At 43.1% G+C, this 236,480-nt stretch overlaps 7 protein-coding genes and 1 pseudogene across 25 annotated transcripts; 5 read left to right on the plus strand and 3 right to left on the minus strand.

Annotated features, from left to right (window-relative positions):
- Positions 1 to 828: 828 nt before the first annotated feature.
- Positions 829 to 4,746, minus strand: BATF3 (basic leucine zipper ATF-like transcription factor 3). The gene is made up of 3 exons (XM_075147045.1): positions 4,486 to 4,746; positions 3,630 to 3,734; positions 829 to 1,139 (listed from the first exon to the last, which is right to left on the minus strand). The coding sequence occupies exons 1-3, from the start codon at positions 4,744 to 4,746 to the stop codon at positions 954 to 956; spliced, it is 552 nt and encodes a 183-aa protein (XP_075003146.1). The 3' UTR covers positions 829 to 953.
- A 4,099-nt stretch (positions 4,747 to 8,845) lies between these two features.
- On the minus strand, positions 8,846 to 21,882 carry NSL1 (NSL1 component of MIS12 kinetochore complex). Its single transcript, XM_075147044.1, has 6 exons — positions 21,580 to 21,882; positions 21,248 to 21,332; positions 17,054 to 17,184; positions 14,452 to 14,506; positions 11,006 to 11,073; positions 8,846 to 10,388 (listed from the first exon to the last, which is right to left on the minus strand). Exons 1-6 carry the CDS (start codon positions 21,880 to 21,882, stop codon positions 10,110 to 10,112), a joined length of 921 nt encoding a protein of 306 aa, XP_075003145.1. The 3' UTR covers positions 8,846 to 10,109.
- Positions 21,840 to 27,095, plus strand: LOC142080877 (deoxyribonuclease TATDN3-like). The gene is made up of 10 exons (XM_075147043.1): positions 21,840 to 21,949; positions 22,026 to 22,058; positions 22,156 to 22,229; positions 22,427 to 22,511; positions 23,159 to 23,221; positions 24,344 to 24,453; positions 24,850 to 24,905; positions 25,109 to 25,221; positions 26,422 to 26,502; positions 26,870 to 27,095. The coding sequence occupies exons 1-10, from the start codon at positions 21,881 to 21,883 to the stop codon at positions 27,011 to 27,013; spliced, it is 828 nt and encodes a 275-aa protein (XP_075003144.1). The 5' UTR covers positions 21,840 to 21,880; the 3' UTR covers positions 27,014 to 27,095.
- A 3,787-nt stretch (positions 27,096 to 30,882) lies between these two features.
- LOC142081239 (putative deoxyribonuclease tatdn3-A) lies at positions 30,883 to 43,081 on the plus strand (annotated as a pseudogene).
- A 4,701-nt stretch (positions 43,082 to 47,782) lies between these two features.
- Positions 47,783 to 62,377, plus strand: FLVCR1 (FLVCR choline and heme transporter 1). Its single transcript, XM_075147046.1, has 10 exons — positions 47,783 to 48,448; positions 51,818 to 51,962; positions 52,500 to 52,640; positions 52,952 to 53,019; positions 53,267 to 53,370; positions 54,550 to 54,660; positions 55,677 to 55,782; positions 56,002 to 56,113; positions 56,795 to 56,862; positions 58,070 to 62,377. Exons 1-10 carry the CDS (start codon positions 47,783 to 47,785, stop codon positions 58,130 to 58,132), a joined length of 1,584 nt encoding a protein of 527 aa, XP_075003147.1. The 3' UTR covers positions 58,133 to 62,377.
- Positions 62,378 to 71,854: 9,477 nt separating this feature from the next.
- Positions 71,855 to 108,561, plus strand: VASH2 (vasohibin 2). The gene is made up of 7 exons (XM_075147053.1): positions 71,855 to 71,952; positions 76,962 to 77,050; positions 79,394 to 79,450; positions 88,815 to 88,889; positions 97,695 to 98,076; positions 99,976 to 100,091; positions 106,852 to 108,561. The coding sequence occupies exons 1-7, from the start codon at positions 71,872 to 71,874 to the stop codon at positions 106,919 to 106,921; spliced, it is 870 nt and encodes a 289-aa protein (XP_075003154.1). The 5' UTR covers positions 71,855 to 71,871; the 3' UTR covers positions 106,922 to 108,561.
- A 2,630-nt stretch (positions 108,562 to 111,191) lies between these two features.
- On the minus strand, positions 111,192 to 127,986 carry ANGEL2 (angel homolog 2). Of its 6 annotated transcripts, none has more exons than XM_075147052.1 (9): positions 127,727 to 127,878; positions 125,817 to 126,250; positions 123,416 to 123,669; positions 120,985 to 121,054; positions 118,822 to 119,243; positions 117,719 to 117,845; positions 116,992 to 117,052; positions 114,884 to 115,047; positions 111,192 to 112,002 (listed from the first exon to the last, which is right to left on the minus strand). In XM_075147052.1, the coding sequence occupies exons 2-9, from the start codon at positions 126,241 to 126,243 to the stop codon at positions 111,848 to 111,850; spliced, it is 1,680 nt and encodes a 559-aa protein (XP_075003153.1). In that variant the 5' UTR covers positions 126,244 to 126,250; positions 127,727 to 127,878; the 3' UTR covers positions 111,192 to 111,847. The 6 variants fall into 6 exon arrangements, with proteins under 6 accessions (XP_075003153.1, XP_075003148.1, XP_075003151.1 ...); XM_075147047.1 differs by having other exon boundaries at positions 111,194 to 112,002; positions 127,868 to 127,981; XM_075147050.1 differs by having other exon boundaries at positions 111,194 to 112,002; positions 125,817 to 127,198; positions 127,727 to 127,861.
- A 4,917-nt stretch (positions 127,987 to 132,903) lies between these two features.
- Positions 132,904 to 223,576, plus strand: RPS6KC1 (ribosomal protein S6 kinase C1). 14 transcript variants are annotated; one of them, XM_075147058.1, is made up of 19 exons: positions 132,937 to 133,082; positions 137,848 to 137,883; positions 138,757 to 138,870; positions 142,273 to 142,393; positions 149,382 to 149,497; positions 151,545 to 151,638; positions 156,027 to 156,086; positions 156,884 to 157,246; positions 172,445 to 172,563; positions 180,359 to 180,451; positions 192,133 to 192,180; positions 193,756 to 193,888; positions 203,418 to 204,995; positions 205,267 to 205,356; positions 212,493 to 212,594; positions 216,923 to 217,005; positions 217,721 to 217,816; positions 220,952 to 221,200; positions 222,405 to 223,576. In XM_075147058.1, the coding sequence occupies exons 3-18, from the start codon at positions 138,811 to 138,813 to the stop codon at positions 221,060 to 221,062; spliced, it is 3,267 nt and encodes a 1,088-aa protein (XP_075003159.1). In that variant the 5' UTR covers positions 132,937 to 133,082; positions 137,848 to 137,883; positions 138,757 to 138,810; the 3' UTR covers positions 221,063 to 221,200; positions 222,405 to 223,576. The 14 variants fall into 14 exon arrangements, with proteins under 14 accessions (XP_075003156.1, XP_075003164.1, XP_075003157.1 ...); XM_075147055.1 differs by lacking the exon at positions 138,757 to 138,870 and having other exon boundaries at positions 132,904 to 133,082; XM_075147063.1 differs by lacking the exons at positions 138,757 to 138,870; positions 212,493 to 212,594 and adding an exon at positions 217,106 to 217,290 and having other exon boundaries at positions 132,904 to 133,082.
- The last annotated feature ends 12,904 nt before the right edge of the window (positions 223,577 to 236,480 follow it).

Genomic DNA, 236,480 nt, shown 5'->3' on the forward strand with positions numbered 1-236,480 from the left:
AAGATAAAGATATTTGTTATCTTCCAGTGGGTGTGTGAAAACAGTAAATTTTAAAATCTTCTTTTGAAACAATGTATAGAACCAGCAAACTCTGTTTTGCTTTTCTTTCATGCAGAGCAGACAATCATAGAATCATAGAATCATACAGGTTGGAAAAGACCTCTAAGATCATCGTGTCCAACCGTCAACCCAACACACCATGTCCACTAAACCATGTCCCTAAACCATGTTCTAATCATCATTAGAAATTGGCCAAGCCATATTTCAGGATATAAAACACTCCAAGAACTAATGTCAGCAGGGCTGATGATTTGGGATATTAAAGAAATAAAGACTGGGAATACTTATTTGTTACACACACTTCAAAAAAGGAACCAATGAAGAGGCGATAAGCAAATAATAAAACAACTGACGGGAAGATTAGCATTAGACTTTGGATCTGATCAGTAAAGAAAAAGTAGAGATGTTATAAAGACATTGATTATTGAAGAAGGTGGAGAACATCATAAAGATGGGACATTGCTTTTATTAACCAAACCTGTTTAGAGAAAAAAAAAAAAAAACAGCAGCCAGAACATGATATACATGGATGACAAGTGACAAAGGGTTACTGGCAGTGGACGTGTGGGAGAAAGGCATCCTAGCCCAAGGTCGGTACTTTTCCCTGTCTACATTCCATCGCGCAATGGTGGGCTGCACCGCACTTTGACATTTCTGAATGCAAAACCGTGGCTCGAAGATTCTACCAAATAAGAAGTCGCAGTTTGAATTGTCTTTTTTTCCATACCGGTGTTTTCCTGAGATTCAGAAGACTGTAACAGTTCAATGTGGAGAAGAGCTGGTCCAGTCCAGCCCTCTTCGATGGAAGACCTGCACCATAAGTAGGCAGTTCTTCAAATCTCCCGTTAATGGCACTTTCACACATCACATTTAAAGGCAATCAAGGAGAGCTCTCATCTTGGCAGGCAGCTGGCGAGTGCATCGGGCCTTGGTACGGTCACAAAGTTCATGGTACAGTGCAATAGTGGACAGATCTTTTCATGATCCTTCAACACTTCACTTAAGTGTTTCATTTCATCTGTTAGCTTTCCGATTTCTCTTTTCAGGGAGGTATTTTCTTGCTCAAGAGACTCATATTCCTGGAAGGAGAAGAAAAAAAAAAAAAGCCTACTCATAGTCAAAACATTCCTTTCAGTGCTTCCACCTTGAGTATGTTCATGTAACTGTAGAAAAACTGCATGGTTTCTTACTACAATGTGCAAAATGCTAGGGAAAGACAGACGCAGCCTGGGAGCTGGAACAGGGCAAGTGCTTTATGACCTGTGCCCTGACCGTGCTGCGATTCCTTTTGTGGCCTTGAAGACCAGGAGGTGCTGCTGGCCCTCGGGGGTCCCCAGCAGCCCAGGGCTGCAGATGTGGGTGGCTGCATCCCCGTGGTGGCCTCTTCCAGCCCTGAACCGCCTCTGCTGGGAAGGGCTGCAGCTCTGCACTGTCAGAGCAGAGAAAATGAAAGCACCGAGTGCAGGTAGGTGCCGGGAAAACCCGGTGCCTGGCATTGCCATTGAGGAAAGGGCAGCCCCTGCCCAGGGCCAGTGCAGGGCAAGGCCATTTACCCAGGTGCTGCCGGAGACGCACACCTAGCACAACGCGCCTGGTGCCAGCCACTCTCCTCCAGCCCAGCTGGGGCTTGTAGCCACCTGCTCAGATGCCCGGGAACTGAAGAACAGGAGGAGGGGAGCGTCATGCCACTTGTTCCCAGCCCCACTTTGTCACCAGAAGGCCTGACCACTGCCTTTGTTATCCCTGACCCAGGCTGCTTTTGAGCCAAGGTTTCTCTGGCAATGAATAAGCTGCTATTAACTGCAGGGGAGTTTTGAGATGCTCTGCAGCATGCATCTGTGACGGATGCGAGACTTGCATGTCACATTTTTTGATAACTGCATGTTTCAAGTGTCCCTGCTGTCAAGACTTCTCATCCCAAAGAGAAGAGAGCTAGAGGTTCAGAGCCAGCCCACAGAAAACCTGCAGGTGTCTGCACCTCGCTGCTGGCCTAGGGCTCAACACTCACCCACTCAATCTCACCTCCCTGGGAAAGCTTCAGAGCAAACTTCAAAGCCCACACATGCCTTAAAAGGCCTGTTTATCAGGCAGCCGGGAGAGCCTCTCATGCAATGCTCTTCTGGGCAGCCTGGCACTGCCTCTGCTGCCCTTTGCTGCCGAAGTTTGGATTCCCGTGCCCTCCCTCACACCCTTCCACCACCCACCACCTCTTACCCACAGAGTAAAACAGGCACGGTCCTTCTAACACATTATTGTAGCCAAATTCCAGCCAAGTTGTCCATCCCTGACTCTGGCTCTGCTCACCTCCTGTTGCCCCAAGCCCCACGGGGTTGGGTTTTGGAGTAAGTGTGAGTAAGTAAGTGAGTAAGCTCTCCCATTGCTCTGTCCCATTTTCAGGGATAAGACTATAAAATTGTTTTTGCTAAAAATTAATGCCTATTCAACCAGATCTGCCTGCATCTGGGAAAACCTGCATGGCCAAGAATGAAGATTCCCAGCACAAGGAAGATCCTCAAGTCCAGGAGGAACATCAGAGAGGCTGCAGGACAGTACAGGGCCCAGAAATGATTCCACAAAAGCCAGGGGTTACCCCTTTCCAGAAGTACCCTGCACCTGGCTTTCTCAGGCACTGACTCAGAGGAGATCTGGGAAAAACCAAACCCAAAACTCCCCACACTGCCTCTCTTGGCCTCTGCTGACTGTTGGCAGATCCTTCCACACTGAGAAAGAGAAGAGCCTGTGCTGAACCTCCAGAGCTGAACAACTGACTCAGCCACAATCGCAGCAGCAGAACTAACACTTACCCCAAGAGCCTTGGCTACAACAAAAGCACTGTTTTGTGAGGTAACATCCAAAACCAGAGAAAGGGGATTCCTGTCCTCCAGCGTTTGCACTGGGGACATGAGAAAACTACACCACATTGCGATATATGAGAACTATTAAGAGTTTCTGGAAGAATCAGTTACTTTCATGGTTTTTTGGAAACACCCACTGTTATTTATCAGAGCATACAAGTATAACAGCTAACTGAACCCAGCTCTCACGCTTGGAGGTTTTGAAGTTCCTAAGAAGCCTTTCAACTGGGTATTTCTGTCTCACACCAATAGTTTTAGAATTGACTTAAGCCAGCACTGCCACTAAGCAGCCACCTCCTCCTCCATCGCCCTCTCCCTCGTAAGGCAGCAAGCATTCATCCACTGCCGTAGTGAATGTGACAAGCTAATCCAGAAGAAAATGGGTTTGTTTTAGCCCAGAGGAGCCCTGTGATCCAGTTCACTGGGTGGTCACGAGAATAGCAAAAGAAGGAGGGTGAGGCAAGGGCAGGACCACGTCTCTCTCTCCCTGGCAGTGGCACTGATGGCAGAGCTGCACCGTCCGATGTGAGCATCAGTGTCCAGGAGTTCCCGACAAGGCACCCCGCAGCACGCCTGTGTCTGCCTCACACCCACAGCTCTCTGAGCTGGATTAGCGTGAAGACAGGCCCACGCCTGCTTAACAAGTCCCGTTTATTGCAAAGTCCCGCGCTTGGTACCCAAGCTGTGCCTGCAAAACATCAAGTACTCATTCACCTCGTGAAGTTTATCTGCTTTCTGAGTTTGTTTCTTCCGGCTCCTCTGGGCAGCAACTCGGTTTTTTTCTCTCCTCCTTACCTTCCTGTCATCTTCTTCATGACTCTGGAAGACATAAGCCAGAAACACCTCGCTGGTTTTTAAGGTGCACACGGAGACTCCCGAAGTCAGGCGTATAAGGGCTGCTAAGCATGAGCACATACTCCCAATTTCACAGCACCTAACCCCGGCCTCCCACAAACCGCACGGTGCCTGCAAAGGGCAGCGTATCCCCCTGCCCCGCTGCACAGTGGGGCCCGAGGCGGAAGGGTGGAAGCCGGCAGAGGTGCCCGGGGGATGCCGCAGAGCCCCGCGGGCACTCGCTATACCGCTGATGGGGGCACTCCCGTCGCCCACGGCGGGGCCCTGCGCTCCCGCTCTGCCCGACGGGCAGCATTTTACACCTGCCTTGCCCCAGCGCGAACGAGGAGACGGAGGTGCGAGCGGCGGGGAAGAACGCCGGGCTCCCGCTGCGCCCGCACCGCTGCCGGCGGAGCAGCCCTGCTGCCTTCCCTGCGGCGGGCCAGCGGCGCTCCCGGCCCGGCGCTTCTCACGGCGCCCTCCCGGCTGCCTGCGGCGGGGGAAAAGCCGCTGACCGCCCCGTGTGCCGGCGGCAGGGAGCTTTCCGCGCACCGCCGGCCGTTCGCCCGCTCTCCTACTTGTAAGCGCCGGCACCCCGGCCGCCTCCCGGGAAGGGAAGGGCCGATGCCCGGGGGGAGCGGGGCACCCCCGACACCGCGCTGCCCGGCGTGATTCAGCCCCATGCGCGCGCCCGCCCGCCCGCCCGCAGCGCCGAGCCCCTCCGCCCTGCCCCTACCTGCTGGTTGCCCTCGGCCGCCGCGCTCCGCGGCAGCGCGCTGCCCCCCGCCGGGACGGCGGATGACATCCCACCGGCTGCGGAGCCGCCCCGGGGCGCCGCGCTCGGCGCCGCTGGGCTCCCCCGGCCCGCGGCGGGTGGGAGGGGAGGGGAGGAGAGGGCGGGGCAGGGGACGCACCCCCCGGCTTGGGGGCGGAGCTGCCGCCCCGCCGCGGGAGCCCCGCTGGGCCGCCCCGCTGCGGGCCGCTCCGCCGCCCGCATGGCTGTCACATGGCGCCCGCCGGCAGCCGCGCCGCGGCCGGAGAACCAGGAGCCCCAGGACCGCCCGGACCCCCCGGCCCGCACTGCTTCCCCACGGGCCGGCCGCCCCGGGTCTGAGCCCCCCGCGCCAGCAAGGGTGCCCGTCCCCCGGGACCGCGAGGTCTGCTCAGCCCCCGGGAGCCGGGGGAAACCCGCACCCCCGGGGCACGGCGCTGCCGGGCAGGAGCTGCCTGAAAATCCCCGGGAGAGCCCCAGCCCCGGGGGCTGGCTGGGGCCGGCGCCCCTCCGGCGGCCCGATCGTGCTTTCGCCTGCAGAAATAACCACTCCGCTGTTTTTCTTCTCCCCAGATTTCCTCCCAGCGGCGGGGCGGGGAGGCCAGGCTGCCCCCGGGAGCCGGCCCAGCCCTCCCGCGGGCCCCCCGCCCAAAGCCCGCCCGGTGCTCGGGGACGGCTCACCCCCGGCCGCTCCTGCCCGCCGCGCTTCTGCGACATCGGCTTTCAAAAGCGGCGTGAGCTCCAGCGGAGCGACAGCCGGCTCAGCCAGGGTTCATGGGCGTGAGGACACGGCATCAGGGCTAGGATAAAGCGATTTTCACTTTCGCTGCTCGCCCTGTTCCTTTAAATAATAAGGAAATGCCCCAGGCTTCTTGTAAAGGCGAGGCCAGACAAGGACTGCTGAGAACACAGTTGCTGCCGACAAAAATGTCTGTTCAATCATTCTGTCGGGAGTATTTTAACATTTAATTTAATTAATGTTTCTTCTACTCCTCCAAACAATTTCCTTACATTTTAATTGAACTGTTACCTTGGCCCTCCGCGCTGAAGGAAGGGAAAGGGTTTGCACCGACAGGTACTTCAACATCATCCTTGCTCTACTGTAGATGCATTTGTATATGGTAACTCACGTGCACTTCTGGCTGTGCTCAACTCACAGGGGCAAACGCATGGCCGTGCGAGGAAGGTTAAGTGCCCCCAAACTGCAGGGCAGTCGGTCATAAAGCCCCAGGTATCTTAATACTTCCCTATTTTTCTGGTTTCCCCAGAAGCTTGAGTCATCCAGCTTAGACGAAGACGAGGTTACAAAGTTTGCAAGCTGAGTAAATACAGACTATCCTTTCAGGAACATCTGGCTAACAGTTCGAGCTGAAGGTGAGAGAACTGCACTGCCCGGGAGTCCAAGAGTCAAACCAAAGTCTGCGCTCTGCCACAGGTTTCCTGGTAGGCTCTGGGACCATCAGCATTACTGAAAAACCTGAGCAGGACTTCCCCAGTGGCAAGCGCTTCTCCCCAGCTGTTCCACCTCAAAGCAGCTTGTGTCTCCATCTTCCAGGCTACTCACACCTTTCCTTTTGCGCTTTCTCAGAGCTCCTCCGACCCCGGAGGACTGAGTACCTGTGAGCCTTCCCCACCCCAACAGCCACGGGGACCCACAACTCGGATGGGCACCCTCGCCAAAGTGCCCTGACCTCACCTGCATCCCCAGACTGTGCTGGGTCCACGAGCATCTTACAGGATGTTTCCGCCCCCTGATTTCTTTAAAAGCAGTCTTGGTTCTCCCTTCCTCCGTCATCCAACTTGCCGACACCAGGATGCTCACCAAGGGGTGCTCACGGAGGCAGCAGAAGGTGAGGGTTCAGTGTTGTTCTCCAGCTGAGGGGATCCAAACCAACACCTCCTGGAAGGCAGCCCTAGTTGCCAGGTGGTGAGCGATTAGAGGGCGAATTGCTCTCAACCGCTCCTTGGAAACAGTCCAACTTGCATTAACTACACATCATGCAGTTAAAGAAAAGGAGTAGAAATACAGGCACGAGCAGAGACTTAGTTGAGACAGTTGCTTAAAAAGAGAGCACTGGGGTCCTTGCTGCCTTTGTAGCTTAAGCACAGCTGAAATAAACAGGAACAGGTATATTCTCTTGCAATAAAATCTATGAACCATGCGGAAAAAATACCTCACAGCCCTTCAGTGTGATCTGTGGAGAACAAAGCCCCCTTCCGCAGAGGGGCTTTGAGCTGACCCCATACGAAGCTCTCGGAGCAATGCTGCCGTTAATGGCAACGGCACAAGCAGGCGATCTAACAGCATCAAATCCTGAGCAGCTTACCAAGAATTTATTAGTACTAAGTATCTACTTCATTGAATAACTCCCGGTAGCTGTAGAGTAAGGTTTCCAGGATCCCAACAAGTATGGGACAAGTCACGGGACAGTCCCCTTGAGCCTGAATACAGTCTGCTCTTGTTCAAAGTGGCAAAGGAAATGAAAAGTCAAAATTTGCTTGTGGGAACAAGTTTCTGCTTGGTATTAAAGCTATCTCTGGTACATCTGTAGAAATGCCTACACAGTAATTCCAGGTAACGCAGCAGTAAAGGCAGAGGGTTTCTATGCAGGAGAGAAAACAAGCCCAGAAAGCAGTCTAGTCAGCCGAGTTTACATTTTATAATAGCAATTTATCAGTGATTTTTTTCTGCGCTGAAGCAGCCTACACGCATGGAGGCTGGAGTCGCTGAACACAGCTTAGCACAGCGCGGCTCTTCTGAAGAACAGTGCGTATCAGAACTGGGTTTCAGAGCACCAGCGCACCCAAGCTTCCAAACAGACGTCAATGTCTATGTGAAGATTTCTGGAAGAGGAGCTTCCCTGCACGCTGTTTGTAATCTCTTTTGTTCAGAAACTATGCACAGCAAAGCGTGCGTGGATACTGCTCCAATTTGCAAGTCTTTCTTGGGTAGGGGTGACCCACTTTCACGAGCAAAAAGCACATCGCTGACAGTACACGCTAACAGCTCACCCCAAAAAGCCAAGAAATTCAAACTTGTTTTGCAAATGTTCCCAAGCATCCATCACCATTGAACTGTCTTACAAAATTCAAAGGCTATATAAAGAAAAACTACCAGACATTTCTTGATGCAATACCAATTCGCCCCAAGTTAAAAATAAGTAGTTTGGATGTTGTGACATTTCAGTAGAAGCCTGATTAGACACTTGTCTTGCACAACACTGCCAATTTCTATGAAAAGTTAACTGAAGGACAAAAGGCTACTGGAATGGGAAAAAATGAAGTATTTTATATATTTCTGCCAGTGGTAGAACAGATCCCAGGCATGGCTAGTTGCAGATATCACTTGCTGTAGCAATTTTTAATAATCATTTGAAAAACAGCTGAACACTCAAGTGTTGAGTTTAGCTTATCACAGAACTTGCACTTAAAGGCAGGTCCTCTGACACCTTCCATTGCTGCTTGGCCGAAAGTTGCCATCAGAGATTTGTAAATTCATAGTTTATATGCTGCACTTGGAATCTTGATTGTTTTCTTTATCCTTCTTTATTTATTTGGCCAGCATTTCCAGATGCATTTGGTTTTTTCCCACCCAGCCACGGTTAAAACAAGGGCCATGGAACAAGGCCTGACTGGCCTAGTTTAGGGCATCCATTCCCACTTCCTTCAAATCCTGTCCAGACCAACTATCCTGCAATCTCTTAACACTAACACGCACTGTAGGGTGAATTAATTTGCTTATTAAGTCTTAATCCACAGTGCTCTCCCTCCTTATTTCTTAAGGCATTTGTCCTACCTTGGCCATTTTTGATGGGACCTCTTCAGAGAGACGTGCCTATTCCTAGCTATTTTCTGTACTTGCCTATCATTGTTTGGAGAGAATAGCAGGGAATCTTCCTATTAACATAGCAAACGTTCAAATACTATAATGGTAGCCATGCAAAACCTTGCAAGGCTCCTCTTAGTCTAGGAACACTCAGATTAAAGAGTATCTGTGGATCTTGGTGAAGAAAGCCATGGTGGGGATTTTCAATGCAGCATGGAGCACGCGTACTCAAAGCAGCCAGAATAGCAAGTCACTGTGTGAAAAACCGTCCCAGCCACACGTTCCACAGCTTCGCAGCTCCAGTCCCTCTCACATCCTGTCCTCTCTTACATTAGACGCTTTGTAGCCCTGAGATTAATAACAGTTGTGAGTTCAAAGGCGGTAAATGGAACGACTTCAGTTACTCGAGCCAAAATTTAACACAGATGTCTTCCGAAGCGCACTCACTGTTCAGTTACCATCTATTCCAGGATTAGAACTGACAACATTATCTGCAACTTTGATCTTCCTTAATTGATTTAATTTACTTTGTATAAAAACACACATTTGTATATACAAGAGCGATGGAAAACAAGTATTTACATATGATTAAATATACAAAGTCTCGATACAGATGCTCACCTTTACAAAATAAATGACGCTAAAATCTGTCACATGTTCTTGAAAATGTTCCGTCTCTTAGACGTTAAGTTGCACCTATCTTCTTAACACAGTACATTTCATTAATAAAGCTTCTAAAAAAACCCTGCCTTTACTGTGTGAGAAATACGTTACATATTAGACATGAGTATTTACTGCAAGCACATGCAACCATAAACCCAAAAAAGTTAAGAATGGTTAAGGCACAATGCTCAATTTAGTACTACTGTGCAATCGCCTAGGTACTAATGCGTAAAGAAGAATAAAAAAGTAAGGTAGCTCAACTTAATACCATTTACTGGTAGCCTATACTGATCTTTAAAGTTTAGTCAAACATCATAAATGCACACATGACCCAAGTCAAGATCCTGTAATGTGTAGAAATACTGTCCCGGAAACCCCCAGACTGCATAATTAGATTACATGAAACGAAATATCAGATGGTAAGATGTGGATGGTCAAATCCTTGTTCAGAAGAGCACACTGCAAGTAAATACATGAAATTACTAAAAATCCAAGTTTAAACAAACATGACTAAAAATAAGCCCAGTTGACCTAAATTCAGGAAAGGTGAACAGCAAGGACCAATGTCACATTTGTGTGTGGATTTTCTAAAAACTGTAACATCGTATCAAATCTGGTGTTTTCAATATGCTCCAGTGTGAATTTCTTTTTAATTTATTTATTAAAAAATAGCCATCCGACTCAGTAAGAAATGAAGGTACATTAGGAGAACTAGACATTCTCCAACTTCTTTAGAGACATGCTTAATATAAATGAGCACTTAGCGGTTTACTAAAAGACGGCCCACATAAAGCATGTGCACAAACTTTGAGAAGCATGAGGACTCACGCTAAATGCTGTAATAAAAGAGCAAAAAATGAGAGTTAATCGGCAAATATACTTGCCGGATATCGGATGCTACTGGTGTGCGTAGGCTTTCATATACCATCAGTGTGACAGTAAAAACAGAAATATTTAAAAGGATCAAAGACTAAATAATTAAGGAAGCTCCCACGTATAGTACTGAATTAGAGGGGAGACAAAGTTTTAAGAGGAAAGACTGAGCACACTGAACAAGAGTATAACTGAGATTCCAATCAGAAAATACCAAATGAGAAATTCATGTGCTGAGAGTAATCCTCCTCCGTCGAAGTGGGTAGCGTCTTCTTTCTGGTGAATCTACAACTTTTTTTCTTTTTAGCAAAACATAAGGATTTTTACTGGTATCAGTGTCTGTTGGTGTGACTTCTCCTGGTGATACGAAATTTTGGACATTATTTTCCTCCTTCGCCTTGCAACCAGCAAAGACTTCTTGCCGCAGCTTGCAGAGTTCCAAGGTTGGTTGCCAAGTTAACGCTTGGGAAAAACCTTCTGCTCTTTCTATTAGCGCTGGGAGAGACTGCAAAAACAAACCCAAGTATCTCAAGTTACATGGGAAAAGTAGTGGTTACAGTGAATGAAATATGTTAATTAGATTCTGACAGGCACAAAAGCTTCAGAGTCTGCAGAGATGATCCTCAGGATGGCAGGTGAAGGTTGGGAACTCAGAGCTACCAGCCTAACAGTGACAAGGGTCTGCACTCAGAAGCCATACAAAGAGTATGCCAAGTTTCAATGTTCCTTCGTTACATCTATAAGCTGGATGAGCATCACAGGAACACCACAGTTCACGTCTAAGCTGCTACTGAAGTAACAAATGTCACGTGCTATATAAAGTTGTACAGGTCTTCAAAAGATGTTTTATTTTTCAGATGCTGCAGGTTCTAAAATCTCTGTAAAAACTTATTTCCTATAGTCACAGGGTAATCTTCCTTACTTCCATGTGAGGGGGAATGCTTTACAGATACAACTTCAGCAGTCCAAACCTAAAGCTGTACCTGCTTCAGAAGTACACATGCAGGCTTTTTTGTTTTTGTTACAAAACTATAACCAAGATGAGTTAGAACTCCTGTTTCATGACATATTATCAGATCAAGAAAATAAAAAATATTCTTTTGGAGCACACAGAGATCTTACCTTCATTGCTCCACTGATCTGTTTGGATGCCATTTCTGCCACCTGCATCAGATCTGCGATGTAAGCATCTACAGAAAAACATAAAGCCCAAATAAACTTCTGAAACGTAACTCTCTCCCCCCAATACTTGCTATTGACTTTTTAGAAATCAGACAGAAAAACAGTAGAGTCCCTGTATAAAACTTAAAATCTACAACACATCCCTTTCATTATAGCATTGAGCACAACAGCTTGTATGTTTTATCTTACTATTGTTACCCTTTATCACTGAAAATATAGTAATGTCTAGCAGTCTCAACTATAGCAAGCCACAAAGTTCTTCACTAGAAAACCTACAGCTTATACAAAACATGAGACACAAAGACAGTATTTGACATGAAGGAAGAGAATAGTTATAAAGAAAAAAAGAAAAAAGATCTGTTTTCAAACCTTTCAAGTTCATATTACATTTGACAAAAATGCACGAAAGAAGGAGAATAAACACAACTGTGGAGAAAATGAGATTAAGGAAACCCATTTTAAGGAGGGGTAAACAATAACCTTACAGCTCCAACAAGTCAGGTTTTACAATAAAGGCTACATTTTTCTCCTGGCTTAACTTACTAAGCATTAGCACCAAGAATAAAAGAGAACCAAGCGCAAACAACAAGAACTGCATTAATTCTGCTGGGTTAATAAAAAAAGAAAACTGAAGCAGGCAGCAGGTGCAGAATAATGGGGGAAAATGGCATATATTTGATTGCAGTAGCAGTATGATAAGATCATCAACACAATATATGTTTCTGACAATTGATTTACAAGCAATAGTAATTCTTCACTCAAGAGTTAAACTCTAAGTTATTATAAAACTGTTTTGCATGTTCTCCACCATTATTCTGTCTGCGATGCTACGCCATCAACAAAAACTTAAAATCAGCAGATAAGCAAGCGTGCTCTTGGGAACTAAGCAGCCTCACCTCCACTACTCTTATTTTTCTGTAGAGTTTCACCAGTGCCTGCAGTAGGATACAATGCTAGATGGTGCACACACCTCTAAACCCTTTCAGGGTTAACCACAGCATTCTGCTTTGAAGTCAATCTCACTAGTGCTACTGAAGATAATTTAGGTCCATCACTGTATTCTAGTGCAGAGTGACAGTGATCCTCTGCTGAAACGTAGTAAGCAGCATTTGTTAAATTGTCTGTCTGCATGCCCAATGCGCTGATCAGACGTGGTTTAGGAACGCATAATCCATGTATGAACATGGATGCTAAAATGCACATCATTCAGAGTCTGGAAGGAAAAACAGTCCAACAGCAGCCTCTTTAAACACACCACAGAGGCCTATGAATGGACATTCTCTAAAAGAAGGGTATGTCCATAATGAAGCATTCTTACAATAGAGTATTGGGATTAGAAGACTGGTGACCCTATGGAATGGCAAGGAAGGAGTTAAGTAAAAGTAAAAATAGTTGCTTGGATTGCTCCAGTTATACAGAAAGACTGACATACAGTTAAATGAAATTTGCCTACAGGAGTTCAGCTTGACATGGACAGCATTACATTCCTCAGTGTTCAAGGCTTTCCAAAACATAGGGAAATGAAAAAAGGAAACGAAAAGTATTGAGTAATCTAAACATTTTTGGTTTCTGGCCACTGTACTTGCTAAACTGGGATACATAAACTTCCCAAAGACTACATAATACTAAAATTCAGCACAAACTCTATGCTATCTTGGCTAGGACTTTGCTGTTACCAAACCTAAAAAGGCAATACCATAGTGCAAGCTGTTACTAACTTACAAGTAGTAGATAATTCACATCAGAAAAGCATAGATCTGGACACTAGAAACCAAAAGAAACCCAGATATGAAGTGATGCTCTTTACTGCTCCTGTTAGCTGCTTTGCTGCACAGGCTGGCATTTCTGGAAGCAATGTCTCCTGTTTACAAAGAGGAAATGATGCCTAGAGTGAAGTCAGATCAGTAGGGCGAGAACTGGAAGATTAAGCTCAGCTTCTCAAACTTTAACACCACAGCTTGTTACACCAGCTTTATATCATAATCCATAGTGAGGGTTCTGTAACCACGCTTTTCAACTTAGAACAGCATTGGTAAATTCTGTCATCGTTCAATACTTAAGAACAGGCAAGACAAAACTTTCAATTTCTTCAGGCCAGCCTCTGTCCTGGTTCTGGCTGCGACAGAGTTAACTTTCTTCCCAGTAGCTTTGGGGGTGTGCTGTGTTTTGGGTTTGGTATGAAAGGTGCGTTGATGGCCCATTGATGCTTTGGCTCTTGCTGGGTGGTGCTTGCACGGGGGCGGGGGTGGGTGGGGGGGGTGGAAGGGACACAGCCGGGGTGGTGGACCCAGCTGGCCAATGGGATGTTCTATACCATGTGACATCATGCTCAGTATAAAAACCAGGTTTCGTGACATGTGGTCAGCATTCGGTGAGCAGTTGCATTGTGCATCACCTGCTTTGTATATTGTTATTGTTGTTGTTCTCATTGTTATTATTACCGTTCTACTTTGTTTTATTTCAATTATTAAACTGTTTTTATCTCAACCTGGGAGCTTTCCTGCTTGTGCCCTCCCGATTCTCTCCCCCATCCCACCGGGGGTGGGGGGGGGGGGGTGTGGGGGGTGGGTGGGTGTGTGTGTGGGTGTGTGTGTGTGTGTGTCTGTGTCTGTGTCTGTGTCTGTGTGTCTGTGTGTCTGTGTGTGTGTCTGTGTGTGTGTGTGTCTGTGTGCGAGCGGCTGTGTGGGGTTTATTTGCTGGCTGGGGTTAAACCACGACACCTCAGAAAGGCACATCCCAATCACCAATTGCAAAATATACAACCTTGTTCCAAGGAGTTTGTATAAGGAATCTTTCAAAAGCATGTAGCAAACTTATGACATTGTTTGCGGTTTTGTTTCTTCATCAACCCTTACAAACGACACAGGCAGGATAAAATTTGATGCCTACTTTGCAAGTTAGGAGAGTCAACACTGCCATCACTGAGTACTACACAACTGCTTTCAATTCCCTGAAGAAACTGACTGATTAGGAAGAGAGACTGAAGCATTTCTAGTATTCATGTAAAAGGAACACAAGAACGGTCAAAGTATAATGTCAGCAATACATCTAGTTCCCCATCTGGCCTCTATCAGTGGTGAAGGAAAGAAGTAAGCAAACCTACTGAGGGTAGCTCTGTGACAATTTCTACCCAATACCCACACAGCGGCCAGCTTTTGCCTTTAAGTACAGTGCCTAACAGCAGACAGCACTTAGAAGAAGAGAAATGGGTACAACAAACTGATGCAGCAATACATGCAGTTATGACAAACTTCTAGCTATTTTAGTCAATTATTTAAACAGTCAATAATTTTAAACAAGTTTAAAGAAAGCTTCTTAAACATTTACAGCTAGCCCGTAAGGTAGGCAGTGTTTCCTCACAGTTGCCCTCCCCGCGAAATCTTTACCTTGAGAAGGCTGGGATCTTATCTCTTCTGGTGTTACAAAAGGCTGGTAGAGCTTCTGCATATTCAAAAAAAGAAAAATTCTGAAATACCCTCTTGGTTTAATAGCTATCTAATGTACACATAGCAGTCGGAACAACGGAGAAAGGCTAATACAAGGAGATGCTGGTGGAATTACTTACAGAATGTATTAGAGGTACAGTTTATAGATACTCAGTCACTAGAAACAGTGTTCTGGTTAACGCAGTTAAGTTCACTGCAAATACGTCTCCAAAATCTGCTTTAGTTTGCAGAATTGTAATTATTAAAGCATGAGAACTAAACTGAAATCCAGGCATTTTGGAAGAAGCATTGCCACCTGCTGCACAACTGAGGAAAAAGAGCTGCTCTGGCTTCTAAGGAGCCATTCACAAAAACAGTACGCTTTCACAGAGGAGCAAACTCGAACAAGGGGTACATTAAGACAAAAAGCTAAGAAAAAGAAAACTAAATGACTACATTCTAGCCCTGCAATTACTTATGCACGAGTAAGAACACTCTCCTTCACAGACCAGGCTCTCTGGCTCTTTGGTCCTACTGTGAGTCTTGTGACTTGACATCAGTTAATTGTGGCATGAAGTTAACTAATAACAAATAATGAATACAACTAATATTTAGTTATATTAAAGGTGGAATTAGAAGCAACTACCGGGGAAGAAGGAAACAAAGCAAAGACACAGGAACGTAAGTTATATCATCTGCAAGTTAGTATTTTTCTCCACTTCAGGAGCTGTCCCGCAGCCTTCTTCAACCAAAAGCACGTAGGAGGAAAGTTAATTATTCCTCCTCGCAGTTTTACCAGAGCAATTTTTTCACAGTTCACATATCTTCTTAGCACGTTTACAGTAACAGCTCCAAGCAGAAGAACAAACATTGCTTGCATTATCCTCAAACATAAACATATTGACTGAAAACCTACAGAATGATCTCTTGCTTTGGCAATTATAGGGAGATCACCACACTAAATGAGTGATTCTCTCCAGATAAACTGCAGTTAATTACCGCATCTTCATAGCTTCTTTTTATGCCTCAGAAAACATGCATCATAGGAGTAGCTAGGGTCAAAAAAGAACATAAAAGCAACCAAAAGCAGAGAAACCACTAGTACCTTCGCAGAAGTAGCTGAGGGAAAAAAAAAGCCACTTCATTTACAGAGATAAATTAAAAACTTCCTATATTTTGCAGACACTTTTAATTAAAATAATCATCTAGTTGTGGTGGTGTAAAATTTGAAGTGGTCAGCAACAGAAAAAAGGTAGCGTGAGAGGCGTTCTAAATAACTAATCCATTTTGGAACTCAGGTAGAACATAGTCTTCCTTTTGCAGAAAGATTAAAAGGTCTTGTTAAATCTTGGTGTTACGCAATAGCATTTTATTTTAGTTGGGTTTTTTTGTTTGTTTTACATACTTGATATATTGACAAAACACAGAGATCACAAAAGGCAATATATGTTAGAAAAGACCTCAGATTTAAGATACACCTATGCGCTTTTACTTACTGTAAATCATGTATGCCCGGCTAACCTAGGGAGTCACTTACTTTTGTCAATTTTAATCCTCAGAAGTGCAATGCAGGCTCTTAAACAACTTTCTAAAAAAAACCCCTGTCTTCTTTGGTATAGAATCATAGAATAGCTGAGGTTGGAAAGCGCCTCTAAGGATGATCTAGTCCAACCCCCTACTGAAAGCAGGGCCAACTAGAGCAGGTTGCTCCGGGCCTCACCCAGTCAGGTTTTGAATATCTCCAAGGATGGAGACTCCACAGACTCGCTGGGCAGCCTGTGCTAGTGTTTGACTACCCTCACAGTCCTTTTTTATTTTTATTTTTAAATGATTAAATGGAATTTCCTGCATTTCCATTTGTGCCCATTACCTCGTCCTTTTTTTTTTTGCCACAGAAAATTGACTCCTAATTAATCAGCAGGTAAGCAAAAAGCAGGCCTAACGTAACTGCAGGAAAGAAATTTAGCAACCACAGACATGACTGGGTTGTTTAATGCCAGTAATTATTTTACACTCAGTGTCAAAAAAACCAGAGAAATTACTGCACCTATTCATTAATCCACATTACCTTTTCTTTTCTTTTTTTTTCTTTCTTTACTGAAAGTACTTACTCAATGTAGTCATTAGCTCAAAAAAAGTGCTTATGAAAACACAAACATATTTTTAAAAGTCATATACTGCACACGATAGTATCTGTATGTATCATAACATTTAGTACTTCAACCAGCCTTCAGCCAAGGATTTCAGAATCCCGGATTTGACAAGATAAATAGGTGTATACTGGCTTGTAAATCATGAGTCATCAAGTTGAAGCAACCTGCTTAAGTAACTTACTGAACTGTGCTACAGGCCCAATTCATTCACAGTCATACCACTTTGTAGTAACCCTCATTTTACCGAAGAACAAATTAATACAAAGAAACAATTTCGTAATATGACAAAGAATCAAAAGCAACTATGGGAAAGAGCTTAAAGGTCAACATCTGATGATTTATTTCTTCAAGTTACATGTGGTCAGCAGCTACTATATGCAAAGGTTTTCTGAAAATCTTAGGTTACTCACCAACATCTCTTGCTCTGCCTTCATGGTTTGGATCGCATGCATCAGTATCTTTTTAGGCCACTGCTTACGCTTTGTTGTTGTCTCTACTATTAGTTCATCAAATTGATCTTCAAGAACTCTGATGTTGGAACCTAAAAATTACAAACACACAAAGTTATTGTAGGAATCCTCCTACAATTTTTTTTTTTAATTTGAGACAAAGTTATAAGGAAAAAGACAGCTTTAGATCTGAAATAAGAAATCATGCATGATTATCAATGAAGAGAAAGATATCTGTCTTGGATCTCCTTGTAAGGTGATACAGAAATTGGAGCTTGATGTTGACCAGTTACTTTTGAAGTAAGGAAGCCGGTGAGAACAGGGGAGGCAGAGAACGATCTGGGGAAAAACCAAAAATGTATTTTTCTCTATGCACTCTGAATCTATAAAGAAAATTTCACAAACAAATGGTTATCTTTTGAGATAATTTGTTTTTCAACTGAAGAAAAGCAATGCAAGATGCAGCAAGAAAAATGTTTTATCTGTGTAACTTTCAAGCATTAAACAAACACCAACTGTCCAAACAGTAATTTGAAGCCTAACAGATTTTATGTCATATAGAGCACAGATATGCACTTTAATTTTAAAATCCATCTACGAATTTTTGACAATATACATTCCACCTTAATGAAACACGGTTCCCAGAAATACTCTGCACCCTGAGGACATCTGTAATTACTAGTCATATGGAATTTGCAAAGAAACCAAAACATGTCTGCTTTCAACATCTGAGGCCCAAAAGACTGTATTTGGTAGGAGCTAACTTTCATAGCTTGCTTTTCCAATCGTAAGATTACATTAAATACCTAGAATGTATTTTCAGCTCTTGACTGAAGTGGTTTGACTACTGCCACCCTACTGCAGGTACTCAGCTTCTTCAAGATTGCAATTACAATTAACAATTTTAAAAGCTTAAGATAGTATTTTAAAACTGGTTTCAAAATTTAGTAAATGCCTGCACTGTCCTGCCATCACACGCCATCATTACAAACTATAAAAATTAAGAGTTATAGAAGAAAACAGAATTAACCACTCAATCTTATATCCTAACTGTGTGTAACTGAAAGGTAGTGCATATTTCTGTATTCTTCCATCTGCACATTCCTATAATTTTTCTCCCCGGCAGAGATTTGAAACGTTGACAACACTCTCACTTTTTTATTTTTTTTTTAATTTAATTTTGCAAACTCCTTAGCATTTAAATTCCCTATCCCCACTAACATCTGGAGCACAACTTGCAAGCCATGCAATGTTTTCAATCTAGTGGTAAAGAATGGATTTTGAGCACCCTCTCTTGGTCAATCCGTGCAGAATCAGGAGATTGTAAACCTCAGAAAGGCAAAATCAAGGTTTTAAGAGTTTGTGGGTTTGTTTTGTTTGTTTATTTTAGGATTACCATGAAATCATTTAAGTATAGAAAGGAAAGACTTGAGCCACTGGTCAATGTAAACACCGAAGGCACAAAACGCCAGATTACTTGGTGATTCAAACTGGACCAGAGATAGGCAAATGAGTAAATTTACGTCCAATTAAAAAGCACAATAAAGTCCTTACACCTGCTTTAAGCCAGCTGTAGGAAGATGACATCTCAGCTGGCATAAAGTTAGACTTGTACAGACAAAGGCTAACTTACTGAAAATAACATCCAACTGGACAAAGTTTTCCCACTAAGAAAATCCTCTTACGAATTTTTGAACAAACTGGAATTAGTTAAGTGAATCAGTTCAGCATTTTGCATCATGAGACCAGTGCATTTTTGACTTTGTAGTCAAAGGAGTTGGAGTTTTATCATTCTAGAACTACAACTGCAGAAGCTTCCTGACCAAAAAACAGTTCAAGGAGCTCTTTCTTCATAGCCAGTTCAATATATCTGTATTTTTGACTTCGTGCAACTGTAAAAAGCATCAAGTTACAGGCAAAGAACATCTAACGCTAACACAGGCGAGCAAATGAATCGCACTGAAATTTTCTTTGGACACCAGACTACCAAGGATCTCCACTACTATTATTTGGAAGATAATAATTACAAAAATATAAAGAATATATTACATATAAATATATGACTATATAGCAATAATTATAAACATTTCCTTAATTTGTATATTAAATATTAGCAACAGACATACTACTAGGGCTTCTTGATAGGAAGAGATCTTGGCCAATGTCCTTAGCACAAAATCACTCAGGCTGGAAGGGCCCTCAGGAGGTCTCTCCTAACTCAAGCCTCCTGCTCACAGCAGGTTCAACACCCAGTTCAAACCAGGCTGCTCGGGACTTGCATCCAGTTGGTTCTTGGAAGCCTCCAGTGTTGGAGACTACACAAGCTCTCTGGGCAACCTTTTTCAGTGTTCAGTTATCCTAATAGTGAATTATTACTTCCTCACATGAAGTCAGAACCTCCCCTTTTAATTTATGACCCTCTCCTCTGTGCACCTCAATAAATACTCTGGCTCCACATTCTCAGTAACCTCCTCGTTGGTACTGGAAGGCTGGCTTGTCTTCTCTGGGCTAAACAGGCCCAGTCATAGGGCAAGTGCTCCAGTCCCCTGGCCGTCTTGGCAGCCTCTGATGAACTCACTCCAGTTTATCAACAATTTCCCTATACTGGGGAGTCTAAAAATGAGTGCACTACTCCAGATGTGCTCTAGTAAGTGCAGACTAAAGGCAAATAATCACTTCCAAAATCTACTGACTACACTCCTGTTAACACAGTATACTAGGCTGTCTCAGGGTTAGCCCACCAGGACCCCCAGGTCCTTTTCATCCTGTATCCCTGCAGGGGGCTACCCCTTCCCAGATTTAGGGCTTTGCTTTTTGTCCTTGTTGAATTTAATGAGATTCCATAGATGCATTTCTCCAGCCTGTTTACGGTCCCCTGAATGGACCTGCCCTTGAGCATATTCACTCCGTGCCTGGTTGATGTCAGCTGCAAATTGGGTGAAGGCACCTTCCATCTCCTCCTCCAGGTCATGGATAAAGACATTAAACAGAATGGGTTCCAGAATAGACATCTGAGGAACTCCGCTTGTAATCAGCCCCGAGCTAAAAGCATGAACCACTAAACACTACCCTCTGAGCTCAATGATCCAGCCAGGATTCTCACCTCCCTAGACCATAACATGCTAGCTTGGATGCTCTGGGAGACTGTGTCATTGAGTACTGGAGCAATTCCAACGGAAGAACACCAAGAGAGTTGGCATGCGGCGTACGTGATGTATGAGAAGCAGCTGAGGGAGCTGGGGTGGTTCAGCCTGGAGAAGAGAAGGCTATGGGGGTAATTTAACTGCTACCCTCAGCTACCTAAAGGGCGGTTCTAGAAAGGACAGAGGCAGGCTCTTCTCAGAGGCGTGCAGGAAAAGGATGAGAGGCAACAGATACGTTACAGTAAAGGAAATTCCAATAGGCCACAGGAAAGAAAATTTTCACCATCAGGGCAGTCAAACACAGAAACTGAATGCCCAGAGAGCCCCAGAGAGGGAGGGTTCTGGACTTGGATCCTGTTGCTGTGTTCTAGCTTCAAAAACAGATCACGTTACCCTATTCCGTTAAATGTTGTATACTCCCTTTATTCTGATAAGAGAAGTTGCTGAAATAGAACATGCTCTTTCCTAACCTCCCGAATGAAAAACCTTGCTTTGAAATACCGACTTCCTAAAAGCTAGACTTTCTAGCAAGACAGCTGCCATTAAACTTAGTTAAACCTTTATTTTTCCCATGTTAATACTGGATACTTTGGGAATCTCTAAGCTACTTTTCTCTAGTAGTCAAGAGCAGTTCCTTTAAGTTAGGTTGGCACCACACTAGTGCTAGCTGGAACTTGTGCCTCAAGATCTATAAGGATCTTGACAGAAGTGTCAAACAAGCAATGGTGCTTCAGATAAAGCACTTTCCCCTTCCCTTTTCTCTTGGATATGGGTCCCTACATGTCTTGGTTACTCTTCGTTTATGAACACTGCTCTGTGAGAACTGTGCTCCCACAGTGCAGCACTTCAGATCTTTACACGGGTATATCTGAGCTGGAGTTCGACCTTACCGGCTCCGTGAGCATCCTTTCTGCCACAGATAGCTGGGGGGAAAACTGCCCAATTAAAAATACCACATGCAAAAACCAAAACAAAACGACCCAGCAAGAAATTAATGGAAACCAACGCATACCACTCTGCAGCTCGGAGTCATCCGAAGTCTCCTCCCAGGGCTGCCCATTAATGGTAACGTTCTCCCGCACCGCTGTTTCGAAGTTCTGCAAAACACGGGAGAGCTTGAGAAGCCATCCTTCAGGCACAGGTACGCGACATCTGCAGCTGGAAAGGCCCCTCCTGCCTCACCGCCCTGCCCGGGTTGGCCACCTCGGGGGAAAGAGCTACGTAAACCCGCTAACACCATGGGGCGCCTCAGCTTGTGCCGGGCCCCTGGCGGGAGCGGGCACAAGCCCTCAGAGACGAGACCCAGTGGCGCCGGGTCTCGCTCCGCTCCCCCCTCAGCCTCACCCAGAGCGCGTCTCCCGCGGCGGCGGGTCCGCCCGGCTGCCCCTGGGTCAGGGCCCGCACGAAGGGCGCGCAGAGCGCCATCACCTCGCCCAGGCCGCGCCGCGAGCAGCACCGCACCCGCGGGTCCCGCTGGGCGGCAGCGGCCGGGCTGAGCGGCGACCCCGCGCCCGCCTCCTCCGGCGGCGGCAACAACGGCGGCGCCGGGCCGGCCGCCATTTCCCGCCTGGGACGCAGGGAAAATGCCGGCCCGGAAGCGGAACCCGCGGCCTCCTCGCCCCTTCTCCTCAGCCCCGGGCGCGGCATGGCGGCGGCGGCGGCGGCGGGGTCGGTGGATTGCCACTGCCACCTCGCCGCGCCCTGCTTCCAGACGGTGAGGCGCAGAGGGGCGGGCGGGAGCGGCGGCGGCGGCGGGGCCCCGGCGTTAAGGCGGTGTGTGTCTCTTGCAGGACGTGGCGGCCGTGGTGCGGGCGGCGAAGCAGGTGAGACGGCTGGCAGCGGCCCTCTCCCCACTCCTCCCCGGCCCCACCGCCCGGCCCGGCCTGGCCTCAGCGGGGCGGGGGCTTCTGTCTGCCGCAGGAGGCGGTGTTGGCGCTGGTGGTGGTGTCGGAGCAGGCGGGGGAGTTCCGGAGCGTCGTGGCGCTGTCGGAGAGGTGCGAGGCTGGCGGGGGGGCCCGGCGCCCACCCGTGTCCCGGCCGCGGGGTCCGCGCCCTGGCAGGAGCGACTGGCGGCGTGGGAGCTGACGGGGGACGAGCTGCCCTCTTCCTTGGTCAGGCCGGCCATTCTTTTTGACTTTAAACTTGCTTTCTCTGTGTTCTCTCACACTACTGATATCTGTTCCGTGTCTAGATTCCCAGGGTTTGTTTTGCCGTGCCTGGGAGTCCACCCGGTTCAAGAGGTTTCACCAGAGGAGCAGCGCAGTGTTACTTTGAAGGTAAAACGCAGGCAAATTAGATTAGTGCAGCTATAAAATACCGCTGGGACTGCTCAGGGCAGACGACGGGATGCTCTGGTCTGCCTGATTTAACTTCAGATCTGCCCAGTGATTTTTCTGCGCTTCTGTGATACAGAAGACCCAGCGGACCAAATCCCAGAGTCTCTTAGCACATCCATTTGTCCGTGTTAGTCCTAAAGCAGAATTGTTCACTGGAGTCATCTGGCCATATTACTGCAGTGAAACAGTTTTAAAAATCCCAAGTGAGCGCTTTGCTTACAGCAAACTGCACGCGTGTGTGTTTGCAGATGTCCCTTTGTTAGCACGGGGAGTGGGAAGTGACTGTGCCCTTAGCCTGAAAAACTGGGAAAGCTGTCTGCAGCCATTTAATGCTACCAGGCTTTTTATGGACCTTGCTTTAATTCCCTCTTCTGCTCCTGTGGAAAGATAACTTGAAATGAAGGGTCATTAAGTAAAGAAGGGAAATCCTGTGGGTTTCTAAAATCTGTCTGACCGTACAACTCACACTAATAGCAAGTTTTGAGGTACAGAATTTAAGAACAATGAGGGAAACTCCAATTTAATCATAATGCTGAGTTCGTACTTGTAAGGGCAGTAAGGGTTGCATCTTTAATTTGTTCTTGCAGGATCTCGATGCTGCATTGCCGCTTATAGAACTCTACAAAGATAAATTGGTAGGGATCGGAGAAGTAAGTAGAATTCCGTAACTTGTTTAAATGTCTATGGCTTTGGCAGCATCTGTCACCAGAATTACAAAAACTTAGTGAATACTTGGTTTTGTTTATGCAATAAGTATTGCTATCAGTCTGAACAAGCGCCAAGTCTTATTTGTAATTCTCTTAATGTGCTTTCCTTCATAGATTTGCCTGATTCCCCCTTTTTCTTCATTATCATTATTAGGAAATAGATGGTATTTATACTGGTGGATTTAGTAGGAAGAATTGCATAATTATGCTATATCGTCTTATACCCGAATAGGTCCTTTGACCTATTCTCTGGCACAGTGAAGTGTCGAGTCACATTGTTATCCTCATTCAGATCTTTCCTGCCTTCTTCCCGGACAAAGTTAGGCTAAGCTATGATTTCAGTACACCTCACTGACTTGTACATACAGTCCTTTTTTCTTGTGATCCCTCATCTGTCTGTATCCATGTGTTGTCTCCTGTCTTACATTTGTTTAGAAACTAATTGAGGCTTGAAAGCTTTAGGGTAGAGTCTGCCTCTTTTGTGTGTTGGAGGGACTTACGGCTGGTTCTGCACTGGCTGCAGAAAAAGCAGTTATTGGCACAGCTTTGTAGCTAAACTTGCCATGTTGTACTCGTACTGTATGTCAAGGACTTTGGTTGGTGTAACTGTAAATGGGGCTGCTTTGACAAACTTTAAATTTTGCCTGAACATATTTAAATTAAAAAAGTATAGAATTAGTGGATAATTTTGGCTAGAAATAGGACTAAAGCTACAGGTTCAGGTCAGAAATTTTACTTGTATTGGAGATCCAGATTTGAGATTTAATCTGAAATAATATTCAATAGAATATAAAACCCCAGAAAACCAGTTACAGATTAAAATGTTAAATACACTTGTTAGTAACTGTCTGCCCACAAATGCTTTCATAGTTGAAAAGCTTATGGTTGAGGATGGATTCCTTTCTGAGTTAAGCTACAGTTGCGCTCATTTTAATTGCAGTCTCTAGTATATATATTTTGAAATGCCTTGCAGTTTTGAAGCATTTTTTGCCTTTATATATGGTATTGTGGTTTAGTCAAGCATTACGTCTGTAAAATTTTTTCCCTTCTCTTCTTGTGCTTTAGGTTGGACTAGATTTCACTCCCAGATTTGCCAGCACGGATGAACAGAAGGAAGGACAAAGACAGGTTTTGATCAAGCAGATCGAGTTAGCAAGAAGACTGGATTTGCCTTTGTAGGTTTTGTTCATACTAGTAGGAGAATTTGCCAGATCTCAGTAACGTGGAAATATTTCCCAGGATTTATAGTTACTGAGAGCCCACAGAACTTTTCTTACATGGATTAAACTGGCATTAGTGTCCTGTCAGTCTCCAGTTTGAGATTTAATTATAGAATTTTCCCTGTGTTTGCACTTAATACAGTGGTCTTGTGTCCTGTCTTTGCTATGTTGTTGCTATATCTTCACTGTAGCTAAAGTGATTCATATATATGTCTCTAGATTTTTTTTTCTCAATAAAAGGTGTAATACAGATTAATTGTTCTCTTCCCAAGCTGCTGTTAGTTCGTTTGTGTTTACAAAAAAAAGTATTTTTCTGAATTTCCTAATGCTGGGCCTCTCCTTGCTGTGCAGAAGTGTTCATTCCCGCTCAGCTGGAAGACCAACCATTAATCTCTTAAAGGAACAAGGTATGTTTTTAATGCATTTTCTCCATCATGGCTTTTGTCAACAGAATTTCTTCAGTTGTGCCATGTCCTCACATCAGTTTCTGTACAGGAAACTTGCAGAGATTCTGTATTCATTCTTTATGGGACCGAGGTCCCATTGGAAGCTGACATCGCAGACCTACTGTAAACACTGCTAATGATTTGGTTTGCTTCTTTTCTCTGAGGTGCTACAAAGGTGTTGCTCCATGCATTTGATGGGAAGCCATCTGTAGCGATGGAAGGGGTGAAAGCTGGATACTTCTTCTCCATTCCTCCTTCCATTATAAGGAGTGAACAGGTAACATTTAAAGGGGTTTGCTCCTTCTTGGTGCTTGGGTATTGCAGGTAATAGCTTATCATGGTGGCAAACATGACTGTTTTCACTGTGCAGCTCAAGAATATGCTTGTTTTTTGAGTCTGTACAGTTTGAGGTGGGACTAGAGATACTCACATATGGTTGCTGTCACCTGACGCTTCTCAATAGAAGTTTCAGTTGCTTATAGCATTGCACATCTTTACTTTGGCTAAATTTCTACTTGGGGGCTTTTGTCTTAGCTAGACTTTTTGGGGGAAATTTTGGCTAAAACAGTTCAGCTATTTCTGAGAAGGGTTAAGAAAATAGGCATTTTCTTGTCATTCTAATGTGGTTTCTGGTGAACTCTTCTTTGGAAGCTTCTGTCACTGTACTGTTTAGAGTAGGGACGTGACATGTGGAAAAGGACTAGTTTCTATCTCAGTGCTATGGCACTTTCTGTTCAAAAGGAAACTGTTCACAATTGGCTAAGTTACAGACCTTTGAAAAATTGTGATTATCACAAGGTGTGACCAGCAAAGAAGCAGCTAAATTGCTTAAAGATGGCATTGGTCAGGTTCAGCCCTTGATTTGGTGAGACTGCTCTTTTAATTTCTACTCTGGGCTGCCGCATGCTATGCTAACTTCTTATTTTGGGGTAGCAGTTTGTTTCCATCCTGCACCATCATCACCTTCTGTGATAAGCTCAGGAAATGTAAGAAAGGAAAAGGCATGATTCAAGTGGAGAGGGTGTGAGGGATAGATATAGATGAGGGTGAGGTTAGGAACTTGGAGAAAGGAAAGCAAACTGGGGTTGAGGGGTAAAAGCAGAGATGGGAAAATACTATATATACACAAATATTATATATACAGAAAAATAGCGAATTAAAATTCCATTGACAACTCTAAATATAGGGTATTTTGTGCAATGTAACCACATGATTTAATAAATAACAATGGATTCAGTGTTTAGGTAATAGTACTTCAGATCTTTAGAAAACAGGATAATCCTAATTTTTGAAGGGGCTTCTTGAGCAGCTCCTGGTATTTTTGCTTCCATTCTGAAAGTGTTGATAAAATGTAGACAGTGGCACCAAAGTCTTATGACGCTGCTTTTAAATACAGAGGATATCCTCCCTTCATACATTTTTTTCCCACAGGTCTAAGTGCATAAAGCATTTAATAGCTGTCTTATTTTTCTTCAAGAAGCAGAAGCTTGTGAAACTGTTACCTCTGGAAAGTATGTGCTTGGAAACTGACTCGCCTGCTCTGGGGCCTGAAAAACAGGTAAATGCTGAGGGGGAGGGACTTCTACATGTGTATATCCAAACCCACACCTTATGGAGGTCAGTTACTGGCACGGGAGAGTGAAGTAGTGTAAGCATGGGTACAAGTGACAAAAGAGGTTGCCAAGTGAAAATTTTGAGATGAACAAGTCAGTGTTCCTGAGGCTGGGAAAGGAGAAGAAATTCCAGGAATGGGCAAAGGAGAAAATAATGCAAGAAGAATAGATACATGTAATTTCTCTGGAACACATGCCACAATGTGACTGAAATTGTGTCAGGAGGTACTGAAGCTGAAACACCTGTGATGCGTAGGGGTCTGTAATTTTGTCTGGGTTTGGTTTTGTTTGTTTGTTTCTTTGTTTTTTCAGGTGAGAAATGAACCAAAAAATATTCACATTGCTGCAGAATATATTGCCAAAATTAAAGGAATTCCAGTTGAAGAAGTTATAGAAGTGACTACACAGAATGCACTGAAAGTATTCCCCAAACTTCGGAACTTTCTTCGGATATAGATTCAGAAACTGAAATATATGATATTGCAGAAACTGTTATTTACGGTGTAATTAATAAAACCAACATGCATCTTGTCTTGAAGTGGAGTTTTGCTGTTGGAAAGTTCAAGAAGTGAGCAGAGTGTTACATAGATGCATAGGATGAATATAGGGAATTTCTCGAAGACCTTTGGTATGCGCCATTGTCATCTCTTGGATGTGATAAAGACAGGTTGTTCATTTGCGTCTCATGTCTCTGAACAAATACTTGTGAAGAAGAGCGCTATAAAATTGTGAGTTTAGTTTCTCAGACTCCTTGCTCAGCTGCTTCTAGTCTGGGAGATGGCTAATGTGCGGTGCTTAATATCCCTCTCATTCCTTAATTTCTGGTGACTGAAAGTCACATGGTTGTGGGCCCACTCGTAATACAAAAGCTCCTGTGAAGGCTTGCAGACTGCACAGCCCTTTCTGAGCCATTAAAAAAACCCAGCTGGATGGACATTCTCTGTATGTCATGTTGACTGGGCTCTGAGAGTGGTGCAGAAGCAACACTGATTTCCTTCAAAATACAGTTGGAAGCAAAGAATTATAGGCCGCCTCTCATTTTCCCCTTGTATACAGTAACTTAACAGTTGCTCAGATCTTGGCTATTTTGAGAAGAATTTACTTTGATCTTTTAATATTTTATTTTATTTTTTGAATCCTATTCAAAGGAAAAAGCCTGGATTTTTCCCAGCCTTATTCAAGGATTTACTCTTTTGACTGCTCAGTATCAGGAGATACAGAATGTGAAAGGGAGACAAGCCCAATTTTGTGAGATCTTGGAGGTACCCATCTGCTGTGGATTCTACTATGTTGGCCAGTGTCGTAAAAACTGAATCTTGTGCTCCCTCACAGCACCTGTGTGGATGTGGGCCTGTTCAAATACTGATCACAATTTTGGTGACTATAAATCAGCAATGAACGAGGTGACTTATATATGACACTCGATTGTTCTGAAGGCCACTGGGGAAGCGGAGGCTTTGTCTCCCTAAGGGGACTTTTACTAGCTCGGTGAAGAAAATAAACAAGCGTTAACTTAGTCCATGACCACCTCACGTACAAAATCATGCATCATACCAGCCGAGAGCATTTGGCTTTAAGATTTGGGGACGTCTTCTGTGTCTCTGGTGCCTATGTGATTTTTCAGATTAGACTCCTTCCTGTCTTTCTGGTTAGAGCATCTTACCAGTTGTCCCTTTGCAAAATGGTTTGTAATGCCCTGTTCTGAAATCATCTGATGTCTGCCTTCTGGGGTGTAGGACTGCAAGGCAAGGGTTTGGGGTTTTTTCCTGTTTTGAGGAGGATGCAGGTGGAGAAGGTATCAGCTCCCGGATGGGGGGGCGGGAGGAGCGGGAAGAGAGCAAAAGCTTGTAATGTAAGCGATACCCTTCTTAAACTTCTGGTTTCCTCTACATTTTCTTTCTCTATTTCTTAAAACCATGTTGTCAGGAGGTTTTTTTGCTGTCTTTAGCAGAAGCTGTGGTGGTCTGCTTTTTTCCTGGAGTTAGCTTATAAAGTTTAAACATATGTTCCTAAACAGTTTTCAGCCTGCAGCAAACTTGAATAATTTGTCTCTATTACAACGTGCTGAATTTTTGCTGAATATTTGACCCAGAGTAGTTAGAGCCATTTGTTATACTGGATCTGCAGGCACCATTTCCACTAAATTGGGTAAAGGACAGAGTTTGCCTCCAGATGGTGCTAGGGAACAGGTGTGCAATAGTCTTAAGAATATTAATGTGATTGACATTAATGATTAATAATCACGTTGTCATCAGAGATGCTAAATAGGTGATAGCAGGCAGCCTTACACATGCTTCCTGCTCCTGTGTGACAGGAAGGCTCCCAATATTGCATGGGAATGCAATTATGCATGGAGATGCTCCGGGTAAAAAGTCAGGCAGTGTCCAAATGTTTGCAGAGTTTTGGCCTTATTTTTAGTCTCTATGAAATTCTTAGCCTTGGATGAAAACACTGGTTTTGCAAAAAGGGGAATATCAAATACTTAGTCTACCCAAAATCCCTCTCTCTGCAAGGGGGTAACATCCTGTGGTTCAGGCTTAGCCTCACAGTTGATGATACCTGGCCTGAGTTCTTGAACACCTTTTGCTCCTGCAGTGCTGCAAAAACCTGTAGACACGCTGATGTCCTGCAGCTGCCAGCTGGGCAGGGCACTGCCGAGGGCAGCCAGCCCCGTGTGGGCCATGGGGGGCTCTGTGCCCCCTGTCCCTGCAGCAGCAGGGCCCAGAGGTGCTTGTGGTGGCGCGGGAGCGTGGTTGGGGCTGGGGAAGGAGGCACAGGGTTGCTTCCCCTCGGGTGAGAGAAACCTGGCATTGCAGCAGCTGTGGGTAGGGCGAGCCTGGCAGGATGCCCGCAGCAAAACAGACTGACTTTGTCCTCTCCTTAGACCTGCGGCGCCTGAGCTAAGTCATGGTGTAGGTGGCCTGGTGCTCCAGAAAAGGAAAATTCAGTGTCATTCCCACCATGTCTTGGCATCCCTAACACCAAAAAAAGGTCAGAAGTAGCACCCTTTCCCCGGTGCCGTTGGTGTTGCTGTGCCCCAGCCCCCTGCAGTCAGTGCCGGGGGGGCGGCAGGCGCTGGAAATAAAGTTGTTGATTTGCGCAGGAAACCCAACTTTTTAAGGCGCTCACTCGGGACTGGTGGTAGCTAACGAGCTACGGGGGAGGAAGTGTGGTTTCCAAGCTGGAAAACATCGTTGATCCCTCAGCAGTCATCCTGTGTCTTTACCTTGAAAGGGGAATTTAACAGAGAGCTTGCATTTCTGCCTGCAGTCCCGGGCTAACGCCTGGTCCGGAGGGGCTCAGGAAGGCAGGACGGCTCATGGGGGAGCTGTGTGGCTGCACACCATGAAACCCTCCATCCCCCCAAAGGCTGGCCTTAGCAATACCAGTGTGTGTGCCGAAGCCTGTTGCAGCCTCTCAGGTTGTCTGGAAAACACATGTCCGCTCCTACATAGCGTAGGACGTACTGGGGGAAGGACCCAGTGCAAATTTAGCTGGATGCCGTGTTTAGCTTTCGGGAAACCTGAGGGGAAATGAGAGAGAAAGCACAGAGTTAGTGGAGACCCAAGTATTCTTTTCAGTCATGCCACAGGGGACACTAACAGCCCTAGTGACCTCTGTCTCACAGAGGTGGAATGGCACAGATGGTCTGCAGCAGTATGGAAAGTGGTAGGACCCAAGCTCCACCCAGTACCTTTAGCCATCACCTTTCCCTGGAATGCTACAAACAGCAGATCTGATTGCACTTCGTATGACTCCTCATGTCTCTTTATCTTGCAGGATGTACATGATGTGATAGAAAAATCAAGAAAGGTTTGTGGTTTCTTTGGCATAATTAGTGCCTTCAGAGTGCCTCGCTTGTTAGTCAGTACTCTGTTATTGATGCTGCTCTGGCTGGTACAGCTTCTGCCAGGAAAAAAAAAGCCCCACGTCGCTTGGTTCTTTCCAGGCCTAAAATAACGCATGCAGATGCACTGTGTGCACTAGCGACTCCCACACGTGCAAGGGCTTACCGTGAGTGTGTAGCTTAACACCAGGCATAAATAATGAGGGGGATGCAGGGTGACGGTAATAATGTGAAGGTACTTTCCATAGGCTGAGATGCAGAGCTTGTAATCTAGAGAGCTTCTAAAGTGGATTTGTCTGTTGATAGAGACAAAATATGGACCAGTGTATGCTGTCAATGGCTACCAAATCACACAGAGGTACATTGCACCGTCCTTGTTCAAGGGGCACCTTGAATCAGTAGGAGGGGCTGGAAGGACACTGAAACTGCAATTCCTTGTCACCCTTTCGCCACCCATGCCAAGCTGTTTGCAGGACTCATGTGGAACAAGACTGAAGTGATTTTGCCTGAAGACCAAGTGACTCGCAAGAGTGGAGTGGGTATAGTAGAACTAAAAGGTTCAGTGTAAGTCACTTGAACACCTCAGATCCTGGAAATCCCCTCTGAGTTCAGGACCGACAGCTAAGAGCCTGTCTAAGGGCTCTATCTGTGCTCACTCAAATAGTCTTTGGAGGGCTGCCTCCCAAGGCCTTTCTTCTGAAAGTTGTTTTTAGTCATGGACTAAGAAGGCCTGAATCTGCTGAACTCTGGGACAAACTGCAAGGGTGATGAGTTTTTCCAGATTTCGACATGGGAACAAACGAAGAGATGGTGATGAGGCCAAGTGGATGATATGCTGTTTAGTCCTGCTGTTTATTGTGATAAGAGTTTAAACAAGTTGACCAAAGACTTTTACTGGAGGGGCTTCCAACAGGCTCCTATGCAATGCATAGATAGGCTCTTTAGAGGCAAAAGCAAATAAATAATTGGCTGGAAATGCCACTTTCATCACTAATGAACTTCTGCTTTTGTTTGTTTTTTCATTAATGCAGGCTGGGGTTCAATCCTCTGTTCCCGTAACAGAGCAGGAAAATGAATTTGAGAGAGTCACTGGCTTCTCAGAAAGGTTTGTTGTTCTTCCCTTTGCTTTCTATATGCAGTACAAAGATACAGCCGAGATCAAAGAAAGGATACGAATTGCCATAGCACCTAGTTGTCTCAGCATTTTCCTCTTCAGCAGGTGGTTATCCATCCGTTCATTTCCCCTGCTGGGGTTGGCTTTTCTATCGGTGTGAATCAGTTGGGGCATGGGCATGATAACCCTCACTGCACTGCGTGGTGGCCCCACCATGCAGTGAGTGCAAAGTACCCCCTCCAGGGCCTGGCAAGTTTTTATGCCCCTCTTTGAGCCGCTGTGAATGACAAAACAGTGAGAAAACATAGTGAGGATCTCCGCCCTGATGAATCCGTGCCTGGGGCAGGAACTGATACGCATCTCCCCGAATGCTCCCTGCTGCGCACAGAGAGATGCTGTGAACAGGGTGCTTAATGCAAACACAAGAGATCGGTGCCCCTACTGTGCCCAGGTCTGTGGATGAAAATGGTGGTGTCGTTCACCTGAAAAAGCAGAAACAATGAGGCACTGGGACAAGGAGTCTGTAGGAATAAGGTGTAGCCCCCCTCTGCCCTGGAAAACAGCTTAACGCGCAGTGCCGGCATTGGGTTTGGCTGCCGCAGAGGGCTTTGGGACACAGAGCCGCTGGCGCGTGGAGCACTTGTCATGTAGTGAGTGCGCAGGTGGCATCAAGGAACTTAAGGCAAAGCTGAAAAAAAGTGTAGAGAAGTGGCACATGCACAGAACAGGAAGATCTGGCCTGTTTTCAAAGGGCTGTGGTCTGAAGAGCAAGCTACTTCTGCAACGGCGCTTGGGGACATATCTGATGTCCTACCAAACCGACAGTCAACATCAAAATAAATGGATTTTGTCTGCAATGCCTGGGCGAGGTAATGTGCTCTTCAAAGGCAGGCGAGGCGGCTGCGTGGTGTCCATGGTCAGTGGCTGCATACAGATGAGCCTGGCCTGCCACTGCAAAGCACCAGTGCTGCAGCATGGCTGAGCAAACCTTCAGCTTCGCGGCACAGGAGTGAGCGCAGCCACCTGGAAGATGATGAAGCAGTACCGACATGGAGGGAAGCAGGGCCACATCCCCCTGTTTTGGAAGTACATGGGGTGAGACATGGAAAAGTCACAACATTGGCAATGTGATCGAACCCATGATGCCCCAGAGGTATCACCTGGCAGGCAGTCTGGGTCAGCGGATGGACTGTGTCTGGGGCTGGCCTTCAAAACCTGCCCGCAGCGGTGGGAGAGCTATTTGTGCTCCCCGCCCTGCTTAGTCCCCATCGACAAAGGCCGTAGTGCTAAACAGCAGCAGAGCTCTGCCCCATGGCACTGTGACGGGTGTCTTCTCCATCTGCTGCAAGGTGCCCGCAGCTGCTGGCACTTACTGCACCCGGGCCACGCTTGCTGCTGGGGAACAACAGCTGATGTGCTCCTGCCTCCTCCTGCCCCCCAAAGGCATCCTGACTCTGTCACGGCGTGGTTTGGGGTTCATCCAATTTGGAGCGGAGCACACGGGCAGTGCAGCACCACGGTCCAGGTGAGGTGCCTGGCTCCTTCCCATGCGTGTTTTCTATTTCTGTGACAGGGAGTGGACACTGGGTTTAACTACTTTAATATGCACGCTTAGATTTTGTCTCTGCTATTTTGGCTGTGCCAGGGCTGTATGCTCTGTCACCAAGGACTGAAAACAGGCACTTGACTCCTTGTCAGTGCCAGCTGCGGTTTAGATAAAGTACATGTGTCCCCCGTTGATAGAAGACAAGTTATCTCGCAAGCAGCATAACCAATAAAGCTTTTTTCCCCCAGGGGCTTATGACCTCCTCACCGTGGCAATCCCAGTTTCCTACCTGTGTCCTGTGATGCTCCCATTATGGCCCAGCACTCCCGGTGCCGTATTTCCAGTTCCCTGTACGTCTCCCTGATCCCTGCTGTGGTACCACCAGCTCCTCCACGTACCCTCTGGGCCGCATGACCACGTTAACTGATTTCCATGGGAATGTGTGTATGTCGGATGCTGCATCTCCTGGGTGGAATTGGACCTGCTGCTTGGGACCTCCTAGGTCTGCTCAGCACATAACCACTGGTGAACCTGTGAAATGGAAAGGACCTGGGATTATCTAGGAGGCAAGTCTGTCTTTGTGAAGTGCACTGCCTGGAGAGGGCAGCTTTGAAGCCCTGATTGGCACCGGCTTATTGCTATAAATACATATAGAGAGCATTTTTGTGCTCAGAACACTTGTGGACACACAACAAAGGGGGAGGAAGCGAACAAATGGAGCGCTGTGGGAAGAAGTTAAATGGAGCACTATGTGGGGAGCTCCAATCAAAGCATTGCTAGATAACTTCCCTTCTCTTTAGGGGTCATTATTCCTGCCTGGGAAAGTCAGGGTGGAAGCTCAGCTCTGTGCTACACAGGACCTCTGTGCTCAGTTGAGGCAATGACAGGTACGTGTGCAGCAGGCTAACGTGGTATGTGGTGAGCGACCCACCTGGGGTACTGCATCCAGCTCTGGGGTCCTCAGTTCAGGAAAGACATGGACCTGTTGGAGCAGGTCCAGCGGAGGGCCACAGAAATGATCGGAGGGATGGAGCACCTCTTCTATGAAGAAAGACTGAGAGAGTTGGGGTTATTCAGCCTGGAGAAGAGAAGGCTCTGGGGAGACCTTATTGCAGCGTTTCAGTACTTAAAGGGGACTTATAAGAACGATGGGGACAAACTTTTTAGCAGGGCCTGTTGCGACAGGACAAGGGGGAATGGTTTTAAACTAAAGGAGGGTAGATTTAGACTAGATATAAGGAAGAAATTTTTTACAATGAGGGTGGTGAAACACTGGAACAGGTTGCCCAGAGAGGTGGTAGATGCCCCATCCCTGGAAACATTCGAGGACAGGTTGGACGGGGCCCTGAGCAACCTGATCTAGTTGAAGATGTCTCTGCTCATTGCAGGGGGGTTGGACTAGATGACCTTTAAAGGTCCCTTCCGATGCAAACTATTCTATGATTCTATGTTACATATATGTGCAGGTCACGGTGTCCTCTGAAATTATCCCCTCTGCACTTCCAGCAAGTGCAGCACATCCGTTGACAATGTCTGTGTGTACGTGGGACCATTTAGTCAAAGAGATTGTTTTTTGACCAGCACCTGGAGGCTGCTGTGGTATCAGGATGCTCAGAGCTTCCTCTCGGAGTCCTTTTGGAGGGATGCAGCTACATGCCGTGGTCTTGCTTCACCCCTGCTGTCTTAGTGGATGCAGATTGTGGCAGGGGAGGGTGAATGCTGGGGTATCACTCTGAGAAGAGTTAGTGCTGGCCCTGTTGCCACCAGTGGCAGATAGAGTTGAGGTTCAGTGTGAACCCTGCTGGTAGAGGCTGTCTTATTCCCATCTCCCAGGGCTGGGGAGAAGTCTCCTTCCCTCCTAGCTTCCATCCCACACGGCACTGGATGGGCGTCTCATTGCTGGAAGCCCACAGTGAAGTTTTACGAAAGCTGAGGACAGGGTGCATGGGAAATTGTTGTGTCTGTGTGCTGTTTGCCGGTGCAGCTCCTGAACGTGATACTGTGCTCTTGAATAGCCCGGAGTGATGAAGGGCTCAGCTGAAAAGGCAGTGATTTGTGGGACTGGTCTGGGAGGTTGGTTCAACGAGACCCATTCCCTGGCACTGACAACTGCCATTCCTCTGGGAAGGACACCACCCAGGACCAGGCTGCCAGGGACCTATTAAGTTGCCAAGCTGCCTTTCTCAGAGGTTTTCCAGCTCTTAGAAGATGAGGCTCAGTTCAGCCAAATTAGGAAGAAGGGGGACTTTCTTCCTCTGCTCACTAGCAGAGTTACCTGGACTAGCATCCCTCCAACCCTCTTTGAATCTATCTTTTCATTTTTTTCTTAAAGGGCTGAGTAATTAGGTTATTCAGAAGCTGTTAGTAACATAGTAGACTGATCACCTCTGTCTGGGACTGTCGTTTTCATGATTTGCATTTCAAGATGCACAATAATACAGTTTGTGTCGTTTTGTTTGCCGTGGCTCAGCTTAGTACCCAGCAGTCTTCAAAAAGCATGTGAGCTAGTTTATTACAGGACATGGAACCTGTCCTCCAGCTTTTCGAGAAACACAAAGATAAGCTGTTGGCCATTGGCGAGGTAATCTGCTCCGATTTCTGCATAACCAGAGTTTGTTTGAGTTGACTATATGCAAACTGTCTTAAGGTGTGTGTAACTCATTGTAATCTCTGGCTGCTTACATTCCTCTGCATGGATAGATATGAAATGAGTTGGGATTAAAACCAAAAACTTTATTTCAATGGCTAAACATCTGTGCAGGAGTAAAATGAAAATTGCAAAATGCCACAAGGGGGATATTGATAGGAGATGTCTGAAACGCTGGCTTCCTATAACAAAGACATTGTAGGGAAGCTACTTTAGATCATTACCAGGAGTATTTTCATAGCTGATGTCACATTTTCTTGATTTTTATTCTTCATATGTTACTGTATTTCCAGGCACGTTGCCTTTCAGAGGGTGCTGTTTTCTGCTCTGTTTCTTCATTGCTAAGAGCTTCTGCCACTCTCCTGAGAAAATTAAGCTAGCAAAGGCATTAGATCCCCCCAGTCTGAAGTTCACCGTGTTTTGTGAAGTCTTAACTGGCTCTTTGTGCGGGTTAGGCTGGACTTCACTCCATGGCTCGTGTCCACGCCTCAGCAACGCCAGGAGCAGCAGAGAGTCCTTGCATTGCAGCTGGCCACAGCAAAACAACTGGACTTGCTGGTGTGACCCAGAAACCTTTCACACAGTGTCTCCTTCATACATTGGACTTTAACTAGGCTCAACACCTGTTTCCTGCATCACAGCTCCACAGGCATCCTCTAAAGAACACTAGGGGTTGTTTTGAAGTTTGAGTTTATCCAAGTGTTCAATGGCTCGAGATGAAAAAATAACAATACTTGCGAGCACTTACATCTAGGAGAGTGGCAGCGTTGCCAGACGTGAACTCGAAAAATGTTCCTTTCCAGCTGTGCTTCTGCTAAGGATGTGGGAGACTTCCCTGCCTTTCTCCCAAAGGAGACTTCATTTTATGGTTCTTCACTTTTTTTTCTGTTAGTATCTACACCATCCTTTCAGTGATAACTGGGTTATGCTCCCCTAAAATGACCACTCAGGATTTAGACTTGTGATGATTACTCTCAAGGCTTCATTTTCTCTCCCATGCTACATGACGTAGCAGAGGAAAGGTTCCCATTGAAGCAAGGGAAGAAAAATGAAAGAGGGCCTGCTTTCACCTTCATGGAATTTTGCTAGTGATTTGCCTGTGCAAGGCTGCACCACATGGATGTGCCTCCTGTCCAGTTATTCTTAAAAATCTCCTTCTTGACTCAAGTTCAGGTTTCAGCCCTTGATATATGTAACTCGCAATGGAGAAGGGAGGATGGGACAAAGAAGCTTATCTTCTTCTTATGCAGACCTCTTAGTGCATTAACATCCATAGCTCAGCTATTTTTGTGTAAACCTGAGAATCACTGGGGTTAGACTGCTGTAAGATCTGGGTCTGTTTTAAAGCCTTTGTTCTGTTGTAGATATGATTTTCTTCTGTACCCAATGTATCGGTATTTAGGGAAAACATTGCTACAAAGAAATTAATTTTAGTTTCATGATATAAATATTAACCTCAGGAGTACCAAGATCTTTGTTTTCTTTGGTTTTATGCACACACTGTATTATTATAAGTAAGCATGCTGCATGCAGTCTATCCACATGGGGAAGGGTCATAGCTGTATTCGCATAGGTGTCCGGGGCACTGACAGAATAAAAACAACTTAAATCTAATCCAACACTTGCAAAAGACTCTCTTAAACTTCGTATAGATGCAAATAGCAACAAAAATGAAATAACATGTGGCCAGCAGTGATCGCTGGAAAACAAGCATTCGGAGGAAACCAAACTGCTTTGCGGTGCACCGTCCGTGTAATCAGGCCACAAGCCAGTTTGAGTGGTCAGGAGAGGGTATTTTGGGTATAGTCCACTGCCAGCTCTTCCGCTTACACCCTTTGGACCCGGCATAGCAGATACAAAGGTGGCGCTGGAAAAAACGGCTGAGTGTTTATCCCAGCCTGCTGCTTTTGGTTTCTGTCTAGTTCAAGGTGCGTCAGAGCAGCCCCTGCTCACTCCGTGCCCTCCGGCTCTAAGGGCCTGCTCAAAACAGCAACGGGAGTGAGTCAGTGTAAAGGGGGACTTGAAACTGCCTTTGCATGTGACTTTGACATGTCTTATGCTGGTAAATCCACAAAAAATAGGATCCCCCCAAAGGGAGATCTGTCTATGTTTGGTTTGGGAAATCATTGTAGGGTAGTATCCTTCCCCCAGGCTGCCTGCCTGCCCTCTAGTCAATCTGTGATTGCAAACCGGGTGAGGTCCTTTCCCTCGCACTTCCAACAGCAAAAGGATGCAGATCAAGCAGAGTCCTCCATGGTAACTGTTCAGTGCCATCATCTTAGTATGTGTTTGGTGGATGTGCAGCACCACCCAAACTGATGGAAGTAGAAGGAAAACTAGAAGGAAAAAGAACAGGTCTGCCTTGCTTTTCCATAGCTATCACGGCTGCACGCAGCGAGTGGGTGCAAAGCCTTCCTCTGGACCACACGTGGCTGTCTTCCCGAGTGACCCGTGCTCCTCTCTCTCCTATCACTGTGCTCCGAGTGCCAAGTCTAACTCTGCTCACCTCCACAGCTGCTCTTTATTGCTAATGGAAGGCTATTGCTTTCTAAAAGTAAACAAACTAGTATTTAAGATAAAAGTGATGAACTCGCTCAGCGTCACTCTGCTTTTTGAAGGCGTGTGTTTGCATTGAGCAGAAACGTGCATCCTTGCTCAGCTGGCAGACAAGCGATTGCTTTCCTGAAGGAGGAAGGTAGGCATTGCTCCTGGTTTTTTTAACAGTGGGTACGGGACCCGGGCTTAGAAATAATTTCTTTTTTGGAAGTGATCTGTGAGATGACTCTGCTCACATACAAGAACTGCACCCATTGCCTCTGCTAATGCACCTCTGCCTTGAATGTACGTCTCAAGACTCAGTAATGTCAAGAGAGCTGGGTGGAAAGCACAGGAGTGCTACTTAGTACTGACCTAGTAACATAAGTTATCACAAAGTACACCTGAACAAGTATGTCAGATGGAAAATCAGTGAAACAGAGACCAAGGAAAGTACTGTAACTTTGGGGAATGGTGAAGGTAGTGGAGCAAAACAGCTACTGCTTCAGCATTACCCAGTACGGTGGGGTTTTTGTTGAATTAGGGTAAGAAAGTATGATCTCATGATGTTTTTTTCTCCATGTGGACTATTTTAAGCAGATGTCTATATTCCAAATTTTACTTACCTAATGGGGAAAAAATGTATATCCTTTCTGCTCATTTAAAAACAGTTAGCTTTATGCATACGTTAAAATATAAGCATGGCAGAAGACAACAGGAGAGAAAAAAGGGGCTATGGACCTGGAAGAGAGGTAGCTGAGCAATTACAGGAAAGATTTTTCCTGTATTTGCAAGTCCCAATACGGATCAGGCAGGTGCTAATAAAAAAATGTGCCCATTACCAGTTCTCTGGTGACTGATAAGAAGTTAATTTGGTGGTACTTGCCTACCTATCAGTGGGCTGAGGGAATCTCAGCAGGCATGGCACCATATGGAGGGCAGGGTTAACAAATCCAAGCTTTGCATTTTTCAGTGACTGTAGTACTGACTGTAATCTTGGAGTCCTCTTGTGCTGCTATGAGAAAACCTGATACACAGTGTTTGGGTTGCTCAACTCTGCAGCCTGATCCCAGCTCCCTGGGTTGCTTACGTACATTGTAGGTGTTCAGGACGTACTGCTCCATAACTTTGCTGGGAGACAGTCTGTCGCTCTGGAAGGGGTACAAGCTGGCTATTATTTTTCTTTTTCTCCAGCTGTTAGAAGGCATGATCGGGTTAGTCCTTGCAGAGTTCCTGGAAGCCATTTCAGCAGGGTTATAATTGGATTGCATGAGCCTTGGCCTTTTGCCTTCTCTTCCAACTATCACTTCCCAGTACCTGAATCAATGCAGAAGGAAAAGTGATACTAGCAGGGATGGGGGGGTTGGCTGTGGCTGGCTCGGGCATGACTTCCACACCATGAAAAATGTCAATGTTCCCGTAAACTTGTTTTCCTTTGGAGTGAAAATGAGACACTGGGATTTTTTGGATTTTGGAAAAAAACATGAGAAAGAGACCTCATGCAGCAGCTTGAAGCTGAGCCACCCACAGGCTGTTGTTTTCAAACAAAACTGCCCATTTTGAAATGAGAGGCTGATTTTTTTTTTAGTATTTCCTAGGTAAAACCAAACATTTCAACACTTCTTAACTGAAAGCTCAATATGAAATTCACAGTGAAATGGCTTGGTGTCTATAAATGAAAAAGTTTCCCAAAGATGTAAGTAACTTTGGTCCCTCAAAAATGCAGCCTCTCCCAAGCACATCCCTTGTCAGGGAGCGGTGGGAGCTTCACCTTCACCACCATCCATGCAAATGTTGCCCAGCTCTGCTCTTGCCCCAAGCTCTGGCTGCTCCATCACCTCCCTCTGGCCTGATGGAGGCACAAAGGCTTTTGCTTCCAGCGCTCAGACGTTTACCCTGGGAAGAGCTGAGCTGACAGGAGAGTCACCCAGAGCGCTAACTCTGCCTAGGTAAAAGGAGGCAATAATGAGCTCTCCCTATCCGTTCGCTTAGGCTGGGAGGAGGGAGGTGGGGATGTTTCCGAGCACGGTGCTCCCGAGCTGCCAGCCGGGTCGCGGCTGTGCTGTTCTTTCACCAGTGTGTTAAACAGACCCGTGTCTTTTTAGCAGCTTTGTGAGTCTGCTTTCTGGCATCCAACATCGCTTTTGTCCTGTGTGTAGCTCCTAGGAGCTCAAGGTTGTTGTAGAGCCAGCGGAGAGAAGTAAGCACCCAAAGCAGAGTTATTCTCGGACGCAAGTTATTTCCTCTTCATTCCCATCCTAAGGTTTTTAAAAGCTATAAGCTGTTGGTACTGTCCGAGGTCTTAAGGGACATAAATACTCTGTTCAGCCTGTGTTTGCAGTTCATTGGAAATATAGGATTATCTCCAAAGGCTTAAACAGTCTGAATGCCAATCCGGCAGAGCTGGTACTGATTTTGCGTGTTGCTATATTGATTGCTGTAGTGAGACTGACTTTCTCATGGGCTATTCTGTCTTGTTTATTTTTCTGGCTGCACCAGTGACAGAAGTTAATTAAACAGATTCCACTGGAGAACATTTACTTGGAGACCGACTCCCCTTCCCTTGCTCCAAACAAAGAAGTAGAGTCAAAAACATGTAGATTAGTCCCTACATTTATGCTCCTTTAAAATCCTTTTCCTATATTCTCTCTAAAGTTCATGCACTTTAAGAGCCTTAGTGCTATGTAACATTTACATATGTTCTTTTTTTACTGGCCTGGTGTTATTATTTTTAAAAAACCTAATATACATACATACATACATACATATATATATATATATGTATGGGTGGGTGTTGGTCTCTTTTCCTAAGTAACAAGTGACAAGACGAGTAAACGGCCTCAAATTGCGCCAGGGGAGGTTTAGATTGGATATTAGGAACAATTCCTTCACCGAAAGGGTTGTCAAGCCTTGGAACAGGCTGCCCAGGGAAGTGGTTGAGTCACCATCCCCGGAGGTATTTAAAAGACGTGTAGATGTGGTGCTTAGGGACATGGTTTAGTGGTGGACTTGTTAGTGTTAGGTTAGATTCGATGATCTTAAAGGTCTTTTCCAACTTAAATAATTGTATGATTCTATATATACGTAAGACCCACAGGGATCTCACTAGATAGAGAAAAAAATTGTAAGTCAGTCAACACTTCAGCTGTTGAGCTGACATTATATGACCGCCGCTCCAGTGAAACACACTGATGAATGTATTCGTGGATACCTCAGGGATGTCAGGTGCTGGGTGAATGCCAGAGGTGCCGAGTGCCCTCCGTTCCCAGCGGAGCCGTCAGGATCTGGGTGTGGCGTTGAGTGGGTCAGTGTGCAGGCAGGAGGTGGAAGCAGAAGGCCAGGCTCTCCCCTGCTCTCTAAATACCTGGATGAAGTAGATGTTGTCACTCACATGCGAAAAGCTCTAGATGCTGTGAGGTTGTCCTAGCAGAGGAGCTGCCCGCTGGCCAGCGGCTGTGGCCGTAACAGTATGGCTGATAGGGGCACTAGGCTTGTCTCTCCTGATTATAAAAGGGAGGGAATTTTCTGTGAGAGATTCTGGGTTTGCAGCTAATTTGAAATAGTTTATATCTTGCTAGGTGTGCTGCAAAAGACTGTTCGAAAGGGGCTTTGGAGAACGTTTGGAGTGCTTTCCCAACACAGGAGCTCCAACAAGGAGAGTCCCTCTTGGCGTCTGTCTGTCTGACTTCCTGTTAAAATGATTAATGCTGCTGGAATGTTAATGCATTTTCCATAATGTACTGTCGCAGCCAGGGTCTTGGGCAGGCATCTTTTATTGTTATTCAGTCTAAACAAAAAAATTCCTGCTGATTTTTAGTTACGCTGAGGTCAGCCAGCATCTTCCCCATCGAATGGATGTAGACCTTTAAAGAACATGGCTCTCTTCCTGCTGATAACCTCTTCAGAGAGAAATTGGGAACTTCAAGCTGTTACTAAATATTTGGTTTTCCTCAGTAGTAAAAGTAGCAACATTTCTCAAGCTTGGGTGAGCAATCTCTCTCTAAAATACAAGCGCATTTCTGTACTAGGCTCTTAACGGCTCCAAATTCACACGTCCTTTCCATTTAATTTTCAAAGGATGTGTGTGCATGGACCAGGCAGGTAAGTTGCAATGAATCAGGTAGTGAAAGAGAGTTGGAAAATTTAAGTTACGTTATGGTGTTTTTTCATGAGTATAGTGCTTTAAATTGTTGTAACTCTTAAGTTATCTGAGACCTCCTAGAAGTGGAGAGGACATTTTATCCTTGTTGCTCTGAATGGTGGTTTCACCAGCTAATTGCTTCAACATTGCTATATATTCCTACGTAGATGGGGCAGGGAGCGGGAGCTCTCAGAGGACATTCTGCATCCACAGAAGGCTACATCTGAGTTAGTCACTTGGGATCCCGCTATAGCCAGTAGAGAAAACTCTTAGGGAGCAATTCCTCTCACGTTACTGAATTCTTGTACGCTGAGTTAATAAATGGGTTGTGTTAGTGGAAACCCGCAATATCTCCCCTGTGTACTATTTAGGATGGGATGAACTGCAGCCTAGCAGTTCCTCGGGCTATAGTTGAACTGAGCCAACCCGCCCAGATGCAGCTGGCTGCATCTGCATGGCTTCTCTAATCACTTCTGTCCCATGGTCCTTTGATGTGTCAGGTTGATGTCACTTCATTTCTCTCACAAAAGAGCTTTGTCGATTATCTTTTAGGAAAGAAATGAACCGAGAAGATCAGGATTGTCTGCCACCACATTGCTGCGATGAAAGGCATATCAGTGGAAGGAGTTTGTGAAGTAACAACAAAAATGCCTCAAAGCTCTTTCCCAAAGTTAACCAACCTTTGAGTGAATGAGTGCTTGTCAAAAATGAGAATTCATCCACGACAAGCTTCTGCAGATCATGCTTTTTATTAATTTTTGTGGGCATATACACTTTTCTTACTTTGTAGAAAGGATTCAGATGGAAGTTACGTTTTTTGTAAATATATGAAGAGCCTGTTAATCTTGGCGAATAAGAACCCAATAAATTTTACCTACTGTATTTGTTCACACGATTAGTTTTTTGTACACAAAATTTATTTTGTGTACGTAATTTATTTCCCCTGCTTGCTTCGGTAACAAACTCAGGGGTGAAATTCCATTACGTATGTGAAATTGATAGCTCACTACAAAAGGAAAACCAGATGGCAGCCCGACAGAAGTACCAGGTGTACATTTCTGCATCTTTTATATGGATTGAGACACCCAGAAACACAAATTTCTATTGTTTACAGTAGAGGAGTTCATTACCCATATTTTAAAATTCAGAACTTTTCTCTGATACTGAAGAGTATACTTCTATATTCCTGTCAGTACATCAACAACTGAATCCAGGTCATTGGCAAACATGGCTACTGTGGGCAGTCATATTCCAAAATGGAGGTGGCCAGACAAACACCTGGAGCTACAGACAAATTTCTGTTAAGTGCCTTGTGTTGCAAGCGCTCATTCTCCCGGTGGGATAATGGCTTTATCTTGTTGGGAGAGTGGGCAAATGTTGCTGGAACAAGGACTGCATAGGAGGAAGAGGATGTTTACGTTTTCCCCTGTATTCTCTAATAGCTTTCAATCGCAAAATTTAAACATGTGACTCTCCGACTACTTTCTTCCAAGTCCAGCTTATTGAGGTTTGTTTAATATCCTGCTAAAATAGTTCATTTCTAGCTCGGTTGGAACTTCACATCTTTTGTTCTGAAATCCCTTTCTTAAACTGCTGTAGTTTTCTTGTTTAAACAACTTGTCTGGAAGGCAAGTACCTGGTGCACTCCTGCCATGTAAGTTTTCTCTGCATCGAGAGATCAACTTTTGCATTGAAAATCATAACCAAGGGTTAAATGCATTATAAAATAATGTGGGTTTTTTTTTTTTCCTTTAGAGACTGAAATTCATGGTTTGAAAGATTAAAAAAGAAAATCTGGAAGTCTTAACTGTGTGCCTGCTGTACATAGAAATTCTAGTTTTATTTTAGAAGTGTTGATATTTTGGCAACATTCTACATTGTTCCTTTCAGACTCCTGACCTTGGGCTCAAGTTTTACAAAGATGCATTGACTTGTGGGTTTTTTGGGGGAGTGGCTTAGATACCATTTTGAGGTTTGGAAGAAGGACATAAGTAGGAATTGGTATCACTGAAATAATCCAGCTGGGAGTGTCGGAAAGCTAATTACACCCTGAAAGCAGCACTCTATAGCTGCGTTTCCTTTATTTTGTGAAATGCCCTGGACTGAAACAAAAAGGCACCTTCTGAGCCATTTTTTGTACAAAGATGGCATTATCTGCAAGATATAATTAAAGTTTGGAAATACTTATGACAATACATTGTTCTTTCAATGGAACATATGCTACAGGAGGAACAGTAACACCGCTACAAATAAGGATACTGCATTTCTAATTGCTTTTTAACTTTCTCCAGCCTGAAAATTTGAGTGCTTGGCCTCTGCCTGACTTCTGGAATTTGGGCACCAGAAAATAATTTCTGTGGAGTAAATTAGTATCAGCTACTTCTCAGTGACTGGCTGATACATAGACATATTTTAGCCTTTTCACAGCATTCAGGAAAACAACTTTGTTAACATTTGGGTATACATGAGCAATTTCTGGCTCTATCACTAATAGGGATATTCAGGAGACCCTAAATTTTGTTAAAGGGTAGATTGGAAAAGGATAGCAGCAGTTTTAAGCTAAACTTGTGCTGTAAACCTTGACATCAGTGTTCTGTTTTTAGCTTAATAAATTGTCCATGAAATGTAGAAATCCAAGGACGCGCATTTTAAGTGAACTCCTGCATTGGATGTTTCTCATGGGATAGCTTTCTCTTGCTGGGCAACTATGTCCTTGGCCCTGCTTCTTATACAAATGGGTGTAAATCAGAAGTAATGGTTGTGAAGCCTATGAAATACAGCAGTGTAAAAAGTCAGCGGATAAGTATCAAAGCTTTGCCTTGATGCTGTCAATTTGATTTGCCTTTTCCTTTCTTGTTTAGGGAGGTACTTCTGGAGATAAACGTCCCCTAAGATGGAATTGTATTGACCGTACCTCATCAAAATCAACCTGGTTTTATTTCACCAAGATCAGTGCAGCTGTAGCAATAAATAAACTTACTTCTTTCTGGAAAAAGTCTCCTTATGGGAGGTAACTTTCATCCAGGTGCTCCTCCCGCTGCCAGGCTTAGCCTCTTTTTCTCTACAGTTTCCTGATGTCTAGTTATTTCTTCCGTGCAGGATCCCTGTGCAGGAAGCAGATGACGCTCTGTGTGCTGAACCGTCAGGCGGATAGAGGAGACGATGCTCTGCGGGCGCTGTGGCAGTGAAACCCAAGGTGTGCCAGCCATTCTAGAACAGGCTGAATTCGAGCCTTTCGCTGAGGGTATTAACTGGCAGCAGCTCTGCCTGCTGTACGGAGCCAAAGGTGTAACAGTAGGAAAAGGAAGAATGAGAGAAGAACAAAGCCTATTTTCCTCTGTCTTTAAGGAGTAAATGTTATCTTTGGATGGACTTTGAGGTCATCCAAAATTCAACAGGAAAAAATATTAAATTAAATCAGCTGTAGATCAACGTTTACACCTTCTTCCAAAAGAACAAGAGTTGTTTAGGACGCTAACGCTACATCTATATCGACCCAACCAAAGTGTCACGGTCCTTTCCCTGGTCCCAAGGCCAACCCACAGCCTGTGCCAGGGATTGCTGTAGTAATTCAGCAGTGTGGATGACGGGGTCCCAGCGACCATGAACGGGCACTGCTGGAAGTACTAGCGTAGACATAGTCTCACGTGCGTTTTCAGCATCCTTCTACCAATGCCTAACACGGACATACATTCCTAAAGTGAAAGCCAGCTATTCTGTTGCTTTGATAATGTTTGTTTCACTTCCCACTACACTTCTTCCTCTTGAAGTCCCGTTTTAAAAAAGGCTTCGTTGCTACAGCACGTAACACTTGAACTGTGAAGTCAGGCAGAGGAATTCAGGAGAATTTACCCAGCATCTGATCTTACACAGGAAAAGTAAAAATAAATCAGGCTTTTTCTTGGTATAAATGAAAGAGGCAAGATGGGCCTGAATCTGACATAGGTAACTTTATTTTTAAAAAGCAGGTTTCTAACACACACCTGTGATCTCCAAATTCAGGATTCACTTCCAGTAGTCTCTAAAAATCCATGGTGCCTCCAATCATCACTACCATTGCTCAGCTAAGTGCTCAGGGAAAGCAAACATAGCCAAATAAATATTTTGAAGCATGTGTTCATATTATTATTCATGTTGTAATTAAGATCAGGAACTGTGGCTTACGCAGATCACCTGATCTTGAGTAAAATACCAACTCGTAATTAGTAAGGGAACTTAAGATTGGTGGCTAAGCGCATCTACCACACAGACACGGATCTGCTTAGGCTCTGACATATCCATGAACAATGTGCAGTATGTTATTTGCTGAACACAGGCCAAATGATTTCCCACCAAAGCCGGTAAAATACTTCTAACATCGTTAACAAACTTAAATATTTCTGTATTTTCCTAATGCTCTTTGGAGAACAATTTGTCTTTTTATTAGGGTACGGCGTCTGCAGCAGCAGAATTACAAACCATGAGAGGGGCCGCCAGACACGGCTCCCGCACGGACGCGTACCGAGCAGGCTTTGAGGGAAGGTTGCTTACTAAAGCGGTATCTGACCACCTCCGCACGTGAGCCAGATGGCCAGCTTTCTGGGGTATGTATCAAATCAAATTTCAGAGGTTGAGTGGAAACAAGGAACGTTTCGCCTGCGGCTCTGGAGGCAATGAAGGGCTGGGGTGGAGGCACAAGCCCTCGCGATTCACCCGTCCCGGCCGCCCTCCGCCACAATTCGGGCCTCCATCTCCGCCCATCCGTCTCTTACCAGTTCATTACATTTCTCTGCACCGCCACTGGAAGAGACAAATCTTATTACCGCAGGGGAAGGCCAGAGATGTTCCCTGAAGGTGCGGCCGGTGCGGGCTGTGCGCCCCGGGCGCAGCAGCCGGGAGGGAGGCGCGGGAGGAGCTGCCCCGCGCGGGTCTGTCACCGCTCAGCCGCGCCCGCGCCGGTCTGTCACCGCTCAGCCGCGCCCGCGCCGGACACACCGGCCAAGAAAGGGATTACGGGAATGAGATTATGCTGCTCCTTCCTCAGGGATGTCGTGCGGATTATCTACATCATTCCCGGCTCCGTATGGTTCTGTCACCCGCACGGACAACCTTTGTAAACTCAGTTTAAAAGACTGTAAGAAGCGTGTGTGTACACCCCCAACCAGGGCTGCAGCAACAGCTTTTTAAAACCACCATGTCACTGCCGCCCCGCCCGGCGAGACCCACTCCCCGGGGCCGCCTCCAGCTCCGCCCCGCCGGGCCCGGCGCGGGGGTGGGCGGCCGGGGCGGGGCGGTGGCGGCGTGGTCTCGGCGGCGGAGCCAGAGCTGGATCCGAGTGACCTTGGCAGGCAGAGCCGGGCTGCGCCCGCCGCCGCCGCCGCCACCACCGGGGAAGCTGGGTGGGGAGACGGCTGAGATGGTGGAGGACGGTGGCGAGGAGGAGGCGGAGGGGGAGAACGGGGAGATGCCGGCGGCCGCCGCCGTGCCCCCCCTGCAGCGCTGCAACGGCTTCCTCCCCGGCAAGGAAGCGGAGGACGGCGGGCGGGCGGCCCCGGCGGGCGGCGGGGAGCGGGCGGCGGCGGCGGCGGTGGCGGAGGAGGAGGCCGAGGCCATGCTGGCGGCGGCGGGCGGCGGCCGGGTGGAGACGCGCCTGTCGCGGCGGCGGCTGGCGGTGCTGGCCGTCTTCAGCTGCTACTCGCTGGTGAACGCTTTCCAGTGGATCCAGTACAGCATCCTCAGCAACGTCTTCGCCGGCTTCTACGGCGTCTCCTTCACTCAGATAGACTGGCTCTCCATGGTCTACATGGTGGCCTACGTGCCGCTGATCCTGCCCGCCACCTGGCTGCTGGACGCCCGTGGCCTGCGCCTCACCGCCCTCCTGGGCGCCGGCCTCAACGGCCTGGGCGCCTGGCTCAAGTGTGCCAGCCTGGCCCCCGACCGGTACCCCCTCACCTTGGCGGCCCAGGCCGTCTGCGCCGTCGCCCAGGTCTTCATCCTGGGGCTGCCCTCGCGCATCGCCTCCGTCTGGTTCGGCCCCACCGAGGTCTCCACCGCCTGCGCCGTGGCCGTGCTGGGCAACCAGGTAGGGGCGGCGGGGGGCAAGGGAGGCTTTGGAGAAGTGAGCTTCCTTAGAGTTTGGCATGGCATTGATTTAAAAATAAGTTCTTTAAGTGGGAAAAACCATTCTCTGAGAAATGGTTACGGGGCAGCATTGGAGAGAGGAAAAGTGACAGAGCGGGGGCAAGCGCAGAGGTGATGTTATGTCCCACCCTCCCTGGCCAGCCTTGCTTTGCAGGCCCTGGCTGTGTGGCATGTGTAGCAGCCTGCACGCTTCTGTCAGCTGCCTGGAGAACATCAGCCGAGACCCTTTAAAGAAGCTGCCCTGCTCCGCTTTCTCTTCCTCTTGCGTTTGGCATCTTGTCTCTTGCATTTGGCATCCTTCATCTGACTGAATCCAGCCCCAGCTGGGGGCAGGTGAAGTACCTGAACTTTCATGGAGAGCCCCAGTGCCAACATATATTAGTTCCTGCTTTCTAAAATATGGCCTCGAATCACTAAGTGCCAGTAGTCAATGCCCTGGTGACTCATGAAGTTTTCTGTAATGCTGTGATAGTTCACGTTGGTGTGGGGAGCTTATAACTGAGTCACAGATTTCCTTGAGCTCCCTGGTCCTGGCCGGTTTCATAGAGCTGGAACAGGCATACCGGAAAGCACAGGTGAAAATACGATGCTGATGGTTTTTTTTTTTTCCCTCCCATAGCCTTGTTCTCGCCCCTTGCCACTGTCCATGCTTTTCTGTGGCAACAAAATGTTAAGATTCCCATCAACATCACTGGTGCAGGCTGAGGTCATAGGTACAGTTTAATTAAGGTAACGGGAGATTTGTTTTTCCTCATGTGAGTCTAATGATTTTATGTTTGTGCACTTTGGATTATTACAGCAGTAATATTAGTGTTACATATTTACAGTTGGGGCTGCTCATTAGCTCATAGCTGTCTGTTTACAGTTTTCCCAGTGGTTTTCCAAACCAGTTTTTTTTGCCTTGAAGTCTTCCAGTGGACAAGTCAACTGTCCCTTTTGGACTGAAGACTTTGGGTGTTGTTGGTTGGTTTTTTTAGCAGTTGAGCAAAAATTTTGCATCTGCGTCCTGGAATCAGGTTAAAGGTTTCTTTGGCAGCTAAATTTCCACTCTTCCTGACCTGCACCAGTCCTCCCAGTAGCAAGGAGTTACTGGGGTTTCAGTTCTGCAGTAGAGTGCCAAGGATCCACCTGGGAGTCTGAAACTGATGCTTCGCTTGGATGCTGAGATGTGGGGGTTGAAGCGGTGCAGGACAGGAGCAGGAGTGCAGGGATTGTGCGGATAGGAACCACGAGAAAGATGGACAAGGAAAATGAGAGCAGAGGTGTGAACAAAATAAACCTTAGTTATTTCTGGAGCGTATTCCCCTCCGGAAGCTAGAACTGATCTTAGTGTGCCGACGTGCTTGATGGCCCTCTGCCAGGGAGACACCTGTGAAACGCACTGACAAAGTGTGTTTCATCTCCCTCTGGCAGTCCTGCGCAAAGGATAATGGCTTATTCTGCAGCTATGCTGCACCCTGCTAGCTCAGAGCTGTGCGCTACCTCGGTCTTAAGATCCCAGTTCTGCTTGTGACCCATGAAGACTGATATGGTGTCAAATAATAGAATTTCTCTGTTGTCAGTTTTTGCTTTCTTAAAAAAAAACTGTCAAAAGCTAGATTGAAAGAGTAGATTGAAATAACAAATTAGGCACTTGGAAGTTAGAAGTAATGTTGTCTGTATCTCCCAATGCAGTTCACTTCTGCATACACATTACGATACAGTCTCACTGTACTTGTTTAGTTGCACAAGGTGAACTATGTAACAGCATCGGGTTGCTGTAACCAACTGGGCTGTTGGTCATCTTATTTCTTATCAGCTAAGTTTGCATAACTTTAGAGCTACAGCAAACAGGGCTGGGACCACAGGCAGGGGAGGGACAGAGTAGTTATCAAAAATCACATCGCACCCGTTATCTCTTGAGATGCTCATCATTTGCAGTTGCAACACAAGTCTCTGGGAATGCAGCGATGTACCTGTCAAGGGTAGTTAGGAGTGCCAGATCTGCATAAGTATTTAGCATCTTAAACTGGGCACGCCAGACTCATTGGAACTCTCGAGCCTTCTGGGTTTAACCTCTCTAGATGTAGAAGGTGAAAAATGGTATCACTTGACTTTCTTGGAATTTTGTGGGTACTGTATTGGCTCACATTGGGGGGAGGAAAAAACATACCTTAAGAAAAAGAGTAATTGTGTACTCAGTTCATGTTTGTAGGGTTACTGAAGGGTAATGTTTGTACAAGTATACATGCGTGTATGCTGAAAGGTGAGGATAAAGAGAGAGAAATTCTTCAGGTGAGCAGTGGAAACTGTGTAAATCTAATGGTCTGTGGGGAAAAAAAAGGCAGCAAAACCCTCATCGGGCATATGCACAAAGGGCGCTTTGTAGGCACATTGGCACACCTTTAATTTGAGTACTTTCTGAGTGTTGGACTTGCTACTCTAACAGTCTTTGGTGCTCTTTTTTTTTTTTTTTTTAACCTGAAATAGATCCAGGGTTTTTTTTAGTTTAAAAAAAAAATCCTTGTTCTAACACTTTAAAATGCAGTTTAGTTTTGGAAGAACGGCAGAGATAAATTGGAGAGTAGGCCAAGCCTGTCGTTCCTTCATGTTTTAAAATGCTTTATATATATACCCAAAATTTCAGCCCGTGTTTTTTGTCTCTTTTTAATACAAAATCAGTTGCTATGTTGGAATTGACTCCAGATGCAACCCCAGTACTACTTTATTTAGTGATTTTTCTTTATTTCCTTAGCAATAATTGCACATGTAGGTTTTGGTTTTGTGTTTCTTAATAAGGATGCTCCTTTTATTTTGCTCTTCTCTGCTCTATCAGTTCTTCAATAAACCTTGTATGACAGTCTTTATTACTGTAGTGGCAGGATCGTGACATCAAGTGGAGCGTTTTGATCGAGAAAGAGAAGAGCGTTTCTACAAGAGTGGCTGGAGTCTTCTGTCATCTCTAAGCCTTCAGTTGCAGGATGACCGAAACAAATTTATGTGTATGCATAGTGTTTTCCTGTGAAAGATTCTTCTGCAAAAAAAACTTCCTTAATGCTTAGTTGTTAAATGTGCTATATACTAGGTGTAGTATTGTAGTTTCATTTAGAAATGAAAAGGTTAAAACCTGAGTTATGGAAGACCCAATTGTGAAATGTCATTGAGAGCAAATGGCTCAGAAGTATGATACTAAAGGCACACTTTTCCTTCGTAGTTTTGTTAATACTTATTATGATATAAATTCTGAATTCTACCTGGTAAGGCTTTTCACTTCTCTTAATTTTTATGTTCACAGGGCAATTATTTTTTGTTTTCTTTTCTTGCTTTACAGCTTGGCACTGCAATTGGCTTTTTGTTGCCACCTGTTTTGGTTCCAAATACACCTAACGATATCGATCTAATGGCACATAACATCAGCATCATGTTCTATGGAACAGCGATAGTGTCCACACTTTTGTTCTTCTTAACAGGAGTCGGTAAGTGTTCTGTTCTTGTAATTTAAATGGTGACCATAGGGAGAGTTTACAACATTTCACTTAAAGCATCTGACTTTGCTCAAAGTAGTTGAGGTTACATTTTCTCCAGTTTGCTTGTGCTCACTTACCTGTTGCACCAGGGTTAAGCAACAACCAGTTTACTGTATGTTCTGCTTCACATGGGGTGACCTCTCTTGGAATATTTAGTTCACGTAGGCTTTTTGCTGCAAGGACATTATGATATAATGTGAATTTTCTCTGTTAATCTTGAAATTCAGATAGAAAGGTCTAGGCACATTGCAGACGAAGTCTGTCTGACCATATGTTGGTAGCAATCAGATGTGAGCAAATAATTAGCACATCCTTTGCAGCTGTGACTTGATTCTTCCATGAGAAAATCTAGACTATTTTTTTTTCATGGAAGTGTTAAAAACCGTAAGTTAATCTTCTGAAATTCATCAAACTGAAGCACTTCAAAAAGAAAAAGCATTAGTCTGGTAAAGACAAATCGAAACTGTTCCTTCTTCTTTTCCCCAGTGTTTGAAGAAAAGCCCAAATACCCTCCTAGTCACTCTCAAGCAGTCCTGCAAACTATGCCTCCCGAGGATTACTCCTACAAGCAGTCGATTATTAACTTGTTCAAAAATACTCCATTTGTACTTTTGCTGATCAGTTACGGTAAGTGGTGCTGCCTGGCTGTAGTCTGGCAGAACAGTTCAAATGTATGCCGAAAGCACATGGAGTTTTAGTTGTGGTGGTGGTTTTTTATGGCAGAGGGAGCGTCAAACTTTTACTTGCTCAGCAGCCAGTGCTGGAAAATCTGGCAGGATTCAAAATACCATTTGTAGGTCTGGTGAAGAGATTTTACGTGGCAGATAAAAGGTTTTGCCTCTGATGTGAGTCTTAAATATCAGAAGATTAACTCTTCAGGGTAGCAGATCTGCGTGGCTACACCTGGAATGACTGAAGCTTTTCTTTTGGTACTGCAGGTATTATGACTGGGGCATTTTATTCTGTCTCCACGTTATTAAACCAGATGATAGTAACTCATTATGAGGTAAGTTTCTTGGATCTTCTTTGTATTTTTTTTTTCTGTACATTTGCAGAGGTGATGTTTATTATTATGTAGGTGCTATGTGTGCTCAGGCGTTTGGTTTCCTTTATACTCCCCTACATTTTCTTGCACCATACAGCTATGGGAGTCATAGGAATGTTTCTTTGCGCTTATGACTGCCAAGAGGTCTGAACTTGACTCTGAGTGGAAGCAAGTTATTAATGAGCACCATATAAATATTTGTTGAAAGGGAGAAGAAGTGAACGCTGGGAGAATTGGCTTGACACTGGTGGTGGCAGGAATGGTGGGTTCGATTATTTGTGGTTTGTGGCTGGATTACACTAAAACATACAAGTAAGTGTGGGTAGGCATGTATGGGGTTAGGGGTAGGAGAACGGTGCAATTGCATTAGAAAAATACTGCAACGCAAGGGCTGAAGTGAACGGATGATAAAACGCAGTTCATCTATGATCTTTTAACGGCACTGATGGAGACTAGTTTCTGAGGCTACAGAAAAGCTTGAGACTCGTATTGGTTCTTGGCCAAAAGAAATGAGAGAGGAGAACGCAGAGATGTGAAGGGGTTTTCCATCTACTCCTGTCTCTTCAGGAGTGTAAGGCTAACAAGGAAAGCACTGTATGTCCTACATACAGTGGCCAGGTGGCCCAGTGGACTCCTCCTCCTAGGAAAGCATAAAGGCTCAAAACCTACTCTGCATTCTTCTGTAAAATGGACAGTTGATGGATTCTTCTTTTTTTTTTTTTTTTATACTACTCCTGGTCCTATTAGTAAGCATAACATTTGCTTTAATTCGGGGGATGACCATGGAGCAGAACTCCGTTCTGGGGTAGGAGCTCCCGGGTCCATCACCCGTGGTGTGGTGCCCCCCAGGAGTGAGCAGTGCCCCGGAGCGCTGCTTGCGGTGGAGTAGTTCTCCCCTGTGACTCTTAGTACATTACATGCAAGAGCTCTAGAAACCTAATGGATGTTAATGCTGTAGATTGGCTTTGTTTCTGCCTGTGTTTTGGCTTATAAATGAGTGATATGTGCTTTAATATTTTGGATGACATCCCTTATTTCAGATTTAAAATAAATAGAACATTGTAATGAGATTTGTTTGACTTTTCTCTTAGGCTGACTTTTATTGCTAATAGTGTTCGATTTGGCTGCTCGCATATTGATGTATTGTATAATGGGCTGCGCTGCAGAATGGCCGAGAGGTTCAACATAGCGGAGAACTAAAATAGTCTTAAGGTAATAGTATCTGCTGTGATTGTCCATTCTTTGAGAGTCTATGTAAGTCTCTAGCCTTGAGTGAAGCAGCCATATAACAAAGGCAATGAAGAGTTCAGGAAGGGATACATTCTCATTGCATGATATGTTTGAGTCAGAATTACATGAAGCAAATTTTATAGCTGTAGAATGTCAGTTGTTAGAGAGTAAGTAATGTTTATGTTACTCTTCCATGCTCCAGCAATGTGCTATGACCTTATGTTAACGATGTTAATTCTTCTTTTTTCGGTTGGGTTGCAGGCAAACTACTTTGATTGTTTACATCCTCTCTTTCATTGGGTTGCTGGTATTTACTTTCACACTGGACCTCGGCTACCTTATAGTAGTGTTCGTGACTGGAGGAGTACTTGGGTGAGCAATTAAGGAGGACTAGAAGACTTACTGCAGTTCTGTTCAGAAACAATATTTAACTGTTTTAACTAAATGATTCTACTGTATATTCTGTCGCCATGCTCTCAACCTATGCCTATAGCTCACAGTATAGATAGGGTTTACTAGGGTTTCACCTTCTGTTACATCAGAATAAGTCTAAAGTAACTCACTTTTCAGTGAATTTCATTTAACATTTTTATGGACCTTACAGAAGTCTGTATGTGGTCAATTTATTTGGTTCCAGTTCAAAAAGCTGTCTGCAGTAAAGTCAGTAAATTTGAATCTTTCTGTTGACCAGTGGATAAGTGATTAGAATTTAATTGAGAAAATCTAGGAAGACTGGCTTCTGTGCATTTTGATTAATCTATATTTTATAGCCTAAGCAATGTGCTGCATACTTTGTTCGCTCAGAAGAGCGTGAGCACTTCTCACAGATACATGATCTAAAAGCCCCAAAAGGTGCTGAGGGAATAGTGCTGTATCCAGATATAGCAGTCCAGGTAGAGCCAGAAATGTCTTGCAAGTTTCAATTTAAAAACCAATCAACCAACCACAACCGCATTAAGCCCCTGCTCTTCCTTTCACCTGTCGGTCCCCTCAGTTTCTTCCACAGCAGCTTCTAGCAGACATTCCAGTGTCCAGCCTCACTCCCTACTGATGGTCTCTTTTTGTCCTCCAGCATGGATGTTTGGGCTGAACAAATGATGATGTTCGTTCAAATTTTGAAAATACTTTTCCTTTGAAAGTAATTGGCTTCAATTATGGAGTGGCTTGTGGACCAGTCAGAGAAGGTTGTTTCATATGTATGGAGTGCAGGTGGTTATGGGAAACAGGACAAATACATTAAAACGTCTTTGTCCTAAAAAGAGAGATGTATGGCTAAAATTGTTGGATGAGGTCAGGGGAATGAAGCAGGCAAAGCAAGTATTGGATCATGTTTCTTAGCTGTAGTAACAGATGAAGGCCACACCTGTCATTCTCTTACTCTCCAACAGATTCTTCATGACTGGCTATCTCCCACTTGGGTTTGAATTTGCTGTGGAAATTACATACCCAGAGTCTGAAGGCACTTCCTCAGGTCTCCTTAATGCATCAGCACAGGTTATATCATTTTATTTCTTCAAGTGAAGTAATGTTCAGGAAGGCCACTCTGCTTGAATCTAAGAAGGCTTTCTTAGACTTGGCTGCTAAGTCTCTGCTGTGTTGCTGTAGTCTTAATTTTTTGGATTTGGTTTCTATAAGATGTGACCTGAAACTTTGCAAGGTAAAGTGATGACTCTTCTCTATGTGATCCTGATGAAGTGACTTGTTTGTTTACAGATATTTGGAATTGTATTTACACTTGTTCAAGGAAAACTCACAACAGACTACAATCCTTGTGCAGGAAACCTCTTTCTTTGTGCTTGGATTTTTGTGGGCATTATCTTAACAGGTAATTAATCAGAAATGTAATGATTTCTCTTTAATGTAAAAATGTGGAGGTTTTTTTGAGGTAGTGAATTTCTGGGTAGTTTTTAGATGTCTCAGACATCTAGGATTTAAATATGTGGCTTCCTGTCTGGATTGACAGAAGTTACAAGTGCAAGGTTTGTTGTTTTTTTTTTTTTTGCTTTGTTTTTCACTTTCAATACTTGCTGTGTGCACACCCTTTGTTTTAAGGATGATGTTGCTAATATATGGACAGCCATCTTCACCCATTTCTTGAGTCACGTCTTGAATTTGAGGCAGATGTCTATCTCCAGAGTAGGAGATAGTAAATATAAACAAATACATAAATGGAGACAGTTTGCAGTTTTCCAAATGCAAGAAACTGCTTACGTATTCCTGAACTGTACCACATGCTGGTACTTACAAATGTGCTGAAACTGCTAAAACCATCAAGCTTTGCTTTAAGTACTCCTGGTTTAAAAGCTTTTATTGTCATTTTCTGCGTGTGCTTTGTGAGGAGCAAGTTCAAATTGTCAGTAAATTCAAATCGCAAAAGAGTGAATACAGGTATTTTGAATATGTGCTGAAAGCAGCTTCCATGTGCTTGCACTGTACAAACATTTCCCTTGAAATGCATGTCATTGCAAAGTTGTGAACCAGCTTTCTCTTTATTTTTTTGTTTCAGCCTTAATAAAATCAGATTTGCGAAGACATAACGTGAATTCAGGGATTATGAATTTGGATGTTAAAGCTGTAAGTGATGACTCTTTTACCATAATTGTATTACTGTACTTGAATGCTTGGCTTCCATTGGCATAATAATATTAACAGGAAAAGAGTAATTGACAAAAACTTATGACTGTTTCCATGCTGCTTTGGAACAACAGAGCTACATGGGATGCTGCCCTCAGATACCTGTTTCTCCCCTTAGCTCCCATGAAGAAAACTAAAGACCTTCTGCTCTCAGATTTTCCTGAATTTTAAGTGGCTAATATTAATCTCTGATTTTATTGCTTGAATCTTGCTTTTTCATGTTTGCAGGTAGCATTGTAAATTTTGAAGCCTTTTCATTTGTTGGGTTAGGAGGCTGTACTATAGACTACATATGTTATTTAAAATACCTCCAGTTCCTTTAAGTGAAGTCAGTGTCTGATGAACAGAAGTCATGCTGCAGTTTCTGTACTGCATTTGATCATTTGGATCAAAATAATGAAACAGCTTTTTGGAGTCAGATATTGCAAGTGTCTCTGTCACGCTTCTTTTTATGTGTACGTGTCTTGCATATGCAGCAGCTTTTGATCATCTGCGATCAGGCGCACACTGTTAGTGTCTGCATAAGGTTCAGAAATTTCCAAGCGGGTGCTATATGAGCTAACTTGAACCTGAAACCTGCGCAGCTGTGTGTGCACAGTATGGCATCCTCTGGGTTTACCAGCCTGGTTCAGGGCTATCTCGCGGGTATACGTGCGGGCTATAGGCAGTGGTCCATAACTTGTCTGTTTTCTGTTATCGCCTTGTTAATTAGCCTAGATTGTCACACAATTTCATTTATATTAGCCAGGATATAACAAAAGCCTAGAGTCCTCGCCCTGATATTACCATAAATAATTGAGAGCTGCCTGTGTTAATAAGGTACAATAGCACTCTGATTCCAAACATTGATCATCAAAATTCTACTGTATTTAAACGTGATGGAGAAAAAAACCCAAGAGTTAATCTCCATGTGATAAATATCTATATGCAGTAAATATATACTTTAAAACTCAATTCTCTGTTTTTTGTTGTTTTTTTTTTAATTTCAGAGAGAAAGGAAAGTAGGGCTTTTTAAAAAGTTCTAATTTGGCTAATCAACTACATATACTATTGGAGTCTAACCTAATAATTACCCAAGAATACTGAGGTTAGGAATAGTTCCTGCTGTGTAGCAGCTTAATTTCTGCTTTTTTTTCCCCCTCTCCAGGTACCAGTTGACAGTCCTGTAGAACCTGAAAGTACTACATTAAAAATTCAGTCGGCTTTATAAAACTGAAAGAAGGTGACCTAGAAACGCACAAGTTTGGTTGGATACTGAACAATATTAATTAGTGTAATCACTGGGTTTGTGTATATGAGTAGTAAAATGTGTTTGGTGATATTGGTGACAATTGTGTGGTGGAAACTATGAAGATGCTCAGTTCATTTTGCCCAAGATGCAAACAATTCAACTTTATATGGAACATTTATTTTAACAGTTTTCAAGTTTTGCAGTTTCATTAGTAAGAAGTGTGTGAATACTCTCCACACTAGGGAGACATGTACATTCAGGATGCATACTTGAAAAAATCTGGAATCCTGAAGTACAGTCCTCGTGATCAGAAGTATCTGATCTTCTTTTCCCCAAAGAATTGAGAGGTAGTTAATTTCTTGTTCGGTCTTTGCTAGTGCATTTGAAAAGTCAGAGAGTAAGTAGCTGAACAGCTGGAGGATGTTCACAAGTTCCTTTTTTTTAAATGTATCCATATTTTTAATATAAGCCAACGGTTCGTTCTGGGTAGTAGCACAATACTGAAAACAAGAGATGACTGCAAACGTGTGTGTTTCATACTGGCATCTGACATTTCTTCTGCCTTGAAACTTCTTGATAGATATCAGAAGGCAGATAAAAGAAAACACTGTCTTATAGATTCATTGTAACATTTCCAGGGAGATTTAAAGAGTTTCCCACTAGATAAATTGAAGAAAAAACATTTCTTATTAAATACAGTGAAAAGGAGGAGAAAGGCCTTTGATATCTCTACTGTGAAGTATTTATAGGCAATGGAACGCTACCACACAGGTTGCCTCCACGGAATATTTTGAGTGCTTTCTCAGTTAAAGTGAGAGGAGTATGTGTTTACAAAGAGCTGGTGCCTTTACTTTGTAAAGAAGATCCTTGCCTCATCTTGAGTTTAATCAGTGCTGCTGAAGAAATTCCATTTTTTTTGTTAAACCTCCTCTGAATATTTGTGGAGTATCAGAAAATGTGTTCTACCTTTTTTTGCATTTATTTCTCTGCGTTATGAATTGTATAATTTGTCTCGTGAAATTTTTGTGCTCGTAGACTTAAATCGTGTCTTTCGCAGCTTGTTAAAAGCTGACTGAAAGGAAAATAGTGATGTTTCACTTTGATGAAATATTTGCTGTTTATATCATGCTTCTTAGCTACAAAACGAGTGGACTTCTTTAACATTCACCTTGTGTTATTACATTTATCTGAATTTGGGATGTGGATTTCTCACTGCAGTGCTTCTGAAAATATTCTCCTTTACCTTTGTGCTCTATCTACACACCTACAGAATTGATAGCACTACAATAATACTGAGGCCCTACTATTACGGAAAAAGTCAGGCCTGAGTTAACAGACGTTTTGCAAACATTTAAGCTTTAGCAGCCTTTAAGCTGAGCCTGCAGGTTCAGTACCGTCAATGACGCTGTCTCTTTGAGTTCCCACAGATGTAGTGCCATCCAGAAGGTGGAATCCTACTCAAAGTTTTCCACAGATTGTTACAGTTGGATATGGGAAACTTTTTAAGTCCAAGAAGTATATTACTATGACAAGTATCGTTAAATGCTTTTCTTTTTCTTGTTTCACTGTAGATTTAGAGAATCCTTTTATATAAAAAGGACCCTGTAAACTTAGCTTTCTAAACTTAGCCCTAAACTTGATGATCTTGATTTAACATTTTGTATGATAAATGCTTCAGACATGGGAAGACTGAACGGCAATATACATACCAGAATAAGCTATGCTTGCTTGGAACACTCGCCTTTCAAAAAGGGCCCGTGTCTCTTTGCCGAGTCCAGTGCTAGAGAGAAAATGGGCACACCTTGCTGCTCCTGGAGAGGCAAGCTCTACGAGAAGAGTCCTCTGGCGAGGTAGCTGAGTATAGGAAAAGTAACTCATAGATATTCAAATGGCAGGTAAGAGTATAGGAGTGGAAGTAGAGATGCTTTCATTATGTCAGTTCTTTACATTTATATGACTTGCTGTGATATAAGCTGCCCCAGCAAGGGATGTACATGTTTTCAGCCCAAATGATCCAAGTAAAAGTTCCTGCCTTTTGGTATCTGTGGGTGGCTTTTCCCTTTGGAAAAATGATAATAATGTGTGCCAAAATATATACGTTCTTCTGCAAGGTACAGATTCAGTAAATATTTGTGTTTGTGGCCCATGGTTGCTTTGTACTTCTACTGTTGCAAAATCTTAACAAAATAATATTTTTGCAGTTTTGGGGAAATGTTTTCAAATGTCCAACAGAAAGTCTTTGGCAGTATCTGGAATGCTTTCTGAAATGTCCAGTACACACTGTTCAAATTCAAAGATTGAGCTTTTTTCTTCCTTTTTAAAAGGTATTTTTTAATTCCTTTCCTCACTACTAGGTTCCAGTTTCTTTAGTTATGTTCAGCTGATTATTGAAAAAATATTCTAGCCCTTCTGGCTCCTTGTGTTTTTTATCTTGGCTATGCTCTGAAAAGATCCAAACAAGATTTTGGCATGCTGGAAACCCTGCTGGGTCCCTGAAAAGGAAATATTCCTAATAATGAAGGCTTAATTACATCCTGGATTTAATAGTCCCCCTCTAAAAGGAGCTTGAAAGTTGGAAACCTGTGAGCTATTTCCAGGCAATGATAAAGTATTTAAGTAAAAGGCTCAGCAGCAAAATAAAGAGCAAATAAAGAACAAACCAGTATTTTATGCAATAGTCTTATCATCTGTCTGTCAAGAAACTGAGGTTCTAGCTCATGGCAGAAATAAGTTTGGGGTAGTTGGGGCTTTGCTCTTTTTGCTTTTAATATTTGTTTTTAAACAAACACCATCCACCCAATCAAACATCCGTCTGGAATTGGAAATAGGGTTTCTGACTGTCTTAGCCTTGAGATTCTGGCTCAGCCCTCCACTAAGAGTAGAGGTGGGGGCTAAAAATTGTAACTGCTTAAAGAGGTAATCGTTTAATGAATGGAATTACATGTCGACTATAGGAGGATGGAGTGGGAAACCAAGTGAAGGGAGGCATCCCATTCCCATGCATCAGCTTTTGCTTTTCAATATGCTTTTCTTTTAAGTGCTTCAAGAGAATCTAGAGGATGCAGGAGAACTCATGTAACAGTGAGCGTAAGCAAGGGGGCTGCCCCTGAGTTCCCAGGGGCCCACCAGGGTGTGTAATTGCTAACTTTCAGCTACAAGACTCAGAGAATAGCCTTTAAAAAAATCTCAATTTTTCTTTGTTTCTTCCAGACCATGTTAAACTTTTGCTAACTTCAGTGGGAGAGACCCAGAGACCACTGACCCATTTTTATTTAGGATTCCTAACATGGCCTGAATACCCTTGTTTCTGTTGGCTGGGTGTGAAAATACCAGACCTGTAAGGCATACCCTGGAATTGCTGCAGTCGGGAGCTTTCTTCTTCAGCCTGGTAGATAAGTCCTTCAGAGCATTTATTTTGTAGATGGGTGCTTGTCTTTAATAGCATCTCTTTCTGTTGCTGAATGCTCATGTTTTTGAGGAATAAAGAAGAAGGGAAGAAGTGGGAAGAATACATACGAATCGTTTCAGGTTAATAGGTTAATAACTTCATCCTCTTGGTCATCTCTTTTGTTCAAGACAGTCTGTTGTTTCAGAGACAATCACTGGAGTGTGTAATTAGAGCTGCCAGCCCATGTTGCCTGATGAAAAAATGCTTTTTGAGAAATCTTTGGACTACCTTGTGCATCTACGACCAAGTGAAATTGGGTTAAGCTATAAGCATTCATTGCTTTCATTTTCCATTCTGTGAACTCATGAGTTTTCCTGCGTGAATGGGAACATGTGACCTTTTCAGTTGCTGCCTTTCAATACGTGTATGTATCACCTTCTTAAGTGTTATAGGCTATTAATGATTCATAGACTACAAGCTAAGTTATTGTATCCCATGTGATTTCCCCACCACCACCATTCGTTCTGAAGTCTGTGAAGAGGGAGAAGTGATGTTAATGCATGAACTAGAATGAATTAAGCAAAAAATATTCCTAAGAGAAATGTATTTCCATGTAAGACCCATGTTATTTACTGCTCATGTCTTTGTTCTTCTCATGAAGACTGCAAAGGTTTTGCTGTAATATTTTGTTTTTGTTAGTGTCCCATGCTTTGTTTCAAGAGAAAATTAAAAATTCCTTATGAATATTCTCTGATTGCAATATTGTATGTATGTGTATATGTGGGTGGCATCATTCCTTACCATTATATGTTACTAATAAAGAGTATAACATGTAACTTGGTTGGAGCCAAGATTACCATTTTTGACAGCTGCTGATACAGCTGACGGGCTAAAAATGATTCTTTTTTTTCCTTAAAAGCTGCCATTTAATGTAGGAAAATTTTATAAGTGATTGATATTCTGTGTCATTGATAAACATGCATGCACACATATGTAGAGTGCATGTATGCAGGGTATATAAATGTATTATACACAAGAGTATTGCCTTACAGAGAAATTTTCTCAGGGCATGGAATTAAAGTATTAGCATCAGTAGTTGAGTTGCACTGCTCTAGCACAGTGATTTCTCCTCCTTTGCTTTGGGAAAGGTCTGTGAAGAAAAGAAAGTGCAGTTAACACCTGAAGCAGAGCAATTCAGAGTCATCTCCTTAAGTGAAGTGCAAATATTATTTTAATAAAGCACCCAGCTTTAGAGAGATTATCTGGGGAGAGAGGGTAGAATAACTTCTTAGAGAGGGTCGAGTGAGACATTACATTCAGTTATGGCCCACCTTTTGTTTCTAAAACCAGAGTTGTCACAGTGGGACCCTTGTGAATGCTCTGCAAGGGCTCTGTCACTTATGCTCAGGCGTTTAGTGTTGATCCCCAGCACATCAGCTGTGAGCCAGGTAAGTTTGAGGAACCTGCTGCAAAGAAAGTAGAGTTACTGTAAGAAAAAGTTTTGGGTTTTTTTTATCTCCCTTTTCCACAGAACTGGAATTACCGCAGCTATTTCTATGTAAGAGATTCTTCACAGGAAGAGGCTGCAGGTGCTGCAGAGCACAGGAAACACAAGCCTTTTGACGTAAAGCAATGCTAGCATCCAGTTCAACAGTGGGATGATCTTTCAGATGGGCTCTTCATTTTACAACCAGGACTATAGGGTTGTATTCCTCTTATAGTATCTCTACGAAAACTGCGGGCTATATCCCCATTTAGCATTGCAATTTAAACATTCCCACAGCTGGGAAGAAACAATCACAGCAAATTATTATTGCCTTAAAGTTCATTCTTTGGCAGAAGCTTGGTCTTTCTTGAAAGAAAACACCAGAAACCTCATCAGGAAAAAGGGAGATGTGAGGCTATCATGGCTATGATTAGTCAAAGCTATTCTTGAAAGGAAAATACTTTTTTGTTGTTGTTGTTGTTTCTATAGCTGGGAGGAGGCACTATGTATCCAAAACTAACAGGTATTGCCCCTTCCAGAAAGTGATGCAGTTTGTGCATGGATAAAACGTATGTGCCTAACAGTGCAGCTGCTTCTTAGACTGGAAAGGTTTCTTAGAAGCCTGCTGGATTTCTTCCCAGCTCTACTTCACAATGAGCTAACCTTATCTGACCATGTTCTAAATCAATATTTATATCTTCAATTAAACAACATCTTTCTGAAGACAAAACAATAATATCCTGAAAGTTGTAGAAAGGACTCCAGCAGGTATGTTGCAGTTTAAAAACAAACAAAAAAAAGGGCTAAGTACTGGCAGTGGTTAGGCGTAGCTACTGATTTGTGAAGCTGGGTAATACCTGCTTAATGTCAGGTGTGGTCAAAATTCAGCCTCTAGGATTTCCAGTGTTTTCTCAACAAACTGCTGCTGCCTGTAACAATGCTTACGCCATTAAAAAAGTTTGTAAGTAGTATCTAAGGGGCATTGTCAGAATTGTAGCCTTGCATTACAAGCTCTAGAAACAGAGGCAAGACCCTACAAAAGCTATAAACTCCATGCAGATAGACAACTCTCATGAAAGCAATTTAAAAAATCTGGTTAAGGTGCTTCATGTGAGCCCAGAAGTGCTGCCACTGTGGCTGCAGCTCTGCAGGTCGGAGTTCATCAGCTTTGTAGATGAGGCAGTGAACATGCATCCTAGTGAGCCGATTTTGGAAAACGGGAAGGTATAATTAAAAGCCGCCTTTTTCCAAGCCTAGGTGACTTTGGTTTATGATGTCTTTTTTATCCCTGTAATAGCAATTTCTTACTGGTTTAACTCTCTTTATGTTCTACCTAAACCTGTGTGTGTTTCAAAAATTATGTAGCATGTACTAAACCCAGCTTCTTGGTGAGCAGCATGACTTAGGGATGTCAGGGATTAACCCTCATTCTTAGAGCACAGAGTTGCTTTGCTGGAAAAATCCCAGGGAAGTATTCAAGGCTTCAGAATTTTTCCCAGCCTGTCCTGGACTGAACCAGAAACTTCCCAATTTTTTCAAAATGGGGCATCCTAGTGTTGATCGCTAGTTTGGATAAGGTAGAAGAGGGACTGCAGATGACTGTAAAGTTACTTAGTCTTTTAGAAATTAAATTGTTCAGCTGCTGCCAAGGGAAAAAGAAATTAAAATATAACAGTGCAATTTCTAAGCCTGTACATACTGTTTTCTCCATTAATTCCTGGAAGGTAACTTGATTTCTTCAGAATAATTCATCAGCTAATTCTGAACAACCCTACAGGCGTTAGACAAAACCTACATCCTGTGCTGAATCCTTGGATGATTAACTGGCTCCACGGGACTTGAATTTGTGTATCTTCTGCTCCCAGAGAACAACTGAAATTCACTTAAAGGCTAATGCCTAAAACCTAGAAATCCCGTGATTTCTCATCTTGTCACTGCTCAACCAAAGCTTCAAAAGGGCAAAGGAGCCCTCGGGGGCTCAGAAGCTTGACAAAGTTACCCAAACCAGCCAGTGGAGATATGGAGGTCCATTGGCTTTGAGGGAGCAAAGGCTCCCATGCTCGGTGTGATTTTTCCTCTGATCTACTCCATCTGCTTAGGCTTGAGCTGTGAGAATCTCACGAGGGTTGAAATGTCCACATGCATGAAGAGGACATAAAGCATTATGGAGCCTCCTTGAAGTCTGCAGCTTGTGTCATCGCACTTACGATGTTCCTGGTTTTGATTCCAAAGTCAGAAAATGCTCTGTAGGCTTCTTGAGTTTGCTAGTTACCTCTGAAAAAGAATATCATTCACGTGATTGCAAACAATGAAGGTGACTGAAAAAAATAATTTTGTTCCAGATGACTGTAATTCCTTTAAGAGCTTTAAGTTTTTTAATTGACCACAATATTTGAACTTTACTCTCACCTTCAGGGACTCCTGCGGTGTTTTGACTACTGTTCAGTCATTCTCTAGAGAGAGGGTATCTTAATCTGCAGAGCGCTGCCTTCCAGGGATGCTCGAAGTGATGCTTCAGATCAAAAACTGTTTGATGAAATCATCAGTGTCGTGATGATATCTTGTACCATGACATTGAGAACAATGTATCATGCATTTCTCTCTTTGCAGGTTTCACACAGCACTAAATTCAAGGGCTTGTGGTTTCTGGGCTTGTGACATATTCTATTGCTAAACTTAATTACTTTTTCAGTCCATTTTCAAGTACTGCCTGGAAAGACAATGCATTTGAGGAACTTCAATACATAAGGACGACGTTTGTTCAGAGTGTTTCCAAACCATACTATTCCTAGAGGCCACAGGGTATCCCACAACAGAACTCCATTGCTTAATCAATTTCTAAACAGCAGCAACAATTGTCATTCTGACCTTAAGCAGGCAGGGGTTTTATTGGAGTACACTCCTCTTTCTGTGCAGGCGGGGGTGACTCAGGTGCTCACTTGGCAGTGGAGGTTAAGTCCGGCCTCTCACCTTTTGTGCCATTGCCAGCAGCTCCCCTGTGACAAGGGCTGCAGGTGCTGACGATTGCTGAAAAGGGATCTCGTTTCTGAGTAGCAGATTTTTTTTAGCCACTGCCTTTCTTTACTACCTGTACTTTTATTATGCAGTTCCCGTGAAGAGAAGTGATTGTGCTGGGTACCCTCTGACTAAAGGTTAAAGAAGTAGTAATTAGTCCAAAAAAGATAGATTGCTGAGATTTATGGAAGGTTACATTAGTGTTTCCTTGTTTTTATAAGCTGCGGAGACCAAATCATGTGATATGCTGGCAAGTAAGACCTTCACAGCAAACTGTATTGACGTAAATCTTTTCCCAATCTACAGCAATATTTGGGACTAAAACCTTGGAGCAAGACAGAAGGAGTAAGGCAAGCTAATAGGGATGCTGACACTATACCAGTGAGAAACAACAATTTCATCTGTACCTGATGCTATCAGTTGTAGATCAGAGTGAGATGACTATAAGAAGTACAGAAGAGGAAAGGCTATTTCTGTCAGCAAAGGCTCAGGCCAAGTAGGACATAAAATCATAGAATAGAACCATAGAATAGTTTGGATTGGAAGGGACCTTTAAAGGTCATCTAGTCCAACCCCTCTGCCGTGTGTGGGCCCTGCCATGCTGACCTGCAACGAGGGGTGGAAAGAGAAAACTTGCAAAACAGTTTTGGGAAGGCCTGATTTATAGGCTTTTCCTGCCATTTCGATTTTTTTTTTATGCTGGAAATCTTGCCTATTGGATTAGCCTGAGATCAACTGGACCCCAGTTAAACAAAACCATCTAAAATAAACACTGTAATGATTTGCTGCAGTAGAATTACTGCAGGAGGTCCTCCTCCTTGCTCAGACAGAAATCAAAAGATATTGCTGATGTTTGTCATTGCTAAAGCCAGAGCAGCTAATGGCTGTTTTTTCTGCTAGACCACTGCAAAATAAATAGTGTGTTGAGTTTCCAGAAAGGGCTACCTTGGAGAAAGCTCCAAAGAAGCACACCCTCAAGCATTCCTTTTGTAGCTTTCTTTTTTTTTTGTCTACTTTACATGTTTATTTTCCCAATGATCACATTGATTAATACATAAAGTTATCATTTTTAGTAGTTACGCAAATCACTCCTGCAAACTTGCATCAACAGCCATTCCCATATTACCATGGTTACATCCTTATCACAGCTTAACCTTGCATTTCATTACTAACCCAATCCAATTCCAGCGTAACTTCCAGTTTGAGAAAAAGCCCCAAACAAATAAGTTTTATTTTCGTTTTCAAGGATCAAACGGGGTCACTGTGGTCTTTTCAGGAAATGGGCTAATGTTTGCATAGCAATAATGCAATTCACTTACGGCAGGCAGACTTTTTCGACCTGTGTTTTCCTCCTTCCCTTCTGCAAAGCTGAAGCACCTTTGTAGGATTGACCCGTTTGGACTGCTGCTGCCTTTCTGAACATACAGTGGTTCCTAAATTCAGAAAAGGCCATGAAGATCATTTGGCCTGGCTTTAGCAGAAGAGTGCACCCAAGCTGGGGATACTTGTAAGGTACCCAGGCTGCAGGCTTTTGCACTGACTGCTGCCAGCCGGAGGTATGGGCGTATTTCCTGCTCCACCAGTAACCGACCTGCCTCTATACGCTCAGTGCTGGTACAGGAACTTTCACTGAGTGCGGAGCACTTAGCATCCACTTTTGCCGACCTGGATAAGAGCACAGGTCCAGATCTATCGTGCTGCCACCAATTTGCACCTATCTGATGGAAGGAAAGAGTGCATGAGACCTCACAGGCACTCATCACACCAGTGGTCCATTCACCAGCAAAGCCAGCAGGTCCCTGCCCTGAGCCTGGTTTGGGCTGGAGCTGCGGGCCAGGGAAGCCTTCTCCTGCTCACTCCTAGTGCCTGCACCGAGCCAGCAAGAAATGGGAAACAATGGGTAATAGAGGAAGTATTTTCCCAAATAAACTCAAATAAATAAACCGCCTCTGTGCATATAGAATATCACATGGCAGTGAGGGTTTGCTACACGGCAGGGCTGAATTTGTCGCTCTGTGCAAGAAGATGCTTGCTGGGGAAGGGGCTAGTGGGACTCCTTGGGGGGGTGCGGAGGTGACACTTCTGGAGAAGAAATCTTCTTGGAAAAAAGTGCCGATGCTGTATCACCTTGCTGCCATAGTACAATTAAAAGCCATTAATTTTCCCGCAGTTGGTTGTGTAATTGCACTGCAGGGCCTTTTGAATACTCCATTTAAATTAGTCTGCAATTGAAAATAATGAAGGTTAAAAACCTCTTACATGATTTTATGATCAAATTAGTTCCTTTGACCCAGAAAGCAGCTGTGATAGCAACAAGCTCTGCATCAGGAACAAGACCTTAGGTTCGAGGTGTTATTCAGAGCTAGCTTTAGAAAGGTACCTCCATGCAAAGTGACTGGATTTCAAAATCAAAAGGCTCTGGCACTCGGGAGAGGGGCCAGGCAGCAGCCTGGGGGCAAGGGGAAGGGCAGCACCGGCAGGGCTGAGGAAGAGCTGCGAACAGAACAGGGAACAAGGCAGCTCTGCTAAGAGTTACGATATCAAAATTACGTGGTCCCATGAGGTGAAAGCCATCGGATGCTGAGGGGGGATGCAGGGGGACACGCTGTATATCCCGCCCTGCTCTTACTCGTCTTGAATGTCTGTTCAAGACTAATACCGGGGAGGGCTTGGGCTAAGCCAAGGCAGCATTCTTCTATTTTCACTCTAATTTGTAGCTAGGAAGAGTGTAATTAAGGCTTTCCCTTATCTGTAGGGCCTCGGGGACTCTGCTTTTATCCCCTTAGGCTGTTGTTTTGAAGTTGCCGTTAGCTTCAGGACTTCAGCTAACTTCTGCCCTGCCTGTCCAGCCCACAGCTGGCTTTGGACTGGCTGGCCTCTGGGAGTTCAACTTGTCCCTCTTCAGCCTGAGCATCGAGGAGGAGCTGGTAAGATTTTTTTTCTTTTGGTCCTGATTGGAAGGGGTCTGGGTGCTGCAAAGGGCTGCTACAGACAGGGCTGTGTGTCCCAGCCTTGCTGTGCCCCTTACCTGCCTGGCCGGGGAGAGTCCTTCCCTCTGGCACAGAGCATGCCCCCCTCTGGCACAGTGGATGCAGAAGGCTTTGAACTGCAAAGCACGTAGCATCACTCTGGTCTTCACGCTTTCAGGGTGGCTAAGAAGTTGGTGGGTGTAGGAAAGCGTGATCTGAGGGTTCCTGGCTGCTCTGGGCAGTGGAGCAGCACTGGGCGAGGCTGAGGCAGCCTCACCACGATTGCCTGTTCCAACAGTGAACAAGGCTCTGGGACTTACGTGACTGCCAGTTTGTGTATCAGCATCCTTGATGATGACTTTCTGCTGTGCAGTCCCAATGCTCCCAAGGCTCTGTCACACGCAGCGTGCCCCTGGGCTGCTCACTCATGGCTGCCACCAGCTGCGCAGTCCCATTAGTCCTAAGATGCAGGCCTGAATGATTTTCAAGCTTTCCCCTGGCTCTGCTCCAGCAAACTTGCAGACTTTCTCAGACTCCCTTTCCTCGTTCTGCCTTGCCTGAGCCTCCCTCTGCTCCTCGAGAGCCCTCTGCTCCATGGCTGCAGCCATCTGCAGCCTCTCCGGGTCTCTGTGCTTCATCAGCTCCCATCTGGAGCTCATCTTGGTGCTCTCGCATCTCGCTGATGTGCAGCCTCGTCTGCGCTCCAGAAGGAGAGAGGGACTGCACTTCCCCTGGAATCCTGCTCCAAAACCCCCCCGGGTGACCGTGAAGACTTCACAGCAGCTCTAAATCCACTCTGACCTTTCCTCCTCTCCCCCAAATTGTGTCACCATTTTCACACTGAGCCCCCACGTTCAGCTTGGGGGGGCTCCCTAGAGCAAAGTCTCCTGGGCTGAAACCTAACACCAGGCAAGCTGCGTAAGCTGAAACCCTTGGTTTGCTTTAGCTGATGGAACAGCCTTTCTTCGATCTCCCTTATGTTCAAACTCCGGATGAGAATCAGGCATGCCGTGAGGCCAGGATGCGGCAGGGAAGATTACTAGTAGGACTCACAGAGACATCAACTCCCGCAGAGAGCGATTAGCAACTCAACATATACCCGTGGCTCCCGAGAGCCTTCAGGAAGCTGATTAGGGCACTGGAGACATTTATTTATGGTAAGAGACGAAAATCTGTAGTTGCAGCTGATGAGGAGATGCACAGCTACCTGCCCAGCCTGGCTGGGAGCAGGGGAGATCAGAGCAGCGGCAGTATCTGAGTGCATGGACAGGGGATGGGAACAACATTTTTCAGACTACTATTTATTTCTGATGGGGAGTCACCTCTAGCTCTAGGAGTTGTATTAGGGTGACACCGTTGTGCTTGATATAAAGAGCTAAAAGAACCCCCTCTGAGCATGGAAATAAGCATGAGGGAACTAAGCAGAGTGGTGGAGGTGGCAGCAGCAGCCACGGAATCGTCTGCCCGAGAGGTGCTGCAAAGCCACCGACATGGCTGGGCAAAGCCCTGGGGGAAAAGACAGGTTCACCATTGCTCTCGGATGCAGCTCCATCACACCGGGCACTGTGGTGTTAGCAGTGTGTGCAGATGTGTGAGGCAGGTACCTCTGATTGCTGCAGGGGATCAAGGCAAGACATTGCCGCTGTGCGTAGCACAGTGTGAGACAGCCTGAATAATGGGCTGTGCTCCGAATCATGGACCACTCACCCTGTCCTCTGGCAGTCTGCGTGGCAGCAAAACACTTAGAGAAAGGCCACACTCTGGCTACCCTCCCTTCTACTCAGGGATTGCGCACCCAGTGCTCTTACCACTAGAGCAGGAAATATTCCCCTGGGGGACAAGCACCACCCCGTGAGCCGTCCGTGGCAGAGAGGCTGCGGGCCGCAATGAGACCACAGCCGCTCATCCCTGCCGTCACTGTTAATACTCGGTGGTTAACAATGAATTTTCCAGCTCCATTAGGAATAACGGAGCAGCCCAACTCTCTTCAATGAAGAGTTTGATTTTCAAGGGCCCCTCACGCAGCGGCACGCGGCGCGGCGCGGCACGGCGCGGCGCGGCACGGCGCGGCACGGCGCGGCGCGGCACGGCGCGGCGCGGCACGGCACGGCACGGCACGGCACGGCGGGCCGGGAGCCGCAGCCCCACGCCGGCCAGTTGCGGGAGAAGGGGCTCAGACGGCGCCGCCTGGCTCCGGTGACCCGGGCCGCCCGGCAGGGGGCGCCTCTAGCCAGCGCCTCAGCCAGTCATGGCTCGTCCCGCCTTCCGCGCCCCGCCCCTCTTTGTTGCGGCCGCCAATAGGAGCGCGCTGAGGGCGGGCGGGCGGCCGGTAGCGTGGTAACGCGGCGGCATGGAGCGCGGCGCGGGGCGCGCCCCCAGCGCGGCTGGGGCCGGGGCGAGCGGGGCCGGGCCGGGGCGCCCGGGACGAGCGAGCTGCCGTGCTGCGGGGCGGGCGGGTGCCCGCCGCTAGGGAGGGGGCCGTCCCCGCGCTCAGCCTTCTCTTCCGCACGCACGTAATAGACACACACACATTTTTTTTTTAATATATATACACATACATACAGGGCCCGGGCGGCGGCGAGGCCGCGGGGCACCTCCCGGCAGCGGTCCCCGCGGCGCGCCCGGGCTCGGGCATGGCCGCGGGGCCATGACGGGCGCGGCGGCGGGCAGCGGCGGCCCCGGGAGCGCCCGCCGTGCGGCGGTCGGCAAGGCGGGGGGCCGGTCGCGGAGCGCCCAGCCGCGGGCGGCGGGCGGCGGCGGGAGCGGCGGCGGCTCGGAGGAGGAGGAGCAGCGGGACGGCGGGTCCCTCTTCCTGGTGAACAAGAGCGGCTTCCCCATGGACGGGCAGACCTGGGAGCGGATGTGGGGGCACGTGGAGCGGGTGCACCCCGACGGCGGCGCCGTGGCGGCGGCCATCCGGAGCGCCGCCCGCCTGGCTCGGGTAAGGCGAAGCCCCCGTCCGCCCCTTAAAAAAAGAGATGGTGCCGCAAAGCCCAAAGCCAGGCATCCCGCGGCTGCCGAGTTCTGTGGGCGCCGAGGGGATGGGGGGACACTGGGAGAGCTGGGCAGGAGGGCGTCACGCCTGAGCCCTGAGGATGCTCCCGGCCCCTGCGAGGGGCAGCAGTGGGAAAGCTGGAGCGTCTGCTGTTTGAAAATACACAGAGCGGGTATGGGGCGTGTGCCGCGGGATGCTTAGGAGCTGGAGTTGGTGTCTTGGGAAACAAGTAGAAAGAAAATTGTTGTTTTATCTTGGGGAGGAAAAAGCGGAAAACAAGAATTAAAAGAAGTCTTCAGGGACTGAATGAAGAGCTTTGTGCAATGTAAAGCACATTGTGCTCAGCTCTTTGGAACACAGGCATTTCCTAAAACTCAGCCTTGCTCCTGAAATGTAATAAGGGATTAAAAACTCAGACATTTCATTTCCAGTACATGAAAAAATTCCAAACGCTTTTGTCTTGTACGTTCCTCGGTACCAGCGCTTAACAGCTCTGCCTGACCCAGGTCTTTTCCCTCCAGCCAGGAAATAAAAGGTTGTTGTCTGCTGACGTTCCAAGGCTGCTCGCCACCGCGCTGCATTACTGATCACAATGTCTTTAACGCTGTCGGCTTTTAACGCTGTCGGCTTTGGCCGGCTTTGAGCTTGATTTGCTCCTCCCACCAAGCAGCATTTATGTGAGCTGACCGCTGAAGTCGGCTTTGATTCGTACCCCTCACCCCAGAGTGAGACGGTTGGGCTGGCGTTGTCACAGTCCTGGTTGTCAGCAATATGTATACTTGTTCTTTATGTGGGGTAGAGAGGAAAAATTCTGTGCACGGAGAAGTTGGAAGGCTGTCTTGCGAAGACACTTCTCAAATAAGATGCAGGCTGAAAAGGCCTTTCATCTCCTGCAATGTTTAATTCAGCATAAGTGCAAAAGGGGCAATCTCTTTCTCTCCATTCCCCTGCTTCCCTCATGCTGGCACCAGCCTTTGTGTGGATGGGGGAGCAGATCCAGCCAAAGAATAATCTGGTTATGCTGGGTTTGTTTGCAGTTCCTTGGTATGGTTCATCTCATACTTGCACAAGCGCTAGAGGTGGAAATGAAGGGGCAGGGACAGGGAGAGGGCAGAACTTCTCATTTCAGCAGCATGACCAGCTTACACTAGTCTTAATGGCCTGCAGGTCTGTTTGGTGTTAAGAGATGGCAAAGCACGTCTTGGACTTGATTTCCTTCTCTTACTTCCCAGCTCCAAAGCACGTAACTTTTACTGGTGATACCCATACTGACTGACAAAGCATCTGGTGAGAGACATGCCAGTGGCTCTGATGTGCCGGAGCACCCCGGAGAGCATCACCCATGGCTTCTTCCTCAGTGCCGAAGCACGAGGCTGACTTGGTGTGGTATGTGCTGAAGCTGAGTAGGAGGAAAAAATGTTTTGAAATCTGCTTGGCTGAATAATTTGATGTTAGTTACTAGTTGCTTATCAGTGGAAGGTGCTGTAAGAGTTGTACTGCGTTCCTCCAGCACTGTCCGGCAGCAAACTCCCTGTTGCAGTGATTAACTTCTTCAAGGGCAGCAGGGCCTAGTGTCCCCTGTGACTAACTAGCTCTTGCTGGCTAAGCCTGGGACCTCTGGGCTCAGAGGGTAGTTTGAGGACCACCTGGTCCTTATTAAGGCCAACACAGCTCAGGTGAGCAACTGAAGGTTAGGAGCAGGTTTGTTTGCTACAAAGTGGTAGTGGGTTGCTAAAATTGTGATGGTAATTTCTGGGTCAGAGTAGGAATGTGAGGGGAGAGTTGTTCCTTAAATGATGGTACAGCTTTTTTAATTGACTTGTGCTGCTGGGTATATGGCACCCTGCAAAAGACCAGGTAGTGCTGATCGGGGGTGACGAGAGAAACTTGTGCCTGTGAGGAGATGGTTTGTAATCTGCTTGCATTGGTGGTTGGTGGAGGCTGAGCAAGTGGTGTGTGCAACTGCTCCATTTTTGCATTTGATCTGTTCTTAATCCCTAGTGATGGGAGGGAGTTTTCATCCCCTCCCCAAGAAGCTCCACTTGATTGCTCTAATCATCTTGGTATTAGTCTCAGCGATCATATACGCAGGGCAGTAAGTAGCTTCTTACTGTATTGGCGAGGTTGTCCTTACTGGAAGAAATGCAAACTGCAGGGGTGCAGAGCTGCATCTCTCCTGGGAGGAAGAGTACTCACAAAAAGCCAACTTGTCTGCAATGGGGGGCAATTTCGGAACCTGAGGGGTCCCTTGGTTGCACCCCCCACCTCTGACTTTTGGCTTGAGCTCTGGGAAGGGTGCGGGCTCCCAGTTTGGAAGGGCTGTGCAACCCTTTACGTGGCCTGTAGTCTTGGAGATACTTGTAGATCTTAATGAATTAAACCTCTCACCAGCTTTGAGGGCTCTAGCCTGCCAGCTTCATCTGTGCTAGGTAACAGCATACTTGCAGGACGAGCTAGCAGAAAATTACTTTCTGGTCATTAAATGAGACACAGTGGAGTCAGGCAAGATGAGTTTCACACAGGATGTCTGCAGTGAACTGAGACTACAGTGTTTCCAGCCACAGCTCTGCCACAAGGTCTCACACTGCAGCGGCTCTGCTGTCTCTGGAGCTGCCGCTGCTTGGAAATACTGACAGTGGGTCAAGGCCCGTTCATCTGCCTGGTCTCTGAATTTCACTCACTTTATAAATTCATGGTCTGTAGTGCTGTGTCTGTGTTACCTCTCGGTGTCTCTGGCCTCCTGCTACAAACCCTCGCAGGCTCCTGGCTGCTGCGCTGGGACGTGCACTGGTAGCTGGAGGGCTGCAGCCTCAGCCGCAGCAATGTCGCGCTTTCCTTCGCTTGTGGTATCCTGCAGCCCTGGCTTCTGCTCTGTGCTGGCTGGGTGCCTGGGGTCGGTGCTTCTGCAGCTGGGGCAGGAATTTGGGGGGAAAAAATGGGTTTTGTTTGGAGGGAGTGGGAGCGGCGGGTGGCTCTCCGCCGCCTGGTCTGGCTGGCGGCATGGTGCTGTGTACTGCCCACCCGGCACTGGAAGGAGGAGAGCAGTGCGCTGTCCTGTGCGGGGGAAGACCGATGGCCGCTTCTCCCTCACTGCCTGAGATCTGGAGGGACTTGTGCCTCCTGGCTCGGCAGGCCTGCCGAGGTAACTTTAACAGGCAGGTGATGGGATATGTGTCAGCCGTTGGGAAAACCCTGGTTCTCTTTACCTGAGCGTGCCCTGGTGACTGACACGATTGTCTTCCGCCTTGGAGACGGGGAAGCACCTTGCCTGGAGGTCTAAACCTGACCCCCGTGGCGAGGGTGGCCGCTGTGGGTTACAGCAAGGGCTGTAACCTCCACACTGGTGTGGCCCCTATGGGATGCTGTCCTGTCCCACGGCTGGGCGAGGCCAGGGGCCTCCATTTTATGGAGGGCTGGGAAAGGGGTGCTATGCCCCTGGCAGCTCTGCAGCAGCCAGGCCTCTTGCTGGCCGGGACTCCCATTGCCTTGGCATGTTGTGTCGTGTATGCGCAACGCATGCACCTAGAGCTTTTTATCTTTGAAGACAAGGAGTGTTTATATCGGAGCAGGAATGACTACCCCTGGAAGGATTTGACAGGCCTGCCTTAATTCCCTCTTTCAGCCGCTAGCCGCTCCTGAAACTTGAGCCCTGTCTGGTGCCTTGTGTCCAGGCCTGCCTTAGTGCCGAGGGGGACAGGTGAATAATTCATCCAGACCAAAGGGTCCGGGGGCGGAAGGAACTTGTGAAACTGAAAAATTGCCTCTAATGAAGAGGTTAGGTGTGGAAATTGTGATTAAGAAGTGTTAATGAACCTCGCTTATAAGTCCCACTTGTTTGGAGAGAAAACCCGTGTGTGTGCGGTTGTCTCCCGTGTGGCGCTGGGGATGGTGGCAGCGTGCTGGAGGCCTGGCCGTCTGTCTCCTTGCCACTTAAAATACGTTTCTGTGTGCCAGTAATGTAGGAGTCTCTATTTTGAGTTTTTTCCCTTCTCCAAAGTGTATTTACTATTTGACTGTAGGAACTAGCTACACGTAGTAAATGTTGGGTTTTGGTTGTCTTGGGATTATCGGTGCTTGCTCTCTGAAAGCAAACACACAATCCTCCACTACGTTTGTGAGAATTGTACTAACTTCTTTTAGCCGCTCTGCCCATTTTAACATTTGCTGACCCTGTATTTTGCAGTCTCACCCCTAAAATAAGGGGACTTGGGACAAGGCCCTGCTCCTTTCCTGCATGGTTACAGGCTCAGGACCCATGTAGCTGTGGGGATTAAATATGGATTGAGGGCCCAGCTTCTTAAAGTGCTTAGGCACAAGCAGATGTCTTATGGGATTTTGGAAAATCCCATTATGGTGCCAGTCTATATCTTTAAGTGTCTTAATATCATTAAATATCTGGGTCCCAGGTGGTCTTCTAGGTACCATGCACTCCCTGCCCAGCAAGTGTGCCGCTGACACGCGGCAGGTGGGAAATTATGCAGCCTGAGATCCTTGTCTCCTTTTATCTTTCTCTCATGGTAGAGGAAACCAAAAATTAGACTTGAAATGGCTTCTCGTGGGAAGGAGGACTGCAGAGCCAGCGCTGGGACTCTGCTCATCCAAACTTCCTTGTGCTAGAAGGGAAAAATGGGAAGCATTTGCCTTCTCTGCTGGACTGCCTGCCCACATAGGGCGGTGTTTCAGGGATGTTGGTGGCCGGGAGATGAGCAGCCTGCCATGGCGGGGGCCTGCCCTGGCCTCTCTACTCTGGCAGGGATGGGGCCAGCTGCGGTGCACGGGCAGCCCCTGTTGTCAGCAGAATGACTTTGCCCGATGCTTGAGTTCATGTGGGGTTTGAGCCATCTGTGCTGCCGCGTTGCGTTGCACTAAGCGCATGCCGCTGCCCAACTAAATCACTTATCCGCTCTGCAGGGAGCGGTAACTGTCTAACCTCTTTATCTTTTTTTTGTGTCCAGCCCTCAGTGCCGCCGGTGCCAAACTACAAGCTCTCCATGTCAATCCCAGAATGGCTCCAGGCAATACAGACCTACATGAAGATGCTGCAGTATCCTTCTCCAGCGCGCGCGGTCTCCAGAGAGAAGGCTGGCTTGTTCCTGGCATGAATTAACAGGGCTTTACCGAAGCACTAGCTGGTTGTGAGGGCTTGGGATCATTCGGGGGTGAAAGGACGCCTCTAAGGATTTGTGATAGCACCTGCAGCACTGAGCTTGTCACAGCAATCCTCTGGGAGATGTAATTAACTTTAAATGATCCTGAAGAATTTAAAATTTAACTGAAGTGACGTTGGTGGGAGTGGAAATGCTTATTTTGAAGTTGGTTTATGAGGATATTATGATCAGATCGTGATGCCTGGAGAAATAATATGGCATCTCGTCGTAAAGCGACTAAGGGAGAGCCGGTGTTGTGGCAAACCCTTTCTCCCTCTGCCCTGGCAGCCCTTGTGGGCTCCCTGAGGACTGCCTATGTGCTTAGCTTGTACGGGGTGCTTGTCATTGGGGTGGTGGGCACAAGCAGCTGTCCTGACTCCGAGGTGGGCAAGCTTGCCCGTGGCACAGGAACTGATTCCTTTGTCCCACCTTGCTTGGGGGGCTCATCAGAGATGTACGCATCTATCCAGCCTCCATATTGCTGCCCCATGCCTAATACTTGACCGTTTCCATTGCTGACAGATAATGTTGGAGGAGTCGGTTGCTGGCCCAGATACTGCTTCTCTGTTTTCCTTTTTTCTAAACTCTCCCTTTTTGTGTGTGTACGTGTGTGTGTGGGGGGAAGCAGTGGGGATGAGGAATGAATGTAAAGTCCTGATAAGGATTAAGAAAGGATATGGGTGGCAGCTGGAAGAGCATCCAAAAATAGCAGGCACAGTTAGCCTGCTGGGATCAAGGCAGCAGCAGGGGTTGGAGCTGCAGCAGCTGCTGTGGGGAGGGAGGCTGGGGCCAGCCTGCTCTGTGGAGGGGTGGCACATTTCTCTTCTGCATGTTGGCCACTTCAGCAGGACGAGAGGCTTGCTGCTGAGTGGGGTTGTGCTGGAGAGGAAACCATGTCATACAGAGCTCCAAAAATTGTTCCCCCCCCCCCTCCCCCTCCCCCCAGTGGTCTTGAAATCCTGTGCTCTGCTACATAGCAGGAGCAGGCCTTAGGGGTTTGGATCTGTGTTCAGAAAAGCTTCAATGCGGGCTGGGGAAGAGGATCTGGGCTGCTTTTGTGGCTGAAAGAAGCTGTATGCTTTATTCAGAGCACTCTGAAAGGGCCTCATGAATTGCATTTTGAAGGCAGGAGGGAAGCAAAGCCTCATTTCTGGAGAACTCTGAACTCTAATTGAAGTCAGTTCAGAGCATCCTGGTGCAAGCTGGAGTTTTTATTTAGACCACGGTTATACAGCCAGCAGCTGTGCTATTTATGCCTCCCAAGGTACTCCTTGCCTCTATGGGGTCACCTGTTTCTGCCCTGGTATCACCACCACAATTTTGCTGGCATGAATGTCATGTTGGGAACTAGGCTGGGGAACAGATTCAATTGGAAAAATAACCTAGCAAAAGTAAGTGGATGGTGTGATTTTTAAAAATTTTTTGTTGTTGCATTTTTGTGGGTTTTTTTTTTTGTTTTTACTGGACAGATCGGTTTCCCGATCTGATTTTCTGCATTACTGTTTGGACAGCTATGCTCAAGGAGCAGGGAGGAGGCTGCTTTTGGTGATGCTGCTGCTGCACGGTAGCTTGCATGCCTGGGCAAGGGGTGCTGAGGTTTGGTTGATGAGTGAACGTCTGCTGGCAGCCTTTGTGATGAACTTCTCTCCTATGCTCATAGTGTTAACTAACGTTCTTGAGTTGCACTTAGCTGGTTAATTCCATTTCAAGTGTACTGTAATTTTTAGAGAATGATTTATATTTCCTAGATGTAAATGGATGCACCTGCCGTGCTTTTGGTTTATAGGTCATATGTGAGCTATGTGGCTGACTGAGTTAAAAACTTACAAAGGAAATAAGTTCTTTCAAACCATGAATTATGTTGATTGGTTTGGCTAGACTATAAAAGCTTTCTTTTGTCCAAATGGGAGACTTTTTTTTCAAACTTGTAACCTAATAGTGAGCGGGACCTGTAGGAAAAGTGAATTCATAACCCTCAAATGCCAAATTTAAGTGTCGTTTTAGACAAACAATCTTTTACTTGACTCTTCACCTAATGCCGATTAATTTGTCATATAAAAAGACAAGTGAAAAAAATTGCTTTATTTCACATGCCAGGGTTTCATCTCTGTTGAGACTCAATGGCTTTTATTGCTTGTTTTATGTTGCAACGGGAAATCAGAACTGAAATTCACCTTTTGAGCATTGTTATTTTATTGTTTGACTGTTCATGTTACTTTCCTTTAACAGACAAAATTCAGATACAATCACACGGGAACACAGTTCTTCGAGATTAGAAAAACCAGACCTCTAAGTGGGTAAGTGTCTCTGGAAGTGATCTTGTGCTCTTGTCCCACATTGTGCCAGCTGATCACCTTGGCATTTAAGCACTGTAGCACCATGGCATGGGAGGGCTGTCTCCTCCGTGCCATGGCTTTTCTGGCAGGCAGAGCTGTGTATGTTGCTGCCTTTGCAAGGGGCCTTTGCAATGGGTCCCAGCTTGCTGCCAGGTGGCAAATGGACCTGTCGAGAGCCAACGAGTGGAAGGGCTGGTCTTGCTCAGCAGCTGTGTGGGAGCTGCATAGCTGCAGGCCAAAGCTGAATGCACAGGGCTGGGAAGACTCAGTTCTCACTTGTTGGTGTTGGGTTGGGAGGGATGGGCTGCTTTTATGAAAACTATGTAGATCCTGATACTCTGGTTGCTCTGTAATGCCCTTTGCTGATGGTAGGAAGAGATCAGCTGCGCAAAACGCTGCAGGAATTTTGACGTTGTCACACGTGCAGTCCTTTCCCCTGGAGGATCACAACGGACCATTTAAATCATGGCCTTGCTTCTCCCATTGCCGGTCATCTTGCTGTTCCTTCCACGTGGTGGACTCAGGCGCTGATTGGCGATGAGTTGTGCAATACAAGTATGAACATGTGCACAGGGAGCCTGGCAACAAAGAGCTGGGATCCCTTGTATGTAAGAACTGCATCATACTTAGGACAGCTCTTTAATAGGACCCAGTAAATTAGCAGGTTAGGCTGGGAAGCGATGTTGACAACATTATGCTTTTATTTTAGGGTGAAATTTAGATAAGCAGAATATAATTACTCCTGTAGACTGGCCGGTCTCTAGTTCTTCCCAGCTGTCTGTCATTAATCTAATGGTCCATCACTGTAAATTCCAGTTCCCATCCCATCTCTGCGCTTCAGGTTTTCATCTTGCTGACAGCAATCTTTCCCACCTCCTTTCTCTATGTAATGTTCACTGCACCAGTTGAACTAGTTTAGAAGAAATCTTATGCCTTCAATGATAGATGGGTTTACAGAAGCCTAAACCAATTTTCAGGCTGGTCACTCATTTTTAAATTTGTCCCATTAGTTTTTTCCAAGGAAGTGGAGGATGAAAATGAATTGTGCTCAGCACTCACCACTTGAAAGGTCGGCGTCCTCCTGGGCTGGATGAAAGCCTGGCTTACGAGCCTAGTACTCTTTGCTGGAATGGGAACCAATACAGTGCTCACAGCTGGAGATGCACTCATGGCTTTGGATCCTCTCCTAAGTGGTGCCATTTTCTCTATTTACCTGCCTTGGTGTTTGCTTGAGGACTCGTGTCTGACTTCTCTCCTTGTCCTGTTGCTGTTAGGACTTCTGTGAGTGACTTGGTATGTGTCATGGTTTAACCCCAGCCAGCTACTAAGCACCACACAGCTGCTCGCACACTCCTCCCCCCCCCGCCCAGTGGTATGGGGGAGAGAATCAGAAGGGTAAAAGTGAGAAAACTCGTGGGATGAGATACAGACAGTTTAATAGGGAAAGCAAAAGCCGTGCACACAAGCAAAGCAAAACAAAGAATTCATTCGCTACTTCCCATTGGCCGGCAGGTGTTCAGCCATCTCCGGGAAAGCAGGGCTCTATCACGCCTAACGGTTACTTGGGAAGACAAACGCCGTCACTCCAAACATCCCCCCCCCTTTTTCCTTCTTCCCCCAGCTTTATATGCTGAGCATGATGTCATATGGTATGGAATATCCCTTTGGTCAGTTGGGGTCAGCTGTCCCAGCTGTGTCCCCTCCCAACTTCTTGTGCACCCCCAGCCTGCTCCCTGGTGAGGTGGGGTGAGAGACAGAAAAGGCCTTGACCCTGTGCAAGCACTGCTCAGCAGTAACTAAAACATCCCTGTGTTATCAACACTGTTTCCAGCATAAATCCAAAACATAGCCCCATACTAGCTACTGTGAAGAAAATTAACTCTATCCCAGCCAAAACCAGCACAGCATGTGGTGGCAGGGCTTCTGCACAGGTAAGGAGAGTGCCCCTGGAAATGGTCCAACCCCTTGGGGCAGCTGTTGCCAGCTTGCCAGGCACAGTTGCCTGCACCTGGTGTACGCTGGACTTGCACAGTGTTAAGTCCTAAGACCTCTGCTACTTTACTCCTTGACCTGATGGACGGGAGTGCTAGGAGTAGTGGAGCTGTTAGGAGCACACTTAGCTGCCCAGATCCTGTTGTACTGCAGCGGGGCTTGAGCGCTTGCCCTGTGTTGGTTTCTCCAACTTTAAGAAGGTGAATAACGTATTGATCGCCCTATAATGTTGAGGTGTCCCTAAAGGCTTTCCTTTCCTTCATTTGTAGCATGTGGCTGTTCATACCAGCTGCGGATATCTTCTCTTGCAGTTGTCCTTGGCAATTTGTTCTCCTGCTGCCAGGCCAGTTTTCATCAGAGCTGAAAAATTGCCCACACCTGCAAGTTTTTTCCTGGGAGGTGTGTTCCACTTTGGAAGCGTTCTGCTTCCAGCATGGCAACAACAGCCATCTTGTGCTGAGGTGACAAGTGCTGCTCTGAGCAAGTTTCTGTGGCGTAAAAGGCCTCGCTTGCTGCAGGACAAAGTTTGTATTTGCAAGTTGATCGGGCAAGATGCTGAGCACCTCCAGTTGCCACCGGCTCTTGGAAGTTGAGGCTGTTCCCAGAGCTGTGGTTTATTGATATTAAACATATTGCTTATTTCATAATATGAGGGCTCAAAGCTAATGAAACTATTATGAGATCTTTGGCAGCCTCTCTTCAAGAGAGCAGTGGCTGGACACAAAGAAGCTAAGCACTAGATGGAAATTGAATATTCATAAATTCATGTGAAAGTGTCTTAAAGCAGCTGGGGCATATTAATGAGTTTTTCTATTATGGAGGGAGGACTAGATATTATAGAGATTTACTGTCAGCCTCTGTGTGATGCATGAGAAAATAAAAATGCCTGGCTGTGCTTAGGAAGAAGAGCATAAATTATCTATAGGAACTCAAAACATTAAAGGACACAGGCTTGCTATAATTCAGTATTTACAATCTCTCTTAAGAAAAAGTCACTGTTAGCTATGAACTTGTTTCTAGACTGCCAGACACCCTGTGGATTTGTCTAGACTACAGATAGCACTTTTGAAAATGTTCGATTTCTGTTGGCATTGCTGTGTGTGTTGGGGTGGTAGAGATGTGATCCTGCAAACTGTGTGTGGTGTTCATGTTGTAGTGGCAAACTGAAAATGCATCTTACCTGGCCTGAGTTTGCTGTATTTACGCAAAATCCAGACTTACAGGTGTAGCTACATCCACCATAGGAGTGCTTTGCTAATAGAGTATACAAGGCATCCTGACCTGGGATGGTGTCCTTTACATAGGCTTTGTGATGTACCCTTTCAAACTAGGTAGGTAAAGGGCAACCCATGGAGTTCAGCTCTACTGATCCACGGTATATATGTGATGTGTGCGATACAAGTGTTTCAGACATCGATTGAGCTGGTTTTCCTTTTCCCATACAGGATTATGCTGGCAAAACCTACATTACAGCTTTTGTTGGTACAACCATTCTGACAAAAAATGGCACTGTTAATTGGAATAGTCATTCTTTAAAATTCCCAAGCCTAGATCATGTAAGAGCTTTAGAAAAAAAAAATATTTCTGGATATCTAGTAATATCTGTAACTGTGCATTCAATGCCAACAAAGTTTTATTACTGGCTTCACAAGGAGCAATAAGCCCTCTGCAAGCTTCTGTTCTAGGATGCAGGCATGAGCCACAATGAGGAACAAATATCTTTGTCCTCTACAGGGTATCTGAGGAGGTTGTAGATATGTGCAGTATTGTGCCATTCCTTCCAATTAAGTGCCAGCTGATCAGTGGGACCTATGACTGAAGCAAAAAGTGATGTTTGGGTAGGTTCTGGGGACTTTGAGAAATTATAGCTCAGAAGCTGCTCTGTGAAGATGGAGAGACATTCAGTGACTGCAGATATAATGGGTAATCAATTGCAATAAAAGAGCATGATAGAAGTGGTCACGTGGGAACGATGCAACCAAATAACAGTGGGGGGGGGGAGCGGAAAATAATACTGTTTCAACACACCATGTTATTAAGGAACCCTGATGGGGCTGTAAAGAAAAATGGGCTCATACCATTTCCAGACAATAGACTGCAGAAGGCATTTGAACATCTGCTTCTCTCTCGCACAAAGAGAGAATGTTACAGATATGGGGCTATGTTCAGCATGTGGTAGAAGTGCTTTTGCCATTGAGACAAACTGGTTTTGGGAAGATTCATGAGAGCAGTAGCTGCTCCACTGTTTTATCTCCTTTTACTCCTGTTGGTGCCTTTCACTTCTCTCTTTGCTTCATTGGGAAAAATAAAACTGTCAGGAGCCTTAGAAAAACTTGGGAGAGGGAGATTTTATGGGCCTTATGCAAGTACCGAGGCCTTAGGGAAGGAGAATTTAGTGGAAATGTGCTGGAGGATCTCACTAATTCAAAGTTTATTGAAGTCTCTAGGAGTCTTTCTAGGTAAAGGTAATGGGTAACCTCTCCTCCTAAGCATGGTCATCTCTGAAGTGACTTTAGCGTGATGAGTGCCAGCTGGTGAGATCCTCCAGTTTTGGGCACGCTAAAAGGTTTGAAGCTTTTTCTAACCTGTATATGAGATTGGACGCCCTAGTGAAAAATCTGGGAGCAAAAGCAATTCATGGTTCCCCTGAGATGACTGCAGTCACTGCCATTTTAAACAGAAAGCATCCAAAAGGTGCAAAACCATCTCCTCTGTAGGGCTTCTCTTAGTGCAGAAAGCAAGGGAGATAATCTAGGTGAGCTTCTGAAAACATTGAAAGAAATTTGAGTCAATTTACAAGGAAATATCACCATCTGACAAGGACTAGATCTCAAGGGAGGAGCGTGCAGCCTGTTTGTTAGAGGCAGAAATGTTCACTGTGGTCTGGAATAGAGATCTGCCTGGCAGACTTTAGACAGTGGTGTAAATGCCATGAAGAGGGAAGCTTATGATGCTTATTTTTGACTGTAGCAGTCTCTCCCAAGTTACTGGAAGAGATGGGCTGCCCCGTGCGCACTGGGGTCTGCGGAGAGGGTGGCTTTGGACTAGTTCCCAGCTAACCATGATATGAGATGGAAAAGTACTGCATTAGAGTATCGTGTATGTGGAGGCTGTTCAGATAACTGGAAAGATATAAAGAAAATCCTGCAAACAAACCCTACTCAAGCAGGGAATTGAAATGCTTGATGCTGTTTTTTAATTCTTTCCCCTCTTCCTTAAATACTCATTCATAAGTTTAATGGTGCAGCCTTTCTGGTCATGATTAACATCTGAGGCAGCGTGGTAAGAATTCAGGAGTAAAAGAAAATAGGCAAAGGACAAGTCAATTAGTTGTTTTCAAATGAGCTGGATGCTCTTTTAGAGAACTGGCAAACAACCTCCAAACCATTAATACTTCTGTTAGAGGGTGTGGGGAGGGTGGGTGCTCTTGTTGGAAACTGGGGAAGGCAAAGATACCTTTAAAAAAAAATGAGTGAAAAGATAAGTCTAGGAACTATTCGAATTTATCTGCAGTTTCAGGAAAAATGCTAGGGCACATAATCAAGTGTCTGGAGCATAACAAAGTGGTAAGTGATAGGCATGGTTTGGTTCTGATAATTTCCATCCATGAGAGTGTAAGAGCTTTTGTCAGTCAGGGAGAAGGTTGTGGTTGTGATAATTCTTTGCTTTAGTATGGCTTTTGGCAGCCTCCAGGTAAGGCAGGGACCTTGAGTCTAAGTGAAACTATTTTGACATAAGGACCCAACCTGGTGAAAAGCAGCACTTAGAAAGTGGTACTTAACCAATAGCTTGCTCTTGCCTATCAGAGTTTGTCAGCTGAGGTGTGCGATCTCTGTCCCGGGTCAATGTTTTTTCATTACTGGTATGGATAAGACTAATTGTTTACTAATAGATGTGCTTTGTGGTCCAGGCTGGACAAGGTGACAAGGCTTTGCAAAGTGGAATTGGGATTCAGAGTGATCTTGAAGGATAAGAGAGAACTGGGTTGGAACAAACAGGAGGTATATGAGTAAGGGCAAATACAGAGAAGGGATTTGGGAATAGCCAGCTGTGGGAGTACACAATGGAGAACAAAAGGCTAGTTTTGCACAGATGGAGCTGATCTTAAAAAAAAAAATACTGGGTTGGTAGCAAAAATATACTGAAAGTTGCTTTCAGAAGGAAATTGGTCTGTTTGTATTGGTGTGGTGGGCTCAACTAAAGGACCATGAGTCAGTTGAAGAGAATCCAAAAGGAAAGCAATAAACATTGCCCAAGGTCTAGAAAACATGACCTAAGGGAAAATTTGGGGTGAGAGAAAGGGGGAGATTAAAAAGAAAAGGAAAAAAAAATCTGTGTCTGCTTTCTCATGTTTACAGAGGAGAAGGTAGATTACAGCCTGTCATGTATACAAATGTCAGTTGCAAGAGGAGAGATAATAAATGGTCTCCATGCCCACTGTGGATAGCAGAAATAGCTTCTAATTTAAATTGCAAAAAAAGAAGGATTTAGTTTAAGAAGGTCCCTTAATGTTTAGAAGCAAGGTTAAGTATAGGATAGATTAACTGTTGGGTTCCCGAGCCTTTGAGAACCCTGTTAAAAGTAGGTTGGAAAATTATCTGAGAGGAGTGATTTAGATTTGGCTTATGCTACCTTGGGCAGAGCAGTGGCCTGGGGATTCTCCAAAGGCTTTGCTTCCAATGCAAACACGGGGTTTAAGGCCATGCTTCATCTCAAGCTTGTTAAAAGTGGAAGAAAGACTCTCTCAGTGGTTATTGGACTGGGTCATCCACATAAACCCTGTGGTCTGTGTTGCAAACACAGAGGAAAAAGCAAACTGTTTGCAGAGTATTCTCCAGGACTCTGGGATGGGTATGCACGAGGGCACGACCTGCCCTGTGGTGAAGGTGGACGCCTGTTCGCTGATCACTGGTGATGCTTCTTGACCGATGCTACCCTTGCACAGATCCTCATCACTGTCACAGTCCAGAGGCCATGGCCATCTCTGAGTTGCCAGGTCCCAGGTGGCCACTGAGCACCTGCTGCAGCTCCTGGACCTGGGTGCTTTGAGCAGGAGGTGGGACAGGAGGGCTTCCAAGGGTCCCTTCTGAGCCCAGCTATCTGATGATGCTATGTAAAGGGAAGGGAGGGCTGCCGCTAGCCTCAATGGGGACAGCCAAGGTACCTGTGCACTAGCAGGCAGCGTGTTTTTAAGCAAGCAAAATGCTTCTCCTGTTTGATTTAAATCTGTCTTAATAACCACATAGCATCCTGGAGAGCTGTGCTTCAGAACCAGCACATATGTGGCTTGCAAACAGAGTGCATGTTAAATACAACTTAGTATTTAAATAGTGTGAGTGTTGCTGCGACAGGTGAGTCAGTAGTAATTTGACTGCTCATTTAGGCCAATTATTTTGAAGACTCCCTCCCTGGCTGTGGAGTCGTTAATGTTATCTCCATGCTGACAACACCTTGAAATCATGACAACATGAGTTTATAAAAGCAGGTGTTAGGAGACCTGATGCTGCCTGTGGTGATGAGGTAGCTCCAGTGCGGTTACTGTGTTTGCCTGCCCTCAGCGGGGTCAGTGTAGGTGTGGACCCGAGGAGGAGATGCTGGCCCTGTTCCTCGGACCATGTTAACCAGGCATACACAGCACTAAATGGCTTGAAGCTAAATACCTTTACAACTTGAGCTTTTTCTTGCCTCTGATACACATTCGTAATCAGCTGTGACCTTTTTTTTTTTTTCTTTCCCTTCCCGTGGAGTTAGAAGATAGGAAATTCAGTGGATTGTCTTCTTCGCGGGTACCTCCCGTGCATCATTGGCATGTAACACTTCTCTGGATGGAGATGGGGCTTTGCAGCGGCTACTGCTGCAATCAGCACTGAGGAGCCACTGTGGGGGATGAAGGGGCCCCATTGTGTGCCCTCGCCCTGCTTTCAGCAGTGGGGTTTCTGTGGCCGATTGTGAGCATGTGGGAGGCAGGCTAACTCTAATTTGTCTTCTGTACTGCAGGCAGAGTGTAAAGGGCAGTTGTTTACAAATGAAAAGATAATTTCTAACTTGGATAAATGGGACACGGAATGGCTGTGACAGGCTGTAATAGCAGTGGAAGCTGTATTGCCATTTGCAGTCAATACAAGGTTTAAAATGCATGAGGTGGGTGAATTAGAAAGCGGGAAAAAGAAACTCTAATGGTTTCAGATGCATATTTTCATCATCTTCTCCAATACAAATATTTTTATAATTTAATGTCGTGTTTCCTTAAAGTAGGGATCTGTTTACAAAGCTCTTCTCAGGGAAAGATATGGATAGAGAAGACTTCAAAATAGAAGTCATGCTTTGGTTTGGTTTTTAGCTTCTTTCTTTCTTTTTTTTTTTTTTTTTTTGTGGTGTGTCATTGAATATGACTCTTCTGGCCTTTTTTATCTCCTTCCAGTATTTTTCTTTTTTTAACTCTCCAGGATTTCAGGATCTGTTTGTGGAAGGGGGTAGGATACCCAGCTGGTTGATGGTGTGGTGTCAGTCTGGCATGACAGCATTCTCAGCTGAGCTGAGATTAGGTTGCTTGTTTCTTATCACAGCGTTGTCCCCATCAGATAACTCTACTCCGAAGGTAAGAGTCCAGATTGTAACTAAACTTTGTGAACTTGCAAGATCCTGGGCCTGCAGAGTTTCCTGCACTCCTGCAGGAAATCCTATGGTTTTTACCACTTTCCCAGTCCACCCAGGAGGTAGGGAGCAGCAGCAAGATGGTATCTCAGCTTGCAGTGGTGTGAAGTGTCTGCATTGGTAGAGCTTTCTGCAGAGCAGACTTTCGTAAAAAGGCATTAAATTCTTGTCTGCACCTATAGCTATAGGCTCACGGGGGCATTTATAGCTTTCGGGGGGCCATCATGTAACCATCTTCTCTCCCCTGTTTTTTCCAGAGGAGAGCCAGGGTTACGTTGAAAACAAGCTAAACTTGGTTTTGCTGTGGGAGCTTGCATGATTGCCAGCTTTTGCAGCTCAGCAGGGCTTTGTGTTACAGTCTGAAGTGATGCTCATGGAGTTGCTGGAGAGGCAGACAGGACTGCATTCCTCCAACCCATCCTCAGAGGCTGGAAGGCACTGGGATGCCAAACACCCTTCCCTCCCCTCTCTCTTCCCTCCCCCCCCCCCCCCCCCCCCCCCCGTCATTCCCCAGAAGTCAACAGGGCTCTGGCAAGTCGCTGAAGAGGAGAATCAAGTTCACCAGCGCTTGCTGAGATAAGAACCAGAGGCGCCTGGCTCTTGGTGTATGAGAGGACCCTTTGATTCCTGTCAACTGCTCCAACTGAAAGGACTGAAAACCTTTTTGTTTCTGTCCTAGGTTAATGGAGACAGCAAAAGAAATGACCAGGGAGTCCTTACCTATCAAATGCCTTGAAGCAGTTATCCTGGGGATGTATCCTTTCACATGCCTGTGGCTTTTTCCACTGCAGTGCCATTGAATATATTGCCCTTCCCGGATGGTGTTTGAGATGGTCACAGCCAAAGGTGAGTGCCAGCAGCTCAGAGAACTGCCATGGTATTGATCAAAAAGTTGCCAAATTGCCTAGGCTTGTCGGTACAAGCTTGGATGCTGTGTGCCCAGTTCACAAGTGTCATGCTCTGGCCGTGCCGACCTTGCCTTCTGCCCTGGTAATCTGCATAATGTCAGGATCCGACCCAAAGTGCCCAGATAGGGATTGTGTAGACAGATACTTGTTTTCTTCGTTAGTATTTCTCTGCCAGTTATTGTCGGAGCTTGGTAACACTTGAGGAATGCAGGTTCTGTCCTATGTTTGTCTAATGTTTACACGGCAAAGTCATATTAGTTTTTGTCTCTCAGCCCAGCTGTGCTTTGTGCAGAAACATATGTGTATTATAGTTAAACATTTATGCTTTACCTTAACATAATGCTTGCTTCCTATTCAGTCTCAGAAAAAAACACCAAGAATATTTTCATTTAGAGACTGACTTGTTACTTGATGCTTTTGTGCTGTCACTGATAAATCAACCTGCATCATCCTAAAACACTAGAGGAGGGCAAGGCAGGGTTACAGGAATAATTGTATGCTGGATATGCCAAAACCAGGACAGGTGGTAAGACTGGTAAACTGGTCAAGTTTGATTTAAACCAAAACAAAAACCCAACCCAAAATAAACCCCGAAGCAAACCAGCTTCTGGCATGTCTCTGTGGCGTTTTGCTTGCTGCTGCTGCCCCCTCTCGTGGGAGAAGCATCTGGCAGAGCCCAGCAGGTAGTGCCCCGTGTTGACTCATGAGAAGGGGTGGCTGCTGTGAGGTGGGAAGGGGACGTGGGCTGAGGGAGCGTCCTCTGTGGTGTGTGAGACTCGATGCCGGCTGCGGTCCCTGCTGCGCTAGGAGGTCTGTGGTGTGGCAGCGGGTGCTGCTTGTGGCTGCGCTTGGCTCCCCGTGCGCCAGGGGTAGGCTTCAGTCTGAGTCTGAAAGGTGGCTCTGGCTGACAGGGCTTCCCCTGCAAATGCTGTCAGGGTCTGCATGCAGCTAGAGTGATGGGGGTCCTGGGGGCTTGATGTCAGCAAGAGACTCACACCGATGCCCTCCCAGAAACAGAAATTATGTCAGTGGATCTGTTCTGCTTGCCCTTGTGTCAGGGTTGTCTCCCAAACTATTTGGGGACCAAAGGGATGGGGGAAATAATCCCCAGGTGGAGTTGATGCGGCTCTGAAGTACTGATAAGTGTCAGCGTGGCTTCTAGTGCTGTGTTTCTAGCACTGAACCGATTATTCCACATACCACATGAGCAGAGGGCAATTAGTGGCGTACAGATGACCATGACAGCCTAAAAGTATTCTTGCTGATCTAAAAGTTTTGACTGTTTTATTTTCATTTGGAAAGAGGGTTTTTTCTGCTTGCCTCAAACCTGACTTTTGTTCAATTTCTTTTTTTTTCTTTTTGAGCGGTGGGGAAAGCAAAATAGTTGAAAGCTATGTTTGTACTATTTGGTGTCATCTGAAGTTTCTTTGGACTTTTAAGGTTTGGATGAATCTTTCTGCCTCTAGATGCTCCTTTAAAAAAAAAAGTCTATGGAAAACTTTTTTTTTTAATTGAGATTTCCTTGTGAGAAGGCTTAGGCAGGGGAGGGTATGAGACAGTCCTGTCTTCCCATGACTTTATTTGCTGTCTTGGAGAGACAGCACAGCCCCTGTGTGAGAACAGGGACTATTTGCTGGGGTGGTGGTCCAGTAACAGATATGTTAAAGTTTAAAAGATCCATGCAATATAAAACCTCAGTATTTTGCTTGAGGTGTGGGTACACAAAGAGTGTAGCAGTGGTGGGTGGATGGGCTGTTTGAATATGTGTGCTTTGAAAGTGGCAGGTACAAAGCCTGTGCCCTTGCAGAACCTCATGCTGCCATGCTGCATGTGCACCGTGTGGGTTTTTAGGAGGCATCTTTGTAACAGCACGTGGGGAAGTTTGCTGATTTTTCTCAGCTGTGAGATTTTGATCTTCAGCATTGCCCTCTGGATGCGGACATGGTGAGGCCAGCAGCTGCGACTTGCTTTCCAAGGTCAGGCGGTTACCAGACAAGAGATGCGCTTACCCACTCCTGAGTGTCAAACCAATGTCTTCACATATGCCTGAGCTGAGCATCCCTGAGTGTGTGTGTTAACCTCTGGTTCTCTTCTCTGTCTCTGGAAATAAGGTACTGCTTGTAATTTGTGTGCTGGCAGGCTTTGCCGTGTTGCTTGGATACCGAAAAGAGCACAGCCCACTACAGCGGACCCTTGGCATGAGCCTTCATTCAAAGGCTGACTCGCACAGAGCAGCTTAGCAAGATGTCATTTTAATTGAGCTGCTTGCTGGCTCGTGCAATTGCCTTTTACTATGCGACTTCTTATAAAATGTTTCTGTAATCCCTCTTGGTGCAGAATTACGTTTTGCATAATTGCCCTCACACTAGATCTTGAAGCGGTTTTATAGGGCAATGAGTTAAAATCCTGAGCTACCCTGTCTGCACGCACCAAGGGAGCAGCTTCTGTGAGACGACCGAAAGCTCATACAGATCTTACAATGTTATTTTGCAGCAATCTGCACAGCTCTTCTTCTCTGCGTAGCTGTCTGAACTGGCTTCGTATCTCTCTGTTTACATGGTCTGCTCGTCAGTGCCTAAAGAGAGGCATTCTTTGTGCTGTCTTCCCCAGAGCATTTCTCAGTTCAGTTGTAAATCAGCTGAGTAATGATGCGTTCAGACCATTCCTTCTGAGCAAGCATCGAAATCACTTGTGCTCAAGAAAGGGAATAATAAACCAAAAAGTGCCAAGGGAATTTTATCTGTGCTGTATTCACTTTATTAAAATGGGGAGAGCAAAATATCAGAGAGAGGGGGAAGCGGCGTGGTGCATCCATCCTCAGGGAGTCTCACAGAGCATGTCTGTGTCGGGTGAACATAACTCACTCCCGTTGCCTTCAGTGTGCCTCTCCTAGTTCATGCGAGGTAACGGTCAGACCCATGCAGTGTATTAGACCTCCCCCCATCCAATAATATCATTAAACGAGGAAGAGGAGAACCGAAGTGCCTCAGGAGGGAGAAGTGATTTAATAGCTTCTGCACTATGCCTTCTGTGCATTTAATCAATGGATGATGTTTATCACTGCTGGTGATCTGGGGCCATCCTGCTCCTCCTGCCTAGCAGGTACATCCCTGGGCTTGGGAGTGAGTGTTTTCAGTAGGGGGGAGAGTTTTTTGCCACGGGATATTGATGTCCCCCAGTGCCCCTCTTTGCCTCCTGCATGGTTGTCCACAGCTCGACCCACTCACTAACTGAAATACGGGCGAGGAGGGTCCAACTGAATATCTACAGCCCCTCTGGTAGCTGGAAAGAGCTGGGAGAGAGCTTTTAATTGCTTCCATTTCTCAGAAAAATAGCTCTTTTGTTTTTACTGAAGCCGTATCTGACGGTTTTGAAGCATGAGGTTTATTTTCCTCCTGCTCCACCTCCTCACTCTGAGCTAGTGGCTTCAGCACTGCTAGCATAAATAAAGCTGCCTTTTCGCTCCTCTCAGCCTGCTCTCATCCCCTCCAGCTTGCTTGTGCCCTGTGGCACAGCCTCCACGATGGCTCAGGGCGCCTGCTCACGCTTCCCCAGCCCTTGCGAGCAGCAGGAGAGGAGGGGACCAGACACCCTGTGGCTTTCTGTGCTCATCTTGACCAGACTTCAGCAAAAAACACCCTTGCATTGCAATGTCATCTTGTCTGAGTTAAATAAGGGAGAATTTCAAACTAATAAATAATAAATTGATCAGCACAAGTGGTGTAATGGGCGCTCATTTGCTCAATATCACGTTCATCTGGCTTTCCCTTTTTTTGTTCTTTGGTTTGCAAGGCAGAGTGGAACTTGTAGCAGAGACACCAGAAGGTGTCAGGCGTGATGCTGGGTCGTCCTGCAGCTGGAGGAGAAGCACTTGCTAGTCTGGGCACTGGGACAGCTGGGTGCTTAGACCGGCTCAGGCATCAGCGTTGGCCGGCTGGTCTGGTCAAACAATTGATGCTGGCACTTATCTCTGAAACCTGAGAATGTGTTGGTTTGTTCAAGCTGCTGTGGGCTCTGCAGGGCCTTGCTGCACGGACTCGTTTGGGCTTTTTTCCTTCGGGGCTATGAGGAGGAGGGTCTCCCCATGTCCCCTGCCCCTGGGGGTCTCTGTGGGTCTGGGTCCCTGTTGGTGCTGCAGGGATGGGGCTCGGTGCAGGGATGGCACGCGTCTCCTCACTTGCCACTAGCACACCCCATGCATAGTTGCTGCCTGTCAGCTTGGCAAAGGCATGAGTTTTTTTTTCTTCCAGCTAAACTCCTGTTGAAGCTGATTTAGGTGCAGGTGGGCTGAGGTTGTGATTCCTAGCGGTGGTGTGAACGATTACTTCCTAGGTGGCGGCAGGTAACCTGAGCTCACCTAGCCATGGGGAGCCAGATGCTGTCCGGCGGGTGCTATCAGCTGCTAAGACCTATTTACTGAAATATTTGAAGGCTGGAACCACAATGCTGGCACATGAAAAGATCCTGCTCCGATTATTTATTAATAATATATAAAAAAAAAAAAAGCAAGACATTTTTTCTAAAAGTTGCTGCTGGCAAATAAATAAGGTGATGGGCTTCAGGTCTCTCTTCTGGCTGGGAACTGCTCTGTGCTCTGCAGTGGGGGCACCTGTGTAGGGAAGGGTCTGTACAGGCGGGGAAGATGCTGGGACTTCTTTGTGGGACTTTTTTGATATTAGAGTTCACCAGGAGGTGGGGGAAAAAAACCCCAAACAAACCACAGAAGGGCATTGGTTGAGTCATTGTGTGAGTGTGCAGATTTAAAGAAAACTCATCCAGATGCTTTCTGCTTCAGAGTTTTAAAACTAAGGGGTTGACTGAGCTAACACCTTAACTAATTCTCCCCTTTTCTTTTGAACTGACTAAGGATGCTACTCCTTGTTTGCCCCACTGCCTAGGAAGGTCCAGGTGGTGGCCAGAGTGCAGGTTTTATGTCCCAAGTCTTGCTTGTATTTGAGCCTGGGATCTGAATGTCTCCCAAGTAACCAGGCTAGGTTGTGCGTGAGCCTGGGTGGTGAAGGCGATGGGACTTAGGGAAGCACAACAACCTGTGGCTCAGAGGATGGTGTGCTTGTGTTGACTTGCAGATCCGTAGTAGCTGCATGCTGGCATGGGAAATCTGGCCCTTTCTGAGGGTTCTCGCAGTATTGGTGTGCTCAAGGAAGCCTACTTGTTAATAGAGCCATACTGGTTTATCCCAATGGCCTGTCACCCCCAAAGCATGTTGTATGATTCAGGCCCAATTCTTCTCTCACAACTTTGACCCAAACCAGGTCTGAGGGAGACATGCTGTACCAACCTATTCCCATGAGACCCTGGTGGAGCTCCAGGTATTGTCCTTGTGCATTTCCTGGGAGAGGGGGAAGAGGAGGGATATTGGGGCAAGAGGTGGCCAGCCAGAAGATTAGTTTCCCTCTTGTGTGATTTCCAAGCAGTTCTGCATCCCTCAGTGGTGTTTTTCTGCTGCTTTGATTTACGTGAAGATCTGGGATCGGGAGGCCACCGAGCTTTCGTTACAGCTGCTTTTGCCCTCTCCTTCTTTGTGCTGCTCTGTATTGTGGCACATAATTTACTCCCTGACTCTCCATCCTGCAGTTACAGTCCCAGCTCAAAAGTGTGATTACAGCTGCGGCATTGCTGTGTCATTGCCTTTTGTTTGCCACAATACAGCTCTCCTTGGGCAGAGCAAAAAGGAAAAGAAATAATAAGGATGCATGGATGGAGGGGAAGATCTGACGTGCGTTTCCAGCCCGTTTGCCGTGTATTTCATCTCGGGTGGGGACTCTCATTAACTAGTCACTCAGCAGAAGCAACATGTGCCTAAAGGTTAATTTCCCCAGCGGTTGTTGCTGGGTTATTTGATGGTGGGTAATTTCCGTCCTCAAAAGATTCTTTTACTCCTACCTAGTATTTAATGAGATTAAATTGCAACTTCTCCGAGACCTCGTGGCAGAAGTGTGTATGTGTGGCAGGTGGCCACCAAAGCTTTGTGTGGACTTAATAGAAAGGCACTCGGGGAGCAGAGAGAAAACCCTTTCATAATGAGTGGGAAAAATAGCGGTGATGTTTGAAAGCTTCATAGGTGTTAATAAAAGATACTGCTTTTTCAGTTACACAGAATGGTAAATACAATGGACTTCTGCAAGAATCTGTCTGTAGGACACAAATTATTGTAACATGACTTTGATGTACACAGGATGCTCCTTTTAAGACCTGGAGCAAGGTGACCTTTTAAATGAGGTGACTGTGGGCTGAGTTTTCCAGTTGATATAACGGTGCTAGGCCCCAGCCCCATTCTGACCTTGCAGTGTATTTATAATCTTTAATTCTACCGATGGTGTGGCGTTTTTCTTGCAGAAGCTAGTCCTAATGCAACAGCGATCCAGCAAGATCACTGAAGGCCATAGAGCTATTTCTGTTCTGTGTTGGTGTAGTTGGTATCGGGGTGAGCTTTGACAATTGCTGCAGGGTGCTCATGTTTGATGTAGGTGGGGCAGCAGATGGGCAGAGGTGGGCGCACATAGCCATGGCTGGGCGAGGGGTTGTGTGCGTGGTAGGGCGATCTGTGCTCTGCTTTGCATGCTTGTCCAGACTTACTGTTGTGCAGATACTGAAGTGCACCTGGAGCTGGGCCCATAGTGTTGTCTGTTCCTATACCCTCTAATACATTTTCTCCAGACTGCTAAAGCTGATGACATCTAGCACTGAATGCAATTAAATATGTTTGACATTGAACCGAAAAGCTTCCCTGTGGCTCTTCTGAAAGATTTTTGCCAACATGTTTTTCATGCATTTTTTTTGTACAGAGGCTTAACTCCTTGCTCTTGACCTCAGATTCTGGGCAGTTCACAAATCTCTTACTAGTGGGTTCCTGTATTCACCTGGAGGGCAAAAGTTTGAATATGTGAAACTCAACAAGCGCCAGATAGATGAAGTATCCCCGTGAGAAAGTGCTTTAGAGACAGATGAGAGCTCCCGGATGCTTGTCCTGCATCTCTGTAGGCAGAAGAGGTGAAATGCGGGGTGCGGGTCAGGAGGGTCAGCATTCCGGGGAGTTGCACTGGTGGTGAGGTGGGGTGTCAGGCTGGGCAGAACCAGAACTGAGCCTGAATTGTGTTTTACAGTATTGCTACAAAGGCTCTTTGTGTTCTCAGTTTCCCAGCAGCTGTCGGGCAGCCGTGCTATGCAGACAGGGGAGGAAGACCGGCTGCAGTAACATCCCAGGGCATCTCAGCTGTGCAGAGGCTCTTGTTTCACTGCTGTTAAAGACCTCCTTCTTGGGCATGGGGTGGCAGGAGGAGGGGATGCTGGAGATCCCCAGAGCAGGATCCTGGTCTGAGCCAGTCCCTGTGGTTCCAGTGGGGACCGACCCCACTCCTCCGTTCTTCAGGCTGCCCTGACGCTATCCTGGCAGCGCTGCCCCTCGGGCCGGTGTATTTCATAGTGGCACTGCCCTGGCCGACCGCCTTGACCGTGTCTGCCTCCAGGGATGGCTCCGGGGTTACAGCAGGTGCCTCTGGCTGGCGTAACCCCAGGCTGGAGCGTCTTGCTGCAGCCTTTTCTGGTCATCCCTCCTCCATTCCCCAGGCATGGGTGGGGGCCTCAGCGGCAGAGGGGAAGGACGCCTGCTGTCCCAGGGGCCGGGTATCAGCATGTGGAGCCAGGGTGCGTTTCAGCTGTCCGGGGATTAGCAGCAGGGAGTCGCGTGCAACGTAGGCGCTGACGCAAACTCACTTTGCGTGAGGGAATCTCAGTCTCTCCTCCCCCTGGCACAGGTCAGCAGCCTCCCGAGGACATGACCCGGGACCCGCGTGTAGTTATCCTCTGAGATCACCTACTACGCTGTTACAGAGTTTGGCCCTGGCCTCTGCACGTGGTGCATTTGAAATGGCCAGCCAGTGATTCAGGGGACACGTTTTGCTTTTTAAAAGCGTTTGTTCCTGACCTTGTGTGGACCAGTGGTGGACTTGGCAGTGCTAGGTTAACCGTTGTACTTGATGATCTTAAAGGGCTTTTCCTATCTAAATGATTCTATGATTCTATGTCTCTGTGCTTATCAAATTAATTATCCACCTGGGAGCTTTACTTTGTTTGTCTCAGCAATGTGTTACAAGGGTAACATGCAAAAACATTCTTGTATGAGGAGTGGCCGTGCCGAGGGCCAGTTTACGGATGGAAAGGCAGACTGTCGCTCTGGAGAGCAATAAATTCAGATTTTTTGTGCTGTTTGAAGATGTGGGAAAATGAGGATCTGAGTCGTACCAAGCTCCAGCATGAAATGGAGGGAAACTTGTTCCCTATTAAGAGCATGGGAGTTTGATGTTGGTGTCAAATGGGGGAGTTCCCACTGGGGAGAGTGGTCTCTCATCTGGCGTGCTGATACAACCAAATACTGTTGTGGTTTTTTCCTTCGCCCCAAGCGTGGTTAAAAGTCAGGCCCTTCCCTGCCTGAACCATTGCATCTTATTCTCCAAGCAGTGAAATGGGCTTTGGCAGCATTGGCTGTTTCTGGGGCACAGTGAGAATAAATTTGTGTTTGCAAGAAAGCACTTGTCCTGGCAGTTAAAAAAAACTGCTTAAGATGTCTTAGAGGTGTAATTGTGCGTGCTCCCTTCCCAGCGCCATTGTTGCCTTGACACAGTGCACACCAGATACTTAACCAATGGGCAGCCCTCCGTGGAACGATTCCCCATCAGCTTTAAAACCCACTTCTCAGGGAACTACTTTCATCATGTGGTGCTCGGGATTTACTGCAACGGCCGGTACGGCTCGCTGGGCATGAGCAGACGATCAGATCTGATGGACAAACCTCTAACTTACCGAACTCTGAGCGACCTCATCTTTGAATTTGAAGACTCCTATAAAAAGTACTTGCATTCAGTCAAAAAAGTAAAAATTGGATTGTATGTCCCACACGAGCCGCACAGCTTTCAGCCCATCGAGTGGAAACAGCTAGTCCTCAATGTATCCAAAATGATGCGCACAGAAGTCAGGAAGGAGCTGGAGAAGTTTGCCAGGGATATGAGGATGAAGGTAGGTCCACGTGCCTGGGTGGTGGCTATGCCTAGTCCCATCCTGCAGAGGTCTTGCTCCATGTCAGCAGACTGACTCTGGCCTGAGATTAAGGTAGTATCAGGTGGGCTGGGGGTATGCTTACATCTATCTTGGTGGTTCTCCCACAGGGTTTGGTGTGTTTTCAAGCCCTTAGAGCTGTTTTTTAGTTCAAAGATCTCCCCTTCAGCCTGGGAAACACTTGAGCCCATACTCATCCCTGGCCATCAAGGAGCTACTGCCCAGTTTGCTCTTCTCACTGATCGCAGAAGAAGGTGGCTGGGAAGAGCCAGTGTGCCTGGAGCTGGTGGGGTGGGTGGCCTGATCGCAGGTAGTGATCTCTGCTCTTTGCACCTGAGCTGCCAGGGGTACCATGGGACAGACGTGTCAGTGGTTGCTTCTACTTGCAGGGCATGCCGGTGGGCTTCCCCTGCGCCCCCTGATGCCCACCACCCTCAGCTAAATCACAAAGCAGGTTATATGGGAAGGGTGAGGAAAGCGAGTCTGTGACAGGCTGGTGCTTCCCCGCTGGCTGGTTGGACTGAAGAGCCTGGAGGGAAACGACGGGGAGACAGGGCAGGCTGCCAGGGGGCTGGAGGGTTTGGCTGCCCTTAGGGATGAGGGGTGTCCCTGACCGTGCCTCCAGCGCCGATGTAGGCGAGGAGCTGGTTGTGGTCATGGTGGAAGGGGATTTGGTGCCTTTCCAGCCTGCTGCTGGCAGCGGGAGCAGAGCAGGTGTGTTGCTAAGTATGGGGCTGGCTCTTATGGAAAGGCATGCGGCATCGCGTCCAAGTTATTCTGGATTCCCGTCCCCTGCCCTGCTGAAGAATGGCTCCTACGTAGCAGCCATGTGCCTTTTTGGCTGAGGCACCTGCCCACTCACCCTGACCTCGAGGTGAGTGTCGCCAGTAGCATTGTAGCCCCTACGTCCTGCTGCCACCTCTCCTGCCCTGCCAAGGAGTTTTGAGGGCCAACTGGTACCATACTGTCACCTTAAGCATATGTGCTTGATTATAGATGTAGTGAAGCTTTTTGTCCCCTTCTGCTCTATTCATGCACTTTTAATACGATCTAGAGAACAAACAGCTAAATCAGGCTCTAGTTGAAGACATCCATATGGGTGAATGATTTACTGAACTTACTACTTGCTTTTGATAGAGGGGACCAGCTCTGTGTGTGTGCTGAGCTGTGACATTGGGTCCAGTCCTTGTAAGTATCTCAAGGCCAGGACCACAGCCCTGAACCCTTGAAGGCTGAAAGCCCTGCATCTGACTCTTCCCTTGAGTTAATTCAGAATTTGACCCACTTGATTCAGAGGGCTCCTGTTGTGAGGGGGCTGACATTGGAGGATCAGGTCTTAAAAATAGCCTGGAGTGTGAGTGTCATGCTGATGGACTAAGGTTGGAGAGCCTGGGGGATGCGGGCAAGTGTGCAAACGGACAGGAGAGCTACTGACAAGTTCCACTGTCGCACAGAGTTCAACTGCCAGCGGGGGAGACGATCACCTCTGTTTGCAGAGAGGAAAGCTGGAGAGGACGATTTGGCTGCATGAGTTTCCTTCAGCTGATGCTCAAAGCCATTTTTCTTATCCCTTGGTGTTGCCAACTCTGAAGAAAGCTGTGGATGAGACCTTTTTTTTCAGTATTTAGCTGGGAATTGAATTGGTGACACCAACTAATTTTTGCAGAGAACCCCTGAACAGCTATCACATGATAACAGCTTTGGATTCCTCTTAACCTGGGCAGGGTTTGAATAAGCCCCAAGGGACTGAAGACTCTTTGTGTGCTGTCCCCGCTACTGTGTGAGGCCCTTTATTTTTTATTTTCAGTGAATCATTGCCTTTATTGAATGCCTTTTCCTTCCCTCCTCCATCTCTCGCAGATTCTGAAACCCTCAAGTGCCCATTCTCCAATGAAAGAGAGATCACGGGGTAAGTCGTTGTCCCCGCGCCGAAGGCAAGCCAGCCCTCAGAGACGGGCATGCAGAAGAGACAAATCGTGAGTATTCCTGCTGCCGTCACTGGTGGGTCAGAAGCTGAGGGTGATGACATATTATTTTGCTGTACAAAACTTATATGCTCACTGGCATATATAGGAAAACTGCACCAGGTATCTTGCTTGCCTGAGAGGCTCCAGAAGCTGCTGGTACTGCTGATGTCCAGGCATTGCTGTGCTTACTGCTGCCTGATGGCCCCTCTGTGTGGTGTCCTTGGAGGCCCCAATGGCCTTTGCTTGGTTCAGCCTGGTGTTGGATGACTGTGGAAGTGTGGGTTTCCCCTTTTATTTTTTCAGTCTTTATGCAGTCCACTTTCTGGAGAAACAAAGAACCTAGCTTGGGGTGCAGGGGACCTGTACAGGAGGGAAAGTAGTTTGATCACATTTAAGAGTGTTCAGACATAGGTATTAAAACCAGGAGGGTGTATCTGCTAGCGGTGGTGGGGTACCCTGCTGTCATGGTCACTCAGACAGAAATTGGATTCTCTGTGATGAGCCTTTGTATGGAGCTGTTCTGATGGAGTGGTTTTCGCTGAGGGCTGTCTGACTTGCAGGAATGGTGAAAAAGTAAACCTTTTCTCTTTTTGCCAAAGTGGAAACATCACTTGCATTGTATTCTTTGATTTTAATCGGCTTAAAGAAACCCAGACCACCTTTCTCATGCATCATAGCTAATAGTTTTTCTTAAACTGTGCGGGGAAGGATGGACTAACTGCATGCGATACCTCTAAATGGATAAAACTGATCATCCAGATCACAGGCCTTTTACAGCCACTGGCAATTCAGACTCCCATACCTTAGATGTGGAAGAGCTGAGTTTTAGCTGCTTCATGCCAGGAAGCTGACAACTGTGAAAGCCTATACGTAACCCAGATTAGTCACATATTTATGATCATCACTTTTTAAATAGGCTCCCAGACTTCTGTCTCAGCACTTATTTATTTATTTTAAAGCAGCTAACAAAGACATTAGACTAACCTTCTAAAGATAACATCAAGATACTTTAGCAGAAGGTGATTTCACAGCAGGCTTTTATTTTTACATGTGAATTCACACTCAGTCCATGATGCTGTACTTTGGGCTTCATCACCGGGAGCTCCTTGTTTAGTGCATGGATAATTATAGTTGTAATGGGCTCGGCTACTCCAGGCTTATTCACCTCTTAGATTTGCTTTGAGGGATGGTTTCATCTTTGGGTTTCTGATAGTGCTTCTGCAGTTGCTGGAGTGGATCACGTACGTCTGGAGAGAAGAGTGAGTCTCGCTGGGCTTGGAGACTTGCCAGTTGGGTTGGTTTCCTGAGAGGGCTGCTGGGCACGTGGTTGTTCTGCAGTGGCTGGTTCCTCCTTGGCAGCTTTGCTTTTCCAGGACAGGAAGACAAGGGAAGTACTGGTGGCCTTGCAGTGGCTTCAGCACCTGTTACCTGCTTGGTGGTTCTGCTGTGTTGCTTGGTATCTAAAGTGAATTATATGTTATTCTAAAGTAAACCCCGGGTCACTATGATACAAGTTCCAGGACCCAGCTATATAGCATGATGCGGGGAACAGGAGATCGAGAGCAGACTCCACACAAGACCTTCATCTCTGCTCTGGCAGAAGGCGTTGAAGCGTCTCGGAGCAGGTGGGAGCTCTTGCAGCACGTGCTTTGTAGCTGCGTGACAGCCCTGTGGGTCCTCCACAGCCCCCTCGCAAGCCTGGCCAGTATGCTTGGAAGGAAAAGGGGAGTTAAGGAACTTTTGGCAGGTCCAGGGCCTTTGAGCAGACCCAAGAGGCTGCTTTCTGTTAGAAAAGTCATGCCAGGGAGAACAACTGGGTTCTTGATGTTAAAATGATGCTTCTGTGCAGTGATGCTGGTGGCTTGAAGGCTGACTATGCCTTTTGCCCCAGTGGGAGTGATAGAATCATAGAATCATAGAATCATACAGGTTGGAAAAGACCTCTAAGATCATCGTGTCCAACCGTCAACCCAGCACCACCATGCCCACTACACCATGTCCCTAAGGGCCTCATCTACACGTCTTTTAAATACCTCCAGGGATGGTGACTCCACCACTTCCCTGGGCAGCCTGTTCCAAGGCCTGACCACTCTTTCAGTAAAGAAATTTTTCCTAATGTTCAATCTAAACCTCCCTTGGCACAACTTGAGGCCATTTCCTCTTGTCCTATCGCTAGTTACTTGGGAGAAGAGACCAACACCCACCTCGCTACACCCTCCTTTCAGGTAGTTGTAGAGTGCGATGAGGTCTCCCCTCAGCCTCCTCTTCTCCAGGCTAAACAACCCCAGTTCCCTCAGCCGCTCCTCATAAGACTTGTGCTCCAGGCCCTTCACCAGCTTCGTTGCCCTCCTCTGGACGCGCTCCAGCACCTCCATGTCCTTCTTGTAGTGAGGGGCCCAAAACTGAACACAGTATTCGAGGTGCGGCCTCACCAGTGCCGAGTACAGGGGCACGATCACCTCCCTATTCCTGCTGGCCACACTATTTCTGATACAGGCCAGGATGCCGTTGGCCTTCTTGGCCACCTGAGCACACTGCCGGCTCATGTTCAGCCGGCTGTCAACCAGTACCCCCAGGTCCTTTTCCTCTGGGCAGCTTTCCAGCCACTCTTCCCCAAGCCTGTAGCGTTGCCTGGGGTTGTTGTGGCCGAAGTGCAGGACCCGGCACTTGGCTTTGTTGAACCTCATACAGTTGGCCTCGGCCCATCGATCCAGCCTGTCCAGGTCCCTCTGCAGAGCCTTCCTACCCTCCAGCAGATCAACACTCCCGCCCAACTTGGTGTCGTCTGCAAACTTACTGAGGGAGCACTCGATCCCCTCGTCCAGATCATTGATGAAGATATTGAACAGGACCGGCCCCAAAACTGAGCCCTGGGGAACACCGCTCGTGACCGGCCGCCAACTGGATTTAACTCCGTTCACCACAACTCTCTGGGCTCGGCCGTCCAGCCAGTTTTTTACCCAGCGAAGAGTGCACCTGTCTAGGCCGTGAGCCGCCAGCTTCTCTAGGAGAATGCTGTGGGAGACAGTGTCAAAGGCCTTACTGAAGTCCAAGTAGACCACATCCACTGCCTTTCCCTCATCCACTAGGCGGGTCACCTGGTCATAGAAGGAGATCAGGTTGGTCAAGCAGGACCTGCCTTCCATGAACCCGTGCTGGTGCCGCAGAGGAGTACGCTGCTGTAGGGAGTTCTCTGCTGGTGATAAAACCCTTTCATTTCCAAAATCGAGATCTGCTGCTTTCTGCAACAGGAGGTCTCTGAGATCTGAAGCTGGGTGAATGCCATCCCCTCATCAGGAATGAGCTGAGTGACACATACATGAATGACACATACACGGGGCGAGAAATATGAGAGGGGAAATTGGGTATTTTCTTATGCGTGTTGATGATTCTTTGAGAACCTAGTTGTGGTGAGAGGCCTTTGTGTTACGCACAGAAGAAGAAAGACTTTCAGGCTTGCTAGGCTTTAGGCTGAAATCCTAGCTAAAGAATGGCCGTGCTTATCAACACTGTGTTTTGTTTCTTTGTGGACCTCTCACATGCTGTAATTACAGCTTTTTAGAGCTTGCAGGGGAGGGGGAGAGAAGTGTTTGCTCTAGTGTGAGCTGGCAGGAGCTGAATAACACATGCGTTTGAGAGGCTTCACCTGCTGATGACAAGCTGTTATTACAGCCTGGGTTTTGTCAACAATAAAATTATACGGGCCGGCTGGGAGAAATCTCCCAGTGAAAAATATGTGAACTGGAATGTCTTTGGATTGTTTCTGAAAGACAAAGGCTGAAGCAGTACTTAAGGACAGCAGTGGATTTTACAGCCTCAACCCTTTAACTTCTCATCCTGGTTCCTTTCTAGTTTGTTAGGTAAATGCCGGTGGTAACCACTAGCGAGTCCATGATTTTAGCCTGGAAATACAGCTGGAAGGCAGATAGGGTACATTGCAGGACACGGGTGGCAATGCGAGAAGCATTATGTGCCTGTCTAGGAGACTGGTGTGTAGTCAAATTGCAGCTCATTAACTGAGCTATGGTAGCAGTCCGTGTGCTCTTAGCCCACAGCTGATGTGATCCTGCTAAGGGTGGCCAACAGACAGGGTGAATGAAGAGGATATAGGGTGGTGTGAATCTGTCTGGTAAGTCTGAAGCTTTACTGTGTCCACTTGTCCATCCTCTGAAGTCCCAAAGCAGGAGGGTGCAGTAAACTGCAAGCCACTGTGCTGGAACAAGCAGCGCATGCTTCATCCTCAATAGAAGCGCTTGGAGCTGGAGGGGTGTGGGAGAGTTTGGAAGGCAGTGTCACGCGGCAGCCTGAAGCAATCTCTGCTCCTAAATGTCAGTTCACCAGACCTACTTCTTCTTAATTTCATACTGAGGCTTAACACATGCATGCTCTGTGAGTGTCATAGCAACACTGGCCTTGTGTGCTTCTGGCCTAATTTAGCTGTTGAAAGGAAAATTCTGTTAGTCCGTTATGTTAGGATGTGCAAGGGGGCAGGATTATATTAGGATTATGTTATATTAGGATGTGCAAAATCAGGCAGATCCAATGCAGACAACTCATGAATACTGTGTACCCAGCAGCTATGCATAGCTTATTCACGTGCTTATCGTCATGGCACTTTGGAGGTGCGATCTGATGGGCCAGTACAGCAGAGGTCCCTTGCTTCAGAGGGGACGTTCAACGTCAGGTCATTTGCCAGCCAAGGTGAATAGGGGCTGCGGTGCCTCTGCTCCAACAAATCCTTGCCTTTTCCTAAAACCCCGAAAAGAAACCTTATGGAGGACAGTCTGTTTGTAGCTACAAGCTAGAGAATTGTCCTGGAGTCGAAATGGGCATTTCATCATGGGTGTGCAGTGACTCCCCATCTCTTTGGATAATCAGAGAAGGTAGAACCATCCAGGCATGCTTTAATTAAAACCGTATTCTGGCTGTAATTAAAAGGAGGGAGAGAGGGAGAAAAGGGTGGGGTGGGAAGAGGATCCCTAAATTTGAGGGAGGGAGGGAGGGAGGGAGGAAGGAAGGAAGGACACTCTGGAATTTTCATACAGTGCATCTCTTGCTGATCTCCGACTCCTATGCAAGCTCCGAGGGATGCAGCTTATAACTTGTTTTCTCGCTAGTCAAATCCCACCTGCTCTGAGGAATAAAGTGGAAAAATCCTATCTATCTTACAATGACTTCTGCAGGTGCAATCTCTTCCTGCAAGTGACAGAGACCAGTGAAGACTCCTTCACTTCTGTGAAGTACTTACAAACTGAGACAAACACGAGGCAGGGTGCAGGGCAGTACGGCAGAGAGAATGATGGGGTTATTAATAGAGGTGCTTGGGTAAGTGGCAAAAAACCAGGTTGCATTCCATGTGTGACTAGGCAGAAGAGCATTAGTTGTCCATAGCAATGTCCCCAGCTCTCAAATGCTGTGCAAATGCTCAGCAGACATCTGGTGTTGGCAGCTCTGCTCTTAAAAAAAAAAAAAAAAAAATTAAAAAATTGAATTAAAAAATTGAATCAAAGAATTCAAAAATATTTCACATGTGTATGTGTGTATATACGTAAGCTATATGTCCCCACCTCTTAGGGCTGCAACGGTACAGCTTTTAGATTGGTGCGTGCACCCAGCAGTGTGCCACAGGCAGGGCAAGGGTTCCCCAGCCTGCCTGCTGCACGCTGCCTTTGCTGTAGCCGTGCTGGCTGCCCAGAGCAGCTTCGGCAGAAACAGGCAGGCGGCGTGCAACGAGGAGAAAAGTGTCAGCCTTGCGTGTGCAAACTCACGGGTCACATCTGCTGCCCAGTGAGCAAAGAGTAAGCGCCAGAGCTGGAAAGCAGGTCTGAGGAGCTGTAGGAAAGCACTGGAGCCATCACCAGCTTCACATTGTACTACTTGGGCTTTAGCTGAGTTTTTGCAGTGAAGCGGACATGCTGCAGAGTCTACTAGGAGAAACATGTATTTTAGACAATGTTTTTCTTTAGAAAAGCAAACATATGGCTTAATGTGGAAATAGCTAAGAGCCTGGAATAAGCTCTCAGATTAGACACTGCTATAGACTACAAATCACTAGGATTGTTTTGGTCTGACAACTTTGTTACAGGAGCTTTTCCATTGCTTGCTAAATAGGGAGAGACTGATTCAAGGTTCCTTGGCTCAATCTCAATCTCATTCGGTTCAGGTTGTTGATATACTTAAATGACCTAACAGCATACGTGTGTGTGTGTGACTACTCAAGTGAATGGCTGGACTATATCAGAATGTAAGATGCCTGGAGACTGAAGAGAGTTCATTTTGTTTTCTATTTGGTGGGCTCTAGCCCTTCACACAAACCTAGCCAAGAGGAAAGGGCAGGTTCAGAGAGACAACACGCTGTGGCCGTGTGAGAGGCCTTGCCTGTTTGCTCTCAGCAGTTTCCACTTTATTCTAAAAGCCAGAGTCTTGCTCTGGGGTAGATCATGGGCGGGATGTGTCTAGTCTTAGCTACTCATTTAGGCCCTCTCTCAAGTGAAAGGGAGAGGGGCGCTCCCAGGCTCAGATCGCGGACCCCAGAATAGGACGACTTGTTCTTTGCTGGCGCTTGGCTTCAGAGGCAACCCACACAAGTAGCTCGATCGCACTAGTTCATGCGACAAATTCAGCGGGATCGTGCTTATGATGTGAAAATTAGATCTAGTCAGTCCTATTTTGAAGTAACCATTCCTGATTTGACAACTGCTCCCTCCACTCCGGCATGGCAGTGTGGGATTGCTGGTGAGCAGCGCCCTCTTCCCTCCTTTGCTCGCAGGCCTGCAGTGGTGGACAAGAAAGGAGACCTGGCTACGCTCAACGAGGTAGGCTACCAGCTCCGCATCTAACAAAGCCATACGCCGGACAGAGGGCTTCCCTGGTGCTTCCCGCTGCACTTTACCTGCACTCCATTGGAAGGAAAAAGGAATGCGGCTATTTATTAACTTGTGGACTCTTATAATAAAATTTTACCTAGAAAATAGAAGGAGCGATTTTTTTTTCTTGGTGGCGGTATTTATTTTCTCTCAAGTCATAGAAAAGGCATCAGTGAAGAGAACCTAAAATTATGTTTATCAGGATGATTTTTCCCTCCATCATGTAGCAGGTGACTCCAGTGGTGTGAGAGTTTCTTCAAATATAATTTCCCTGTACAAGTATTAATTGAATTTGGGCATTGTGCTGGGTAGTAGCATTGGGGTAACTAGGAAATCATATTCTTAGTGTTAAGATGTGCTGGGGTGCAGTGCAGTTTAAAAAAATCATATCAGTATTAATATTTAATTCAGCAATAAAAACAAGCAGTGCAGAAGTGGCGTGAGTTTTTAAAGTATCAACATTACCTCACTAAACTTAACAGATATGCAAAACTGTCAGTATTACTGTTTTGTAACTAATTTGTACTGTTTCCCAGCATTTCTGGTAGTATTAAAACAGCTCTGGATGTTTTACTGCCACCTGTGTTATTATTTTGTGCATGTTGCTGAAAGATGTTAATTAATAGTAATATGCAAGTGTATTCTTAAACACTGACATCTTATTAGGCAAAATATGAGGTTTTGGTTTTTTAAATGATGATAATTGATGAATAATGAATTTTTAAACTTTCAGAATTTTTTTATACTTTGTCACAAGCTTTTAGTCTTTCTGGACTACACTGCTGAAGCACAAAATGTAGAGACTGCTGTTTTGTAGAGACAAGTGTTCACCTGCTAGTCAGTTTTGTTTCTTGTACGTGTTCCTAGAATAATGGAAAGAACGTCAGAGTTACTAACCTGAGTCTATATGCTTTTCTTTCAACATTTGTGTGTAACTTTGAACCTTGTCTTTGAAAGGCTGTGCAGTCTCAGATGGTGATGCCTTGACATCTTATATTAAGATCCGACATCGCAGGCTGAAGTTAACCTTCCGCCATGCTGCTGTAGGGAGTTTTTCCTATGTGTTGTAGTAACAACGGCTTAGTCAGACCTGAATAAGGAAACTTGTATTGGAACAACTTCAGCAATAAATTAAATTGTATGTCTGAAATAGCTGAAAATCAAGCTTGTCTGTTTCCTCCCTACTCAGTCCTTTTGTTCTAAGACTTAGCTAAGGACCTGTGATGGACAGCAGCGTTTTCAAGTGACGGGGTAAGACTTTCATTGGGGTCTGCCATTCGCATTAGGGAAGTTCTCTGGAAGCATTCAAGTGCTGCATTCCTGAAAATATTTCATTAGGTGCCTAAATAGAAACTGGATTATTGTACAAGTCCAGCCTCTACCCTTTGTGCTGTGCTTATAGATGATACTGCCATGGGCCTTGTGTCCCTCTCCTCCTGGGCACTTACTTTTTTGGGATCTCCATGAAGACAGGACATTGTAACACAGTGACAATAATGTTTACTCAAATTGAATGATTTAAGCTCCTAGAACACTTATATTGGCCAGCAATTGAATGGATACAGAGGAGACGATTGCTTGTACACAGACCTCATTGCTCAAAAAAACCAATGAATCTCACCTACCTGGACAGGAAGACAACACCGAGACCCAGCAACCTTCTACAAACAGTAAAAGGCTTTCTACTAATTAGACTTCAGAAGGTCTAGAAAAATGACTTTTTAAATGTATTATTACACTTCTTTATAGAGGATTACCGTATCAATTACAGGGAGGCCTTTCCTATCCCTCTTTCTGCAAACTTTTCCACTCCTGTGTTCACAATAGGAATTTTTTTGGTTCAGGAGTGAAATTGAATTTTCACTTTTGGTAGAAATTCTTGAGTAATTTGACATCAGCTGCAGAGTTTCAGTTTTTTAAACTTTGTGCTGCTCAGTGTCTTGTGACCTAAACAATTTTTTTTTTATGTATGCCTTAGATTTCTCATGGGTAAAATGATGTGAAAAACTTTGATCAGCTGTATCCTATAGCACAAGATTATTGGATATGTTGCAAGTGTGTGTTTTTTTTCTATGAAACCATGCTTTGCTTCAGCTCAAGTAATGGTGGTTGGTTATATAGTTTTTACCATTGTCCAGCACAATTTCAGTTATTTTCTCTTAACCCCTAACTTATACTGAAACTTTTTAATGCTGTAGAGGTGTGTGACAAACTGCTTTTGGTTATTGTTTTGAAGTTCAGTTGAAATATTCTCTCAAAACTTGCTTATGATGGCATTTGTCTTGTGTGGTTCTAGTGACTGTTCTTCTAACTTACTGCAAAGCAGTCAAATAGTGTAGAAACCATGCATGACTTTTTTGTTTTTTTTTAATCACTTGTATGTTATGCACAGCATGAAAGTTCAATAAAATATCACAGTAGTTTTTTTGTTAATGACTTAGGGTTATCTTTTTGTCCTGTCCAGGTTTCTATTCCAGTCATTTCTAAAATCAAGACAGGACAAATGGGAATGAACCTAAAGCAGATTTTTTTTAAGATTGTTAAATACCTACCTGATTTATTATTCTGCAAAGAAATCACTGAACATAAAGCCCTTAAACCCACCCGGAAGCTAACCTCTAATGGGTTATACAAAGAAAGACTGAAACAAGTCTCTAAACCCTGAAAATACATTGTTATGGAACAATAAACACCCCTGAACTAGCAGCACTGATGACTGCATCGTGTCAAGCAGCTTCTGCTTTTTTCTTTCAGTAGTGCCTTGGCCCTTTCCCCATGTTATCATCATCAAAATGGGGGAAAACACTTGAGGTGACAGTTTCCCCTTTTGTAAAGGAAAGCAAATTATTATAGTCCTTTAATAATAACATACACTAATGAAGTAGAACGAATATATCTTAATGGCTTCATGTGGTTACCAGAGAAGTGGGGTATGTTTTTCAGAAGGCCATCTTTACTGCCTTGAGGAATTTGGCCATTTTAAAATGTTACAGCAACACACAATATCTGAATACAAGCCAAATATGGAAACCATTGATCAGCAGTTCCAAAGCATTTCCTTTTAAATTAGCATAAAAACAGCATTGTAAATAACTAGGTGTTTGGCCTGGCCTAAATAAGTGCTGCTCTGTGTGGAAGAGAATGGAGCTGATGTGAGGAGATGAGGGTTTAGACAAGCCTGAAAAAGTGATGCTCAATTTAAGGCTTATTCTAAATAGCAGAACGTCTGTTAGCCACCTCCCCCTGTTCAGCAGCCTGTCAGCAGTGCTCTAGAGCAGCACTGTTAGGATCTCACAGTTCTCTGCAATGGAGACAACATGCAGGCCTCCAGGCTAGCAAACCTCCTGGCTCTTAACACAGGCTACACAGGTCACTACACTGAACAATGCTTTTAGCTGTAACTGGTATCTACCAGAAATTTGTTGCAGCTGGTTTAGGTGTTTGCATCTATCAATCAGCTCCAGCTTTGAGAATGTCTGATTTTAAGTATCTGAATAGAGTCCAGTATGGAATAGGTAGTCATCTACAGCATTAATAACAAGTAAGGAAAGCTCCTCAGTCACAATTACTTAGGAGAAAAATAGCCCCCTTCCAAATTCCAAGCAATTTAAGCTGCATGTTTTGGTAGGCAGTCATATTTTTCAATGTAACACTGAAGTACTTTTCCAATTCAACTGGTTTTGTGATTATTGCTACTGCACTTCCTGCATTATTCTCAAAGCACAAAGTAATCGCAGTTGTAATTCTGCAATCAGGAAAAGGAAACCCAAATGAAAATTCCAAAAATTAGGCCAGAGAAGAACAAACAAATGTTTCTGGGAGACAAATGCATCTGAATGTGATTTCAGGAACATGGGTGCAGGTTTTCCAGCATTACACTGAAAGACAATTCTCTGTTACTTTTAAGTCAGTTTTACATACATATCCATATGTAGCTCGACCAAGTTACAAGACCTGTTTCCAGCCTCCCTGTCTCCCTGCAAGTTTCCTATTCGGGCAGTCTTTGGTTTTTTGTTTTGTAAATCATATTTTCCACAGAATGTTTATCAGTGCATATGAGAGTAAATATAAAGTCTTGCTCATTTAATACCTCAGGATCTGTAATTTCAATATACAACTTGACATTTTTAATAACTAAATGGAAGAAAAAACCTTCCTCCAGTTGTTCAATATATATGAAGCCTCAAGATGTCAAGGACTGATTCCCCCCCCCCCCAGTAGATCAATCCCATAAGTTTTCATGTTCATTAAACTTGGTTTTATTTCAGATATTTTATGCTACCTATATTTAAGCTTTTAGAAGTTAAAGTAGTAACTTTTTAGAACATAAATATTTGCCTTACTACAAAGCTATCTTCTTCCTTTGGAAGTCCAATCTTGCAGCCTCCGCACTGAGTACACTCTAGGTAACTGAGGAAATTCCTTTGCAGAAGTATTTAAATAAAAGTGTCTACAGAGCAACTTTGTAGTAAAACATTACTTTCAGCTCATTGTGAAGTGTGGCATGCACACAAACTCACTCCTCTTTACTCAAAGAAGCACACAGTTCTCAGAGAATAATCAGTTTTACTATGATTTACAATAAAAACCATTTACAGCATCTCCGTGAAAAATAATGCCATTTTGAGACTGGCACAGATGTTTTCCATTATCAAAGAGGAAGCTAATGTAAAATCTTTTCTTTTTTCCTTAAAGACTTCATAAAGTAATTTAAACGTTTTTTTAAAAAAAAAAGTATCTTTAAAAAGTCTACTTTACACAACACTAACAAATCAGCATGCATGCAAGCTTATTTAAACCGGACCAGCAGTGCTTGAATTAACCTTTAAAAAAATAATAATAATCACATGAAGAGAGAAGGTGAAGGTAACTTTACCTACACAAAAAGTCCTTTGGATATTACCGTTCAATAAGCCTGAACTCTGCTAGCAATGGCAGGTGGTCAGAAGAGTTATTTTCATTGGGAAGACCGTTAACAGTCCAAAGATCTTTCTCTGTTAGAAGTGCCAGCCTGCCAAGAAGTTTCAGACCTCCATGAAAAGAATCCTCTGCTCCTGGTTTAAAAAAAAAAAAAAAAAAAAAGGTGGAAATGTTCATCCGTGTGGGCTAGAAGTCACACATTCATACGTATGCAGAAGGAGGAAAACAGTATGGCAGAAATATTCTGAAGTCATTATTGTTCCATTCAAAATCACCAATAAGGTAGTTCAGAAATTCTTCTTGTTTACTATTACTCTCACAGTAGAACTTATAATCAGTAGAGCTCAAAGTACTCAGAAAGACACTACCCCTCCATTTTGCAGAGAGATAAACTGAGGTAGAAAGGGAAAGGGATTTATTTGTTCATTGTAACTCCCCTGAAAAAGCCTCACACAGTCCAATCCCATACTCTACCACAAGAGCATTGCTAAACAGAGCTGACACTTGCAAAGTTAAGCATCTTTTGAGAGTTACTGGTTCACATAACATTTTATTTCTGTATCCTCAAGCACACAGTTCTCCAGCAGGGAAGTCATCCAGGAACTCTTGCTCATAAGGATGAAAGCCTTCTAGCATTTCCCTTCCTAACTGTTCCTCGTAAGAAAGGCATCTTCCTCCATTACTTCCTGCTACCTATTCCTATAATCACCTAAAAACAAACAAAACAAAACTAAAAACCAACCAACGAAAAAAATCCCACCCCACCCCCCAAAACACCACATTGCTCACGGAAGAGGGGAAGATGACTCACAGCCTTGCTATTATTACACTTTATTATTACACTATACTTAAAATATTTGTGTCCTCATTAAAAAAACAACCAAACAAAACAGAAAACCATCATCAGCAAAGAGTAACAAGCAAAGAAATTCAATTGAGAATTCAATTGAGATCCTTCCATGATGATGTCAAAAACTTTTAGACTTCTTGAGCTATCTACTTGAGTGAGACAACTATTTAGCAACCCTAGCTACTGCTTTCAGAGCACAGATGATTCGGAGCAGGTTGAGTGCTTTCAGCACAAACGGCAGCTGTTAACTTTGACAAAAATATTTTCTGTATGAAAGTGATCAGCAACTTCAGAACTTCCTGGCTGAACCTGGTACTGGCTTACCAGCAGGTGTATTTTAAAGGATTATCCAGCAACTGTTAAACTCCTCGGATAGTTCAACAGCTTCACTCCTTTGCCATCTGCCAGCTTCCCAGTTCCCTAACAACCCAGCAGCTGCTTACTGCTGCTCTGAAGAAAAGCTTTTTTTTACTGCAAAGATGTCTCGGTAGCTCTAGAGCACACGTCTGCCCAGCTCTTGAGCCAAATTTATCATTTGGCACAGCACCTGCATGTCTACAAAGGAGCAGTTTGTTGCTACAGAGAGCTTGGTCTGCATGCAGTGATTCATGTCAGCTCAGAGCACTCTGGAACCAGCAAAATTGAGTCCTGCAGGACTCAGGCAGATACTTAACCCTGCTTTCACAGCAAATCCTGAATACTGAACCAAATACTTGGCTAAGCATCACACAGACTAAAGCACAAAAACTTAAAAAAAAAAAACACCAACAAACCAACCCTTTAAATGGAAAAAAAAGTGATCAGTCAGCCTAGATCACATTTAATACTTACTTCTTCAGACTGACAACTTTTAACACAGAGACCCAGGTCATCAGAAAACTGAAAATCCAGACTATTACTTAGTTTCTAAGAACTAATGAATAAAAACTACACCAGTTTATACTACTTGGAGAATTCAAGTTTGGTCCTATTCTGTACTCTGATGTGGGGTGAAGAATCTATTTGAAAAACACATGCAGAAAGAAAAAAGTGCTATAGCTCTGCTGGGGCAATGATGGTGCAACAAAATATGTAAGTAGGTGAATTAAGATTAAATTTTGCACAGGGGTGCACTCTGAAATCACACAGCACTCCGTTAAATCACACAGCATTCAGAAGTCATTTAGATACTTCTCATATCCTAGTTTTTCAGTCAAAGCTTTTATTTCTGTATTGTGAAGCTTTTGTATTTGATATTTTACACAAAGATAGCATTTACTGTGCATGTTATGACAAATGAGCCTTTTGGCATTGACTCAATGAATTTGAACAATCTGTCAATCAAGGTATGAGAGATGAAGGTGGTATTTTCATTTCACATACTGAAAACAATGTTAATTTGTAAAAATCAGTTGCAATCTACAGTGGGAGCAGGAGTGGAATCCAGGTTTCTTTGTTCCAAGTTCTGCAGAGTCATTTATCTGATAGCACTGCACAATGACCTTTGACGATGGCATAAAACACAGAACTAATGATGACACGGAAAGCGCACTGCTCAGAAGTCTGCACGGTAAGAGCACAAATGCAGTAAAGGATAGCACTGGGTTACCCATCAAGAAATACACCCGCAGAGGTACCGTGTCTTTCTTGCACCATCTGGTGAGTTTTAGCTGCAACTGCAATCAAGAGAGTGACAACTGGGCACTGGCTGCAGAGGTCATTTACTTGACAGACATTACATCAAGACTATCTGAAAAGGAACTTCGTAAGAAACAGTTCATTTATCAGTTTTAATGCACATCATAAATTGCCATTCATCATTTTGTTGATTAGATGATTGGAAATACTGCTTTGTTGTAGGTCCGGCCGCTAAGGTCCTGCGCGTGAGTTACTGACAGCAGCATTTCTCAAGTGCTACTCACATTGCTGCTTTTCTGTAGCCTCAGCTCTTGTCTCCCTGTGAGATGGCAACTACAGGAACGTTCAGTGAGGTGACAAAGTGTGCCCTGTGTGGCACTACAAGTCCAAGTGAGGTGAGTCGACAAGGCCAGCCATGTGACATTCAAAGCACCACCACAAACCTCTGAGGTACTTCATATGGATTAAATTATCACTACATTTCCCGTAGAACAGCATCCAAATGTTCCCATTTAGCATTTGTGAAAAATAATTAAAAGTTTCTTTACCTGGCTGGGCAGCAGTATCATCGTTTGCGGCAGAATAGAAAATATAATCCACAGTGACAGCACTTCGGGAGTGACAAGTCGTTACTTCTGGTATCCCAGTTTCAGGAAAGTAATGAGAATAGACTGAAGACAATTTAAAATGGTGCTGCAATTTTGAAGACAACCTAAACAGGAATCAAAGAAAAGAATTTTATTATCTTGTCTTTCCTAGAAAGAATAAGCAATGAAGAAATACCAAATAGTTCCTGGTTACAAACAAAATGAATTATCTAGATATGCAAACTAGCATTTCTCTCATGCAATCAATCCCATAGCCTTTTGTGTTAGTGGCCTAAACCTCTGAAGGCAAAATGCAGGCAACTTTTTCAAGTAAAAGGCAGATACTTAAGAGCCTATCAAAACTGGCTTAACTGACACTTTAAATATACGTGGAGCTTTCACCTCCATCTACACTTCGTAAGATTTCACGTGTCCTCATTCAGCACTCTCTCCCTGAGACATGGGTAGAAGTGTCCATGAGAGCAGCTTATATGAAAGCAACAAACTATGACCTCATCTAACTAGGCCCTTCAGCATGTAGAGAAATTAAGATTTTTCGTTTTATTTTTTTTTCCTCACCTAAACTGAAGCTATCAAGTATTTTCAAGTTAGGCTACACCTAATCTTCTTTCCTCCACTCAGGCTCCCGTTTTGTCTCTCCGCATCATCTGTCAGCCTACTCCTCTTCAGTTCAGCCCATCTTGTCTCACCTGTTTTTTCAATCTTGAAAGCAAACTGCAGAACTGCACCTTTCAGCAAAAGAACTCCTCTCTCCCTCCCAGACATTTGCTCCCATCAGCTCTGCAAATCATCCATCCCTCAGGTGCACCTGCCTCGCCTTGCACGGCTGCACATTAAACCTGAGCTGCAATGTGTTCTGGTTAAAAACCAAGCAATTAAAAAAAAAAAATCAGCATGTCACCTGCGTGATTTAGAGAAGACTGACAAACATGCCAGCTGGTACAACACAGAAGGGTAGTAATTTCTGCTCTTGTTACATGACATCCTTTTAGAAGATGAGGCAAAAAGCCCTGCAAGCAGTGTTCAACACGTGGCACGCTATGGATTTCCACAGTAGAATAGGGCTTCCTGTCTTGTTATCTACTTCTCTCAGAAATGCCATTACTTAGCTTTTTGATCACCAAGAATCACCAAGTGTTTTAATATAACTATCTGCAGTGGTACCAAGATCTCATTCCTGATAAGAAATGGCTGACCTGGAACGTGACATCACACATACACAGTTAGGGCAATTTCCTTCTTCTATGCCTTACTTTATATGCCTTTACCAGTTTGGTAAATGCAAATACAATCTTCCTTTCAAAAAGCAGTTACATTTTCCTTCTCAGCTGTCTAGTGGTGGCTTCCTCCTTCAGTTTAACAAGCATATGTTTTGATCTGAGTAAGAGTTGTAGTACCAAATCTGTAATACTCCCAGTTTCTGGGACTCAAAAGAACTTAAATTCTCCCACAGAACTCTTGACAAGGAAGATTTTGTGATCTTTCCGGTTCCTTTCCCTCCTTTATCCCAATTTCACATTGTATTATAGGATTTTATTAGCATCCATAAACCAGTATCTCAAAAACAGTGAAAAGAGAGAGAAGTGCCAACACTTAAGCAGCTAGACAACACTGGGTTTTTTTCCTCTCTGAAAAACATGGTTTCTGCAACTGGACTGAAGTTCATAGCTTTCCTACGATGTCATTACACAGCAAAATGTCCTGTTTATGTCAAGAAGTGGCAAAAAAATGTCAAAAGCATTCTTTTAATAAGCTGACAGAAAGTCCCCTCTAAACAGCACTGATACCTCGCCTCTGCATTCTGAGAAATAATATCTGCAAGTTCCTGCAAGAACACACACTCCATTATTTCCAGTTCTAGTCTTCTGCTGTCTGATCAGCCTTTTCAAGTTTAAATGGAAGATGACTTTTTGCCAGATGGACAGACTGGATTGGGTAAGCATCTTGTATCCACGTCTGGAATCAGATACAAATTTGGTCTACAAACAAAACAAACCCCCAAAACTAGGAACCAGTCAAGAGCTTCCATTTCCCCCCCCAACACATACTTTTCAGATCCTATTACAATCTCCTGAGTGTTGTCCAGTTTTGCTGCTTCCAAGTTTTCTCCTGCAAAATAAAAATACATTCAATTTACATTTAAAAATAGGATGTAGGCAAGACCAGTATTGAAGAGCTAGAGAAAAGAAAAGCTACAGAAAAAAATATCTTTAAGTACACTTATTTTTTGCAGCAGGCAAGATACAATCCACAAAGCCGGATTAAATTCTTCTGTTCCATTAGTAAGATCCCCTCCAAAGACTCTTTCAAATTATGTCCCATTCATTTAAAATTGTTTTTTCTGTCAAAGAAAAAATGGTGGACGAAAGATGTAATAATACTCAGTGAGGAATCACTTGCTTTTCCCACTTATTCCATAAAGTGCTTGCACTATAATGCATAAACACTAAAGCAGAATGTAGGTTCATGCTACATACATATGCTGCATTCCTCCATCTCTCTTTTCCCAGTCACAGCACAACTGGCTTTCATAATGCAAACACAATAGTTTAAATTTTAGACACAGCTCCTGAGTGGCAATTTCTAACTATTCTAACGATTCAAATTTGCAAGTGCTTATGTAAACAAATAACTTTACACTCTAATGAGCCCAACAAGGAATTTTTGCAAGCTCAGGACTCCCTGTTTTTCCCCTACCAGAACAGATCATGTTTTTCAGTGCTACCTTAATGATATTTTCAAAGGACCACAAAATTCATCAACCTAGAAACTGACCTGCGTTTTCTTCTTTTTGTTGCTGTTTTATTTCATATACACAGTTTTGCGAAATACCTAATTTTTTTGGCCAAATTGGAATAGATAAGATTCTTTGTCCCCTTGGAAACTGTTCTTGTCCAGAAACCTAAGAAAGACAACATGAGCTTTTTTCAGAGAGAAATCTGATTAAAAAAAAAAAAATTGAAATGAGCAGATATTTTTTGTAAAGTTTAAAGATAAAAAAAAAACCCCAGCCCCCTAGAATAAATCTTTTCTAATGGCTTGTCAAATCTCTTTAAAAATAGTAACACCCCTTATGTACACCCCCTCTGTTTAGTCTTACCAAGTTTTTTGCAGCTACCCAAATTTTCAAGATAAAGCTGAGAGGCTACCAAGAACACTTTTAGCAACATAACAGGACTGAGTATACACAGCTCCCTAGCAGACACTTACTTTATCTTCATGATGCTTATTCTTCTGGGAGCAAGACAAGTCAAAGCAGGGCTTGAAACAGTTACCCACTAGCAACAAACACCAGTGGGGCTATTTTTTCATGTTTTCTCATTGTATGTACTCCAGTTACTTTCTATTAAATAGCATTTGACACATCCAACAGCTACATACAAGAGCTTACAACAAAAACCATCTGACCTCAAACAGTTTAGGTTCGGCATCTAATTGCATTTTTGCTTTTACAATTAAGCTAGCCACTGTAATTCAAAGTTTATCTAAAATAAGGGTCATCTTTCCATAGAATACACAGTAGGCATTTGATTACATATTTTATCCTAGTTAGAGACTGGGACACTTAACACAGTGATACAAACATCCTGTGAATAACTACCTTTCAAGAAAAATTTTTTGGCAAGTGTTTGCTTTCAGAATGCTAGAAGCAGATACAATATTCTGTAAGGCACAGCTAATATACCCAAGTTTATTTTAGTAACTCCACATAACTTTCACTTTGCAGACTGTGTAAAGGGCACTAAGGTTGGTACTGCAATGGAAATAATCACAAGCCCAGCTATGGCATGCTAGCACCACTCGATTAAATATTTCTCTTTAATCAGCATTAACGGTTTTTTTGGTTTTTTTTGTGAGAAGCAAAAAGCATAGCCTACCTTCCCTATAGCAAGTCCTTCATAATTTAACTTTCCTTCCTTTATAAATCTGTACAATGGAGAACCAGGAACAGAATTGAAGTCACCACAGATGATAATTGGACAGAAGGTACCATCCTTCTGAGGGGCAACACTAGCAATCTCTGCCAGAAGCATCGCAAGTTGGGTCAGTTTGATGTCCCCTCGCCTTGGGTTATACAGCAGATGTGTATTGGCTATGCAGATCGCAGCATTAGTTTTAGAGTGAAATCTAGGCTGCAAAAGCAACACCAGTCCAACGTTGTCCCTGTCCAAGAGTGGAATATCATGGCGAAAAAACTCCACGGGGTTTGATGAGATCAGGCTAAATTTGGAAGTTTTGAAGCAAATAGCACAGCCATCAGGTTTTCTCCCTGTCCTCATTTTATACTCACAGTGATACCCTGCAAGAAAGGCAATTAAAAACATAAAATACCATTGTATAAATAGAGATTTTTTTTTTTTTAAATTAGAAAAGCCTCATGCTACTTTTCTCACACGGCAGTCCACACCCAGTCTGAAGTACCAAAGACTATGTAAAGTTCACATAGAAAAGTGAACACAAGAGACACTCTGTCCTGTCTACCTTCAGTTTAGATACTACAGGAAACCTGGTCTAGTACCTTTTGTGATGTGTAAGCATCTACGTAGTTTAAGATACCAGGCATGTTCTTCTCTCCGCATGTGGAAGAAAACCCAAACCGAACCCACAAAAAACCCCCACAAGTCACATAAAAGTGGACTTGGGTACTGATGTTTTTTTCTGGATGTTACCACAACGGTTTATGAATAATACCAGTGAAGCATTCCAATCACAAGCAATAATCACTGTAAGTCATAAATCAATGTCTAAAATGATTCATAGAACAAAGGTCTCAAACATATTTACACAATTATGTAATTATCCAGTTAGCAGCAAGAGGCAAGGTTTCAACGGGGAAACTGAGACACTTATCAAATGACAGTATCGGAGTTCAAACAAGTCCACCTGAAAATAGTAATTTGCCAAGTTCTTTATTTTATGTAGAGGTGAAAGGCAGAATTTAATGACTCCTCACCTATGCAAGAAAAAACTAATGATCTTGAAACAGTATCTAGTTTTTGCCATTTTAAAATGCTTCTCTGCTCAGCCTATGCCATATGAATTCAAGAAGTACAGCCCCATGAAGTGGAGTGAGCCAACCTCCGAGCTCACACCAGCGCTGGAACAGGGGATTCCCACTCCTCTCCCCCAGCTCCAGGCCACGTGCTCCTGCCACTTGTTGTGGCACTTACTGTTAACTCAGTAAGCCAACAGAAAACTAATCCAGGAAAATAAAATTAGTCCGGATAGCATTCTGCTGGACTGGTGGATTTCACCAGGGTAGAGGTCTAGTGAGCACCAGAACTAGCCCAGGAGAAGGGGCAGGACATGCATCTGGGAGTAGGGAGGGGAACAGGAAGAGCTACAGCGAGCTCCAGATCCTCACGTATAGCAGCAGGAAGCCCAGTTGCCCCCACGAGCCTGGCCTTACAGTGTTGTTTGACATTTCAAGTGGATTTAAATCAGTACTGCCGTTACTCTACTTTCTTTACAAACACTCAATTCTGGGAGCTAGACTATCACCAACTAACCAAGAAAGAAAAGAGTATCAGTCCAGTGCTGCTCCTTGAATTGGCTCCTCCTGGCATCAGACAAGTACCAGTGCCAGGAAGACAGTGGGGCCCTGGGACTAGAAGCAGGTGTACGGCACAAAAGATTTAGATCAGTTTAAACCACCATGGAATCACACCCCTAACAGCATGCTCCTTACCATGAATTCACATGGGAGAGCAGTAAGACAGTGCTATTTAGGCTGACTGACAGTACTAGTATAAAAACTAATGAATACAAACTGACCACGGATAAAAATTTAGTGCTGATAATTTGGAAGGTTTCAAGCCAGAAAAAACATACCCTAGAAAAGCTATCCAACAGGAATACCAGTAGAAAACACTAATGTAGTTTCAAGAGAGTACTTGATGAATTTATAAAAGGGGGTACACAACATTGTTGCATGGGATGGCAGGAGACTTGATTCTATAATCTAAAAGAGTTTTTTTTGAGGAAAATAGTACTGGGGCAGGGGAAAAGACAATGTATTGGTCATAAGAGTTTCATCATACCCAGGGATTCCAAACTTGACTTGATCTCTGTTCGATAGTGGTCTTCTTGGACTTCTTGTAAACAAAGTACCTAACGCAAAAGTTTATAATTAAAAGATATTAGTAAGTACATCAAAATATTACCATATCATATCTCTGTTGGCCAGTCTATATAGGTATAAAAACAAACAAACAAAAATATTCAGACTTTTTGCTTCCATAATCCCACAAAAGGATTCACTCTCCTGTAGAAAATCCTCCTTAAGATTGTGAAGAGGGCCCCAATTCCTCCCACCCTTTCTTAGGCAGACATACATTTTCAGATGTGAAATTAAATTTAATCAAAATAGTGACCTGCTAATACATTCTCAGCAGTTTAGAGGAGGGCTAAATGCCAGAGCAGTGGGATGAAGAGGCCAAGGGCACACTTTTCATTAATGACAACGTGGACGACAAGTTTCTGTATTACGACAACCTGAAACAAAGATCAACCTCAAAATACTCCATTAAGAGAGTTCTGGGTATCTTGGAGCCTTCTCCCCGCACACTGCAGTAACACACAAATTTACAAACAGCCTGGGACTCTGACAAAGGACCGAGTTCCTGAAGGGTAATGAGTTAACGCTGCCTGCTGAATGCAGCAACAGACTTCACTTACCCAGCTGACACTAGCTCATTCAAGGTCTCAAAGGAGAACCAAATCTCAAGCAATATTCTGAAGTCTCTGCTTCACTTTAAGGTTCCAGTTCAAAACAATGAATCAGTTAAAAGTCTATGTCCTTTAGCAAGAACTTCCTCTGCACAAAGGGCACCTGCATCTACTAGGGTCTGTGAGCAGCTGCTCGTCATGACTCAATGCAGACCTCAGCAGGTACCCTGAACTGAACCGCTCTCTGCCAGGGGGCTGGCTTTGGCTCCAGGCCTGCCATGCTGGAGAACTGTCTGTTAGCACTAACAGCGCCAGGAAGATCCTCAACAGAGTGTCCCTCTGCCCAGTGCTCCTCCCAGAAAGCCCACTAATGGATCTCACTGTAAAGATACATACACAGTATGTATAAATTTATGAGGAAGAAAGGAAGAGCTTGAAGGAGACTTCAATCTCCAGCTTCCTGGCTACGTACTAACATAACTGCATTTTTCAAATGGTACAATGCAGTTTTTCTGTGGCTTCCCTAATGCAACTACTTTGATTTTTTCAATAATGTTTTCTGACACAAAGAGGTTGGAGTCTGTCACCAAACTTTTATTGGCCTGAACAATGACTGAAGCAAAAAGTTTACTGACTTGACTTCCTGATTAAGATTAACAATAAGTGATAAGTGCCTCACAAACAAACAAAAAACCCCGCAACCAACTAGGAACATGGTAAGGTATTTTTTCAGACCTCAATATAAACAGAAGTTCACTGTTATGGCTCAGTAAAGAACAACAAGCTTGTGAACAAGTCAAATAGTGCAGACCAGATGAAGAGAGAAATGAACATCTGAGAGGAATACTTTTGGATCAATCTCTTACATGAATGCTACTAACACCTGCATCTTTCTCTCAACCTTGAACCTTTATCTCAAGAAAATGGAGATCCACATAGCAAGTCTCATCACTCCAGTCCTCATACAATCAAAAAAGTAAAACATTTGAATCTGCCTTCCAAATAAAGGATTCAGACACAATTACAAGTTCTCCTGGTCTAACAAACGGCTCTGAAGGATTAGCAGCCCGATTTTACAAAGGGACTTTTGATTCACTGAGTATACAGACAGTTGGTGTAACTATTACCTAAACAAATATGAAGTCAAAGTCACACATCTGGAAGTTAGAAAACGCCAGTCCCAGAGGTTGCCTTAATTTGACCCTCCTGTGTGCATGCATACTATTTTTCCTCCACAAAAGCCTGGCGTGCAAGATTAAGTGTTTGCGAATAATGACCAACTATTCAATCTTGCATATCCTTTGCACTAAATAACTTATGGCACAACTAAAGAGAGAGTCTCCAGCTCTGGAGCTTCCTAAACTGTACAGTCCCAGAAGCTAAGACTATCCTGGAGGAAGGTGCCCTGTTCTCCTACTCTAAGCATCTATCATTAGCTACTGTTACAAACATGACACTAGACTAGGTGGACCTTTGGCCTATGTAAGTATAGCTGTCTTATGTTCAGTGCGTGTATCAGCAGAACATCAAAATCATGTCAAAAAGACCACTCCAGGAAGTTATGGACAAAAAAAGGCAACTATGAGTGATATGTACTGTACAGTTTGCCTTTGCTGTAAGTTCAGATCACACAGAATACACTAATTGCATAAGCATAAATCAAAACTACTGTTAAGCATGACATAACTAAAAGCTCAGTTGGATTCACTAGACAGCCCACCTATCAAAATAAAGAACAGCAAGAATTTGCTATTCCAGTTTATCAGTTCTTAAGAAATATCCATATGCTCATTTTCTACTCACATCTGCATCCAGCTGTTTGATTTCTTGTAGAATGTTGGGAAATCTGTATGTCCAGATTAACAATCGTTGCCTGCAGTGTTTGTACAGGTGGGAGTTACCTTCTAACAAATTCTGTGAGAGGATATTGTAGGACATGATTGTAAAATCAAATTTTGCCTCACTTTCTATATTGCTTTGTTCAGTTTCTTTATTTTCAAAGATTTTCATTGTTCTACTGTGCTGACAGAAATATTCCCAGTGTCTTTTGACGGTTCCTGTTAAAAGCACATGAAGCAGAAAAAGTTATGTAATACACCATATGACTTCTTACTTACTGCTCTTAGAAATCATTCTACTGACAACTAGTTGTCTTTCAAATTGCTTAAGCAATTCTAAAAGCTCATTTGATTAGCAGTGATTTAGACCCTGTGTTTAAGATGAACTTTATATAAGCATTAGTAAAAACCAAAACAAACCCCAAAACACAGCATAAAACCATTATATGCCCTGGATTTCAAACTGCTTTGAAATGATGAAACTGGCATGTTCTAAGGAGATCGTTGCAGTCAGACTACACCACCCTGCTCCCTGTAGAAAGGTTGTCAAACTGGTAAGCCAAATCCAGTCTGTTGACATAGTCTTACGCTACCTTCTGCCACTACCTCCTCAGTGGAGGTGGGGTATATCTGGATACATGCTTTAGAGCAGCATATGGGCATCTCGCTGATCCCTCTATCCATGACTAACAAATGGTTAGGAATCAAACAAAGGGTTCACCTCTAGCCTGTGTACAGTCTGACAAACTCAGCCACAAGCTGCAACAGGGTCCATTACAGGGATCCCAAAACAGATAATGAACCTGATTTCGCCTCAGTGAGGTTGAGAAATTAAAAAATTAATAAGTCTCAGAATTACCAAGAACTTCTGAAAAGGCTTACTGTGCCTTTCTGCCATTCCTAGTTTCATACTTATTATTAGTATCATTATATGAAAGTTTATAAGAATATATCTGCCCATCATTAAGCGTCTAATTATTTTTCAGATATGTATTTCTCCACTTACAAAACCCATGAAAAAAGATGCCTTTCTGCTATGTTCCAACTCACCTGAGAGCATGCCGAGGTCCAGCTATCTGTGCTATCAACTAGTGGCAGCCTGCAGCTATAACTGCTAGTATCTGCCCTATTTGGGTAGTAAATTTCATCACTGTGCTTACATTATTCAGGGCTTTATCTAGTATTTGCAAGGAATACAGCAAGACTTTAAGTACTGTTTCTATAGTGGGAGAGAGGCCACATTGCTCCTCAGCAGGTATCTTTAATTACTGTCACCTTAAAATATGCGCACAAAAGATAACTAGGAAGGACCACAATGCTAACTAGTCTCCAAGATAAAGTTATGTCAAAATGTACTTTCTGAGGGGGTTGAGAGTGGACTCAACAATAAAGGCACAAAGCAAACTCCCTCCCTTCAGCTCCTAAAGATGGAGATGATGTTTCTAAGCCTTGTGGATATTTGTGTCCAAAAATCCCTTTGGGGTGCTGATGGCATCTGTCGCTCTTCCAGTTTGTTTTGTTAGGGAATTGATTTATGCAAGAGGGGGCCAATTTTGACTGTGCCCCTCTATCTGTTTCACAGAAGACAAAACTGTAAATATCCACAATATTCAGTAAAACATTTGGATACTATGTAGAAGATTATATCTGTAATAAGCTGAAGCAGACACTTCCAAGTTTCATGAAAGTCTGTTACCGAGTTGGGTAGACATCTTTGCACTTCTTATTGCATTTATCTGAATAAGCACATTGCTGTTTGCTCTGCCAGTCATGGTCTAACACAAAAATTGCTAACATGCCAGTGACAGAATACAGTTGTAAAAACAAAACCACACCATCACACTGGAAGCAAACACCATTAAATCTTAGTCCATTAATTCTCAGTTATCTAGGTCACAGTTAACTCAACTGGCTCGGAAAGAAGCCAATTCAGGTCCAGCAGGGCTTATGAGCTCAGGTGCAATACAAGGAATGAAGCTACGCAACTGCCAGCCCAGCTCAGCCCTTCAGCAAGTTAGCTAAATCTTCTTGCTTTAAAAGAGTTCCTAAGTTAACAGATCTGATCTGGCAACAGATACCTGAGAGAGAGTTGTCTGAGCCAAGCTCAGGACTCCCCAGCTGGGCAATCCCTCGCATAATTGACTGTGTTCTACCACCAAGTTCTGGCAGACTGTTTGACAGCACAAAATACAAGTTTACAGACTAAACAGTATTACAAAACTGTAACATTTTTAAGACACATGTTTTCTTGAAAGAGGTGCCAAGAAAAACAGTAACTCAAAAGGTGCAGGCAATATTGCTTGTAACTTGTTGATGTATTTAGCGTTACAAATAAACAAGGAAGATGAGCAAAGAGCATCTTTTACCTTTCTTGCTGCTGTGTTTTTCTTCATTCTGTCCTACAGAAAGACACAATGCTTCCTTCTGACTAGTCAAGTTTGTTTCTTCTTCAGGAGTTGAAGTATCATGCTGGCCACTGAGTCTTCTCTTCTTTATCAATGGTTCTTCTCCCTCAGATTTCATACTGGGGTTAGGTAGGTGAAAGCAAGAACTTTGCGTGAAGTTATCAAACTGCCAATTAGAGTTCTGAAATTGTCTCCAAGGTCCGAAAAATGGAGGGAGTCTCCAGTTGGCTGAGAAATCAGATGGAACGGGAAGTGGAAACGAGGCCCAGGGGTACTGTCCGGCCCATCTCATACAGCTGTAAACTGGGCTGTTCAAGGCAAGTATCTGAGAACCATTCCAATGGGCAATCCAGTCTCTGCCCAGCCTCTGCATGTGACGGGGCAGCATGGAGTGTCTACCAAAGAAAGCACAGGTTTCATTATTTACACACGCCTACATCCGCCTGTGGAAGACTGTAGATGTAAGTCATCCTGGTCATGAGTTATACAAGATATTCTTTCTCTACAAGTTAACACATACAAGATATTCAAACCTTTTTAGATACATACAAGATATTTAAACCTTTATCTAAATGATATGCAAAGTTGAACTTTACAAAGCGATCTTGTATCTTTTTTTTTCCCCTCAGATTTACAAATGCCATTTAATTTCCAAATTCTATCCATCTGAATAACTATTTACAATTTATTTTCTGCCTTGTTGAATTCAACGATCAGATCTTTCAAGTGCTCCGTGGAATGACAAAAGGTCATTTTTGCGTGCTGTGTTAACTTTTAAGGCTATTTGAAAGGAATCAGAAAACCACTTTCCTCAAGCAGTCAGAAATTTGTTTAAAAAGCCATTGACCTGGCTCAAAACATAATGCCAACAAGACAGGGAAACAGAAGTACTAACTCTCACGCCATCTCTGGCACCAGTTTATATAGTAAATTTGTATTCTTATTTGTTTTCCAGCTGCGAAAACTGCACCTTAGTGATTAAAGTCATGAAAATAAGCTGTTTTTTTCCTTTTTCCAGAAAAAAAAAATTACCTGAGTCTCAACAAAAATGCAGGAAGGCAGGCTGAGTGACATCAATCTGTCTCAGCTTCCTCATTGTTTAAGTAAGAAGGCACATTTTGAGCTTACAAGCAAAAGACATCAATGCTTGGTATGCCTGAAGTTGAACTAGAGTGAGAACCTCCTAGCTGCCATTGAGCCTAGCGAATAAACACAACTTTCAGCAAAACCAGCTTGTCCTGAAGCAGCGGTTCCCACCACGACGACGCATCAGAAGTAGCTCGACAGACACATCTGCAGCCCAGAGGAAGAGGCGCCTCTCCTTTGCAAAGCCCCCGAAACACCTGTTTTACGAAAAAGCGCCGAGAAAGGCTCCCTTCCTAAAAGCCCAGCCCCAGGCGAGTACCTCCCCACAACCACCTACACCCGGCGAAGGAAAACTCCAAGACCGCACTGTGTTTTGTTTACCGCGGCCCTGCTCTGGCTCATGGCGGGTATTTAAAACAAGTGACTGTCCATCACCCACCCCCCGTCCGGGCTGGGGGTGTCTGCTCCCGCGGCAGCGGCCACGCCGCTTCCCAGCCCCCCCCTCCCGCCCCCGGCTGGGATGCGGGGCTGTCCATTAGCGGGCAGTTCCAACGCCGCCGGGGCCACGCCAGCCGCGGGGAGCTCCGCACAGGCCGCCTCGGCCGCTGCTGGCCTCCGCTGCCGGGACGCGGGGGGAGAAGAGAGCCGGCTGCCGCCGGCGGCACAGGCCCTTCGCGGCTGCCCCGCGGTTCCGCGCACGACGGCGCCCAGGCGGCTGCCGGGCCGGGCCAGGCCCGGCCCGGCCGAGGCCCAGCGCCCCCCCCGACCCCCGCGCGGCTTTTTACCTCCCGGCGGGCCCGGGTGCGGGCCCGGCCCAGGGGGACCCCGCTATCGGCTCCGCGCAGCCCCGGCACCCCCAGAGGGGGTCATCCCAGGGCAGCGCCAGCTCCGCCCGCCGCCGCGCTGCCGGCCGGCCCGCCGCTTACCCGGCAGGGGCAGCGGCCGCGCCCCGCGCCCGCTCGCTCCTGGGACTTGTAGTCCAAGGGCCGGCGCCGCGCCCCGGAACCATATTTGATCCGGGAGGCCGGCGCCGAAGCCAGGCCGCCATCTTGTGCCAGGGCGGGGTGACAACCCTCTGGGCTGCAGGCGGCCTGGCGGGGTGCCTCGGCCCCGGGAGGGGGCCACGCCAGTTCCAGAGCAGCAAAAGCGGGTTGTAGGCTGCTTAATTTCAGATTTTTGATTCTTTTAAATGGATGTAACACCGTGCTAATGCAGTAGTTTCCATACGTGGTCTTCTCCCTGGGATTACCACGTGTCCCTGTAGGGTCAGAGGGTCTCAAGGAAGACCTGCCGTGTGTTTCAAGGTGCCATTGCAGGGCAGAAGCACCATGTTTACTGTTAGCAGAAAACCAAAACCCACTCACCTGAGACAGTATTTTAACATTCTCAGGTTAAAATGCACCTGAAGACGCTCTGCAAAGCCACTATGGTCCCTATGCCGGCTGAGGAGACCTGGCCTCAGATGGGTGCGAGACGTGCATCCCTGCGGATGGACCCACTGCTACTTACCAGCTGCATAAACAATCCTCTCTCTCTGTCCATGTTGCTTGAATAAGCAGTTAAAATGCTTTCTTGAGGTCTTCTGAGGACAGAGTAAATGCTGGCTCTGTTTACTGTAAGGAAACGTAGTACAAAGCATATGAAATACAATAGTGCTGAATAGTGCAGATGCTGTGCAGGAACTGTAATCAAGTAAAATACTGTTTCTCTGCACTCCTTTTACTTGTGTCATAAAAGTGACTTTAAATAACAATAATTTTAAAGTTTTCCCAGGCTTGGTAGGGAAGACTTGAACTGGAATAATGTAGTTATGTTAAGAGTGTGCTAGTTAGGCAATGTGTCAAATCCACTTTGGGTTTTCCACTTCTTGGACACAAGTTACTTACTGGCAAAAGGTAAAAATACCCATCCATTTTCTATTAGTTTCTTCACAATGTAATGAGAGCAAAGCTACGACCTCGATAATACGTGGGTAGTAAAAGATCTCCCAACTACATTTTCCAGACTTATGTTATTTTTGTGATTTGTTCTTTTCTGTGTGTTTGAAGTATTCTTATGTATTAGATATATTTCTAAGATAGAAGAGAGTAATCCATAGCTATAGCAACAACAGCAACTGCTCTTATTTTTAGGAGCAGAGGGAATCTTCTCACGGAATGCAGTCATTTTCTGTATTTTGACCTGCATAAGACAGCCAAGTTACTCTGTCACTTCAAAGGTTTTTACATAATAGTAATCTCAGTAGTGATGCTGGAAAAAGGGAAGGGGGGAAGCTTTGGGGTTTTTTAAGATAAGCCTTAATGAAAAGGAAGATATGCTGATAAGCATAAAAATTAATTGTGTAACAGACAAAAGAGAAGATAAGGAAAAGATTAACCTATTAATATGATGCAAATTGTTTCTCATCTTAATGTTGCTATTATTTCTTGCCTTGACCTAGGAAAGTCTTAATAAGCCAGTAACACTTAATTGCAGATTGTTTACTCTCCTCTAATTATTATTTTGTGTATCTAGTTTGGCTATACCATGTTAAGAGATATTCTTCAAAATAGGTATCTCCAAATTCTGATTTGTAACTAGAAGCCAAATTATTTTATGAGTCATTTAAGCTTTCGAAACTCCCTAGTGAATGGAGGCTACTGACTCACTGGGGGATGTTTTGATTGATTATACTACACATAAGAACAGCCACGGTGGTTCAGATCAATGGTCCACTGAGCTCAATTTCCTGCTTTCTAAACACGGTTAGCAGCAGATGCCTAGAGATGTGCAGGGGCTGGGCAAACTTCAAATGAACACTCTCCCTGCTTCTAGCTGTTTTCAGCTCAGTAGATTTCCTAAGCCTGATGTGTTTGTCTCTTTAGTTACTCTCAGTGGTTCTCTCCCTCAAGTACTTGGATTTGCGAACTTTCTGTATCAGCAACATCCTTTGACAAGAGTCCTGCAGGTCTAGCACTCATTATGTGAAGAACTATTTTATTATTATTAATTTTATGACCTCATTCATACCAGCTTCACTGGCCTCTGATTCTTGTGTTAAGAGAGATTCCCATCCATCTTCTCCATGCCACTCATGATTTCATGGACCACTATCATGTCCCCTCACGTTGTTCCTTCTTCCATGCTGAAAAATCTTAGACTACTCCATTGTTCCACATGAAGAAGCTATTCCATATATCTGATAATTTTTATTGTCCTTCTTGGTTCAGCCATGGAGTTATACAGTTGCAATATACTCTTCTCTGTCTTGTTCTCTACTCCTACTGCTTCTTTTCCCTTCCTCCTCTCACCAAATTGCTAACTTTTGAGTTAGACGGCATTTCAAGATGGTATTTTTTTCTCAGAAGATGCATCAGTTGGCTATTGAAATTTAAATGAGATCTATTATATAATTCGTCAGGGATTAGTCAATGATGGCTTCAGTCCCATTGGTTTCTGTTTATACCATTAAAACCTCAAAACTGCCACATCTTATGAGATGTTACAAGCAAGGGCTGCTTCATAAGCAAATTTATACCAGAACTGGTTGTCTAATCATGTTATTACACTAGAGGGTTATATGAGCTGCATGATGTATCAAATAATTAGTATACCATGCTATAAAATGTTCCTTGTTTACTTGAGCAAGTGTATTTTCAACCAGCTGTTTGTTTTTTGAGCAGCTGCAAGCTTCCTAAAGCTAAAATTAGAGAAGATGAGAATAAAAAAGTATCCTTGAGATCATTCTGTCCAACCCCTTCATTTCAGATCTAAGCAAACCTCAGATTAGGTTCCTCATTTGTACATTAAAATTACTCCAAACAGAAGATCTCTTCTTGGAAAGTCTCTTTCAATGAAACTTCAACTGCATCATCATTGGTATAAGAAAACAGTCACTATCTAATGGAGTTTGATGCATATCTTTTAGCTTTGGGACTTAGAAACTTGCTTTGGAAGAATGATGATCAAGACCAAATTATCTCTGAGGTGCTCCTTTTGATAGTTACTTCCATGAAGTTAGATGTACCAACACCTTGTCAAAAGATGTAAAAGACACACCCTTCCTCTCTCAGAAGGTGAGAGTGGCAAGTGAGCTTCTAACAATCAACGTCCTCTTTCTTCCCCATTCTTTAAGAAAATGTACCCCATGCAAAATAGACTACACCTATCGAGCAATTCTTAGAGATAAAAAGGATAAAGACTCTTTCTAGTAACTTGATAGCTGGGAATGTCAAAGGAATTAAAAAAATGAGAGGCAGGATGCTATAAAACTCACATTTGGACTCTTTCTGTCCTATGACATGTTAGGAAGAGTCGTCGTGTTCTCCCACAGAAAATGACCTTTCTCTGGGATAGCACTATTCAAAGCAGCAGCTCTGTCTGGCTGCTAGAACACTTCTATGTGGAGCTCCTCTGACCTGACTTTGCTAGGCTCTCCAGGATTGTCAAATCAACTGCTTTCTGTCAGACTAGCCCTGGGAGGGGAACAGCTGGTCCACTCATGCCTGTTTCCCTGACTCTGCATGTTTGCAGGACCTGCTTGCCTCTGGTATGCAGGTTGGAATTCCCATTATAATGAGATAAGAATTGAATGAGGGCAGTGTGGAAATTAAAAGTAACAGTAATCCTGTAATCACTAGGAATAAGGACAAGGTGAAACTGTGGCAGTACTTCCAAACAGCGTCGCGCTGAAACTGCTTAGAAAGACTCAATGGTGAGCTTGTGCTTCCAGATCTGTAGAAGTGAATCTGATCTGGAACTCAGAAAAAGAATGTGATTACAGAAGACGACCTTTCATTTACATAGCAATAATTGGGAATGTTGTAAAGATTCACAGTGCAGTTCAGTCATCCTCAAAGGAGAGACGCTTGCTTACTATGAGCTTCAGTACAAGAGTCTCTCATCTTTTACAAAGAAATGCAATCAAGTATTTTTCTTTATGTCAAAGACTTGCATGAGATCAGAGATATTAATAACCTGGTAATGAAAAGCTGATTTTTTAGCATCTGCTATTAAATGAATGAAAATACAGTGATAAAAAAAGAAAATCATCTTAACAGTTTATATAATCCGGAGTGTGATCTCTATTTGTACAGATCTATGTTGGTAGAGATCCCACTACAGCCAAGTAATTGAAGGTACCTGTAATCTTACGAAAGGAGAACGTCTTGCAACGCAAATTTGCGCTCCTTTGAAGTGAAGCAATGCACCTCAAACCCTGGAGAGTTTCCTCACAGCACAGTGTTTCGCAGACCTGTGCGCACACGAGAACCCATCTGCAGGGAGAAGTCCAGGTACAGCTTAAAGAATCTGGAGAAGACATGAAACACAAAGCATGGCAATTCAGTAACCATCAAACTTGCCTTTTTGTTAACATTCCTCTTAAAAATCCATGAGTCATTTCTGCGTTACAGGCCTTAAGATTTAGGGCAGCATATCTTAAAATAGCCCACGGCGAACGCTGGAAGCGGCATACCAGCTCGGTCAGTGGAAGGTCTTACTGCAGATTTGTAGATGCCATGGGGCACCTGTATTTGAAGGGGGCTCAGTGGTCACTGCTGAGCGTAAACCCGCCACAGCCGTGCCCTAGCAGAATACATTGAACAGGACCGGACTGCCGCAGGGCTGGATGATTTGACCATGACACCTTGGCCTCATCCACGCCATCAAGACTTTCAGGCTCTGGCAAAAGCGGCCACATCCAAGTCGCCTGTTAGGAACCGGGGCTACTCAAAACCGGCAGCTGGAGGCGGTGTGGGAGGCAGAGAGCCCGGCCAGGCCGCGACCCGGCCAGCACCCTGGCGGCTGCAGCGCCCGGGCACCGCTCGGCCCAGCGGCCGAACACCCACGGAAACACCCGGGCAGCCCCGTCACGGCCGCCGCCCTCCCTGGTGGGCGGCGGGGCGGAGGCCGCGGCCGGGCGGGGCTCCCCGCGGCGGGGCGGGCCCGGCCAGGCCCCCGGCACCGCCCGGGCGGGGCGGGGCCTTCCTGGGCGCCGCTTCCGCCTCGGTCGGGGCCCGGCGCAGCGGTGGAGGCGGTGTTGCGGCGGGGGGCAGCATGCTGAGTCCGCGGGAGCGCGGCGGGGACCTGGCCCGCTTCTACACGGTGACGGAGCCGCGGCGGCACCCCCGCGGGCACACCGTCTACAAGGTCACGGCGCGGGTGAGTCAGCGCCCGGCCGGGCCGCGGCCCTGGCCTTCTCTGTGCCGGCTGCCCGGGGCGCCGCGGGCCGCCGCCCTGCCCCTCGCCTCCTCAGGTCCCCGCGGCCGGCTTGCCTGTTACTTGGTGTTTAAAGCCGCCGCTGTGTGCGGAATAGAGCCTCTGGCTGGGCCGCCGGTGGGGATCCTGGCTGCCCTGCGCGGATCAGGCCGGTCGCGACGTGGAAACCCCCCTCAGGGACACGGGTGGGAGGGAGGGAAGTCTCGGACACGGCGGCCTTTCCTGAGCTGAGCCTCGGTCCCCTCCTGCAAACCTGTAGCGTCACATAACGCTGTAATTGCCTCAAATGCGCTTTGCAATTAACTGTCAATTTCTTGCCCGTTTGTTGCAGGGTGTACGAGAATAGCTTAAACCCAAACAACTCTGTCTTTTTTTTGTCTTCTTCTTTCCCCCCTTCTCCCTAGAAGCTCTTTGGATAGGGTACAGCGGAATTGCTCTGTCTTTCCACCTGCCCCACAATGCAGTCAGCTCCGGAAAAAAAATGAGGGAGCAGAGTACGTAGGTACCGCACGCCTACGCTGGAAGCACAGAGCTGTTTGAACTGAATATTTAGACAGCCCCTTTCTTAAGGGCTGCGTGTGCCTGGTGTTCAACCCCATTTGGGCAAAAGAGGGTCTGGGTGAATAAGAGAGGCCTAGTAGGAGAAGAAAGAAAGCTGAAGCAGATAACTGGGTATTGGGGGAGCTGGCTTGGTGCTAGTTTTGCTGAAAGCCCCTTCTATTCCCCTAAGGAAATTTCTTGCTTTCTTTTCTCCTCTACTTTCCTGTGTAAGCGAAAGAGGGAGGGGTAGTAAGTAAATACGTGGGGATAGGTGCAAGAGGAGTGGGAGTTTAGGTCACAGGTATGTGGGGATATATTGAGAGCACCAGAAAGTGTCACAGAGGGACAGAGTTTATTTAAATGACCTGTGATCTTATTACTGCCTCTGTAGACATTCTGCTGTGAGAGCAATGTACATTTACATGCACCCTTCCCTTAATTCAAAGAATACACCGTTCTGTATGTGTGTGTATATATATATTATAGCTCTCAGGTTGTTTGAGTATGATCACTTTGCATGGCTTATGAAATTAAAATCTTTTTTTTTATTCTTTTTTGTCAAATATATGTATACAAGTCCACCAAACACAAATGTGGGACATGTTTAAGACATTCTTTTTAGTCCAATAAAATGTAGTATTTTTTAAGAGAAAAAAAAAACAGTTGTTTTTCCCTATGAGGTTTTAATCTAAAAAACCTTTCCTGAGATAGATGATGGATGCAAGGAAAGCAGTGCCTTCAGATCTTTCTGCAGTAGCTTATGATGGACTAAGTGTGTGTGTATGTTAAAAAGTTGTGTCAGAGCGATGGGGAGTAATAGGAATGAGCCAAGACTTCAGCTTATTTTATTCTGGTGACTTTGTTCTTACTGGCTGAAGCGAGTTAAAATGCTTTGTGATTATTTTGGTTTATGCGGAATTGTTCAAGAGCAAGTTGTGGCTAACTAGTGAGGAATGTCACTCTTTCTCCATGTCTCAGAAGTTGTAGATGCTCTGGTGCTTTTCCAAGCAAGGCAGTGCAGAATCAGGTGGTGTGCTGACTGCATGTGATTTAGTACAGAGCAAGGAGCTGATCAGTCTGTGAGCTGTCCAAATTAAAGTGAGCTAGCCAGAGATCATTAGTTCTTCAGTGTGTTTTGATATCTAAAATCGTCAAAGTGAAAAAATATTTCTCTTCTATGCAGCAAAGGATGCTTTGGATTCATCAATTTAGAAGTATAAATAACTTTTGTTTCGGTAGGGCTCTATCTGGTAATCTGTTACGTAGTACTTGAAGTGAGGATTTGGGGAGTTAGATGCTGAACAAAATGATTTAAAAATAATTCAATGTCCATATCTGTTACCTTCCCTTTTTCTCTCCTCCTGTTCCTCCCTCCTGTTCCTGCAGTGATCTGGCTCCACGGTTGATATCACAGCACTACAGCTGTATTTGCTGATCTGATGCTCAGCAACTTTGGGGGCCCGCCAGGAAAAAACGTGAGGTGGATCTTCCCGTTGTATTGAATATCCTTCTGGCTGAGATCTAGGGTACTCAGTATGTGCTAGCAGAGATTTCTGGTTCCTTTCGGTGGTGTATGAGTGAATACTTTGTGAAACCAAGTTAAAGGAACTTTCTGTTCCAATATAATGATAGATTAATAATCATGGATGAGAAAGCTCTTGTTTAGTGTGTCCTAAACATCTGATCCAAAGGCACAACTACCCATGCAGTCTCTTCTGAGCACTAAGGTGGTCTAGCCTTATTGCGGACTTTTCTTAAAGATTTTGTTTGTATAGCAGAGAATATATATTTTATTTACTTGTAAATTGTGAAATAATTTCAGTGCAGGCAAGATTAAATGGATATTGGCCTTTTTTATATTCATTTCCAAAGGCTAAAGAACAGAAAGAGATATCAGCATGTTGCAATACTAGGAGTGTTCTTTAATGATGTCTGAAAATATAGGCCGCTAATAAAAGGTCAGATAATTTAGAAGATTACAATTATTAATTATAATTAAAATTCTAATGAGTTTTGTTGGATATCTGCAGGTCAGACAAGGAACAGGACAATCTGAAATACTTTGATGGTGAGGATCCTTGTAGGATCTCTGTTTTCAGAGCCTAACGCAGTAATTATGCATTGCTTAGCTCGTTGGTGGGTATCCTAATGATATTTTTAAAAATAGATTAAAGTTGCTTGCATTACAGATTTGCAGAAGAAGCTGACTGCATTGATCCTTGTGGGAGGATTTAAAAAGTGCATTGAAAATTTGGGGGATTGGATCATCTTTGCCAAGTCTCTAAGTTGATTATAGGTTGGATTGAAGGGGCAGACCTCTTCTGAGGTTGACCTTCAGAAAAGGATGTGAAGAACAAAGTAGGACAACACATAAATTATTGTGTATTGACTTAAAGTTGGCATGGCTGGTAGATATAGAAGGCGATGTAACATTAGAACAAGTGTGAAACAGGGTCTCTGGGTTTTATTCCAGATTCTTACTAACTGGCTGGGTAATTACTCATCTCTCTGGGTCTCCTTCTGCCCATCTGGTAACTTACCTAGCTGCCAAAACTGTTGCAAGGCTTTAACTAAAGGTGAACTGCAAAGCAAAATAGTTGGTGTGTGCCCTTTGGTGTTCTTCTGTGATGTGCAGCCATGTCTATGATATCTTCTTCCCCCAGCTCTACAGGCTCTTTACATCAAGTACGCCAGCTATTAGAAAAGAAGGTTAGAAATATTTCACAAATTGTACATGTGAACTGTCTGGTAGTGAATGAAGGAGCAACAGCCATCAAGGTTAAAATATGGTAAAGTTGCCAAACGTTAGATTACTCAAGAGTGAGGAAAAGTTGAGGAAGGTTTTATCAATGTAGACTACACTGGAAGAAGAGGACTTTGATGTGTAAGGTGAGAGAAAGAACTTAGACTTGTGAAGGAAGATGTTTTAGGTCTTTTGGGAGATTGCTAGAGAAGATAACACTTCTCTTTTCTGTCTTGTCTCCTCCAAAATGTGTGAAAGATTACAGTGGCTGGTCTGTGTAGTAAACTGATGTTATGAAATCTGGGAGGCTTTGGCAAGGAGTCTTGAAAAATGAAAGGGAGGAAGTCAGCTAGTTTGTGGGGAGTATGAGTGGTATGTTACTGTCACTTAGCAAGAGGAAAGTGTAGATTCAGTGACGTCCATCTTAAAGCAACAGCTGCGTGGCGCTTGCAGTACAGCGGGATGGCGTGTTAGTCTCTGGGATGGAAGTAGCGTGGACTCCTTGCGCTTGCCTATATGCACCACCTGTTCACAGCATTAATTATTCTGGGGTGTGTCAGTGCGTGGATAGTCTTAGTTTGGATTGAGAATGCCCTATTTTGCTTTAGCTAACAATAGGCTAATTATTTTGTTAAACAGCTTTGGCTGAGTTATAATGAAGGATATACTGACTTGGACAAGATAATTGCAGTTATGAATTAAAGATGTCTTTATTTGATTTGTTTGTTTGTGTGGATATGCTCTTACTGCTGTTTGTAAGCCCAATACAGAACTTGGATTACAAAGGCTTTTGCGATCAATATTTATTTAAAGAAAAAAATCCTGACAAAATACAGGCTTCTTTATGATGTGTAGCCAAGCCTCGTTTTCACTGCAATTTTCCTCTGGACAAAGTAATTTATAATTAATTAGGCAAAGAGTATTTAAGGAGAAACAAATACACAAGGATAGAGTCAGATGTGTGTGTGCATTGATGGCTATGAGTAAAGTGGAAATACTGTCTTAGTAAATGCAAAGCTTCACATTCACAGTGAGGTTGTGTGCAGCTTATGTTAAGCCAAGTAGCCTTAATTAGCTCCGCTTATTGGGAGTAATATGAATTAATAGGAAGAGACTGGAAAGATGATGGGGGATGTGCTCTACGTAGCTTTGTTTTGTGAGATGCCTTCTGTGCCATTTTGCCTAGACTGTATGTCTTTATTTCTAATCACAGCGACTGACTTTGCTGCTAAAGTACCTCACCGTATTGTATTTGGATATTAGACTTCTCTAAAACTAAATGAAAATGTTTCTGAGCGCAGAGGAACATGCAACCGTTTGCCTTTTTCCAGATTTTTCTCTTCAGCAACAAATCATTGTATATTACTCTTTAACTTCCAAACTGAAAATCCAAGCGCTTATATGGTTTTTTGTTTTGCTTTTCAGATTGTTTCAAGAAAAAATCCAGAGGATGTCCAGGAGGTAACAGTTTAAACTTGTGCAAATGTCTTTGTGTATGACACTATGCCTTTTGAAACATTTTTGATGTAATTTAGCAATTTCTGTGTGTTTTGTCATTGTAATTGAGCAAACAGTTCTTTGTATGTTACCATTTGTCTTTGACTTTCATAGTTGAAAACAGTAGTTAATGTAACATGTTGCAATTCATCTCTCAGTGATGAATCGTGACTTGAAACAAAGTCTTAGGGAGTAAAGTGTCTTTTGATGACAAAACTGCTTTGATAACTTTGCAAGCTCTTTTCTCAGGGCTGGAATTGGCAAATTGGTGGTTACTTAACTCCTACTGGTAAAATTAGAGATCAGTCCACAATCCAAGTCTTAGGTCTCAGCTGTAGGTACTCTTTTCCTCTTTAACCAATACTTCACTGAAAAGCCTACATCATTATTGTCTATTAGTGAAAAGGGAAAATGGAGGAATATGGGAGTAGTTGAGAGAGATTAGACTGCAAGTCATATATTATGCCTATCTCTCTGAGGCTCCTTAAGTATTTTCCAGTGATATACTTTGATAAAACTTTAAAATTGCTTACTGTCTGCCTCTTCTGAAAAGGCTCTGAATAAGAGTCTGCTGTATTCTTGTGCCTCTTAAATACCTCAAAAGATTGTCAGGAACCATGTTATTGAGAGAAAAAAATACTCGTGTGTGTGTGGGTTTTGGGTTTGGTGGTTTTTTTTTTAGATTAAAAAACTTTTTTCCCCTCTAGATTTCTTTTGGACTAATGACTTGACATTGATGGTATTATACTATGCACATGCAAAATCTTCCTTCAAAAGCACAACCTTTGGCTTTTCAGACATTATGTAACATATGCATATGTTCAATTTCTGGTGCAGTCTCTTACTACAGTTGAGGAGAACCTGGATAGTTGATGAAAGAAGAGCCCATAAATGAATTCATTGCATCTCTGTGTGGTCAAACATGAGTTACTGATTAGTGGCTTGGCAGAGGTGAGAATTGGCTAATACACCTAATACCCCTTTGTTGCATCCCTCTTTGAAATCTTGAGAATCAGACAAACATAAGCATTCATGCTTTTTGCATTTTTTTAATCTCTAGAAGATTAAAATAGCCTATCAGAATCAGAGATGATCACGGATTTAGTTTTAGAACTGCATTACTGTAGTTTGTAGCTTGATGTTCACCTTTTCCAGGGAGACTCCTGAATTGAACCTATCCATGAGCACATTCTGCCATTACCTTAATCTTCATTTGTGGGAAAAACACTTTATAGCAGCTGTTGATGAGCCATTCATCAGAAAAATGTATTGTAAGTGTCTTTCAGTTAGAATACTGCATGAATATATGTTAAGTAGTTTTGAAACAATAGCAAACCCATATCTTTTAGTCACTGCTTTGGTCGTTGCTTTGATTTTTGGCTGTAGGTTAGCCATGCAGAGCTCCGCATACTCTAGACAAGAAGACGACATAAATGTGCTATGAATTTGATGATTGCCCTTTTCCACCCTTCATTGTACCAAATTAATTATTTTGCATGTGATAGCATGTTAGGTGTGGTGTGATTCTGTTCAAGCAAGCATCTGAAAGTACTTAGTTATTAAAAGGAATATCCTAGATGGTAGTTGCCATAAGGGTGAATTGTAGTCAGAAAACCACATATGTTGGGAGCTTTTCTGTTATACTGGCTTCCTATGATAAAAAAAGAATTATGAGCAGCCTTTGAAAGAAAAAGAATATGCTCCTAACCTGTTCCCACTAAAATAAATTTACCTCAGTTTTCCAGAATGTTAAATTAGAAATTCAATAGACAAAATTTTGTGCACACAACCACCCTGTTGCTTTATGATCTGTTTCGTGCAGCCCCCTTCCCGCACCCATATAGGACCCCTTAGCTGTTCCTGCCTGCTCAGTCAGGAATCTCTTCTAATGTCACTGCTGTGATGTTAATACATACATTACATGTGTACAACTGTACATAAGGCTGTGTGCTGTGACCTCAACTCTGCTTGCCAGTTTTCTGTCACCGCTTTTAACTGCCCTTTGGGGTACAAGCCTTTAGTACAGCATCTCTCCCACTGCAACCAATTAAAATTCAAGATAACCCCAGCTGTTGTTGCTGGGACAGGAAGGAAGATAACCTTGTAAGGGCTTTCTTTTCAAAAGGATGAAAGAAGTTAACATGAAGTTGTGTGTGGAGGAGTTAATAGATACAGAAAGGCTAGCGGACTTAACTTTAATTTCCTTGCTTCTGGGGATTGATGGTGGCAGCATGGTGTGTGAGGCAATTGTAGCTAGGGTAGTCTTGTGGGTTTTATTCTCTTACTTATTCACGGAGGAGAAGGGGTTGTTCGTTGTGGAACAGATGAGTTAATAGAGATCTACTGGCTCTAGCCATGACAAGCACCTTATTGCATTACAAGTCTAACATATGTTTTATGATATACTTGCTGTGCTTCATTGGGCCTCAAAGAACAATGTGTCCTTCGTCCAAATCTGATTTCTAATGAGTATGTTAGAGTGGGAACTTTGCTAACTTTGCTGAGCCGCATGCGTGCAAAGGCATGATTTCCATGAGCTTGTGAAAGGTTTTAGGATGACCTTGAATGCTTTTGCTTTGCAAGCTACTTATGGATATTTATTTTTTTCCTCTTGGCTATTGGGAGATCACTTGCAGCAGTAGAAAATGATACTTTTTTAGTAGAACAGAATCTCATGCTCTTATTTTCTGGCAGCTTTTCACATTGTCTCCAAGTACTGACAATACAGTAACTTGATGTTTCAAGACTTCACCATCTTAAGCAATTTTATGTTCTATATGCTGCTCAAGAAGTGCGAATCATCCACTTTTTGGATATTGGATCAAGTACATCATTGAAAAATTATTGTTTCTTATAGCAAAATCACTAGTTGGCCGCCTTGAGAGATTCTGATTTTTCATTTCTTGTCTGTTGAACTCCACCAAGTACTAGTTGTAATTGAGTCCTGGAAATGTGTGCACAGTAGGTGGGGCTGAATCAGAGCTGCTAGTTTCAGTATAGCTAAGTTTATAAGATGGATAAAGTGTTGCCATATTAAGCTTTGCATATCCACGGTTAACGGTCCTGTTGCCTTATATCTGCATTGTTCTGTAGGTAGAACTTGCATCTGCTGAAACTTAGAAGGCCTCTGACCTTAGTGTTTAAAAAAACAAACAAAAAACCCCTCTAAAATTAAACCTTTTACTTAGGTCTAAATCTGGTTTGCATGAAAAAAGTAGTTTTTCAATTATGGTCGCTCATATGGTTGAGAAGGCAACCTGTTAAAACAGTCAGAAATATTTGGAATCTTTTAAATTGTGGTTAGTTGTATTAAGCTAATTGAGACATTTGACTGATGGAACACTGGAATCAACTGCTGAATGTGTTGCAGTCTCCTCTTTTTTTTTTCCTGTTCTAGTTTAATCACTTTACATTAGCGTTGAGGTTTATTATATGGCTTAGTGAGTCTGACCAAAAACGAGGCTAAGATATAAAATATCTTTGTTCTTTTTTTTCATCCTGGTAGCAAACCTGTTACCAGTCAAGTGTAATTTCATTGCTCAGTTCTTTCCCTGGCCTGATTTTCCTATTGGGTTCCCCTCCTTCCTTGAATGGAAAGAATACAAAGAATGGGATGGAAGAAGGGTGAGGTAGATTCCTGGCGGGGAAATGACTACTTCTTTCTGGAAAGGGTGGATCAGGAAAGGCTGGTGTAATGAACCAATGCTCTCTTTGCATTCTTGAAGTTGGAGATTTTGCCTAGATTACAAAAGGAACATATGCAATTTTTAATCCGGGTTATTAGTAATAAACCATTTAACATGTGAGCTTGCATTTACACCTGATCAGCATTTTACATAAACAAATTATGAGCTGGCTTGTAGTCCTGGGTGCTTAATGTGCGGTCCTTAAGAATCCCACTTGTATTGATTTCTCTTCCCTCATTTTCTCTTTCGCTGTTGTGTCTCTTCCCCATAACTGCAGCTGCGCCAAGCACAGCTTGCTATTGAGTGTTGGATAGTGCAACACTACTATTCGGCATTTTTTCCTCTCTCACTGGTTCCCTGTGTAGCTCTGGATCGCAGTGTGACTGAAAAACAGTGCTGCCTTTGCCCTTTCTGTTTCCTTCTTTCAGCTTTTACTTAATATTTTTTTCTATGCGCTGTAGTCTTGTTAGTCAAAAGGGGGATTGAGGACATATAACGAACATTTTTTTTTAATGGTTATTATAGTTGGAAGTTCAGATTGTATATTTTTGTTAAACATATTTGCTGAAGGTAGTGGTCTGATTTGCTTGAAAAAAATGTATTTGTGGTGTGATGCAATGCGAACAATGAACCCCACTAATACTTCTCTTCCCTTTCTCTGCTTCAGATAGTCGTTTGGAAGAGATACAGTGACTTTAAGAAACTGCACAAAGATCTCTGGCAAATTCATAAAAACCTATGCAGACATACAGAACTCTTTCCACCTTTTGCCAAAGCAATAGTATTTGGTAAGCATAATTTCTTCCTGACTTGCTGAAATTCTTTGATAACTCAACATCTATAAATACATCTTGTTTTGCAGCTGCATGGAACTCTCTTCAATTTGCTTTTACTGCTCAACTTTTTGGTTTGTTGTATCTTACTTGTAGGTGTGCTGGTATCATAGCTTGATACTTTTATTTATTTTTTTAACAGGGGTAGTTATGTTCTTGCTTCTGTGTTAGAGATCTTATCTCAAATATTTATTGATGTATATGTTCTGTATCTTTACAACGTACTTTCCCCGTTTTCAGGAGCATAAAGTCTATATCAGCTTTGTGAACAGCACTTGAACAATGAACAAAGATCTTCATATATGAGCTGTCTGTGATTTTTAGTGATGAGTTATAGTAAAGTATCAGCGGTTGTTGCAGAAAAGAATTTTGTATTTTAGGAATTTGATTGTAGTTACCAACTTTATCTAGCTAGGCTTTTGAGATCAGTTTTACATATAGCAGTTAACTATTTCACCAAAACACCAATCTGTAAGAGGATTGTGACTCTACATGAGAAATACATGGCAAAAAGTATTTAGCTCTTAAAGGCCAAAGGTCTTAACTTAATCCTGATGTATATGTCATCATGAATGAGCTATAGGCAGACTTTCAGTGAAGTTGTATGACTCCATATAGAACTCCTACCACCTTTTTTTTTAGCAGTGTGTTGTGTTTATTTTAACCATGTGGTGGTTTTTTTTTAGTGTGTGTTCTCTGTGTTCAGCACTCAGTGTTGTTGTTTTTTGGCATGCATATACCACACAATATCTAGTTGGTTTTTAAGCATTTTTCAGCATTTTTTAACGTGTCCAGTGTGTTTGGCGTCTTTTCTGCATGTATCTACCATGTGCTTTGTGAGTGTTTTTAAGACGTTTCTAGGGTGTTGCTAACTATCTGGAAGGGTTTCATGCTTTTTGGTGTGCATCTACCACATGCTTTCGAGCCCTTTTTCTGAGCATTTTAATATTTGTCCAACAAGTATTTGACATTTCTTTGCATACATCTACCATGTGCTCTTTTTTTGGTTTGGTTTTGCATGGGCTTCTTTGTTTCTAAAGTGCTTATGCCTTTTGTCCATATTTCTTGCTGAACACTAAAAATGCTAAAAACATGTTTGGCGTTTTTGGCATGCATGTAGTGCATGCTTTTGTGTGTATTTGCACTTTTTCCATGTGTTGTGCCTGTTTTCCATGTTTATTATCATGCATATTTTTGCATGTTTTTTCCATGTGTTGTGCACATTTAGCATCCAGCCAGTGTTTGGTGTGTTTTGGCATGCATCTAGTGCCTGTTTTTGCAGGTATTTTTGTGTGTAGCATTTTTAGCTGTTCAGCGGCGTTGGGCATGCTTCTAGTGCATATTTTTCCACGTTTTTCCTGTGTCACACATTAGCACATTTTAGCATCCAGCATGTTTCGCATTTTTTGGCATGCATCTATTGCATGTTTTTGCGCGTTTTTTCCCTGTGTCACGATTTTAATGTGTTTGAGCATCCAGTATGCTTTTGGTGATTTTTGGCATGCATCTACCACATGCTTCACTTGGAAAAATGTGCAAAAACATTTTTAGCATTTTTGCATGCTTTTAGCATAAACTTTTGTGCACTTTTGTGTGGTTTTTCTGCATTTTTAGTTTTTTAGTTGTGTGGTGATGGTTTTTTTGTTATGTTTGGGGTGTGTTTTGTGTGAGGTTTTTTTTCTATCTATATTCTACTTTTTTTCGGTGTATTATGCTTTTTGGTGTGGTTTTTTTGGTGTTTACTATTACTTTGGGATAGTCAATCCTGTCAGTTTGGAAAGTGCCAAAACTGAGGTTGTTTAGTCAGCCTTTTTTCCACCACTTTATGTGACAGCACTATAATACTGCCCAGGGTTATGGTTCTGTAGCGGTATTTGCTGGCCCTTCTTTGCCTTGAGTGCCACAGAAACTGTATGGAACTCCCCTGGAGGCAAAACCCCCGCCTGGAAAGCACCAATTTTCCTTTTAATATTTCAGGACCAAATACTGCCACAGACTTGTAATTTTTGCTACTTGGTGTTCATTTTTGATGACTGCTGCATGTAGGCATGGCACTGAGATGCTTTAACATAACAACTTTGAACAAGTTGAAGTTAGCTTATAACCCAAGATCCAATCTGACCCTGCAGCTTTGGGATAGCCTCTGACTTAACCCCTTGTTGTGTGGACCAGTTAAGTGTAACGCAAGTAAGTTGAACTCTGATGCAAATTTCATGGTTCTCTTCGCAGAGCTGGGTAAAATTCCTAGTTTAAATTGTCTTTCACATCAGCTAAATTGTATCCAACTTTTAAGTAATTTTATTTTTGCTTATTTATGAAGTTGGAAGTGGGGTAAGTTTTGGTGCTATGTCAGAACTTGTGCATAATGGTTAAATAGAGAATGTAGTACTAGTTTCATCCTGAGATGATTTTACATCTGCTTTACAGAGTAGAGTGCTCACTGGACAAGTTATTTACAAAGCTAATATTTGCAAAACATAATTTAATTTCAGGTAGAAGATACGGTAGCTATTCATAGGGGAAGAAAAAGAGGGATAAAAAGAAAGGAAAATCAGAGTGGAAGAGAGTACGGGCTTCTAATATCTTAAATAATTTTAAATTGCCAGAAATGCAAATTAGCTGTTTTTACACTAGTTTTGTAAGCAAGGGCAGAATTGAGTGAAATCCCTTCTGAAAGACATCCTCCTTCTATTGTATTTGATGAACAAAAGTGACTGCAATGTACATTGTAAGAGAAGGAAATCTACAGAAATATTCAATGTAGTTATTTACAAAAAGCTTTTTTAAATTAAAACTAAACCAAAACAAAACCCACTACATTTGAATGAAGCTGAGCCACAGAAGAATACAGGAAAGAGGAGGTAATGTAAAAACAAATTTTAAAAGATTGGTACATAGCTGAAAGGAACAGAAATGTCTGACTCTTCTCGTCAATTTAAGAATTATTTTTCTATTTAAAGCACAACATTTTACTGTGTATCCTTCCATCTCGCTTCTATACGTAATAGCTGCTGTGTGTTTTATTTTAATTTAAAGCATTTATCTTCAGATCGGTCGTAGTATTTTTTGTAGTAAAGGAAAAATGTAATCTTAGTAGATTTTGAGTTTTTCACAAACTTGTTTTCAGTCTCGTTCAGTTAATGGTGAGCTGCAAGGTCCATCCCTGTTAAGATCTTTTTTTTTCAAGCTGCTTTAATGGCGCACTTCTGCAGTGTTTCTTGCCTGTGGTGATGCTCCACTTGTTGCAGCTTTTAAACTAGTTACTAATTAGCATTGCCAGTAGTTGCTAGCAACTTGTTGTGGGTTGTTTTTTTTTTTTTGGACATGTGTGCTTTAAATAATGTATACATATTGTTTTTTGGAGAGTATGCTTTACAAAATGAGGACTGGTAGTTCTGATAGTCGAACTTACTTGCAGTAGAAGAATTAAACCTGAGCAGAATGTCAAATTCAGCATTCAGAGTTCCAGGAGATGGTGTGGAGAACTGAGATGTATTTAAAAACAAATGGGTCATGCTGTGCTTCCATATTTCATGCAACCAAAGACTTGCCACATCTGCAGAACTGAACTGCATTGCACGTTTTACACCACAGCTTTTGATAATTATAATGTGCAAATGCATGTATTTTTATCTGTTAAATAGAGCTGCTCACATAAAAGCATGAAACTTGTTATGAGTGGGAAAAAGAAATCATTTCACTCTTTCTGCACTTCACTTGAACCTTTTCCATCCATCTTACGGAGAAAACATAATGACCTCAAGCATGGGAATCTAAAATGTCCTAACAGCTCCAGCTGTTAAAGCTTCTCTGAATTGTTATGCAGCAATTATGATTTCTGGGAAGTGATTACTCTCCTTCCCTAATATTCATAAACATAATTTCTTCAGTATTTTCAAACTACTTTTTTTGTTGGACGCTTTAAGTATTCCCATATGTTGGCTATACATGGCATTTTACCAAAATAGTAGTAAATCTGTACTCAGCATTTCTTGTATCTAACAACTGCAGAAATGTACTTTAGTGTAAAAAATACTCTCCCTCTTGACAAAAATAAACCAAAAAACCCCAGATATTGATAACTTGCTAGCAGTGAGTCAGAAAGATGATTCACATTACAAACCCCAGATAAGGATACTTTTTGGATTTGAAAATACCAAATGAAGTAGCATATTTAAGAATTAGGTGTCATGTACAGTTGGAAGTCTTGTGAGAAACTAACTGAAACATGAACACAAACCTTGCTAGGTGTTTTGTTGTTCAGATCTGCTGGAGAAGATGAACTGTGGGTTCTCTCTACAGGAATTTACATTTGGTTTCCGGGTATATAAGAAATTTTGAATGGATCATTGCTGGAGGAATAGCAGAACTGTGATAATGCATTTGTTATATGCTAAGATTGTAGTTGACACTTCCTACAATCCTGTAAAGACATGATACCTATAATGAAATTTCCACGTGTCTGACAGATGTAAAGAATAGTAGAAATAACATTGATTTAGATGCAGGAAGACTTTCTGATAGAAATGTTTGAAGAGTCAGCTGGGTATCTAAGCACCTTTGAACATCTGATGAGAAGGGTGATAATGAAAGTGTTGAGCAATACAAGATTGCTTTAAAATATGAAAAAAGGGAGAGGGGGAAGGAGTTAGGCAGGGTTGGCTGGGAATGATGCCAGCAAGATGCCAGATAGTTTGTGAACAAACCAGTACTGAATTTTGTTCTTCCTTCCCCCAAAGGTCTCTAGTTCTGTAAGTGGTTGACCTGATAGTGTATCATGATGCTGATGAGCTGGAAAATGTGACAGTGACAAATGTTTCAATGGCTCTGTTCAAATATGTTGTGTTTTTTTTTTTTAAGCTCAACTTCCTAAGAAAATAAGGCTTATGTAATTGTGCTGTTAGAAAGTCAAACCTCTTACTCATGTGGCTAATATCAGCTAAATTTGAGAGGGAAGGCGGTTGCAAATGTAATTATATTTCTGCAAAGTCTGTGAAACGGCAGCTGAGTAAGAATAGCGTGCGTGCTGTGGTGCTGCTAAGGGCCAGGCAGGCTCAATTCATACCCGTGAGTTTGCAGGATGATTGGTGAACGTGCACTGGTCAGCCTGGCAGTGCTGGTCCTGACACGTCCTCTCTGGCGCCCAGTGGAAGTATTGAGAAGATGTAGATAAGGAAAATTAGTTTTTGTTTGGTTTGATGACAGAGTAGATTGGGGAGAGAAAGATCCCTGGGAATCTTATAGAATTACTTGCTTGCAAAGTTACCTGTTTCTGGCCTTGTTCGGTGTTTATTTCTTTGCAATTGATTTTCTGTTTCATTATAACAGTTTTCATATTATTTTGTAGATTCATTTAACTCGCCCATGCTGCTGCGCTTTGCTGAGGGAAGTTGTTTTTTCATGATGTCCTATTTTGTGTGGAATGAAGCAAAAGCCCTAATGCACCCCCAGTGCTGCTCTGAAGACATAGGAAGTTTGAGCAGTTTAATAGAGCCTGATTTCAGTGTTGCCACTCAACGTGGTAGCATTGCCTTTGCCTTCTTTCTGCTTGCTTGTTGCTCGCTCTTTTGTGTGGCTGCTAATGTTTGTACAGCTGAAAGGGTAGGGTGAACAAGTCACGGAACCGATCCAGCTGAAAATTAGCCCAACGATGTCTTTCCTTTCCTTTCATGGAAAAATAACCCCCAAAAGCTTTGTTTGTGATCTTGTGAGTATGTGTGTGTCTTTCTAGTTTTATTTTCTTTTTTCTGGTACCACACAGGCAGGAGCTATTTACTTGAAGAATTTCTGGAAAGAATTCTGCTTTGATACTTTCTTCTGGGATTATTTTACTGCTTGCTCTGAGTATAAATGAATTTTGCTTCTGTATTCAATGTTTCTTTTGTCCTCTTCAAAGGTTAATGCCACAGAGCTGTCACAGGTGGTTCTTATTTTTCTGGTCATGCTGTTACAGCAATACTGTTTCTTGAACTTGTCTTCCCAGTCCTTTTTTCCCCTCTGTATAGCTGTTCCAATATCTGTTCTATTCTCCTCCAATTATTACTGTTAACCTCTGCCCTTTTCCTTTTGTAAACTTGTAACTATCTCAACAACAAAGTGATGTTGATATGAAAAGCTAAAATAAGTTGTCTGCAATTGTAAAGAATGTGAATTTAAGGTAGCAATCCAAGGGTTCTTTCTCCTGAGAAGCAAATCTCTCAGGTGAACTGTGGGATTGTTTTTTAAATATGTTTTTTCTAATTGGAATGTCTTGGGTGCTGGGTAGGGAAAAGGGAAGGATCGTATGTTTTGGTAAATGAGCTGCTTCCCAGCTCTGCTTACCTCTTGAATCCAGGAGGAGATGAGACCCTGTCCTCATGAAGCTACTTCAGAGGAAAGCTTCAGTGCCTGGTAGCGGGACTTCACCATCTCCCCTACACTCTGTCTCCTCCATAAATGGCACCTTGGAATTGATGATCTGTTTGGAGGCTTTTAGCAATACTTCGTTTACCATCTGCTCATATTGTGCGTTGTTCTTGAGAATATGTGAAGAACGCTCAGCTCCTTACAGGATTTGGGCCATAATCAAGGCTGACACTGACTGGCATATTGTCAAATTGTGCATGTATCATTTATTGTTAGATAACACTGGACATCCATTAGTGTCTCTTGACTAATCAAGAATGTTGCCTCACATATTCTTACGAGGAGAAGGTGAAGGATTCTTGTCGTAGCTGCCAGCTTTCATCATCCGAGTGGATTGCAGAAGACGGGACTCTAGGGACAATTGAGAATAGGAAGCTTGAAGATTTGCTATGTTCTCCTGAAGCATTGGAATGACTTTCATAGACTCAGGGCATAGTCTCCAGAAGGTTGCTTTTGTCTTGTTTTTTTTTCTTGGTGGTTATTATTGCAGAATAAATGTGTAGTTATTTCTGAAACTGTCAATCTGTGTGTGTTCCAGGGCGATTTGATGAAACTGTGATTGAAGAAAGAAGGCAATGTGCTGAAGATCTGTTGCAGTTTTCTGCTAATATCCCTGCTCTCTATAACAGCAAACAGCTTGAAGAGTTTTTTAAGGTTTGTTAGTATTTGCAGAAGTGTTTGCTTCTTACTGATATGAATAAAATATAGTGCTGATTCTGTTTTACTTTATAAACCATGGAGTGACAGTGAGCTGATCTGGCATGCTTTGTGAAGTGACTGGGAGTTTTCCATTCACTCCAGAAATGTGGCTTTAAAAAAAACCCCAATGCCACACCTCTACAAGGTGGAAAGTTTTACAGGAACTTCAGGTGAAGGGATTTGGAATTTTTGTTTATTGAATGATGAAGAAAACCAGTGATGTTAAATGCAGGTTTTCAGTGGGGAAGTAATAAAAATATTGTCATTGTTTCTATATTTTATGTAGGTGTTTATAGTTTCAAACCAAAGGAGGAAGACTGTCTAGGCTATTTTCTTATGGCCTGTTATGGATTCAGGTCCGTGACAACAAATTTGGCATATAACTAGTCAGATGGGCTGCTTGTACAGTGTTGTGTGAACCACTCTCCAAAATACAGTTTAGGACAATACATTGATCCGGACTTCCTCTTTATTACAACTGGAGCAGTTTGTTTTCAATAGTTCCATCAAGCCTCTTTATTTTCAGTAGCTTAGTCCAACATTCTGCAAACACATAAGCATAAATTTACATGTAAACATGATAGTAACTCCTTGGAATTAAGGAAATGCTCATCTGGCTGAGATGGGCCGTAAGTGTATTGACATGTTAAGTATATTTAAATGTTACGTATGGAAAAGCAAAATTACAGCGAAACTTAAAAGTCTTCACTTGTTTTCATGATGCGGTTATTGCAGAGCCCTTTAAAATACTTGAAATAATTTTCTTTAAGCTTTGGTGGCAACAGTGAGTGGGAGACTGAGTTAAAATATTTTACTTTTCAGTTTATTTGCATTTGCATTTTTTTAGTTCTTTGGAAATACTTCTATGTTTTGGGGTATTTGTTCAGAGCTCTTTTCCCCTCCTTTGCTTAACAAAAGTATTAGTTTTAGGCTTCCAATGGATCTTTTCTGGCTTTGTAAAGCAATGAATAGAACTAGAAAGGTATTAATTTTTATAGGAGCAAGTATGTCTACAAGGGAGGTTATGCAAGTGTAGTAATTTAGGCTTGTTTGTTAGTTGATGTTGTGTCATGTTTTCCTGTAAGAAAGCCTTAGGTTTTTGTCAGTTACCAGCTCAGCCAGCATCCTTTAGTTCTGCTCAGGGGTGGTTATGTTCTTTTTCAGATATTTGTGCAAATAGCCATGGAGAGATAGACTTGGACAATGAAATCTTAGAAACAACCGAAGGGAGTGCAGTGTGTATCTAGGTACTATAGACTCCAGAAAAATGGGCTGGCTAGTGTGAAAATGCTCTGGGCTAGTTCAAGACAGATTAGCAATGCTCGTTTGTAACACTGCCTTGGAAATGGTGCAGTTTCTATTAAAGTTGCATGGAAAGTGTGCACCTAAAATGCGAAGCAGAAACTTGAAAAAAAACATTTAGCTGCTTTCTAGTGCAATTAATTGTTCCTGTTGTTACTTCATTTACCTTTGATTCCTTCCTGGCTTGGGAGGGAATAATGTCCTCCTTATATGCTGGGATGGCCTTATTTTCCCTGTTTGTCCAGTCTCGACTACAGCTGAGCTCCAGATAGTGCGTCATGGGTTGGACATTAGTCTGATGGACAAACGCTCCTGCACGAGGGACCTGCTGAGCTTCGGAACACCATTGAAGGGCACAGGCTGTCTGTATCACAAGAGAGCATGAGCAGCACTGTTCTCTCCCTGTTAAACTCTGGGGTTTGCAGGCAGACCAGCTGCAGCCTGTATGGTTCAGGACTCACCACAGAAGCTGCAGTAGGCTAACTGTTTAGATATCTAGACAGTCTGTGGCAACCAAACATGGCCTAACCAAAAGCCCTTGTTTAATTTTGCAGGCTTATATAGTTTAATTAAATGCATTAACTATAAAGTAAAGGAGCATTCACTGGTTAGGAAATTTAATTTTTACTATCACTGCTACATAATGAGACTTTCCATAGAGCACAGTAGCTAACTAATTCCTTTCCCTCTTTCTTTTCAGGGTGGAGAAGTACATGATGGGTCTGAACTGATTGGTCCTGTTGAGCCTCTGTCCGACTCTCTGACTGACAACCTGTCTGACTGCAGCTCTGAAGGTTTGCTTTTTCTCATGTAACCTTATAACCTATATATCTGTTTTAAAGCAGCACATAAGTGACAAGTGCCGTATTTGTAGCAGCATTGGCATCTAGTTTCTGTTTGCTTGGCGTAACAGAAACGCCAGAATTGGGATTAACAAAAGAGAAGTTAGGCTCAGCAGAGCTCTGTCTGCACTGCTGGAAGTTTGCTTCTAACAGGAAGTTTTCTGGGAGTTTGTCTAGTCCATTCTAGAAGTCCTACTGCTTTATTGCTCAAAAAGAACTGCTTTTGGTGCTAACTGAACAGAACCCTCTGGTTTAAATGTACATAATCCTGCCTGCTTCCAAAAGGTTAGGCAAACAGTGTGGTAGTGTTCACTACTAATCATGACCCAAGTCCCAAGCTCTAAAAATTTGCAGAGAACTTCAAAATCATTTTGAGGTTGATCAATAAGTACAAAGACGACTGTCTGAATTTGCCTGAAAGCATGAAAAATAGGTCTAAGATTTTTCAGAGGGTTCTCATTCAGCTGTTCATGCTTTGGGTGTCACCATGCTTGCAGTGCTTAGTAAAATCCAGAAGAGAGTTGGTATCGTGTTTTAGAAGTTTAACTATGTCTTCTGGATTGAGCATATGGGAGCGGTGAATATTAAAGCCTACTGCAGGGCTCTGGGAGCAAGTTGTTTAAGTCTCTTAAGAAAAAATGCTGGCAGTTTTTGTTTCCTGAAAAGAACTCCCTATTCTTGAAAGTCTGAGAGGTCGTGTGTTAGAGCCAGTGTGGACTATGTTTAATTGAAAACTGGAAATCCCTTCCTTAACTTGCTAATGTTTTCTGGTTGTGCTATGCCAATGGAGAGTGTGTCCCTTTTCCTATGATTACACTGTGCTAAGGAAATGCAAAGATGTACATGTTGGCTTGGATACCATGTGTAGAGTAATTTTAGTGGCACTTCACTTGCAATAAATAATAGTATAGCTATAAGGTAGGGTCAGTCAGCCCAAATAAATACTGTGCTAGGGCTTCTTGCTTGCCTCTGGAGGCTGAGCTAGCTTAAGCATCTCTGTGTCTAATCATCTGCCAAGTACCATGCAATCTTTTAGATATTTATGTATTTCTGAGTTATGCTTGGATCCTTGTGACTTTTAAGAAATTCTTTTCCAACCCTTCACATTTTCCTTTGGAACTGTTTTACACGCATGTATAAATACACATTATTATACAAACACTTATTAAGCTTATTTGGGAGGGTTTTTTTTCTTAACCACTTAATTCCCTCTGGTCTTTCTGGCGTAGAACTTGCTTTGAACTCTGCTTGAATAACAAGAACTGCTTGTGTTTTCTAATAGTGGTTGGTTTGTTTATTTATCTATTTTTTGCTTGAGGTTGTATGACTTGCCACTGGGATCTCTCTCTGTCAATAACTTTGTGCTTAGTTATATAATACATTCTACACGGGCAGTGAATTTTGCATTTTATTTTGTAGTATCTTCTATGATGTTAATGAACTAATGCCCCCACAATATTTCGTTCTGTGAAGGGAAAGGTATAGAGCTGTTTATCATAACTACCCTCTGTAATTAAATACCGGTAACTAATTTTAAAGGGGCACTATTTCTGTGAAATTTAACATTCCAGTTTCTGACAATGCACTCACTTTACACTGGGCCTTATAAAAGAAAAAATGCTTCTAAAAATGCTTAATGTGAATGTTTCTATTCTTTATTCACAAGGGCCTCATCTTTAGAAGAAGAAAAACACTTCTTTTATGTGAGATAAAATATTGAAAAGAAAAAAATGCTGTAAAGTAGAAAAATTCTTTGATACTCTTCTTCTGAATTGGCTGGAGTGCTTTTAGAGGATACTTGCAACAACTAAGAGCGCAGGATTTCCAGATGCCGAATGTGACTTTTGTGGAGTTATCTTTTCTAAAAACCTATGTGTCTTCCAGCTCTTATTTTCTTATGTTTGAAACCAAATTTTGCACGGGGAGGAGACTAGGGAGAGAAGGAAACATCTGTCTTTAAGGCCTGTAGATGGCAGTGGCAATACTCAGCTCTGAGTCCTCTCCCTGCCTCTCCTCAGGGCATCCTGCCTGCATCTAATTTTTCCCAGTCTGATTATCGTAGTTAACTGTGACTAGTTCACTGTGTTAGTTTTTGTGAACATTCAAGGGCCTCCACGTGGGCACTGCTCCTTCAAGCTGTTGTACTGAGCAGTATCAAACCCGTTCCTTAACAGGTGCTGGTGTTTGCTTATAAGGGTGGGTTGTGTTTTCTCACTTTTAACTGTTCTTTTCAGACAAAGTTCACTCTGCAGAAGGCGTGCACATTAATGGTAGAAGATGCAAATTGATGGTAGTAGAAATGTTTTTGTACCAAAATAAGCGATAAGTATCTTGCTTGTAAAAGCAGTTTGGCAGTTTATGCTTTCACAGAAACCTGCTTTTCAAGAGGCCAGGTTACCCAGGCTTTCCACCAATTTTTGGAAAATGCGTTTACTCCTCATATACCTGGTGAAGTTGCACAAAGCAGAGAGAAGTACAGGAATTTATGTTCAATTTCAGCATTGTTATACTCATGTAATACTCCTGACAAACAGTCACTCTGTTTTCCTCTCTGGGTACATGGGGTAATGTTCATATGCCCAACTTCCTCTCCAAAAGTCTTTCTATAACAATCACCAAATTCTTTAGAGAAATTCACCGGGAAGCTCTTTTTTTTTTTTTTTTCATTCTCCCCCCCCCCCCCATTTTACCATGTTCACATTATCTTCCCAGAAATAAGCATATGCAGTTCAGACTCTTCCTACCCCTACGGCTGGAAGCCCCATGACTGTGGTTGTGTGGTGCCAGACCTGGGCTCTAAACCTGCCCTTAAGCAAAGTTTATTAGCTCAGGCTCTGTGCCATGCTAGCTGTGTTCATACAGCTTCTGGTCAAGTTGGCTGCAAGAGGAGAGCAAACATGGTTTTGTTTGGACTGTAGGAACTTGGGTCTGTCTGAAATCTGCTGTGTGGATGGGCTCTAATTCATCTAGTGTGGGTGGCCAGCGCACCCTTCCCACAAGCCCCCAACTTTTCCGTTCATTATATGCAGCCTTTGTCCGTCAGTCAGCTCTGCTTCCAGCTATCCATTCCCTAGCTAGGAATTTCTCTTCACTGAACAAAGTAACTTGACTCCTCTAAATGTTGTTTCATAAATTCTCAGTCCTCTGCACCCAAATTTGACATTGCTGTCCCTAGATTGGGCAGGTTAGGGGCCCATACACTAATTAGTGCATTTTCTGTCTTCCTCCAACTGTTCTGTTGTGAAGTTGCCTTCTTTCTTGCAGGACTTGGGGCTACACAGGCAGTTTTCTTCTCTGCGTGGACACTTTGCTTTATGTCCCTCCCCTGAAAAGATCAGGAGCATTGTCTTCTGTGCACCCTGTCCCCTTCTCTCAAGTAGCCCTGTGTCACTAAATATCACTGTTCCTTGCTTTTCAGACAAAGAGTGGCTGGTAATCTGTTCTCCCTCCTGTCTTTTTCCCCTAACTCACATTAAAGGAACTGCTAGCTTTTAGAAAAGCAGTAGTTCTACAGTGCATTCTTACTCCTCTTTGATAAATTGTAAACTTCCTCTAACTCTAGAGTTGCAAAATCGAAAAGAAAGTTTGAGTTAGTTGCCTTTGAGTCAGCTCCTTGCTACTGCCACATACTTTTTGCAGGTAAGTCGAACCACTTTACCTGATAATGTGGATAAACTCTTGACTCTGTTGATAATACAAAAGAAAACAGACACCAGGTTTTAGCTCAGAATTTACTTTCTCTGTGTGTTCAAACAGCTAAATGTCTTGACCTTGTTGCCTGTTTTATTGCCTCAGTGGGTACATGTGCCAAGGTGATAAAACAAACTGCTACTCGATATCCAGGTGACACTGCCAAATTTGTGGCTTGCTCCATATGTCTCATGCAGGTTACTATTCTGGAATGACATTTTTGAGACTGAAAGCTGGCTTTTTTTTTTCTTCTTGGTGTGTAGGTCCCAGCTTTGAAGGCTCTCCTGTTTTAAGTCTCCTTAGCTGTAAATCATCAGAGCAGTGAGAGATAGGGGTTAAAGTGCTGCTGCTATTGAAATTAGGTGAGTTGGAGTGCTGAGGTTTGAATTAGGCCCTCCTAAGCAAGCACCCGTGTTTTGTTTTTTAACTTCAGAGGCAATGAGAAATGGCAAATCTAATACCACTGTCACAATTTTAGTGGTGTATTACCAATTGGATATCTCTATTGGATAGCTGGTCAAAGAGCAGTTTCATATTATGTACTTTTACCTGTAGTAGGGTCATGCCCTTTCATTTTGATGGCAAGTGAACGTCTAATATGTTGTACAAAAGGATGTCAGAAACATTTTTGTCATTCTTGTCCTTTTCAGTTCGAAAGGATTTAAGTGGGCTTGATGATGTGACACTTACGAGCCAATCAGAATGCGGAGGTGAGATCTAGAAGTTGTTTCCATTACGTTTGTGGAATTTAAATTATTAGAAAGTCGTAATTATGAGTGAACATTTTTGTGGATGATAATCCTTACACAATGAAATGGTGTACGTGTGAAATATCTTTGTTGCCATTTATTTCCAGATAACACTGCTAAGTTGCTGTGGTTTAGTTATTGAAGGTCAGCTTGTAGTAAGCTGTATGCTTTTAGCTTATCGGAAATGCAAAATAAAATGTGTTAGCTCAAATTTCAGTGAAAGAGTTGTAAGCTACTTCATTTTACCGTGTGTTAGCAATGAAAGAAGAGTATGCATGGTGGATGTGAGTTAGAGTGCTGCATGATGCATAAGCTGACAGTAACTGTTAATTCAAACTCCTAACTTACTGTTTTTGGGATACTTCATCTTACTGATTTAAAACAGCATGTTGGTATTTCTTGCAGCAGTAATCTGACTCCTGCTGATTGACTTTTCTAATAGCATTCACACAGAGTAATCTTCCTGGAGTCCAATGGTGTGCAGGCTTTGAAAGTTTAAGTTGGCGTTAGATATTGGTCTCTTCATTCCCAGTATTAAAATGAAGACCACTTGCTCTGCAGAGTTTATAGCTAACTTTAAAAAACATGTTTCTATAAATAATAAGCTTTACCTGCAGGGAATTTCTGTGCAAAAAGTCTCAGGAAGCTGCATAAGCGAGAAGAAAGCTAAAATCCTTGGATAAGAGAAAGAATTTTGGAGGTTCCGAAGGTATGTGAGAAATCTAGAGTAATGGATGTCTTTCTGACTGTGCTTTCAGGCTTCTCTAGTGACAGCGACCTGATCTCTCTGACAGTCGATGTAGACTCTCTTGCTGAGTTAGATGATGGAATGGCATCCAACCAAAGTTCTCCCAGTAGAGCTGTTGGCCTTTGCGTTACGTCTGAACCCCCAGTACAAAGCACACTGGCACCTGAGCAGGAGTGGAGCAAACCCGAAGGAGAGAGGGAAAGCCATGGTCTCTTTACTGGAAGCTTAAAACCCAAGCCTGGCAAACAAGATTACTTGGAGAAAGCAGGCGAGTTGATAAAACTGGCCTTGAAGAAGGAGGAGGAAGAAGATTATGAAACTGCCTTCAGCTTTTATAGAAAGGGGGTTGATCTGCTTCTGGAAGGTGTTCAAGGTATGGATCTTCCCACTGTTTGCCTTACCTTTGGTTATGGGTATTTGTTTATGGCGTTTCCTTAGTTAACATCAGCTTACTGTGTTGCAAAGAGGTGATACGAAATGCAGAATGACTTGTGCCTGGCTTTCATGTGCTTGAAGCTGCTATGCATATGAGAGAGAGAGAAATCTTTCTCTCTAAGACTGAATGATAGTTTAGGGTCTCATCTTCCAAGTGCCAAATATCTCCTCTTAAAATTGCGGCACAACCTCTGACTTGCAGGTAAGTAGCGAAGTGCTCCACTTTTGCCTCTCTCCTTTTTATTACCTAGGCATTAATTAATATGTGGCACTTGCAGCACTGTTGAAACATTATTTAATTTACATGGTTAAGTGAGGATTAATTATCCCTATTTTACGCATGGGGAGAGGCAGACTCAGGTTAACTTCCCAGTCACAACAGGATTAGAACTATTCTTGGCTCACAGCCTCTTGCTTCTTCCACTAAACTGTTCTCCTTTTCTAGCTAAAGGATGCATACAAACTTACATGCCTGCACTGCTGGAGGAGAACAGTGGTTTTTTTGTTTTTTTTTTTTTTTCCAAAAAACTTTGGTGTGTCAATATACGTCTGCAAAAGCTGTTGTTAACTGACCAGATGCAACTACGTGCGAATTTCTGTGGAGTCTCCTTGCACCTTGTCAGTCAGGGAACAATTTTTTCCCCTTCCATCTCTAGTTCTTGAGAATCTAGAGTGATAACCTCATGTATTTGCATTTTGTCCAATAACAGCTTAAAACTGTAAAGCACAGGAAGAGATTTGTTCTTTCCTGGAGTGAATTCGGGGTCTTGTGTTTCTGTCCCACACAGGTCAAATGAGTAAGATTAGAATTGTGGCTTTGTTTGACAGTATACAGCACAGATGCATTATGCTGCTCCAGAGCTGAACTTAAATGCTAATGTACCAGAGCACATACAAACAGAAGCCTTTGCTGCATCTCAGTAGGATGCACAGAAGTGGTCCAGACCCTCTGAACAGTTCTAGGAATGAAAGTTACCTGCTGAGCTGCTTTACTGGGGCCTGGCAAAAAATAATGGATAGGTTACTGATGAAAACCGGAAGTGTGGGCCAAGATGTGTGCGTAGCCTTTGCTTAAAGTCTCTTTTTGCTTTTTGGCAAAAGTAAATCTACCCCTTTCTTTTCAAGTTCCAGTGATGTCAGTAGGGTTACTGCTTTGCTGCTTGTTGTGGCTTTTCAATAGCATCCTATCTTTCCTTGCCCATGTTACCAAAATGCTTTTCATGCTTGATATTGAATGTGCTGACAATCCTGTTGGAGAGCCCAGCTATTCTTTCTTTACCAATACACTTCCTTATAGATCTGTGTGCCATTCAGTTATGGTCTTCTGAAGAATATCCTGTTTTGTCATAACCACTTCTGTCTTCTCGCCGTGATGCAAGGCTGCCATGATGATGTTTCAAACTGACAGTTTGCGTTTCAGCTTCAAAAAGCTTTCTTTATTAAACAGTTGCAACAGTGGCAATGCAGTTCGGGCATAACACAAGTCAGGCTATCGCACAGCAGTTGAGCTTTGGTAACTGTGCATGTGTACTTGACTTGTGGCAGTGATTAAACATGTTGGCTTTGAATCCATGGTAATCCTTATGGTAATATGTTTACCTTTAAGTTGTGAAAGGACATTCTTGCATGTGTTGTAGGTGACTTGCTCAACTGATGTGTAATAACGCGTTAAATTAGAGTGGGTTGAGCTTTTTACTTACATTTGCTAACATTTCCTCTAAGGTCTTTTGCTTCTTTGCTGTTGACTAGCTACTCATCCAGCTACCTCAGACAACTGCTAATCCTTTTCTCTCGCCCACTGGTATCCATGCTTTTCAGGCTAGGAAAAAATTCAGGGAATCTTAGAAAATGTGATATTCTGCCCTGTTTTCCTGATGCCACTCAGATAGTACAGTGGGAGTTATTAATACATTTATAGTGGTGGTACCTCTGTGTGTGTGTGGGGTAGAGGTGTTCTTGATGGATGAAGAGATGTGTAGCCAGCCGCTGCAACTTTTTTTGTGCAGTCCCTGACATTGCATCTGTACAGCACAGGGAAGGGAATAACAGGAGTGAGTTGCCTTTTAACTGGCATCTTATCCCTTGGGAACATAAATGTACACAGGCTCGTTCTTAGCAGTCAGCTGCTCTTTCTTCTTTCTCTGTGTTACCCTGCATGGCTGTGGAGGTGGAAAGGAAATGAATGTTCATCCTCTGCTGGGCACTTACACTAGATTTGGCTAGATCCAGCTCATCTTGTGTCCTTTCACTTTGGAGCCTCTGCAAGCTGGCAAGGAGACACTGATGTTCTTCTCTATAATGATAGGCCCGATTCAAACGCCTTCCTAAAAATATATGCCTTCTCAGGATCTATGAGGACAGTAAAAAAAACCCCCCAAAACCAAACCCAGCAAAAAACCACAAATAACTATCTGTATCATGCTTTTTAATCTAGCTACGTTGAGGTGATATGTTTAGTGTTGATACGTGAATATTCACTGTATGTTGCATAAAAAAAACCAACCTTAACTTAATCACTTCAGCTATTTAAACACCCCTGGTTATGTATTTCACATGGATACATGCTCCTTTCAAAGATAAGGATGGTGCCATTGCTACAAAATGCCTATGATCATCTGCCATTGATTATTTTTAGACTATTTTGTGTAGATTACGCTTTGTAATATCTGAAAGTGAAACACAGCATTCATATATGCTTACACACACATTAAAGTGACATTGCCTTCCAGTGTACAGCCATTACAGAATGTGTGGCCTCTCTTTAGAATGGACTGGAAGTGGCTTTTGCATGTTAAATGGTAATACATATTTTTGCCACGTGGTGGCACCAAGGAAATAGAAATTGACCCCTAAGAATTGCAATCAGGAAATGTAACTAGCGTACCAGGGAGAAAAAAGACACATCATCCACCCTCTGTGTTGGAAACTTCTCTCAGAATTACCTCGGAAATTTAGTGCCTCTATAAGTTGGTTAGATGTAGCTGAAAAATAAGGGTGTTTCTGTTGCCAGATGCTCCTTTAGACTCGGTACAAGAAGATCTACTTACTTCTTAAGGCTGCCCCATCAAAATCGTGTACGAGTAAATTTATTACTGCAAGTTTATAGACTTGTGTTGTTTAATTTGAAGTAGCTGGCTTCCATAAAGGCAGTGGGAGCACACTTGAGTCTGTTACTTTCCTGACAACCTTCCAGCTCTCTGAGCTGATGGCATTAATGCTAGGTGAGGCAGGTGTTGTATATGCTTACACGAAAGAAATGTACATCTTGACTTCATTTTCAGCTGTGTGTGCATGCTCTCACAAGTATAGTGGTGTTAATTACACTGTGCAAGGTGCATATGTATTTTCCTCTGCTAGTCTCTTGCAGAGTTTTAGTACTAACTCTTTTAATGTCCTATTCACAGTCCTGCCAAAAGGCCTGATCTGCATGTCACTTGGGGAATGAACGCTGTCTGTGCTCCGAGAGGCTGGTGTATACCTTGGAGTCTGGGCATCTGCTCTTTATACATCTTGGGCCTCGTTCTGCTCCGTACATGCATTTAATATTAAACACGTTTGTCAGTGGGAAGGAGGAGAATGCATTGGCCTGGCCTCAGAGCCCTTGGACTACCCATTGAGCTACCTGTACCTCTTGTACCTTCCCACTTCATTTATACCAGAGCTCCCTCGCGTGTGGTGAGAGGGAATGGCTGCCATCATTTCCTTTTTCCTCTGAAAACGTATTGATTCTGCTGCCCCTCATGCGTTTTCTGAGTATTGTTGTGTACAGTATTTTGGAGCTTTTGGAAAGCAGATCTGTAAGGGTTGTATAGGATGGTTAAACAATTCTCCAGAAGCTGAAACCTTCTGGAATTCAAATCTTCTGCCTTTTTAAGCATACTAGAGGACAAGTATATTAATTGATAGAAACTTTGGCTCACAAGTATAGCTGTTCCTTTGTTTTGTTAGCATGTCAGAGCACTTTGAGGTCAATGCATCACTTCAGGCCCAGTGGTGGAAAAAATGCACTAATCGATAGCAAGCCACCAACCTTTAGGCTGGAAGTTAACTGTGTTTTATCCGAAGTAGTGCTTTCCCTGACTTTGGTGTAGGATGTAGTTTATGTTAGGAAAAAATAGATCAGGAGGCTAACATTATGGAAAGAGTTTTTTGTAATAAAGGAGGGAGTCCTATCTGTATAAACTGCTCCCCTTTTTCCAACTCCAACTGTTCTCATGTTATATCCAGTATGGATCTGGGCAGTCTGAGCTGTGTGATAAACACAGAGTTAACACTTGCTTATTGCTGGGTTTCAGTAACTTCAGGCACATGGTGAAGCAAGAACATTTCACAATATGGTCAGTCTAATTCATGTAGAAAAGTACAGGATCTGTTCCATGTGGTTTAGAAAGCAAATGTGTTCCTTGCTGGTCTGTTACATACAAGGCTCCATGTTACACATTAGCATCTGAAGGGAGATGATCCATTTACTCTGTCAGAGATTTGGGGTGTTTGTTTTCACATGTGTAGCAGCTGTGGCTGGGCATAATGAATATTTATTTGTTTTAGGGGGCTGGTTCAGCTAGGCAGCATGGACCTTGTTGCATGAAGTATGTGGTGCCTCTTAAGCCAGCTTAGCAGCCGCAAGCTGTTTTCTAGGTATCTGTATTTTGCATTAGGTATCTACAACTTCTAGATAAGCTGCTGGTGTCTTTGAAAGCAGGCTGTGAATGTCAGTTTTGCACTGCTCTGTGCTATTTTAATGTTTATCCAGTAAACAGAGCTGGAACAAAAATTACACAAATTACTGGAACCTTGCTAAAACGACTTTGACTTTTAACCCAGAAATGCATATACAATGAAATGCTGGGAATACTTTGGACAACTAGATGGTATTTTTTGATAAACTGAAAACAAACCAACTTGTGTCTAATTACTGGGATTATGATGGGCTATGATTTGAACTTGTGATGGAGCCAGGGATGCAAACAGGAGCATGCTTGACAGAATGCCAAGAAGACACTGCTTTATGAAAAGGGGAAGAGGAGCCATGGCTGTTCCACGAGTGCGCTTCTGGCTTCCAGAGTGAAAAGCACCTTTGCTTGTTTGTTGAATGGCACTTATGAAGACAACTTCTGTTACAAAACAGCAGCTATTTTAAATTCCTTTCACTTGTTAAGTCCTCTGAGTAGTGTTTCTCATTGAGAGTAACAATCTCTTAGGCGGTTTCTGAGCTACCCAGCAGCTGTGCCTGACTGGAGCAACATCTTTGAGGAAACAACAGACCTGTTTTCTGAGAAGATGCATTGGGGTGTGAGCTGATGTCTGCAGGGAAACCTTAGAGTTGTGCTGGGCCCCACAGGAGAAGGTTAATGACAGGGTGACTGACGGAACTGTAATTCTCCCCTACCTGATCTCAGATCTCTGTGTTCCTATGGTGTATCATCACTCACCTTATTCTCTGTTGTAGCTTTATGCTTCCACTGAGGCTGGAGCCAGTCAAGACAAAAACTTTCCTGCCCCGGTTCCTTCCAAAGGAGCTGAAACCCGTCTGTTTCCCGCTATTGGACTGTAAGGATACTGTAGGACCATTTGGGTTGAACTTTCTAAGCAACTATACAAAGTGCTCCCTCTCTCCTAATGCTTCATTCAACCTTGGAATCACAGCTGCTGTTTCAGGAGGTTAGATGTTTTTGAGAGGACTTGTCTATTGACAAGCAGTTAGATTAAGAAGGGATGTTGGAAATACCATGGTTTGCTTAAAAAAAAGTCATCTAATCCTGCTGTGCTGCCAGTGATGCTGAAACCCATGCTAATATGGGCTACGAGCTGTTCATAACAGAAATGTGTCAGCTTCAAACCCTTTGCAGACCATACAGAGCTTCAGAGCAGATTAGTGCTATAGCTATATCCATCCATGAGTGCTATATCCATCACTGTGCAGTAGATGCTGGATGGATCACCCTGGGTGATATCCTTCCATATGCAAAAGTACTGGGTTTAGACACTTCATTGTGGCAAAGCGGTAAAATACAGTATCTGCCAGTAAAGTATGGTGAAATTGGTTAATGTATAAATACGGCCAGATTCAGCTATGTAAAGGAATACATAGGCAAAGTTCCACTTAAACTGCAAGACTTCTTTGCACCAAGAGGCTGATAAAGGTCTGGGGTTTAGCACCTGCTGCACAGCTTAGAGACTTACAATACATGTAAAGGTGAATTGTAGCAATACCTGTAAGCCAACATGTAAGGCATGATGCAGAGATGACTCTGGATGTGGTTGCTTAGCATGTGGCTTTTAAAAAATCATAAATATGTGATGAGGTGGGCCTTAAAAATCTGTTCTTTCTTCCCTCTTCTGGGGGGCACAGCTAGCTGCATTGGCTTGGTGTTGGTCTGACCTTTCCAAGATTTCTAAGTCTGTCCTTATAGCAGCTCCTTGCCAGGTTGCTGCTCATGCCCAGCCTCTTTGACAGGCATCTCTTCCTGCCTGCACAGCCTTTTATCTCAGCTGTTGTTAGCCAGCACTTAGCTGCAGCTAAGTGCATTAATCTTCTTTTGACTGTTGCTGCGTGGGGTTTCTACCTCCCATCAGAAGACCTAGTAGGGTTGCCACGCTTCTTCCAGCATACAGTGCAGACAGAACAGACTGATCTAGGTTACAGTGCTGCTTCTGTCCTTAGGTGAGAAAACTGAAGTCTCTGGCTGCAGAATTAAATGCCTTGGGCAGTGTGGGTGAATTGAGGCAAACTACTAGCTGGAATAGAAAAAATTGCGTAGATATGTTTAAGGGCATGGTGCTGCATGATAGTCAGTGCTCCAAACAGTTCTTGCATATACACCTTCTCTCTTTTCACATGCTCCTTTTCTCTTTTCCTGTCCTCTTTCCCTCTTTTCCCTTCCAGTATCTTAAAATAGCCTCTCTAGCTTCAGAGCTGCGTAGAAGGACTAGTATAGGTTTGATCTCTACAGGGCCTGCCGCTGACTCTTCTGTTTTAGAAATTTTAGTGATTGCTTATGGAATGATACCATTTCCCACAGTACTATATAAAAGTACGTAGGAATTATATTTAATACATAGAATGAGTACTATTAGACCATTGGGATTGATGAATCTCATAATTGTTTTTTCATTTGTCTTTTTTCTTTCTGCAATACTTTATCCTTCAAACTGCAGTAACTTGTTCTTGCTTGATGGGGTAGGTGTCTGTGTGCCTGGGTTCCCTCTGCTCTGAAGCAAGGAATGTTTGTGGTTGCTAATTCTAATTTGGACTTGTCCTTTTAGTTAAGAAGAAAGAGTGCAGAGAACTTGGAAAGTCTTTTCCTCTCTTCTGTGGTGGTGGCCTGTGTAACTTCTTTCCTTGCTCTGACTGTCAGTGCTCTCCTCATGTTCCTGTGCTGCTTGTGTTGGAGGACCTGCTGCTGCTGTCACCATTTTGTTTCCTCATCTGTGCTAGGATGCCACTGCTTGTCCTTCTGTCTTGCAACACTCACAGGGTTGTTTCTTTTTTTCCTTTATTCTTATGTAGTTTTACAGGAAAGAGTTCAAGAGTGTTTCTCACATTGAGAAGTCTTACTTTGGTGAAATACCTCGCAGTTGAAGACTACAAGTTTTAGCAGATGGAAGTTAAGCTTTTCCTCCCTGAAATGGCGTGTGCTGTGTGACCATTGATTTTAGTTTTTTCCAGATAGTCACACATGCACATGAAAAGCTACCACCACCTTGTGGATTTAACATGAGAGTTTCTCTATAAACAGAATCGATTAGTGTTTCTGGAAAGTTACGTTTCTTTTTATCTTGAGTGTTACTGACTCCTACTTTACTGGTCACTCAAACACATTTCACCCACACCATTCTTCTATGTGATCTTAACTTTGGCACATATGCCAACATTTTTTCTCCAGAGAGGTGTTTACCTAGACATTTACCACTGGTGTGTAACCTTAGGTTTTCTTCAGGATGCAGAATTGGTAACTTCACAGGAAGTGTAGATCTGTAAGTGTCTCGAGCAACCTGCAATGAAGATGATGTATAAAATACAGACATAATAGTTACGAGAACACGGAAAGTTGGAAGAATTCCTAGGTGTTCACTCACTGTCACGCATTTGTGCTTCAGCATGAGAGGTTTAACTTTTAAGTGGCTTTTCTTCTTGGTTGCTAGAGTACAGTACTGTCCTGAATCTTCAAAAAGCAAGAAAGAATAATGATAAATGTAGTGCATCTTAATAAATTTTGACTCTCTCAAAATGTTAAAAAAAAAAAAAAGTAGAAAAGATTACTTCAAACTGTTTTACCGTAATGGGCTTAACCTTGGTCTTATTTTTTAATATTTACAGTTTTTTTTTTCAGCTGCAGAATTTGGCCACCACCTCAGAGGAACTCATCATTAATGTAATATATAGCGTACTAGAGACGATGAGCTAACGGGCTTATTTCACAGTTCCAAACTGCCACCTGCTGCTAAAATCTATAGTATCCTTCCTTGATGCTGAAGTGTCCATCTAGCCCAGCACCTGCCACATTTCACTTAAGTAATTGTTTGAAAATTAAAGGTTACCCACTCTCCTGTGAAAGTTGGAGGAGACTTGTTCGAAAATCAGCAGCTTTTCCCCTTCCTGAAATAAATTTTGGGGTTATAAAACTGTGTCCAAAGTGGTCACAAACCTGTGCTGGATTATGAGTCGCATTGTCACTTATGGTGTGCCTGAGCTTTTGTTTGGCTAATATGGACAAAGGAGTCTGCTTCACATGATGTAAGAAGTGTTTGCCCTAAGAAGAACAGAGGTCCTCTTGAACCAATTAGGCAAAAATAACAGCTGGGCTACCCACTAATAAGGAAGGTGCTGCTAAACCTCTTTTCATTGTGAGAAGAAATAAATCTTTTAAGGCTTACTCCCTTGCATTTTTATAGAGAGCAATTCTTTGAAAAATTCAGCAATCCAGCTGGGTGATATGTGCAGGAAGACTGTGAAGAAGATAAAGAAACTTTTAAAAATAAAAAATGGTATTATAGCTGTTAGATTTGGCAATTATAAATGTTTCATTGAAGATTTCAGTATTTAGAGAAAGTTTTACTGTTTAAATTGTTAAGAACATGGAGTTTGGGGTTAGCACAACAGGCAGTCTCCCACAAGTTCCTTGTAGCCTGTGCTGCAAGAGGACGTTCCTTCCTGGAGCAAATCTCCTCTGATATCTTCTTAAATAAAGGCAGCCCACATATATTTTTAGTAAATCTGAGAGAAAAGCAGGAAGATTTGGAATATGGAGGTTACAGAGATTGGGACAGGTAGTGCTAACTTTTTAGCCTTACCTTTTCTGTGGAAATGTCCACATCCTGGTCAAGCAGCTGGTTAGTTAGGGAGTGCACTGATGTTGTCCTGACAGATTGGCTCTTCCTGAGGAAAATCTGTAATGCCCAGTAGGGGATGATTTGGAGGTGGTCAGACACAAAGGAAGGAAGGAGTATCTAGAATTCCTGGGTGCGTGCTATATATTGTGATTTACTGAATGTGGGATATTGTCTATGTTAGTGGCAAATGGTGACTAGAGCTATCTTTGTTTGTTACCATCCAGTAAGACACATCTTCCATGTGACTTCATCCTAGATCTGTGGAGGAGAATAGTTAAGGACCAGAGCAAGTTTGAGAGCACTTCTGTGCATCTGAGACATGTTCTGTTTAGTACCCCACATTATTTTGCAGAAAAGGACAGATTTTTTTCATGGTCCTTACGACCCAGTTTTTTTTTTTTTGTTTGAGTTTATTGGGTATGACCCCCTTTCAATAGCTTTTTGCTATTAATACCTGAACATAAGTCATTTTCTTATACAATAGAACTACAGAAGATCTGATGCCTGAATAAACAGTTAACTGAGCTGAACACTCAACGCTTCAACATTGAGTTAGCTAATCTTTCAAAGGTATGTACTCTTCTGAGGCGCTATGAGGTGTGAGTAGAAGGCTTGTTTGAGTAGAAGACAAGCAAAAATATTGCTATTTTCCCAGATGCTACTACTATGTATTCTGTGCAAATGCTGCTTCTCTGTATTCTTCATTCAAATCCGTGGACTATGGGAAAACAAGCACGCAAGTCACAGATGAACTCAATGGCACAATTGTTCTGATTATTTGTGGTTTTCCTCTATCAAACCTTCAAGATCATTTGAATGTTGTTAGGAACGTCTGTTTTTGTAAATACATTGTAGCTGAGCCGTCCTTAGAAATAAAAATTAAAGAACAAATTTTAAATCATTGGCTGCTGTCCTAATGTCCTGGCTACTGTTACTTTGGTCAGCGGGAGGCCTGGTCAGCCTTTCCAAAGCCAATTTTTGTTTTAAGATATTTTTATTTCTTTGAAATAGGCAAAGCCTTTGGAAAATGAGGGAGTAGCCTGGTTGTGCTTGTGTAGATGAAGGCTTATATGTGCAACAAAGTAGCTGTAGAGTTTTTATATTCTGTTTGCAGTAATAGTAAACAGAGCATCTAAAATAACCACTTGCACATTGCAACAAACACATCATCATTTGCTTAAAAAGAGTTATAATTACAGTTGACGAAGCATGGACACCATAAAAAATGCATTAGTTTGGCTTGACACATTAATTACCTGTTTTTGCAGATGTTTTTATATATTGTTGTGTGAACAGTTTACAAAATAATTACAGGAAAGTCATATGGAAAATAAACTAAGTGGGTGGTTTCTCGCCTTAATATTTTCATTCATGTGAATCTGTGTGAGGCACAGCTGCTCCGTAGCAAATGCAGAGGGAGAGAGAGGGAGAAAGATGGGGAATCTTGAGGGGTTTTTATTCTAAGGTCTCTATGATCAGCCTTGCTACACTTTTATATCTACACCGCTTTAGTGGTGTAGTTTTTAAACATGTAAAATGACATTGCTTATTTAATCCCAGTGATCAGGAGGGGGGAGAAGCTTTGATCCTGATCAGATGAAACATAAATCTTCTAGTATCTAGGAAAATAAATGAAAAATCAATATTATTTTAAGCAGGATGATCTTTTATGAGCAGTTGTAAAGATTCATCAAAGGCTTTGACACAGTTTAAACATTTCCTGTTTGCTGCCATTTAAAGAAAAATGCCTTTCAAGTTATAAATTGTAATTAAAGAGAGATACCTATTTAGATTATTGTGGGCTAACCACAGAATGGAAATAGGAGCTCAGTATGTTCACACAGTGTTTAAATCAAAAGGTCTTAACTAGGAATAAATTAGCGGATTCTTTTAAGAGTACACATTTTCTATAACTAAAAACACTATCCCATAACAAAATGCAATATTGCCTTTAAAAAAAAAACCATGAAGTCTGCATTACAGCTTTAACATCTGTCAAATATAAGGATTTGTTCTAGTACTGTGTTTTACTGATTTATTAGGTTTTAAGTGAAAAGTTCTATGACCTGAAATTTGGCATAAATGCTAAAGATTATTTTTAGTTTATGGGGTCTTTAATATTACTCGTCACCCTGTGTTTAAGGCTTTTTAAGTAACATTTTCTTTTTTCTTTTTTTTTTTTCTTCATATCCTGTGTTTCTTTACAGATTTTTGTGAGATATTGGCTGTTTAAATGGGAATTTGTATTGGAATGTAGCTTTTTACATTTTTCTTGGTCAAACTAATTTAAAGAATAAAAAGCCAAAATCCTACTTCCATAAATCCAATTCTGAAACATCCACCTGTTACAGTATTCAGAGACTGAACTATTAATGATCTTATTCACAAATAAGATGCAAGAACTTGTTGAGTAAATGTTACTTTGTGAATCCACACCCTTTTTTATGGTTGAAGATTTTAATGAGTGAACAGTTTGCAAATGTTATTTAACAAATTACTCAGGAAGGAAAAGTAGAAGGAAAACTGAAATTAATGTCTTGTGAAAGTAGGGAGAACAAAGACAGCTCTAAGGGGACATCCTAGCTTGTTTGCGTTAATTACTGTAAAATTACTGAAGCTTTGAAAAAAGGCAATAAACATCCCAACTAAATACACATCGCTAACAACTAAGCAGTAAGCTTGACTTTTATGATAGCCTTAGATACTAACCTAGCAGTTTTCTACCAGTCTGCTTGAAGAAAACGCTGGCTGAAGAGTTTATTGTTGCTGTGCAGATGACTTGTTTTCCCTGAGCGACTACCACTTCGTGTGTCGAAGAGAATGTGGGTGATCACCAGTGGATCGGCACAAGAAAGTTTTATGGTGCCATAAGATTAAATGTAGAGATGAAAGCAAGAGCGTTAGGTTGTATTGTAAGAAATTGCAACACACATTTATAAAATACTGTGTATCTATTATCTTCTGATAAAGCCAAATCCAAGTGCAAACAATTGAATGTTGTTTTTTTTTTTTTCATCCTAGATGGGAGTAAGACTGGCAGTCTCATCTAGGGGAATTTCCCCAGATGAGTCTTACCAAGTGGAGGCTGATATTAGAGGTGCTGGACCTGGTACAAAGTCCCCTCTGTCTTTGGAATGAGAGAAATTACTGAGAAATTGTTACATATCCATAATATTGTATGCTGAAAGCGCACTGAATTTCTGACTGTCCAGCTTCTTCCCAAACCAAGTGTAATCCAAGGTGTTTGCAGAGCAGGGCTGTGTGTCTCCGTCCAAGGAGGTGACAATCACTTTTCCCTCCTGCTGTGAGGTGAATAATAAGATTTACAATAGATCACTTACAGCAGAGCTTGGAGTAGATCATAAGTCTCTTCTACTTATTCTTGATGAAGTCTGTGTGATGGTTCTGTGTGAGTCTCTTCTATTTATTCTTGATGGAGTCTGTGTGACGGTTCTGTGTGTTTAGGTGGTTTGTAGTCATGATACGAAAGGGAGGGGGAATCTTTATTTTAACAGGGTCAAAATGACTAGTAGTAGATCATGGTAACATAAAGTGGAAAAGAGCCTCTGCCTTCTTCACTCTCTGAGTTTAAGGATTGTTAAAAGCAAGAGCAATGATTCATTCCCTCTTGCATGGGGCAGGGGGAAAACAGCAGGTCTGAGAGCCTACAGCAGAGGAACTCTCCACGAACTTTCTGAAGAGACCTTGTACTTAGGTTTTCATTACTATCTGCCATCTTGAAAGTGTTTTGGGAAAATTAAGCAGTCAGACAGCCTGTTCCTTGTCCTTTATGAAGGAGTCTGTTAAAGCTAGCCAGATCGGCTGACTGAAGGATCAGTGCGATTCCTCCTGCCCTCAGCTGCTGGAGAGACGTGGCTGCAGCTTGCCCCTTCTTCGGGTCCTGCCAGTAGTGAAGCTGAGTGCAAATTTCTGAGAGGGGCTTCCATGTGCACGCACGTACTCTGTATGGACATGGTTGACCACACGCAGATTGACACAGGCAGAAGGATACTGCCCTTAGAGACACCTAGATAACCACAGACAGCGTGAACAGACCAACCTCTTTTGAACTATCGCTGGTCAGGGAAAGACCTGCTGTTCAGGTCTCTCTGGTAGCTGTCTCCCAGCTCCATGATCCAGCTCTCAGACATTTTGTCTGACTTGTCTGCTTATCTGGCTTGAAGATCGTTGGCGTATCTTATGCACAGAGAATAATGAGCACACTAATGCAGAAAGCAGTGAGGGGTAGTGTTTAATGAGAAGGTAAGACAGACGGTGGTGGTCAGGTACAGGGCTCAGTCAGACAGGTGTATTGACCAGCGGCCTGTTACGCACCATCAGCCCATGTAATTCCCACCTCTGTTTTCTCATGCTTGTGACTCCCCTCCACCTTGACCTCTCCCTTTCCTCACCTTTAATCCTGCCCCTAAACATCTCACAATGTCTTACATATTGTCACAATCCCCCCTGAAAACCTGCCACAGTATGTTTTGCATGCAAGCGTTTACAGAGTAAGTTCTCCCTTAGGCATCCCATAATAAGTTTTCTCTTTTTTATGAGACTCATTCTTAATAACCCACAATAATCCTCTTTTTTTTTCTTATCGGTTACCAAGTTGCTGGTTGAACTTCTTGAAGGTCACACTCAGAGGTTCCTTTCATGGCCCATTGATCAGTGTCTTATGAGTTCTAGTCTTTGTTATTGTCTCTGTTATCTGCTCTTTGTTAGGGTTTGTGTATTTGCGTGTTTAATTTATTACCTCTCCTGTTCCTTGCCTTGTCTTTCATGTTGAGTAGCAAGATATCCTTGCAGTTCCTTGCCCTGTTTGAGCATCGGTTTGCAAGAGGTGCTGCCTGCACCTGTTGGTGCAGAAGCCTGTCACAGCCAAGGCTGTGTTTCTGCAAGTCTTGGGTGGCCTCATTTATGGCTGGAAGAGACTGTCAGGGCCATGTGAAGTCTCTGCTATTGCTCTGGCTTCTTCTGGGACAGTTGTCTGTAACTATTTTTCAGCATAGTAATCTCAATTCTCTGTTATAACAATTGTGGCTCACAATCTTTTTATCTTTGCTTGGTGGTTGAATGGTTGGGTGTTGTCATCACAAATTGAATTTATTATAACAATATACTGGTCATGATATAAACATGAAAACTTACATAAACTGTAAGTTTTAGAGTGAATACAGAATTTGTGTGGTATTACAGTATTCTCACCTCTTCCAAGTGCTTGGATAGATTAGATGTAGCACAAAGTGAAGTAGTTGGTGCAAGTGCTTCTTCATTTCTTCCTGTGTCACCCCAAGCCAGCAGGCAAGGAGCAGGTAGCATTGGAAAGCTGTGAGCAAGAGTTCTTGGTGTCTCTCATGGTGCCTTCTGGCTATTGATAGCATTTCTGACTTTCTTTTATCCTTAGGAAAGCCCATATTAGAAACATGAGGAAAAAACAAGTTTATTGTTTTGTTGTAAATGTCTTATCATGTCTTCCCTAACTGAGTTTTTTTTGGGGTACAACGTTCAGATCAGTTGTTTGTTTCAGTTCTCACTTATGTTACCATAGGGACGTATACCAGATCACAGAAAAATGAGGTAAGACTTTTTATTTACCTTAGTCTATAGCAAGGCTTAAATTGTTATTTTTGTAGAACTCTGATATCATAGTACTTGCTTTTTATAAGATACATATCTGTAGGTTCGATTATGAATAACCCAAAGGAAATAAAAAAGGTAGAATCAAAGGAGTCATGTGCTTTGATTACTTAGTACCTCTCTCTCTATAGAAAAAATAACTTCCTTTTTCTCCATTGAGGTGAATCAAGTCCAACTCGTCGAGAAGCAGTGAAAAGGAAGACTGCAGAATACCTTATGCGTGCAGAAAAAATTTCCAGTCTCTACCACAAGTCCTCTGAAGATGCATCTGTTTCTATGGTAAGCTTTAATTTCTTTTTTCTGAGCCAGAATTTGGTATAATTGAATTGTCCTGTCTTTTAGCAAAACATATTCGAGCTGAGGTTCAAAAACTGTCTAGAATTTCTCTCTTTCAGGAGGCCTGAGGAGTATTTTGATGTTACGTTTCTGTTAAGTTGCTGTTCTTTTCTGATTCTTGTTGGTTGCATTTCATAGCCTTACAAGGAGTGCTTGATTTAATCCAGGCCTGTTCGTTTGCATGCTTTCCTTCTACTTGGCAGTTAATGATGTAAATATTTTTAATCATGCTAAAGAATTTAAAGGTAAAGCAAAAAAACCCACCGGAATGTAATATTTCTTTTGACTTTCCCATGAGAATGTTGCTTGGTCCTGTAGGGAGCAGAAAGGCTGTTGGTTTCTTTAGCCTAGCATATAATGGTGTATCAGAAGTGAGTCAAGCACATGGCGGGAGGATGAGAGATGAATTTCCCACAAAGTACGTACTTAATTGAGCAAAGGTTCTTCCTGGTCCCTTCAGATGTCTCTCTTGGATGAGCTTGAGTGATCAGCTGCTTCTTGATTTTTAAGGAGCTTCTGTAGTAATTCCCGCCTTCTTAAGCAGAAACACCCTTACCTGTACTTGTACAAAAGAGAAACAAAGCTTATTCCAAGGCACCATCAATAAATTTCTACTTTGCCCTTCCCCAACCAATTCCTTTGGGACTTTCTGTTCTTACTTTAGACTTTTATTGCAGTCATGCTAAACTGTGTGTGATTGTCAAGGACCGCCCTATTGTAGAATACAAAAGTTATCAACTTCCTATCTCTCTACATTTGTATCAAGTGAGGACAAAAGGGGCAGAAGATTATTGCTGCTTATTTTGCACAGATCTAAAAACGCTTTAAGGAGACCACTGCTGCAAAAATAGGAAGCCTTATAAAATCTGACTGCCCAATAAGTAAATTAAAAAAGCAAAACCACTGATTTTGAAGGGTAGCTTTTTTTTATGTTGAGAGCCCACAAGTAACAATTTCGAGGATGTTCCAAATGGGATATATTTTGTGAGATTTGGAGTCTTGCTGCTGCTATGAATTGTACTTTGAACAATTTAGTATTTTGGACTGATATGAACTCCTACTAGGTAGTCTTTCTTTGGGTCAAACACCCCTGAAAATGGGGAAGAATTTATGTTGAATGAAAACCTCAGTGTGTTTGGAAACTGCAGAACAAGAAAAAAAACATTAACAACCTATTTTTGCCTTTTTGTAAGTTTAAAAACTAATTGTGGTTGGGAAGGAGGGAGAAATAGGTTGCATTTTTGTATGTGAACTTGAGAGGTAAAGTATTTCCTCTTTTATGCTGTACTGAATAAGTCACATGCCTCCTTTGCAGATCCAAAGGAAAGCAGGATTAATTGGGATAAGACAAGGAAAAAAAAAGTAGTGAGAATAGAATACCATTCTCCTTCTGTGTTGAAACTCAAAATTGACAAGTTAGGGCAAATATGACTTTGCACAAGCAAAATGTTACACCTGGCTTATTCTCCTTTTTACAAAAAAAGCCATGTTTCCACGATTTGCTTCGTTTTACCTAAGTCTGTATGTGTATTTTGATATGTTTTATTTGCTTTTCATAATGCATAAACTTGACTTTTATCTTAGAGCTTTGGAATTTGCTGGCATTAAGGGCAGATGGTGCTGATGGGTCATGATGGTTGTGATGAGGAACAGCTTGTCTCCAGGTTGATAGCTGAAAGTTAATCGGGAGAAGGACTTATCTCCCAAAGTTATTGTAAGGGTAGTGGTAGGATTCCGCTAAGAATTTGCATGCTCTGTGCTTTGGCTTAGTGTCTTAAGGAAAGTGAGGAATGTGATTCTTCTTGCACGTTGGTTGCTGAGCAAACCTGAATTCTTGCACCTTAGTTACTGCTTATCCTTTTTACTGCCCAAGATAGTTTATATTGGAATTTGCGTGAATTATTCCACCCCATGCAGACAGTGATAAGTGTACTGAAATGACCTGCATCTGTATACAGTGTGATTCTTGGGAGATACTAGTGGAAACATGCAGATATTTTGCGTCCTTCTCCTAAAGAAATTAAGTCTATAATGTACAAGGTTAATGTGTATGCCCCCTTGCACCATCACTTCACACCAGTTTGATGTTTCTCTAACTGCTATTTACGTGCCTTTGGTCATGCTGGGGCAAGGCTGGTCTGTTACCGCTAGCACCTCCCACTACTGCTGTAGGTCATGCTGACTGATACCATCCCTTGTTCAAATGCTGGTGCTTGGACAGGATATAAAAGCAGATGTTTAAATAACACTGTACAGTGCCTTCTTTGCTCACATGAATCTGTAAAGAGGTCTCTCATGACTTCTGTGCTGGAGGGACACTGAAGTCTTTGGGAAGAATCACTGCGTTAGTACGCTTAGGAAGCCTTTCCGAGAAGTATGGCCAAGTGCTGTTACACCTGTTAGCCCTGCACAGTCTGAACCATTTAACTGAAATTGGTTTGCAAGAAAATGGTGGACAAATACTACCCTAGCAGTACCTGTGCCTCTACACCTGGGCAGAGTCCATTTTGGTTATGGGAAGCATGGTTCAGTGCAGGGAACTTATTGGGCAGCGGGGGCGTTGAGACTGTTTGCACTTTGGAGGAAGAGGTCTGACTCGTGAGCAAGCATCGGCATTTAAGGCAAAGTGTTCTTGTTCATGACCTGATGTTACAAGGCAGAACTGCTTTGTCACCCATGTCTGGTGTAGATAGCTTTGTGTTTCCTATTGTGCCCTTACAAGGAACAACCACAGTGATAAGCATCAAAACTAGGCTCACCTAGCCTTCTTCGACATTACATTTTTCTACTTTCTTATCCACCTGGCCAGAGAAATGTCCAGTAAGGGAAGACGTAAGCTCAGAAGTGCAGGTTCAATTATTGTCCTGCACTCCTCAGCCTCTCGTATCTCCCAAAAGCTCGGGCTGCCAACTGCGTGCTGAACCCTGTGCAGCAGTCTAAAAAGACTATGCCTGCTGAACGCACCCCAAGCCACCCATTTGCCATCTGAACACCACGTGATGGTAAAGCATGGCAGCTTTTCTCTGGGGACCTGGGGCAGAGGGAAGTGAGCTATTCTTCTGCGGCCCAGAATGCCAGGCCCTTGTCTCTTCGAAGACCAGATTTCCCTAGAGGCGAAGGCCTGGCATTTCAGAGCTGAGAAGCAAAAATTATCTTTGATGCCATGGAAACCAAACAAAGAACAATAGTAGTTTGTTTCTTTTCTTGCTCTCAACAAAAAAAGCCAACAGTGTAGCCCTCAAGGATAGCATCCTTAGCAACCACCCTGCTGGCAAGTCTGAGTGATGAAGAGAGGAGCACAAGAGGAAGTGTTTGGAGAACCCTTGGCACTGTTAAAAAAAGGTTACGGGCTTAAGGATGGATAGAAGATTTCTTAAGGCTGAAAAGAAGCACAAGGAACTGACACAACTGTGACGGACCATGAACCGGGAACTCACTTGACAGGGTCTTGTAAACATTGAGAAAAGCCTTGCTGTGACCTGTAGGAGTGGGAGATGTGGAGACAGCTTCTGGAGGTTGTAAACAGGCATGCAGACCTTCTGGAAAAACAAGGTGCAGCAAACGCTGTCATTCTCTTCCTCTTCTGGCACAGCACGGCAGCCTGAAGGGTCTTCTTGACAACAAATGCTCAAGAATGCTGTGTGACGGCAGCAGCAGGCCACTTTGCAGATTCTCAAGCTGTTTTTTCTCCTCTGCCCCTTTATAAGTAGCAGCTCTGGGGAGCCACCTCCAAGCCTGAGTGGGAGCTGCAGCAACAGCCTTGAATCACACTGGATTGACCGTCAGAAAGCTGCAGTCTTACATAGCTGTCAGATGTGAGGCCCAGCAGAGCTACACGTGCAGGCTGTGGGTCCGTTTTAACTATGTTGATGTTTTTATAATGCATCTTTTTTTCACTCTTTGAAATTATTTCTGGTTCTACTTATGCCCAAATTTTTATATTCAGAATTGTGTCTCTTTGCACTGTTATAAAAGCTGTTGTCTTTTAAAATGTCAATTATTTTTGATTTTCAAAGCAATATAGTAACAAGAGTTACATGCAAGCCTGATGCCCAAACAGGAAAAGCAGTCTTCTTCAGTCTTTGCAGTTTTCATAGGATATCTTACTCCCTAAAATTCTTGTTAAATGTGCATGAAAATTACATGAAGTGTAAAGAAAATACACTGCTGTAGTTCTGTGAGATGTAAATTTAACATAAAATAAGAAATTGGGTCTCAAGGCTTCTAAGATCACATTCTGCATTCCTGTCTGCTGCTGATTCCAGATGTGCATGACCCCAGATGTGTCCCAGCTTCAGGGAACATGCAGTCCCAAATTGGTGATCACTGAGGACCTTCTGAAGCACACCATAGCTCTGTCTGCGTTCAGATGCGTGCAGAGATGCAACCTTGTTTTCCCGTGGTGCCGAGTGAGGAAGAGGCCAGGGTGTTCTGCCAGGCCAGGAGAGCTGGAAGCTCTTTCACACCTGTGGTGTGGAGCCTTGCACCTCAGGCCAGCAGTATCTGCTTCAAAACAAGGCATCTCCTTGTTGCAGTTGAGGGTCTGGCCATGCTACAGGGGGATGGTTACTGAAGTCATCAGACACAGACCTCTGAATGGTGAGGGGAGATCGCATTTTGATGTGCAGCTCTGCACTGGTGTTCGGGAAAGTGCTCTTTTTTTATCCTGAGGTTCTGTGGTGACTGCTGTCAAAGGTGGCAGCATCAGCAGTAGAATCATTTCCCATCAAATGGTGTTTGTGTTACTGGGATAGTGCTGTTGCCTTAAATGAGGCTAACACGAGAGGCTCTTCCTCTGCTTGGCTGGCGGTGGACTTCTCTTTCTCCCCCTGCTCTTATAACTGCTGGCAGTGATGCCAAAGCTGAGGCAAGACATATTTCATTGTGTAGCTTGCAAAGCTAGAGCCTTCTGAAGGCAAGTGGTGGCCACAAGCTGCTGGGTCTTTGCAGAGGCCAGCATCACAATCAATGTCATCCTTTTCCACTTGAAATTAGCATATGCCAGCCAAAAGGTGATGGTGGGAAAGGAACTGGTGACACCGATCCCAACTCGCTTAACTCCAGCTGTGCAGCTCAGTGTAGTCTGGAAATAGTTTCAAAACATATAGGGCCTAGCCACAGGAGAGAAGGTCCTGGGATACCTGAGCAGCATGCTGAGCATTTGGACAGGCTGCTGAAGGCCTTCTGCAGGCAGAGGTAGCCTGCCACTTTCTTTAGAATATAAATGCCTTATTTCTCAAGGCAAATGAAGCCTTTGAGTTTTTGTTATTCTCCTTCCTGTATTTTTTTTTCTTCCTCTATTTTTGATGAGAGCACTGTTTTTTAGTTATTTTTCTTATCGCTGGCTAGATGTGAGCTTGCATTTTCACTCTATTCAGAGGAGCAGGCAGCTTCATAGAGTGCTTAATTGCTGTAGTTCTGGGAATTGGGTATTTAGAGTTTGCTTCCGGCTTGCTTCACAACAGAATGTCATGCCTCCTCATCACTGGGCTCCACTATTAGACTTTGCAACAGTGAAACCAAAGTACTGTAAAGAGCAAAAAATAACCTGAAACTGGTAAAAATGGAGAAGCTGGTGGGAGCTGTGGAGATGTGGATGTGATTGTTAATCATTTTAAGGTAAGAAGTGATTGTAGAATGTGTATATGGAAAACAGTGTGTGTACACAGTATTACTGACTGTGCCACCATTGGTGATATTTTAGAGAAGGATCCAAAAATATGTCCTGTTTTTTTTGGGCTCTTCAGACATGATGGGTGCAGAAGTCTGATACTATAGCATTATTAGACAACTATTAACTTCTGCAGAGATGTATGAACTTAATACATGGTTGAAATGTTATGCATAAGAGAAAATTTTAAAAGCTTGATTATGGAGGAATGGTTATAAAATGTAATAGCATGCAGATAGAAGTGGAAATCTTTTATAGTAGTCTAGAGGATTTGAAAATATTCTCTTTCATTAAATGTATTCCTTAGAATGCTTTTGAAATCTTGTCATGAATAAACTCTGTGTTAGCACAACTCTTTGTTTCAAAGCAAATATTTCATTATTGCAGAAAAATTGCACGCTCCTAAAATACAACCCAACAAAAGAACTCCCTCAACCTTCCAACAGCTCACTGTAATGTGGAACCTAAATTAGATTTGGAGAAAAGCTTCGTGTAGAGTTTTCTTTCTTCTTTATACTAAAACCTTTAGTGATTTGTAAAATCTGGGCTGTTTTCTCTTAACTGCTGTTGGCACTCTTGCTCAGCAGTGCTTACATGACAAAATAATTATAAGACCCAGATAGATAAATGAAGATAAATAATAAATTCTTTTTAACGTAGAGCCCAGTAGGTGAACACAAAAGAAAAGCACACTTTTCTCCATGCTTTTTGAACATGTGTTTTTGAACCTTTCTACTTAATTTTGCAGGCAATGCTAAAACAAGAGTTGATTTTTGGGAAAGAATTTGGAAGGAGAGAAGGTGGTTGACTGACAACATGAAGGGGAGCCAGTTTTGGGGAGGGCTTTGGGGAGGTGCCCTGGTCTTTGAGGATAGCACAGTGAAGATGGTGGAGGGGAAACACAGGGAGGAAGTTCAGGATCTTCAGTTTTTCTGGGAGTTTCTGATCATAAGGGAAAATTTTGTGATTTTTCCTGATACTTAAACATTTCATCAGCATAATTGCTTACCAGCAGTTTTCCTTTGTGACATATTTATTAAATATTGCCTCAGGATGCTGACAAATTAGATAAACGGCTGTTGCCTCTTAGAAGCCTAAAAATCAGGGAGTTTCACCTTCCTCTTCCTTTACCTTTGTGCAATGGAAGCGTACTTGGGGAGGCCAGGTTATGCTTAAAAAGAGTTTGGCATTCAACAACTCTACAAATGAAGTTACCTTATTTGTGAGGAAGAGATCCAGGTCTGTGGTTCTACTAGAAGCTGCATGTTGAATTTTTGGAGGAGGATCTAATGAATTATCTCAGTTGGCAACTAGAAACTTCTGAAAATGTTTGTTAATGTGCCAGAGGTGTATGTGATGCTTAAGAGGTTGATCTTTGTCCCAGAAGACTTCCAGTTGAAACGTTGTTCCCTCCTTTGACGTGCAAGCTTTGAGTTTGCCCTGAGAAACTACAAAACACAGCACGGACAAAAATCCATGCGTATTAACTACTTGAATAGTTAGCACCTGCCAATTCTCTTGCTATAGTGTTAATTTCTAGATTGATGATACGTGGCTAGCTACCTTTTTCTGAGGCAGTTTTAGGAATCGTTTCTATTGTGCACCTTGTTATTAAAAGGATTTCATAAAGCTCACCGGAGAACCCTGTTTATAATTCTGTATTTTATGTTCTTCAGACTTAAAAAGCCTCTAATTTGCTTTCTCCTCCTCAGTGATCTCTGAATTATTTTGTATCCAGAATACCTGTAAGGCTTTGATTGATTATTGTGAAGGGGTAAGAATTGAGTAATCGATTGCCAGGTTCCATTAAACACAGAAAGTATAAAAATTAAGTATTTTTTCTTTTAAAATTTTTGTTCTCAATGTTATCTCGATTTTTATTTACTTGCAAGTTCCCTCCCCCCTTCCCCCCCCCGACTAAGGACAAACAGAAAACTTCTCCTTTCATCTTCACTCTCTCTGATTTATGATAAATTTAGTTTCCTTCGGCCTGGCATTTGCTTCAGCAGGCAGTCTTCCTTCAAGTACCACCCTGATTGATGTATAATCTTTGATATCTTCCATTAGCCTCCAGGATCACTAAGTTCAAGGCCCTCTTGGAACCTAAGGAGCCCTGCCGAGGAACTGAAGGCCTTCAGAGTCCTTGGGGTGATTGACAAGGTAATTCTTCAGTGTCTCTTCAAGAGTTCAGTCATAAATCGACTGCATGCTGACATTTTGTCTTTGAAGCTGTGGATCTTAAGGATATGAAACAAAAGGGGAAAATGACTCAAATGCATCTGCACTTTAAAATAACAAAAGTAGAAGAAAAAAGGCTTTTATCTAAGCAATTCATGTAAGGTCATGCAAAATATATTTGAGCTAAAGGATAAGGTACATGTTTGGTGGCATTCAATAGGATGAGGCCTGTTTTTCAAAAATAAAGTCATGGTTACAATATTGGGGTAAGGACGAGTTGATGTGTTTTCAGTTGAATAATCTGGTGGATATTTGAAATATAGAAAGGTAGAAATTCCTGCTTTTGAACTGTCACTTGAAATGGGGGCAGGACACACATGACTGTTCTCCTTCCCTGAGAATTTGGAATTGAAATTCCCCGCCAAGACAGAGATTCAGCAATGAAGCCAAGCTTATTTTTGCCTCATGCAAATAATATCTTCCAAAATCCCAGGGTAATACCCCTCTGTAAACAGTAAAGGACCATATGGATTTTTTGCAAGCCTAATTAAGAGACCAGAAGAATTGCTGCATTGTTTTGATAATGCTGATTAGTTATCATCTTACCAAATACTTTTAAGATGATGTATTATTCAGCAATGTGACAGTGGCTAATGCAGACTGTAAAGGCTCATTTCCTTTTTGCTGTGCCAATTCCCTTGTGCCTTTTGATAGTTCCTTATGTAGTCCCTGGTTTATGCATGATGTACTGATGCATGGTCAATTTATGCATTTGTAATGTGCATCAGAAAACCTGTAGCTGGTCTCTTAAGGGCTGTATTTCTCGGTTTCTTTTTCTTGTTGGACTGATTTTTGGTTTTCTTTGCCTTTTTTGTTGTAATTATGTGCATAAGTTGCTAACTTCTCCTCAGACGGCTATATGTATTGGGTATTATGGTTTTTTTTATAGCACACAAGGTTTTCTCAGCTCTGACTTCATATTCATTGTATCTTCTTTCCTCAGCTGTAAGTACAGAATTTAGCCTGTGTTCCACTCTGTATACGTATCAGAGAGACAGGTTGGAAAGAGCACCTATCTGTTGGATTAGTAGGCACTTAACTAAATTAGTAGCCACTAAATGGATGCAGTAGTCATGGACTTTGTGAATTAGTCTGACAATGTGAGGCTGCAGAAGTGTTGGAAATGAACCAAGAAAGACCTTTTCAGTATCTTCGTTCTTGTATAAGAATAATGAACAGTGACTGGAGAAGACGCTTGATCAGAATGAAGCTTTTGGAGTCCTTGGTGTTATCAGATCTCCTAGATCTCCCTGAGCACAGCTCTAGTAAGCGTCCCAGGTGTGAGCTGAAGGTGTCCAGATCTTTGAGGCAGAGTTGGGAAGAATCAGGGTTCTGGTGATGACAAAAATACAAGATCCTAGTGTTGGAGATGTGCGCGAGGAGTAACAGGCCCATGTATACAGCTGGTATGCTCACGTGTAAACAATATCATAGGGGTCAGAGTTAATGTTTAATTATCGTATGAAAAAGGGAGCAGTATTCTTTCAGGTGTCTTTGTACTCTGCGTACCTGCTTCCAGATTCTCCTTATTACGAACTTAATCGTATTCTGAGTATGCTGTCTTTTTTCATATATTTTTAAGTGTTCATAAAAATTGTGAACTTAGCTACTCTAAGCCCAAATGTTCAGAGCATGTTTTATTTGATTTTATAATGCATACACAAAATGCATGTGAATATGAAGCAAAAGTGTGCACATGTATCTGTGTGCTGGAGGTGATGCCCCTGCCTTTGGTTTAAAGCACCATCTCACTTCCTTCCTCACCATCACTGTTCTTTGCCTCCTTCTCTGCTCGCATATCCCCTAAAGCTCACATCATGGAGAAATCCAAATAGATGTGTAAGTATCCTCGCTGGAGCCAAGCAGATGACCTCGTGAAAATTTTTGAAAATCGATTCTGATTTTTCAGGGCCAGCGTTGAAGATGCCATGCTTTTGGGCACAAGTCTGTAACTGATTGAGCATCACGCAGAGTTTTGCCTGAAAATACTCTCTTTCTATTCTAACCCTGAGGTAGCTGCTTTGGTTTCAGGAGAAAATGGGTGTGTGGATAGTAATGAGCCACTGGCATTTTTACTGTTGTCTTGCCTATTCCTGTGCAAGACTGGCTTAAACACACTGACTTAAAAATGGTGGTGGTTGGTTTGCAGACTTTTTCTCCCACTGCTGCTTGAAGCCCAGAGTGGTGTCTGCCTGCTACAGTGCTGCCTCGAGAAAACCAGCTGTTAACCTGCACTCCATGAAATGCTGAAAGGTTCAGTGCCTTTCCTTAGAGTAATGTCAGTCTTTGTTCTTCTTTTGAAGCCTCTTGAAGTGTTTTGAATTGGCTTCATTTTCACAGACAGAATGCTTGTTGCTACCTGAAACTCTGAGTTTTTCGAACTATTTTAGGCTAGGCAGAATGATTAGACATTTAATTTTAGCCTAGTTTATTCCCAGTGTGCCATCTTTCCCTCTCTGCTTGCCTTTCCACCTTCCTTGTCACCTGAATAATTTTTGGTGTGTTGACCCTTATCTGCTGAATCTGAGAGAGTTAGAGATCTTAGCATTATGAAATTCCTTAAAATACTGTGAAAATTCACAGAAGAATGACCTGTGCCTCGCCTCCCATCCTTCTGCTTCTGCTCTCATGCAAAGGCTGTGGTATAAATCTGACTATTTTAATAGACACAAGAAGACCTACATTTTGCTTGAGGAAGCGAGGTTTCTTGAATTCTGCTGCTGCTGTGTTTGCATACTTCGTGGTGTCAAAGGTTAACTATTTGCAGGTATTTTATGTGTTTATATGGGAAGAGTCTACCTGTGAGTAGGTTTCTGAAAATAGAGGTTTAATCTAATTATAAAGGTGACTTTTGTCCTGCAAATGTTGTGGACTCTGAGGTGCTGCTAATTGGGCAGCAAAGCTCTTGTTAGCGTTACCAGAGGTACCACATTGAAAACAGGCTAATATCTAAATATTTTAGCTACTGTTATCACCAACCAAGAATGATCAATTATTTTATCAGTTCATGTACCTTAAAGCAGAAAACTTATTTTTGGAATAGCAAAGATTTTTGCTTTCAAAATTTACCTAATTAAAAGTCAAGGTTGCAGATTCTGTGCTGAGCTTCTGCCCTAGGCAAATCTTTCCTTTGAAGCTACAACTGTCCCCTAAAGAAACGACTTTGTTATGGTGCTGCTGGATACCTTCACAATGCTGTTTCAAACCCAATTTCTTATTCTTTAGAACCCTCTGTTATTTAGATTCATTCAATTTAAAGATTTGTCTTGAAAGCAGAGTGCATTAAGTAATAACTATGCCTCTATAACCAATGACTGTCTTTTATGTCTTTTCTTTCCCCTCCCCTGGTCCCCCATCAAGCCACATTGTCTGTATTGGCACTGGTGTGACTGTGATCAGTTCTTCCGCAGATGTCTGTACATCTGAGCTTGTTGTTCAATACACTGTTTGTTACGCTTTATACAATCGGAAACCTTATAAAATAAAATACTGTCATCAGGGCCTTGCTAAAATTATTTTAGGAGTTTCTGAAGAGGATTCTAAAAGTAGATAACTTCGTTTCTGAAGAACTGGAAGCAATTCTGTTAATCTTGAGTATAAGTTATTTTTTGTGGCTGTCGTGCTATCATGAGAAGTGATAACTCTGATGGTAGTACATTTTGATGAATTGACCTTAGAAATATGCAGAAGAACCAAATCAATATTACTAATTATTTAGAAAGTGTGATTACTACTTGTCTACTTGATGAGTGAAAGTGCCAAAAAGCAGAAGTATATAGAATATATGTAGAGTTTGCATGCATAATCTGCAGACCCATAGTTGAATTCAAACAGGTTATGGTTAGTTTTAATGGAATTTATTCAGAGAATAGGAGAAATGGGCCCTTCTTATGGCAGTGTGTGTGCTGTGCATGTTAGCGTTTGTTAGAAACTTAAATATTCGGCATTTTATTTTTAGGTGACGTTAAAGACTGTTGCAGTTGAGAAATTGAGTTGACCGTAGCAGGTGTTTTGTCTCACCTGTCTCTCAGGTGCACATTGCCAAGCGTCTCTAGATCATTTTACGGATTTGAATGAGGGGCTGTGTGTACGTAAGAGATGTGGGGAAAAGGGAGCTGTAATAAACAGCACAATCAAGTAAAGACATTCATTCTTGTTCCATTACAATGCTTAGAAAAAGAAACTGGCTGAAAACATGTTTATAATGAATTTAACCAACTAGCAAGTTTTCCTCATCCAAACACGGCATAATGGAAAATAGCAGTGGCAAAAATGGTTAAAAATCTGAAACTGAGTAATAATAGTAACTATTAATACAAATAAAGAAACTTTTAAGAGCTTGTTTTATGTTTTGATAACTCTTTAGTTTCTTAAGTGACTTGCCAAGTCCTACAAAATTAAATCAACTACAGAATCGTCGTCAAAACTGATTTCTTGGCTCACTACCTTCCCTTCCTTATTGCTGCAGGATTATTTGTAAGCTACTGTCAGGTTAAAAGCCCCAAGTAAGAAAGCTTGCTCAACTTTAAAACGCGATCTCTCTCCCAGCTAGAAAGAGTCCTGTCCCTTCTTCCCTGCCCTCAAACACCTGCCACTTCTTTTCCTGAAGTCTTTCCATTTATACCACTGAACATTTCTGAGTGTTTTGTTGTTATAACTGATAGTCTCTCTCTAGCTTCTTTCTTGTTTGTCTCACTAAAATTTCTTTTAACTTCAGTGAATGTTTTGTTTCATCTGACGTAAAACAGTCCTAAGATTGGGTAAAGTAACGCAGATTTTGCCCTTCCCTTTATAAAATAGAAATTAAATTATTGAATATTCCAGTGCAGGCTGAACTATATGTATCTTCTGGCCTCCAGAAAGAAATAATTTATAGAGATATTTTCTTTTAAACCAAAATTAGTTGAGTTTGTCTTCCTAACTATTACTAAGTTGCTTAGTACATAATTGGTGCCTGGCAATTTCTCTGTGATGCTGAGGGGCATTTCATATTGTAAACTGTGTTCTCTAGTAAAACCTGCCAGATATATTTTCTAGGTTAATATTTCACCATTTGTCATTTATTGGCCAGTATTTAGTTTGCTCTAAGAAAGTGGACTTTCCTCTCTGTTACCAACCAACTAAAAGTATTGAAAAATTTGAGTTTGAAATATGCTGCTTTCTAAGCATTTGCATTATTTAAAGCTGCACCGTTTGTCTTTTAAGTACACTATTATTGCAAGTCATAGAATATACGAGCTGTAAGTTCCTTAGAATAATGGTTTGAAAGGAGGAATAATTGCAAACTGAAGATAATTCATATTGCACAGGTACAAGGATAAGCAATAATCGCATTTTTCATACATATTAGCCAAATGTAATCTCTTTTTGTAACGACAGAGGGAGACGAGCGAGAGTCTGGGTGGTGTAATCTGAAAAGTGACAAGAATAAACCTGTGTTAAGTAGATCTTTTAATCCTGGTAGCCTTGACAGCCGGCACAGCTGAGGAGGGCAGGGGGAGTTGCATGCCTACTTCTGCCTCATCACTGCAATTGTGCCCTGAGTGCGGCACCCAGCCATGTGCCAGCCCCTGCTAAGGTTTTCTTGCAGTCCCAAGTACTCATGCTAGGATCAGGTGACCAACTTGTCTCGTTCCTGGTTGTCTGTCACTACCTGTAACAGGATTTTCCAACTGGTGAGGTAAATGCAAGGAGAAAAATCCTAGGTGATCATCTGATACATCTTCGAGTTTGTAGGACTTTTGCTAGAGAATCTATCCTATGATAAGAGCGTGTTTGTTTAAGAGATAAGGACCACAATTAATAGATGGCCCACTGGTGACGTTATTACATTATGTGTTTTCAGTATAGAACGGTAATTTAATAACAAAATGGAGCTGCTTTTAAAATAATCCCTTAGCTCTGGTTTGTCTTTAAAATCTTTCTGGTATCTGGTACTGCAGTGAGAGATCCTATTCCATTTTCTTTGATCAGGCACGAGCTATTTTTCAACCCATGTTAGTGAATTTAAAGCCACATTTTTGTAAACAAATGCATTTTGAGGTGTTTATTTTGATCAGTGTTTAAACCTGCTCAAGTAAATAAAAAGCACAGGTATGTTCTGTGCCACGTGCTGGAAGTGTGGAGCCTGGAAAAAAATCGGTAGTAGATGCTGGGCGGGGGGAAAGGGAGGGGAAAAAAACCCAGAAAAGAAAGGGGGACTGGGGGAGCAGTGTGATAGAGGACTGCATTTATATTAAAGCCACCCGCAGGAGACCAGTGCATTTAGAGCAGTCCTTAGGTCTTCCAGTGTTGTCCCCCGTGACCTTGGTTCAGTGCTTGGTAGGGTGACTAATGGTTCACCATGTTCTTTTTTCCTGGTGACATGCCTGTTGCCTGCCTCTGGGTTTGTGATTCCCCTTATGCTGACTTCTGCAGTATTCCTTCAGTCTCTTATCTCAGGGCTTTGATGCATATGTTCTGAAGGTGGCCACCATGACTTTGGGTGGCAGCAGATGGTAAACCTTCAGGCTGCCACCGGCTATACTGGTGTTAAGTTGGAAACTTAACGTTTGATGAAGAATCAGCAGTGCATATGAAAGAGCTTTTACTGCAGAAATATCTTTTAATTAAAAAAAAAATTAGCATACTGAAACATTTGCTAATTTCTGTGCATTTAGAGGATCCTAAAATTACTGTTTTCTTAAAGCTAGACTATGGTTATTTACCAGGCAGGTTTTATTTTATTTTTCTCCAATTAATTGTACTTACTATACTGAATTGAATTGAATTTATTTTCCACTAAGCTGTTGGATACACTGTAAATCAAATCTAAGACGCTAATTTTTTTAAGTAGCTGCTGTCAGCATCAGAATTAACCCTTGACTTAGGAAAAAAAAAAATCACATGTAGAAAATCCTGTTTAGCATCATGAAGGGGTACTGCTATCTGCCACTTTACTGAGATGCTGCCACGCAGCACTCCTGTGTTCACTTGTTTTTTGGGATGTGCCTGAGAGCTCAAGTGCTTGTACAAAATAGGGATGTCTGTGCTGCTGAAGACACTTATTTACATTATATATTTATCTGTGGCAATTACTATTTGCCTGTCAGTGTTTTTGGCCACATTGAGGTTGTCATCAATGCAGAAAAATAGGGAAAGAACGAGTAAGCAACAGTGCCGTAAAAGCCAGCGTGATGTGTAGACCTTGACTCTGTTCATACATTAGTATTACAAATAGGATTTTGCCTTGTCTCCTTCTGTGTCACAGCCTAGTTGCTCAGTGCCCAGGATTGCCCTGCTGTGCATTCTTCTCCCTCCCCTCTGAGATAGGATGGTGAATGTTACAGCCGACAGCTCATTGTTAGGAGGTATTAAATATTACAAGTTACACAATAGTCATCATCAGTGAAACAGGTTCCATCAGCTTATGCGAGCTAGGAGCAGCCTAGTCTAATGTGAGCATCTCTGTGTGATCTGCTCTGGAGAAGAACAGAGTTATGCCATAGGGAATGCTATGTGGAATCCTGTTTTGTCCCATCGTGCCATTAGAGTGGAAACTTGTCACTTTGCATTTTAAAAAGAAATCTTAGAAAAAGAATTACTGAAGCACTCCCTTTTGCAATGGGAGAGAAGTGTGAAGGAATGCAAACAGGAAAGGCTTGTTGGGATAGCACTGCTATCTAGAAATTGGCTGTAAAGCATGAGGTGAGGAGAATAAGTTGGCATTTGGGTCAATGGCAAGCTTACTGTTAGCGCTTCTGCAGCAGCCTGGTAATGCATCTAAGAGCTGCTCACCTTTCTCTGCTCTGGATGTGTGATAAAAAGTCAAGCAAATATACTTGACACTGTCTCTTTCCTGGTCTTATTCCTTCCTGAAATGACAGTTTTCTGATAGTGATTTATTCATTCATGTAGTCCTTTAATTATTTGTGTGAATCTGGTTAAACCACCTTTTTGTAGTTTGCATGCAGCCTGCCTCCCCTTGAAGCAGGTTTTTGGTTTGGTAGGCCCATGTAAAGTCCACAGTCTGCCAGGGCCAAATGGAGCATCCCTAGGTGAATTTCTAAAGTTACTTCAATGGCTCTTCCTGGGCTTCTTGGAGTCCCTTTTGAGGTAAACAGTCTTGCAGAAAGGTCGGTATTGAATCAGCAAAGAAATAATTTTCCAAGAAATGAAGTGGAGCTGTAGATGATCATCACTGGGGGAAGGTATGATGGTTGATGGGAAGGAAGAAGCAGCAAGCTGGTTAGTAAGACTGGTTAGTCCATCTAGGTAGTTAACCTCAAAAGCACACAAATATTATTTGTTGTTATTAGTTATAAAACTGTAGCTGCTACTTTCATTGTGATGTTATAATATAACAGATGAAGCTAGCCCTAAAGGGACCCGTTGTCTGCTTTATTCACGTTAATGGTAGTCATTCTATATGTCGTCTTATAGGGCGAGGGCTCAGTAATCTGTTCTGTTACACCATATGCTAATACAGTGCTGATAAGCAAGTGTGAAAAATGAAAGGGAGGAATACATTAATTGTATTTGTGCAATAAGGTATGCTATCAAAGGTAATTATTTCATGACAGTTTTAGTTATAGCAGTTGTTTTATCATGGAATAAAAGATGGCTTTAGGAGCCTTTTATTGGAAAGACAATTGTATCAAATTAGTACCAAATTAGATTTTTGTCTTTATAAAGGTGAGCAAACCCATGAGCAGTTTTTAAATTGGTGTCTTCTACTCTACAAATGAACAAATCCTGTTTGAGGGTTAAAGAAGCTATTATTCTGTCCTTTATGCTGACAGCTTCATTACTGATTGGCCTACTGTTGGTATTAAAAAAATGTTTGGCTCCTTATGATCTTTGTGCACGCAACTATAATATTAATACAGACCACGGAACTGTTCATTAAGAAATGACTTTAAATGAGGTTGATGCTTGTAAATCTGGAGAGATACAGATGTTAAATGCTGCCATTCCTTTTCATATACAGCTGTATGGCTAATAATTTCCAAGTGGCTAAAGCTCTTGTTAGCAAGAGTGCTGGTGTGTTAAGAATGGCCCTATAAATAACTTTAAGAACTGAAGTTGAAGGTGCTTCTTTTAAAGACTATTGTTAACTAAACATTATTGCCAAACAGATGGAAAGCATTCACTAGCCTGATGTTTTTAGGTCTAATTATATTATCGCCAGTCCTGTACGGCTCAGTTGAAGAGGTGTATCCAGAGGCCAATTTATAATCATTTAGCCAACACCTGTTTGGGAGATATTGACAGTCAAAGGGCACATTTAAAAAAAAATCACATATGTTCTCATATTTATTGCCTCAATGTGAACAGTGTCTAGTTACAAACAAACTTGGGAGAGGAAGAAGGAAAGTGACTGTAAACACATAGTTGTTTCTGAACCATTTTTGTCTTCTTTTGGCACCTCTTGTAAAGTGGCTTTTATTTTTCTCTTGTTCTTTTGATTTTCTTTATTGTTTGTTTGTTTGGGTGTTTTTTTAAATTTAATTTTACACCTTTTGGTTAAGCAAGGATAACAAAACCAGTTTTACAGTTGTTATTTATTCAGTTGATTTCCACTGTTTCTGGAAGCCCCAGGTGAGAGGCCTGAAAAGTTGTTCGGCAAACTCAGTGGCCTGGGGACATTTGCCTTTCCTTACCATGCCCTTGACATGGAAACTGTGTGTCATTCCTTTGTCAAAAAATCTCAGTAACTTCTGTTGATGTTTTTTTTGCCAGAAGATACAGAAATTGGGTGCAACCCTAGTAAAAGAGGGGGTTTTTGAGAAGGAGAGGTGTCTGTCACTTTATTTCTTTTAGTGAAATTTGGTGAGAGAGAAGTGATTAGAAAAGACTCCAGTTCTCCTCCTCTTGCTTGAGACACTCAGGGGTGCGATGGGAAGAGTCGGAAGGCAGTTTTTTGAATGCGGCCATCCCAAAGAGCAAAGGTTGCTTTGCTGCAGCCGCTGCTTGGGGGAAGCCAGCACAACCCTGCCCTGAGACCTCCCCTCCTGGCCCAGCCGACTGGGCCTTTTGCACGTCTCCACCTCACCTCGCTGTGGGCACTGCATGGGACGGCTGTTTCTGCAGTTCCCTTGGCGTGGTGGGAGTCAGCATGTCAACCTGCTAGACTTCACCCTTTCAGACATAGCAGGACATGACTGCGTCGCTGCCCCACACAGCAGGAGGATAAGGGAAACTGTGTGCTGTGTTGTCCTTCTCCTGCCACCTGATGAATCCAACACCATGTTCCTCCTCACATGTCATTCCTCTGCAAGAAGTCTTTTTTAATGTGAGCTGAATTGGTCTTCACTGCGTCTTTTCTGTTGGCTTGGAGTTGCTGCATCTTGTCTATTGAACTCAAAGTTTGGTAACACCAGTGCTGGCATTTGCAGCCCTTTGGGTGTTTGATTTTGCAGCCTAAATATTTTGGTATAACTGTATGTGAATATTTGTACTGGAAGTTTGCAATGTCTATTGTAAATAAACAGTGAGTGCACCCTCTTGTTCTTGTTCCTAGAGGAGGGTTGGGCTTGTGCTGCTTGTGTGGCTGTCTTGCAGCTGGTGCTTTTCAAGTACATCTGTGTTCTTGGAGTTTGAAAACGATTCATTCCTCAGCAGGGTGGTTTGGAGACAGAGATGCGGAGGGTTCCAGCTCCCTAAAGATACAGTTTCCCAAATATATGCACACATATATATTTTTCTTTGTTTTGTTTTCAACACATAAATAACTGGACCTTGCTAAGAGGTAGTTGTTATTTAGTACTTCTCTCATTGCTATGCTGTGTTTAAAGTGCTTTCAGAGAGGTGATGCACTCCTAACAGAGGTGCTCTCTGCAGCTGTAGGTGTTCTCCCCTCTGCGGAGAACCCATCCACTCTTTTCTCCCTAAATAAATCCTCTTGGTTTTGTTGTTACCTTAATACTAGTTTACAGTAGCACAAAGGGACTTCCTTGCAGCCATTTCTGTTGTGACTTATGAGTGCTGCAAAACAAAAATGGCAGTGGAGGAATGAGGCAGCAGTGACTATACAGTTGATAAAACATCTATTTTTGTGGCCTGGGCATGTGTGTGGCCAGCTTTTATTTTAGCTTCCTGGAAAGCAGGTATGTAGCCACCCTGCAAAAAACCTCTCTGGTAACCCACTGGTAGGCAACACATTTGATGTATAGGAAGCCTGATGGGGAAAGGCGTTGCACTAGGAAGATAGGTACAGTGAGGATTAAGTGAAGTGACGTAGGAAGGTAATGCTATATAAAGGTTACTTTTTGGGCTTCATTGTGTTGCTACCATTGCATTTCTATAAATTGGGTTCTGCTAGATTATTGCTGTAATTGTAAAGTACTAGTTTTTTCTGTTACCAAGTTAGGATTCATCCTTTAAGTTAGCTGATTGGGAATCAGGTGACATTCTGGTAGTTCTCTAGAGATCTATATCCTCAATCACATTTCTTTCCTAAAAAAAGACTGGTTATCAAGTGCATGCTGCAGGGCTTTAATTTTTTTTTAATCATTACTTATATCACTTCCATTGTAACAATATTCAACATTAGATTTAAGAACTGTGTGTTGTTAACTTACTCATGTGAATCTTAAATATTTATCTGAATATTTTTTGCTTAGGTTTTGCTTGTAATGGACACTAGAACACAGCAGACTTTTATACTGAAGGTGAGTAAAGTCTTTTATTACTCCTCTAAACAGTTTGGCTTCCTAAATTACACCACCACACAAAGATCAATTTGCATCTAATGTATAGAGTTATCTCTGCAATATATTGTTATGTTGATACATATATACCTACTAAGCGCACTGGAATTCTTTTTGTTGGTATTCAGTTGCTGTCCCTTCTTTTCTCTGTAACGGCTCTAGTTTACTCACTTGAGTTGCCACCGGTTATTGAGGCCAACACCTTAGCAGGTTTTGCTAAAGAATCACAGTTGCAATGTGCTGCTTAAAACATCTGTAAAGCCCTAGTGACTCGGGACATGCACAGGCTGCCGATGAAGGTGAAAATTCTCCTTAGCCCAAGTACATCCGCAACACTTTGTGTTTGGTCTTCCCTTACAGAAGAATATGATGTTGGCCAAAGTGGATTCTGGATGAAATGGACGACTGGTCTTATTCAAAATTGCTTTCCTATGTTTTACATCAATAGGCTGTGAAAACTCAATTTAATGTTACTAAACGTTTGAATTAACGAATAGTTAATTGGTCAGAATAAAATTTTTCACGTTACTCTCTTGTGTTTCAGAATGCTCAGATCAAGATCCTAATACGCTTGGAGCATCTGTGATGCTAAGAATTAGTTTAGTATGAGTATTGCTATTGTGGCCGTTATTTCAGGCTCCCCTTGACATGAATTCCACTGCTGATGGGAGGAAGGGCTGAAAAACCGTGTCCCAAACGTGGAGCTCTAATTAGTTGTTAACATTTTGTAACTTCGCTTCAGGTCTGGCTTACAACCCTGCCTTAACTTTGTGCGTCTCGCCTTTGAAATTGTTTGTCTTAAGTATATGCAGGGTACAGAAAACCTGTTTGTTCCTCAGAAAGTATTATTTGTGAATATAGTATATTAGAACCTCACCCTATCTACTGGCTAACATTGAATTTCCCATTTAACTGCTTATGTTTATCAATATTGTAATAGGTCACGCTATTGACATAATTTTTTTTCCTCTTTCTCTCTCCCCTCCCTTTTTCCCTCCCACATCAATTTTTTCACTTCTGGCAACTTCATCTCTGTGCTACCTCCCCAGAAATCATTACCTCTCAAGGAGACTAATCCTTTCCTTTCCTTTTTGTTGTGGTGGTTGTTGTCTTTAGTAAAGTACAATGGAAATGTGAGGATTACCTGTAAGGCTAAGGCATTCTTTTGTCTTTAGAACTTGAATTGAATTTTTCTTTAATAGTGTCTTTTGGTCACACACAAAAATAAAATTTTAAAAAAAGGTCACAGGGAAATAACTGAGTGTCATCCTGATGACTTAGTTTGAGAGAGATTCTAATAAAAACATTGACCCATGTAATTGATTTTAATGGCAGCTTTGTGCCATCTTCTGTTCTCTGGAAATGCGCCAGATGCCATCAGCACAGCCTCGGGGGACCGAGGGGCATAGAGCAGCAGATGAGTGGTTTCTCTGAAGCCCAGAGTAACTCGGATAGATTAGTTTGGTTGATAAACACAGAGCACAGCAGGCTCCAAAGGCAACTGAGGGTACAACTGACCTTTTTGTTCTCTGTCAGGGTCTAAGGAAAAGTAGTGAGTACAGCAGGAGCAGAACGACCATCATCCCCCGCTGTGTGCCCAACATGGTGTGTCTGCACAAGTACATCATCTCTGAGGAGTCTGTCTTTCTCGTGTTACAGCATGCAGAAGGTTTGTCTCTCATTTAAGTATATTGCTGAAAAGAGTCAAAGGTTTAAGTTTTAATCAATGGTACATTTCATTGTCAAATTAATCTCTTATACATCTAATTAAAATATTTTTAGTGTGCCTAAGAGGTGTCTTGTAAGACACCCCACTCCCATCCTCCGTCTCTCTCCCTTTTTCCCCCTCATCCTGCGGTGGATCTGATTCCTCTTTCAAATGGCCTCAAATCCTGATGGGTTACTTGAATTGTAGCAATATTGAAAGCTTCCAACTGTTTATTTTCTACAGGAGAGTGAGTGCTTTGACTGCAACAACTATCTGCAGTTTTTACAGTCATCTCTTGGAGATAAAGGCTTTGGCTACTTTTGTAAACTTTGGCAAGTAAATCTTTAGCATCTTGCAGTTAAAATGACAACTATTCACACAAGAATTTAGTAACTTTCTGATAAAAAACATGAACATTTGCCTGTTGATTAATATTGCACAGTTATTCTGATCTGGATTTTTAAGAAAATAGCTAGTGGCATCACACAGGAGTTCAAAGCAGAACCACAGAGTTGTGCCTTCAAACTATTTATAAAATTCCTGTTAAATGTACAGGGAACAGGTGGCACAAAATAATTACATTTTGATTTTTTTGGTCTAACACCTGGATTTAAATATTCCCTAAATGTAATTACCCATATTTGTTTAGAATGAGTGCAGAATATAAATGTTGGGATTACTAATAGTTCTCTTTTTAGGAAGTGTTAATAATTCAGTCAGAATGGATGATGTGAAGGAACTAAGCTAACTGCTAGAGAAGATAATTTTATTATATTGAATATTATTTCTTTTTTTCTAATAACTTAGATTTTGGCTTTTTCATGAACAATATGTCGCATAAGGCCAGTTAAAGTTAACTTTGCAACATGAATGACTGTTTCTGCTATGTGTGACTTACTCTTGTCGTGAGCAGTGATGCACGAAGAAAGGCCTCACATTACAGTATATTGCCTGATGGTGATCTCGAGGGTTTACAGACCTCTGCTCTGTACAATGCTACTTTCCTTGAGGTGTGTGTAATTCAGCTGAATGGAGACTCTCACCTGAACTGTAATCTCCACATAAGCTAGTGCATTTTGTTTGGAGAAATACTATTTAAAAAAAAACCCAAAACAAAAAAAACCCACAACCCAACCTTGTCAGATACCAGCTGTCCTTAAGGCTATGATAATCAAAGGATTAGAGATAGGATAAAATAATAATTTAAAAAACCTGTTCCTAATATTTCTTAATTTCTGAAGACCTACAGTTTTGCTCTTCTCCTCAGGAAGAACGTTCCTTCTCAAGACAGGTGGAAAACTGGGTGAAGTAGTAGTGGAGTTTGGGGGGAGTAGTGGTCAGATGGAGAGAACAAAAATTTTAAGGAAGGCTTAACGTGACCAGCTGACAAAGATATCTCCTGGAAGAGATAATTTTATTGTGACAACAGTCAGAAAAATGGAGACGTTGTGTGATCAGAGCTCTTTCATTTAAGAACAGAAACCGCAGCTTAACATTTGGGATGGATGGTGTGTTGTCCTGAAAAGGAATGACTCTCTCCTGGTCATCTTTGACGTAGTCACAAATCCAGTGAAATGTGCTTGGCCTGAATGTCTTGCTCTTACCAACATTGGCTGTAACATGTTTTGAGTTCTATGGGGGAAGGATTTTTAATTTACTAAGTGCCTTCTAAATCAGGTTTGTGAAACACACAGCCCTGTGCAGCACCCCACACCATTTGTTTGATCTGCCAACAGTGGAGGTGGTGTCTGTCAAGCATCCTCATTTTGGCTGGCCAGGCAGCGAATGCATACTCGGAGGCGGTGTCGTGGTTTAACCCAAGCTGGCAACTAAGCACCACACAGCCGCTCACTCACTCCCCCCCGATGGGGTAGGGGAGAGAATCGGAAGGGTAAAAGTGAGAAAACTAGTGGGTTGAGGTAACGATAGTTTAATAGGTAAAGCAAAACCCGTGCATGCAAGCAAAGCAAACCAAGGAATTCATTCACTGCTTCCCATCGGCAGGCAGGCGTTCAGCCATCTCCAGGAAAGCAGGGCTCCATCACGTGTAGTGGTTACTTGGGAAGACAAACACCACCACTCTGAACGTCCCCCCCTTCCTCCTTCTTCCCCCAGCTGTATATGCTGAGCATGACGTCATATGGTATGGAATATCCCTTTGGTCAGTTGGGGTCAGCTGTCCCAGCTGTGTCCCCTCCCAGCTTCTTGTGCACCCCCAGCCCGCTTGCTGGTGGGGGGGGGGGGTGAGAGACAGAAAAGGCCTTGACTCTGTGCAAGCACTGCTTAGCAGTAACGAAAACGTCCCTGTGTTATCAACACTGTTTCCAGCACAAATCCAAAACACAGCCCCATACTAGCTACTGTGAAGAAAATCAACTCTATGCCAGCCAAAACCAGCACAGGCAGCCACATGTTGTCTTTCTCCCAGCTGTGGGTTTAACACATGCAAGTAGGAGACATGGGAGGGAGATGGGTCATTTTGAGGTGGAGTTGGGAGAGGGGGTGCAGACGAGATGAGTGCTTTCTACAAGGAGAGCTCTGAAGAGGAACAGGGGGTAGGGAGCGTGGGAAGAACTGGGGAGCATTGCAGAGAGGATGGAGGACTGGCAAGCTGTGCTGGGGAGGAAGGGGAGAGCTGCAGGGCCCAGGAGGGGTTTCGACGTGGGAGAGGGCTGTTGTTGGTAATACACAATACATGGATTCACTTGACTTGGACACTTGTGGGTGTAAGTTACAAACTGCATAGGGTTTTCCCTCATTTTCTGATAAAGCAGCAAGTAGTTTGGAAATGGATTCACCTCTCTTTGTTCGCAAACCATTCAAAAATTATGATGAGCTATAAGGACTTTTCCCTGATTTTCAGAGAATTAACAAGATTAATTTCTTTAAGGATAGTCGTCTGCTTTCATGAACTTATTGACAGGGCTCAGAACAGGCAAAGGAAGAGGAAAAGGAATGATATATTCTGTTCTAAAGAGGGATAGCTGGGGTACAAAGTCATGAGTAAATTGCCTGAGAACGCATACAAAAGGTGTAGGGCCTGATCCCAAAAACCTAATTGGGGTGATAATTTTTTGTTGCCTCTAGAACTCCATGGCCTCTGCACGTCACCCTGTCCCAGGAGACTGATGCTGGAAAGTGATTCAGGAGAAAGGCTTCATTTTCAAGCTTTGGAATCCCTATAGATAGAGCTGTCTTAAAATTTCATCCATCTCAGACCAAATATAAATAGAGAAGGTACTTGTAGTTTATTTTGGGAAAGGATAGAAATTTCTAGGATAATGCTTTTTAAGTGATAGTCTCTGAAATTTTATTTCATAACTTCATGAATGCTCTTAACGTTCATACTCCCATGTAGTTCTGTTCCAATAGGAAAGAAGATAGTGCCAGTCAAATTTAGAGTTATATTACTTTGTGATGATTTATTATGTTAGGTATGTTAGCTGCACCATTGGAAAGTTCAAGAGTAAAATATTAATTTAAGTGGGCAATGGCTTGAATTATAGCAAATTCAGAGGAGGTTTTAATGCACAGACATTATGTATTTGCTAAGCAGCTTGCTATTTGCTGTTCGTAGTAAATTTTAGCTGTATTATTATGTGCAGCACTATTGGGTTTTGTATGGAATTCTGAAAGCTTGATCCCAGACTCTTGCTCAAGATGAAGAATTTTTCTTTTTTTTTTTTTTTTTTTTTTAAAATCATGATGCCATTGCATGCTCAGAATTGGTGAGTGAGGTCTTGGGTTCTCTTACAGGCTTTTCTCTTGGCCACATTTGGAGGCTTCAAGGGTGTCTCAGAAGCACGAAAGTCCATAAAGTTATCTTGTAGCTTTGTTGGAAAGCACTTGGCAAATTCTAGTGTGGTAGAGAGCCAATCTGATGTTAATAAGGCCTCGCTTCTTCTTGGCAGTACTAACTCCAGAAATTTTAGAAACAGATGCTTCAAAAATAGGCTGGGGGGCTTCCATGGGACATCAAAGTTTAAGTGGCTGTTAGAAGCTGTCAAATCTCTTTAAGCATAAACAAGCTGGAGTTCCTCTCAATCTGGAGAGCACTCAAGAAACTTCATGCTGAAGAGGCTTGCTGCACGCAGGAATTGATAGACAGCAAGGTGGTAGCATTCTGGCTTGCAAAGCTGAGGATTTGTCATTAGGAAAGGAGATAGTGCTGGCTGTAAAGATTTGACAGCGATCGGAAAATGCAGGAAAGGTGATATGGTCCTTGGCAAGTGACTTTTTCAGGAGGCTGCTTTGAAGTAATACCTTTTGCTCAAAGTGCACTGGGAAGTGGGAGCTTTGCCTAAACTAGCAAACTTTGTAGCAGAGATTCACCAGCAGCAGTGGAAGCAGCTGTGTATATAAGGCTCTGGTGTTTGTAACTACTGTCATGTTAGAGATTAGGTTGGAGATTAGCTTCCAATTCATGTGTACGCTGCAAGCCCACTGTGGCTGCCATTGGGATGCTGTGAAGCATTATTGTTGTATCATGGTAGTGCCTACATGTCTGGTTCCCTTTTGGCCTAGGAACTGTACAAGCATAGTTTTACGTAGTCATTGTATATTAACTTGATGACGTTTACCAGTAGACATGTCTTTATTGAAAAGGAGGACAATGATTCTAAGAAAACCATAAGGTTGTTCTTTTTCCAGCAAGGAAGAATATTAATTTGCATGAGGTGCATGACTTATGATTGGTACTCCTGGCCATAAACAAATTCTTATGCAGTCATGTACAGAGTTAGGCCCGGTTTTGGAGAATAATTCAAACAGATGTCTTTCAGTACCCTTTTTCTCAGTTTTTCTTCCCTATCCGATCACAATTATTTGGAAGCCTGGATTATTCGCTTTGACTTTGTTTGGGATTTCCTAAATACAATGATTACTGCATTCTTAGCTGTATTCCAGTTCTGCAGGAATTGGAGTATATCATCCTTCAGAGTAAACTCATGGGCCAAGCTACCAAAAGCCATTGATTTATTTTGGAATATGTCTCCTTAGTCAGCCAGTCTTTCAGGATGTGAAGCTGAAATGTTAAGTGTCTGAGCACTGGGTGAGGAAAAATCCAACAGATCATAAATTTTTCTTGTCAGCTAGAACAAAAACATGTTTAGGAGACTAAATTTGCTGATCTGTTAGGTTTCATTTTATCCTATGATATGTACTGTATAGTCTCTGTAATCTTCTTCTCTTTGATCTTCCTGCGTCAAGTGCTATTAATAACAAAAAACTGCAGAAATGTTTGAAAGAATATAAAAATATTATGGAACTAACAAGATTCCTAGCCAGCTTCATCGCTTGGTCACTTTATGCTGAAATTTCCTGTTGATTATTTTGGACACTAACTTTTTAGATTCTGCCTCTCAAAGCAGAGATATAACCTCCAGAGTGCTGGAAATGTGGTTAAGTAAGGCAATTGTAATAAGTAATTTTACATTGAATAACTGCAGAAGAATGTAGAGCATGGTGATTTTAGTGTGCTAATAAAACCAGAAAGAGTGAACTAGACTGGTTGTAGAGTCAGTTCATGGTAGAAGAAAATAATCTTAATTAGTTATGTTAATACTGTACTTCTGAAACACTAATAAACTTTAGCTTAAAACGGTAGCTTTTATAATTATTTAGTATGTTAGACTATTTGACAATGACTGAAGCTTACTTGTTTGGATTGATTTCTGTAATTTTAGTTTTTATAGATTCCTGATACTATATTAGCATGGCTTGCTAATGGGTTTTCTTGATCTTACACAACACATGGGGAGAGGGGGAAAGATTATTAGTATGTCATTCATAAAGGCATAATTATATACCCAGATACAAATATCACTCTTGTTTGACCCTGAATTGGACATTTTCAGAAAGGAATAAAATTGTTGTTTTTCACTATAGAACACAATTATTGAATAAGCATTTATTTACGTATTTCCACTTGACCAGGAGGCCAGTCTTGAAATATTTGTATGTAAACATATTTGGACATAATAATTTTTTTTTTTGTATTTACTTGCCTTTAACTCTAAATTGGAGTTGCAGTAAGTAGTCATTTCCACTGTGATTTCTAAGTCCAAGTGATTATTAATGAGCAGCTTCTTTTTTAAAAAGGTAAGATAATATATTTATAAATAGAGAATGAGTAATTGTTGCAGTTCTGTCAGTTTTCACAGGTGGACAGTGGTGAACTCCTGAATACTGTAAGGGTAAAGAGATTTTTTTGTCTTTTGCAAATTTTAGGTTTGCTGAAAGCATTTGAAATTGAACATTTTTAAAAACATAGTCCGAACCTCTTGACTCTTCCAGTGATTTTCCTGTGGGGTTTTGGAGGGTTGATCTCAACACATCTATTTTCCTTCCTTAATCCTTCTTGGGTCGTCTTCTTTCTTAAGCTACGCTAAGACTTTGAGTAGAGGCCAAAATCTAGTGGAGGCTGCATGAAATCTTGCATGAAATCTTGCATGAAGTGAGGTGGAGGGAGCCGAAGACAGGAGTTGTCCTGAAAGCAGCTTGACCTGTCTGTAGGTGAAAATCTAAGTTGTGTAAGGATAATTCTTGCACTTTTCATACTGCCAGGCAGCCCAGCCCTTTCCTACCCTAATATAGGGGTACGAAACATTTATGTCAGTGAGAGCTATTCAGGTGTCACACGTAAAAGCACACCTGGTGTCCAATAATGACACAGGAGAAAAACGTGACAATAGATCAATAAGGTTTTGAGCTTTCAGCATCCCTGGGTCAAAGCTCGACCCAGGCCTCCATTAGAAAGACCTTTTCTTGCTACTTGCATCTGAGGAAAGACTGATGGTGCTAAAATTTGCATTAAAGCCGTGCCTGGAGGCTGAGGTGCTGTTGTGCCAGGCACTGTCCAAAATGTAAAGTGGGTCTTCGTAGGTTGTGTTCTGTGAATACCCTTTGAAACCTGAGATTTGTGTTTTCATAAGAAATTTGTGAAGCACAAATAATAAACACTAGTAATGTGCAGACGGAAAAATTTAGCATTTGCTTGTACTAATTAGTATAATGCAGGTGGGATGGGCAGACATTGTATTTTATTAAATGCTACAGAGGCGTGGTTGTCAAATGAGATTTTATTGTTTGGTATGAAACGACCCTGGATAATTCCATGCCTCGTTAATAAACTGGGCAAAGTTGTTTTGCAAGCACTGTTTACTTAAAGTAATTTAATTGAAATTTTTAAGAAAACCGATTGTTATAAAAATACTGTTCCATCAGAACCTTGGGGTAAAATTAAACTTTTGTGTTGCTTCTTTTGTCATGGATGAAAGTGTGAAAAAGAGGAGAAAGTCTTTCACACATATATAAAAATATATATGCTCTTGCTCTCTTTCTCATTCTCTTTTCTGTTTTCTCTCCTTGCCATTCCATAGCAAAAGCATGAATAAATGTAAAAATGTAATATTAGAAAAAGAATTATTGGTGATTATGGGATGATCAACTTTTATTTTTACCAAATCAGTTTAAAACCAGTAACTCTGAAGTCCTATGCAAGCTGCAGGGCTCAGAAGGCATGGCAGTGCCCCGGCTCTGCCTTTGCCCTGCTGGACAGCTGTGTAACATGTCGTATTTAAGGCAAGAGGCTTCATCTTAAGAGTCTGCCCGGACTCACTGCTTCTCACGGAGGCACGGTCCTGCTTGTCAGGCACTTCTGGCAGGACCAGGGCCCTCGGTCTCACCGACGCGGGGCGGCAGGTCGCTTGTGTCCAGGCAAGCTCAGGGTCGGTCGCTGCCCCGGGAGGTAGCCTGCTCCGCTGCGCTGAGGGCAGCTGCTCTGCTGGGAGGGACTGATGAGCCATGTCTTGCTACTCTGGCATGGCACGCCTGTAGGTTTTTTGAATGCATCTTTGGGTAAGTATTTAAAGTGCTTATGCAATACAGTGGTCAGTATAGCAGTTCTTGTTCCCTTTTCCATGAGCATTGCTTCTGTTTGCTCCTGTTCCTTTACCTGGCATCCTTTCTCATCATCTTCTAGAAGGTGGCAAGGGTCATTTTGACCTACTAAGTCCATTTGTAGCTTATGGCAGAAACCATGTGGATTAATAGATCTAAATTGTCATTTTTACCATTGGACTCAAGCTGTTAGAATTTCCTCTTAATATTTTTAATATACTTAGTTTCACCACAACCAGTGAGGTGTTTTTTTTTTTTTCTCCCCCCCTTCAAGTCTTGTCTTAACCAGGGGGATGGAGGGCAAGAAAACTCCACATTCTATTATTCAAATTCATTTTTAAAGTATCAAGGTGTTTCTGCCTTTGATAAGTTATTTTTGAAATACCTGGGCATATAGAAAACCTGCTCCTAGGCAATGAAAAATACTTCCTTCTTTTATTGTACTTTTTAAAGGAATTTTGCCTGATATGGAGAGTGTTTAAAAATAACTATTAAAGACTGTATTTTGGAAAAATAGAAAACTCTTTTACCCAAGGAAGTAAAAAAAAAAAAAAAAAAAAGGGGGAAAAAAAAAAAAGAGAACCAAAAAAAACAGTCAAAACTTTGCAGATGCCCAGTGGACTGGATACTTATTTTTTTCTTCTACAAAGATTTTGTTAGAACCCCTGCATTTTCCAGAATTTCTGTACAATCTTTTAAATTGAAATGTTTTGACTTTGCATTTTTCCATAAGTTATCAAAGGTGGCTTTCTAGCTTTAAGCCAAATTCTTTGGCTCGTGCAAGAATGCAGTAACTTCTTGATTTGTTTTGTGTAAATTCTGTTTTGTAATCTGTAAGCTTTTTTTGTATGTACAATATAGAGAGTCCTATTTTGTATTTTTTTAAATGTAAGTATTGCTTTTGGAGCTGTAACTGTCTTAGAGTCTTTGATGTGAAGGAACTGGTTTGCCAATGTGACTTAGAATATTGATAAATCCTTGTTGCAGCAAGGCGTAAAAAAACGGAGTTCTGAAGTTAAAGGGAGAAATACATCCATATTTAACTAACAAAAACCACTGCTTCAAAGAGAGAAACAGATCCTTAAACTATTCTGCTAATATGAGGTAATTCCCTTCCCCTTACCCAACATGCTAATTAGTTTTTAGTCCATCTCCCCTAACATTGCTCATGAGCTTGGAGCTGTGATACAGAAGTATTCAGTACAGGCAGAACTGGTGATGGGCGCTAAATCATTTGATGTTCCCTAGTTTTTACTTTCTTTTGAGACAGCAGATGGAGAGTAGTCGCCGCTATGCAACTTGAGACAGACTCCGAAATGAGACTTGACTGAAGTTTTTTTTTTTTAAAAAAAAAAAAAAAGCTTAATCTCAGATGCGGCTCTTTAAATATTTATGTATTAATACAAATCTGCTTGAAAAGCAAGTTGTGGTCCCTGTAATTATTTCCTCCTGAGGTAGGAGATCCAACTTGCTCTGTGGGCATAAGGATATAGTGTATTGTGACAATGAGGGTATTTTGCTGTTTCATAATGAAACCGATTCTGTCTTGAGTGAAATTAAGACATTTCCCCCCTGCCCTCTTTTCTTGCAGGAGGAAAACTGTGGTCTTATGTCAGTAAGTTCTTAAACAGAAGTCCTGAAGAGAGCTTTGAAATTCCTGAACCCAGAACATCCAGTTCAACTAAAATTTACCTGGAGCAGCCAACACCTAGTCCTAAAGAAATCGGTAGCAGCACTGATTCCAGAGAAAGCTATGGGGAGAGCATGCTGAAGGTGGTCCCACTGAAGAGCAGCCTAACGCCGAGCTCTCAGGATGACAGCAGCAACCAGGAAGATGGCCAAGAGAGTTCCAAGTGGATGGACTCAGGATCCAGCTCAGAAGAAGAGTGCACTACTAGTTATTTAACATTATGCAATGAATATGGGCAAGAAAAAATTGATTCTGGCTCTCTAAATGAGGAACCGGTGGTTAAACTGGAGAGCGAAGGTCTAAATACCAAAGAGAGAAGCTGCTTACAGAAGTGCAGTGTCGTTGGCAGTGATAGCTTCACCTCTCAGATTGCATCTCAGGAACGAAAGCTTTTCATTGACAATGCTGAGTCGGAAATAGCTAGCCCTACTAGGATATTGGACTCATTAACTAAATCAAAGAACAGCCCCATGGAACTCTTCAGGATAGATAGCAAAGATAGCACTAGTGAGCTCCTGGGGCTTGATTTTGGAGAAAAATTATATAACCTGAAATCGGAGCCTTTGAAGCCATTGCTTTCTGTCCCAGATCATGACAGAAGCATGGATGCCCTAGAGAGCAAAATGGGTATGAGAGCTCATGACACTGTAAGCAGGGGTTCAAATGACTCTGTGCCAGTTATCTCCTTTAAGGATGCTGCTTTTGATGATGTAAATAGTGTTGATGAAGGAAGGCCTGATCTCCTAATAAACTTACCTGGTATGTCTGATGAAACAGAAGAGACAGCAGTGTCAAGGCCAACAAAGTTTACAAAAACTGATAGGGATATGTTGGAAGTAAAGTTATTAGAAACACCTGATGTCTTACAATTAAATAATTCTGCAGAGCCATGCAAAGCATTTGATCAAGAGCCAAATCATGTGGCACCAGAAGTGGGTGATCCTTCCCACGAGGAAGCAAATGGACAAAGCGGTGTCACTCAGGGAGCTCTTGGGACCCTCTTTACATCTGACCAAGAGGTAGGTAGTTCAGAAGACGGGGCTCTGTTTCAAGGGCTTGGAGCCTGCTCCTTAAACGTGACAAGCAAAGAAGAAAGTTTGTTTATTTCCAACCCGCTCTCAGGTGCTCAAGATGTTAGCTTGGATGGAGACATGTTAAGAGATGAAGCAGTGTTGCTGTTTTCCGATCAAACTGAAGACTTTGAGAAGGAGGAAATAGACTCGGCTTTGTTACCAGCAGCTGAACGTAAAGAGACAGCAGCAAAGAGGGAAGACGAAATAGCAGTAGCAGGGGAGAAGGAAATACATCAAATTTTTCAGAACCTCGACGAAAGATTAGCGATAACCTCCAGGTTTTATATCCCAGAGGACTGCATTCAAAGATGGGCAGCTGAAATGGTTGTAGCCCTTGATGCTTTACATAGAGAAGGAATTGTGTGCCGCGATTTGAACCCAAACAACATCTTATTGAATGATAGAGGTCAGGAACTTTTGCAAATGCATTTCTTTTTATTCGCTGTTGCTTCCAATTAACTGAGTAGGCGTTTTATCTTGTAATTAGTATCTTCATTTCCTGTCTAGAGCTTCATTATCAGTGCAGCAAATTCACCCCCAGTAATAGCTTCTAGTACTTAATGATGCCATTATTCTTAATGATACTGTTTTTAGCTACAAAAGGAGTAATTACAGTTCACTTCTGCAGAAAATGGAAGGGAAAAATGTTTTGATTTCTCCTGTCGTTTTGTTTTTAGGACACATTCAGCTAACGTATTTTAGCAGGTGGAGGGAGGTTGAAGATTCCTGTGACAACGATGCCGTAGAGAGAATGTACTGTGCCCCAGGTTAGAGCAATCACCTACAATGTTTCACTTGGAAAGTAGATTAGCAGCTTTCATTTTCTCACGGAGCCTCTATAGCATAGAGCTCGAGATCATGCAATATCTGAATTTTCTTTGCTTTTTCCTGAATGTCTTAAAAAGCTAGAGGGCTCATAACTGCTTTATTGTTGAACTGTGGTGGTGTTTGTTATATTATTTCCATAAAGTGTAATTGTATTGAATGTCTTGTTTAAGCAAATTTAAGGAATGTTTTGTTTTCTTGCAGTTATTTGCTATATGTGAGTACATCTTGATAACTGAAAAGAGCAAATAAGGGAGAGGGCAGACTGAAAAGATGACACTAAGAGCCTTAAAAATACAAAAATTTATACGTGCAAAGAACATGGGGGAAAAAAACCCATAGCATTTTGAAAAATACAACCCTAATAGGCTCAGAGATGCCTCTGACATTTTTGATGAGCTACAGTGGGCTTTGAAATAGTTTAGAGAGCTCTTCTCTTAGAACTGCTTTCATCAGTCATGAGGGTGATAAAATCAATATCTCTTGGGTTTTTATAGCAAGGATGGCACTTGAAACTGAGCCCTCCCTCTTTCCCTTTTTCCAATTTATTTTCTGCTAATATAGTGGTCAAATGGTAGTGACAGCCGAAAATCAGGTGTTTTACTTATAACTTTGTATTTTAAAAAATTCATAGCTAGCTTAAAAAAACTACTTTTTAGAGTTGAAATGACTACTGGGAGGCTATTCAGATTTTCAGTTTCTCTTTTTTATTCTGAATTTGAAATGCCAACATACTCTTTCTGCGGAGCGCGTGGTCTGGCTAGGCATTGCAACTTGGCATGCAGGTAGTCCTCAAGCTCAGAGTCTGCAAGTGTGCTCAGAAAAATTTAGAATAAGAGTTATCAGCAATGGAAGTTCTGAACTTAGTTTGGCATCAGGTGTTTATTCTGTGACTTAGTCTCGCAACTGAAGTACAGTAAGGAACTGCTCTCTGTGAATAAAGATGGTAGGATCTCAACAAAAATTTGAATGCCGGCCTCTTGAGATAAATAGTAAAAAATTGGCGAATCCCAGCAATTCCTGTGATTGTTAAAAAGAAACGTGTCCTGGTTGCCAACTTGCATGATGTCCTGTCAGAAAGAGACGTTTTCCTGCCTCGCTAACACAGCCTCGTACAAAGCGCTCCCTAGTTGAGTAGTAGCAAAGATGGAAGTGCAGCCTTTTCCCAACCTGTTATCATTAATGAGCTGTGAAAGTCAAATCTTAATTTTTCTGTTTTTTAATGAGGATCCAAAGAGAGTCTTTTTTTGCCCCCTAAGCCCCAACCAGCCAACTCCTGCAGTAATTAAGTGTTTAGGGAGCAGTTGAAATAATATTTAGAAGTCCCCAAATGCAAGAATAAAGTTTTCCGCACCATCATTATTTCCACCTCACAGCACAGGTGTGGTATCCATCCGGGCTTTTCTTGGTTAAGTTGCCCTCTCCTTTCCGCCCTCTCTGCCCTACCCCAAGCTGTAGTTTGCTTTGTGTGTCTCTAACTGGCGAGCTACAAGATGAAGATTTGCAAATGCAAATATTAGATATATGCAAGGTGGCTGAATTGATACTCTATGATTCTTACCTTTCATATTTCTTGACCTTAATGTTATGTCTGCAAAGCGTACTCTTACTTTAGTGTAGCTATTTCACGCTATTTTTTGCAGTACAAAATACATTTTGGAGCTAAGTGCCATTCTATTCTGAGAATTAATACCTGTACCTTCAATAATGGTGTATAGCTGAGTCCAAAACAGCTTTCTCAGGGCTACTGCTGCTGGTAAATCTTGCTCTAGAACTTTTGATCAGTATTAAAAAAATAATCACGTTAGTGGGCTTTCTTTAGGCTCCGATGTTACAGGAAAAAAAAACTCATTTGGATAATCATTTTTCATTTTAAGGCGTGTACCATGTCCCTGGAACCCATGTCTCCCTTTTATCATGATAGCATTGCTCCTCAAGCTGCTTCGTGGAATAAGGATTTTGAAATTATACTTGTGCTTCCGTTCAGTACACTAAGAGAAATTGACAAGTTTGTTGTTTTTTTTTTTTTTTTTAAAAAATTCTTTTTAAGTTGCTTTTTAAAGCTGATCATAAATGTTTCTCACAGCTTGCTTTTTTCCTGCTGAAGGAAGGGCTGCAGTTTTGTAGAGGTGAACAAGTGATCTTCAGAAAATTTCATCAGGTCTCATGATTTCTTATCATAATACAACACAGTGACTAAATAAAGTGACTCGAAGCAAGTCTTTATCTTGTTTTGAATTTTCCTGGTGTTTCCAGTATTGTGTGCTGTGTTGCCCTACCTCTGGGTACTCAGCCTTCCCTCTCGTTTTCTCTCCTAACTGAAAGATGTAGTGAAACTTGGCTTGTAAAATTTTGCCTCCAGGTGTTTAGCTTGGTGTGTGTTTTCATCAGAGTTTGGGATAGAATAGGATTTGGATATGATAACTTGTATGTTACGTGGTTTCAATGTTTTGTTATTTAAATGTACTCATTAAAAGTATGCAAGAAAGGGAAGATGTCTTTATCAAAACACTGTCTTTTAGGGTCTGGTGTGGAGACTGAGAACAGATGATGAGTCTTGGGATGCAGCTCTTTTTCTGCATTGATTTTTGAGGAGCAAATTTTGGAGGCAGAAAAAGGAGAGGATGAATGTGAAATTTAAACAGATTGCAGGATATCTTCCATTTAAAATAGGTAGGAAATTGTATTGCAGAGTTATGTGAAAGATGTAAAAATGTATTTGAAACAATTTTGTCTTTTTAATTGATAAGGTTTCAGGTGTTGCTTTTTTACAGCACAAGTTATAAAGTGCTTAGCAGTGAAGTGCCTAAGGACATATTTAAATTTTAAGTTGCTTTATTAGTTGAAGGAAAACATGGAGTCTAAATTCTACAATTTATATATCAGAATCTAATTCCTGGAGGGACTAGGGGTAATAATGTATTAATGTTGAAGCTTTTTAGACCCAGGGGAGAATAGAGGTCCAACTACGTGGAGTTTGCTTGCAGGATCTAGGATTCAGTACCCCAGGTTGTAACCTTGTATTAAAGCAAAGCAAAGTAGTATTGGTACAGAAACAGTGATCAGATCCTTGCCATGGTGAATAGCAAGGACTTGCTCAGCTCTTGTTATCTTATGAAAAGCGGAGAGGCAATGTGACTGCATATGTAGAAAAGAGATCGTGCAGTGTATATATGAAATAATAGAACAAATGCGAACGTTATAAATGGAGAAGTGTCAAAAAGATGAGGGAAGAGAGAGTTTAAAAAACTGCAAACCATTCCCTGCTAGCAATATAATTAATTTTGTATGAAATAGCAATTGTCATTTTATATTGTGCATAAATTAAAAGCAGGGCTGAATCTGTTGCAAGGAGTGGCACTTCTCCACTATTGACGGCAGGTGGCATTGTACCATTAATGGATTTTGCTGTTGCACTTGCTGGCTCTAATTAGCCTAACTTCACATAAGAACTGGAGATGGAAGATGCAGTTTATTTGTAGTGATTTGCATATCAAGAATCGTACTCGCAAGCTCAGAGTCGTGGTGTTTTTCATAGTACTGTTGAATCTGTTGGTAAAGTTAGATAACTGTCTTTACTCCTGCATAGTTCTACTCAATAAAAAAAAAGTTCATGCTGAACCAACTACTGCAACAACAAAGCTATCTGCAGATGCTTAAAAGTAGCGCCTGTGCTATACTTTGATTAATGGCCAAACTAAATCTTTGCTGTTCACCTATGATAAGTCAAATGTTGTTTCTCTAACCCACAAGGGAAATGATGGATTATAAATCATCCCCTATAAACTCAACACCACTTCAAGTAAAACTGTGGGGGTTTTGGCCAAGAATAACCTATTTGCTTTTAAAGAAGAAATTAAGCACTTGTAACTGAGAATTTCTGCTGCGTTAATATGGTTAAGGTGACTAATGTGAGGTTTATGTGTTTTTTTCCTTTAACTTTCCTCCTCTTTATAGTAATTTTGTTTTCTGAATGTTTTAAAGTGTGCTAAGCAGCTGATGTCTGAATACAAAGTTATTAGCAGATCAGATGAGAATGATTCACTTCTGTTTAAACAGCCCTTTGCTCTCCGTGCCCCCTGAGAACTCTTATCACATATTTGTCCAAAAAACCCCACAAAAACTAATAAAAAAATCCCTCGCATTATCCACCTGCCTGGTGGCTGATAGTATCAGCAATGTATCTCTTTATCTCTTGGTTAATGTGCCTTGGTATTCTGAAGGGGGGAAAATTCCAGTAACAGATTCAATTTACACAGACAGAAACTTGAGCAAATGCCAGCCTAGCAGGGGGGCCATTATTCTGCTCTATAAATAAGTTTAAAAAAGAAACAAACACACACACAAACCTGTGAATCAACATGTTTTGGTCTAATTGAGGGAAAAGCAAGATAGATGAATTTTGAAATGCAAATGACCACCTTCTGTTATTTAAGTATCGGTTTTGCCAACTTTGTGATCTTAAATATAAAGAGTTGTTACCTTTTAAATGGAGTAATAATTATATTCCGTTCTTGATAGTCATGATTTTTAAAATCAAATTGGTGACTTTTTTAAAAAAGTCCCTTCATAGTACGCTTAACACCTATGAGAAAGACAAAATTGTCTACAGCCGCAGCCTAGTCAAGACTGTCTTCACTAAAACAGATTAAATTGAGGATTTACTCATAAAGAAAAATCTTTTAGGTACTTTTTTGATCTAACCTGTGAAGTGTCATGTTGTAGAAGCAGCTTGCTGGTCTAACATCTTGTGTAAATACGATGTGTGAATGAGATGTTTTATTTACACTCTCCGAGTTCTCGTTCCAGCAGCAGGGGTGCGTTCTGTCGCATCCCTGTAGTGTTTTCGGAGGATGAGATTTCAGAACTGGGCTGCCTTTGGAGTCTTTTTTCTTTCTTGTCCAAACAATGAGTTTTCACCAGACTGTGTTTACTAAAAACTGGAGATTTGCTTGTTGACATCATAAAGCAAAGGGAGCTTAGCGTCATAGAAAATGTAAGTAGGAGACTGGCCATCAGTAATGCATCATATTGTTCTGATGCTTTCTTAAGCTGTGTGCTATGATCAAGCCTTATTTACACAAACTAGCCTTCACAGAAACCACATATAAATATATGGTATGTTTGGTTTTATCTAACCTGCTACTAATTGTACACAATGCAAAACCTAAGCAAAAAGAAGGCTTTGTGGGTAAATTATTTTGTGCCAAAAAAGACCAAAATGTTTCAGTGTGCAACCTGATTTTTGTACTCGCAAATGAAGATGTCACTTCTAGTCTTAGACAATTGAAAATACAGACGCGAAGTGTAGCTGATAACCTAAAACATATGGCATGAAAATAAAAATGGCTAGGTTGCTATTATTAGCCTGTATGCTATAATTTTTATTTACTGAATAAGGAAAAAATGGTCTTCCTCTGTTTACCAAATAGATATTTGATGCTGGAAAACCTGCATATTATTTGTGTATGTGTTTTTCAGTAGGAATTTGCAGGTGCTCATTAAATCTGCTATTCTGTATTATAGTAATTTAATTTGAGTAGGTTGTTTAAGAAGCAAAATAACTGTGGTAGATTAAAGTGCCATTGACCCTGAGAGGTGATGAGGGGTGGGCTAGTCTTGTGGTTATAGTGAAAGACTGGACTTCCTAGATTTTATCTCTGACTCCATCCTAGCTTTTTGTGTGACATTAATGTCTCAGGATAATCCTAAAAAGGACAGGAAAAAGCAGGGCAGGTGCATGAGCTTTGAGCAGCAAAGACAGAACGATGGGCTAGCTTGATTTGAGAAGCCCTGGCAATAGGAAACAGGACTAAACATTAACATGAAAAATATATGGCTGGCGCAAATAACGAGGAAAGGTCTGGAACTGCAGAAAAAGTACTGATTAATGTGAAGCTGGGAGTAACAACTTTACCACAACCATTTGGAGTGGTACAGCTCTCCAAAGACACCTGAGTGTCCCACAGAAAACAATGACAACTGACTGCTCCCAAAATAGCAAGATATCATGAACCTGGAGTAGGTAATTGAAAGCATAGGTTTGGGGAGAGAATCACGTATTTTCTGAAAATAATCTGATGTGGTTTGGCACTCAGGCTTGTTGTAAGTACACTACATGTGTTAGATGAAGTACGTGTTCTTGTGGTTTTTCATAGACTCTGTAACTAGAATAAGCAGTAAGATGTACCGAAGCAGTTGATTTGTGAAAATCTGGTATTTTAGTCTGGCCGACATAAAAGCCAGTTAATACCTCTGGAAGAAACTGTAATTTACCTGTGTGGTGTGATTGTTTCTGGTTTTTATTTATTTTCCTTTTTAATTTTTAAATAATTATTATTATTATTACAAATGGGGCTAAAACTTGAAGGTAGTATAGAAGATGCCTTTTGAAAATAAATGGAGCTAGCTGAAAGGTTAATTAGTGTTTGCTTTGTTTTGATAACAGAGCAGTAAAAAGTTTTTGTCTCCCTTGTTCACCTGATTATTTTAGAGGAAGTTTTAATTCCATTTTGGGCTGCTAAAAGGAAGAAAGAATACAGTTCCGTCTATTAATTATTTTCTTTTAGTGACATGAGGAAATTTCTTCCAAAGATGAACATAGACGGTCATATGTTTTTGAATACCTTTAAGATGAAACTTCCTATTTTCATACTCCATTTGATCTTAGCAGATGTTCATTGGACTTGCCTCACTACTTTATTGTTTAAAGACCATGATGAACGTTTTATACTTAACTATAGATGGTTCAATACTGTGTTTTATAAATTGCTAAAGCATTTTAGGCAAAGCATTATGGCCAGATTGCTTGTGTGATGTGTTATTTAGTGTCTGTATCTTACAATATCTTGGCTGACTGAGTCTGCCTAGAGTAAATTAGCTTGGACTCATTTTACTTGGTTCTCTGCAAATGCTTCTTTACATATATAGATATTAAAATATGATAAAATAGTAAGCTTTTAAAATTAAATGAGTGTAAGGTAAATAGAATTTCCGAAGCGACTCTAATGGTTTTTCGTGCAATACTGTTTATCTTAATGGCCACAGAAGGGGAAAACATTGTGTCTGATGTTTTCAGGATGTTGGACAAGTCCATTTCCTCATGAACGGTTTCAGACACCTGATGGTAGTTCAGATAGGTCTCCTTGTTTTCTTACCAGTGCAGAAATGACACTTGAAGGTATGCTGTTTCTGCTTGAAACACGGGGTAAGGGCCCCCTCAGGTTTTGAATTCTTATCAATCCACCAAGAGTCAAATGATTCACTTCTTAATTCCACCTCAATGCAAAGCCCTTCCTGACTCTTAGGTGTTTGGAGAAGGAGTACTTCCACCTAGAGCCTATTTTTTTGTGAGCTGACTTCAGATGCGTTTTTTTGGATGTTACAGTTTATCCTACAAAGTTTTTGATTGAGTTTTTGTTCTTGGTGATTCGCAAGCCATCTGTCCGGAGTTGCACAGTGAATGTCTAAGTCCACCTTTAAGCCTGGCTTCTTTTATGTTAGCTAGTGTTTGTGTGTGCTGGTTGGGAGGCCCTATTGTCAGCCCTGGAGGAAACTGTATTTGGGAGAAAATGTTTGAGGTATGGTAGTAAAAGCCTTTGAAATCCTTCAGCATGAAGGGTATATTTCAGGTCAAGGTGTTGTAGAAAGAATGAGAAAATCAGCCTTGGTGTTACCGTTAATAACTTTATTGAGGATGTGTGTTCAAGAGAGGTGAAGTTCTGCTTTTTTGCTTTAGAACTGGCGCTTCTGTTTAAAAATACAGAGCGTTGTCAGCTACGTATCCCTTACCAGGAAGTAAGGTATTACTGTGTATAATGCAAATATTGAGATAAGTATGGAAACCATAAAGAAATGGCCTTTCAGTTGAGACCAGCTGCTCTGGAAGGAGGACAGTGCTGGGTAGTGAAGGTGTTTACCTGTACCATCTGTCTCTATCTGAACCTGATAGCGTTTTACAAATCTCCTTCCTTTCAGTTACCTCAACGGCTGCTGTTGAAATTGCTTCTGTGCAGGAATTTAGCATTGCTGTTGACTGGGTGCTAGATGTCGTATGGGCATGCATTGAGAAGGGAGAAAGAAGAAAACTCTCCCTTTTAATGAAGTTGCAGTAAAGTTGGAAGAGCTGCTGATTTTTTTTTTACCCTACTTTTTTATTTCTCCAATTTAAAAGGATTTTGTGTTGGAAAATGATATGAATATTTTTTCCTGCAAATTTTGTGCTGCTAGTCCTAGAAACACAAACACCGTGCACATGTGTGTGCACGTTTATATTTGTACAAATGTGGATAAGGTCCTTGATTTTAAGGTTCATGAAGTAAAGAATTGGCACAAATATCCCCATGTTATTCACTTAAGCTTATGGGTTGCTACCATTTATTGTCTAAATTACTTTGCTGATGGATTGAGATGAAAATGTTTTCTTAGTGAAGGCAGATATTGTAGTTCAGATTTATTGCAATATTAAAGCTTTAAAAAAAGCATATGCCCTGTGTGGTATATTACATTAGCTAGCTACTCTGTATCACTTGAAAGCACTTCATAATCTGTAGTTTCTAGATTTTCCCATGATGTGTAGTCAAGATAAAATGCAGTAATATTGATGTGATATCCTGAATTTATTATGATCGGCATATTGCATCAGAAGTAATGTGACCTGTTTGAAGTAAGGGAATGTAAACAACACATGTTTATGTTACTATTCACAATGATTTTTTTCTTTTTTTTTCCTAAGGAAAACATTTATTTTAATCTGAAGTAAGGAAACTTTAGGACCTAGGGAAAGCAGCAGGAAAGCAGACATTGGGTAAAAGGAGAAAAGTTGAGCTAAAATTTAGTTTTTGTAAAAAAGGATACTCAGTTTTCCATTTTCTGTTTTGTGTTGGTTCAGATGACTTGTCACGCATTCTGGTGTGTGCACGAGAACCCAGCCAGAGCCCTTCAGCCCAGGGAGAAATCTGTGTTACTTGACTGTTCTCAATTTATCCCACTTGTGTGACTTTGGTCATGGTCAAAAGTGGATGGAAGAGTTCAGTGCTGCTCTCTTAAAAGATCTGCGATGATATTTGTTTTGACTTGGCATATATTGAAAGTGTTCTTACAGTTGAAAATATGAGCTTGGATTTTGGAGAAGTGGACTCTAGTTTAGTTTTTGACTCTTATTCTGTGTCCATTTTCTTCGTCAGTGAAGTAAGTGAGGTTACATCAACTTCCCGTAATGAGCAGTGTGTGATTCTGTGAAAGAAGGCAGCGTAATTTAGATGCTTCAAAGAATGGATCAGCATCTGTGATTGCCAAAGTAAAAGGAAATAATACCAAAACTCAGAAATGAATTTTTTGTAATATTTCTTTTCCCTGTGCTCAGAATGATGGTTTTTTTCACCTTTAGAATATTTTTTTATATTGGACTATAACTCAAGAGGCCCATCCTCACTGAATGTCTTTGGGGAAGACATGTCCTTTTGTGGCATTATTCTAAAATTTAAGATGTATCAATACGGGGAAGTTAATGGTAGTATAGGAACTGAGAGTGTAGTAGTCAATCTTAATAAACTCTTGGCTTTACTGTCCTTATTCTGGAATAAGTGTGGAATTTAATTTAAAAATAAAAATCTTCACTTGTTTGGAAGAAAGCTCTCTTAGTCTAGAATATCCACAGGCTTAAAGCCACACGGGAGAAAAAGCTGCTCTAAAGAAGCCTAAAGTATTTGTTTTTAGATTTTACTTTCCATTCATGTTATCTTGTTTTTAAATGTACATTATTGGAACATACAGCACTAGGAAATCACAATCAGAGGTTTTACTGAGAGGTGCTATGAAAACGTTTCGCCAGCTGGTTTGTGTGGAAAGGCCTGAGTTTGTTTTTTTTGTTTTTCTTTTATTAAAGGACAGTTACCTGGAAGGTCTGCCTTTCTGAAGGGATGTAAAATTAAATTGCAAGATCAGATTTTGATTCTTACACAAAGTCTCTTAATTTACCATAATTTCAACTTCATCTGGATGCTTGCCTGGGATCTTAAAACATTTTTAAAATGCATGTAATTATGCTGATACAGTTCCTCATGTGGCTGCCATTATATCTTTGTAAAAGTTTCTCGATACTGATAGAAGTGTTAATCTGTAAGGAACGGAATAAATTCTAATGTGTGGCACCCTTATAGTGATGTATTGGGCATTCAAACGCCATTAACTGTAATAAACTTTTCAATGTGATGGATGTCCTATCTAAAGAAACAATGTCTGAGCCATCCTTCCTTGTTGCTCTTGCAACAGCAACCTCAGCCTAGTCCCATAAGGTGCTGAGTGTCTTCCAGCTTGTGTGGCAGCTGCCCGAGGGAGCAGCCCTCTGCACATCCCCGTGCTAGCGTTGTGTGCACCTCTGCATCTGGGGAGGTCTGGGGCTACCGCCTTCCTTTCACTGACCCTGGAGTGTGACTCATCTGTAGTTCTCCTTGGCCATGCTCATGCTAAGCTCCATAAAATGATGAGCAAGATTTTTCGAACATGCCACAATGCTTTTCACAGCAACAACTGTGTGACTATATGCTAATTGTTGTCCTCTGCTGGGAAGCTGGTGTGGCTTTTGCCACCAAAGCTATTTTAGTGCAGCTTCTGCGTTTTTTTTGACAGTCAAAATGAAGATTTCATCTTCATTGCAATCTGTTTTTCTGCCTGTTTTAGAGCAGACAGCGTGGTGTGTTTGTATTTAATAATTTTTGTAGTTTAAAGCCTGAGTCAGTGAAAGCCAAGTTTTTTGCATGCATCATGCTATTGAATACGTGAATGTGTATGGCAAGGGACTCTATAACTCCCATCTCACCTCTCCACTGTCTCTTGTGCACGGACAGCAATAAGAGAGTGTTGGGTGCTGGCCGGATGCTAGGGAAAACAACTTTTTGTACCTAGGTACGATTTGGGCTGAGCTGTAGCAATACACAGTTGCTGGCTGTGGTTAGGCTATGTGAAGTAGATTTAGCATCTCTGTCTGGTTCCCAACAGACAAGAGAGGCTATTGTGAAAAGCCTCCCATGGTGATCCCAGCAAAGGGTGTGGGTTAGCCACAAGAGAATCCTGCCCTCTAAGAAAAAATTAAGATATGCAGTAGACTATTATAACCTCCCTTGCGCTGCTTTTATGGATGCTTCAGGCCACTCTGGTCAGTCCAGCACTTCTGACCAGGGTAAATTCTCTAAACATGTTTTGCTTCACTGTCTGTCACTGTCCAGTTTTAGTCCAGTGTAGAAGAATCCTAACTGTAATGCCTACAAGTCTTGAAAATGCCTATGTATGCATAGAAAAGGCAAATTATGGATGAAAGGTATAGTGTTGCTGTGTTTGAACAACGCAATCTGTAGGTGGCTAAAGGGCTAACTAAATTGCAGGCATAATGAAAGCTCTGTGGTATTTAGTATATGTTCTGTCAGCATTAAACAGTCACCTTGTAAATATATGTTAATTTTGAAGGTGTAACTGACCTTTTTAATATTAATTGAAATGTCTCGTGTTTAGAGGTTGGTGCTATCCTAGAAGAGACAGAAGCCTGTGACTGGTGGAGCCTGGGTGCCATTCTTTTTGAACTCCTCACCGGGAAGGTAAGGCTGGGAGCAAGTTACTCGATAAAACTGACCTCTTGGCCAGTAGTTTCTCACAAGTGGTGTGCCCAGTTGTGATTTCCTTGCTTGTCCTTCTCAGATGGGCTTTGTCAACCTGAATACCCTTGATTTGCTTGGTCTGCATGGGACCAGAGAAACGAAACATGCTCAAGCTTCAGCCGAACAACTTGATAAAGCCGTATCAAACTCAGGACTGAAAAAATAACCAAAAACCATGCTGCCCTCTTAACCACAGTGAAATCAAAGTTCTCTAACATTCCTTCTGTACGTTTACAAAATATTTGCCCTTATAGTTTCAGTATTATTTCCTGGGACAGTGTAGAAACCATATGTTGCTATTGTACATTAATTCGGTATTTTGAGACAAAGAGTGCTCAGCCAACTCAAACTGGTGATTAGTTCTGCACAAAGAAAGCAAAGTCCACTAAATTCCCTGACTCTTCAAGTTTGAGCAATAGAGCACAAGCACTGAGATGTAAATGTTCTAAAATCGTATCTCCAGGGGGACATCAGTGCCTGTAGACATTCCTCCCAGAATCAGTACTTCATACTAGGAAGCACTGAAATTTTAGCTCTGTGTGTTAATTTGCGTGTATACTAGGAGATAATCCAACACTACAATTTTTTTAATTAATAAATATATCTGCCTGCTTTGATTTTTTTTTAAATTCAATTTTTCTTTTTTCTTCTCCAGACTCTGGTTGAGTGCCATCCATCAGGAATAAACACTCACACTTCTTTGAGTATACCAGACCATGTATCAAAGGAAGCCCGATCACTGATTCAGCAGGTAATTGAAGGGAAAATTTGTTTTCTATAAGTACATGTGTAGACTGGACAAATGCTTACCTACCTCAGTTGTTCTGGTAAGTACATGTAAAAACAGAAAGCTGCTGATAGGAATGGGGATGGGTCTTTTGTCAGCACTGATGAATTTTTCCCAGCTGTCTTGTTGCATCTGGAAACTTTGACTTCTGCTGCCAGTTGTCTCTGTAGAAAACCCGAGTGCTTTGCCATTTCTTCAGAGAACAAGTTTGGTCAATGCTGAGTGCTTTGGAAACACCTGCTGGTGATGCATGAACATTTTAGGAATTCTGCCCTAAATATTCGTGGAAACATTTGTAATGAATTGAATTAAACTAAAAAATGTTGATGGCAATTCAGCAAGATAGCTCTAAGTACTATGAAACCTGTAACACACAGATTAGAAGTTATGACCTTGCTGTGGTTGAAAATCTGTAGCTGTCCTTCAGGAAACCTTCTGGATGCCATTTGTTAAAAAAAGTACTTTTTAAAATTGTGAATACAATGACTTTTGTAATAAGAAGATAACTGGTATGTTAGACAAAAGTCAGAGTAGGAAACCTTAAAATAGAGACAACCTTCCAGACTGATAACACCATTTTCAAACTAATGGGAATAGTATTGACTGCTGGTTTTAGTTTACTCTTAGCTTTAGTTAGTCATGACTGAGAGAATAAATTGTAGTACAGGGTCTTGAATTTCATGTAATGCTATCTTCCTACGAGTTAATTTTGACCTGAGGAAGCGGAGCCTGGATCTGACCTATTCCACTTGAGTAGAATGAGTGATATACGTGAACTGTGGTGTTCGGCTTTGAAGAGTATCTTGCTAGTAGATGCATAAATAATGACATCACTTAGATGTAGATTTGAATGAGCAGAATGGAAGAAATAGTTCTTGAAGAAAACGAAGGAAAGAGATTTTGAAAATTCAGTGAGTCAAAAGACCCAGTGACAGATTGACTTCTGTGCCATTACTATGAAACAATTAATGGAAGTGGAACTAGATGTTTGGACCTCCTATTTTGAGTAGGTGATATGAAGTCACTGAAGGTGAAAGCATGTGTCTGTGTGTTTCTGGCAAAGGTAGAAAGGGAAGTGACTAAAGAAAAACCCCATTTTTGTATAATCGGCATTTATATTGTTAGATGGTAGCAAATTGTTACCCTCACCCACAGGTGCTACAGGACTCAAATGGCTAAGGGAAAGCAAAACCACACTTGATGAAGGGAATTCCTCCCATTAAGACTAGAAGTGAAGACAAATGAAGTCATCCAGTCCACTTCTCCCTGCCAACGTAGGATTGTTCTTCACTGCAGACTAATGTATTGCCTATTTTTAAATATGCCAAAGAGTGGCTCTTTTGCTACTTGCGGTTTAAGTGGCAAATATATCTCTGCCACTCGCAGATATATTACAAGGCCATATCTGTTGAGAGAACAGTCACCCCAGTGCCTGTTAGGTTAAGCCTTCTAGTGTAGGATGGTGACTTATCTGGTAGAGTTTCGGCTGTATGAGCTAGTAAATCACATTTTTGTTGTGTGACTATCCAAGGAAGCTGCCATTCATTGTTGAGGAAGCCTTGTCAGGAAAAGGAAGAAAGCTCTCTTGGCATGGATAGCAATTTGTCATTGCGACTTTCCTTCCCCCCACTGCCAAGGGTAAACAGGTCAAAGCATTACAGAATAACTCTCCGGGATCAGTGTTCAGCTATACAGAAAACTGTGTCAGACGTTGTCTCCTGCTGTGGCTTCCAGTGCAGGTGACTTCATTGTAAACACCTCCTTCATTTAGCCAGCTTCTAAGAAAACAGAGATCTGTTTATTTCTGGTGAAAAATGAAGTTGTTGTTTTCATGTTGATTTGGTATTTTTCAGCCAGTATTTTTTTCAGGCACCTCCAGGCTTTACTACCAACAAAATACGCAACATGACTTTTCAGTAGGTATCTGTTGCAGTTTGTGTTGCATCTGCTTTCTAAGATTAAAGTTCTTCTGGAAGGACAGGCTCCAGAAAATAAGTGTCCGTGCTTCCTTTCCCCCTGCTGGTGCTGGTTGTATTTCAGCAGAAGGCAGAGAGACCCTGGCTGCATCTGTTTCTGCTGGCTTGTGGAAGATATCAGAGCAGCACTATTCACTGTCACCGAGCTGCCTTTACTATGTGACATTATGACTGCAAATAGCAGAGCCATCTTAAAATGTGTAAATTCCTATGTTTATGGATGTAGACTCACTTAGATGTTGAGTGCATTAAGATATGAATACACGTTGTTCCAAGTGACAACTGGGAGAAGCTATCCTATTAGCTGTTGCAGGAAAAGCAAGAAAGAAATCATGCCTTTGTACTGGCTGTAACTGAATAGAGTATAAACAGTTCTCTAAAACTGCAAAATATTTTTGTGTGTCTTTATTACTCTCTTTGGAGTATTACCTTTGCATTCCCTTTTATATGGATTGGTATCTTTAAACAGATGTAAATATTGTGATTTCCTTTTTACATGAATTCAGCATGTGATGTACAACTAAAAAGCAAACGAGGTGCTGAATTTTAGGAAATTTCCATGAAGCCATTACACTGTTTTGTTTCTTTCACTGGGGTTTTGGTTTTTCAGTTTTAGTCCATTTGTGGGACTCTTTAAAACTTTTTTTTTTTAGGAGATAGAGAACTGGCTGTAATATCGTGGTATTTTAGGACCAACTCACAATTTATGAAATGGAAAGTTACAGACCACTGTCCCCGATGTAGCCATAATGCAGTGGTGTGAGCAAAGGTTAACATGAAGCAAGCGCAGTGTCCAGAGTTCTACCGATGCAGGCTCTGGCTGCTGCTCATTTTTAAAATGAGGTTACACTTAAAATGAAGTCCCAGTGAGCAGTGCTTCAGGGAATTGCATGCTGTGATCAGTAGTCTCTGAAGACTGTAACGCTGAGACTCAAGGAAAGGAGAGTCTTCTTCCATTTACTAGATTTTAGGAATTTCAAGTATGCTTTCACGCTCTTGAAAGTAATTCATAGAGCAGGAAAACGGTAGGATGTCCCTTACCTTAGACCTTTCTGGAACTTTTAAGCAGTTGTTTTTGTTCTTAGTCACTGAATCATATATATTTTTTTCTTTTTATATCAAGCTTTTGCAGTTTAATCCTGCGGAGCGTCTTGGTGCTGGTGTTGCTGGAGTTGAAGACATCAAATCTCATCCATTTTTTGCCCTTATAGAATGGGCAGATCTGCTGAGATGAGAGATGCGTGCCCTCTGAACAAACTCAGGTCAAGTGGACAAGTTTCTCTGGCACAGAAGCACCCTGACTTGCTTCCTTTGGATGTCCCAAACCATTTGGACGTGATGACTAAAGGACGCTGGAGCAATCAAGCCAAAAGTGAACACTTTTAACAGGAATCACTGGTTGTACAGGGTGCTAGCTTATTTTTATGGCAACTGGTTGCTGTGTGTGTATAAGTCGTTTCACCAAAGGGTGGTTTGAGATGAAACTCCTGGGCAGCGTGTTTAGCACTGCCAGCTTGTTGACTAAGTAGATACAGGAATGTGCTCCTGGTGGTTTGTCTGATGATGGAAGCGTCTATAGGCTGTGCCAGTTGAAAGTATCTTTTATAGTGTCAAAAGACCATTTCCCTATGCTAAGTGCAGCTCTGGGAGGGCGGGGGGGATGAAGGAGCAAATAATTTATTAATGGTATATGCTGAATAAAATACTGAAATGCTTTATGCAAAAGTTGATACGTTAAAAATAATATATCCATTAAAAATTAAGAAAGCTGTTGCATAATACTATGGAATGTGTCTTGAAAATGGCATATCATTTCCCACTGTGGAAAGAGCATATAAACAACAAATAATGCTGTCAAATGTTGTACTTTGTCGGCTGGCAATGTCTGTTTAAAGCTCTTGACTCCGTTGTATTTGATGAGCTACATGTTGAAGTCACTACAGAAAGGGAAATCTTTTTTTCCTCAGCCGGATAAACACTGCTTTGGCACTCTAATAAGGAGCAAGAAAACATAATGCTAAATAAATGTATAGATTAAAAAAGGAAAAACTCTTCCCTCATCACTGCAGCCACCACTTTATCACTTAATGAACTTTACTTCCTCGAAGTGTCCTATTTTTAGCTGCTACTTCAGGAAAAAACCTTTCTGCTCCTGCTCTTCTGCTTGAGGAAGCTTCTGAACTCTGCTGTTTGTTTGTTAATAGTCTTAATAAATCAAAGAAAGCCTTCACCCACTCCGCTGCTCAAAAAGGAAGAAGCCTGGGATTTGCTTATGCCAAATGACTAAGTTACATCTCTGAGCAAACCCTAGTGGGTAAGACTTGGGCGTGAGCCAATTAGCTGACCTGTTTGTTTGTTAGAAAGGTCTGGAGAATGGGAGAAGAATATAACACATGCAGAATATTTTGCTGTGCGCTGCTGTTGCTGCTAAGCAGCCATGCTCGTATGGATTCCTGACGTACAAATGCTGTATGCTGCGATGCTTGTACAGATTATGGATCTGTGGGTTTTTTCCTAAATGTTCCCTTTGCTCTCTTTTTTTTTTCTTTTTTTTTGCTTTTTCTTCTTCTCCCCAGCTTTATCCGGAGAACAAAGGGCAGATTCCTTTGGGAAAGTGAGGTGACAGCAATGATTATTGAATTTACAACTCAAAAAAAAAAAGTATCCCTCCATTTGTATTTTAGCAGTCTGTTTTATGGGCACTCCCAAAAGTGCATCTGCACAGTCTCCATCTGTTAGACACCAGGTCGGTGTATTCAAATAAAGTGGAAAAGGAAAATGCTTCACTTAAACAAAGGAAATCTGGAAACTTTTTTTCCTTTTTAAATTATTCCACTCCCCTCTTTTTTTCTTTCTTCCCTTTCTTGTGATCACCAGGCCAGCAGAGGGGCTGTAACAACACCGCAGTTGTAACCAGGTCACTAGTATCACTGCCTACGGAGTGCTGTCCAAGATTACATCACTCTCAGAAACTGTGTTTCAACCTACCACCCTCTGGCTTCATAACAGGAACTCCCTCAGGTGAGCCACAGGAACAACTTCCTGCGCCGAGCGGGTCGGAAATCTCTAATGCGGAGACCAAGCTGATCCAGAGCTTCCTTCCAGCACTGCCCTGGCTGTGACTTTGGAGAGGGCTCGTTGCTCAAGGGAAGCCTCCCTTCCCTCGGCCACCTGACTCCATCCCTGGGGCTCTCTAGCCCAGCCACCAGATAATGTCGTTGCCCGTGTTGATCCGTCCCATTGCATTTGCCTGACGATAACTGTAAAAAAAAATATTTTCCATGTTACTTTAAAATGCTCTCTTGTTCAGGTTGTGCTCCTGTGCCGGTTGCAAGTAAAGGCAGGATAAGATAGCACAGGAGCACAAGCTGGTTTCTGTGAGCAGCAGAAGGAAAACGCTGTTCTGCAGAAACCAGATGACCAGACACTCTCACTGCAAAGCATTTGGTTTAGTTAATGACACAGAAATATTTCTTTTTCAAGTATGTTAGTAGTGAGGAAATCTAGATCACGGAGTCTAGAAGGAACGGAGCACTTGGCAAGATGGCTTGCCAGAACCTTTGAGATGCTACAGGTTTTCGTAAACTTACCATGACTCAGATAATGGTTTTGCTAAAGGAAGCACAGTCTGGAGTTAATTGCACAAAAAAATCCTGCTTCTATCTTTTTTTTTTTCTCCTTTAACATGCATTATGTTGTATTGGTGTTTACATGTATTTCTTTAATAAACAAAACCTTTCAAGCCTAATTCAGACCTTGGGTTTCTGAACTTTACATTTAGTTCTTGAAGACAATCATTCCTACCTAATCAATGCTTTTTGTCCTTGGCTTTTATGACTTGAAACGTTCTAGATATCTTCATTTTGGTGCCTCTTATGAAGCCCTGTAGTGTACATCTCTATTTTGCTGACTGTTAAGTAGTGCAAAGTCCATTTCACCTTCCTTGTGTTACACCTAATGGCTGATAAGCAAAACAAATCAGTGTCATTTTGTTTACAGGAATTAGTGAGAGTCTGTAAAACACAGGAAAATAAACCTATAGATTTTCCTGTTCTCCTGTGGGTGTTCAGGTAAGGCAGATAACACACTTAGGACATCTCAAAGTGGTAATTCATCGCACCTTGTTGAACCACTCTGTAATGTTTTTTGTGTCTTACTAAGAAAAACTGGGAGACAAAATGTTTGAAGGTGCGCACTGGGTAGAATTGCTGCCCAGACCTACGGAAGAAATTGCATCTCGTGAAATACGAGGGGCATAACTTTGTTCGCTTTTAATGGCTGTATTCACAGCTTCTGTGCTTGTAGCACAGCTCCTATATCTCCTGTGAAAATCACCTCTCAGACAGCAGTCACTGTCACGCTGACTCTCCGCGCACCTTTGGGATGCTGAGTCGGCAGGGTTACCTGCGCCGGAACATCCACCCGGCTCCTCTCTCCGGTGCTAAACCTGTTCCTTGGTGTGTCCCCGCAGCGAAGGGCACTGGGATGAAGAAGGCTGGGGAGGTCAGCCTTCTCTAAATGAAGCACTCAGCATAACAAGGTACAGGGAAGTGCGAAGTAAACCACTACGGGATTTTTTTTTTTTTTTGAGTGTGGTGTCATTTGTTTTCTCAAGGACACTGAGTAGGAAGCTGGAGAAACAAAAACTTCCTCTCTGGTGAGATTTATGGTAGGGATTTTAGCAACAAAATGAAAAAGTACATTTGTTGATTTCTTCGGGTTTCTGCTTTCTGCGTGGGCTTTCTTGCTGTGAGCCGGTGGTTCCCGGCTGCTGCCCAGCCCTGCGCTCTGCAGGAGGGGGCCTTTACCTGGGCCCCAGCGCGTGCCGGCGAGCCAGCCTGCGGCCCGCCCTGTCCGTGGCTGAGCACCCCAAAGTCCTCTTCCGGTCAGCAGCGTCTGTGGCTGAAGAGCACCTCTTGCAGCTGGCCCTCAGCTCTGCGTGTCTTCTGAGCCGCGTGTAGCTTTCAAATCAGAGTCCCACAGCTTTTTGCAGGGTCTCGGAAGCTGCCCAGACAGGATTTCTTTGTCTCTCTGCAGCAGCGGCCTGTTAAATGCTGCCCCTTCGCTCGTTACCTCAGGACTGCCGGTCCTCGCTGCACGGCGTCCTCGGGGTACAGTCGGAGATGTCGCTGGAGGGGCCCTTCGTGTGACCAGTGCTGCTTGTTTCCTTCCGCCATGCTTCTGCTCAGCAGTTCCTGCACGGTGTGGTGGGACGGACCCTGCCGCGGGCTCTTGCTCTGCAGCGGTACGTGGCACCATGTACATTAACAGTCATTGTTTAGTGTGTACCCACCAAGAAATGGCAGGCTGGGGCGTAGCGAGGACCAGACCAGGCCTGGGGCTTTGGCCACCCTGAGTGCCTAAGGACTTTCCGTACGGCTTCACCTCCAGGCTGGACCCCAAGAGGGTGTCGCACCGCGGCGCTGCGGGAGGACAAGCGCCTCGGCAAGGTCACAAGGCTGGGGCGCAGCTCCTGCTTATGTGAATGCCTGTGGGGGCGAGGGGGCAAGATGGGGGAGCAAGGGACTTGGCCGAACAGCAGCGGGGACGCTGGCAGCTGCAGCGGGGGCATGGTGCCTGTGTGAGGGGCTCAGGCAGCCCCCAGGACAGGGTGCCTTGTGCGGCTCCAGCTGCAGTTTGGGAAGGGGTGGCAGAGCCAACTCCCAGAGGGGGAACAGGACTTGCTTAAAAGATGCTGAGCAGCTGCTGCTGGCAGCAATGGTTTAGACTGGCAGTGCACGGCCGTCTCCTGCGCCGCAGGGCCCAGTGGAGGCTGCTGCCTGAGCCATCTGCGGGAGCAGAGCCGGGGAGCCCTGGCCCAAAGGTGAGGTGTCCTCAAGAAAATCCCACCTTCCGGGTGGCAAAGCAGTGGAAGTGGTCCCACCTCCTGCTAGTGCCGTGCGGTGATATGTCCTGCACCCCTGCTGCCAGGCAGAGGAGGCTAATCGGGGCGCAGCAGAGAGGATGCTCCAGACTCCCGGCAGTGGATGACAGCTTAACGTGCTGCCCCAAAGGACCTCACCACCTCTTGGCAGACCAGAGGCTCTCCTTCTCCAAAGGCAACTCTGTCTCCATCTTCTTGGCCCAGGGACCCATCAGGAGGGATTAGAGCTGCTGCCGGAGGGCTGCAGTGGCACCATGACGGGCAGGAGGGCTGGAGAAGTGTGCAACGCTGAGCAGCGGAGAATTAGCGTCCTCTTGGGAATGCTGCGGGCGGTTTCTTTGGTGCGGTCTCCCGAGATCCTAAGGTTGGCAAGTTTGGGAAAAGTCCTTCTAGGAGCAGTAAGCTAGAGAAGCCAATTGGCAAGTGGTGGAGCTGGATAAAGATGAGCCAGCCAGGGAAAGAGCAGATGTTGCGGGGGTCAGCGGTCCTCCTCAGCAAAGCCTTGCTAACCTCGTTTTGCTTTGCCTTGGAGACAGAGCTGTTTTGCCTCAGTACAACCTCATCTCTACCAGTTTCTTCCATTCCCTTCCATGACCTGAGCCATTTATCCCCAGGGTATTTTCTAGGTTTGCCCAGCTGTCTCCATCCATGTCCTGCGTTACATCCTTCAGCCCCACTCACAGATTTTCTTGCCCTTTCTGTGCCTTTGGTTCCGAAATGTTGCCCCAAAACACTGGGACCCAGGAGTGGATTATTACATGCAGCTGTTATCCCCACGTACTGGTGAAAACAAAGAGAGAGGATTACTCCCACAAAATGAAAGCGCGGGGCTTGTAAAATGTTAGGAAATTGCTTACCCCAGCAGCATGTGAGTAATGAGAGTTTTATGGTACCTCACGCCGTGGTGGGATAACGAGGAAGGAGCCTCCAAGAGAGGGGCCGGTGCTGTGCCATGATTTAGGGCACGATGCTGGCTAGCTACGCTCAGCTTGCGGTCTTGCTTGTGCACTGTGGTCTGACGTTTGCCAGCTCATAATCTTCCGTTACGAACCAGGCATGGAGAAGAGCTACTTCTACAGTGTGGACCATGAGCCAAGGGGCATATATCCTTTCTCCAGATTTAAAATTTTTTTTTTTACATCTTTCCCCACTACCCTGCCTCCTTGGGCTCCTTTCTTTCCAGCTTCATGCCTGCTTTGACCTCAGAGAAGACCCCCGTGACCAGCCCCTTGTCTCTCACGGTGTCCTGCCAGGCCCAGCAAAGCTGAGACCCAGTAAGGTGAAGTGAGAGGTGAGTTCCCGTGAGAAGGACCTTGGCTGCTCCGGCTCCTTGCAGGCACCTCGGCAGGTGCTCTGTGAGACTGCAGAGTCCTGAGCTAATCGGCTTTCTAGGGTAAAGTAAGTGCACAGTGTGAAGTCCCAGCCCCATTAACATCACTGGGAGTTTTCCCATTGACTTTGCTGGGGTCAGGAGCTTACCCTTCAATTACAGAGAGAAGTCAATTTCATGAGAATAGATATAGAGAGCTTATTTACTTTCTTACTTTAAGCATACCCGTGTAGTTTCAGCCTCAGTGTTAGAGAAATAAGCTTTTTTTTTTTTTTTTTAATTTATTTGCTATTCTGGCGAGTGCAGTTAACATGGCTGTCCAGTTACTGCCCCTGGCTGGGGCGAGGTCTGCCCCTCTTCTCCCTCAGCCTTTGCTGAGCCTCTGATTGACTGCGTGAGCCTCCCTGTAAAACAGGGAGGGCATTTTGCTAAGTGGCAGAGACGGGAAGAGTTAGTTAGCGCCCGCCCTGCGTTTTAGGGCTGAGAAGTCTTTGATGAGCAGCACTGCACATGCCCCGTTAGGATGACTGGAGCGCAGAGGGCTGAGAAAGGCAGGCATCTGGTTTCCTCATTATTTCTTTTCATAAATAATCCCTTGTCCTTGCACCCTGGACTCTGACAGCATTTAGAACATGCTGGGTGTAGGGTTCCCCCCCCCCCCCCCCCCCCCCCCCCCCCCCGAAACTTATTCATTTGGAGAGCAGTTAAACAATAGGTTTTTGTCTAAATCTTTACCAGTGAAATTGTCAGGAGAGATTTCCGCCCCCCTCTCCTGTCTATCCTCCTTTTGTCTCCTTCAGTCGTCCGGGTCAGCATCCGCCGCCAAACGGAGACCGCGGTTGCTTTTCCAGGCCCCAGATGCCAATATGTGGCAGCATCTGGCTGGTTGGCAGGCGCCGGGGCAGTGGTGCTGGCTGTGCCGCAGCCTGTCATGCGGCGGCGGCGTTTGATGGGCGCCCTGCTTCTTTGAGAATATGGTCCCAACCAAGGAAACGGATAATAATTAAATCTACTAAAGGAGGTGAATTATCGCGTAGGGCGGCTGCCGTCAGAAGCTGCACTGACTCCCAGCCCTGGTTTTTTTTGTCCTCTTCGGCAGCATCTCGTGTAACCTTAACTTCTTGTGCTGTGAGCGTTTCGGGTGCCTTAAGGCATGGAGCTCCTTGAAAGAGAAATACAAATCACTAAAAATGTAGAGATAAAACCCTCTCCTTAGAGGCCATGTGTTTGGCATGGGAAACACATGATAACAGCTTGCTTTAGAAAGGTGACATTTCCACTGAAGGCTGAATAATAAAAAATGCATTCTAAAAGCCGAGCTTTTCTCTCTCTTCTGATATATTAGACTTTTGTAATGAAGACAGCTTCTGGGACCAGGGAATCTACTGCTTCCTTGAAATATATGCTTGGGAGCTCTCCCTGGCCCTAATGGGTGTCGCATGTGGCTCCGGCTACATTAATGTTGCAAGCTCTATTAAAAGGGATTGTCGGTAGCCCTTCACGTGCCGTGAATCAAAGCTGTCTTTCCCTAACTTTGCTTTAGCTCAGGCTCGCCCGTGTAGACAGACTTGCCCAGGGTTAAGTCACTTTTAATATTAAGATGGATAGAAAAGATTCTAATATGTGGGTGTTTTTTTTTTTCCCCTCCCTTTTAATTCAGAGCTTGCTGGTGAAGGACTCTGGAGGGATGGGGAAGGAGGAGACAGCCAGGCAGCTTAAAGAGGCCTCTGAGGGTCATGTTGAGTCTGTGCTATTATGTTCCAGCGAGGAGAATAGCTTTATTGACAGACAGCTGTTTGACTCCTGCAGCCGTACAGTATTTGCTGCAGATCTGCATAAATACTGAGCCCGTGTTGACAAATTCCTCGTCAGTGCAAGATAGTTAAACCTGCTTGTTTAATCATTTGTGTGCTCTTACCTCTGCAGCTCTGAAAAGAACAAGCTGTTGTTTTACAATATGATGCATGAGAAATCTGTAAATGCTCAGAGCTGTTTCACGTGAGGTTTTCAGGGTGCCTCTTTATTCAGACCCTCTCAGAAATATAGTACTCTATTTTTTTGTTATGGTTAATTCAGTTTTTCTTTATTTTTTTTTCTTAAAAAGGGTGTAATTGTTGTTTTTCAAATAAAAAATCTGGCAAGCTGGCTTTACAATGCAGGTAGCAGATCTCTTGGCAGAACTTAGGTCCTGTCTGCGATATGCCACCAACACCGGCACAGCCCCTTTAGGAGTCCCACACCTTGGTTTGCAGCACGTGCGCAGAGGCACGTGAGCATGTGTGTTTTGGTTTGGCTGTTCTGGCACGGGGGTATGGAACCTGTGCTACCAGTTGCCTCCTGTCCGTAGCTCAGGGGTTGGCTTTTTGACCTCCCTCCTGTTTCACAATAATATCCGCCTTCATACCAGCATACTATCTTGTCACATTGTTGGCCTCATCTCTGGAAATATAGTATCTAAAATTAAAGATTTTTTTCCATTTTGGAAATTTCGAATTGACCTTTGTCACTTAAATAGGGAGAGGTGCGGCTCCTGCCGCACGGTCAATGGGAAAAAAAAGGCATGTCTTTTGAGACTTTCCTCAGACCCTCTTTACAGGGTAGCGTCTCTGTGGTCCTCTCAAAATGTTTCTGGTGTGTAAGTAATTTTCTAATCAAAAGGTGTATTACTGAGTGGTGACCAAAAGAGAAGGCCCCTCTGAAAGGGGAACCTATTGTTTAGTCAGACAAAAACTTAAAACTAAAATGTCATGCTGGTATTTAGAGAGATTGGTCACTGTATGTTTATGTGGCAGTGAAGGAGATGGACGTTTCTTTCAGGATCACATGTAAGGCTGTGGATACTTGAAGTCGTTGGCAGCTGACAAGCTGTCTGTCCTATGGCTGTAACTACTGATGGAGCTGAACCTGATGGTGCTGCTGGTTTTTGAGACTTTTTATCAGTTTCCTAGTAAGTGCAGGGAAAGCCAATGTTATCTGAAATTTTTATTTTTTAAGTACTAATGTCAGTGCAAGACATTAGTTATAATGAAGATCTACACTTGTGTGATACACACTTGTGAAAAATCCTGTGTCCCCTATGGAAGGACACTTAGCCTGGTCAGCTGTCTCTGATGAGGCTGCAGAGATCAGCATGCAGAAGAAATCAGGTTTCCATTGATTTCAGAGCATACAGGTACTTTTTTGCATTGATTTAACTAAAAAACCCCAGTGTAAATATACAGTCTTATGAGTATGGCACAGCTTTGCCTATTGACCACGCCAGGCAGCCTCACTCGAAGCCTTAGGAGCCTGAACGGCTCCTACATTACTTCCAAGGGAATTACCTCCTCCTCCTCCTTTCTCCGTACGTGTGCTTCTTAGGGGTTTTCCAATTATTAACCAAGTAGTTTATTGAATTTTGTTTTTATCATTCATGTGACGGCAATTTTGACTCTCGGTTATTTTTCAGTCTTTTTCAAAGGGGACTTAGTTCTGACTTGCCTCCTTGCCACCAAAAGGGTGGTTTGCTGCAGAAATTTTGGCTTTCATTCCATTCAAGCATTTTAAAAGCATGTTCCCTTCTTTTTAGTACATCCCCATAGCTTGTATGTTGAGGCCCAAGAGCTGTACAAGTTTATGTGGCTAATGAAAATATTTCCAGATGAATGAGAAATGTTAAAAAAAACCCAACACCCTGAACATAATTAGGAGCTTTGGAAGTAACACAAACTCTTTTGGCTCAGGGCATAAGCCAACCTTCAGCTAAAGGTCTTTTTAAACAAAAACTTTCCTTCTGTCCTTCATCTTTCATCATTATAAGCGGAATAACAACCTATCTTTACATATAATTAATAAAATAGCTCAATTGGCCACTTAAATAATTTTTAAGTGCATGACAGCCACAAAGGCCAACAGACAAGTTAGCCTTTTTGGGGGACTGAGGAAAGGTAACTGCAGAGATCTGGCATAGTCCGTTGAATTTGGAGTGCACCTTCAGAGCAGAGCTTCCAGAAGATGGCTGAAAGCAGGTCAGGTTTCTTCAGGTTTCCACCTTTCAACCCTGCTGTTGATAATACGGCTGTTGTCCCCACTGTTTTTTTCAATAGGATTTTTGGCTGTAGGCTGACTTTTTTTGGTATAAAACCCAAAGCACCAATGATTCCTGCCAGTAGGGGAGCTGGTATGGTCCCCATCCCAACCAAGTATGAAATGGACCTGCTGGAGAAGGACACCAAGCCAAAAGGCTGGTGGATGAGAGAAAGAATCCTGTTCTGTGCTCAGAGAGATACCACTATTCTGTCTTTATGTTGCGGTCTTGTACAACCCATGTGCAAGCCTGAAGGAAGGAGCATCCCCAGCCTCAGAGAGCTGACGGTTCAAAGAGCCTCATGTCAGAGGGCCTGAAAAAATGGGGCTGAAGCCACAGCATTTGGTGCTATTGATCGTGCTGGGATTGGGCACTTCAGTCTCTCCTTTAGGTGCTTGATATTTACCAAACGCTTCCCAGCCCAGTGCCACGCTCACCCTAACAAGAAAGGTGCAGATGATTTATATCCACCACAATTTTCTCACTTGTTTCCCTTGTTCCTGAATGATGAACAACCCAAATGTGCTGGTGTCCAGGTGTCTTTGTGGTGGGAGTCTCAGAGGACGATGTACAGCAGATCTACCTTGAGCCATGGGTGACCACAACCACAAGCACCCCGGGGAGGCCACCGAGACTGCCGCCACGTGCACCCCTGCTGTCAGGAAGTCTGGGAGGTTTTCTAGCGTGGGACACGACGGGGCTCTTCTGCAGTCATCGGGGAGCGAGCGCTTTCCTTAGATGTGCGCAACTCATTTGTTACGAAGCGAGCTGTACTCCTGCTGTGCATCTGTATGCACAACGCTTATTTATTACAGCCCTTAATCAGAGCTGGGTCAAATCCATCTAAGGAAAACATAAATGTGTTACAATGGATTTTTTAGTAATTAAAATTGTAACTCCTTCTCTGAAGTCTTGATTAAACAGCATTAAATGTCACAATGCTGTGAGAAATAGCCATTATCAACAAAAATCAAACCAGGTATAAACTGCTAAAGGAATTTTGCCTGGAGTGGTCAAATTTCAGTGCAAATACAAAGGGTCAACTTGTGACACTTGGCTTCTGTATTCTGCTCGTAAGCATCCCGGTGTATTTGCTTTGCCCTCTCTGTCTTTTTCCTCCTCTGTTCCCCTCTCCATATATCAGTGTCGGGGAGTTCAGACATCACAAGGGCCGGTAGGTTTTTTATTATTATTGTAGTGCCTAATGTGGAATTTCGCATGAGCAACACTCCTTCCTGTCGGTACTTGGAAACTCTTTTTGTTACGTCCGTCCTTTCTCTGAAGTAATCGCTCAACTATTTCTAGCAATAAAATATTCCTCTCTAGCCTGATCGGATATGTTAGAAAGATTAGTGCAAGATCTGAAGGCCCTGTCCAGCTAAGTTCAACAAAACTTCCCTGGGTGTTAATCTTCTCCTTTTATTTCACTGCAGATATCGCCTGAGGACACGGTATAGGAAAAAGGCCCCCAGATACTCCCCGAGAGACGCAAGCAATATACTCTATAGCGAGGCTGCACGTTGTCCGAGTGACACAGCTCACACGAGCGACCTGCCATGGGTCATGAAGAACAGGAGTCTGTGGTATCTACATCCTTCTTCCCTATGTTTTAAAATTAACTTTAAAAACACTACACAGAGGATTTGTCTAAAACTTGTTAGGGTGCTGGGAGTGGGACCTGCCTCTGCGTGGTCTGAAAAGGCAGCGTGGTTCTTGTCTCTCCACAGCTGGGGAGCTGAGGAGAGAACCATTCTCAGTAAGGCGATTTAAAAACCTTATTTGGCACCCAAGATGCACTTTGGGGGACGGAAGGTTTTCCTAAGATATTTAAACATGTGCCTAACGATGGGAGAATTCGCTTCCTTTGCTCTCCGCTCAGGGACTGACACCAGTTGAAGTAAAGCTGAAACTCCCAATAATTATTAAGAAAACTTTAAAGAATGGAGAAGTGACGCCCGTACCGCTTTCCATGCCACCAGTTGCACCAGCTGGAAGTACATGTGCAAACTGAACTTATTTTCAGTGGTTGCTTTGACCTGACTTTGGGAAGCAGGGAGTGAGTCTGTTGGCACTTGCTTGTGGAAAAAAATAACTCCTCGGGCTTTCACAGGGGAGCCAGCTCCTCCATGAGGTGAAGGGCTAGGGATGAAACTGCTTGTTCCTTGGCCTTTCTTTGGTCTTTCTTCAGCTGAGTGGAGGGCGTAACTCCAGTTTGGGGAGGCTTCCCCCCCATGCAGCAAAGTCTCTGCTCCCCAGGAAGGGGCTGTGCGTGGGCAGCTGCCCACGGCGTGGCCGTCTGACTGCCCCACTCGCTGCCTTGCTCTACACTGCCGTCTCCTGTGGCTTTGGCTCTAAAAAAAAGTTTACTTCAGTTTGAGGGTATTTTTGTTCACTACCTTTTTGTTTTGTTTTGTTTTTGTTTGACAGCCATGACAGCCTCTCCTCATTATTATGGAAAATATAGGGTTGGTGGTAATTACTATCTGAGTATGAATGGGAGCAGAAGTGGGCATAGCCTGCACTGGCCTTTCTTTGACAAGGTATAACTTTCTTCTGAATTTCTGTGTTAATTAATGCTTATTTAAAAACCACTTTAATTGGCAGTAAACACCTCAACTTTTTGTACTCATTAAAATGCACCCATTGATGTGTGATGGATTTTTTAGAGCTTAATTAACTTTCTTCCTGTATATATAACCTATAATAATGACAAATACTGGAAACTGCCTTCCTCCACCCCCCCCCCCCCCCAATTTTTGGCCCTCCCCCCCAGTATTGCTATCACTTGAAGAAAGGCTATCAAAACGTATCCTGACTTGGCCAGGACGGGAAAGCCCTCTGGGGACAATAATTCAGCCCCTCTCAGAGCCCCCACAGAGGCTGGGACAGCGACCGGGAGCTACGGGCAGCTGCCCTGCCTGCCCATGCTCTGTCCCGTGCCTGCGGTTGCAGCCCGAGATGCCCACCCTGCCCTCACTCTTCTCCCTTGTGGGCAGAAATCGGAACCTTCTCCCATCTTCACTGCGTGCCGTTGACGACCTTTTTTTTATATAAAAAATGCTGTGCAAAACTTCTTCAGGTAAGCTTGCAGGCCTGCTCTTCCCCGAAAAACCAAAATCTTTCAGTGGAAATTGAAGTGAAAGTTGATTTTTCTGGTTCTCTTGCTGTTTTTTTAAAAAAAAAATAGATTCAGGTGGGTTTTATCCACACACATATGTGTAAGTGCCAAGTCAAAAGAACCAAGGAACCTCTAAAAGTGCTTTTCCCTTTCTCCAATTTTCAGCCCATATCTAAGCCACAGAGCAGGATTTAGTGTAAAACTTTCTAGCGCGGTGAAGTGAATGATGATTTCAAGCTGTATTTTTTAAATGTCTCAGCATTTTGGACTATGAAATTAGACTCCCGAATCACTTTTGAATGTGGGATGTTGGTACTTTCTGCAACTGTGATCCTTCGTATACAACGGAAATTACCAATAAGCAGAGCACATTATAGTAATTCATGCAAAATATGCAATTTGCTTGGTTCAGCTATTACACACAGATAATTTCCCAGTTTTCCTTTGCAATTTCTGGAATATTCTTGTTTAAGGTGGATAAATCAGAAGTTTTAAAATGGGGAATCTGGTTTGTGAAGGCACCTATACTGAGTACATTTTGAATGCGTGAAGCAATGATTTAATTTCCAGAAGTGCTTCATTTCCAAAAACTTCTATTATCTTCAGCGAAATGTAAACTTGCTTAAAATACCTTGTAAAATGCTATTCATTCTCCTTTACTCTAACCCAGTGTGCTTTCTCTAACCCAGTCGATAACCGTGCTGCTGCCCAGTTCCTTTCTCTTTACCTGTCTCAAGGAGCAATTAGGCTGACCATCTAAATTCCCTACTGCAATAATAAATATGCAGAGATATTCCCTCCTGCTTTGTAAACTATTGCGTGGCCGAGCTAGCACCAATATTTAATGGCCACTGCATCTTGTCTGCTTTACAGGAATCTGCCACTCTGTGGTGACGGATACAAATCTTTATAGCTACAGCTTATCATTCAGTAAAGTACCTGCTTTTTAGAAGTATATAAATAGGTATACTATTCCTCTGGGGGTAACCAATCTTTTTCACCAACTTGTGGGCACTTTTCAGATACCCCCCGGGCTGGCGGTGTTCGGCTAAGGACTATTTATTCCTGGCACTCTCACTCCCGCTTGCCTGAATTTGCTCCTTCCGGCAGGCAGGGATCAGGCCTGTGGCTGTGCGCACTTAGAACTATGAAGCTTGCTGAGTTTCTGCTGCTGGGTAGTTTTCCTGTACAGCTTGGGAATAGAACAAACAAGATATGCATTGATTAAGAACTTGGTTTCTCTCACCTGCTTAAGGTAACTTAATTAGGGTGACAGTATTTAATTATTATTGAAAAAAATACGTTCATGTGGCTAAATGTGGATGGCGTGCAGTATCTGAACATTAATGCTAACTTTCTTCCTGGGCTGATTTCAAGGCTATCATTAAAATAAAATGCTGCTGCCTGTTAATTTGACCATGTCAATAAATAAAAATGTCCATAACAAGTGTATGAGGCTAATTAGGATTTTATGGCTGTGTTGTTCTGGTTGATAGCTGTGCTGCCGGCTTGCTGGGTCTTTATGTTTCAGTGATGTACACCTCATTGATGCATAACATGTAACACCTGTTGCTGCGTTAAATGTTTAGTCCTGGCAATTGGCCCTCACATCATTTCTGGGTACAAGAGCTCCGTGTAGCAGACTGCAGGTCTCATAATTAGGCTTCCTCGGTTTAGAAGAGTTTTTCCTACAGGAAAACTTTAAAGCTTCTGTAGTCCTGGTGAAGTTTCCTGAAGTTTGTGAAAAAGGCCAGCATTATTCTCTGTTGCAAAGGGACAAGTTTATAGCCGTGGGCTGGTTTGGTTCTTGCCTGTGGGGCAGGGCCACCCCCCTGCGAAAGGATGCTGAAGGCTCCAGGCACAGCTGCTCTTTCCCTCCCAGCAAGCACACAGCACTAGTGATGCTGCCGCTTCCTTAGCTTGAGGTGCCATGCAGAAACATAGGTATTCTGAAATAAAATCGGTATTCGCTGAATCGAGCGATTTTCTTCACTGTTTTTCAGCACCAGGCCTGCCTGAGAATTGCATCTGTATAATAAAGAACCATGAAATAATTTTATTGTAGGTGGAGTTTCCTGCAAAGTCCAATTAGTTTCAGACTTTGCTTTGAAATGTAAAAGATTATACCCGTCTTACCTTTGTTTAGTTGAACAGCTTTAACTAGATCTGCTTGAACGGTTGTTAAAATGTATTGGGTTTAAAATATTTATTTATTGTTTTTAAAATCCGGTTAATGTCTTGGTTTTAACAGGAT

The sequence above is a fragment of the Calonectris borealis genome, chromosome 3 (assembly GCF_964195595.1).
Source record: "Calonectris borealis chromosome 3, bCalBor7.hap1.2, whole genome shotgun sequence".
NCBI lineage: Eukaryota > Metazoa > Chordata > Aves > Procellariiformes > Procellariidae > Calonectris > Calonectris borealis.

What these genes read in the sequence shown, in the direction of transcription:
- RPS6KC1 (XM_075147055.1), top strand. Translation starts at nt 132,978, where the DNA reads ATGCTGAGTCCGCGGGAGCGCGGCGGGGACCTGGCCCGCTTCTACACG. An exon ending in TGCCAAAGCAATAGTATTTG is followed by an intron (nt 142,394 to 149,381) that starts GTAAGCATAATT and finishes TGTGTGTTCCAG; the next exon opens with GGCGATTTGATGAAACTGTG. An exon ending in GAGCCAATCAGAATGCGGAG is followed by an intron (nt 156,087 to 156,883) that starts GTGAGATCTAGA and finishes CTGTGCTTTCAG; the next exon opens with GCTTCTCTAGTGACAGCGAC.
- VASH2 (XM_075147053.1), top strand. Translation starts at nt 71,872, where the DNA reads ATGTGGGGGCACGTGGAGCGGGTGCACCCCGACGGCGGCGCCGTGGCG. An exon ending in GCGCCGCCCGCCTGGCTCGG is followed by an intron (nt 71,953 to 76,961) that starts GTAAGGCGAAGC and finishes TTTTGTGTCCAG; the next exon opens with CCCTCAGTGCCGCCGGTGCC. An exon ending in GCATGCAGAAGAGACAAATC is followed by an intron (nt 100,092 to 106,851) that starts GTGAGTATTCCT and finishes CTTTGCTCGCAG; the next exon opens with GCCTGCAGTGGTGGACAAGA.
- BATF3 (XM_075147045.1), bottom strand. Translation starts at nt 4,746, where the DNA reads ATGCGGGCGGCGGAGCGGCCCGCAGCGGGGCGGCCCAGCGGGGCTCCC. An exon ending in CGGCCGAGGGCAACCAGCAG is followed by an intron (nt 3,735 to 4,485) that starts GTAGGGGCAGGG and finishes TATGTCTTCCAG; the next exon opens with AGTCATGAAGAAGATGACAG. An exon ending in AAGCAGATAAACTTCACGAG is followed by an intron (nt 1,140 to 3,629) that starts GTGAATGAGTAC and finishes TTCTCCTTCCAG; the next exon opens with GAATATGAGTCTCTTGAGCA.
- NSL1 (XM_075147044.1), bottom strand. Translation starts at nt 21,882, where the DNA reads ATGCCGCGCCCGGGGCTGAGGAGAAGGGGCGAGGAGGCCGCGGGTTCC. An exon ending in CCGCGGGAGACGCGCTCTGG is followed by an intron (nt 21,333 to 21,579) that starts GTGAGGCTGAGG and finishes CGTGTTTTGCAG; the next exon opens with AACTTCGAAACAGCGGTGCG. An exon ending in AAGATCCCAGCCTTCTCAAG is followed by an intron (nt 11,074 to 14,451) that starts GTAAAGATTTCG and finishes GTTTTTCTGTAG; the next exon opens with ATGCTTACATCGCAGATCTG.
- LOC142080877 (XM_075147043.1), top strand. Translation starts at nt 21,881, where the DNA reads ATGGCGGCGGCGGCGGCGGCGGGGTCGGTGGATTGCCACTGCCACCTC. An exon ending in TGGTGCGGGCGGCGAAGCAG is followed by an intron (nt 22,059 to 22,155) that starts GTGAGACGGCTG and finishes TGTCTGCCGCAG; the next exon opens with GAGGCGGTGTTGGCGCTGGT. An exon ending in AGCGCAGTGTTACTTTGAAG is followed by an intron (nt 22,512 to 23,158) that starts GTAAAACGCAGG and finishes TTGTTCTTGCAG; the next exon opens with GATCTCGATGCTGCATTGCC.
- FLVCR1 (XM_075147046.1), top strand. Translation starts at nt 47,783, where the DNA reads ATGGTGGAGGACGGTGGCGAGGAGGAGGCGGAGGGGGAGAACGGGGAG. An exon ending in GTGACTGGAGGAGTACTTGG is followed by an intron (nt 54,661 to 55,676) that starts GTGAGCAATTAA and finishes ACTCTCCAACAG; the next exon opens with ATTCTTCATGACTGGCTATC. An exon ending in TCCTTAATGCATCAGCACAG is followed by an intron (nt 55,783 to 56,001) that starts GTTATATCATTT and finishes GTTTGTTTACAG; the next exon opens with ATATTTGGAATTGTATTTAC.
- ANGEL2 (XM_075147047.1), bottom strand. Translation starts at nt 127,950, where the DNA reads ATGGTTCCGGGGCGCGGCGCCGGCCCTTGGACTACAAGTCCCAGGAGC. An exon ending in AAGGACTTGCTATAGGGAAG is followed by an intron (nt 117,846 to 118,821) that starts GTAGGCTATGCT and finishes TGTCTTTCTTAG; the next exon opens with GTTTCTGGACAAGAACAGTT. An exon ending in ATTGTAATAGGATCTGAAAA is followed by an intron (nt 115,048 to 116,991) that starts GTATGTGTTGGG and finishes ATTCCTGTTTAG; the next exon opens with GTTGTCTTCAAAATTGCAGC.